Source organism: Pagrus pagrus (assembly GCF_965226575.1).
Source record: "Pagrus pagrus genome assembly, chromosome: 23".
Classification (NCBI taxonomy): domain Eukaryota; kingdom Metazoa; phylum Chordata; class Actinopteri; order Spariformes; family Sparidae; genus Pagrus; species Pagrus pagrus.
This window is the reverse complement of record NC_140205.1, coordinates 19,279,950-19,526,325: the sequence shown is the minus strand read 5'-3', so window position 1 is coordinate 19,526,325 and position 246,376 is coordinate 19,279,950. Positions and strand designations below refer to the sequence as shown.

Here is a 246,376-nt window from a genome sequence, read left to right as displayed (position 1 = left end):
GCGTCAACCTTTACAAATATTAAAGAATAAATAAAAATATAACAAGGGAGAGAAAGGGCGCCATTTTAAGGATATTAATTTGGTAATTACACTTTTTCTGCAAAATCTATGTCTGACACATTATGGAATTGTTATGTCTTGATACATGTGTGGAGGAGATCTTTAAATATTCTCTATTTTAATTTATTGTAAAGAGTAAAAACAAGAGTTACTTGCACATTAATTCAATAAAATTAAGGATGAGGACATTATCGTTTACATTGTTAGCATTATTGTACATGGACACAGGAAAAAAGAAGAAGAGAAAAAGAAGCTTGCTTCTATGTTAATATACCACTGCTATTATGTGCCACCCGGCGACCACACAAAGTGTCCCAGAATCAAACACACACAGTTTTGGCAAGTCCACCAACATGCTGCTTGTAGAGCTCATCTTGTGGTAAAGTATCTCTGATCACCTCCAAATTGCAAAGAGGTTACAGAAGATGGCCCGCTGAGCTCACCTGCATGAGGGGGGTTGATCAACGGTGAGAAGGGCGGAGTGATTCACTGTCACATGCTTTGGAGCAAACAAAAATGAAACTAAGTCAGAGCAACAGCACTGCTGCAGTCGAGAGGAATCATTCTCTCTCAACAAACAAACATCCTCAGGCCTTCAGGTCAGCTGTACAGCAGAGCCTTCTGAGTACAACTAGTAAGTACAATTGATTATATATTGTATTGCACTGTATTTGAAGTGATGGTCAAAATGAATTAACAGGGAAGAGGGAATACTCACACAGGCAACAATGCCAAAAAAGTCTGACATGTTTCTGTCACTGCATTGTGTGAACCGCTACATTGGAGACGTGGTCATTTACAGACACAGTAGGTTTTTTAGTTTTCATGTGTCGGTACTAAATGGGTCTACTGCAGATCGACTGCCTGCATCTCTTGACACTCACGTTGTCCATTTCAGCATGTGTTTTGCATACATTGTAATACTGTCTTTCATTTCAGTGTTCTTGTTTCACACTTTCACTTTCGTTTTTAGACATGGCAGCAGCCAGCAGTCTCCTCTCTGAAGATCACTATCTGTGCTCCATCTGTCTGGACGTGTTCACTGAGCCAGTCACTGTACCATGTGGACACAACTTCTGCAAGACCTGCATCACAGAACACTGGAACATTAGTGCCCAGTGTAAATGTCCCATGTGTGATAAAAGTTTTGACAGGAGACCAGTGCTGTGTGTCAACACTTTCATATCTGAGACTGTTTCTCAGTTCAGGCTGTCAGTTCAAAATAAAAGTAACTGCAGCTCAGAGGAACAACATGCCAACACAGGAGATGTTCTGTGTGACGTCTGCAGCGAAACCAAACGGAAAGCCCTGAAGTCCTGCCTGGTGTGTTTGGCCTCCTACTGTGAGACTCACCTGGAGCCTCATCACAGAATCACAGGCCTGAGAAGACACAAACTGATCGATCCTGTGGAGAACCTGGAAGGCAGGGTGTGTACAAAGCATGAGAGACCTCTGGAGCTGTTCTGTAAAACTGACCAGATGTGTGTGTGTCAGTTCTGTACTGAGTCGGATCACAAACTTCATCATATTATTCCTCTGATCGAAGAATATGATGGGAGGAAAGCAGAGCTGGGAAAGACAGAGGCTGCAGTTCAGCAGATGATCCAGGAGAGACGACTGAAGATTGAGCAGATCAAACAGTCAGTGAAGCTCAGCAAGGAAGATGCGGACAGAGAGACAGCTGACAGTGTTCAGGTCTTCACTGCTCTGATCCAGTCTGTTCAGAGGAGTCTGGCTGAGAGCATTGACATGATTCAGGAGAAGCAGAAAACAACAGAAGAACAGGCTGAAGGCTTTGTCAAAGAGCTGGAAGAGGAAATCCTTAAGCTGACGAAGAGAATTGCTGAGCTGGAGCAGCTCTCACACAACGAGGACCACCTCCAGTTCCTCCAAAGCTTCCCATCCTTGAACACGGTTCCACCCGCAAAGGACTGGACTGAGGTCAGGGTTCACTCATCACATGAGAGACCTATAAGGAACACTGTGGCTCAGCTGGAAGAGACACTCAGTCAAGAGATTGAGAGGCAGTGTGTTCATGTTGAACTAAAGAGGGTCCAGCAGTACGCAGTGGATGTGACTCTGGATCCTGAAACAGCAAATCACTATCTCATCCTGTCTGATGATGGGAAGCAAGTCAGTCATGGGGATGTGAGACAGAATCTCCCAGACAGCCAAAAGAGATTTTTATGTTTGTCTGTTCTAGGAAAGCAGAGTTTCTCCTCAGGAAGGTTTTACTATGAAGTTCAAGTTAAAGGGAAGACTAACTGGATTTTAGGAGTGGGCAGAGAGTCTATCAGCAGAACAGGCAACATCACATGGACCCCCGCGAATGGCTTTTGGTGCGTACGCTTGGCGAATGAAAATGGGTATGAAGTTGCTGGATCATCGGTTCACCTCTCTCTGAAGTCGGAGCCTCAGAAGGTGGGGGTGTTTGTGGATTATGAGGAGGGTCTGGTCTCCTTTTATGAAATAGATGCCGCAGCTCTCATTTACTCCTTCACTGGCTGTAACTTCACTGAGAAAGTCTACCCATATTTCAGTCCCTGTCATAACTGCGATGGTAAAAACTCCAGTCCCCTAATCATTTGTTCCATCAATCACACTGAATAGGCTACTCATAACAGGAGTCACTGTCACCTGAAGGTATGTGTCCACAGGGGGGTCATTTTGAGGGCACGCTACGCTTCCCAGCTATGCACGCCTGACCAGAACAGGCAACATCCTCCGAGAACCATGCAAACACTCACTGGCTGCACCTGACTGGACGAACGCGACCCATGAGACGTGCTCTGGGATTCGAAAGCTTTCTCTTATATTACAAAAATTGCTAAGCGAAATGTGTTTCTGAAGACATTTTAATTGAGAAATAAGCCATGCAGTTGCAGAATCTGTCTTCATTTTAACTCAACATTTGCTAAAAGTAGCCAGAATTCAAGTTCATGCAGATGAGGAGTCGGCAAGGCTGTGTCCCATCTCTCGAAAACATGCATTGCATGGCTTCCTACATAAACAATGAATATGTCTTGTGTGTAGGATTTAAGAGGGTTTGTTGACAGAAATAGTATCAAATACTCATTATGTTTTCATTAATGTATAATCAGCTGAAATTAATAATTGTTGTGTTTTCATTACCTTACAGTGAGCCTGTTATATCTACTCTCCTATGCCATGTTTCTCCAGTTGCCTGGACGGAACACACCAAACACTAACTGTGTAGGGGAATGCAGTTTGTTGGAATCTGCAACCTCACCGCCAGATACCACTAAAATCCTAAACACTAGTCGTTTAACTTACTTAAGTCATGTCACATTTTATTCAGATTCTGGTGATTTGGCATTCCTGTAGAAAATCTACAACATGCTTCACGTGAATGTTATTTTAGTGGGTTTTCCCACTAAAAACAAAAAAAAAGATCTCAAGTAAACATCTCAAGTGAATTTGTGTGAACTGTAAATCTGTTGACTGTAAGACCCTTGAAATGCATTTTGGGAATGTAATGCCTTTCAATGCATTTCAGAATAGTACACTGCTGGTCGTGCTCCACTGGGAGGCGCCAGAGAGGTAGTCAGGATCCTTAGTGCAGCTTGTGTGGTTTCATTGGTGCAGTGTCCAAGGAGTTTTTACTTAACTGCATGAAGTTTAAAATTGTAGACAGTCAGTTTGGGAATGGAATAGAATTACCTGTGGGTCAAATGTATATGACATATTTATAATACATCATGAAAATACAATTAATATAGGTGAATGCACATCATAGATTATTTAACCAAGAAATTGTGACATAGAATAGATTGTAAAAACACATTACTGAAATATTATTCTTACTGTAAAGTTTTTGACTGATATGCTTTTTTTCTGATCAGAAGATTTCAGCAATTGCTGAGGAGGTATTTTGATTGGCTTGAAAATGAGGGGGCATAGCAGAGAGACAAAACAATGTCACGACAACATGAAAACAATTTGAAAGGGGGCTTTTCACAGTAAAACTTGATTAATTTAAGTAATTCCATGATTATATATTTTTAATGTTATTTTTTTATTTATTATTATTTATAATTATACATATGTTGGTGTTTTTTTTCCAATGTTTCTCTTCATAATAACTTAATTTTAAGCCAAACTGGATTTGGGGGTTCATGTTCTTTCATTTTTCTAAAAGAGACCATGTAATGTTTTATTTTTGTGTGTTATTTATTTATTTATTTATTTATTTATTTGCTTGCTCGAAAAGCAAACTTGTTTTTAACTGCTGTATGAATAAAGCTGACCATTACTACCAATATTGGGGCCTGTTTTTGGTGATGTGACTTTTTTCAGCAAGTAGTTTTTTTTAAAAGGTGCTTTTGGAAGAAAAGTTGATTTTTGAGTCTCATTCTCAACTCGTCAAAAAATGAGATTCAGAGATTGTAGGACGTGTCGGCCGCCATCCCAAAGCGACGAGTTGGAATGAGACTCAAAAATCAACTTTTCTTACACCTTTAATGAAATCTTTGCACTGACGTAAATTGTCAAAGACATTGTGGGAGCCTGTGAAGTCTAGACTGAATTCTTCACCCACCAGATGAGATATTTTCAGGATTTTCCCTTGCTGACTTGTACTTTATTGTGTGAGAGAGCAATTATCATCAGTGTGTGGCGATATTCTGTGGGTGAGTACAGCTTGTTTGAATTTAATCAAACTTAGCTCATGCGAACACTGTGGGAGTCTGTACATTCAGCCTGCTACTTTCTTTCAGTTCAAGAAATTCTTTGTCTGTGACGTCACAGATAATGGTCTTAAATCTCAGCCTGGGATTTATTTGAGTGTTTTGCTTCTGTGCTTGAGAAGACAACAATTCATTTACTTAATGTAGCTCTGTGGCAATGCTATGACTGACAAGTTCACACATTTTTAGTGCATTTTTATCAGGAAATACTGTAGTACTCGCAATCATAAAATTGAATATATTATTGCTTATTAGTTGTGTGGATGGATGTTCTCTTTTATTATGCTCCCAATTTCAGGGATGTTGTTGTTTATAGTGCTGTGTCATACTCAAACTGGTTTAAACAACCATCCAGCAATCTGGGTTTAAGGTCATAGGTACTTAGCTCTGTGTGTGTGTGTGTGTGTGTGTGTGTGTGTGTGTGTGTGTGTGTGTGTGTGTGTGTGTGTGTGTGTGTGTGTGCGTGCGCAGAGAGAAAGGGAGTTTCGAGTATTGCTCCTCTTCATGACTCTTGGAATATGATAAAGGTTTTTTGACGTTAGGAGCTGGCACTGAATGTATCAGAGCTGGTGGCGCGTGACGATTCACGTCATCAGGATGTCAGAGTTCAAGTTCAGGCTGTTGTGGAGTCGTTGAAAACTTACACACCACTCTGGCAGGACGTTAGAGCCTGAAAGTTATTAAAGTTTCGGAGCAGGAAATTTGTAGGGCACAAGCTAAACATCTGCACTTGAACTGTCAAAAGATTATACATCTAAAAAGACATTTAGGACAACTTTGACTGCCTCACAGCACAAACTGGCTGTGCTATTATCTGCTGATAACCTGATCAATACAACTGATTCCATGTTTACTTCACCGGCACCTGACATTTAATGCTGTATCCTACGTGTACTCTGGTCAAGGCAAACTTTAGTACATCGTGGCAATCGAATGACACTCAGTTGGTCTTTAAATGCCCCCCAGGGACAAATAAAGTATTCTGACCACCACTACCAACGGGAAATGATGGATCCATGAATTATGGTGTTTATGTGATTGAGGTTGTGATTTGCGCCATGAATGGAATAAAAAATGTTAAATTGAAGTTTCTTTTCCAAATTTATAAAGACAAGCAGTGTTGTCTTTTTAAATGTAGATTCAGTGACAATAATTGATCTCTTTTGCAAGAGCACAGCAGGAAAAGTGTATACAGGTAAGACACAAAATGTCCAGTCACATGCAAACAACAGCAGAAACAATCACAGACATCTAGAAAAAAGGTAAACATCCAGTGGAGTGAGATCCAGTTCCAGATTTAAGATTTGAGTTATTTATGATTTTATGATTTTATGACCATTTACCTATTTGAGTTACAACATCTGGTGAACACTGTCCCTCCACTTAAACTGCATTGGAGCAACGAGCATGCCTTATTTATTTATTTTTTGATAAGCTATATGATCTTCGCTTTATGAGCAGATTGACTCAATCTTGTGACTGCACTTGGCATCATCAATGGGTGTGGTTAAAAAATGTGTGCTGCTGCACGTTTAACCACACTTAACAGTGATATCAGGCTGTATTGAATGATCCATGAGTAGACTGGATACATTGGTGACTAAAACTGTACTTTACTGCTGAGTACTGCAGGGTTCAGGTAAAAAAAGAAAACAAAAGAGAGAGGGAGAGAAATTTGAAAGGAAAGAAAGTAAAAAGCAGTACTGTAATACTGTAAATGCAGGGAAATATTCACTTATTAAACTTGTTTATTAATAATAAAAAGGATCTGAACTGAATTTGACTATATTGATGAAAATAGCGTTTCCACTTTACACGTCACCATAGAGGCATAGCAGTGAATCCAGTCACCCAGGTCTTGTGTTACAGTAATAACTGGTGTGAGAAAAGGGCTGTGCCATGTCAGGAGACTATGTGTGAGACTGCACGTATGCTGTGCACAGCTGGCAGACAGTGCAGGAGGAGGAGAGGCTCTATCTGTGTGTGTGTGTGTGTGTGTGTGTGTGTGTGTGTGTGTGTGTGTGTGTGTGTGTGTGTGTGTGTAAAAGAAAGACTGTTTGAAGGTAATACACTGTTGTGTGCTGAAGGTTAGAGATAAAAGTGCAATTTTTAAGTTTTAAAGAATCCTGTAAGAGTCCACACAGACAGAAATGTGCAAGGCTGTCTGTGAGTGTGTGTGTGTGTGTGTGTGTGTGTGTGTGTGTGTGTGTGTGTGTGTGTGTGAGTGAGGTAGTGTGAGTGTGTGTGCGGCTTAGGATATGGGTGTGTGCGTGTGTGGAGCATGGTAGGGAGTCACGTTTACCTTTGCTTTATGGAGACTGCAGATTGTGTGATGTCACCGCCTGGACAGTTTTTCCACAGTTCCCTCTCCTCTGCTCTGACAAAATGTCTGCTCTGAAGTTCAGACATTTTAAAAGGACAGGGTTTTGTTTCATCAGCAACAAATCCCATCAAATACACAAAACCCCTAATTAATGTATCCTAGTTACAGGAATTACAATTAATTTCCTGTACAGTATTTCAACGTAGTCTGCTGATATTCTGCTTTTTCTTTTTCAAATCCCAGAGCAGATCTTGTGGTACAACAGCGGCAGATACTTCTGTATCTTTTGCCAGATGGTGACAGGGTGGAAGCTATATACTATAGTTACATTTATGTATGCTGTAAAAGCCCAACTAGGGACAAGAGTTGAAAATTAGCTTTGAACTATGTGCTGCACATCAGCTGCATAATCTGTATTGGAACTATATTAAACTGCATCATTCCTATTAAATAAAATTCAAATCTTCAAAATCATCTCCTCCTGCATATTTCATTTCATCAACAAACTTGGTACATAGACTATTTGGATAAGCCTTAATCTAAGTCATCTTTTGACATACCATACTGTTGTTGATTACGTGTTGTGAAAGTCTTGTGGGTATGGCCCACTTGACATTGTATAACTCTTACACATATGTACTTTTGTAATTTGTTTGACTTTCATCCATCACTGACACTGAAGTAAAACATTACATTAAATGGCTATAATGCATGTTATTGTTCCTACATGGATTTACCTTAAATATTGCGCAAATCATTCTTGGTTAATACTGTAATCACTTCTCACATCATTTGTATATTTTCCAAGAATCATCAGCTTTCAGCATTAACTCTGTTAACATTGTATTTTTCTAAATAAATATCTGTTGGACCAATTCCAAAACTTTGATAAGCAGGAATCATTAGAAGTTTCGAAAATACCAGTACTCATTTTTCAAAATCTTGCCTTTGTACTATATTCAATTGAGTATAGCCTGAAAATAATTTGCAGATAGTTTCCCAGGTAAACACACTGACCTCTTCAGCTGTTGCAGTCCCTACTCCCCAGCCTGCTGCTGCTCCTGACAGGGTCACTCGTCCTCTGAGTTTCACTGCGCTAGGGAGAGCAGCCCCTTCACACAATCATGAGCACATAAATTAATTCATTTCATCTGATTATTATTCAGATTATTTCTAGTAACTGTAGAAATACGATTCTTTGCACTGGGAGACCATGTACCACGTCTGGTTGACAAAATAATCTTGCAGCATGAGTAGAGGAGGCCAGGGCTTTTGACCTGGCACTGATTATCTCAATCCGCTGCAGGTGTGTGTGATCAGCCATAGCTCAGGCCACCAGAAAGCCACGCTCACCAACCCCACAGCACCTCCGAAACACATAAGCACGGAACAACCACCCCCAAAAAACACAAAAATAGTCCAAATGTAACACTGAAAACCAATAAATACAGTATATTCTTTAAAAAAAGGAATAAAAGTGATAAAACAGGCAAAATCACAGAAAAGAAAGAGAGAAATAAAAGTAATGCAAAAATAGAAATTAATAATAATAAATAAAGAATAAAATCAATAAAGGATGCTAAGAACGATAAGGAGACGACATCAGACTTTAGTGCGTTTGAATGCTAACATCCCAGAAACATGTCTCGGCAGAGACTTCTTCAAGATCTGGAAGCGACAAAAGAGCAGCTGGAAAAGCAGAAAACCCTGAAAGAAATGTACATCAACAGGGGAAAAGAAACAACCAGAGAGCTAGAGCGGCTGAGAAAGTACAGCGATGATGTAACTCTCAGCAACGCGAAGATAGCTACTCGGGTGAGAGATAACACCAGGCAGAAGAAGAAGGACCTTCATAAAGATTATGAAGAGCTCCAAGTGGCCCATTTAATCAACGAGGAGAAGTTTCAAACTGACCTCCAGGCAGAGAAGGACAAGAACAAGCTTGTTCTTGACAAGAACAAACAAAAAGCTCTGGATCAGATCAGTGTCTCCCACAATGAGCTCAGACTCAGGTATGAAACTGATGTCATTAAAGTCAGACAGCAGGTTGACACCCTTCAGCATGATCTTGTGAAGGAAAATGCAGCAGAAGACAACTGTTGAAAAACAGTATGCAGAGCTGCAAATGGCACATGAACTCAGCCAGGACAAGCTCCAGGTGGAGGAGCAGAAGAACAAGCTTCTCCACGAAGAACTGGACAAGATCAGTGCTTCACAACAAGAGATCAGCCAAAGGTAGAGCCGATGTCAACACTGTCAGACGGCAGGCTGAGACCCTTCAACATGAGCTTCAGAAGGAAGTCCGGCAGAGAAAGCTCCTTCAACAAGAACATGAGGAGCTGAAAAAGGCACAAACCAACCAACCAGCCATGAGAAGTGCTGAGCTCCAGGTGGAGAAGCAGAAGAACAACCTAGTCCAAGACAAACTGGACAGGATCAGTGATATCAGCCAAAGGTATGAAACTGAAGTCATCACTGTGAGACAGCAGGCTGATACTCTGCAGCGGGAGCTTGAGAAGGAAGTCAAGTCTCACGCAGACACAGTGTCGAAAGGCTTGCAGATGATTACCAACTTGGGGGCTGAGCAGGATGACCTCTGTCACAGGATGACCGAGGAAATCAATAATCTCCAGCAAAACACCTTGGAGAATGAGGGACGTTATGAGAGACATTTGGAGGAGCTGAAAACTCAGCTTAATGTTCAGATCTCTCTCAACATTGAACTCTCCACAGAGCTTAAGGCCTTGAAAGAAGCTGAAGTCCCTGAGGAGAAGCCGTGCGAGCAGGAGTCCATCGCTACAGCACTGGCCCCTGAACTTCTTGACATGACTCAAGTCTCTGAGGAGAATCACCCAGGCAAACCAAAAACGACTGTCTGGAAAAGAGCCTGTCACTTTATGGGATTGAGGAAACCAAGGAAGTGGAAGAAGTAAGATGGCTTCAACAACTCAAGCTGTCACATTCACCATCATACATCAACACCAAGGACCTCTCTACTGCGGAGAGCCAGTAGATACCATATGTCATCTGTGGTCGGGCATGGGGGGGGCAGTGTATCATCGTTACCTCCCACAGCAGCACACATATATCTTGCAGACATAGTACGGGGAGCTCTTTACTCCAGGCAACACCAGGCAGAAGAAGAAGGACCTTCATAAAGAAGTCAACCAAAAAGCTGCCATCTCGCCAATCAGAAATGCTCTGCACTGTGTCTTTCCGAAGTAACTTCAAGCTATATGTGTGCTATCTGTGTGGAGTTAACATGTCCTCCCCATGCCTGTGTGGGTTTTCCCCGGGTGCTCCGGTTTCTCCCACAATTTTCAAAACAATTGTTTAAATTTGGATTTGAATAAAAAAAAAATTGAAAAAAAAAAAAAATTCCTGCTCAAATAGCCTGATCAATATCAGCATGCTAACACGCTCAGAAGGAGAAGGCTAATATGTCAATGAAAAGTTAAGTTTATCATGTTCAATGGCGTACTTTAATAATAACAATAATAATAATAACGATAATAATAATAAACTTTATTTATATGGCACCTTTAAAAAGAGAGTTTTCAAAGTGCTTTGACAGTTAAGCTAAAACAGGAAACTCAGGAAGACAATATTACAGAATAAACACTCAACAGTCAGGCCAAACACAAGGAAGCCGAGTCTAAAGCAGAAGAAGGTAGAACAGAGAATGTAAAAACACAAAGAGACAATATGATATAGTCCAAGTAAAAGTATCCTGTTCTGTCATGCCAAGCTTACCATTGCACTTGTATTTGTATTCAGCAGATTGTATATGATTAACCTTTGGTTTGACACTTGTATATATATTCGAATATCAATCCTTCCTGGTCACATTTTAGTCCCATTTGGGGCAATGTCAATGTAAACCAGGGAAAAGTGATCCAGGATTTCGGTTGTGGGCTGATAAGGGATTAAGTAAAATGCACAATATGTACAGAGAAGATGTAATGTCATTCTCAGAAATATCAACCAAACATTCCAAAGAACCATTTAAAAATATATATATATATATGGATGGGCCAGGAATCGTAATGTGGATTAAAGAAATGGCGTCAAACATGTCAATGGTAAAAATAACATACATTGTCAGATGTAAGCAACATGTTTGTGATGATATCTGGAGACCTTTTATGTGCTTGAGACATGATGTGAATTTTGTAATCTGCTTCAGCAGGAACAAGCTCTGAGGGAGTAGAATAGCCTTACAATGTATTCTAGCCCTTGCCAGAGGAAGTTCTTAAGTGTATGTCTGTGGGTATTACTGTCTTTATCATGTCCCTTTGTTTGGACAATAATAATAATAATAATATACAGTATCTCTGTGTAGAATGACGTACTGACTGGCCAATCAATGCACAAGCTGCATAATTGTTTTTTCGGTATACATTAATAATGACTATATTGATTAGTAACCATGGTGTGATACTGGTAAACTAGTTCCATGGTGTGAGTGGGATAAACAGTAATTTGAATGTTATGCAATCTTCACTTTGCTAAGCCGCTGGAATGCTAAAGTTGGTGTATGCATAACAATGTCCTCAGTATGTTTATCAGCGTCAAAACTGAAACTTTATATTCTTGACCCATCTTTAAAGATTTATGTCCTGAGAAGGAACTGATGGGTGTCAGAACCAGGGTTGGAAAGTCAAACAGTTTTGCTAAATTCTCAGTTTGGACTTTTTATGGAATATGCCAACAATAAGAAAATCTAAGTGATTGTTGCTTTACATACTTGATGGTCTTCCACATATTCTCTTGTCTTTCCCCCTTTAGTATACATTCTCTCATAGCTTCCCTATTATGTGTTATGTAATAAAGCTATGATGGCAGCCTGTAATACACAACCTTAGAATGCTGTGATCCCTCTGACCCTGAAAACCTGTGAACCTACAGAATGTCTAAATTTACACCATGCTATTACAGTCAATCACTGTACAGCTGCAGAGATGTGAGGCAGGCAGTGACCTCCCCCATCCTCTCAGAACATGCTGACTGTGTTTGACAGAACATGTGTTTGCAGTGTCATGTCTAGTTTTTTCTAACATGAGCTGTCTCAAATGTTCCCTCAGCGGGGATCTGTGGCTTGCATCCACCTACATATGCAAGTTTAAAACAGTGATCACTGGAGGCAAATGATGCTTCACCAAAAGCTTAGAGCGTGCATCTGACTAGCACATTCTGTTCTCTCTCTGTATACATTCAAAATAATTGAAACTGACAGGAAAATGTGTGTGTTGCTGTCTGGTTGTACTTTTTCACTGCCTCTAGATGCAGCACTTTCTGTTATTTGAAGTTTTGAATCTGACGTACAATGTAGGTGTGTGAGGCTTTGCATGGATCAGTATAATTGCACTGCGGTTTCCCAAAGACACTAACCTCATTCTCTTTTTAAATCCCTGCCCTGGCTCCTCTGCTTAGATACAGTAACAGGTTCTTGCTCAAGTCAGTGAATCACTGCCATATTCTTGTCCCAGAAAAACACCAGATTACTAAACAATTGAATGCAGAAAGCAACATTCAACTTGGCCAATGGGCAGAACACTTTCGATTCCAAGTAAACTAAAATTATTAAATTACATTGGAGAGTATTGTTTGGCTACTGCTACTCACATTTCATTTGTCGAGTTGTTGTAGTAAACCAAGTACACAAAATCAGGAAGCAGAAAATATATAATAAATATATAATATTTTAAATGAAAGCAAATCTTAATGAACTTGTTTGACATTTTGGGAATTACACTTATTCACTGTCCTACCAAGAGGATAAACCTCTCATGTCTGCATGCTAGATATTACGCTAGAGCTAGTTGGAGATTAGTTTAGCATATCTTAGCTTAAAGGTGTAATTTGCAAGAAATGGCCAGGATTCAAAGGTAGCTCCAGAACTATAGGGGGCAGCATAACCCCTACCTGCACTCACTATACTCTTTGTTGCGGCTATCTTTGGCTGGAGTGACCAGCTGCTGTTAGCAAGCAGCTCAGTTAGCAATGAAGCTAAGTGGCCCAATTAACTGAGGTAGTCCGCACACACTGCGAACTGATGATGGGGGAGTGCTCAGCTCGGTCAATGGAGCTCAGCTGACCGGGCTCAGCCAGCTCCTACTGTATGCAGCCAGACACCAGACTGGGACTGAACACAGCCTCTGACGCCGAAAGAGGACAGTTTGAAGACAGTGCAGAGGTGATTTACAGCAGTTCTGACCAGGACTATAACTCCAAGGATGAGAAGACATGGCAGAGATAGGGTGCGCCGGCGCTAGCTGGTTACCAAGCTAACTTCAGTAGACACAAATGCCATTGACATAACTTCAACACTAAACAACAAATTGCCCCTTTAACTTAACATAGACTGGAAACATAAAGAAACACTAGCCTGGCTTGATCCAAATTTTTTAAAGAAATCCACCAACCAGCAATTCTAAATTATATTCATATTACAGATACAGTATACTTTATGTATTTTTTCCCCCAAAATGCTGACCTTGTCATAGTTTGAGTTTGTGGTTCTGATATTTCCTGTTTTATTTTGAAGTTCGGCCCTCATGTGTCATGTTTCGCTTTTCATTTCCCCCCTTTGTGTGATTTCCCGCCCTTTTTCTAGTTTGTACTGCCCTTTTGATTTGTACTTGTACTTGTTTAAGCTTCTTTGTATTTTGGTATTTTTGCACTTCCTGTATTTTGAATTCTATGTTTTTTGGATGTTGGCTTGTTATTAAAAAACATGGAATCTAAAATCTATGGTTTTTGAATTTCGTCTTGTTATTAAAAGCTGGCTTTTTGTTTGTAATCCTGCCTGTCCCCTGGTGTCATCACAGACCTACTCCTTTATTTGGAACAAAGAAAGTAAATTCAAGCCTCATATTGCCATGCTGTTTCTACCGAAATGCTACGAAATAGTCCTCCTGTCAACTGTTGAGTGCCTGTTTTGTGGACGAGCTAGCTCTAGCTAACTCAACTCACCAGAGCTGAAGTTAGCTTGAAGGTAATAAACCTAGCTCAGCATAAAGAATGGAAGCGGAAGAAAAAGCTAGCCTGGCTCTAAGTGAAAAAAGAAGCCTACCATTAATTTACACATTGTATCACATTCCTTTATTTGGTAGGCAACAAACAGAAATGTAGAAACAACGTGCTGTTAAAGCACCCCCTGGTTCTAGCTGTGCTTAGCCTAACACACAGACATAAGTGTGGTATGATTTTTTTTATACCACTCTTCATAACTCTTTATGAAAGCAAGTAAATGTATTAGCTAGTTAACATGCCGACCTTTCACCTCCATTATTTTAATGAAGTTTCATGCCATGAAAGGGCTAGGTGAGACTGAGACAGTTTCAATACATCCTGGAGAGGTGAGCTAGAGTGCTGGCTGTTGCTGTTGCTGGACATAAATAATAAGCTGATCCACCATTGTTGTTACTGTAGCCTACATTGCCATGAAGCTGCTGGCGTGTGATTGGCTGACCTTTTTACAGGTGAAAATGAATGCAGCAGTAAAATTTAATTCAGTATTTTTTCATTCAATTATACAAAACGCTCACTGTATAAAAAGGACACGTATTAATTACAATAACATGTACGTACACTGTGAGCCCTTAAATGAAATTCAATTCACCTCCATTGTACAGGGGTGGAGGATGTCTGAGATCAACATCTCCAATCTGGACAAATAACATGTTCTGTTTTGCTAGATCCCATTACAGGTAAGTGAGAAAATATATTTTTGTAATTTAGGTGAACCAACCACTGTAGGTGAGGAAAAAAAACAGCCACTGGCAATGTAACCTTTCGGGTTCCAAACTCATTACTGTATTCAGCAGATAAATGGTAAAGGGCAGACAAAGAGCCGTCATGCAGATATATTTCCCAAACTACCACAATGGTGTCAGATAGCAGCATTTGTTAATGTAAACAGCCACAGTTTTGGTTTCACTCCCACTGATGTTGATACATCCACTGCAGAATAGAGAGATTTCTACATGCACAGTAGCAGAACTAGACCAGAATGGGATTACAGCCACAATTGTTTCACTATCATTTTTGTAACTGCTCTTTTCAAAGTTTTACAAACATAAAACATTCAAGCATCAAAAAGTCATAAACGTTTGGTACTCTATGGGGAAAAGTCTGAGCAGAGGCTCCATATCTAGCTTATTATACATCCATGAACCCAAAAGCCTTGAAACCAATCTGTAGTTATCCATCTAGTTCTTTGTTATCTTAGTGTTACAGCCCAAACGGTTGTCTGCTGACAGATAACCAGTATGCATACGGTTCTGTATATCCACACTGGGGAAGTCACTGATATTTGTGTGCAGACAACGTATCAAACCATACTGTAGCTGACTGACTGCAATCATAATCAAACTATTCACTGGTAGCTGCACATTAAACTTCTTATCCAGGCTGGCCAGCTGATATGACAAATGTAGAGGTCACACATTGTACTGCTGACAAACCATGACAACAGCATGCGCTGTTGAATTCACAATAGCACCTCACAGATTTCTCGGAAATAGCTTTTGGTCTCACAACAAAGTGATTTTGTAAATATGGTACATGTTTAAGAGCAACTATGATATACTGTATACGGTACAACAAACTTCAAATCATTGTCAAGTAAAAAAAACAAAAAAAGTGGCAATTTGAATGACGTTAGCTTAAGCTTTTTATTGTTTTTAAAATGTACAGAAGATCATACTTGACAAAATAAAATGAAAACTGGTGAATGAACTGAAAAAATGTCCCTTGATCATTATTTGAATATTTCATTAAAATATATCTTGAAATAACACACTTTTGTTGACAGAACAATCTCATTAATAGGTCTGTTTAGTAGCTGCTGTGGAGCTTTTGATCATTTCACATACTCTGAGTTTGCTCATATACAAAAATCTCTAATGTATTTTTCTATTTAAGAAATATATAAAATATTTTGTTTTATTAAAAAAAATTCAATTTTCCGCCCACTTTAAGGACTTCTTGTCTATTTTAGTTAAAAGTACTTAAAAATGGACAAAGCCAAATTTCTGGTCATGAATTAAACCATGAAATATTTAAAGCTCCACCTTAAACAACTACAACAAAGCACCACTTACATATTAATGTGTAAATAATAATCATCCAATAATATAATATAGCTAACAAAGACCATTCTACATAATGAGAAGTTTCACTTTTGATAATTTCATTACATTTTGTTGGCAATAAGTCTGCACTTTCACTTTAGTACCATTTTGATGGAGTATTCCTGCACTGTGGTATTAAGGACATGAATACATAAAGCAAAGTAAGGATCAACAGGTGATGAATGATGATGTTTTGCATAGATATCTCTAATTCGAGATAAAAACAATTTTATCATTTACCTTTGCAAGAAACAATCTTATCTTTAGCGCAGAGATCGAGTTGGTTGCAGAGGTTAGAAGCTAGGGAAACTAGCAGCCTAGCTTTGTCTTCCACACTTCCTCAGTTGTCAGTTTCGACATGATGTCTATGATGTCGGTGCATACTTGGCGTGGCTGACAAAGCTATCTAATGTTTCACTTCAGTTCTTGAAATATGAATATCACCTGCATTCCAACACTGTCAAATATATCTACACGTGCATTCGAGCTTCACAGGTATTTCAGTGCAAACTACGTGCCTAGGTGTGTGTGTTTGAGATCGAGTGTATCAGTGTGTTAGTTACTTAAAGGCGGGCCTGAGCCGTGTCGTGTGCTGGAATGTAAATGTTATGACAGTGAAAGGGGGTCAGTGTGAATCCGGAGGCCTCTGTGGACAGGTGCGTGAGGTGAGGACAGTATCTGCCTTCTGTCTGTTTATCAAACTCATGAATGGACAGTGTCTCGTGTAAAATCTGCAGTGTGGTTATCCTTTATATTAATAAATAATAGTCATGAACTCATGACCAATTAGCCTTTTTAGGAAAGAGAGGATAAATAGATCTGCCATGATGCAATGGAAGACAAACACACTGACATCATGTGGTTTCCATTGAGTCCTCCAAGCATCAAGATTAATTTTCACCCAACACTCAAACTCTCAGGTTCTTCTTAAAGTCTCTTTCTCCTTATTGTCTTGCTTGTATGGCAGACAAATTACAATCTCATCAACTCTCATTTCCAGTTGCAGTAGACAGCTGTTTCCAGCATAAACCTACTGGCCGGCTCCAAATGACAAAGCCATCTGAAGAACATTGGCATCTAGTTGTCTAAGACCCAAATATGTTTCTCAGGAGTTGGTGAGTACAGAGCCAGAGCTGAGAGGAGACTGAAATTTGGACTTTTCCATCTTCTCTCCCCGAATGCATTTTTACAGCATCCATCTGCCCGAAAAATCTCTTGGAGCTGTTGAGACAGCATGTATCAAGACCTCTATGGAAACTGTCCAGAGCCTCACTGAATCCTTGCTAAGAAGGATTCAGACTGCTCTGAAAGATAAAGACCTCCCAACTTGCATTAGCCATGTAGAGAAGTGTCCACAGAGCATGTGCTACTTTCCCTCTCTGTATGTCTCTGATTTACACTGAGTATATTCTGTGTACATGGACTGCATTCCACTCAATGCTGTGGCACATTTTACTGCCTGTAAGTTAGTGCAGATCCACTGTGTATAAAATGTTGCTCTCTTTTTTTCCATTCAGCAACATGAACCAGATCTGGCTTGCTGCGAGTTTCCACTAAGCTGTATGTCAACTATCTCCAGTCACTCGACCTGACCAACACTTCAGTTAGTGGTTTTAGTGTAGACACAATGTGTTTTCATCCTCAAGATGATTTATCTGCTACTGTATTCTTTTTTTTTACCCTGTTGGAGAATGTTAGTTATTTTGTTGATGTCAGTCTTGATGAATTTATGTGACTCGAAGACTACCAAAGTCAACCAAAAGCCAAAATTGTAGATGTAGGTAGAGGTTGTCCACTGGTATGTGACACAGTTTCTGTAGGCTGACATACATCAGCTGCAGGCGGGACAACATGACATAATTCATGCTGGTGGACTTTTTGTTATTTGTTATTTACATAACGATTAAACGTAAGAGCAAAGTGATAACAGAAAGGCAGCAGGGTGAAATATAAACAGGGAGGTTTTAAGAACTTGAGAAGGGCCTTATAAAACCATCTTGAGGGTGCAAGTGGCAACATTTACTTTCAGATAAAACGAAGATAAACTACTGATCAGTAATCAGTAGATTGTCCCTTTAAGCTTATTGCATTGGTAAAAGGCGTCCTGGTAGTTGTTTAAAGGCTTACTAGTCTAGTCTCTTAGCTCGCCTCCCGTCGGTAACGGCTCCAGATCAGAGTAGATATCAAAGTGGCTACAGGTGTTTATTCCTCCAGAAGGTCTGGCTCTACACCCGCCTCTCTCCTCCAGAGCTGACTGGCTCTGAGTAGATGAGCAGCGGCTTTACTCCAGTTGGTCCTCCCCACACAACATTTGGCAAATATCTTTTGTTTTGTTTTAGCAGCAGTAACACATGGAGCATTCACAGTGATAGAATGTATCCTCGCTCGGATGCTTTACATGCAAGCTTCAAACATACTGAGCCAAAACATCATGGCAGTTTGGAGATTTAATGTCTTCAACAACCTCATGATACAAAGTGAAACCCACAGGATTTTATTTTTTAATTTCAGGCAAGTTTCACCATATGTGAGGCTGAATTTCAGGGAAAATGGCACACAGCTTATCTAGAATGTTTCATTTGATGCAATAGACCGCATGGGGGCCATTTTCTTCTGTAGTCACGCTCAGGGTGGGAAGCTTGAATGTCGTACTGCTGTTTATCAGGTTGCAAGTCATATAAACTTAGGGAATCTGAAAAATCTGTTTAATTTCACCATTTCCTGATTGAGCAGCAACTAAAATGACAAGTAGTGAAAATCCAGAGGGTGAGAATGTCATCTGTAAATTAGCCAACCAAAAGAGTCTTAGATTCATTATTCATTCATTTAGTGTAACATGTACAGATGGGAGGTATGTTAAAGGAAAAACAGGTATATATGAGTATATATATAATACAAATGGAAGTGATTCTATACAGGGCACAGGACCCTACTGAATGGTGAAATGAATTATGTTCTTCCCTCCACAGCTCAAGCGATGCATTGACACTATTCTGGAGGCTCGTGGTGGAACAACACCTTACTAACAGTTTATTTTGGTTTGTCATTACATTTGACACTCGTCTGTGGTTAATCAGAAGTCCCGGAACAAGCACATCCGTTACGTAATGATGTAGAGTGGAAAAAATGAGTCAGCTGCTGTGACGTTACAGCCACTTAAGGTAAACTTAAAGTGGAACGAGTGGAACATTTGGGTTCAAATAATTAACTCAACCTCCCACTTCCACAGCATCTTTGCCACCGAGACGCATGTTCAAAATTCAATTAGCTATTGGTTTAGATCCCTCTCCTCTCCTTCACTGGAAGAGAAATGAACCAATAGCTTGTCTGCTGCTGATCGAACCCACTGTCATTCATTAACTCTGCCCAGTCATGAGACCTTTACTGCTAACGTGGCTGCTGTCATGCCCTCATTATGTTTCTCAATGTTTCATTCATTGTCCTCTGCCCTTCATTAGATTTGTGAGTTCTGTCATGTAATGATTGACTTCTTCGTGGGATATTTGGGTCAGAATAGTTTGCTCAAGGGCACAGTTACATGAAGGACGGTGGAACCAATTAGAAAGCCTCGTGCTTCTGTCATGCACGTCTTTATGTCCTTAAGAGATGTACACACATACACACTATAAAATCATACTCCATACTCAGTCACACTACAGTATAGTTCTTTATTTTACAGAGCGAATGACATTATCAAACAGTAACATTTAATCTACAGTTTAGACTTCCTTTCTGACCGTAAGGTCACGAGGAAGGAACAGTGGAAAAGATGAGATAAATAGTCTTTGGTGACATACAGATATTAACATACAAAGATAACTTAAATACATAACTTTCTTTAAATAGTTTGGCTAAATATATATATATTTATTCACAGGTGCACACGACGTTCACAGTCATCCTGACGCCACATGGAGTGCACTGACATCTTCAAGGACAATCTCAAATGCAACATTTAAAAAGACAAACCTCATCTAATTTTCACAAGTTCATCATAATGAGTGAAATTCATGAAACTATCAACACGTGTGTTTGTGTTAAAGTGCTTTCCTGTGACCCTAAAGGAGATCATGTGACTTTCAAATGGAAAAATCAGCATAAATAAACCTAATGAGATCTACCTGCATCCACTCTATCGTACAAAACTAACAGGAACATTTCATACGTTAACTCTGCTCTCATTCCTCTTTGCAACAGAATGCCATGAAAGCTCTGGATGTTTCTATGGGGAGGTATTAGCGGTCGTGCGCAGTTTGCTCACAGAACTTGACATGACGCCACGTCTTGACGTCACAAAAACAAACTGGGCAAAAAAAAAAATAGTGGGAGCACAATGGTCCGGAACACAGATCAAACACAGGAGATAAGTGTCCTGATAGGCTACGCACAGCAGCTCAAACACACATGCACAAACATCGTGCGTGTGTGAGTGACATAGTACATTTTAAAAAGCAGAGAGATCCACCCGGGTTTCAGAGCGTTTGAAAAGCCTTTTAATGATCCGTCACGAGACACTGATTAGCTCCATTACAGCAGAGAGAATGGCATGTTTCACCTCAGCAAGCCTTTGAACAGATTAGATTCAAGACTAAAGAACCACTGATTATTACCCTTTGACCTCCAGGCCCCCATGATTACAGACAGAAGAGAGAAGAGAGCCAGGATGGGGCTGAGAGACTGAATATAAAAAGAAACTGCTGATTAGAAAGAAGAGACACAAACTAAAATCAGAAGACACAGACTGAGATTTGAAAGAAAACATTATTATATGATGCAGATCACATACTGTAAAGTCATTTGATTTGTCAAGTATTGCCAGGTATTTGGTGAAAATAAACTGTCAGGCTCTTAGGAATACCAAACTTTCATATTTGTAAAATGATATGCAATATAAGAAAGGCTAAAACACTCTGTACTCTGGTTGTACAATTCATCTAAAAGATGTGCACATAAAGCAGAAAGTAGGTCAGTCTTGCCTGTATTCCTACTATCACACACACCCACTCTCTGCAAGCTGAGATCAGGCTACCATATAGTAAAGTCTTGAAATAGAAGTGTTGAAGTATGTAAATAATATGTAATATAATTCTGTTTTATAGCAACGGTTGCATTTTTTTGAGTTTAAGACCTGTTAAATTTTAGCATGCTTGTTGAGTAGGACTTGACCTCAGTTATTCTCAGTCCATCATCCGCCCACCATTTCAGAGACGGACGTATTTAGAGAGAGGGAAACATCGGGGCATGTATTTTTGATTTGCTGCTAAGCTTCGAGTACATATTTGAAATTGGGCACTCTTACACCTAACATTTTGGTCACTGTGGTCTCTCATTAGAAAACCCGCAATGTAACAGTTGAGCTTTTAGTCGTCATCTGGGGACTAACTTAAACCCATTTTAACATACCACATGTGAACAACAAGGGTGCTGTTGCTGGCAACAGAATCATGTTTGTGCTATGACATGTTGGCAAGCATTGCCTATAGAAAACAGTTGACCTTTAGTTATTCGTTCTTCCCCGAAATTACTCTTATCCACTCTATCCCAGGTATTTAATTAGCAGATTGGGAGTTTTACGAGTGGATTTAGAGCCTCATTACGACCTCCAATCATGTGAAGTATGGGTTAGAAAAAAATAAGCTTTTAGTGTTTCTTAAACACAGAAGATGATTCGCCAAAACAAGGGAGCAAGAACACTCCAAGAAAGTACTAATTTCTTAATTGAAAAGGGGTTTTCCAAATAGGGCTGCAGGTAAAGATTATTTACATTATCGATGTATCTGCTGGTTGTTTTCACAATGAATTAAAATTAAACTGTGTCCATTGTCTATAAATTGTCACAATTCCCAAATTTGCTTCTAACCCAAAGACTTGGGACATTTACTGTCATAAATGACAAAGAGAAGCAGCAAATCCTTACATGTTAGAAGCTGGAACCAGCAGCAAATAGCTTCAACAATTAATCAAAAGTTTAAATAGTTGGCAATTCATTTTCTTTGAAATTGACTAATCATTGCAGCTCTATTTCCAAAACTTCTCAAAACCCACTCAACTTTACTAGATTGACCCTTTGCTATAAAGTGTGATTATTAAGTAACAATATAAGCCGATTTTTTCGTTTCTGGCACACAACCACTTTAAGGGTTGGTTTAACAAAATTGCAAAAGAACCCGACCCATTTTCTGGTTTACCTGAGCAAAGTTACTTTTGGTTTTATTTGCCCAAGATATGTGTCTGAGATTTCTACATCCACCCCAAGACAAGGGAGGTGAATGGAAGTTTGACTGTGGTGCTCACAGAACAAGCATAAAAAAGTTATTTTAAAATATGCCGCAGGAATAAGGGAAAATTGTTGGGTTTTTCTTTGTAATTTTTGGTAAACCAACCCTTTTAATATCAACAAGCTCAAGATTACATCTGTGCATGTGTGTAGATGCCACATGCCTTGCACTTTATTAGTGTTGAATGTGCAGACCATGGGAGGCTCAGGGCCCCCCTCCCCTGCTGAGGCGGTACATATGACTGAAGTGATTAGGTCAGGTTTATTAAACTGCTGTCACCCAGAGTCCTGACTTGCAAGGGGAACTTATGAATCACGTGAAAGGGCTAATATTTCAGACTTGGCCTCCTGTGGGGAAAATGCCAGCAGCGGTGTGCCGGAGCTGTGATTCATGGCTCTAAGGTTCACTTTGCCACCTACTGTCTTGGCCACTATAATGCAACATTGAAACTGATCCTTTGGGAGGTCAGTTTCTGTGTAGGTTCCTTCCAAGTCACTGGATGCTGACCCTCTTCTTTTTCATTTTCAGCGTGGAGTTTATGTGGTTGAGTCCTGACCCAGAGTGCTCTTAAACTCTGGTGTAACCCAAGATGCTGTGGCGGGGTTCACATGTAAACTGTGGTCCTGAAACACAAAGTCCTGCTGTGTGATGAATTCCCAGTTCAATTGAAAGCTTGTGGAATACTCCGAGGATGTTCGTATTGAAATTATATATGCAGTTGTGAAACGACCTGGGAGTTCAAAGTTGACAAAAAGGGGGGCAACAAAAAAGAGGTGAAAGGGTTCATTGGGTCGTTTATGGGGTCTTTGGGAATACATTGGTTTTGACAGGACTCCGGCTCTGAGTGCACGTTGAAATCCACATTAGGGGCTTAAGTGTTTGATCAATGAGCCACGGGATAACCACCTCTGGAGGGGGGGGGTCAGTTGGCAGACAGGGCCAGGCCATTGAATGGTGTTGAGGACAAGCCTTCATTCGTACATTAACAGGATTAGGATGTCAAACTGAGGCCTCTTGGCTTCTTTTGGCGTTCAGGAGGGAGAACCAAAAGGACTTTGACGAGACTTGAACGTCCTTCAAAAATCGGTCTCAGGATAGAGAACTCAAACGGGGGATTTTGAAGACGATTAAATCAGTCATAATCTGATTTGAATCTTCAAATCCATCAATGAGTACAAAGAGAAGCACAACAGTCATTTTAAGAGGAGTATAATTGTCATTTTGAGATAGATAACAAATGGACTACATCAACTCTAATGCAAAAGCTACCACTAGCACATAAAGAGATAAATAAATGAATATATAGATAGACTTGCTGTGGGGGTTTGGGGGTATAAACTGACTCATCCATAACTATGGGGGCTTCTGGGGTTGATGGGGGATGAGTCTTCTCTGCCACTCTGACCAATGAGCTGATAGAGCCGGTGGCTGAGGTTCTGCACTTGGCATGTTCCCAAGACGCAACCCACTCTCATCAGCTGGGCATGGTGGGGGTAGTGGTGACCACCTCGTGATCCCGAGTGGGCATGGCGACGAGCTCTCAGCGCCCTCTTCTCGATCTGTGAAGCCTCAGCAGGTCGTGCCCATGCCAGGCTTGCCAAGGCTGTTCTCACTCCTGAAGCTGGCTGGTGTCTCATAAAACCAGGCAGCCATTTTGGGGATTGGCTGGGGACTGTAGAAGGGACAGTGATGTGGGTCTGGCTTCCTGACACTGAGGCTCTATCCCCTCTCTGGTCATTAAACTTGTGGAGGAGGTCCAACCTGAGGAGGAAAGACAAATCAGGTGAAAAGCTATCCTGAAGTTGCATGAGTATTGATCATTTATTTGGATTTAAAGCACATGAGAAATGCACCACTGAAGATTAAAAATGAAGGAGAATGCTGGCACCTGGACAAACAAGATAGGTTAAATTTTAAAACACCATCAGAATGAGGCGAAGAGTCTGTGGCCATGTTAGCAGCTGGGTACTTAGGCATGACATTGTTTTTTAGCTAAATCCTAACATCGGCATGCTAACATGCTCATAATGACAATGTTTACAATCTGATGCATTTTTGCATGCTAACATGTGCTAATAATCACTAAACACTGCATACAGTTGAGGCTGATAGGAATGCATTTGTTTTGCAGGCATTTGGTCATCGACCAAAGTTTCAAGACCAATTACAATTTTGACTTGAAGTTGAGTGATGAGCAAAGTTATTACAATTGCAATAGTTATTGAGTCATTTCACTAAAATATCAAGCAATTTAGCTTCCATTCATAGTCTGTTGTAGTCAAAGTAGTATTGACAAATCACAGCCGCAGACTTGGGTTGAATGCAGATAAACAGTCCATGTGTAGAGCAAAATAGGCAGAAAGGATTGGCAATCCCTCCAGTTCAGTCTGGACCAAAGGTGTGGACTGACTGACCAACATTGCCATTCTTAGCTAGCATTGCTAATTAAACTGTAAAATCAGAGAAAAACGTCTATGTCTAAATTATTGCTGCAACCATGAGTAGAAAAAATAGAAAAGGATAGAAAAGGTTTTTAGAAAAAAAAAGAAGCACTTTAGTCACACAAACACTTGCCAGCATTGTTACTATAACAACTAATGTTGTAAGGGTACAAGAAATCCGATTAGCTGTACAAAGCAGCTTTGATAAACAAATCATTTTTGCCTGCTGTCTGGACACAGCGTGGCTCCCTGCACTGACATCCATCCACGTGGACACCATGCCCATCTCTTAATGCACCACATAAAAGTTAATGGCTTCTCACATGTTGACTCAAACAACATGTGCTCTGAGTCAGCCTTGCTTATTGCATTATACAATCAAGACCTGCACCTCCCTGCATTTTAATGCCCAGCTGGATTTCACTGGTAGCTATGGGAGATTTAGCCTGGCCAGCCATGCCTGAGTGGTGCTGAGGTCCACGGGTGAACATTAAAATCTCAGCTGAGAAATAAAACAAAGAATTCAAACAAAACAAGACTTAAGTGATGTGGGATCATGTTCAACAAACACAATTGCTGATGAAAATCTATCTGCGTGACTCAGCCAGACATGTTCACAGATGAGGTAATGTTTTAGAGTTGTATTCATGTTACATTTAGTCACGTTCGCCAACTTCGTCGCTCACTCTCTGCCTGTCTCCCAGGAGTTATAGTGACAGGCGACCAGAACATGCTGTTACCTTGTGTAAAATAACAGATTGCTCTGGGTTTGAACATTGTCAGAAACATTTGGGATAATGTTACTTACATTGTCGCAACTGTTTTAGACATTTAAATGCAGAGATGTTTCATGTAAAACCTGGTTGAATTAAATACACTCACAAAAAGCAGGCTCCTGAGAAAGCACATCAGACTAAATGGCCTGTTAAGATGTTCAGGCACTGCAGTGCGGTGGACCAGCGGGTACAGGCCATTCAACAAACACAGCACCAAACAGCTTGCCATCTGTTCATTGTTTGTCAAAGACAGTCACTTCTCACAACTTGACCTGCAGCTCCTCACTCAACTGTCCCCGCTGTTTGTAGAGCACAGTGCAACTCAAGTCCCTGAGTGTTGACCCATGACCACCACTGAAGGTCGTAGAGAAGTGGAAAGAGCTGTTACCCCTGGCAGCCAGAGATGAATAGGATATAAATATAATGAGGTTTAAAAACAGCATCAGGGCAAATATATCTGCCATTTGCTTTTCTGAGTCAAAGGGAAAAAAAATCTTCCACCGCATCAGGTTTGGTAACATTTTTCCAATGTTTTCAGAGGCAGTGGCCACAGCTGATCTAATTTTATAAAATGTATTCCAATGTGAAATGCTGACTTGTGCTATTTCACCGGGAACACTCATAGTGAGGTTGAGATGTGAGATGGTGCTATGGTGGGTGTTGGACTTCTCAGTTAAATGTGAAGCTTTTGGTTTATTCAGCCGGTTCAGCTGCCGGCTCACTCCTGACAAGACTGGTAGCTTGTAGGAGACCTGCTGTCCAACAGTGGCAGTGGCTGAATAAATAGCTGCATAATGCCAGGCCACAGACAGAGACAAGCACTATTTCCAAGACAGACTTGGTGTGCCTTGGTGCCACATCACCAAGTTACACCCACCTGATCTGCAGAGTGAATGTTGCTTTTGACTGCACTGGAAAGCTGTTCACATGGGTCACGTGGCAGCAGTGGTGGCCCTGCACCACATTTCTGTTTTTGTTACGTTTGTATGTAACACTTCATAGCCCACCCACATAATGTACATGTTGTGTATCTCTAAATGTATATTTACAGTACCTGCATTGCGCTTTCACTGTTTTTAAACTGATTAAGGGTGGATTTTGAATTTATTCTTTACAAGATTTCCTACCAGTACCTGAGTACCTAAATGTGGTGCACTTCACTAAGCATCTTAAACAAGCAGACGGGGAAACTGGTCTGCATTTTGTTTTTAGCCAGGTCAACCTAACAACTTTTATACGATCAAACACAAACCCTCCAACCCTCACACAGGATTGGACTTTGCATGTCTGCATCTAAATCTCCAATTGGCTGGAAACCAAGTGGCTAGTAAGGACATCTGTGTCAGCTGGTAGATAATGTTCATATAAATATATAAGGTTAAATGTGTTTGCAATGGTTTGCTTATTTCAATTCAGGTCTGATACTGTTTTGTTTGATTTGAAGAATTATCACAGAATTACCATCTGAGTAATTCTCTACAGGCAAATTGAAATGTCATAATTGATGTTAAAAGCTATGTGAAGTATATGTAATGGAGGGAAAAGCCTAACCCTTAGTCAGCCTGCCCAGAGGCAGCTCCAGTTACATCCTCCTTAAAAAGACTTGCAGTAGAGAACTCTTTTACATTTCATCTCACAAGACAAGCCAATTTGGCTCTTAAGAGCCTAATCCCACGACTCGAAGGTAATAGAGAGCTCCATGATTGGCAGACGATCAAAGATATCCAAGCTACTTTGTCTTTAATTGTTCAGCCCACTGTGGTTTTTAACACCTAGCGTGGTCTTGGTTAAAGGGCTTTAAACTAAAATTCCTTTTGACTGAAGATGATTTCAAAGGTTTTACAGTTCAACAAAAGGCCAGGCTGATCCCTTTGTGCTGCCTTGTTTGGTTTTTCTTTTGTTTTAACCTCACAGCATTGCTGCCTCTAAGACAAGGAATCAAAACTAGAGTCTCCCCATGTGTAAAATGTCATTGTCCATCACAATGTTTCAGTGCGGACATCGTCATACACCAATTGGGTAGGCGTTGACCAGCCCTGATACATGTGCCCTTACAATAACTTCAACCCTAACTCTGGTACCATGCTGCTGATACACTACAGGCTGAAGCTTACCCAGGGCAGCCTTAATCAGCAGTAAATATGGCACATTCATTGGTAATCTCCCAGTAGGTAACAGTGGGGAGATTGTTGTTAGCAGGAAGCAGGACAAAAATAAAGGAAAGGTGATTTATGTCACATGAAACACTGGTCTACTTGATCGGGAGCAGTTCTGTTTTCATAACCTCCTCAATGGGTTGTGACTTACTTAATACAGGCAAAACTGGACTTTGTCACCCAGTAAATGACACTGAGAGAGCGGATGCCGAGTTAAAAAACTATACAGTTGCTACAAAAAACGAATTTTTGCAATGCGAGTAGAGAAAACAATCGCAATCACGTCGTCAAAAAACAGCAGTTTTCGTCTCCTCTTAGAAGCCATCTTTGTTTTCCCGTAAGCCTTTTGATCCACTCCCCGACTATAAGCCACTACCTCTTATATATATATACAGTATACATGTGCATTCATGCCTCCTCAACGCAGTGGCTTTCTGTGGAGTGGAAACCTGCTCTTTAAGGATATGGAGGGCGGAATTTAGGTCTTAACCATTAATCCACAGTGGAATTCTCTGCCTGCTTGGTTGCAGCTTCTCCTCAAACCTCCTCAACTTCAGCCTGGGTTTGGTCAGATTGACTCCCACGGAGCCATATGACTGTTTATATCATACTTATATATGTCTGAGCAGCACAAGCCAAAATTCCTGTTTACAACACGCAACCAATTACAGAAGACATATGAGAAGAGGCCTCTCTTAAGATGATTTGCAGTGGAGGCAATCCTGGTTTCAATCATTCTGGGAGCATAAAAGTGCTTCTCTGAGATGTATATTTCTGATCTATACTCGCTAAAGAGAGAGTTCCTACGTAAGGTGTAAACATTTCAGAACATAGATAGCAAATCAAGAGGATGGATCCTGAATGCACAGAGTGGCTCGACAAACATCAACAAGGCAGGAAGCCACCCCATGTGAGATGAATTCAGTCTGTTTCTCAGGTAAATATTATGTTAAGAGTATCTACAGTGGACGTCCGAACGCCATGCTGTTCAAATCCAAGCTTACAAGAGTGGGTTAATGATTTAACAAGCTGTTTGGGGAAAAACATGACTTTATTTGGCCTTGAAAAAGTTCCAACAACCTTGCATCCACAACATATACACACAGACTGACTTGTCATGTCATTGTACCGCGGTCCAGACGAATAAGAGGCAGAGTAACGAAAGCTTTACCGCAAATCAGCTTTACATATCCTCTCTCTCGAAGCAATAAGCCACTTCCCACTTCTGGAATCTTTATTGTAAAGCGGCATCGCCTGCTAAAGCCATATTTAACTCGTTGCTTGGCTGCAGATCCCAGCTATTTTCCTTTACAAAAAAAAGCCCACAAGACGTTATGTAAAACGACAATGAAGGGTATGCCTTGCGTGTGATCCCACGAACATGCAATTTCTCCTTGTTCAGAAAGCACCCATCAGGCATTGTTGCAGCGCCTATGTGGAATTTGGTTGTGTCCTTATCAGGACACATCGGGACAACATGGACACCACAGAACAGGGAAGGAATGACATCTGAGCTCAGACACACTCTGCATCCAACAGGAGAGAATGTGGAGAAGTCATGTCTGTTATTATCATGTGGTCAGTATCTGACAGAAACAGAACAGGATGTACTCTATTTAGTTAAGACAAAAGAGAGAATTTACTGTCCTAATAAAAGGCACACAGGACATTTATGAGAGATGTGCAAAGTGAGAACTGTGAAGCAGGAGAACTGACGGGGGAGGAAACCTCTCGCTGCGCTGTCGGAGTAAGAGACATTTGTGTAGACTGTGCCCCACCTACACATCCTCCGTGAGTTACATGCTCAACCAGAAAGGCACTCAGTAGAGCCCATACCCTTTTTTTTCATCAAAATGCATGCATTATTCCCCGAGACATTAACGAAAATGTTGAAAAACACCTTATGTCACAATGTTAAAGAAAAGTTAGAAAATATTCCTGGATCCGCACCAAAGGTTAATAGGGTCTATTCTTGTCTGAGGCCCATCCTCCATTCAAGTTTGGAGGAAATCTGTTCCAGTAATTTTTGTGAAATCCTGCTGACAAACCAACCAACAAACAAACGGACACGGGTAAAAACAAAAACATAACCTTACAAACTGCGGTTGGTGGTTACAATACTGTAATCACGGTTCAACCTCCAGCTACGCTGCTTTTAACTTGGATGGGTGAACCATGGAGCACAATTGTGTTTGGTTGCTCAGGGTTTAGCTGAGGTAACTCTTGGTGAAGCTGTCCTCAGTCCATGTGTAAGGGAGTCAGCATGTCGACACTCTCCCCGGAGTCAACAGTCCAAAACATACAGTAGCAGAGTGAGCAGGCATATGCTACTAAAAAGTCCATAAAAAACTTTTATGGAAAATAACAAGTACACTGATGAGGATAAGCAGGTCAAGGAGTTCACATAACAATTTCTGTCATTTTGAGCCCTGCCTTTCTCAAGTATCCCTTAAAAATGTGTAAGGAAAGGGGTAGATAGGTAGTGGCCAAAATACTAAAACAAATATTAACTGCAGCATCATGCAGCAAGAAACAAACAAAGAAGTGACCCATGCTGGTAATGGCCCTGACACTTTCAAACAATGATGGGACTCATGGGGGATTATAGTAATGGGCAGGTGTAGTGTGGGAGTAACACAAACAGACAGGGGATACAGGAGCTCCTTCCCAGGTTTTTGCAGCAGGTGTTCACCATTTGAACACACACACTTTGACACACACATGCAAGAGATGGCCACCTGGAGGAAAGTTCCACTCCCAGATCTTCTTACACTGTCACGTTATCAGTATTAGATGTCAAGTGGTTTCTTCAAACCCCCTTCATTCCTGCCTTACTGTAGCAACCTGCCCATCACTGAATGTGGAACTTTTTTTCAAATTGATCTGTAAGATTATTTTTAATTAATTTGGAATTTTCTTATCGATGCTAACAATGCTAATGTTCCTGCTACAATACTACAGCTGTCCCCAAACGCCACCAGTGATATCTCAGCAGTATCCTTGATATCTCAGTCAGATGGGATAAGCTGCAAAGTCCTCGTCAGCCAAAATTTTCTTTGTTCAATCACAACTTAGAGGTGATGCATAGACAGGACTGACTCAGAGCAGGCCTTCATGCTTGTCTTCGTCCAAGACCCGCACATCCCAACACTGAGTCCCCCTCCCTCCCAGGGCTGACACTGGGCCAGCAGCTGTGGATCCAAACTCTACCAGAAGAGGGCGTTCACACACCAACTCATCCACATTCCTCACTGCTCTTCAACAGTGTAACTCCTCTCTCATATTGCATCGCTGGCAGACCTCCCTCACTCATCATCAGTAAACAGTACAGTATGTGTGTTGAACTGTTAGTAATCAAACTGGTTGTTATGCTGTTGCCTAATGTTTGATGCAGGGCTTAAGGGGTGGAAAACTACAGGTGCCACTCAATGACAATAGCTATGCTGGTATTTCTGGCCGGGCTATTCATGGATACCAACTGGTTTTCCCACCTCCGAAATAACAGTTTTCCGTACAGAATGAGATTAAACCAAACAAAACCTCTATAAACAGTTAGTCATGTGATGGCTGTTGGGATCGAGAAGTGGAGGAAGAAGAAGAAGCAGAAAAGAGAGAATCATCATTTTGTGAAAGGTTTGAAGTGGTTGAATTGTTCACAGAATATGGATTAAATGCATCAGCGGTGCCAATTAGCTGATTTGGCATATAGATCTGCTGTAAAATGTGGAAAGTTCACACTTCAATTCCCACTTCACACTATAACCTGCATGACCTCATGATCAGTTACTTTAACTTTAGCCTACTTTATACTTTATAAAAAGTGATATCCTACCATTGAAATTAAAGCTACGATAACTTACTACTGATACAAAAAATTTTAGGCTAAGTCACTTAAAGAGTTTTGTGAAAAAAATGGATTTTAGTTTTGTTGGGTCTGTTTTAAATAGTCATAATGGTAATTTAAATATAGTCGAGCAATTCCTAACACTGTCACTGACTTGGTCTCCAGCAGGGCTGCTCTCAAGGAGAGATAAAGTGATTTCACTTTATCATGGCCGAGGCTTTGACCTTGCAGTCTTTTTATCTCACCGACACAACAACATGGCAGTTTCCCTTTTACACACAGTGACCCCGGTGATAGCTTAAGTTACACTGGCTAAATTATTCGGTCTTGCTCCAGCCGCGTTGAGTAACTCAAAAAAGCCAACAAAAACTGAACTCAAACAATAAGTTAGAGCAAACAGTGAGAGTTGTATGAATGCTAAAGTATTAAAACGTGTTTAAACAAAGCCACATACCACTGGCAAACGACGAAAAGGTCATCAAGTTGAAGCCAGGAAAATGTCAGCTAGCTTAAAACAAAAACTTTGTAGCCAACTGACGTATTTTCATATTAAAGACTACTGTCACAAGAAAAAAACATGTTCAACGCATCGTTTAATATCTAATAACGTCATTGTAGCTAATTCATATGTAATAATAAATATAACATTAAGCTTTAAGCCCCTACCAAGCAGGTCTGAGTGGCCATTCAGTGCAGAGCGGCGCGGTAATGTTGAAATGAACGGCGGCTCCAGGTGCGTTTATCTGTTATGTTTAGGGATCCGATCCAGCCAATCAGAGGCCAGGAGCGGGTCTTAAAGCTGAATAAAGTAAGAAGCGCGTCCTACCTGTTCCTGTCGGGACGATCCTCAGCCGGCAGTGCCAGCAGCTGCTGGAGGGAAACCAGGCTGATGCAATACACAGTAAGCGGGAGAAGGGACCGCATCTCCGGGCCAACTTTTACTTCGCACCCTCTCTGGGAAGGAGGGGGCGACCACACAGACTGGGCGAAGTTGAAATCCCAAGAGTGGGATTAAAAAATGAAGACAAAAATACTGATGAAGAGGAGAATGCTCCAAAAAGGTTGATGCTGGGATTGTATATCCAAAACTTGGCAGTGGAGATGAAAGCTCTGGAGAAAGCAGAAGAAATAAATGATCAATCAACCTGCTGTTCACCGGCCACTGGAACAGATAAGAGCCGGTGGACGTGTGCCTCAGGACTTTACTCCACTTGCATTCATTAATACTCTTCAATGAATGAACCACTTTTCACTAAACAGGCTGAACTAAAATGCCCTGTAGTTTCTCCTCTGCTCATGAACCTCTACTTTTTAACACCAGATGCTTTTTTTTTTCTGAAAATGTCCAAAAATGCAACCTCCACTCATTATGCAAATACTTTTAGTAAACTATTCCATTTAATTAATACTCATATCATAAGTAAAGAGCAGTCTTACCTCCTTGCTATTTCCAGCTCAGGATCTGTCTTTAGTTGTGAGTGCGTTTTTTTTCTTCTCCCATGAATCCAAACGTGTTGTTGGTCAAGATCAAGTTTTCCAGTGTGAAGCTGAGCGCCTGCTGACATTGTGGATTTAAATAGTGAGTGAGAGTGGGCGGAGTTCACTGACTCGTGAAGGTGGGCAACTCCGGAGGCAAAGGTGCTGTCACATCATCAGGCTGTCTGCCATGCTGGGAATCTTACACACTGATGTGTCTGGAAAACATTGAACCCTGCAGGAAATACCCTGATCGTTTTACGGCAACTGGATGACTATTCATTTTATACACTTTATTATATGAATGAACCATATCACAGAACAGCTACAAGCTCCATTATGTTGCTAAAGATACTGATATAGACCGCAAGAGTATGTCAAGTTTACTGTAAAATGAGCATCAAGCATCATGGACTTACTTGAAAGTCTGAGGAGAATTATGGATATTTTGTATTGACATCATATAATGTGCAAGTAATATATTGATATATGATATGTGATATATTGTGCAAGTAAAGTGACAAATTCCCTTTTAAGCAGCACAGCATTAAAGGTCCTATTTCGAATGTATCATAATAAACAGCAGTGATACAATATGAGGTATAAAATAACATAAAATACATGAAAGGTCATAAAGTTACAACTGAGCACCACAGAAACAGTATAAGCGTTAGGCAGAGGCTAACAATATTGTAAATGCACTTCTGTTCAGTTATCTTAATAAGCCATGTACATTCTCAGGAAATTAGACCCAATTTTCACGAATTTCTCGAGTAGTTTGTCTTTCTGACCAAACCCTCCTCCTATCTCTTATCATCACTGTCAGCCAAGTGTGTAAGGCAGATACACAGGAACCCTCGCAGGATTCCCCAGAGCTTTTTGTCAAGTCACACCAGTCTCATCGTGCATGCATCACTGATCAATTTCCTGAGCTGAACGTTTCCTTTATTTTTATCACTGTCGTCGCTACTTAAAGGAAGTTGTAGTGTTTATCATTCAGAAGTGAAAAGCTATTACCCAACTGTGACTCAGTGAGTTTACGTTTTTTGAAATCTGTTACAGTGGAAATGAGGCACAGGTCTGAACGTGTATCTTACAACTGTGTTTAATGACTCAGATGAATCCTATGCAGCTTATTTAATCTCATTAGTGGGTATTTTTGTACTCGGTCCAAGTTCCCTCCTTCCATTCTAACTTGATTGACTGATGTAGCGACACAGTAGTTTTGTATACACTTGATCCTGGCTCAAATGTGGTTACACAACATTTATTTCCAGGAAAGCGTGTTGAGCGGGTTGTCAACAGTTGAGTGAACGCCTTGCCCGATGCTGGAAAGAAACTGCACATCCCGACAAGTCAAACTAGACTCCACGAGGAATGCAGGGATGCAATGTTTGTTATTTTTCTTTTTGCCGATGCAAAAATCATGTCAGGCATCTACGTAAACATGAGCAGGTCCGCCACGGAGAACTGCACATGCAGCAGATGTGAAGGCATGATTTCCAATTTAGAATAAACAGCCCCAGGTTGTGCCTCTTGTGTACATATTATTATTACATTAGGAGTCACGCAGCTAAACATCCAGTGCTCTGAAAAATAAATACCACGTGATCTCTTAAAAAAAACCAGAGGGTCACTTTGCATCACTTGCTGCAGAATTTTCAAAAACACAACAAACCCATTGGATGAAAAATATTTTCATGCACATTCTGTGGAATACAAACAAAGATTTATATATCAAATCAGCTGTGACACCTGTTGACATGTTTAGGCACAAACTAATGACAACTCAGTGGTGATTACTGCATTATAACATTATAACACATGCACACAGACAGACACACACACAGAGAACAGATGGACAGACAAGGTGAAAACAACACCAGCTGCACTGGAGTGGATGAGAATGATTGAAACTGGGTCACAGTGATACAGAACCCTTTCCCTACTTCTTACCTCTCTTCTTCCATCCCCTTGTATGGGCCATGCCCATCTTAGAACCCGGCAAAGATTGTGGGGGTTTTCTTTGTTTTGTTAAGTGTTATGCTCACTGAGTCAAATGTAATGATAATGCATTGGAGGCACAACTGGCGCTAAATCCTCCTGTCCTGAAACTCTGTGCTTACAACCAAAGCAAAGGCCACTGAGCCCAGTTTCCACACCTACAGGTTAACTTTCAAGCCGAGTAGGAAGGGCATCAGATGTTATTTAACCCGAAAGCATTAAAGTGAGAAAATGCTTCAAGAATCAGGAATTTCTCACAATTATGTGTAATGTACCGTACATTTATTGCCATCAGCCTTAATGTGCTCCAGCTACGTGATCCCTTCCTGGCGTGCAACGTGGAGTGTTGCGTGAGTGATATTCGCCCAGACAGATCCATCAGTGATAGTTGCCAACTTCTCACCCCTGCCGCTATCGCCTTGCAGCTCGCCTCTGCTCAGGCCGTTCTTTGATCGTCTCTTGGAGTTTCTCAGTAGTTGTAATACCATCAGAGTAAGTGTCACAGCATGACCTGCCATCGACTCACTAATCCAGGTTTGGTTGTAATGAAAGAATCCTTCGAGTCTTCGGTTTGCCTTTGTTTTCACAAGCCTATTTCTGTTATCAATTCATCGCTTTCAATTTTGTTTTTGGGAAAATCAAACATGATGAAACATGATGGTGTTCACAGCAATGTTGTCAGGTGGTGTGGTTCTGCCCTTTGATTTAGGGTTGGGTTTGGGTTGATTCATTCATACTGAATATTGCATTTTGCCCTCCACAGACAGCCCACAGTGGTACATATTGATTTGCCCCATGATGACACAATGATTCATGAAACATTTCCCAACACAGACTGAATTGATAGTAACTCATTTACCACTTAGACTTGGCTGTGGAAACAGGTCACTTCTTCAGTCACCCTGACCCGTTTATGTAAGAGTTCTCTGGCATGTGACAGTATAGCCGAATCAGTACCCACTGGACTCTGAACACAGGCTTCGTGCCGGGTTTGATCTCTCAATTGTGCGCTGGTTTTACTTTTGTTTTAGGCGGCAATTAGCGAACATGCTCTGTGGGGCCGGCCAATGCGGCACAGGACGTTTTTAGAAGAGCCTTCATTTGTGGCTTTGAACCTCGTCCAAGAAGGAAAGGTTCAGGGGACGTAGTCAACTGATCAAAGAGCAGAGCGACTCTTGCTTTATTGTGCGGCGTTCTCTGTCTTGTCTTTGTTAATGTGAATCTTTGAATGGGCGACACTGGGACATAGCCCGCTTTAAAGTTTGTGTAAACAGTTCAGATAAGCAGTGTTGTCTCATTATGTTAAAGGCAAACCAAAGAGAAGCAAACATGCATTACAGTTCACTTTCAGGCAGAAAGCACAGGATGTTGCCTGGTGGTGTTCATGCAGCTGGTCACCAGTCTCACCTCTTCTCACCACTTTCAATCCACATCTACGACAAGCAGGCACCACAAAAAGCCACTTCACATGCAAACGACCACGCTGGCCACGTTTAAAGGAGAAATCTGGTGTTATTCTACTTACTGTCAACAAATGAATGGAAACAGCAGAGCCATAGGTTCATAATATGACTCATGAAATAATGTTTCATTTGCAAAAAAGAGGGGGGGAGTTATATCTTGAAGCACATGGGCACTGTTGTCTATAACAGGAAGAAGCATTACTCAGCAGTGGAATAGTCCTCATTTGATAGTGAGTGGTTGAGTCAAAATAAACTACAGTGTGTGTGTTCATGGAAATGAAGGAACATGTCAGAGCTTTTAATAGTTTTTGGATAATAATTGAGCTCAATGGCACAGAGGAATGACATATATCAGGCTGTGGATACATAGAGGATCAGTCCATTGTTGGTTTTGGTCTTTTCAAGGGACTTGTCAACAATAAGACTTTCATCATCACTATTTTGCTGTGAAAAGTTGTACAGTATAGTTAAAGGGCTGATTTTCAACAACTTAACAAACTACTCTGCACAATGCATGATGGGAAAAGTGGTCCATCTTTGACGACAATAGTCATCTATCAATGAAAAACTCAGTGTTATGATATTTTACATAGCCCAGTAAATCTGGAATTGTACTGATATTTTTATGTATTTAACAAATACAGGTAAAAACTTTTTAAATAAACAGGACAAACAGAATTTTTTTTTTACAGTGTACGTTACAAAAACAAAAGAAAAAAAACTCTTGACTCAAAGTCCATCTTTTCTAGAGCTAAATTCTATTCACCTCACTTGTATATTGAAATTGAAATCTCAGAGACAGAAAACGAAACCATACCTGTATAAAACTACTGTTACAATGTGAGTGAACCAAGCCATAGTCTAGCACGTGTACATGTTTGAACAGTAATGTGTTTTGGGAAGCTTCATGTGAAGAAGTAGCTTGATGCTGGAGTGTCCTGGCTCTGATTGGAGGTGCGCCATGATGCAAAACAAATCAGTCTTCCCAGCAGAGGCGATGTGATCTGAAGTGGCTGAGCTGAAGGACTTCATATACAAACACAACATCTGCAGGCTTAAGGAGGATTTATGGCTCCTTTGAGAGAACGTCTGGTTTCTCCTGTTTTTGAGGAAACTACCGGCTCATGTATCTAAATAACCTCTTATCCAAAGTACATGTTTTTCCTCCCTCGCATCACCTGATCTAAGTGTTTCCCTCTCAGGTCTCCTGGTCAGAGACACCGGAGGGTTTTTTAATCCCTGCTGATTACTGACCCACATTTTACATTAATATTTCTAACATCTAAGCAAAATGTTCTGTTATTTTTTGTTTATATGGTCATGACTTCTGTGTATTAGATCACACCTTAAGAGCACGCCCTCCACTTCCTCCTCCCTCCTTGCTCAAATAAGACACACAGTCAGAGATAATGGACACAAATCACAGCTTGAATGTAATGTCTGAGTTAACATCTGTGTCCTGCTTTCTATTATGGGTATTTTGTATTGAATTTAAGCCACTCTTTCTCACTCAGTCAGGTTTATTCCATCAGGATCCACAGTGTGGTAGTCTAATGATTGCTGCCCCCTAGTGAACCTCATGTTACATCAACAGAATACACTGCACAGCAGCTCCTGCTGAGAGTCTGTTCTGATGCTTCCCATGAGGACCAGCCCGGGTTAAACTCCCAAATACAAAACAAATATCATTTATCAGCATATTTTTACAACAAAAACAAACATTATATGAGGGTGTTGTCTTGGATTTTGCAATGACTGTTGCAAAAAAGTCATGGTGAATCCCGATGAAGGATCATTATGGAGGCATTTTCCCACTGTCGTGCTGTTAGCATCCTCTTGGCTGCTCCAGTGAACTTTATTTACATTGCTTGTTTGGGATGGTGTACAACGGGGTTTGTTTGAACGGCTTGTTGTCTCTGTGCGAGCCCTCTCAGTCAAGTTTGTTTGGCATGGCTGCTCACCAGTGCAGTGGTGTGTGGGAGGAGACCTCAGAGGAGGGAGCTAACAGGACAGTGTTCTGCCAGTTTTGTGGACAAATGAGGGATTGGATTTCAGTGTGGGAAAGATGATGGCGAAGGACAGGAGTGGCTGATAACGACGGAGTGACCCAGAAACCAAAGCGCCTGATGAAGGAAACTGAGATTCCACATTTGTGGCAATCGTTTGGGGGAGGAAACCCTTTCCTTTTCAACATGATAATGTCCCTGTGCACAAAGGCAGCTCCATAAAGACATGGTTCTCCCTGTTTGTTGGGAAAGACCTTGACTGACTTGCACAGAGCCTAGATCCTATCCAACACCTTTGGGATGAAGGCCCTATCACCATGGTTTTGGAATTGAAGGTTTAACAATCACATATGGGTGTAATTTTATACTGTAGAACGTAGTAGCACTAGAGCCTTCAGCCAGGTAGATGCTTGTCTACATATTGTTGATGGTATAACAAAACAAGAACAAAGGTACAGCTAAATATCATATTTGATGATAAGTTCACAGAAAAAATGAAAATTCAGTCATTGTCTACTCTCCCTCATGCCGATGGAAAGTCCGGTTAAGTTTCATAGTCCACAAAACATTTCTTTAGCTTCACAGCAAAACAGCATTCAGCACTCTCCTAAACAGCTGGAGTAGATGGGGACTGGGATGGTTCCATATAGCTCATTCAGAGCAATCTAAATCTCCATCAGCCCCGTTTAAAAACACTTTGCTTACAACCTTCATGTGTGGTCATGCTTGTGCACCCACTTCAGACGGGGTGCCCATTAACACATTTATCTTAGCAGCTACAGTGAGGATTTTTGCTTAAATAATGTCTTTTTGAATCAATTTGGGATCTCTGGGCTTCTGGAGACTTGGATTACATGGGACGAGCTGTAAGGAGCCATTTTAAGTTCTTTTTTTCAGCTGTTTTTTAATGTTTTAAGACAAGTCCCCATCTACTTCAGTTGAATGCTGCTGTTTTGTTTTGAACCTCCAGAATATTTTGTGGACTACAAAACTACACGACCTTCCACCGTCATGGGGGTGAGTAGATAATGACTGAATATTTAGTCATGGGTGAACTGTTCCTTCAAGTCAAAATGAGAGAGGTATATCATCTGTTTCTCACAGTGTGCCTTGCTCATGCACACATGCAGATTTACCAGAATAACTTTCAGTTTGCACACCATCACTACCGTCTTTCCTGTCTCTGTGCACTCTGTACTGCACAGTGGCCAACAGACACAGCATATAGAAATGAACATCATCTTTAATATTGTGGTTTAAACATCGCACTGACCTCACTCCTTGATGTGTCGGTTAAAAGCCTGCTTTACTAGCTGAGTCATATATCTGATATAAAAATAAATATATACTGTATCAAATTTGGTTGTATCTTGAAGTAAAACTGAAAGTAACTCTAGAAAACATTAGTAAGCTCAAAAAACGAGACTCTAGGTCCCTCCAAAACTTCTTGGATGTTTCACAGTCAAAAAAAGGTAAAAGATTGTTTCTATACTTTGTTTACAAAAGGATTGAGACAGTTGAGTGAAATGTGATCTATAATGTCAAGCTTTGTGCTTGAATCAATGAAAATTACAACTGACATTTCAAGGAGATAAGTCATTCTGCACTGTGTTTTTTCCGGTGTCAGTACTGTGAAGTGGTCTAAATTCTGAATGTGAAGGCTCAAAAATCTTATCTGGTGCAAAGAAATTCTGCAGTTGGTCAGAGAGGCCGTAGTAACTGTCAGTTTAAAACAGAGGAACACAACAAAGATTATTAAATTGTTTTGTACAATTGTGTTGAAGACTGATAAATAAATCAATAAATGAACCTTGAACCTTAAAAGATCCTTAAAAAGTTCGGGCAGAACATCCTGTGCCTGGGGAACTAGTTAACAAGTAGATAAATGTCAGTTTAACCATGTCAAGAAAATTCTCCTTCATAATTTGCTGCTAATATTTTTTATTGATGAATCCAGCAGATTCAACAAATGCTAAGAGAAAGGGAAACTTGAATGAAAATGAATAATACAACATGTAAAACAACAACAAATAAAATAGATGAAAACAACTCCTCTTGACTGGGGAGGTTTTGTTCTGGTTTGGAGCCTGAAGCCTGCTCATCGACCTCTCCTTGAGGTGAGGGACCGGGGTCGAGCTGGACCAGCTGAGTAATTCTGGGAAAACAACAAGGTGTTTGATTGTTTAATAGGCTGGTAAAATATCTTACCAAAGTATCTCATGATTTATTATAAGCCATCATATGATCTTATAAACAGAAGAAAATTGATCCCAAGTCTGTGTTTGTTTGTTGCCACAGATTAACCCTTGATGCTGTCCATCAGCTCTTTATTGAGGTTTACACTCCTTTTTCTTTGCTTCATCCCTCTTTCTTTTGTGCACATGTTTTGTGTTCACACCACACTCATCATCAGCACCATCTCTTTTTCTTGTTTTTACTGGACTGGTTTCGCTGCTGATGACGACGCTCTGGAGGAAGAGCCGATCCCGGCGAGCCATCGGAGGTTCCCCCCGATCAAAGTCGTCTGAGCCACATCCTCGCCGTCATCAGAGCTCATGATGCTCATCAGCTGCATGCTCTTTTTCACACTGACAGACAACCAATCGCTATGTCAAACAACTTCACCTCAGTGTCAGCACAGTGATAATACACACAGCATCTAATCACACTAGGAGCTGCTGTTGAATGTGCCAACAAGGTGGCTCATTGTTATAAACGGATGCTTTGTCGACATGCTGACAAAGATGCTGAAAAAATGACACCAAGTTAAATTCTTCAGCAACTTGGTGTCATTTTTTCAGCATCTTTGTCAGCATGTCGACAAATATTGCCCAGGCACAGCAAAAGCACAAAAAACAAAAATGTTGATATATATCACAGCTCAATGACGCTCCATAAGTCTCCACATGGGAGGTTCATATGTGCATTTATTGCACAGAAAAAACACCTTTGTGTGAAGTCCAGCAGTGAGCAGGTGGTCTGGAGGATTTCCAACAGTGTATAAGATATGCCTCATCTGTGGGTTAGGGTTAGGACAATGCAAAGCTGCGTTACACTTCAAGGTCAATATTTTCAACCTTAACCAGAGAATTTCTCCAAAGGTTAAGGTACCTTCAAGTTAGAAGTATACTGATCGTTTCTACATGTATTTTAGTGATTAAGTGTATCCAGCTTGAAATGGAATCATGATTTTTGTCGTTATTCACAAGAAAATGCTAAAATAAGTGCCAGTGGAGTGGAATATCTCTCGCTGTTGTTACCCAAAGACATTATAGCTGAGATGATTTATGTTGTGTTTTAAGTGTGAAACAGTTTAAGTGTCATACCGACTGTATCATATTCATCACTGCCTGAGAAAAGTGCATTGCCCATCAACATTTGAACGGCAATGCAGCCCAGAGACCAAACGTCAATAGCCTCGTTGCAGGAAGTTCCCAGCAGGACCTCTGGAGCTCAAGCAAGACATGAAACATAAACACGTGTCTACACTTAACTGCTCATTTCTTTTAGTCAGATGTAAGCCTGACTAACACCTTAAGATGCCAGTGTGCAGGATTCTTCCATTTGATAAATCTTTCTGACACAGCTGTCTGGTATACAGATGTACTGTCAGTTACCTGCTGTTACATACTGTATCTACGTACCTGTACCAGATGGTCTGAACAGTCGCACCCATCCGTGCCTCAGGGTTGTTCAAAGCTAAGCCAAAGTCAGTGACTTTCACTCTTCATAATATTTCCAGGCTTTAGATCTGCATGAATCATCCCTGCGCTCTTTAGAAACAACAAAAACAAATACGTACTTGAATGAAAACTATGACAAAATGTATTAAGGGTTTATTCAGGAATAACAGCACATGCACAGCCAATTATATGAACACATAAACACTGATAGACTCTAGATAGACATCTGTACAAGCTGCACTCTAGTACACAATAAGAATGATGGCTACCAAGACTTTGAGGGTCAATTACCTTGATTTGAAAGAACTTACTATGTATCCACCGTCTTTAGTGTTCAGGGACATTGTTTGGCTTAAAATACTGCAAAAAATCTCCTTATTTTTAGGGTTCAACTATCTAAATATCATGATCGACTTGCATTTCAAAAGGAAATATGTATTATGATGAAATCGCAAAAACAAACCTGATGCACAATGGGGCAGATCTCTGCCAAGAGACTGATGATGGCTCCTGCGCAGGAAGTCCCAGAGACTGATGTCGAGCTTCTCGAACTCAAGACAAAAACATCCCTTGTAGGTGAAGGAGCCGCTCCATCTGACGATGTTGAGGTTGTCAGAGTCGAGCTCTTTCATCTTTTCAAGGATTACCTGCTGAATGTGTGAAATATTAGAGAGATTTGATGTGAATTCATTGTGTTTTTGAATCAATACATAAGATAAATGTTGATAAAAATCATTTGCATGCTTTGCAAACTCAACGTCTCCCATGGTTTTGAGGATTTTTAGAGCCACTGTAATTGTTTATGTAAAAGTCCTATTTGTGAGTCGAGTAAAACCTCAGCAGTCTCCCAGTCCAAACTGTGGCATAGCAGTTAGAACATATACAGTTTGATGGCTATGTTGAACGTGTTGGGAGGCTTCTCTTTTCAACCAGCCAGGGCCACCAACGGGAGGCTGGGGAGGACACCAGGTACTAAAATAATCTCCAACCATTGAAATAATCTGCCTTTGGAGATCATCTTGTCCTGGGCATGGGCTAGACTATCAGTGGCCCTGCAACTAGCATTTCATGGAGGGGTGTTCAGGATGGTAACCAGCTGAACTCCTCCTCCAGTGAGGAGCTAGCCTTTCCAGAGTTATCATCTCTCGCCTTCAGGCTCCGGTCCAGCACACAGCAGCATAAAGGATGGTACTGGCCACCACATACCTGTAGAATGTCTGCGGGATCTCACTGCAGATAAGGAAGTCTCTTGCCCTTCTTGTCTCTGGCCCCTGTGATCTCAGCCCTCTCTATCCTGTTGTCCAGGTGCACTCTGAGGTATCTGCTGGAGTGAAGTGAAGCCAGTCTATCGAAGAATCATTGAATAAATCCTGTCTTTATGAGGGTTATAATGTTCAGTTGTTTAAACGCTACAGAGAGGAGTTTACTCAACTTTATGATCATTTTGGAGTTTGTGGTGTCGTTAAACTGTCTTGCATCATACAGAGCGGAGCTTCTGTAGACAGATTGACTACACGTCATACATAGGAGATATCTTGTTTCCTTCATCATGATAATGAATACAGTTAAAACTGATGGTTCTGCAGGACAACCTTAATTTCTTGACCATGTAAACCCTTGCCCAGGTTTCTGTTGGGTGTTCATGCACATCACAAAGACTTCAGACAGGTAAAGTGCATCTGTTAGGACTAGCGTTTAGTCTAGTCTTTGCAGTGTATCCTTGTATTTACTGAAACTTAAACTTAAAAGGAAGCAATGACCTGTTTAATCGATGATAATAAACTTTCGAGACACCATCATACTGAAATAAAGTAATGTGATTACTTATTTCCCCCCCAAAAAAGCTACATTTTGGGGTTGGTGTTAGTTATTGTAGTTTTACAGTTTGTCTTGGTACTTTTTCTCAGTGAGAAGCTGTTGGTCTCTTTTTCTCCTGCAACTTTATTTAAAAGTAGACTATACATGGTCTTAGTGTAGTGAATGCCATCCGCAGATAATTGGTTAGAAATCCTTACTGTTGCCTCAGCACATGAGGATACCTCTCCTCTTTATTGGTCACTTTAATAGCCATCCTCCATATGTGCATACAAACTTCAATGACCCTCTCACTGAAGTTAGGCTAAATAGTGCAAAAACAAGTGATGGGGCGCGGAGTGGCTGACAGAGACACCGTTCACCCTATTAAAAGACACTACCATCAAAATGATTTTGAAGCTGTTGTTGTGTTTGTCTGTGTTTCTGTGATTTCCTGTTCTAGTTTGAATTTTCGACCTCATGTGTCGTGGGTTGCTGTTCAGTTCCTTCCTTTGTGTGAATTTGCAGACCTTTTTCTGCATCCACTTGTTTGTAATCAGCCCTTGTGTGTGTATATAGTCTGTGTGCTCCCTGATGTATTTGTCAGTTTGTCCTGAGTCACTCTCCTCCTGTGTCAGTCACCTGTGTTTCACCTGAGCCTGTTCCTGAGTCCTCCAGTGTCTCCCCATGTTTTTCCCCTTCTTTCTTATTGCAGCCTTAATGTGAATTCACATTAACGTAATGTGTTTTTCAAGTTGTTTATTATTCAATATATGAATGTAATCGCAAATCTATTTTTTTCATCTAAATTGACTCAACTTGATAGAAAAACTTTGCATTAGATCTGATCCTTCACATTGAACTTGTGTGATAGAATTAGAATGGAACATTTGCATGTAATTAAAATACTTAAAGTCACTGTTTTAGAAAGCAAATTATTATTTTTTTTAGTTTATTAAACCTGAATGTAATAATAATTACTGTGGATGGGTTAACTAGACTTTGGCTTGGAGATTGCAAATTATAACAGAGAGCCTGCATTAAAGACTCGGGGTATGGTGCTTGCCAGATGAGGACATTTGCATCGACTTGCATCATGGATCAGTGTCAGATCCAATGTTTTCAGAGCTTCACAAGTACAGGAGATGAGCACATCTCAGCCTCTGCTGCTTTGATTTTAAGAACTTTTTTTATCTGTTTCTCACAAGTCCTCCAACTTGAAAGTGAAGGACTGAATTGCAGAAGTTTCAATTAAACTTGCAATACAATACTTATTATTTTATGGCAGAAGATATATAGAAAATAACTGACACTGTCATTTTTCTCACTCTGTGGTCATTGTCCTTGGTTTTTATGTGTAAAAACAAATCAGTTATAATTCAGGACTGGTAGCAGTTTACTGTACACAGTATTTTGCCACATGGTCTCCGTGTTTGCAGAAACAGATGAGCTCCGATTACACCAGTATGATATATGAGACAGGGAAGTCAGTGTGTTTGTTTATGGTTTGTCATTCAGTCCAGCCACCTGCATGAATGTAACTCTGTGGGGTGACACTATCAAAATAAAACACTGCTGTGACTCTAAGCTTCTGCTTGTGTCAGCTCTGGGTAATGAAACCGATGCATTGCCTGCTTGATGATGCGTTTACATGAGCTATGCTTCACTTGAGCTGAAGGGAAGTCGACTGCTGGAACGGCTCCATAAAGAGCAATGATGTGCGAGAGGCCTTCAAACCACTTCCTGTCTGTTGGTTAGTCTACAGGAAGTCACATGGTTGTTGCATCCTGCACAGAGTGCCTTTGTGCTCTGATTGGGCTGCGTGTGAGAATAACACAGAATCAGTGACGGGTCCGCTACTTCCTTCTTCTTGATTCCTAGATATAAAAGGTGATGCAAAAGGAAAAAAGCATGCGATGATGACAGAATACTGAAATAGATTCATGATCAGTCTAATGTGAGTGTAGCTCTGTCATTGTAAGGTTATCTTACATGCCTTCCTGCCGGTGCTGCTTTCAGTGCATGTTGGAAACTCATAATAACAACACGAGTACACATGAGTGATCCAACAAAATCATATCCTGTGTGAAAAGCCTGGACTATAGAGAGCTAAGAATAAAAATATAGACCATGTGCAATGAACTAGTGATTTATTTCAGCTTAAGATCCAGGACTTCTTACAAAATGTATTAACACTTCTGAACATATTTTACTTCGAGTTTTGGACTGACGGTCAAATAAAAGAAGGAATATGCCACCTCGGGCTTGAATAACCATTTTTCCACTCTATTCTGACCTTTTATAGGACAAACAATAATAAAGCAAAAAATAAGCAATCAACAATGAAAATAAGTATGTGTTGAGGCCCTAAACTAATCTGACACCCAGTGTAGAAAAAACATGACCATGTTCGTTTTGGACTTTATCCATGCCCTCAGGGTTGAGGAGCTTCTGACAGAGCCAGGCTAGCTGTTTTCCCAATTTCCAGCCTTTATGCTAAGCTAAGCTCACCAGCTGATAGCTGTACATCCATATTTACTGCACAGACATGAGAGTGGAATCATTCTTATCATCTCAATCTCAGCAAAAAAGCGATTAAGTATATTTAGGACCATTTGTCAGCAAAACATTGTAAGCAGCTGTTGCTGTCTCCCTTTTCCATCAGCGTATTATCAGTGTCCGTTTGTCTCTTTCTTAATATAGGGTCAAACAATTTAACATCTTTTCTTCACTGTACAAACTCAATACTCTAAACTCGTCTGCGTCATTGTTTCCAAAAATCTGTTTCTGAATCTTCCACCTGGCTGGAGTTTTCTAAAAGCGCCATTTCAGTGATTTTAAATGCCATTTACGTATGTACGCAAAGGCCAAAACACAGAAAAATTGCTGTTTTAAGAAATACCTGTGTACATGTGGACAGGGCCTTATCAACCAAGACTCTGCTGGGGGCTGAGGGGGGTGACAGCGTAGTTGTGACATCACAACCTAAGTGAAATCCTGACGGCTCGGACAGTTTCTGAATACAGGCTTTGCACATTTCTCTGTGGATTGAGCAAAATTGACTTCAGCTCATTAACTTGAACACTAACTTGCCACAGAAATGCAAAACATCTCTTAACATCATCCTTTTGCTGACTCACGAGGAACAACTACAGGAGAGGTTTCCACCTAAATGCACAACATGGTTAGTTAAGCCAAATGCTACATTAGTGCTAACTATGCACGTGGACATAGTTCATTGCAGAGTTCAAGTTTGCCTAGCAAAGACATACTTGGTCGCTGTGTGTCTCTGTGTGTCTCTGTCCTCGGGGGAGAGTCTGGGAGGGACTGACATGCTCTTGTCTTTGTCTATCTGGCAGCTTGTCAATGTGGTTCAAGGTTGAGATACAGTAAACGTCAGCTGTAAGAATCTGAACCACAGTACTGACCTCAGTGTGATCTCTCAAACTAGTATTCACACATTATCTCCTGTTAACATAGCTTTGGGCTGTCAGTAGCCGTGTTTATCAAAGCGCAGCGCTGTCCTCTGCTCACCCAGGCCCCAGGCTCCGATAACTGTGTGAGAAAATAGGGAGGCAAACTGAGTGTTACTGAGTGTTGGGAAAACAAAGCTCTTCACGAAAAATGTGACATCTCATTCTCGGGATTGTTTTCAACCAGAGTGATAAGCACTTTAGGTCAAAGGTCACCGCGCAGGAAGTGTTGGAATACTCTCGAGACTGTTACAGTGCTGACAGCCAAGGACAAGCCACACGGATGTTGGCGATCAGACCTTCCTCAAGTCCCATTGACAAGTTGTCTGCCTATCCAACGTGAAACTACAGTATTGTGTCAAGGTTTCCCCTAGCTGTACTTGGCATAATTCAAATGTTTCATGGCCAAAAGTTCAACATTTTTCTGATAATATATCATATTTTCCTCACTGAGGTGTCTCTGCTTGCTACTTAAGGCTGCAACCAGAATGAGGATTGTCAGTAGGGAAAAATTCCTGTGATAGAAATGAAATTGGAATTTGGGAAATCATTAGGCAACAGAAACTTGGATTATTGCTGCCCAAGCAGTCTGGTGAAATCTATCTTATTGAATTTTATGGTTCTTGAAGCTGTAAAAGGATGTTCCATTAACAAAAGTGGTTTGGCACTGTGGCTTAGGACCGAGTACTGTGTTTAGTGGTTGAATTTTAATTTTGGCTTCAACTACGTCTTTTAATGACTACATGTTTCCAGTTTATCACTCAGAATACTCATTTTCAAAAAAGTGGGGCTACGTGATCCACATTACAGTTGGATCCTCTAATGTCCTGGATACAACACAAGCAGAATATATTACAGTTTAACTTTTAGAGACTTGATTTAACCCAACCACATCTCTGCCTGGCCATGTCCAAAACAGATGCACAAAGGATTAACAAATGCATTCACACAAATCATTGACTTGGCTACATCCTCTTAAATGTCATTATTGTTTAGATCTATTATACAGAAAGTTATAATGACAGGGTTTCAGTTTTTTCAATCCAGTATTTTTGGAAACAGCTTGAGCAGAGATCTACTTGATCTGGCTAGCTCATATTTAAAAAATGTGAATTCTATAAAGGTGCAATATGTAAGAATTGGCCACCTTCACACTCTATTTCACTACAGTAACCACCACTAACTGCTGCTAACTGTAGTGGCAGTTGGCTAGTTAGCTCAGTTAGCTGTGCAGCTAGCGGTCTGGACTGGTAGCAATGGTTAATTGTTGGTGTTGACAACACTGGCACAGAAGCTTTTGAACGTGGGTTCAGGACACCCTGAACACCTCATCCCATCCAGTTTAAGGTGATGCCCCCTGTGATGGACATGCTCCCCCTGCCTGTATGTACAGAAAAAAAAAATGTTCAACTGAACTTCAACAAAGTGCCAAATTCTGTAGGTTGCAAATTGTCTAAACTCCAAATTAAAGGGCTAAACAGCTGTTTTTGGTCGACAGAATTCTGACATTAGTTATACATTGTTATTTATTCATCAGATAAGTGGCTAACATTTATTTAAAAGTCACCATTTAACTCATTTGACTACCAAATGCTTTGACTTTGGCAAGCAATTATCTTTATGATGTAATAAATGATGTTGTGTTATCTCCATAGAGGACTGTAGCACATGGAGTCATCCTGAACCCACCTGAAGTAATATTTCTCTTGGATGCCTGTTTTAAAATAAACCAGTCTGGACTGGATTTTTTTTTTTTTTTTTTTTTTTGTGGGTCTTCAGCTTTGGGCTCCTAGAATCGTCACCACCTTTCGCCATTCTAGCGACGGTACTGTTGGGTTTATTATAGGTTCTGGTCAGACTTTTGGCCCCTGAGCTGGTTTGGCTCCTCACATGGGACATTCCTGCCGAGCAGCCCCTCCCTTGAGTGTCCCTCAGTGCGCAGACTCGCGGCTCTCCGCTGTCAGGGCAAGGCAGACTGACAGTATGGCGGCGGGGTGCAGCTGGAAGGATGCTACTGTCGCCCGTGATGTGTCTATCGCCGGTAGGACGTAAATGGACTATTGACGGCAGAAAGAGAAGAGGATTTAGCGAGAAAGGCCTGTCGCCGTGAGCTCCAAAGATGGCCAGGCTCGCCGACTACTTTTTAGTGGTCGGTTACGACCTCGACAAGCGAGGTGGGTGCTTGAGCTAGCCTGCCCTGCTAGCTCTGTCGGCGTATTATTAGCTGTGGGTAAACAGAAGGCGGGGAGGGAGGCGGGGACGGGCCGGGTCACCACTCATCACTGACCGAAGCTAGGTGCTGTCAGACGGCAGTTAGCCGTCAACTTTGGCCCGGGGACGCGCAGGCCTCCCGGGATTAGTGTACTTATATGCTAGCCTGTCAGCTGGTGTCCCGCTTTTCTAATGGGGTGACACACTGAATGCACAACTCCACTGCAATGCTTAACTTCCAGACATGTTTCAGCTTTAGCTAAATGAACAGTCGCACTCTGTTGACAGTAAACTTGGGCTAACTTTATTTGCTAAGAGCTAACGTTAGCCGGGTTAGCTCTGAGGGGGGCTGGCAGCTTGGTCGACTGTGACCTAGACGGATTTATTCAACCGTTTCACAGTTTCACCTGCATCTTCGCCGGTTGTCTCCCATTTACACATGTCACGCTCGACATTTAAACGTGGCATTTTAACGCAGAGCTACACACAGCCTGCTGGACAGTGAGTTGTCAGTGGCTGAAGGGTCCCGGGCAGTTACTTGGGACAGTCAGATCACGAAAACCCTGCTGATTTCTGCTTGGACTTTAATTTCTAATTGTTTACACTGCAAATCGATGCTTCTTCTCAGCGGAGTTGCAGATTGTTTTCTTTGTCTGTGTTTTGTGTGGATTAACCCAGATGGCTTTGCCCCTCCCTGAGCCCCCTCGGACCGGAGCTCTGTTCCCTTGTGTTGTTGGGACGGGGTTTGGACCGTTATCTGAGCCCCCCCCTCCCTTCAGCCTGAGCCTTGGCCTAGATCTGTGTAGTATAATGGCCCGTTTAATCATGAAATATTCAACCCGCCTATCGGATGGAATCATGCAGCTTGTAACGTGGTACGGTCTTTTATTTAGAGTGGATTTTGCACATGATTTATTCATAAGAAGCAAATTGTAACATCACAAGTCCTCTGTGTTTAAAAGCAGGCACAGAACTGGCTTTTATTGCTGGAGCAACCTGCACCACTTTTTTGATTGCATGAGCGCACTTATTGCATCTTGCTTTTTTTCAGAGGGGGCTGAATACAGGATGTTATAACGTGGACACTGCAAACGCTGCAGAAAGTCTCCTTCCTGCCTGAAAGCAATGCAGAGCAGAGCAACCCTGTAAAAAGCATCTGGGAACCAGACATTAAAGCCACAATGGCTTTAATGGATCAAGGCTCCCATGCCTCGTAAAACCAAACACTTAAGGGTGATGATGATTGTCGGCGTTGCCCCACTACTGCTGCCTCACTGTTTACAGCAACTTTACTCAATGCTGAAGTTTCTAGGTGGAGGCGCATTGTTAAGCAAAACATCTCCGTCGGCTTCAGTGAGGTTATTCCCATCATCATCGCCATCTTACAGCAATAACTTACTTCCTAAGTACATCATCTGCAGTTAGATCAATACGATACTGCACCCTCTTTGCTTTCAATATGGTCTTGTGCTCTTCTAGTAAAGCCTGGTTCCTTGAACATCAATACCAAGCTCTGGAAAAATACTGAAATTGATTTTAATATTGTCAATGTGGATGCTCACCAATCAATAATCAATGTCAGCTACAGTGTCAGTGTTAGATCTCTGGAGGTGGAGTTGATTTTAGAGTGTGACGCCCCAGATTTCCAAGTAATTGTACATGCAAATTAGGGGAGGGAATCATAAACAGAAACTCACAATATGATTCACAGTATGTGGCCCATGATTATGATAGTATCATGACACAGCGATTCTGCGGTTATTCTTACATTGCAAGACCATATGTTAACCAAGAGTTAACCATATGTCTAACTGAAGAATACAAAATACCCCTAAAAAGGCAAAGTGCAGGAATTATGTATCCATTCACTGCATTGTGGTGTCAGTTTCACAGAATTTGACATGAACTGAGTTGAAACAATGCATAAAACGGTGCATGGGGTCTTATCTTTGCATCTCTTCATCACACACACTGACTGCAACTTGTGTGTCATCAGTCCAGTGTAAAACAGCCACCAAAAGGCTGAGCTACCAGAAAGCAGAACGTTCTTTATTTAAGTTTATAGAAGTCTGCACCACAAGGAGTCATGAAGTAATGACTCTGGTAAGTCAAATTATTGGGGAAATCTGTTTGGGCATTTTTATCTGTTTAATAAAAATACTGATATTTGGCGCCAGTGTATCCATACTTGAATCGCAATAGGAAGTATACGATATATACAGTAAGATATTTTGTCGCACTCCTAATGTGAATCATAATTTTTCGTTGCATTTAATTTCCTCAGCTTTGTTGCTGCTCTCACTAAGTAACTAAAGAAAACAACTGGCTCCGAGTCAAGAATGAACGGTCCTCGATCTTAAGAATACCAGGAATTCTGAAGCACAGTAGAGCTTCCTCTTGTGTCTAAATTTTTCATGCATCCTGTCTACGTGTGTGTGTGTGTGTGTGTGTGTGAGTGTGAGTGAGTGCTTGCTGGTTGTTCCTCGGTCAGTGGAATGTTTTTGAGAGCGTGGGCCCTGACAGGTTTTCAGGGCTGACATCATCGCTGCTCATCTGTCTGTCAGAGCGCCGTCACCAACAGAAACGTTGTGGGTGTTTACAAACAGCACATCTGACTGGCAGAACTTATTTACCGACTTTTCCTTGTTGACTTTGTACCCAGTGACGGTTTGGCTTGTCTAACCCGGGGGCAGAGCCTTGAATCTTCCACTCACCTTCTCAGTTTGTCTCCAAGGTGTCAGGTTGCTCACATTGTGCTCAGCCTAGATGCTAAGTTATACTATCAGTGGATCTTAGAGCCAAGATGGCTGCTTCTGGGTTGGGAAGAGTCCATAGTTGCCAGGGTGCGGTCCTCCTAGCAAGGGTCTCTTGAGAAACTGCATTGCATGTCACTGTGTTTTGACAGCGGTTCCTCCACAAGCAGCTAAATGGATACGCAGCGCGAGGCCCAAACAGGAAACTGGGGAGAGGACCCGAGGGAGACTCGTGTTTAGAGTGAGAATCCAGATTGTCTCCCTGTGTGCATCTGAAAACCAAGAAAGGGGCGTGTATTTATGTGTGCACGGCTTGTGTGAGGCGGTCTCATTCAAGACCGTGAAGAGACACACATGCATTCACACACAGGCGCTAACATACAGGCTCTATTGTGGCTCCATCTGTGTGCCTCTGGCGGTGCAGTTTGAGGGTGTTGGTCACTGCCCTAAACAGAATGCAGGATGGTTGTTTTCCGGCTGGAGTGACAGCCGTGGCGCACAAATCCTCAACTGAAGCCCTGCCTCTTTTACGCACACAACCCCACACACCAGAACAGCTTGCAGTCGGGCCATGACCATTGCATTCACAACATTAAAGGCCAGCGAGTACACAAAGAGGGGCACACATGGCTGAGCATCCATGCAGACTGTTGTGTTTACAGATCTCAGGTTGTGTATTTTACTGTCATGCAGTGCTGTCAAGATTTTAGACTTGTGACATGGTTGATAATGTGTGTGAGATTGCGGCGAGCTGTAACTCCTGACAGTTTTGTAACAGTGATTGTGGTGTCAGTTGGTTGTCAGCTCTGTAAGCAAAATAGCTTCATAATTCACTTCTGACACTTCAGTCACTTTAACTAACATTTCATTTACTGCGATGACGTCAGACTGACTGATATTTCCAGTTGTGGGGCTGTACTGAACCTCAGTTCTTTTAAAGTACTGAAAACTGTGTTTTTTTGTGTTCAGATTCACACTCAGTTTACATTGTCTTCGATCAGAGAGTTCCTGATTTGGATCATGATTTTGTTAATTTTTGACTAAAAATTAATTAATTTGGACACAACCCTTTACAATGGAAAACTTCAGATGCGATAGTCTAACAATAAGATAGCTGTCAGTGCTGGGAAAATTGAAAAAAATATAGCCCTAGCTATGATAGCTTGCATCTGTTCCTGTCCAGCCACTAGATATATTAATATATTACTTTTAGCGTGAGATGTATTAAGGTTGGGGAATATGATGATATGCACATGAAATTTGTCAACCATGACGAGATATATCTGTGGGTTTATGAGGCCTTTGTTGGCAATGCTGGTATTCAGTCAGTGGGACTGCCTTGTGGCAATATTGGATTTTGATAGGAGGTTAATGTGACAAAGTTCCTTGATTTGTGAGGTAATCAGTTTCAGCCAAAAGAGATTAGAATAGCCAAAAACAGACAGTCTGGTTATTTTACAACACCCTCCTACGTTTAGATCTGCAATGATTAATCGATCAAACAATAAGTCGTCAACTCTTCAAATTAATTGCCAACTCTTTTGATAATTCAATAATAACCTTCAGCAATTTTTCCAGAAAAATGTCAACATGCTCTGATTCCAGCTTCTTAAATGTGAGTGTTCTCTGGTTTGTTTCCTCCTCTATGATAGTGAACTGAATATTTTTGGGTTGTGGATTAAATTATTCTTTGGGAAACCTTTTTATAGACCAAAAAATTTATTGATTAATACATACATAAAATAATTGCAAGATTTATCAACAATGAAAGGTTGAAAAGTTAGTTGCTGACACACCTATGAAATATGCATACTTTAGAATTTTTGCCACACTTGGTGTGATGTGTTGATGACAGCACAGTGATGGGAAATAGAGATTGAAATGCATGATGCAAGCAACGTCAAACAACATTTTAATTTGTGGTTGGCGCCTTAAACCTCAAGGCAACCTAGGTGTCCAGGGAAAAGATATATTTTCAGAAAACTATTGAGTATTCATAAAGTAATTGATCCAGAGACTGTTGCTGTTGTATTGAAATAGGGATTTCAGTTATTGTATCAAAGCTGTGACTAGTTCATGTGGTGCTCACAGGTGCATTGAGCACTGAAATTCTGAATGCAAGCAAAGGTCTAGATGTGGCTACATAAAGCTCAGACGGGAAATAGAAACCTCTCAGATTGAAAGCAAGAAGTGAGTGAGTGGAGGAGAGTGGAGTGTGTGTGATGCTGCCAGCAGTGCCTGCCTGTGGGCAGCCACTTCCTCCATCACCCCAGAGCAGGGCTGCAGCCTTTCAGCAGGCCCTCCAGAAATAGCCTTCACAATCTGCCTTTCATAGGGGGACAGAGTGACGCTGGGTCGTGGCTGCGCTGCACTGACTCTAGTGTGTGTCTGTGTATTGGTGTGAGCTGCTCTCCCCTCAGCCATTCAGATGGCTGCCTGAATGTTTGTGGCTGTCTCTGTGTTTTTCCTACATTGCCATGGCAACATTTACCCCCCTGTGGGATGTGGGTGACCAGTTTGTGACTAGCGATAATGCTTATTATTATTATTATTTTGACGTACACATAACAATGACATTACTTAGTGCTGATATGCTGTAGCTTTTAGCTTAAGCAGACACCAAAACTCACCACTGGCATGATAATTGGTCTTGTAAGTGTCAGCAGATCATAAAAGCAGGTAGACACCAGCTCTGTTATGGCAGCAAACCAAAACCAATAGATCATAATTGCGCAATCAAAAGAGCAGGAACAAATTTGCACCCTTTACAGATGGCTGTCGTTGAGCTGTGGCAAGGGAGTAACCTCCATCATATCACTGGTGTGATGTTACCTTTGTCCTAGTGTGTGCGTGTGTGTATGTGTATATGTGTGGCTATTACAGCAGTCTGTCTGCTGTGCTGAATACTTGTTATTCATGAGGAAGACGGTGGCCCCAGGGCCCCAACGCTGCCCTCATTCCCTCATTCCTACTATACAGATACAGGCGAGTGTGTGTGTGCGTGTGTGTGTGCGCTGTGTGTAGGGATGCAGATACATACACACTCTTCTTTACACGCACAGGGCCTGTAGACCGCTTCTGTCGGCAGAAACTTATTCTTCTGTCATATACTATATACTGAAATCCAAAGCTGTGTGTGTGTGTGTGTGTGTGTGTGTGTGTGTGTGTGTGTTTGTGTGTCACTAAGTAAATGTGATCTGCACCCTGGGGGGCTACAAACGGCTGGTCTTATGCACTATACTCAGTTCAAATAGTCAGTGTGCATATTTAAAAAGTTATTGCAATTATTTTCTGTTCTTAAGGTGGTCTTCAACAAAGGTGCCTAATACTACACAAATCTTTTGCACACCATGTGCAACACACCAATTAAAGGGATTTTGAGGATGGAAAAGACATTTTATAGGTTAGTTAGATATAGGAAAAGACACCAGAAATATTTATCTAAACATGGCGATAGTTGTGGTGTGTGAGAGTGTGTGTGAGGGGGTGTTAGGGGGTGTTGGGGATGCCCTCCTACTTGATGCTTTGATGGTTTCCCTGGAATTCAAAGAATTTCTCTGTCCCCTCTCAGGACAAAGGCTGAGTCAGTGCTGCTCACAGTCAGCCTGTTGGTGCCCAAGGGAGCAATCGTTCAGATCCCTGAGGGGTGATTCCAGCGTGTCCACAGCAGTTTTGATTTGAAGATAGGGGGTTGTTAGGATTACAAGAAGTGGCTTGTGTCATTCTGTCTCATGTAGGCATAGGATAAACCACCTGCACATGTAACATCATTGCCCCTTTTGGCCCAACAAAACAAAATTCTGTAACTCGATGCAATCTCTTATTCAATATTTCTTTCAAAAAATGAAGCTTGATCCTGTAGCTCACTTTAGTTATTTTAACACAAATCAGCATCCACAGCTGCACAAACCTTTGTGTCATTAAAAAACAAAACAAAAGTAACAACACAGAAGCATAACTTGAATTCATCCATATCCTTAAAACTGTGGAATAGAATCTGGAAGTTCCACTTTAACTTTGACCATATATTTCTCTTTCATAGCTTTTGCCGTCATTTTCTGGTTATAATATTGGCTAAATAAATTGATTCGAAACACCGACTGATTGACTGGTGGTAGAGGATTAAGTCTCATCTTTGTTAAGATGGCGTCCAGGTCAAATCAGTCTTTCAGGGAAAAAAAAGGAAATCTGCCTCCCAGACACCCACTGTGCTTGCTCTAATCTTATGTGGAGCCTGTGATTGGTTTAAATATACAGATTAAGGGACGGTTATTGGTCCAGACCTTGTTTGATGTCCTTATCCCTGTACTGTATTTATGGCATGTCTTTGCTGCCCTCCCCTCCCCCCTTAATGGCTCTGTGTTGTTTAAAGGTTATACAGATAATTGTTGAGGCCCAGGGCTTTAGATTTTGTTTTACACGACAGACAGGAAGCAATGACCAGAATATTACATCATGTTATTAGTAAGGCTCTTTAATTGCACAACTTATTTTGCCTTTATCTTTTCTTTTGTGACAAACTAAATATAACCACCATGCTGATTTTGTTTTATTAACAATGTACGACTGAACATCGTCACATCACAGAGATGCTCGTAGCCTTGTGAGCTCCACATGCTCCACTATAGCCCCTTTCAGACATGCACCTGGTTACATAAATGGTAGTTTTTCTGATGTGTGAGAAAGCGCCGGACTAAGTTTTACAGAATGTAAACATCACGATTGCAATCTCACTAGTTTGGAGCCAGTAGTATTTCTGTGAACCTTTTTAACAGAGCACAAGTCTGAACAGAGTGCTGTCATTATTAACATAAAGTCTGCAGCAGAATAAGAGATTAAATGCACATATTGTTCTGCTTTTATCAAAGGCACTGTCATTTTATTACTCACTCATTGTCTCCTCCCGGAAAAGAAATTATAATAAGTTTAGCTAGAATAGGCGTACCTCCACCAAGGCCCAACTGTCCCCTTCTTTCAATCAAGCCTAATCCTCTATCAGACTCACCCATAACCGCTACCGCAACCATAATTTAAGATCACCAGATCTAGGAGCCGCATCATATTGTACTCGCTCATAGATACCAGCCACCAAAAATGTTGAAAAATGCCCTATATCACAATATTAAAGAAACAGAGAAAAAAATCCTGGATCCGTCCCTTTATCTGGATCTGCACTAAAAGGTAGAGGGGCTATTCTAGGCCGAGACCCATCCCCCAGCTAAGTTTTGTGGAAATCTGTTTTTGTGTAATCCTGCTGACAAACAAACCAACACATAAGATAAGCATAGCCTCCTTGGCAGAGATGATAAAATCACCAAACATTGTAATTGAGGCAATTCTGCTCATCATATCGGAATTGTTTTTAAAAGTGATTCAAAGACAATGTGCTGGCGTGTTTTGCAGTATCAATCAAGCCAATGTTGCCAATACCTTGCCAGCACAGGTAACACACATACAGTGCTTTTAGGGCATAATTGAATGTTTCACGTGTGACCCCTTTAGTGTTTAGTAGAAATAAAGCATTTATCTTTGGGAGTAAAATATGTCAATTACAGATTCAGCCCAACCTAGCTCTCTGCCTCCATTGTTTATTCTCTGGTTACTGTTTGGTTATGAGACATGCACACGTCTGTTTCTTGGCTACTCGTTGCCTGAGTAACAAGATGTAATTTCCGGGCCATGTGCGTGGGTGAATCATGCTGTGGTAGGAGAAAGAGTTTGGGGCTTAATTTGCAACTGAATCTGTCACTAGAATATAGCAGAAGTGATAAAGGGGTCAAGAACAGTGTTTGTTTGAAATGATTAGAGGTATTGCTGAGTAAACAAACGTCTGGATGCCAGAAGATAAGTTGTGATTGAGTAGTAGCATTAGCACACATCCCATCATGTTTCCTGTTGCAGTACTGTGCAGTAGCGCACGGAAGTCTTGTTTGCATCTTGTTCTTGAGGAGCTGCTTGCATTAAGACCATATTTCCTGTATTTCATATCTTTGGTGAATTACCAGGTTCATTAAGACAGACATAACATACGTACGTACCTGTTCTTGCATCTTAGGTAGTGCTCATGAATGCTGGGTGTATTTTACAAGCAGTGAATGAAGTCTTCTTGACATTTTATGCTGTGTAGAGCCACAAGACTGAACTTGATCTGTGACAGCACCATGTCAGCATGCAGGCCATGTGCCTTCCTCATCATGTGATTGTCATCCACTGATGAGTACTAGATGTTGCCCCCGATTTATGTCACTCTTGTCTTGTTACTCTTGGCATGTCACACCAGCCTCAGTGTATCATTTTGGCCATCGGACACTGGCAAACACGCAAACAACACATAAGATGACCTGCAATATTTTCATTACCTCTTCTTGACTTGACATAGATGTGTCTCCAGGCAATACCTCCTTCAGAAAAAGCTTGATTACAGTCACTTTCAGAGATGTGGCTCCTTCGTTGCTGTTCACTGTGATACACTGAAACCTGGCTGAAATTCATCACTGTACTAATTGACCCCAAGGACTCTTTTTATTATCTTGCTGTTATATTTTTAAATGTAGTGTATGAAATGTAAATGTAAGTATAGATAGATGATTTTATCTCACTTTTAAATCCATTCTTCTCAAGATGTTAGGGCTCATAATGCAACAGTGCAGTAGTACTTACAAGGCTTCAAGAATTCCCCCTCACACTGACCGTTAACTTCATGAGATGATAACATTTGAATTTTTTAAAATGTTTCTGTGTCACACTCCGATAGCTAATCAAATGAATGCAAAACAATGGCTCTCATGATTACAAGCACACAAATGCAAAACCATAGTGTCAACCACTAGCAGGTGGCACTACAAAACAGACAGTGTTAGTGGCTTGGTGGCAGGGGACTCCTGAGGTGCTGGTTGCTGAATTACTGTAGGTGTTGGTGCTCAAGTGGGAACGTGCTAGTGCTGGTCTGTCAGTACAGCTATCTGAGCTTCCCTCTCTTTTCTCTGCAGTATGCAATTAACCTCCCCCTGGCACTTTGTTCCCAGGATTGTATATTGTTTTTTGCATTAAGGAATAGTGTTGGGCGATCTGGCCAAGAAATTATTTCACAGTCTGTCTAATTGCATTCAAGATCTATGATTTTTTTTCTCAGTTTTGAATATAGACTAGAAATATCTTTTGAATTTCTCCATTTGCAACTTAAAACACAATGGTGTGAAGGTTGGTAAATGGAAGTAATAGGACTTTAAAAACTGAGATCCCTACGAGTTGCCTGAAAAGTAGATTGTGGATTACCATCAGATCCATCACGATTTAAAACCGTCAGATCACACACCCCTATCAAAGAACTATGTAAGATATGAAAAATTGGTGGTGAGCAAGCTTGTTAGCTCAGTTGTTAATGCAATAAAAAGTTGACATGATTTATTCAAAAGATGTACCATTGACACCGGCCTCACAACTGTCTGTAAACCATTTTTCTTTTGTGGGATAGCTTATACTTGGACAGAGGAGGTTAAGATAACCTATGAGAGCTATGATAGCTTCCTGTATATTGGATTAACGACTTTATATTGGTAAATCAATGCTGTGAATTTGTGTGTTTAAGGTCAACAAATTTGGTGCTAAAATGTTTTGCTGATTTACTTTGCCCTATGTGCAGATCCAGCTGTTGCTGCTGTAGTTATTATGTAGATAGTTATATAGTGTGTTGGCAAGTGTAAATGCAGACACTGGCTCTAGAATTTGGGTCAAATTTATATTATTATTTTGTAAGATACTTGTCATAATTATAAATCACAATTACTGACGCCATTTTTCAGTTTTATTGTATGCATTTAATGGGCTGATATGCTATTAAGGTGTAAGGACAAGGGTATGAAAGACTAAAGGTCTGTTTGTGTTCAGTGAAAGTTGAATGCTGGATATACTTAAGTCAGAGACACTGCCCAGAGTGACTGGAAAGTAGATGGCCAGTGTTCTGTGAGCACTGGCAAGTTTCCTCACTCTATTGAGTCTGTTTAGTGGCTTTGACTGAAGCAGAGCACTCTTGTAGACAGCCACCTGTGACGGTGGGGGCGAAATGACGGGTGGGAAGAAATGAAGCTCATGTTATCAATCATCAGTCTGTGACATTTTGATTTGAGGTAGATCTGAAACAACCTACTTCCTCAGACTAAAATTTGTTAAGTTATGCTAGTGGCTGTGTCCCTCGCTGAGGCCGTTTCCTCTCCTGGAAAGCCTTTCTTTTTTGTTTTGGTGGTCCTGGTGGTGGAGTGAGAGAGAGAGTGAGAGAGAGGAGGGGGCATTAGTTTTGCAGGAAGGATGTGAGTTTGCTGAAGAGCTTTTGCACAAAGAAAATGTCCCACATTGTCTCCAGGGCGACGGCGTTGCCAGATGGAGCAGGGTCTTTTTTTCACCTTCTTATTTGGTTCCTAAATGGCTGCTTCATGAAGACAGTTGGTTTTCTAACATGGGCTGCCTCATTAATTAATGCAGGATTATCATCCGACACTAAATCCAGGTAGCGCTAAATGTCAAGTGTTACTTATTGATGCACTGGTCCTCTCTGTGGCCTCCAGTGACATAAAACCGTACTGTGTTGCCTCTGACCCAATGAGGAGCCTCAGTCCGTAGCTGCTTTTAATCAGAGAGTGACTCACACTTCTTCATATTAGTCAACAAGACTGACCTGCATATGTGTGTGTGTATCTGAAAAAGCACAAGTGAGTGCCCGTGCATTCATGTGTGATCGAATGTGTGTGTAATAGAAAACTGGGTGGACAGCAGAGAGAGCACTGTCAGAGGGTGTGGTGTAATATGATGATGTCATTGTTTGGTATGTTTTCACCCAAAGACCTCAACTTCTATGAATGTTTCGGACGGTCTTGGCTCAATCGGATTTCCAATTTTTATCCCTACCCCTCTATTTCAACAAGAGTAGGCTAAGTGGTGAGGGCAAGGGGTGTGTTGGGTTTAGGCTCTTATCTTACCACAGTGCAGATACAGTGAACAGTAATAAGTCAACTTCCTCTCTCAGAACCTTGTGCAGGAGCAAGTTCAAGACCAAATAGTTTACCTTATTTTGTACATAGTTCCATGCACTTGAACACACATGGAAACACACAAGGCTCAGCTCTCTTTTGTCCCGCCTGCTGCAGTCGCCCTGGAAACCGCCTGATGTCGTGTCACTGTGGTTTGGAAGCCTGCAAACGAGAAGCTGTGGTCTGGTTCAGCACCAATAGCATGACACACACACACACAGACACACACACACACACACACACACAGACACACAGAGCTACACACTCATTTCAACTCTGACTGCCATCATTCAGTGATCACATGATCCGTCGGTCTCCTTCCATCCTGTGTCACAGAGCATCACTGCTAGTAGTCATCTGTGTGAGGAGTCATTGCCAGCTCCAGTACATGCACACACACACAGACACACAACCCCTATGCGTGACCCACTTTTCCTCTCCTGCTCCTGCTCCTGCTCCTGCCTCTCCCTTTCCATTTTTTTCTTACTTAACCGTTATTTGACCAGGTTACTGTAGGATGTGTGTTATTTGTAAAAAGATGCCTGCATCAAGATCATGCTGTAATTCTCAGTGGTGTCTCAGATGTGTTGATCGGTTGCTCTGTCCTGGTTGATTGTGGCTGGCATGAGACTCTGATTGTATCTGGTATTGGTCTTCTGTAAGATTGACTTTCCAAAATAAGATAAGAGTATCCTTTTAGTAGTGATTTTGTTACTGCTTACTATCATTAATAATAATTACTGTTTATAGAAGCCCAAGTCTCAAGAAAACATCTGTAAATAATACTTTATTTTTGCTTTTTACATTTTGGTTTCTTATTTTTGCTCAAGTGATAGGTCAAATCTTTGACTGCCTAATCTATTATATGTAAGTATAGATCTATTTGGTATTATTGTTTAGTTATTAGTTATTGGAACTACAACTAATGATTATTTTCATTATTGATTAATCTGCTGATTATATTCCTAAATTAATTATTTTTTAAGTCTATAAAATGTAATTAAAAAAAACTGTGAAAAACGCACATCACAAATTCCCTGAGCCCAAAGTGACATCTTTAAATAGCTGCTTTTTACAACCAACATTTCAAAACACCCGAGACTCTTCATTTACTATCATGAATGACAAAGACGGGCAGCAAATACTCACAATTAAGAAGCTGGGATCAGTAAATGTTTGACATTTCTGCTTGAAAAATGACTGAAATGATTACTGGAAACAGGATGTGCTCTCTGAATCAATTGCTGTTCTCTTTAAAGTTGCTGCATTCAGCTGCTTACTGTATTGTGGCTGAAAGCCTCATTGTTGCAAGAAAATTATGTCAGAGTGGCAAGATGGTAGGAATTGGTGATGCTTGGTAATGGAGTGGTAACGCAATGGCCATTTAGTCAACAAATCTTTCTGTATTTATACACTGCATTTGACATAGGCTGAAAGGTGAACAGAAAACTCTTTTCATTAAGCCTAACCGATTTGAATGCTTCAAATCAACCTCAGTGCCATTTTGAAATAGCCAGGCTGAACTATTGTGTATGAAACAAAATGCTTTTGGTTGGCAAAGCAGGAAGCATGAAGTCTAATTTGGCTATTATGGGCTGCTTAGAAAGAGTTCAGCAGTGGTCTGTTCACATTCTGCACATTGACAGACTCTTTTTGGTTGCTCAGCACTGTAAGAACTGAATGCACTGATTGTGACTGGCTGATTGTGTTGCTCACACTGTGGACACACATCTGCTGTTACACTCCTTCCAAGTCATGATGTGGATGAAATAACATAAAAACAATATGGTGCAGTAACCTTATAGCAATTACCAGTTTGATATTTGAGTGTTTTGTTCTTGTCCTTGTTAACACTTTTTGTCATGAATTTGTTGTCCTTACATTGGAGACTATGGGGATGAGATTTTAAATGAAGTATAAATGATGTTTGCATGAGCTTTTATGAGAGAGCTGTTCTGTGGGAAAGCATTGGCTAGTAGGACTTTTGTTGTCGCAGGAAGGCATCCATAGAAAGGCTGTCCAGGAGAAAATAGATGCTAGATACTGATGGAAACCTACATGTAGAGTTCATGGTTATATGCTGAGCTTGAGATTTAAGGATTTATGCTGAAGGAAGAAACCATCAAAATCGGACAGAGGAGGCAAAGGCAATCTGCTACTAAATAGACATTGTGCAAAACGTGTGTGCATAAGTTGTAACATCATAGTGTTAAATGATGATCGAAATGAAACTGATAACTCATTAACCGACTATTGTTACACAACAGCTGATCGCTGCATGTCTTGTCCTTGCAAGGCCATTCTACTTGTTTCACATTCCTCTCACAGGGCAGACTGATAGTGAGCTTTTGGAAGTCGTCATCTTAGTTCAGCAGCAGCTATGTAATGCACACTCACTACTATCTAAATAGCAGCACTCTTTGCAGAGCTCTAACATTTTTCACCTGCTACTTGCCCACACCTAGTGGATGTTTGCCAAATCCTTTTGCACATATACCCTGAGCTGTCTGATTGTGGTTAAAGGAAATTACAGTTAGAATTAGTTTAGATGGTAAGAGCAACACAAATTCAACACCAGCGGGTGGTCCTAGTGAAGTGTTAAATCATGGTTTTCATGTGACCTCTTTAGCTCAGTGAAAGAAGTAAGTGCTTAATTAAAGATGAGATGCCAGGTTTGATGAATAAAACATGAGTAAAAATGTCACAACTCCCTAATGCCGACCTCCTGAAACTTTGATAGTAGAAACCAGTGTTTTCCATAGGTTTGCGTAAGACTTACTGTAGATGTACATTTTTGGTTGGGGAGTTGTGTGTCCTCCCCCATTATAATGTCCCGTATTCAATTAAAAATATGCAGTTACACATCACTTTGTACGAAAAATGAGAACATCTACAGCAGATAAATAAACAACACACAAAGGCTTAATAATAACATTTGCTAAGAAGTCCACTAGGAGCTAGCTACAACCATTAGTTCTGGGCAAAACCATTTAGTTAGTTTTGATGCTCTCCACATTGATTTTATATTTATTTTGGTACCCTAAACACCTTGGGTGCTACGCCTACTGTAAGCCTTCAAGTGGTAGGAGACACCCTGGAAACTGTAAACCTTTAACACATGGATTTATCCAGAGTTTACCTGGAGGAGTTGTATGTGAACACAAATGTCTGTGTTATTTGCCCCGGACTTTACCCTGCCAGCTCCCTAGTCCTAAGTCCAGGTGAGCCACATATATGAATAGAGCAGACAATTGAGTGAATGCACAGCGAGCAAGCGTGCATGTTGAAGTGCTATCTTCCGTGTTAGTGCTAGTTAAATCAGCTGTAGCACATACTCAAACGGATACTGGGAGATGTTTCAGTTGCTCATCGTCAAAGTCCTGCAAAACATCTGCCCAGAATATTTACCCTCTCTGCCTCTCGCGCTTCCATATGGCCCTTTCACGCTCGATCCAAAATGCTGCAGCTGCTTTCTATGGTGGGATCTTTGTACATGGAGTGTAGCTGCTTCGTACTCTTCTCTGCTTGCCTGTGTATTACTTTCCACTCTTCCATTGATGTTGCGGATATGTCCAAATACATGAAGCCTAGTATTGATATCAGTGCAAAACAGTCATCATTGCGGAGAAGTCTGTAGGCCCAGACACTGCCCCTCGCCTAAACAATATGAAGAATTTGTAACATGTGTGAACAAGTTTGGCACATGTGCTGCATGGGTGAACAAGCACATGTGGACAATATCATAATCTTATTCTCTGATTGTTGTCCAGTTTTCGTATGAGAAAGGGGCTATATAGTACGATTGGATATGATACATCTGTGCATCACTGCTGGGTGAGGCGGCTCCTTTACACACAGCCTGCTGGAGCTTTGCCAAGTCCAGAGTCATTCAGCTGATTCTGACTGGAAAGCAGTGGGTGTGACATGGAGGAGCCCCATATCAAAAGAGACTTCAGTTTGATTCTGCTGCTGGCATTGTGGACATGGTGGTGTTACTTTCTAGGGCTGGCTCATTGTCAAATTGAACACCTGGCTGCCCTCTTTGCACTTAATAAAAAAATATTTAAGCAAAATTAAAACATGCCATGAAATTATGCATGAGGTTATGGACATTAAAAAAGTGCAAAGCCACTGCATCATCAAATAAGAAGCTTTGTGGAACACTGTCAGATCATGCTGGGATAAAATGAGTCATCATCTGGTTTTTTCAAACTTGTGGAGTCCATGCCAGCTCGAGTGCACCATGTCATTAAAGCAAAAGGGGGATACATCAAATACTAAGATATTAAGAAACGCACGGACATTCTTCAAGATTCACAGATTTCACTCAAACTGTTGATGCTGCTGATACTGTCATTTGTGATGAAAAATCGTATAGCATTTGAAACAAATGCAAAATAGATGTATCTTAACTAGTGGTCTCATACTTTTGGACCCACTGTATCTGGACAGGCACAATTGTTGGTGGACGTTTTTCAGACTTGAACACGGCAGTGAAGACCGAGTTTGCAGGAACAATAGTTCACACACATAGGCAGTCCACATCAAATCAGACTTTCCTGACAGGTTAGGGTTTTCCTGACACTACCAGTGCAATCACATTTCGTGTATTGTCATTTTATCATTATATGATACAGTATCATTTTCTCATACAGATAGCTGAATGATTTCCCATCACAGCTGACCTGTGACTTCCATTCCTGAGCATAGTGTTGAGAAATTGTGTAATTCCGCCTTATCTTTTTGATTGTAATGTTGCAGGTTCGATTAGACACAAGTACAAGTATTTGTTTAACCATTTTCATCATAGCATTTTTCATTTTATTATCATCAGTTGAGCATTAGTTGTGGTTTCACTCAGTGCCACCTTTGTCTTTCCACCAATACTGACATGGGTGTGTTTCTTACATTCTCACGCTCTACCAGATGTAGAACTGTCACTCTATTTACAAAATTCACAATTAATTTCATAGTCCAGTCAGCCTACAGGTTTTATCATGAATAATTAGACTTTATAGAACATCAGATTCCTGCCCTTTTTTTGCACTGTCAGCAGAAAGAGCTGATGTCACTGTTGTCAAGTCAAGTTGAGCTCTTGCTTTGAGTGAACAAACCCAAAAACTGTCAAATTAGAGGCCATAAATGTACATGTATAAAATTAAATGACAGACAGACAGCAGTTTCACTTGTCACAGATACTAACCACAGTGGGACTTCATTGCTTCTATGGGACTTTGATTACTTCTCCTTTCTCAAACATGGAATAAAGCTTGAATAAAATAAAGTGTTTGTGCAGTTGTAATAGGGTTTGTGTCTGCTAGCTCACTGCTCTGCCAACAAACAGCGGATCAGTCCAGTGACACGCAATAGTATTTCTGCAGGAGCTGGAAAAAATTAGATTTAATAACGGGTAGTTTGATCCAAGCGGTCTGAACGGCCAAAGACACATTCCAGCTACAGTAATGAATCCCAAAAAGAATGACAGTCCTGAGTGGTTGAGCTCTTGTGGTAGATCTTGCTTTTTTAGTTTGTGTGTACACCAACAGGAACATGTCAGACAAAATTGACTGTATAAATGTTTATAGGTTTTGTAAAAAAAAAAGTGTTATCTCACACCTATATTGCTTCATTATCGTTCATAAAGGTATGGGTACGTTCAAAAATCAAATCAAAATCAAAACCAGCATGTTAGAACGACCACATGATGTCTTGGCTCTGATCACTATTGAATGTGAACAGTTCCTGCCTTGTAATTCGTTCTCTGCGGTTACACCAAAATCACACTTTAATGAGCCATTGTTCTCTGTCTCATTCAGCTACAACGAAAGACTCCAGCCCTGTCTACATGTACAGACAAATACAAGACACATTGACTTGCTGTTTGTTAATCTGATCCCTGATCAGTTCAGCCACTGAATGATCTGTATGGGTGAGAAAGCATTGAGCTGTACCGCTGAGGAAGCAGTGTGAGTTAGAGCCTGTGCAGACAATAAAACTTTTGTCTCCCTCATTGTTAATAATGATATTCCCTCATGTGTTTGTGCTAGGTTGTGGATAGTTGTTAGCTATGCTAGTAAAACAGTTGTCGTAAGTCGGGGTGTCATAATATCAGATTTTCATATTAGTGTGATGTCTATAGAATAAAAAAAAAAGAAATCAGTCAAATTCACTTTTTATGGAATCCAAAAATCTCCTACACTGGCAAGCTAACTTTCATCGGGTGCAGGTGTCTCACTTTGGTCTGCCATCACAGTAGCCACACACTGAGGTAGTAGCTAGCTAGCTAGTTACTATGTTACTAGTTACTAGTCACTATGACAAAGCAAAAACTGAAAGAAACAGAAACGATTTGAGACTGAATTATTTACAAGATTTTATCATGTGTTAATGATTAAAATTATATCAATATTTCCTTTTGAGATGTTGCGATTATCATCAATATCGGTATCCTGTGACACCCCTAGTTTTAACTAAACTGCTAGCCCTGGAAAGCCCAGATTATAGTCAGATTTGTGATCTGGCCAATGGAGATGTGCACAAGTCTATATTTTATCCAGATATAAGACAATTGAAGTGTAAACAGGGCCCATTACAGTTTAAGTTTAACAAATGTCACAGAAATCCCTGTTTATTAGTAGACAAGATTAAGTGAATAGTGACAATGTGATAGTAGCTTTGCTACTTGGAGAATATGAGACTGTGTTTTAGAATTAAACTAACCTTATTTTGTGTCTGTAAGAGCTGAAGAGTAGTTAATTTTTACAAAACCACAAAAACTGAAGCTCAGATTTACCGCTGTGCTCACAGTAACCACCTTTTATTCACTTCACAGTCTATCTGTTGGACTTTTTTTTTCTTTATTTTAAAACCTGACTGGTGTGGTAGCTGTCCATATCAATCACCAAATCAGTTTTTATCTAAACTAGCCTAGCCAGACAGATATGAAACATTATGCAAGCTAGTGTTTTGTACCTCCTGGACAAACTCTCCCAAAGCAGAAATACCCACCTGTTCAAAGGGTTAGTGTTCAAAGCAAGCATTTACATTTAATGTCGTTAGTCGGGAATCCATGACGGTTTAAATTTTACATCACACCGGATCTGGCATCAAAGCAATGCCAGAAGTCTTTTCTTGTCCTGTTGCAACCAGGCATTGTTGAGGTGTGACTGCAGCTCTCTCCCAGGACAGACTCATAGCTCACTGTTTCCTCCTTGCCTTACCCTCTCGTGCCTGCTGCTGCTCTCTGCTCTCTGCTGAAAGTGCTAACTGTAGAGGTTGCTTTCATTTTTTGTTGCCCTGTGGATTAGCCTAGAAAGGCCCTAAATGAGAGGTTACAGACTTGTAATTTTATTTCAGTTTCATGAGCTAGTCCAAAGCTGGCATTGTGCTCTGAAATTGCATTAGGAATATTCTCAGACTGCTGTCTGTCGACACTGCTGGCAAACCCAGCAACTCCACGTGTGCTCTGCTAACAGCAAAGCACATTAGATCATTGACTGTCTGAGGCTTGGTGTTACCAGAAGTCTATAACAGCATATTGCCTGATACTATAAAATATGTTAATATGTTATGTATAATTTTTACTTGCCCCTTTACAAATTATTTTATTTATTAGCGGTTATTGAATAACAAAGACTAAAGTTAATTGTCATGTTTATCTGCCTTGCCTTCGGAACTCGTGGCAAGCTGCGCAATGCATAGTTGGAATCACAATCTCTTACACCACCCAAGTAAACTCCAGTTTCCAGGATCATTTAAATTGTCACTTGCACTTCAGGTCATTAAAGTCGTAACCAGGCTGCAGTTTTCTCTCGAATGCCTGATCAATACTGCACATGTCCAACTCAAGAGAGATTAGAAGGAAGCAGGATGGCTCATGGCTCGGATATGTCCATCACCATCTCTGGAAAAAACAATATTTGATTGTCTTTTTTAGCACCTGCCTGATCAGGCAAGCGAGTTGCTCAATTTCCTAGCCCGACTTAGCATTTTACTAGACAAAGCCTGCTGAGTATTTGCACATAATTTTGGATTACTTTTATAACAGCTATGTCCCTCTGTTGTAACTTAAACCCAACAGACCAAGAGCCAACTATAACCTGCATTGTAAAGAAAAACTTACAGGTTCCTTATCAATTAATTAATGGTACCTGATGTTTGGGTAGCTTGCTAACAATCTCATCCATCAGTCAATCAATGTTTATTTGTATTGTGCCACTTCACAAGAAAAGTCATCTCATGACACTTTCCAAATTGAGCAGGTCTACTCATACTCCTTGATTAATGTATTTACAGAGACCCAACATTTCCCCCACGAGCAAGCACTTGGTGACTGTGGTGAGAAAAAACTGGCGTCCTAACAGGCAGAAAACTCAGAGCAGAACTGGACTCAATGGTGGGCGGTCATCTGCCTAGGCTGGTTGACGAATTGTTGGTTTTGAGTCAGTCAGACATTATTGGTAAGAGTTAATGGAACAAATAGTACCATTTGTCAATCTATTGATCATTTTCAACCCAAGAGAAGTTGTTGCTGCTTTGCTAAAAGATTGGTGGTTCCAGTTTTTGCTTTTTGCTGGTGGGACTGTCCCTGGCTATAACTGCTTATGGCTCTGTGACTAACTCAGATAATCTCTAAAGCACAAATAACAGAGCAGAAAAGAGCTGTTGTTTGGCAGGTCAGAAGAAAAAAGACAACAGTCAAGACTCTGGCTACAGTGTATCTTGGAACATTCACTGAAACCGCAGGTTGAGCGACTTGGTATTGTCATAAAAAGATACACTGTTTTCACTGCATGATGTGCAATGCAAACATCTTTGTCTTTTTCTGTAATTTCCTTTTGTGTAACTAAAATATTTTGAAAGTTGTCTAGTAGTTGGAATATGAAGTGGTTGTAATTAGTTTTCGCTCACTGCCTTTTCATTTTTCTGTGTAATTACTGGTTTTGTAAAGTCAAGTGGAAGCCTTTAAGTCTTGTTTACATTCTCTGGATTCATTTTGTATACATGCACATATTCTTGACATCACTGGATTAGGTTAAATTAGCCTCTTGTGACGAAGAGACATTTCTTGTATCGTTCAAACAGTACCTGTCCATGAACCAGCCCAGTGCAAGGAGTGAACTGGGTTGAGTTTGTGTTGAGGTTTTTTTTTCAGTTGCAATGAGTAAAGTGTGTGTGTGTGTGTGTGTGTGTGTGTGTGTGTGTGTGATCGTAAGGCCTGCCTGTCACTCCCAACGCACTCTTTTTCTGGCTCGTTCATACACTCCTCCCTTAGCTGCAGGATGGCCTGCTTTCACTGCATGAATTATTATTATTTTAATAATAGGGTGGGGAATTATTATCCCCACCCTGCATGACTATTGGCTGATGGTGCCTCAATTTGCACTGTATGTGTGTTTTCTATCAATGTGTGTGTGTTTCTGGCACACCTACATCTCGCCATCCATTGATAATATATTGTTACAGAACACAACACAAGGCTGCAGCATGCGACATGTCCGCTGCTTATAAAATCAGTGTCTCCAAGTAGGTAGTTCCCAGGTAACATCAAGTCCCAGCATGCATCAGCTCTGGTATTCTACACTTGATGACTCATCACAGTGTACCATGGGGGGTTGGCAAAGTCACATGCTCTTAGGTGTCATAACAAAATCTCTCAGTGGACTGTGAAATATTTTCACCTCTTTAATGATTCTTACTTGACAGTCTTTTAAGCCCTTAGCAGCTGTTACGTAAAGTGATCTAAATATAGTTTGTCATTATGTAGACCTTACTGTCGTAAAAGTAGCATGTGTGTGCTCTTGTTTGCAGTGCGTATGTGTATGATTGTACACACGCAGTTGTGGTATTTGCATAGTATCACGGACAGAAACCATGTGAATTATTTCTTTATTGTGTGAGGTTGAAGGTCCATCTTGAGCCCATAGAAGGATGTTGTTTGTCTACAAGGCATTCTGGTTCTGTGATTATTTATGGGAATCGGGAACTGTAACTGTTGAGAACTGGTTCCAAATTGTTGATCCATCAGAATCATATGCCTTTTAGCTTATCAATTAGTTTTATCAATGCTCATATGTTTTTCTGACAGTTGCGCATAGCAAAACAATGACATCACACTCATGCATCTATGCTGCTGGAAACTTGCAACAAGAAGGCGGAGAAGAAGAAATGGTCCATACTGTGATTTCATGAAGAAAGATGAACACAGTGCTAGTCATAAAATGATAGTTTCAGGGTGGAAACACCAGCAATATGCTAAAACATCTTTCTACACAACATAGGCCTAAATTCCAAGAATGCCATGTATTTGACACTCATCACATCTGTAACTGAAGGTAAATAGCCTATGTTATAATGATATTAACGCCAAGCAGGCAGGGTTAGCAGGTTGTGTCTTCAACTCAGAAAATCTAAATGAAAATGATTGCTGTACAAATATTATCTCATATCCATTCTTGATGATGACAGACTGTTGCTATTGTTTTTCAGAGAGAAACAGTAAAACAGTTGCTTTGACCGGAAAACCTTTGTAAGCCTACTTTTTATGCACACAGTAAATAGATCAGGAATCAATTAAAATGAGATTTGTGATGAATAATCATCAGTAATGTGGATATAATGAGTGGGTAAAGGAAAGTATGAGAACAAGAGCCTGGTAAGATCAGAAAATGACTTCACTCCACTGTAATGCAGCCTTTAAAACCAGGAAAAGAAAACACTTATGACAAATGAAATCACAGTATAATGATATCCAAAGTCTAAGATATATAGTCTCATATTGCGATAATAATATGATATCGATATACTGGCCAGCTTTACTAAAATCTAAACTAAAGTCTGTGATGCCCACTTAATTGACGCAGGCTGTTTCAACTGTTCTGATATATGTAAAAAACAAACAAGCTACTGAACACTTGGTGCTTCCTTCTCCAGGTTCCAGTAATTTAAGTTGATGCCGGAACACTTTCGAGCAGGTCAAGGCTCAGGAACAAGGGCCAGTCATCTCTAAACAAAAAAGAAATTAACCTCCTGTCTTTGATGACTTGACCCCAGAGCACCACTCCCCCAAGTGTCCACATGTCCCTAGTTTGCAAGGGAGGAGGGCATGAGTTAAGCATTTCCCTGTGTGTTTTGGGAGCTGGCCTACTTTCTGTTTGTGTATTGTCTCTGTGTGTCTGCGCTTCTGTTTTAGTTCCCTTGGTGAAGGCCCACAGGCTCTGTTGTTTTCTCTGAGGCAGCATTCAGTCCAGACTCTTCAGGTTTGGTATAAATGCTGGTGAAAACCTCTCCTTTATGTAGCATGGGATAGTATTTTGTTTTGTGCAGTCTTCTGCTAGATTTACATTCTTTGTATTGGGAGGATAAGTGTATTCTCTGTGCAGATGAATGCTGCCATTAAGCAGCGTGCAGGGCTTCAGATGGAACTCAGCTGAAAGACGGGCTTGTGGTGGTTACATAAGTCTGTCTGCGCTGTGTCATTGTGCTGCTGTGATGAGCCAGGCCTTGGCCAACAGTGGAAATGGCCCCCAATAACCAGCAGCAAATAAGCATTTTGAACTCATATTACATTTACTATGCCATACATACATATCAATAGCTGTAACCAATAGATGTGTCTCATACTTCTTCTACATAGTTTTCTACTGCTTTAATGACCACATCAGCACTACAAACACTATACTTTAAATGAAAGGAAAACACCACATTAGTCAAATTTGTAGTTGTAACTTGGGTAGCAAGTAGCCTAGCTTAGCACAAAGACTGGAAGAAGGGGGAGATAGCTACCCTACCTTTGTTAAATGTCCATTCAGATCCTTGCTGTATGTGTTGTTAAGGTCTATTCATAGTAAAAAAAAAGCAGGTTATTCTCAAATACATGGATAGCTAGATAGCTAGTTGTCACATATATATTCTCCCTCTTTTGATGGAGGATAGTTGTTTTCTACACATCCAGTCTTTGCCCTTAGGGACCTGACACACCGGGCTGACAGTTGGCCGTCGGTCAATGTCAGAGCCGTCAGTGAGTGTTTGTGGCCCTGGTTGTTGCGGTGTGTCCTGCACCGTTGACACTAGTTGGTCCTTGTCTGCGGCATTTTGGCGTGTAAAATCAGCAGCAAAGGAGATAAATCACTCGGCTGAACTGGCTGCTTAGTTATGTGTATCGGTGCACAAGAAGAGAAACAGAAAGAGATAGGGAAAACACCTTGAGGCTGTTGTTGTAGTATCCGTGATTTCACCCATTTAGTGCGGTTTCTCCCTATTTTTCACCTCTTCACAAGAGACATTTGATACTTTTTATCAGACATATTCTTGATTTAGAAGTGGTTATATTAGCACATGTGGGTTGTTATGTTTATGGTGTGTATATTTTCTGGTTTCTTTCCTCCTCTATGACAGTAAACTGAATAAGTTTGGGTTGTGGCCAAAACAAGACATTTGAGAATGTCATCCTGGGCATGGGATACACTGATCAACATTTCTCACAATTCTTTGATATTTTGAACGACAAATTAATAATATTAATCAAAAGGTTAATCAACGAAGAAAATAATCATTAATTGCAGCCCTAAATAAGCGTCATAGCTTCAGATGTTGTAACACTATACCAGCTCCGTATCTCCTACATTGGTCAAAAGACACACCTTCAAGTCAGAGATTAAGACGTTTTTTTGTGGTTCCATCAGAACAATGGAGATTGTGGCAAACAAACAAACTTTCTCCTCACTGTGTAATTACTGTAATACCCAGATTTGTTATCTCAGTAAACTTAGCATGTATTCAAAATGATATCAGCTCACAATGGTAATGGATACCATGTGCCGGTCTGCGACTACACACCAGTCTCAATTTATTTGTATGCCAACATACACATGATAAAACATGCTAAGAAGAAATAAAAAACAACAGCATGTTGATATGGTTAAGAAAAAGCTTATTGAAGGGAACTAACAGACAACAAACAATGTAAACTACATGCAGTGACCTCTATTTGTCCCTGTGTGTGTCTCTGCAGTGGAGGGTGAAGGTCAAGGTCGCATTCTCCAGCGGTTTCCTGAGAAAGACTGGGAGGACAGCCCGTTCCCACAAGGCATAGAGCTGGTAAGTCAACACTTACAGACATGTTCCAGTGTAGCTCAGTGGCTACAGACACTTAACCCATTCAAGGTTAGGGGTTCAAGTCCCTGGGCAGCTCAATGGTTAGAGCAAGACATCTAGGGTTTGATGCATTCGTCTCGCTCTGAACTGGGTGAGAGGTATTTTTATGGTATTGGTTGAACTTTACTATTAACTCTTAAATATCCTGCCTCCATTACATATTTCGCTTACAAGTGTTTGATGACCACATTTGAGGAATCACTGCAAAAAATGTGTGTGTATCGGCCGATATATTGATATCAGAATTTTTTAATCCTTAATATCAGTATTGGCACCAACCCGAAAAATCGGTCGGGCTCTACCTTTTGTGCTCTAATTTTTGTGCCTTTAATCAAACTGGGTCTTGTGGATTGTCGGAGATTCAGGTTATTTATATATAGAAGGAAAGCATATTTTTCTTACACCAACAAGTGAGGAAAGATGAACTTGAGAACCACAATGAACCAATTTAACCCCAATGGTCTGATAAAACCTGAGCTGTGACTGACAGGGTGGAAAATTTTATCTGACAGGGGTATTTCAGGATTGCTGTCATCTCTTCTTTCTTTTTATAATGACTCAGAGACCTCAGTAGCACTATGAGGCAAGGCCTTTGTTCTTGCCATATTACTTTTAAGGATCTAAAAGTAGCAAAATAATCAGTCTGTTGCTTGTTCTGTCCAACAGTTTGGTGAAGTGTAATTGACATTGTGTCGGCTTTAAAGAATATAAAAATATGTAATCAAAAATAGCTTTGCTCGGAAGAAACCAAAATAAATGCTATGTCATGGAGAATGGATTTTAAGGAGATCTAGGATTTAATGTGAATGGCTGTCTATGGCATTTAGTTTTCACATGAGTGCTCAAGAAATGACTGTATGTTCAGAAACTGAGCAGGATGGAGGAGGTGACTTATGATACTTTGCCATTTCCTGCAAGTGCTTAACAAATAAATATATTATAATGTCATGGCAGTGATGGGCCTTTACAGTGAAACTGAAAGTGTCGACAATAAGACATGACTTTTTGTTTTGTAGCTTAATTCTAATCCTATATTCTTATAAATATGTAAATGTCTCTGCACAGAGTTCCATCTCTAATATCGATGCAGGTTAGTCGTCAGGCCTGTTGATAGTCTCACATAGCCATGATATACGGTGCAGCCAGATCTTTGACCTTCTCCACAGCACTGTGTCGGTGCAGGAGAAAGATCTGGCTGCACCGTTTGTCATTCTGGTATAGGGGAAACACGCCCTGGCTTGTTTGTGTGTGTTGGGTTGGGGGACTCAAGCTGCCAGTTTGTTAATGTTTGTGTCATTAGCAACCAGGTTAGGGTAACTTGACATTTTCAGCGTGTAGGCTGCTAGCGTGGAGATTATTGCTGATATTTCCCGTAGCAACAGAGGCTTTGAAAATGGTAACACGCAGAAGGGAAGGAAAACGTTGACTGAAATAGCTGCCAGTGGCAGACTTATACCAACACTTAAGTCCGAAGAGTCAGACTGCCCCTGCTGAGTGTTCATGGATTCGCAGGTAGAGCCCGACCGACAGTCATTTTGTCACTCACACGATTTTGGGGGCATGCCACATGCTGTCAATATTGACTTTCTATTGTTTGCTCGCCACAGTGAACAGTGAACACTGCCACAGCATTGATTATGCCGTTAACATTTCATTTTTTAAGTATTTGAAAAAAAGACGTACTGTAATGTCAGTTACAGTACGTTTTTTTCTAACGTCAGTTTCTAATGTGATTAGAAAATGAGAGCAGAATATACTTCCACCTTTTTTCACATGGTTCAGTCAGAGCTTTGGTGGCGTCGTCATATTATAAAAGCAGACGGAAAGTTTTCAAAACCTGTTCTGTTGCGTTAATGATAGCCCTGCCCAGGATGAATCACCCAGAGGTGCTGAAAGAACATGTGACTTACTGCTATCTGATATGTCACCCAGGTTGGTACGTACACTAATCTTTCCATTATTTTTTTTTTATTCCCTTCTTTCCCATCAACCCATGTCCCTGTTTGCCTCTGGCCCTAAATTTGCCATCACCTTTCACCTCCTTCACTTCTTCCACCTCCTCTCTAGTTCTGTCAGCCCAGCGGTTGGCAGCTGGTTCCTGAGCGACAGCCTGCCTCCTTCTTTGTAGCGGTTTTGACTGACATCAACTCAGAGCGTCACTCCTGTGCCTGCTTTACCTTCTGGGAGGGCCTGGACAACTCACAGGTGAGGCAGATGTCACCTGTTCAATGTCTTGATTGTTGACATGATCCCTCACTGGTGTCCCATCTAGACCGCAGGACCGGTGCTACGCTGTGTGGCTACTTTTGCAAAGTGGTTATATGACGTCTAAGAAATTACTTAAACTGAAGAAAACATCCTGAGAGCCACACATATTTAGAAAATGGTCTTTGCCTAAGCACATTACATAATATTCGGTGCAGTAAATGTGTTTTACAAACTATTAAGAGCCATATCAAGATGCTATTTGTGCATTCATAGGAAGTAGAAGTAGCTTTTTGTGGTATGTGTTTAATACAGGTTTGTTACCGTCTATACTTTGGAGTGTTTGTCTCAGTCTGATGTGACTGCAGTTATATCTCTTCTTTTCTGTGTTCAGCTGCAGAAGGCCAAGCCCAGCGAGGTTGATGAGGGGGATGAGGAGCCTGCTGTCGTCCAATCAGCTCAGATCTTTGCCCCCAAGAGCCTGGTGCTGGTGTCCCGACTGGACTACACCGATGTGTTCAGGGTACGACACACACCCCGATTTGGAACACACTTCGCATCGATATATTTTTTAACACAATATTGATCATGCACCTATACGTATATTGTTCTTCTAAGATGAATGTTGCAACATTGTTTTTCTTTTGAGATAAACAAGTATTTAATAGAAATAGCATAATGATAACAACTATAACCTATAGATATTGTGTTATTACTGTCTCTGTCTGGCCCTGTGGCATGTTGACCTTTGACCTCTGTGTCCCTCCCTCTTGATTGAACAGAACTGTCTAGGTCTGATCTACACCGTCCATGTAGATGGCCTACCTGTCCCTTTGGAAACAGTTATTGGAAATCTCCTCACCTGTGTCATCCCCATTGCTGGAGGCTCCCAGGTAACTACTGACCATCATCTCTTTCTCACACAGACACCTGCACAAACTACACTGCCCCCCAAAGGCAAAAGTCAGAGATCATGATGTGATGTCATATATACTAAAGCATAGTGTTGCTTCTTATGCTCCAGCTCTTTGGCTTTGCAGGGTGGTAACACTCCTTTTGTTACCCCACACCTTGCTCAGCAGTGTAGCTTATTCAAGCAGTAAGCAGTGTAGAGAGGTAGAGCTTGGCACATCCTGCACGTAAAGCACATCTAGCTCTGACTGCTGGCATTGCTAAACATGCATCCATGTTAGCCTGGTGCAACAGAGAAATGTTGTTGGAGAGGTTTTGACCTTGTTTCATGTGTATACTGTATGTATGCATGTAAATTAGAATATGCACATGCAGAAGGGCCCATAACGTGACTGTACATTTCTGTGTGCATGCATAATTGAATCATTTATGGATTACTATCTACAGAGAGTCATGAGGTTCTAAATGCCACTAATCTTCTTCATAGAGCTGGTTTTACAGTAGATCTCTGTCCCTGGGGGGTGGGAGGTGGGGGCTCAGCTCATGTAAACGCACTTTAGTGTTGATCTTTTAACATCATTTCAGTTCAATTGTATTGTTATGGGCTTACTGGGAGACATTAATTCCAAAGCTTTGCGAAACATAGCCCTCTTTGTGGATGATCAGCGGCACTTAACAGATGTAGACGGAATCATTCCAATTTGCAAGCAGTGTTGGCCATGGACGAGAACCACAGTGCTTTCATTTATAGTCAGATAAACAAAACAAACATGTTTGTGATTTCGAGTTGATTTCGACAGTTTATTTCTCATTACATTTTATGGATTTATGTTGTTGTTTGTGTATGTTTGTCTTTTTTTGTTACTATTTTACTCATTATTTGTTATATTTTGTAAGAACCATGTTTTCTTTAACTCCCCTCAAGAAAAAAATGGCTTTTTTCTGTTTTTTCAATCATTTTTGTGCGTGTAAAGTAAAAAGGTGTAATTTCAATGTTATTACACTTACTCATGCACATGGTGCACATACGGTAGGAAGTGTCTATTTTCTCTAAATGCACATCAGCTGAACCCCTCTCGCTGTGGTTTCCAGATGTTATAACCCATGTGTGTCATTTTTGTGCACTCTACTGTACACTGGTTCCTCTGTGTTACAGATAAATGAGTCCCCAGTTTGTAGTTTAGAAAAGGTTCCACAGGCCTGTGACTGGTTCCTGGCCTGTCTCCAGGTAACTTTACCGTTCTGCAAGCTTCACCAATCAACAACCAGCTCGATGTTATTGATTCTGTTAATCAAACAGACCGAAGTTGTTTTCTTTTCTTTAAGGAATGTGTTCCTTCTTGCACTCATTTCAAATCATGTGTGATTGATGGTGCTTGAGCTCTTTTTGACCTGCTTTTTTGTGTGTTTTGTGATCAAACAGGATCATGTTAATCATTTCAAACATTTCCTTTCTTTTATTTTTCTGTTACATTTGTCATCAACTTTATTTGTTGCAGCCATTAAGCATTTTGGAACATTGATTATTTGTGTCCTCAGTTTCTCAAGCAGCCACACAAACACACTCAAAGCCGTTGCTGTGCAGGTCGTAGTTCAGTTGCTTGGTGACCATATGGGATGGCAGATGGCCTCCTATCGGGCAGCACAGCGTCTGAATGAGAGAATCAGATCTAATCGGTATTAACACACATGTAGACCCAAACAGCAGAGGCAAATGCTTAGCTCTCCTCACACACTAACACACATCTGAAAACACAAACACGCCAAACTTAAAGCTTAGTCCTTTATCATCCTCTATCAGGCTGATGGATTCTGACTAAAATGGTACCAATGGTTTCATTATAGAGCTGGATAATACCCAGAACACAATGTAAAGTTAAGACTTAGTAGTATGTTTACACACACTTTTTGTCTCACTCTGACAAACACCCATATACAGTAATGCACAGAGCTCCTTGAGGCTCTTACAAATGAGTTTGTACTGCTGCTACCCAGCCAAGCACAAACAGTTCTGTTCTTCCGACTCAAGAGGAAGATAGGCCACTTGGTAAAGAGTAACACACACTTACACACATTCCTAGAACTGTTAAATCACACAGGACTCTTCTATCAGCCACAGTAAATGTCTATCATTACCACAGAGTGTGTCTCTTAAAGTCGGCCTCTGTTCAAACACACACAACAGAACGACTCCAGCAACGTGACACTGAAATCATTCCTGCCATTAGACATATTGTCGTGGCAACACTGTCACACACCTAACAGACAATCTTCTAACCTTGTGCAACGCTGTCATGGGACTGGTATTTTATATATTTGTAAGTGTGTGTTGGAGAAATAGTTAGCATTACCTACTTATACAGGTTAGAGTACCAGTAATACTGGTATGTTGACATTGCATGATACATTTTTATTGTTGCATGATCAGCCACACAGATTTAGATCAAAACAAGTTGCACATTACCAAAAATGTTAAAATAATAGCCTATTGTGATGTATAATGTAAGTGTTGGGCAGTGCTTTCTAAATGATAACACTGGCATAACATGGTAAAAAAGGTCATAGCGTCCCTGTTATGAGATGGATGATCTCGTCGTCTGCTAAGAGGTTTACCTGCTCCCGGTCCTTGTTGTCTCCCTAACTTACTGACATGTTTGGTTGCTGGTCTTCTTTAGCGAGTTCACTACTCACTGCTGCTAGCTGCTTTTTAAATCCCCCAGTGGTGGATCCCACACATAACACTTTATCAACACGGTTCGCCTGCTCAATCTTTTAACACAGACATGATTCAATTTGGCACCGGTACTTCCTCCACTGCCGAATCAGAGGCAGATCAATGATGCGCCGTCATTCCGTCTTTGCACCTTTTTTGTTACAGAACAGGAAGGCGGAATAACAACGAAACATTCCTAACTTGCAGAGGCTGAGTTAAAGGAGCTATTGGTTATTCCTCATCCTAAAAGTCCTTTTTCTTGTCACATTAAATGTTATGATTGTAACCGCATTTGTACAGTTAGAGAATGAAAAGCTTGAAAGGCATAGCAACAGTAACTAAGAGCTGTGTTACATGCTCTACTAATGGGGCAGGTTGTCAGTGACTGAAACAGGTCTGAGGTGCTGCCATGTAATGCTGGGCTGCCTTTTTATTTAGAGAGAACTGTCCACATTTATCTTAAACGATGTAATCGTCTCAGTGCACTGCTGTACATCTTGTGAAATAACTAAACACATTTTACAAGTGAGTGACTGGGACAGGTTGACCTGCAGGATGTTACAACACTTAAGTCATTTATCTGAGTACTTTACACGACCCTAATGTGAAGTGAACTACAGGCTGTTGGCCTGTGAGAAAGTGAGAAATGGTGAATTACAGCAGCAGAGCAGTAGGGTGGCCTTGTGGTTAGGAAGACCATCCTTAACACCGAGAAGTGACAAGCCACTGGGTTTTATCCTTTCTCGTCAAATCCACTTGCGCAACATCCAACAATCTGGACACGACCCTGGGTTAGGGTTATCACCTGTGTGTATATTTGGTAGTGTCAGATGACTTGTATTTATTATGGAAGAGAGTCAAGTGCTCATCTTACCACCCATTAGTGATTGAGCTGTTACAGGAACATGTTTTAATCTGTCTCTATTATGAATTCATGTGACAAAGGGAATTTTAGTCCATGTTTCTGGAAACTGTCCTTCACCCTGCCAAATGCTGCTGTCAGTATTTGATTTAGGAGCAACAAATCAGAACTTTAAGGCATAACTGAGAAAAAACCCCACTTCAAACTGAAAGTTGCACAAGTTGCTGTAGGTCATGGCCACTCTCTGCTAGTTTTGACATGTTTGTTCTCACGTAGCCCTTGAACTTGAGTTTTTCCCTTTACCTCTTGCCATTGCAGTGTGTCAATGAGTTTGAGGTAGGAAGGTGATTTGAGGACAGGATTGCTGCAGTTTCAGTTTGAGTAACTTAAAAATGGTCATATCTTGTTGGATTAACCAGAATGTGGTCAGATATTTTCAGTTTTGAAATTAAAGTTGTGATTCAAGTGCAATTTCAAAACCATATGCAGATGTAGGAGTTCTTGTAGCTTATTGAACAATTTCCTTTAGATCCCCATTTTAATATTGTGCTCTTTGAGGCTCATCCTTGAGTGTGTGTTAGGGCTGCATGATATTGGAGAAACTGATGTTGCGATATTTTGGTTTTCTGCGATATATATATACTGCAATATGAAAAAAATACAAGACTTTTTAGCAGTTAACTTGAATAGCTCAATAGAGGCTATCACGTGATGTCACAGTATGCAGAAGTCAGCATGGTCACAACCCCATAGTCTCGGAAAGAGCACTGAATAGCAACATTGTCAATATTTATTTAAGTGCTGCAATCTTAATGTTCAGCTTACATGCTGCAGAAACACATCTAACATGTGAAAGAACTGAATTAAGTTGCCACACTTGACACTGCACATGCTGCAATGAGACTACTGCGCATGTGTACACTGTGATGTCGATGCTGAAACGGTATATTGTGCAGCCCTAGTGTGTGTGAGACCTACAATGAACTGCGCTGGTTAAAGAAATGTCATCTGCATACTGCATACCATCTATTACTATTGCATATATTCCTGTTATATATGAGGTGTGTTTATTTGGAGTTTGGACTAAAGTGACGTGATAAATCACCTGTTGTGCTGCTGAATGCTAAACGATCGCTTCACTTTGTTTTGCACGTGTCTCTCATATCTGATGTTGCACTCATCTTTTATTTTTCACAGCAGTCATCTTGCAGTATATGTTTATGATGTTCTTGTTTGTGCAGCTTACCTGTTTTGCCATGCTGTCATTACTGTCATATTGTTGTCAAGTGTGGGCATTCTGTGCCCTCACTCCTGTTGTTTCTAACCTGTGTCTTATCCTGCGGGGTGTGTGTGTGTGTGCGTGCGTGCGTGTGTGCGTGCGTGTCTCTCTGCTGGGTGCTTGTGTAGCCGGGCCAAGAGGAGAGAGAGGAGAGTTTGGTACGCCAACCTGACTTCATTCTCCCCTCGCCACCAATCAGTTCTGAGCTTCCTCAGCTGCCTTTTCTCCACCCATTTCTCTCAGCCAATCCACGCACACCTCCTGTGGCAGGAGAACCAATCAAAATGCTTTGATACAGACTCAATATGTGATCCACAACTGATCATTCATTCCACATTAAGTACACATTTGCTCCAAGCCTCTCAACTTCACAATACCAAGCATTCTGCCTTGAATTCTGGTGTGTTATCCATGTGACCACTGCAGTTCTGTTGAGGATCTGAAATTGAAACTACAACAGAACAAACACTTTCAGATCACTGTGAACACATCTGTCAAGATAGATTCGTAGAACTACTGCAGTGTAATGAGGATGAACAAGACAAAGTCATTTATTTATTATTATAGATTTAGATAATTTCCCATCAACCTGGAGTTCTTTTTCATAACTGGCTGGTACAATGTGGTCCATCCCACTGATGAGATATGCCTGCCAAGGACACTGTCCTGACATTTCCTTTGTCCCCTGGTTCAAAGAGTGCATTCCTGTAAAAACCACACAGCTTTAATGTAGCATCCTCATAACTGGTCTAACTGAATCGCCACGGCGGAAAGGCAACAGCCTCTCCTGTTTGTTAAAGTAGTAATCTAGCTAAAATGTTGACAAAGTTAGTGCAGACAAAGAAATTAATAGCTATGGTTTAAACATAATTCAGATTTTTGCAGAAGTACAATGTTTCAATCCCAAATTGGCTCTTTGTCAGGTATAGGGGTATTGAAGCAAGTTTGATACCTCTGAAGATATCACTTTTAAGAGAGTATTTTGAGAATTGAGAGTTCTTGGTTGGCACAAAAAATAACACTTCGACAAGAACCTGCTGTGTGCCTGTTATTAGTAACAGTAGCAGTAAACATGTCATACATGCTTTATAACACACTATAATGTAGCTTTATGCAGCTGTTAGGATGTTTTAGGTCTTTATTAACTTATTTGTCAGTAATTGTATGTTCACATATGAACACATTTTATATTCATTCATTTTGTGTTTATACGGCAGCCTCCACATCTGGGTATCTCACAGAGGAGTTATAGTTATTGACAAATACATTAATTAACATTTAGCTTGGTAATGTTGAATCGGGGTCTAAGAGGAAAATGTTGCCCCCAGTGATTAAAACTATTGACTTTGTATTGGTACCTCCTCAGGTAGTTTACTACTCCAGTAAGCATTAGAGACCTGTAGGCTTCTACCTATGAGACATCATTTAGAACAGTGATGAAGATGCTACATCATTGCTATGTGGTTGTAAATTAAAATGATGTAGACCTCAGAATTCAGTATTTTCTTCGACCATGTAAATCAACATTTTGCATATCTGCCCTTATTATCAAACCTCATCAACCAAACAATGAATTTAAATCACGTGATGATCAGATGTTGGATCACAGTATTGAATCACTAACAGCTCGCCTATGGTCGCTGATGCTACTGCTGCTGCTGTAGAGAGCATGAAAATAATGCTGCACCTTTCCCTCCCAGCTAACCCAGTACACACACAGCTTTACTGACTGGGTACATTTGAAAAACTTACAGTTGCTGATACAAACTGGTTTGTGAAGCTTTAAGGCCCTCTGGCAAGATTAAATACACCTCGGATGTCTGCTGTTACATCACAGTCCAGGTGTTGATACAAGTGCTCTCATGTCATTTTGCTTTCCCAAAAGGTCACATCCTTGTGATTCTGTGAGAAAATAACTGGATTTTCATCTGGGCCATAGTTGTGTAGCCCAAATGAACAAGTACATATAATGAGTACTATATGTTTCATGTACATCAAAAAATGATGTCCCCAAAGTATTCTGTGTTCAGTAGTCATGTGATCTTGCCTGAAATGCTGTAACTGTATTGATTTATCTTTTTGCAGTCTAAATCAAACCTCTTTCCACTCCTGAATACTCTTATTAACCAAACCACACATAAATCAATATTTATTGGCTCTGTCTGGAGCACAGTAGACTTCCTGTTTTACAAATTCAATTCGGTTATCTGTAATTAGACTTCGTTATTAGACACAGTGTAGTGATTATCGTAAATCTTGAATATCCAGTGGAAAACAGTTTCTTTTCTGTTAAAACCTCTTGAAGAAAGACACTTTGTACATATCAGATTAGTGTGTCCACAGTGTCAAATGTTGCAGAATTTAATCTCTAAACAAATGATTCGCAAAGATTCACCCAATCAATCTCCCTTCCCTTTGTGCTCACATTAGTCTGCAGTGGAAAAACGCCCGCGCATGACACCTGCCATGTGTGCTGGGAATTCTCTCTCCCACAAAGGCTCATTGACACGGTGGTGCCGGTGTTGTTTTGCAGTAAGGTCGTTGGCATGGAGTCCTGCCCAGCTCCATTCACGTCCTGATCAGCTGGAATGGCTTGTGTTTTATTTGTGATGTACCTGCTAAGCTTCTGGGATTCTCCATCTCTCTGTGGCTGACTCACGCTGCTCTGTGGACCCTGATTAAACCACGCTGTCACAGCCTGATTTTCTGAGAAACTGCATTCGTTCTTTGGTTTTTCTCACCTCCCTCTTCAATCCTTCTGTTCTCTCCCTCTCTCTCTTAATCTATAGAGGACTATAACGTTAGGTGCTGGCGACCGGCAAGTTATCCAAACCCCCATCGATGACTCGCTTCCTGTCAGTGGCAGCACTGTGGCTCAGCTCTTCAGACAGCTTGGTATGGCCCGTCACTCTATGGGGTTCATTCTACACCTGTCCTGTTTCCAAATAGCATTTTTTGTAACTTTATTTCATGGTTTTGCTAAATGTTGATAAATGCAATGAAACAGTCAAAGTTAGTCAAATATATTCTATAGCTACAGATTTTTTACCCATAAGCTCAGTTTTGTAAGTCATACTTGAGTTGAAGTAAAGATATCATTTAAAATATCAATTTGGTAAAAGTGGAAGTCACCCATATGAATAGTACTTGAGTAAATGTCCATAAGTATCTGATTTTAAATGTTCTAAATATCCAAAGTACAAGTCAAAGTAAATTATACATACATTTACATATAGATGTATGTACTGATTATTGGATCTGATATTCAGCATATTAGAATAGAAAAAATAATTTCAAAGCATGCTACTTTGGCCGTGGTGCAAAAATACAATGTGTGCCTCGTGTATTTGGTAGAATGGCGATATAAAGTAGCAGAAAATGGAAATACTCAAAGTAAATGTACCTCAAAATTGTACTTAAAAGTATAGTACTCATTAGAGTAAATGTACTTAGTTACATTTCATCGCTGTATAAGATATATCAGATTTTAAGACGATAATACTGTGTAATATGTGTTATTGTTTGATTTTCCAGTGCTATACTTCAACAATCTAGAAATGATTGAAAACGTTTTTTATCACCCTAAAGAATTTTCAGAAGTGCATAGAAAGCCTGTTACTTGCCCTATCAGAAGTAGAGGAATTGAAACCTGTATCAAAACCTCTGAATGTCTTGTTTCAGTCTCAGTCACACCAGATTTTATTTTTAGATCATTAGTTGAACTGCTTACTAATTTAATTTTCTTGTGTTAGAACATATGGTTATGAATTTGGTCTCTGACTTGGACTCCGTGTGATGCCCCGTCTGTACTCTCTTCTTCCTCAGGTATAGTGAACGTCTTGTATCTGTTCTGTGCTGCCCTGACGGAACATAAGATCCTGTTCCTGTCCAGCAGCTACCAGAGACTAACAGATGCCTGCCGAGGGTTGCTGGCCATCATGTTCCCCCTCAAATACAGGTGTGATTCCACTCCTCAGTCTCTCCATGCTGTCATTTTAGATCTTTCTCTGGGTATTCACTTTCTTGACAGGTCACTTTTGACTAATATTAAATGGATAAATCAAAGTAAATTATGGATATAGTTCTAACAGCAGATGTGTTAAATCTCTTCCCGTGTGTGTCCCTTTCAGCTTCACCTTCGTTCCCATCCTGCCAGGGAAACTACTAGAGGTCCTCAGCACCCCCACACCCTTCATCATTGGCGTCAATTCATTCTTTCGATCGGAGACACAAGAATTGGTGAGTTGTCGTCACTACAATACAACAGAATGATGCTACTGTATATACAAAAGATGCCAGAGACAATCAAATATTTACACATAAAGCTAAAATGACGCAGGGAGTTTGTTGTCTCTCATGAGCCCGAAGCTTGAGGTTATCCTCTTTTTTGGCAAGTCATGGTACCCCATTAAAGTTATATCATGGAGATTTAAAGTGCATTTTTGCAGAGGACAAAGAGTTTGCTGCACAGATCAGTCATGTACATTAAAAACAAGGTAGGGAGGGATTTCTTTCACTGCCAGTATGGACAGGAAGAGCATCCAGTAACTCTTGAAAATGTATGTATGAACCTATAAATATTGTTTTAAGATTGAAATGAAAAAATGTGACCTTACCTTTAAGTCTGTGTGTGTAATCTAAGTGTAAAACTGATGAGTAACCACAGTACTTTACAGTATCAGTACTCTATACAAATGTTTAAGACAGCTTCTTTAAAGAATGTTAGATCTTGAAATTTCCCGACCAAGGCCCACCTTGTCCCTAACTATCCACCATAGTTGTTTTATGGGAGTTTGTTCCTTCTGAAAGAGGAAATAAAAAAGCTTTTGAACAGAAAACAACAGAGGATGCAGTCTGAAGCAGCAGAAAATATTGGCACCACATAGCCAGCTGGAGGACAAAATGCCAACTACACACAGCCCACTCCATCAACGATAAACAAACAAACCAGTATCATTAAAAAACCCAGCATGCACCGCGTGGAAGATGAGACTTCGCAGGAACACCTGCTGCCAGTTTCCAGCTGTGGGAAAGAAACGTGATATAAGAAAAGCAACCTTTAGTGTTAAAAGTTGAATGTGTTGTTCCTTAGTTTAATAAACCTGCTCCCAAAAAGGACCAGAGGAGGAACCCCTACTGTGTCAGCCACTCTGACATGGAGTTTTGATTATGAGAATGTTTAATGTAAACTCTCACTGACCCAATAAGCAATGGTTCATCTGTCTTTTAATAAACTGCCAGCTGGTTACTTTCTACCTGCATACCTTTGTAGGTTCTAATACAATAGTCTTCACAAACCTGGCCAAGAATTATACCAATATAAATGACAATAATTACAGCCTAGATGTCATGATCGACGGGAATAATTAGCTGCTGTCTTATTAAAGCCTGATGAGAGTGTAATAAACGCTCCTGTCGGACATGTCTGACCGTATGCTGCTCATGCACCGCCCTGATGGAGCCATTGTGTCACATCACAACGGGGCACTGTGTTTAGTACAGTAGTCACACGCCCATTATCAGTGTGAGAGTAGTGGTCAGGGTCAGAGGTCAGAGGTTATCGTTTGGGCAGCTGTCTGCAGGGAAATGTGAATGTGTGTTTTGTTGTCTGATATTGCGCTTCCTGTAATGAGCAGCTGTTGATGGAGACGACTGTCTGTCTCTGCTGTAATCAGCGCTGTGCTGCTGTACTTTTATCAACCGTGTCAGAGGCAGACAGAAAAGCGTGTTTATGTGCGTTTTCAGTTGGACGTGATCATCGCCGACCTGGATGGAGGCACGGTGACCATCCCTGAGTGCGTCCACATCTCCCTCCTGCCTGAACCGATCCTTCAGCAGACCCAGACTGCTCTGTCCATGGTAAGAGCCGCAGCCCAAAGCCTGAACACACCCTAATACACACCACTACTGAGGGCTAGGGAATCTCATTAACATCCAGTGGGCGGTTTCTACCAAGCAATAAATTCCCCACTGGTGCTTTATGGGCTAAGATGCCAGGAAGCTCTTTAAGGTTTGTTTTTCTCCTGTTACTTTGGATGACTGCTTTTAAGTTTCATTTTTATTCTGGTGAGGTAATTTTTTCTTTTTTATTTTAAATGTTGGTTTTATTTTTGTTTTAGCTCACACTGGTATTTTTTAACACACCCCAAGAGAAGTTTAGTGCAATGAAGCAGATATAAAATACAAAAAAACTCACAAATATTCTCTCTCCAGAAGTGAAATGAGTGACTTTAGATCCTCCCAAGGCAGCTCGTCTGTTTCATTCACCTGCCACACATACTTGATTTTCTTCTACAAAATGTCAGAATATGGTGAGGAATTTCAATCATAAGCCCACAACCCAAAGATACACAGTTTAAATAACCCAGAAAAAGTACATTTAAGACTCTTCATTTTGTTTCCCCTTAAAATAATGACTCAAACCAATTAATAGAGTATCAGTTGGCAAATAAAGTTAAAGGGGCTCTGTGGAACTTCTGTGTTGTGCTGGAAGCCAGTCATTAGCTGATGTTAGTGTACTCCATTTCTAAAGTAACATTAGAAGCTGTTGCTCTCTGTTAGCAGAGAGGAGAGAGGCACTGAGACAAGGCACTCAAGAACATGCATTAAGTCACACCCTCCCTTGTCTCTCTCGGTTGTCCATACAAGCCTGTTTGTTGAAGTTGTTTAATGCTGCTGGACTGTGGATTTCTTTGTGAAGGACTCGAGTCAGATTTTCCACGACAGTCCACAGGATGTGACTTTGTGCACGTTCTTGAGTGCCTCATCTCAGTGCCTCTTTCTGCTCCACTAACAGAGAGCAACAGTAGCTAACGTTGGTTTAGAAATGGGATCACTAACATAAACTAACACGGTCATTAGTTTCTCTCTTCCAGCACAACACAGAAGATCCACAGAGACCCATTAGTAATTGACACCTAAATGTCCCTGTCCCTTATTGTGGTCAGGGCTGAATCACTCATTAAGAGAGACATGTTACCTTCTCTTTAATTTATTTACATACATTTTTCAGTACATTTGAAATCAGGAGAGACTATTTTTTGTTGTATTTTACCCTTTATTGTAATTTATTTAAGTTTCGGTTAAATTGGTTGTGTTTTTTGGAGTTTAGTTTCATTTTATTTGGAGCTTGTTGTCACGATGCTGCCAACTCTGATGCAATTATAACCATATCACCCTCACAAACATAGTAATGCATGTCCTGTCAAGTACTATTCCAGCACTCCACTGTTGTGTTCATATCAAGCACTTCAAATAATGCCATCTTGCATTAAGCACTTCAGCCTCTTCCAGTACTCCAGTGCCAGCTCCTTCTGAGAAATGACTTTTATCTCTTTACGTGTGTAAACAAATGATTTCCCAGCTTCCTTATTCTCTTACTGACATCTGCAGAATGAGTGAATTCCTTTCCTGCTTCCCAGTAGGATTTGTGTTTTATAATGTTTCAGGAATGTGAATCACAAAACAACATTTGCAGGAACTTTGTTTTGATTGCAGGCACGTGGAAAACGTAATGAGGAATCATGGTTAAACAGAATATATTTGTCCACGCTTGTCTGGAACTTTGTCATGTTTGATTAAATGTCTCAGATACATGCCTGTCACATGCTCAGTTTCAGGGATCTGACAGCTCACGTGCTGCAGAGTCATAAACTACTACTGAAAACAGTGTTTAAACCACCCAAGTGTGTATTTTACTGAATTATACAGAGCTCATAAGAAGTATTTATTCCCTGTAACTTGTTCAGGTTTTATTGTTTTACTGTGTTGAATAACAGCGGCTGTCATTTGGATTTATGACACTTAACCGAAAAACAAGACCAGTAGTCTACAGCCATGCAGGTGACTCAGTGTGGTTGTGTGTAAGTTCATAAAATACATGACATTGCTTTGGATAAATCAGTGGTTTCTTAGATGTTTTGGCGTGTGAGCCCTTGTAAGAAAGCAGTGCTTAGTTGGGGCCCCTCGTCATGTTTCAGATGTCTTTTGTTCTTTGCAGACGCCACCGAAGAGACATTTCCCCATTTTAAACTTATCACATGGTTTCATTTCAAGAATTGTTTGTGACCCAAAGAGGTCAAATGATTCAGTAGTTCTTTATAAAGCAAGGATTAGAGAAGTTTCCCAAAAATTGAGGTTTGTTGCAGGTGGTAACCCTTTGGAATCACAAGCTACAACATCAGAATGTACCAATATATTATGTAATATATAATAATATGGCAGTCAAGTAGAACCAGTACTTTTACTTAAAATTCTCTAAGTACATTGAGGATTTTACAAAGACAAGTAGGATTTTAAATGCAGGACTTTTAGTGGTAATAGAGTATTTTCACATGGATGAATTGGTACTTTAACTTAAGTACTTCTTCCACCACTGTTGCTCTTCATCAGGCTTGTGAAATGACACATAAGCCTTTTCACAAACCAGATGAAGAGCAACTTATTTTGAATCTTAAAATTAAGATTTAATGACAAACATTGTTAATCCATCCCTGTGACGTGGCTTCTCCCAGTTCTCTTGAGGGCAGCGAGTCAGTGGTGGGAAAATCCTCCTGATGAGTGTTCTGATGCCAAGTCATCCTGGATGGTCTGTTTACTGTTGTGATTGCAGTCACGTATAAGACATGATGATAAACTTTATTAGATTATTGTCTTTGATGAGTTTCTGGTACATTTTTGATAGGCTTTCCCTCTGCTGGCTGCACAGAGTTTTTGAAGATGTGATGTCACTGAGACCGAGGGCAGGATGTGTTTATTTGGTAGAGGCTGGAGCTGATGTGTCTCAACGCAGATATGCCAAGTTTGTATTTGGATGCTGTGAGGAGCCTAAATTTTGGGAATCCACCATACTCTTCCCACGGACCCTCACTGTATTTGTAATATAAGAAATGTGTTACCAAAATAGAAGCTGAAGATAGTCTTCCTCTGCAGACGTCAAGTAAAATAGATACAATAAACTTTGCAGTTGGATGATATTCTGCATGGTCTGCATAAAAGAGCTGCACATTTTATTTTGTGTCACAGTTACTGCCTTGACACAAGTAATTTACAGCATCTAAACAATTACGGTATTATGATGTTGGGGGGAAAAAAATGTAGATTTTTATTTTGACTCATTTTCCCAGCATCTGGAAATAACGCAATACCCAGAAGCGTTGCTTTTTTATAACCAGGCTGTAGAAAAATGTGTGTAGCACGATCTTTATGACACGGGGGTCAAGCTTTTTTTTTTTTTTTTTTTTTTACATTTCTTGCAATGTCCATCCCAACTGTTTACGTACGTACCTGCTTGCCTGCACTCTGCCCAATGGCTGTGCACTCATTGCACAGAGTCTTCCACAGGGCTAGGTAGATGTATTGTGAAAGCTATTTGACAGCTAGTGGCACAAGAATGGCAGAGAAAGTTCAGCCAAATTCCCCCAACACTAACATAGCAGCCTGACAGCAGTGAGTACTAACAATGACATTATGGTAATGTTAGATGTTTTCTTACATGTGAGTGAGACAGGAGGTACTTGGATACAGCTAGCGAGGACAATGATGTGCTGCACTGACAGTACACAGCCGTTGAGCCTGTCGTTCAGCAGCTAACTCAGTAGTACAAAGCACACAGACAGTGACCCAAAGAACTGTGCTGCTGTGGCATTAACAACCTCGTTCAGCAGCTAACCCTGTGTGCACAAAACACACAGGGTGAACATTAATTGCCGTGCCAGTTAACCTTTTCGGATCGAGGTACGTTTGTGACGGCTATTTTGCTTGTTGTTTATATGATTGAAGCATTTAACAGTGTTGTTTATTCTTGTATTTATTAGACAGAAAAGAGAGAGAGTTGAGTGAGTTGGATACTTTCAAAGTTTAGGTACTCTTCCTGGTTTCTATAATCTTTACCAACCCCAAAAAAGGAAATTAAAAGTGATATTAAATTCCTACTTGTGGATGAATATGAAAAGGCTTCAGTTGTTCTCCTCAGCTTTGTCTCTCCATCCTAAGGAAGCCAATGAAAGATTCAGCCCGGATACATTTAAAAATTTCATTCCTCAAACCAAAACAAAATCTTTGTCATAATTCATTTTACCATCTGGCATCATCTTTTGTTATGCTAGATCAATAGTTTATGTTCTGAGGATCCTTCAGAAGGAAATCTGCTTCATTGTATGAGTCATTATTACTGTCTCTACCTCTGCCTTCCTGCAGTCACTCACTCTGCCCTCTTATCTAACACACAGACACACAAGATGAACTCATAACATTTACTGCACACCCTTGTGATGTGCTTCTTTTATCTTAATTATACTCTTTTAATTGTTTTATTATCTTTAGTTTTATCTATGCTGATGTCCTTTGTTTCTTGCAACAAAAAAGAAGCTAATTAAAAGTGTGAATCAAGGTGACTTAGTGCAAGGAAATCAACCACGGACCCATTTGATGTAATTTTGTTCCATGGATCTGATAAGAATGTTGTTTTGTGTTTGTAATTGCTTCATGTTAAGAGAGATGACAGTGGTCGGATTGAACCTTGTCTTACATACTGTATACCCCGAAGGAATCCTGTTCCTACCAACATCTGTGTGTCTAAGTGTCCCCGAGCAAAACGCTGACCCTGGACCCACTGACTGGGCGGCTGCTAAATGCCTAAGATGACAAGGCTCAAAATAAACTGAGCTAATAAAAAATAAAAGTGTTTTTATGGTGTCATCCCACATGTTTTTGTGTTTTTGTCGCTGGTTGCTCTGTGTGCTTTATGGCTTACAACCTGGAGACTCTTGTGTATCATGGTCCTTGCTCTGCAGTAATGAATTTAGAGCTGGAAAACAGGGAAAGAGAAGTTCACTGGGTTATAGGCCTGAGCCAGGCTGCAGAGCTGTGTGTACAGACACGGATTTTTGCTTAAGTTGAGCAGGTTCTGGCTAATGAACTAATGACCCAGACAGACCCCAAAGTGTATTAGCCGGTCCGATCAGCTCACATAGGCAGGACCGACCTCCCTCATTGAAACAAGACACAACTGATCAGGTGTAGCAGGTCTGTGTTTTTATTAATTAATTCTCAGAAATATTCCCTGAGAAAGGAAGAAGCTGCTTTGGGTGAAGGTTACAGGAGCGATGATGGTGTAGATAGTTGGGCAGCAACGTGAAGCGGGGCTTAGCTGCTATGCTCTCATTACAGTTAGCTGGATGAATTTTCATGAAATGGCCTGATTCTGATGGCTGTTTCCAAGGTAGCATGTGTTGATGGTAATTTGGGCTCTGGATACTGATACTGGATACTTGCAGCTGCTACTATGTGTCTCCACACTGTCAAACAAAGAGTTTATTTCAAATGATTTTATTTCCTTAAAGCTGCACAAAAACAAAAACACTTTTCTACTAACTGTTGACCTAAAAGTGGCTGAAGATTTGTCTCAGGACTTGACTCAGTTACCCAGAACAATGAACAGAACAAACCCAGATTAATGGTGGTTTCATGTTTGTTGTAGGTTTTGGATCCAGAGCTGGAAATCGCTGATCATGCCTTCCCTCCTCTCTCCACGCAACCCTCTGCACTCAAAATCCAGGTAAGAAAAACACCACTGAGTTCTGAGAAGTCTCAAAATTACATTGAGGTTTTAATAATGTTTAAGTCTCTTGACCATATTTCTTGTGAGAAATTAACCAAATGAAAAAGTGTTTTATTTGCTCCTGCCCTCTTTGTACAGCACTTTTCCTAAATGTAGCCAGTAACTTCAACACAATGACACATTCTGGGCGCAGCATTAAGCTCAAGAGGCTTTTTGATAGACAGCTGAATGAATCACTGCACTCTAAGAAGTCACCAAAGTAAGCTGTTGGTACAGCCAAATTGCTCATACCCTCAACCAAAAATGATGTCTAAAGTGGTCAGAATGAATCCAAAGCCTGTGTACTCTGCTGCTGCGAGAGACCTGATGTCTTACAGTAATGTAGTAGTTTTAAAAAGCCAAAAATGTAGCTGGATTAAATCTGCATTCTATCTCCAGGATAATTGAAGTTCTCCAGACTCTGTGTCCAGTTCAGTTCCTCATTCCATTAGTCCTTCAGTTTTGTTGTGTGTGTTTGTGTGTGCGCGCGCTGTGTGTGTGTCTGTGTTGGCTTCAACTTGACTGCTGTGTGTGTTTCAGGATAAGGAGATCCGGGCAGTCTTCCTGTGGCTGTTTGCTCGGCTCTTCCAGGGCTATCGCTGGTGTTTACACATCATCCGCATTCACCCAGAGCCAGTGATCCGCTTCCACAAGGTGTGTGAACAATACTGCCCATGATTACAACTCTGACCAATCATCTCTGTGTTCTAAAGAGAACGAGTCAGGAGCCAGGAGAGCGGCCATCATTGTTTATGCTGAGTTTCCTGAACGAGGATCAGATTAGTGTAACACGTGTTTCCACAGGCTGCCTTCCTGGGCCAGAGGGCGCTGACAGAGGACGACTTCCTCATGAAGGTGTTGGACGGTATGGCGTTTGCAGGCTTCGTGTCAGAGAGAGGGCCTCCCTACAGAGCCACTGACCTGTTTGATGACGTGAGTCTGTCAGCACACTGCACCACTAAATGTTTTGGGATAGTGTTGATTTTTTTTTCATTTACAAATCAGAACTGTGCCCCAAACATTATTGTCCAAATTCTGAATTTCTGCTCCTGTCCCATAATGTAAATGAAAAAGTGACAGTCGGAATGAATCAAAACGATGATTACATGTGTTCAAAATCTCTATTTGCTGCTCACTATAGTGTAAACTATAGTGTGTAATGTTATATAGGGCAGTGGTCCTCAAACCTTTTCACATCAAGATTCTTAACTGATGCAAATTAGACCACGACCCCCATCTGATAAGAATTTTGCGTTTAAATGTTTTATGACAGAAATTGTATGGAAACCAGAATAGTCATACAATCTGTCATAGTTTTACTTATGTATGGAATTATAATGAAAATGAACTATTCCTATTTTTGCTGGGACCCCCTAGAACCCTCTCAAGGACTCCACTTCTAGATGCACAGCCATTGAGGCCCATAACTTAAATTCACCAGAATTGGCTGAGTTGGCCTTCATGAATGTATGAAAAGAGACCACAGCAAGACTAGTTTCCACATTTGACTTTGACTCAGCTGCCAAGGGCTGGTGACACTATCTGAAAATAAATATGTCTTTATATATGTATTTTTTGTTTTGTGTAGAATCCAGTGCAGTCTGCAAAAATAATAAACAAGTGGATTTCAAAGGGTGCCCTGAGTTGTGCGTTTCCTTCAGTGCATTCCCTTTCTCATTAAACATTTGTGAAGCTGACTTTTCTTTTCAATGTGCTGATTTTTGTAACACATGTTTATGAAAGATAAATTGTCACTGTTAAACTCTGGGTAATTGTTAAAGTCGAAACGACGATGCTGAAATTTAAGGTAAACTTGCTTCTTTGTCCTGTGTCCACAGCTGGTGGCCAATCATGTGGAGCGGATACGACAAGAGGAGGCCTGTCCACACAAAGTCATGAACCATGTCAAGGAGCTGGCGGAGCAGCTCTTCAAAAATGTACGTTGTCTAATGAAATTGACAAGGAATACCTATTAGTCAAGCTGTATTCTGCTGTTTTCCTGTCAGCCCTAGTGTATGTGTTATGTCTCTCTTATAGCTTTGTTTTTGTTCAGTTGCTTCTTTATTTTCCATCTCTCACCAGTTTTACTTTTTGTCCCCTTTACTCTTCCCTTCCTCTAGGAGAATCCTTACCCCGCTGTGGCGATGCACAAAGTCACACGACCGTCAGAAAACAGCCAGAACAATGCACACAATCAGAAGCCTTTCCCTGGGCTGGATGACGTCGCAGTTCAGCTCTTTATCGACCACGCTGCCGCCAAGCTCAAGACTGCACCTCCTGTAGTCAAGGCGGAGCTCAAGAGCATGGTGCCATCTGGGCCCCCACTGGGTGAGCTGAGGGGAGGAATAAATGGCTGAAACTGTGTTTATGTCAATTGGTAATGTGGTAGATATAGAGTCTTAAGAATGTTTGGATCAGATTAATTACAAATTAGATGAAGTAATGTGTAGCGGTAAACACCAGAAGAGGAAAGGTATAAACACTTGACTAAAGTTCAGCCTCTCCACTTGCACCCCAAACTTCCTGTGTGAACTTTAATAGACAGCCTGTCTCACAGTGTGTGTTTAATGAGGTTGAGTTTGGTGCTGCAGTGATGAATGAGCGTCTGATCACTGCTCCCCACCTCCACAGGAGACATCGTGGACAGGAATGGCAACGTAATGGCTAACAGCGCCCGCAGGCTGGAGGTGGTCAGGAACTGCATCACGTACATCTTTGAGAACAAGATGCTGGAGGCCAAGAAGGTAAGAGTGATCTATTTCTGCATGAGCAGACTGACTGAGGAGAGTTTAGTGAATTCTATCACAAAACACTGAATACCAACAAGCAGAAACAAAACCCTCTTCATTGGTTCTAAACTTTTAAGTGTCTTGTCCCTCCTATTTCTTTTCAAAGGTGTTATTTGCCCTCATTTTTAGTTGTTGGTCTAATGATTGTGAAGCAGTCGTGTTTGTGACTCAGCTGTTGTTGTTGTTTCTATCTTCTCTCTCCAGTTAATGCCAGCTGTATTGCGGGCGTTGAAGGGTCGGGCAGCCCGGATTTGTCTGACCCAGGAGCTCAATCAGCACGTCCTGCAGAACCGGGCAGTGCTGGACGACCAGCAGTTTGACTACGTTGTCCGAATGATGAACTGCACCCTACAGGTGAGCCTGCAAATACAGGAATATCACTAGAATCAATATCATAGCCAAAAAACTTGAGATACACAGTAGTTTATTAGTAAAATTGAACATCTGAACTAAATGTAATGGCAATCCATCGGGTAGCTCTTGCGATATTTCAGTGGTAGACCAACCAACATTGTCATCCTTCAGGTCACACTGCTAGCATGGCTAAAAAAGAATTATTGAAAATTATTTTGACTTGTTTTTTGACTGCAGGGGGAAATAATTTTGAATATCTAACATGCTTGTTACAGCTTTACAAATATGCTTAAAGCATGATCCCCCTGGATTATATATTTTGAATACAGTTCAGTTTTATGGTTTCAAGTTGTCACATCATTAATTGCTTATCTGTTCTTGTTCAGGACTGCTCACATATAGATGAACACGGCATTGCAGCTGCGCTCCTTCCACTGGTCACAGCCTTCTGCAGAGTAAGTTTATAACCAGCATCACCAAAGTCTCCCCACGTTAGCTAAATTAAGCCTTAGTAAGAACCCATTTAAAGGTCCCATATTACTTACCTTACTTTAATTTTGAGTGTCCACTAGAATATGTTAATATGCTTTGATATTCAAAAAACACATTATTTTTCTCATACTGTCCATTGCTGAAGCACCTCTATTCACCCTCTGTCCGAATGCTCCGTTTTAGTGCCTGTCTCTTTAAGGCCCCCAGCTCCAAAAAGTCCAGTTTGCTCTCATTGGTCAGTTCTTACAGCCCGCGTTAGCTCTGTCTGTGCCATGCTGGGGGCATGGCTGAAGGTGGGGATTGTACAGTTTTGACACCATGACCTTATGAAAGTCCTGATGGCTCGTTTAAATGTGCAGTATGTACAAATTTCAGTTCAAAGCGGTAAGAAAAACAAAATCAACTGAAGAAAAATTCCTTTGCTGCTCCACTAATGAGCTAACTAGCTAAAGGCAGCTACAGTTAGCAGCTGTAAGTGGTTACTTAATATGCTGCCCCCTGTTTGTTTGGAGTATGAGTACATCAGGTGGAAAATTCTTACATAATTTTTAAAGGCACAGGTTCTACATACAGGCTGCATACATATCTCTGTTAATTGAGTGTTTTCATACATTCACAGTATTTGTATAGCACCTAGACCTGCTTTATAATCCATATGGGACCTTTAAATCACTCCTCAGGGTTTTACAATTCAATGAGTGAGGGGATTCTGAAGTACTAAACATGTTGTTCCCCAAGTTTCAATGCTCAGAAATTTGAAGTGTCTTTTCTCCCTCATAAAAGTCTCTTTCCGTGTTTGTCTGACAGAAACTGGGCGCAGGCATCACTCAGTTTGCCTACAGCTGTGTACAGGAGCACATGGTGTGGACCACGATGCAGTTCTGGGAGTCCATGTTCTACAGCGACGTCCAGAGCCACATCAGAGCTCTCTATCTGGAGACCGAGGAGGGGGGGCAGCAGAACAACTCTGTGAGCACCTATCTGGCACTCGATATAAAACCAGAGTGAACAAAGATATGATGATTGATAGTGCTGTACATTGTAAAAGGTTCTCTGTGAATTTTTGGGAAAAAAACATCCACCACAGCGAACACGCTAATGAGTCAATCTCCCAACCTGCTGAGCTTAGTGTCATTTTTATCTTGAGATGATTAATCATTCATGAACCTCCTTTGATGTCTCGTCAGGAGCAGCAGGACGGGTCAGGCAGTGGGAGGGAAATCAGCGCCTTGGATCTGGCATCAGAGCAGAACCGGCTGTGGCCCACGCTCAGCAAGGAAATGCAGGCGGAGCGTGTGCAGAAGGAGGAGAGCACGGTGTTCAGCCAGGCCATCCACTACGCCAACAGGATGAGCTACCTGCTGCTGCCACTGGACACCAGCAAGAACCGCCTGCTGAGGAGCTCCGGCCTCGGAGACGTGGAGAGTGTCAGCAACAGCTACGTCACAAACAGGTACCAACAGCTGTCAGAGCGGAATGTAAAAATAAAAGATGAAAAATATTCAAGTTGGCCTGTAAAGTCTTTAAAAGTAAATTTTGCTGAGAATCATTTATTTGAACAAAAAAGTTCTGTAAACAATGTTAATATCTTCCTAATTCACACAATTCCACTTAAAGTTTGTAAATGCTAATATTGAACTTTGGCCAAAATAATGTCCTGTTTTATGATGTATGTAAGGTAAACTTTGATCTCATCCTGGTGAGTGAAGATTGCAAAATAGTTCCTGCCTGGAAACATCTTTTACGATTTGCTGTCTGTAATCTGTTAAGTAAATATTATTTCATCCAGTATTTATTTTTCATTAAAAATAGAAATGAAGTCAAAGTCGAACACAAAACATTGCAGATACAATATGTGATGCTGACATTTCTCTAGAAATTAGCAGAATGAGGAAGTAATGTCATTGTGTCACAGCCAAGCGCACTGACTTAACTGTAAATACCACAGTATTGCTTGTAATACTGATAATGATAACACTGAATACATAATGAGTCAGAGTAACTCTGGTGATTGAGTTCAATGATTAGAGATCCATAAACAAAATGTTACGTGTGAAGACATAAAAGCCTAAAAGTTCCCACTAGGTGAACACACTGTACACAGAACACAAACCCAGAACAATATACAAATACTCTCGTATGTGTGCAGCTTACATCCAGTATGAGAACTAAAGTTTCTCATTCAGCCCCTAAAGATTAAAACTCTGCTACGCTCCACCTGCCAAGAGGGACTGGAGTGTGTCATCAAACATTTAGTCTTCATTATTAAGGGGCTCAGCTCAGATGCTGTTTTGATTTGTCCTGTAGCACTTTTCTCAAGCTGGTAGTTTTTAGTTAGAATTTAGAACCACAAATGTTGAAGCAGTTTTTTCTTGTCTTGTAGTATTGCAGGCAGCATGGCCGAAAGTTACGACACAGAGAGCGGCTTTGAAGACGCTGAGAGCTCTGATGTGGCCAACTCTGTTGTGCGCTTTATCAACCGCTTTGTAGATAAAGTGTGTAATGAGAGCGGCGTGACCAACGAACACCTAAAGGCTCTCCACACCATGATACCAGGTACGGAGGCACCATACCCCCCGATCTCTCTTTGAACCACAGTGTCAAACCAAACCTAATGATGAAAATGTGTCACTTCTGTCCGTTCCCTCGCAGATATTGTTCAGATGCACATCGAGACGTTAGACGCAGTCCACAGGGAGAGTAAGAGACTGCCTCCGATCCAAAAGGTAACCAATTCCTATTTTTACGTTCCACTGGACAAAGGCCTCGCAGTACCCCAGCCAGCCCCGCCCACTCCCCTGTCCACCAATCCCTACAGCTCACAGTGTCACGGCAGGTACGCCAGAGACAGAACTGTGTGACTCACAGCACGCCTGAGCAGTGCATGCTGGGTGACTGCTCGCCCTTGTCGTGCCGTTTGGTCCCGGTGGAGCTCAGCCTGGCTGCTGCAGCTCCCCGAGGTCCTGCAGAGCTGAGTGCCTTCAGTCCGAAGGGTGTTGTTAGTCGTGCGTGCAGTGTGTTGGAGAGGGACAGTGGCTGTGCGCAGCCTGATATAACATGTTTGGTCATTTCACCAAAGACTTGTGAGTGGAACATGTAACTGCTCAGCCTCCTGGTGAGGTCCTCCTCCATCATCTTCCTGCCTCTGCCGTCACTATGTCCCGTCAGCGTTTTCTTTTGTTGCGTGTAAGTTCATGTCCGAGTGGATACGAGACTCTGGGCTGAGCTTAAACACAAAAACTATTGTGTGAAGTTTACAGCTATCGTGGCTTCAACAGTTGAATGGCGACAGAGGAAACTCAGCCCTTTTCCCGCTGTGTGAATGCAGCTGGAGTGTTTGGCATTAGGTGTTGTGCAACAGATTATGAAACAGGTTAGCAGAGTTATAATTCTTTTCCTATTTGAAGTGGAGTTCATTAGGAAGTCCAGGCCTCACTGGAGGACAGGAAGTGATGTAAGAGGCCAGAGGACAAAGCCAGCGTCATATTTCATACTGTTGGTATTCAGAACAGCTCAGCAGCGTCCAGAGGCCTGTAATCAAGCTCTGGATCCTCAGGGACTGTCCAAAGCACGACAGTCCTTGTATTTTTTAAGAAATATGAAATAAACACACCCAAGTGAATATTATTATACATTTGTTTCTGTGTATTTATCTTTTTATTTGTAACGTCGTCTCTGCCAAGATCCCACCACTCCAGATCAACTACATGTGTGTTATGCAACTTTAATACATTTATTTCAACATTAGCCTGTCTAATCTTTCCAAACAGTGCAGGTCATCCAGCCTGTAACCTCAGCATGGTTGTGGAAGCATGAGACTGTGAAGAGTGGAGTGTTTGTTTGGTCTTGTTTTGTGTATATACCGTAGGGCTGCACGGTTACTCATGTGTTATTGTATATTACAGGTGTAAGTGCCGCATTTAATTAGAGCAGCGCGTTAAAATTTCATAGATAAAAAATAATAAAAATGCAATTTTGTAGTGGCATTTTACTGGGATCAGATTCCTTCTTTTTCATATCTTGACTCGGTTTATTCACTCCTTCATTATTCTTCCTCCTCTCCTCCTCTCTTCCTGTCTCTGCACAGCCCAAGCTGCTGAGGCCAACACTACTACCCGGTGAGGAGCTGGTGATGGACGCCATGCGAGTCCACCTGATCCCCGACGGTCGCGAGGAGGCCACGGGGCTGATGGGAGGTCCGCCTCTGCTGCCTGCTGAGGGCGCCATCTTCCTCACCACCTACCGGCTCATCTTCAAGGGCACACCCACCGACCCACTGGGTGAGAAATGATACATTTTGAAAGGCCTGAGCTTATCCCTGTTCCTGTGTTTAAACCCTGCTCTTTGTCTGTGGCTCTTCCTCCTGCAGTGGGTGAACAGGTAGTGACTCGCTCGTTCCCCATCGCCTCTCTGACCAAGGAGAAGAGGATCTCAGTCACTTTACCCATGGACCAGTTTGTCCAGGAGGGGCTCCAGCTCCGCTCCAGCACCTTCCAGGTACTCTTGGATTCTAAACTTGTATCACAAAGAACCAGTTCCTCTTAGCTTGCGGTTCTTTTCTCTGATTTCATTGTTTTTCTGCCCACCTGTAGCTGATGAAGATTGCGTTTGACGAGGAGGTGGCATCAGACCTGGCCGAGGTTTTCAGGAAGCACATGCACAAGCTGCGCTATCCTCAACACGTCCAGGGAACCTTCGCCTTCACTGTGGGTCAGTGTGGGAAGATGGTGGTGGAGCACAAGACCAAGGACAAGAACCAGTCGCTCAAGTAAGGACACATCTCTGTAGAATGAGTTTGTCAGTGCAGTGCTTTTATGCAAGAAGAAACGGAACTACTTTCAGTTTTGCTCCAAGTAACCATTAATCAGAAACACAAGCACGATGTCTCTCAAGAGCCTGACAAGCTGTTAAGTTACTCATAACTTTGGACCCTGTCACATCCTGTGGGTCAAACACCATGTCCTACAGTGTAGTAACTCACATGGTGACACAGATGAGGCTGTAACAGCTGAATTTAGAACTGTTCCAGCTGTTGCTCTCATGTTTGCCCCATTTACCAAGTTATTCATTCACACCTGCAGCTCAAGAATTTTCACCCCGTATTTCACCTAGCTAAAGGTCATAAGCTGTTATAGTGTATTGTGTAACCGAGGTGGTAAAACCAAGAGCTTCTTTCCATCATGACTTGAATTTGAATTATAGCAGTAAGTGTAGCAGAGTAACTTCATTAACTGAACATAAATGACATGAAAAGTCAACTGATTGGCTTTCTGAAAAAAAAAAAAACACATTGTTATTACGGGGTGCAGAAGTATTTAGTCAGTATTTTGTTGGACAAATGTGATCTGGTCTTGTTCTCCTTTGCTGGTTGTGTAATGTGAGCAGCGTTACCTCTGCCACAAGCAGAGCTGATGCTATGTAGGCAGTGAGTTTCCTCTTTTTTAGGCGTGTGAAACTAGTTTTCCCTCACTTTGACCAGTAGAAAGGTGCTCCCTAGTGGCTAGTTAAAATAAAACAACAAAAGAAGTGATGGCCTTCTGAAAATTGCTCCAAAAATTATGAAAAATGTTATCCACAGCCCAAAGTGTCCTCAGATTGCTTCTTTTGTCCAACCAACAGTCACAAACCCAAAGACTCTTGATTTATTGTCATAAATGATGAAGAAAAGCAGCTAATCTTAACATTTAAGGAGCTGGAACCAGCTCTTGTTTGACATTTTTGCTTAAAAATGATTTTTTGATTCATCAACTAATTGTTGCAACTAAAACAGTGGCTCTCAACTTTCTGTCATGCCAAGTCTGTCCCTAACCTTAGAGGCTGAAAAAGTAGAGACTAGTCAGCATCAGGAAACCCTTGTTTGCTATTTTTAAAAAAAAAATGTTTTTTATTGTTTTCATTCAACTTTGTTTCACTCCATATTTTGACCAGGGTAAAAATATGTAGTGAGGGTTAGGTAACCCCAACCCTAACGCTTTTGCTGCAGGGGTGACTGCACATTAGGAGCATTAGGAGCTGCCTTTTATTTTTATAAGTGTTCCATGTAATGCAATGTATCTGCATGCATTTAAAGTCACCTCTGTCATGACGCAGTGCATTAAGCCTTGAGTGTGAAAACATGCTCTGAGGTCAGGTGTCCCACTCTGCTTTTATTGCACCAGGAGAACTGGTTGGAGCTCTCACAGCATCAACATGGAGGAGTTCATGAATATGATGCATTGAGAAAAGATTGCTGTAATCTTTTGCTTTTGGTTTTGAATTATCATTTCAGTCAAAGTGATCGCAGGAGTTAGTGACTTTACGTCACCTCACGTCAGTGTTTTTATAAATGTATTGGTAAATGCTCCAGTGTGGCCACTATGTGAATTTGTCCTCTCTTTATTCAAAGTCTCAGCAGCCAACCCCTCAGTCCCTTCCCACCCCTCTGACCACACACACACACACACACACACACACACACACACAGACAAAGTTCTCCCCTCTTTCTTTTCTGGAGAATGAATGGAGCACGAGAGAAGCCTTTGAATAATTCATTAGTGGAAAATGGGTCAGCCCTTTTATGGGCCCTGTTGTTTCCATCTCTGCACTGTGTGTGTGTGTGTGTGTGCGTGTGCATGTGTGTGTGCTTGTTTGTGCTAAATCTCCATTCAGACATATTAAGTCAGACTCAGGCCGTGTGGCATGCTAACCCAGCAACACACCAGTGAATTCATGGCTGTCGATTATGCACTGAGTTGAACATTGAATCAAATCAGCTCATTGTCAGCTGGAGTCGGGACACTGCTCAAGTGTAAAGGCACATTTGTGTGCTAAAAGGACCAACAGGAAGTGGATACCAAGTGACTTTGAATGGTGTAGAATCAGCCCAGTGATGTATTTTAAAATGTTCAACTATCTCTTTTCTTCCCTCCTTCTTGTCTTTTTCAGGACGCTCTCCAAAAACCTAGTGAAGAGTGCAAAGAAGACCATCGGCCGGCAGTATGTGACCCGGAAGAAGTACTCTCCCCCCACCTGGGAGAACAGGAGCAGCTTGCAGTCAGAGCTGGATGAGGATGAAATCTCAGGTAATCACAGTTTTATTTATTTCCCTCTCACATTTTAACAGTCGTATATCTCCAAGAGTTCATGTGTCATTTTTCACACTAATTGTGAATTTCAGCTCGTCACAGTCACATGTTAGTTCTGGAAATGAAACTCTTGTTTTTAACATTCTCCTTCACAGTTTCAGAGGAAGTGGACCAGAGCTCCCTCACCCTTTCCTCCACCATTCGCTCATCTGACAGACAGACCATGAGCAACGTCGTGGAGCGGGCCTGTTGCCGCGACTACCAGCGCCTGGGTCTGGGCACGCTCAGTAACAGCCTGACTCGTTCAAAGAACGAGCCTTTCAGGATTTCAACTGTCAACCGCATGTACACTGTCTGCAGGAGGTGAGACTACACATAGAAATGAGGGGTGAGAGGTGGGAGTGATATACAGACAGCATCTCTACAGTGCTTAATACAATGTGTGTGTGTGTCACAGCTACCCTGGCCTGCTGATTGTGCCTCAGAGCATCCCAGACACGACCATCCACAGAATATGCCGCTGCTACCGGCAAAATCGCTTCCCTGTGGTTTGCTGGAGGAATTCAAGAACCAAGGCCGTCCTGCTGCGATCTGCAGGCCTCCACGCCAAGGGGGTGGTGGGCTTCTTCAAGTCCCCCAATGCTCCTACTGCAGGTATATAACACAGATCTCATTTAGGCATCTAGTTGATAATTTACGTAATGTGCCAAGGTCAGAGGTCAACGAACTCTTGGTCTGACCTGAGTGATCAGGATATTACATGTAAACCGTACAAGAGATTAAGGGATAAGAGCTTAGAAGAACTGTTATCTAGCGCAGCTCGTATGCCAATAACCTGTACCTGTAAGTAATCGGTTACCTGAAACCTAAAGGTCTGTTCATGTGTTTTCTCTCTGTGCAGTGCCCTCCCAGGCAGACTCCACCAGTCTGGAGCAGGAGAAATACCTGCAGGCCATCATCAGCTCCATGCCGTCTTACAGCGAGAACAGCGGCAGGAACACACTCAGTGGCTTCACCTCCACACACATGAGCACCTCTGGTGGGTGGACTAGCACACAGCGACACAACACGCTACTGTCAGAAGAGCCTCATTGATCACTAATGCTTTCTTCTGTGCACAGACTCCTCAGACAAACTGAGGCAGCCCAAGATCGGCGCTCTGATGAAGCAGGTGATGGGCACCAAGGAGGATGTTCCAGGAACCTTCAGTAGAGGAGGTGAGACACGTGTGTGTCTGTGTGTCCCCATGTTGTAGTTCTCTGTTAGCTTTCTTACAGTCCTGGTTTCAAAACAAAATGTTTGAATTGTGTTTCAAGTCTTAAATCTGTTAGTGAAACTGGGACTGGGCCAGGAGGATGATGAATGAGTTGATTGTAGCTCATGTTTAGGGTGCGTGAGTGTGTGTGTGAAACCATCCTCCACTGTGTGGTGTTGTTGTTAACGGGCCGTCTTTGTCGTTTGACCTCAGCTCTGGGTCAAAGGGCGAAAGTCATCTCCCTCTCTCAGCCCAAAGTGTCTGGCAAGGCCAGGAACCCTCCTAGAGGTACAGTAGGCCCCGCCCCCTCCCCTCCCTCCACAACTGTCTAACCAATCAGATCTCTTTCCCAGTAGCGTCAGTGTGTTTGCCGTGGTTCCTGATAGTGTGCTGTCTCTGCAGACTAATGATCTGTTGTTCCTGCTTGTGTTTCCCAGATAGCCTCTGTGTGTGTGTGTGTGTGTGTGTGTGTGTGTGTGTGTGTGTGTGTGTGTGTGTGTGTGTGTGTGTGTGTGTGTGTGGGTGCGTGTGCGTGTGCGTGTGCATGCTGCTGCTGCAGCTCTACCGTCTGACGTCATGTTTGTTTCCTGTTTGATTCTTCTTCTCTCTGTTGAATGTCAGCAGCAATCAGAGTCATCTCATCATAATGTAGCTGTCATTGAGTCAGAAGTAGTAACTGGACTGAGTAGTTCTCAATCGTTCTTGCTTGTTTACCAGCATGGCTGTAGCTGTGGACCTTACACACATCAGTGTGTTTTAAAGGATCATTCCGGTTTATTCGGCTCGTGATAAACCGATATGATCCTTTAATGGCTGTTTAACATGAGAACGGTTTCGACAAGATGTTTGGTGATTCAGTCTTCCTGTCATGATTCCTTTGAAGACTCTAGCTTGTCTGTTTGTGTTACTCACAGGTAAATGGGGCAGTATCAGGGGCAGCGGGCGTCTAAGTGCCTACAACCCAGACGTGGGGACGCGCCTGGCAGGGAAAGAGTCTCCGCAGCCCAACGGAGGGCCGAGCGAGGCGCTGTTTCTCCGCCAGCAGAAGGCTTACCTCTACATCATCGGAGACAAGGCCCAGCTCAAGGTAAACAGTGAGACACTCGTTAACGTGATGTGTAGAATGTTGAAAAAATAAAATAAACATAAAGAAGGTTAGCAGAGAACAAAGAGCTTCTTGGTCTTGGTTGGCATTTATTCAGTTCTAACTTGTTGTTGTGTTCAGGGAGGGAAGCAGGACTCGTTCCAGCAGTGGGAGGTGGTCCCCATCGAGGTGTGTGACGTGCGGCAGGTGAAGAACAGCTTCAAGAAGCTGATGAAGGCCTGCGTGCCGAGCTCCTCGACCTCCGATCCCAACATGAGTTTCCAGCGCTGCCTGGAGGACTCCGAGTGGATGGGTCTGGTAAGTGCTCTCAGTGGAACATTTACTGCCCACGTGCCTTTTGTGACCTTCAGCTTTCTTTTTTACTCACCCTGTGTGTGTGTGTTTGTATACGCGTGTCCAGCTACACAGGGTGCTGCAGGTCTCTGTTCTGGTAGTGGAGCTTCTGGAAGCAGGCTCGTCGGTCATGGTCAGCCTGGAGGACGGCTGGGACGTCACCACGCAGGTTTGACTGACACCTAAAGTCTTTATCGGCTGACAGCTGTTCTTTGACTGAGGCGTAGCGTTGACGTGCTGTGTGTGTGCGTGTGTGTGCAGGTGGTGTCACTGGTGCAGCTGCTGTCTGATCCATACTATAGGACATTCGACGGCTTCAGGCTGCTGGTGGAGAAGGAGTGGCTGTCGTTCGGCCACAGGTTCAGCCACCGCGGGGCACAGACGCTGGGCAGCCAGAGCAGCGGCTTCACCCCTGTCTTCCTGCAGTTCCTCGACTGCGTACACCAGGTGGGTCTGCAGCTGCATGTGAGGCTTTATTCACTAGAGGAGTGCAGCAGAAATTCAGTATTGAAAGGATGTTTTTGTTTTTCAACTAAAGATCAGATTTATGCAAATAAAGCACAAAAGTCAGAGTCAGAATCACTCTGATTTATCTGTCCATGCACAAGGACTTGGACAGAATATTAGTAACAGCTGAGACGAGAAGCAGTGTAGAATGATGTATATGTCTCAGCCTCCTGTTCTCTTTCCTCTTACTATATATACTGTATATAATACTCTGTGAGCCTGTGACTGTATTTCCTGTTTGGCTCATCAGTGACGTATGTCCTGCCCTCTTATCATATGCAGGATGTGTGGTTTAGATTTAGCGTCAGTGGCCCACAGTTCTGACCTCGCCCCGTCTGTGACACTTAAAATACTCTGCCGTCCGACGCATCAGAGGTTGATTAACGATGACCATGTTGTATTATTTTCCGCTCTCTGTTCACACTCTGTGCTGTATGATAACCTAAAGAAAGAACAGGAAGGGACAAGGTGTACACACACTAACAGCTGCCACTGAAAGCAGTTGTTAGTGTACATAAATCTATGACATAATAACAAGATGACATACAGCAGAATGTAAACAAGAGTGAATGATTGTTTAATGTGTACAAGCTTTAGCAGCGGTGCACTGCAGTCAATGTTCCTTTGAAAACACAACTTTTCTCCTCAAAGATTAACAGACAGACTGAGGGTTCATTTATCTGACTTCAAACTGAAGAAGGAGACTGAAACCACCTGTTTCCCAGCCCACAGTGTCTTCATAAGTAGTTAAATATCACCTAACAGCCCCCTCATATTTTTCAGTGTGTTTTTAGACCAAAGAAAAATTGTAGGTGCCATCACACTTGCAGGAAATCTCCATCTTGAAGGGATGGTTTGGGTTTTTTGAAGTAGGACGTATGAGGTACTTCACCATAGTCAGTGTATAACTAAAGTAGACGGCAGTCAGCACACCTCCAGTTTGGAAACGTGGCAGTAGTACTGGTGTTTGAAGGTCAGCAATGTGCTGCTGCAAGAAATCAGTTTGAAATGTACTAAACGCTAAACTTCCAGTGTTTTCACCACTTTACCTACATGAAGCTGTTACATCACTCTCCCACGTCACCAGACTCCTTTGACAAAAACAGTAATTTTACCTCCCAGAACTTGGGAGTTACTGATCTACCGCTGCCTCGATCGGTTAGTTTGTTTGTGTTATTATGCGACTTTGGTGAATCTGAACTAACCCATTAAAACACCGCCATCTACTGCAGGTGATAAACTGATAATGGAGAAGGACCTCATTCAACCCCATTTCAGATAATCCTAGCTATCCCTCTAAAGCTAATTTATATTGTCCATGAAGGTCTGTGTGACGTACATTAGGGTCCACATGGATCATCTTTAATGACCAGGACTTAATCCATGTATGCAGACACGCTATGTAATATAAACAGAGCCATGTGCACGCCTGGCTGCCAGCATCCCTTTGTGGACCATGTCCTCCCCTTCAAACTGTAACCCTGACCTGTGTCTCTCCCTCCACCCTCAGATACACCTCCAGTTCCCCATGGAGTTTGAGTTCAGTCAGTACTACCTGAAGTTCTTGGCCTACCACTACGTCTCCAACCGCTTCCGCACCTTCCTGCTCGACTCCGACTACGAACGCATAGAGCTGGGTAAGAACATGTCCGAGTCTACAGGGTGTCATGTTGTGACGGATGTCCACTACTTGTAGCATTGCTTCAGTAACCCGTACCTATAGGGGCAGTGTGTGTGTGTGTGTGTGTGTGTGTGTGTGTTCCTGACGAGTCCTGTTTGTGTGCAGGAGTGCTGTATGAAGAGAAAGGTGACAGGAAAACCCCCCAGGTGTGTAAGTCTGTGTGGGACTACATCGACAGACTCAACAAGAAGACGCCCATCTTCTACAACTACATGTTCTCTCCTGAAGACGAGGAGGTGAGACCACTGAAACATTCACCTGCTTGTATTTTATATATTCAAGTTAGATGATGAATGATCATAGACACATTGAAACAACAGAGTCATTGTGTGCCACAGGTACTGCGGCCATACACCTTCATCTCCAACCTGAAGGTGTGGGACTTCTACATGGAGGAGACTCTGTCAGAGGGGCCCGGCTACGACTGGGAGCTGAGGGGCCGGCAGGAGCGCGTAGCGGAGGAGACGCCCGAAAAACCCGACACCAGCGGGCCGAAGTCGCAGCGGCGCATCGTGTGGCCGTGCTACGACAGCCTGAGCAAGGCGGTGCCTGACGCCATCACCAAGCTGCTGCAGGACATGCAGAGTCTGGAGGCGGAGCTCGGCCAGACGTCAGAGAAGTGGAAGGACACGTGGGATAAAATCAAGACCACGCAGAGAACTGAGACCAAACTGGAAAGCAAGGTGAGGCCGACGGTTTCTTTTCACCGCCCGAAAGATCTCTGTGTACAAAGGCTATTCTAAGATTAAGTTGTGAATGCAGCACAGTTTTGCTACAAACCCTGTAGTCTAGGATTTGAGAGCAAACACTGTGTACGCTGTTTTCCTCTGACATCTGCTGGTGAAAAAGCAGAATGCAGCTTATGGAAAGTTTCAGATCATCGTTAGATCATTTTTAAAGATGATTTAAGTCGGTTGTAAACTGTGGTTGTTCTCCTGGAGTAGACTGTCACCTGAATCTTCTCCTCCTCCCTCCTCAGCCGTCGTTCTCCAGCTCCTTGCTGATGTCGTCCAACCTGAGCCACCAGCGCCGCTCTCAGGGCGTCTACCTGCAGGAGAGCGGCGTGGGCTCCTCCATCAACCTGGCTCTGGACTGTGAGGCCAGCGCCACCTCCACGCCTGTGGCTGGTCGGACCAGCACCAGTACGCTCTACAGCCAGTTCCAGAGCACGGAGAGCGAGAACAGGTCCGTAGCCATCACTCTGTATACTGATTATTCCCATAATGTCTTATGCTGTCTGGGATATCCATTTGAATATATGTCGAATGTGTCGTAATTAAAACACTTCTTACCTTCTACCATCAGGAGTTTTGAAGGCATCCTGTATAAGAAAGGGGCGTTGTTGAAACCATGGAAACCACGGTGGTTTGTGCTGGACAAGACCAAACATCAGGTGAGAATGAGGGCTGCTGGAAATGAAGAGTTTCCATCATGAAACAAAATAATACATTTATAGTGTTTGCTTAAACTATTTATTAGACATTGTAATTGCATCAGTGTCTAACAATCGTCCCTGTCCCCAGCTGAGATACTACGAGACCAGGCAGGACAAGGAGTGTAAAGGCGTGATCGAGCTGGCCGACGTAGAGTCCGTCATTCCAGGAACGCCTGCCATGGGAGCACCGAAAAACATCGACGAGAAAGCCTTCTTTGATGTAAGTTCATACATAAAGCAGTTAACAAGTGAGACCAGACTCAAAACAAAATGGCTCTTTTTAACTAGCCAAATGTAACTGCCAGCGTACAGCCATGTTGTCTCTGGTTTGTTGACGCCTCTGTAGTTCTCTTCACCAAGCAGATATTCCTAATTGACCGCTGGAATTAATTTCTCTTCTGTCGTCTTTCAGCTCAAGACGACCAAACGAGTGTACAACTTCTGTGCCCAGGACAGCCTGAACGCACAGCTGTGGATGGACAGTGTTCAGAGCTGCCTGTCAGACGCCTAAAGAGGAGGCGGGACTCTTTAAGGAGCAATGCAACCAGGAACGAATGAGCTGTGCTGCGGCACCTGACGGACATCTCTGCCGACCAATCCCAACGAAACAGGGAGGGGAAGGGGCCTTTCACCACTTAAGCTCTGTTCTGTTTGCTAGTGTTGAACTAATAACCTCGCGTCACAACGTTTCAGTGTTTTTGTTATAAAAATGAGAAAAAGAAAAAAAAAAAAAAGTCCCTGAAGAACCACTCGCTGTCGTCTCACCAAGTAGCCGCAGCCTCTCACCCCCCCCTCCGACGGTCTGACCACTATGTGCGCTGGATGTGTGTGCGTGCACTAAAACAATGCATATTAAAGCATGTTGTCGCATTTCTGTGAGGCGTCCTGCAGCTCGGACCAGCATGAAGATCTTTCCAGACCCTCCACCTGTAAACCAGAACCCCGCTCTCCCTCCTACTAACCCTGTTCGCCCTTCGAGACACACTGGGGAGGAATGACGGAGGAGCTGCAGTCGGCCCGGCCACGCACAGGACTCGTTAGACTGCTCTGGAGAAGGATAAAAAAAAAGATGGACTGGTGGGTTGACGGACCAAAACAACCCAGAGGAACACACACGCTGACAGTTAACGCTCTTCCCTCCGGTCCTCAGTCCTCTCTTTGCCTCTCACTGCCTGATGTAGCCCATTCGCATCAATATTCAGAAGTTTTAGAGGAAGTCAAGTGTGTCGCTGTGAGGGGGAGGTGGGGGGGCTCCTCAACGGTTCATGAAGGATTTCCTTTTCTTTTTTTGTTTTCCAAAATCTAAATTTGTACCAGAAAGAGATCAATGCTCATCACCTGTGGTCAGCAGGCGACGCTGATGCTGATATACTGTGAAAGCCATGAATCAGTCGTAGAGATCAAACCAGGGGAGCCAGTTGGAGATGGGAGTCTGTCAGGTATTGAGTGTGTCGGTGAACTTTCACTGAGAGTGTTTACAAAATAGATTAAAAAAAACCTCCCTCACTAAGCTAAACTCTGCTCTTCACCTGTGTGTTTCTAATCCGTACAACCACTATTAACATTCAGATTTTTTTAAGGGATGCTGAAGGAAAAAGGAGGGATTTATTTTCTTGTGATGTCTTAAATACAATCTATAGAAGGAGATCTGGAAGGTAGGAGATTAAGGAGGATACTAATGAACAGAGTGATATTATGGGATGCTTTGGAGAGAATACAGTTTTTAGAGATGGATATTGACTCGCCACAGTGCTCACAAAGTGTCAGAAACTGGATGTTTGTTAAAGGAAAATTCAGGTATTTTTCAACCTAGATCTCCTAAATGTGTCCACTATGACTATGCTGACATTGTACTCACCACCTGTGATGTTTGCTGGAGCTGTGTTTTATGACTCCAGCGAACCACATAATACTTTAATATTAATTGAAATTATTTTAAATGCTCGTCTCCAAGTCTGACTGAAAGTAAACACAGAAATTTGCCCTGTAGATTAGCGATTGTAGCTAATTGCAAGCTAGTTTGGTTAGCAAACTAGCATACTACCCGTTCATCTGCAGCAATACCGAACATTTACTACTGCGTATTGTTTCATATAGCAAGATTCTACTAAAAACAGGTAAATGGATGCTAAAAAATATTCTTAAGGATGGAATTTCCTTCAATCCAGCCAGCTGGAAGTAGATCCCTACGCAGATGCTAATCCAGAGGACTACTCTCTGTGTTTACTTTTGTCTGGACGCTTAGAAATAATGAATGTAACATTTAATTCATTTGGAAAGCTTCTGGAGGCTCTCGCTGCTTCATGAGATTTATTGTTGCCGTCATAGAAAAATCTCCAAAACATTAACCTTTCAATAAGCTAAGCTAAACGACCTTGTTGTCAGCTATGTGACAATGATTTCTTAAAAACATTATTTAGCTTAAAATGTAAGAGAATTTCCTCAACCAACAAGGAAACACGTGATTGTTTAGTTTTTTTTAGAACATTTCCGAGTTAACAAAATTCAGATATGCTGTCATGCTGGAGTCGTTTTTCTCATATTTTTTTTACAAATGGAGGTGGTGAGTGCAAATCACTCATTGGTCAGAAAGGCCACAACTATGGACATAAGAAAAATATCAGAATTTTCCTTTAATGATGCTGGGACAGGGGAACGTCTGAGAGCTGGTCACATACATACAAGCCTCCATCACATTCACTCGTACTCGGTGTGTGGGACGCGATGCTGTTCAGACTCACTGTCCGCTGCATCAACACAGCCCAGTGTTAACTTGTACATAGACGAGTACATCTGTAACAGTTATAGAGGAGCCGTACGTTTAGCTGGAAGGTTTCAAACATCAAGTCACTTTTGTTTTTAACGTCAATGGTTTGTCTGACCGCCCCCGCCCCCACCCCCCACCTCCATCACCTCTCTCCTCCACACACACACAAACCACTCTGACCCACACGTGTTAACACAAACCCTGCTATGTAAAATACGGTTCTACTGCTGTCTTTGTTGAACATAAAATTTGAAATTGTAGATTTTTTTTTGTGTCTAATAACTCCTTTGTATATACTACTCCAGATTTGTATGTAACGTTTATGGTAGTAATTTATTTAACTTGTCTCCTCAGTAAGAAAGTTCCTCAAGCACCACTTTATTTTTAAATTAGGAATTCAATGTGCCATTTGTTTATTTCTGTATTAATGTGACTAATGCTTTTTTTTTTTTAAACGTTCAAGTAAACCCTCAATGTCTTTTTTTTTTTTTGTAAACATGGTCGTCCTTACTCAATACCAACCGTTATTGAAAGAGTGGACATGGTGTGTTAGTGGAAGAGGAAGCCTCTGGGCTGGTTTTTAAAGGCTGGTTGGATTTTACTGTGTTGCTCACCCACAGTGGTGGGATGTTCTGGACGAAAGGGTACAGTCACAATAAATTTCACACGTATGAAGTCTTCCTGGTGCTGGGTTCTGCTGGCTGGCCTGCTGCGAGCTTAATGGACTGCTTTTGTGTTCGTTAAATAGTCAGTGACAAGGTGGGTGCCTACATGTGCTGGATGTCAGAAGTCTCCATATTTAACTGAAGGACACTGGCATGACCATTTAAAATGCACGGTGTAGTAGTTTATGATATAAAATGAGAACAACATTATTTAAATGATAAGCTCACCCATTTCTCATTAAATCTACTCATCTACATGCTGATGGAAATTTTCAATCAGCATGTGGATGAGAAGATGTAAGTACATTTTCATTTTTGGCTGAACTTATCCTTGAATACAGTAATATTATTACATTTATTAAGTTTTGGGGAAAAATTATGTGTTCACAAACCTCACAGAATAACAAAACCACGCTGAAAAGCAAGATTCAATGCCCTCTCTGCACCTGCAACCACAACCAACTGCTGTCACGGTGTTCTGGTAATTCTGAGTTTATCTTAATTTAACAGTAATTTAACGATATTCAATTCACTATTATGAAGACAGAAAACTCCAGCACATATTCACATTTGAGAGAATTTTAAAAGTGACACAAACTGATCTTCAGCTGCTCCTAAAGCTCTGTAGAACATCACAGGATGTATTTAAAATGTTCCTGTGAATCACGTTTCCAGACATTTTAGCGCTGGACAGTTGGCGTCTTCTCACGAAATATTTAACGACACCCAGATTGTTGGAAAACAGACTGATGTGATTCCTGGATTGAAGGCGCCTCATCTCTTGTACTAGCAAGCATGATAAAAAAAGGTTACAAACCAGCTCTATAGTTGAAGTTTCTGTAGCTTCCTGTGGTGGTTTTAACTATATCAAACTAAGACTTCGGCATCCATTCAGTTTGCTGGAGGTCTAGCATCATGATGGCACAGTGTTGAGTTTGAGGTGCCCTTGCACATCTTTAAATAATCTCGCCCCCCGAGGAACAGATGGACCACAGCGGCAGCAGGAACCCGCCCGTGGGAAGACTCAGTGTGTCCTTGTGTTGTGACTGCGGTCTTCATCCTGTCAGCCCCAGCTCATCTTTTCACTCTAGTTTACTCATCTCTCTGTGGTAACGCTCTACAACAAACAGCTGTATTAACCACAACAGCATGACATAATCCTTTTTATTTATTTTTGTTCTTTTTATTTTTTATTAGAAATGACTTTTCTGAGCCGGGTTATGTTGTCAATCATGTCAATATAGTTTTTAGAATCCAAATAAAAACTGTGGGTTTAAATGTTCACCTGTGTTTTGTGTATTGACTCATTTAACCAAGTTTGACCTCAGATATCAAACCACATACTTACATATTTGTTAGCCAGCAGTTGTCCCTTTGCACATCCAGCAGGCACAAATCACCTCATGGAGTCCAGTATTCTCTCTTTAGCTGATAAATGCTGCACTATGTTCACCAGCTGGTCCCCAACTCCGTCTGTCTGCAGTTTGCTGAAGAGCAAAGGCCTGCACTACTGAGGATCTGTGGTTAGCGAGGTAACTTCAGGGTTAACTCTGGGTTTTTTAGCGTTACAACGGCTTCTTACTTGGGGACATCGTCATGGTAACTTATGCTGCACACCTGACCTGCTTCGGAGCAGGTTGTATTCCAGATAACAGATCAGCACATATAAAAGCACCACCTTCTGACCAATCCATCATTCACAGAATGTCCTGTGAAGCTCACTGAGCAGATCGTGACAGGTGTACTCATGTAGGATGCCCCCTCCTGTCCACATGTCATTTTTACCTTGTTTGCTGCTAACAATGCTAAAGCCTTTTTATTATGCTTTTTTATACTGATGTCATCTTACAACAGGGAAAGGTTGAAGCACTACAGCCTTGTATCTGTTATAAGACAGGTGGTACCACTGAATGTTTTCATATTTATTTACACCATGAGGGTTGCAGGTGAGATATTAAGGCTAAAACTGTCACACGCCATAAGAGTAAGTCTAATCCACACCATTAATTTAATGGAATAGACATGTAACTGTGGTCAGATCTACTCGTAAAGCCATGATAATGGGTCAGTGACATTACAAGACTAATGGAAAACTTGAGTTGACCTATCGACATGTGACCACGCGCGTGACTGCGACTGTTAGTTTTATTGAAGTCAGATAACAAACATGTCCTGGTAATGCTGGAAGTGCTTCGTAGTACAGGCCTCTGGTTTTGTGCATTGTGCTGTTTATCTGAGCTTGTTTGATGAAAACAGCTTCCTGCTGCTGCTGTAAATGACGAGTGGTGACACTGAACCAAAGCAGCAAAGTTGCAGGCTGTAAAAATGCACAACAACAAGCTGAAAGATGCTTTGACAATGGGAAACTGATGGTTTATCCACCACTGTGAACACTTGTTGCCTTTGGGTTTTTGAGCGAAGTTATATTTTTGCTGTGAAGATCTGGAGCTGCATTTTAAGTCTCTTCAGTGGTGCATTCAAAGACAATCCGACACTATGTTTAACTTCCCAAAGAGGGCAGTTACTTGTCAGCTAGGAAGGACACACCATCTCAGGTGAGCTGAGAACACAGCAATTCTGTGCGAGTTGATTTTCATATTGCTCAGATGCAGCAAACTGCTGCCTTAAATTAAAAAGATAATATGTATAAAAACTACAGATTTTGTAGTAATTTAATCTCTTACCTTCATTCTACAAATGTCAGTTAGTTTGTATGATGAAATACCTGACAGACGGTGGTATATGGTTTAGCAGCTGCTGCTCTAAAGCTGACCCTGACCTCTGACCTCCCTGCAGATCTCCTCTCAGGGCTCAGTAAGCTTGTGCAGACTGACTGACATCTCCCTCACTCTCCCAACAGCTTTGTTGCACCTGTTGGGGCGGGAGAAAAGACACCTTTATCGTCCTTATGTGGAGTCCAGTGACGTCAGGTAATCGAGCACAGGTCTAACCCCCCAGAAGGGCTGAAAACACCTGTGGGGGTTCTGCAATGTCTTTAAACTGAACATCATTCACATGAACAGCTGGACAGACAACAACCAGACGGTGAGAGCCAAAGCTTTTGGTATTAATGTGGTCAACCAGACACTTTTAATTTCAAATTTCTTTTAACAATGATCGTAAAACCTGATCGCTGTCAAATGATTTAAGTAAGTACACCAAAGAGGCCTGGAGCTCTGCAGAACCCAGACCTGCCCTATTTCCAATCCTGCTGCTCAGAGAGAAATAAAATTAAACTTTAAAAAAGAAAAAAAACAAAAAAAAAAACATACAGCGTCACTCCAGATGCCACTCTCGTCCTGTGAGTAAGTGCTTGGTGGAGAGAGAGAGAAAAAAAAGGAACAGACAACAATAGTAATCTCAAGATTGCTTGTAAAATTACTTTTAAATGTAGATAATATTTGTATATAGGTAGATAATGTTTGGTTGATTTAAGGGGAATAGCAATAAGAACTTAAAAGTCAATACAATCAGAAGGTCTTAGCTCACTAGCTAGGTCAACAGAGAACCGGTTATACATGCACTAAAAAGAAAAAACAAAACAAAAAGAAAATAAAAAATTTAAAAATCTGAAAGATCAAGTTGAGATTATATCCAAATTTGTTTGCCCAAACCTACACCGAATGAGTCTAGATTGATTCTTTTTAAAAAGAGATAATGTTGAATTTCTTTTTTTTCCTTTTAAATAAAATGGCTAATTGACATTATTGCACATGAGCAAAAGACAGTAATACTATTAGAGCTCTGTTCATCGACCTCCTCCTCCTCGACGGACCTTCCTGAAGCACTTTAAAACATTCAGAAACCTGGTGATGTACGACAACAAGAGATGTTTCATCAACAGCAACCAAAGAGAAAAAAAAAACAACGGATAAAAACGTTGATCTGGGTGAGAGGACAGATAAGACAGCCAGCAGAGATGAGGGTAGAACACTTACATTGTGCTATAATGTACAGTAAATGGCTGCATAAGTGCTTTTTCTTAAGCTTGAAGAAAAAAAATGTTTTCAAAAAAAGGTATTTATTGTTGAGGCATCGTTAAAAGTTAGCCTGTGCTATCCATTCAGGGGTGACCATGTAAAATCCCTAACAACGGGACTCCAACAGCTTTGACCAAGTAGGAGACAAATCTTTAAAAAAATAACGATGATGATGATGTTACCCCTCGGATTCTGTCATTTCAAAGATCGCTGCTACATTAAAACCGCACGTAATTATGTGCAACATCAGAAAAAAGGCTTTGAAGATGATTCCTCTACACTCCGTTCTGTCTGTTGGATTTGTTGTTGTTTTTTTGTTATTTTTCTGTTTTTTTTGTTTTGTTTTTTACATGTTCCGCCGCCTCATTATTGGTGTTGATTGGCAGTGTCCAGGTCCAATAACATGGCAGAGTGATTCAGTAAAAACACCGTAGTTGCAGTGAGGTTATTTAGGGGAGTCACTCTGGAGGAGGCTGACAGTCAGCGGCACCGTCACCGATGGATTCAGCTCGCCTTGCTCACACCGGCCCGTTGACCGACACTTCCTGGGGTGGAGGAGTTTCCTCTCTGTGATGATGACAGAGGAAACGGTCACATACACACACAAACTGAGTGGATGAGCAGCTATTCAGTGAGAGTTTAGCATTTGAGGTATTTGGTCAAATATTTTTCATTTTGTTTCATTTAAGAAGTGTCATAGAGGAGATTTCTAAATATTGAGATACATAGTATATATACAAAGCATCTTCATAAATGTATCCAACAAACCGTCTACACAGAGTGAAAAGGCGCCCACTTACTTCCTGTCAGTGTGTGTGGTTACAGGTGAATCCCCAGCAGGGTGCGGCTCTGACACTTTAGGAGGATCTGACAGAGAGAGTTTCTCCAGAGACACCGGACTCTCCTCACTGCAGGACACACACACACACAGACAGACAGACATCCTCAGTCACAGTGCAGGTAAACATCATTTATTACTCAGCAGTCATTGGAAGATAACTTACAACATAACTTGGACTGCTGTGTTACTGTGTGAATGATCAGAGGAACTAAAAAGTGTTACTTATATTTCTGTTAAAGTAGTGTGTGTGTGTGTGTGTGTGTGTGTGTGTGTGTGTGTGGACCTGTTTTGACCTTACTATAAAGGTGGGGTGATAATAATGACTGATGACCTACAATGTATTTGTTGGTAACTACATTACTGTATCTTAACTAATTCTTCAGACTCCTGGAAAAAGTCAACACATTGCATTTGCTACCCAGTAACTTCTCAACCTTTCTAAACTTGAGAATCTCACTGTAACTGTGTTCAGAGTACCATAGAAGCTCCCAGGATATACTTTACTTAGAAAAGGCAATACTGAATGAATCCAGTAATTTCAAATCCCAGTCCAGTCTATAATTACCTCAATGTGGTGATTATGTTTCAAATATAGATGTCTATACACACACGGACCAGCCTTTTGTGTATGGCTGCAGTGGACTGGTCAACAGGGGAATAAAACACTCAGCATCTGACAGCAAGGCTTTCTAAAAGATTCAAACCTTTTGAGGTCAGCTGTCTTGTTGCCGGGGACGTGGGGCGCATTGGTGGCAGCAGGAGGGGCACCGGCGTTTTTGTCATCCTCCTCGCTGTCGGATCCACCGGAGGAGCTGCTGTCTGAGGCCACGAGAGGAGCCTTCCTCCCTTCTCCCGCCTGCCAAGCACCAGAGGAGGCACTAACATCTGCTGACATAAACCAAAGACCCAAGAAATGAGTGTGTTGTGTTTGTCAAGCCAATTAAAACGTGTGTTTAGAGGATGGAATGTGCATTCCAACAGACACAGGTTGTTCAGTTGTATTCAGTGAGTCAGCTGATGTGAGGATGGAGGTAAAGGCTCACCACTCTTGTCGTGGTTTTGTTTGGCTTGTTTATCTGCATCACTGCTGCTCGTGTCTGCAGGAGAGCTGCACCTGGGCTCAGTCTCTGTACTGTGGAAAATCAACAGAAAACAGAAAACCGTGTTAAGAAGTTGTGAACGATGACAGTTGTGTTCACAGAATCTCCCATTGTGTGACTGTATTTCTTGTAATTTTGAAGAATGGTCTATGTCATTTTTCTGCCAGTATTGAAACTAAAACCATTTATTGCAGCCTTTGTGTTGCCATAGAATCCATACACAGATCCTCTCTAACAGACCAATGTTCTGTTGGTTTTAATGCTTCTTTATTTATTTTTTGCAATTTTATAACTTTCAAACCCAGAACTTGTCAGTTGCCCTTTTGCAAAAGTTGTGAGGTGTGTCAGAAGAATCGCTCTCTAACAAACAAAGCCACTTTTCAACCACTTTTTCCCGCTCCTTGATGCCTGCTGCATCAATTAAACCTATAAACTATCGCACCTAGAAAATCTTAAATTAATTTGTTGTTCAATTCATCCTGGGAAACTTTCTTATTGGGGTCAACAGATGTTCTCCTCACCCGGAGAAAGGCTGGAACTCAGTGAAGTTGGCCCAGCCAGTTCCCTGCGTCTCTGCTCCGCTCCCACCTGAGCTCTCCCACCCTGCTGGGGTTTGGGAGGCTGCAGTCCCTCTAGAGTCCCTGAAATTTGCTGTCCAGCCTGGACCTGGAAACAAAACAGAAAAAAAAGACTCTTTCAGGCAGAAACAAAAGCAGATTCTGAAAGGCTGTTCGTGGGTTTACATGACATCTGATTGAGTTCTGTCCTCTCATCTACCTGAATCTGATGTGTTCTGCTCATCAGATTCGTCCTCATCAGATTCAGATCCGCGGTCCCGCTCCCTGCCTCCGTTCTCCATGCTGCTCCTGGAGCTTCCCTCTGAGGTTTGAGAGACCCCGAACCTGGAAAAGAATGACGATGGATACAAGTTGAGGAAAGATGGAAGGATTTACAGGCAGAACACGGAAATGCTTGCAGTGAGGAAAACAAAAACTAGAAATCACTCTGAGGTTTACCTTGTTCTGGATTTAGCTTGTGTTGCATAGTTCATCTCCTTCTCCTCCCAAATGTCCTCTTCTTCTTCAGCATCATCAAATTGGCGTATCCTCTCTTTACAGCAGGCCTCAAAAGCAGCCGCATTGGCCTGTGTACAGACAGACACACAGATTAAGTCATGTTTCTTTCTGTGACAGGGACAGATTACCAAGTATGTTATTGAAGTAGCTATAACAACAATGTTACTGAGAGGAACAGCAGATTGAGTTTGATTATTACACATTTTTTATGACACAGACACATGCAAAACACTTACACTATTATCATCAGCATCTAGATTGAAGTTTATTTCTGCAATTCTGTCAAATGTGGCACTGTGGAAAGAGAACAAGAAACATGTTAAACACTTAGCCGACATCCGGTAGGTAAAAGTGATTGCTCTGTTACAACTGAGAGAATAAGTCACCTACAAGGAAGTACAACAGACATAACATAAAGAAGTGTAACTAAGAATCAATAAAAATGTCTCTGAGCACTGGTGTGGAGGACATTTTGCTCTGTTGACTGGGGATGGGATGCAGAAATGAACTACTTACTTGATATTTTCATCATGCTCGCTGAACTCTTCATCATTGAACCCAAACTGATCCACAAAGTTGGCGGTCATCTGTTGGATCTGATAGTCGGAGAAGGCCTGAGAGGGTCAAAGGAAACATTTTAAGGTGATATCATTATGGACAGAAGAGGCTAACAGACATGGACATTGATATTTCTTTACTAATACAAGCATCATTGGTGTGAGGTGACATTTTGCTTCCATGGTAATGTCCGTCTGTCCTACCTGCTGGAGAGACAGGTCGTTGGGGAAGGGGCTCTCCATGTCGTCGTCCTCACTGGATGAGTGCATGTTGTGGGTGCTTACCTGCAGGACACAGTGCAGAGGTTCCATGAACTTTTTACAGTTCAAATGCAAGTTACAATTTTCAATATCATGCTGCAATTTTAATGACGAATGCTTGTCAATTCTTAGTAACTGTGCTGGGCAATATATGGATATTGTCATCAGGATATTATTATATATTGTCTCAGATTTTGGATGTGACATAAGTGTTGTTCTGCTTCATTTTAAAGGCTGCATACGGTAAAGTGATGTAATTTCCTGAACATATAGACTGTTCTACTTGTTCTAATGCGACCAGATCTTTACATGCTTAGTCATTATATACACATTACTGATATTTATTTAGAAAAAATCTCATCATGTAAATATTTAATGAAAGTAACTATAATCCTCCTGACAGTATTGTAGCCGTATTAATAGAGGTGTTTGGTCAAAGATATTGATATTTGATTTTGTTGACCTGTCCTAGTATTTTAAGTGATTTGATGAGATTTCAAAATATCAAGATATACATCATGCCTAAAAATATTGCAATTTTATTTTAAGGCCATATCAACCGGCCTTACTGTAACATAACAATTTGATTATCTTTTTGTTTTGATGTTGTGGAAAACAGAGACTAGACTTTGTCTTTCTGCAGTATACCACTGAGCTTTTGTCACACTATGTAGGTCTTACCTGAGGTGCACACAGACTTTAATAGTATTGTAAGCACTAATGGAGGTACAGATGAAGACGACAAAGCCAAAACTGGAAAATCCAGAGAAGCATTTAACATCTTACAGAACATATGGAAGGCCAGGGACATAACAACATTGACTAACTGTAAATCTTTAACACCAATGTCTTAACTGCCTTGCTTTACGGATCTGAAACTCTGTGCACTACAAAGACCATGTCAAGGAAAAGTCCAAGTGTTAATCAACAAATGTCTAAGAAGAGAATTTGGTAGCTGTAACCATCAGAAATTAGGATCTATGGCAAAGTTGTATATCAGCAGAAGGAAATGGTCATGAATCGGTCACACTCGAAGAAAACTGAAGGACAGTATCAGAAAAACGCTGTCATGGAAACACGAGGCATACATGGATGAGAGAGATGGAGACAGATATGAGGGCAGGTTACACCTGTATAGACTCAACGAGATGGCCCACCGAAACGAGCAATTAGTGGCCTACGCTCCACCTTGGAGTGAAATGGTGATGACTGAGTGAGTGAGTCCATACAGACTTGCAGTCTTTTTGAATGCTACTGTATACAATCTAGCAAATGCATTTGTTGCAGTGCAAACGTGAGTGTGCAGTGTGACCTCACTTAGCAGATGTCGTCACACTTTAAGTCTATCATCTGGGCCACCACTGTTGTGAATTGATTAAAACAACACTTCTGACTCATGTTTATGCTTATATTTCTAAATTTATTAAATTAAATCCCAAAAGAAAAAACTAGTTTGCTGGCTGCTCTGACTTTCAGATGGGCTGCTGCTCATTTCTGGGCGCCCTCCTGGGCTTAACTGGGAAAGAGGAAATAAGTAGAAGTTAAAAGCAAGCTATTGATGCACAGGAACCTGAGTGCTACTGAATGATATCTCACCAGTTCTACCGTGTTCCTCCTGTTAGTCTCTCTCAGGGTCTCGTCCACAAAGCTCTCCCAGCGACCTCTGCAGTCTTCTGGAAGCTCTGCAAAAGCAGAGGTTTTCATTATCACTGATCTTTCAGTTAAAATGGTAACTTATCTGGTACCGGGACTAACAAAATATGAGATTACCTTTGATGAGGTCAGTGATCTGGGCCTGTACAGGTCCTTTCTCCAGGTTCTGGACCACCATGTTGGAAATTCTGGTCAGATGACCCATGTTACCTCTCCTGGTGCCACCCTCAGCCCTAAGATTGGTAGGGACACACTTATTATTACCTTCAATTTGCAAAGTAACTTCACTACAGCAGCACAACTGCAATTGTCAAAAGCAATCTGTAATGCATTGATGTTACAGCATCAGAAACCGTTCCCAATGTTAACATTGCAGCATATATATTCTTTACTTTAATTGCAGACATTAAAAAAAATACAGAAACATTTTGTAAGACAATACATTTCAACAATACATGACATCCATAATGCAGAAAAATGCAGCTGCAGAAGTATTATGATGCACATAGCTATGATGTGGATATAAAGACATTCTTACTGTATTTTATCATTCTCCTCCCAGGCGTCAAGGATCTTCTGTACCAGTTGACACTTCTGGAAGAGCTGAGGGTGCAACAGAAACAGAATGAAGCCGAGTGAAGAATTAACTGAGAAAGAGCATCAAAACCCTGCAAATAAAACTGTAGAGACACTCAAGTTCTGCCGAAGCCACCTACATGTGCCACAAGGGCATTGTGGATGGAGGTCTGTGGGTCACTGGTCCTGCCTGTCTCCACTGCCTCCCCCTGCACCTCTGGGTTGGATGCTGCAGGCTTCCCATCGTGGTTCTGCAGGCCTGGACTGGGCCTCTCCTCTGAGGAAGGATGGTTCAGGATAGCTGCCACACACAGCTCCACTTGGAAGTGCAAAAAGTTGTTCCAAGAGTATTTGAAGAAGAGATCCTTTTCAGAAAGACGGAGAGCAAAGTTACTGACATGCTGAAAAAGAGTGTAAGAAGACAGAATAACTGAGTAGACCTGAACAGCATGCACTTGTAAAGAGGTACAACACCTTTTAGTTTGTAGGCATGTTAACCAATGACCACGTGCCCAGTGTGCCCTTTTAAAAAGGATCTAAAAAAGTACAGTGGTACCAACTTGATCTCCAGTACCCCCATATTGTGTAACCAGGGTGACAATGGAGGGACTAAATCCCCCGTGTGCTGAACTACACTCGAATTTTCATGGTCTCATATGAACCAGATCCAAATAAGTCACACCCACTGCCCTTTGGTCAGGTGGTGTGATATGGTAATCAGTGTTCCCGGCCTCATGACCAACCTTGTGTAAACCTGATGAAACTTTTTCAGATATCACAGACAAACACAATCAGGAAAAGGCATCTTTCTAAAGACATACCCATATCATATCTCAAACTCATATCAACTCAGTATGTGTGCAATGACAACTAGGAGCCACAGTTTCAATATCCAGAGTCAAGCCAGGCTGAGCCTACCAGTAGTATGTTAATGGTGGAAAGATTGCAGAGCTCCTGGCAGATACTGGGAGAATTGGTCTGCAGCAGAGCGGCCACAAGCCGGGCCACGTGAAGGCGGGCGTTCCCCAGTGGCTGCTCTAGAACGCCAACGGTCGTCAATATTGCACTTTTCTACAGACGGAATGAGAAAAGGATATCAAATAGTATTATAGTAATATAGTCACAAATTGTTGTTTTGACACCAGCAAACAAGAACCCTGAGTTTCAGTGCTAGTGCTGCACCACAGAGGAAAAACAAGGTTGTATAACAGCAACAATTAATACGAATCACCTAATATGCATTCCATTTTGCTTCACTTGGCACTGCTCTATGGATTTACCTTGGGGGGATCCAGAAGAATCTGCTGGAAGTCCTTTAAATGGGGCTCAATGGCATTTAAAATACTGCTGTTGACAGTGTAAGACCTTTCATAACCCTGAGAATACAGATCCATCAGCCCTTCCAACCTGGGAGACATAAGCAGAAGAAACCATTAGCACATTACACTTGAAGTCTAGTCAAGTTCCACCTGTTCAGAGTTGCCTTTGGGATATTTTCTACTGTGTCAGCAGTATTTTGAAATATAAGCAGAAGGAGGCATTTTCTTTACTTTCCTGAACCCTTACAGGAGTAAATACAATAGGCTTGTGCCGACTGACAACTGGATCATATATCTACAATCAAAGGGGTTGTCCATGATTGTATTTCTTTATATCAGAACTAAGATATTCTAAAAATAACTCTATAATGTGCTCCATATTGTGCATTTAGAGAGGCTATCTGGTGGGTCCATGTGTAATGACCCAATCCCCTCCCTACACCTGACACCCTCGAGCTATTGGATCATGTATCAGCAATCTCCTTTAACCACAACATATCAAACTGGAAACAATTGCCCAACCCTTAACTGCAATAAACATTTACCATTGGGATGACCGTGATCCAGAGGAAGCAAAACTAACTATGCTCCAAACATTAAGAAATTGACAGAAAACACTTAGACTCACCCAGACCTCCTGGTCTCCAGTAAGGTAAGTAGCACTTGAGTTCCGTTAACGATGGAGGCCTCACTCCTCTCACCCTCAAACATGTTCTTGATGAGCCCTGCTACACTCTCCTGCCTGATAAAGGTTCACAAAGTGGCAAATTAATCAAACAAAACAGATGATGAGGACATGCTTATGAGAGAACGTGTTCTCCTCTTAAAGCCAACAAGACGGTTGTTTGTCTGCTATTGTTGTGGAAATTAAATGGTGGGATGTTGAACACCAAGGAAGCACAAAGTCAAACTTGCACAAATTTTGGAATGTTTTGAAAAATAGTCCAATCGCAATATATAATGTTTTAGTGTATTTAGAATGCCTGCTTGTGTGGACATTTAAGACAAAACATCGCTTCATAGAACTGATCAATAATATAATAGCATTAACGAACAGTAGATGGCTTCAACTTACGACTCTAGTACAGCCAATAGCGGGTCGGCCTCCATATTCTCTTGCATCTGATTGGCCTGGTCTCGACTAAGGCGGATGATGTCACAAAGCGTTTGGGATGCATTTGATTGTCTCTGAAACGTAAATCATTGAAACAAACTCTAAATTAACAAATGAATCCTTAAAGTTGACTGTACTTTTCTGACAAAATGACAGGTCAACTCCCAGCAGGCCAGACACTCACCTCCTCATCTTTGCCAGTATGGATGAGCTCTGTGAGTCTTTGTACCAACTTCTCCTCATTCAGCCACTTGGGGAAAATGGAAGGTGTTAGATACTTTTAAGGCTTTTAAAGGCTGTTTGCTTGTGGAAAGTACACAAAGACATATTTAGAGAGCTTACATGAAGGACCTCCTGCCTCAAGGGGGCAGGCTCCACACAACTGATGAGGCGAAGCAGTAGGTCCATCATGGCAGAGGCGTCGATGTGTTTCAGCACCAGACCAATAAAGCCTTCCTTTTTCTTTAGAAAAGTAATCACCTGGAAAACAAAACGAAGTGCTCAGTACTTCTGGTTCCAAATAGCAGAACGAAGCAGGGTGAATGTGTGCTATTTCACATCTTTGGTTTGCAAAATACCACACCTCTGTTTTGTAATGTAATGTCACTTTTATCTATACAGCAACATTAGTCAACAGTCCTATTTATTGCTTATTTGCATGCTCTACCCAAGAAACAATGATCTTTTTCAGCGTACCTGTTCGGTTTTCCTGGCAATCAGATTGCCAATGGTTTTGCTGAAGAAGCTGGCCAGTAGCGGGTTGAGGGGTGGGTCCTGCTCCAGGAAGTTATACAGCACCTCAAGGAGAGACTCTTCCGCCCCCAGCTTATCATTTATAATGGACACATCGGATGTCAGGAGCTCACAAGCTATATTAGGAAACCTAGAAAAACAAAATGACCATGAAAAGGGCTCTCTGCAATTAAAGACATTCAAGTTGCATTACTGAAATTTTTTCTGATGATCTCAGAGAGTCAAAACAAATGTAATTACATGAAATTTAATATAAGTTCAACAAATCCTGTGGGGAATTTCCTTTCAGAGTGACCAGAGCATAAATATATCAGAATATATCAAATCATAACAGAAAGGGGTACTAAACTAAACTAATATCTAATATTCTATAATAAGTTATCTTAGCATTTTCTCCTTTCAAAACAAAATATGAAAAAAATGAACAATGACAATACATCAATTTAATTCATGTTAATCCAAATTAATTATACTAGCTGTGACAATATTGCAGAGACAAAGAACAGTATGTTAAGTAGGAAATTATCAATTTATTAAATTTAAATAAATAAATATTTCCTAAAGTCAATATTTATCTGTACCATCTATTTGGTTATCGGGCACTAGAACTGAACTAAGAACTGAAATAACAACTTAACAAGAACTACATTAGAACAAGACCTGAGCTAAGTACATACTGCGCCTTGATGCTTCAGTCTAATGAAATCATGGACAAAATTTAGATTGAAAAAAGTTGATCCATCGCTTAACTAAAATTGTGGAAAGTCCTGTGTTTTTTGCAGCTGCTACTCTGAAGGGAACAAAACAGATCGCGTTTTCACATTTTTACTGACAGCAGTGCCAATAATAATACCACTTAGATAACACGGTGGGTAGTTTCCACATTGCCGCATTCACTCAAGAAATAAAGCTTATGTTTTATCAGAAACTGTTAAAGGTAACAATTTTCTACACTTTTATTTATATAAATATATACAATAATATAAAGTAATGTTATATAATCTGTTGCATTTCTTGCATGAGAACTCTAGTTGTCTGGTAAAGGGTGACAATAAAATACAAAATAAATTGTACCTTTTTAGTAGTTTATAATGTTTGCCCTGACTATATCCATATGCTGTGGAGCATCCTGAAACCTATCACTATTCCCTATCACCGTGAGGACTCACTTAAAGCGGCTCCTCTCCTCCAAGTCGGCGGGCGGCTCTGTGGTGATGAGGCTGACCAGCTCCTGCATGCAGTGGTCCTGGGAGAGGAAGAGCAGTAGCCGACGGTTTTGGGCCTTGCACTCCTGCAGGACATCATCCTCCTCCATCAGCTCTCTCAGCGTCACGTCCTCCCTGTCCAGCAGCTGGTCGATGTGGGAGGTGGTGTGCAAGTCGAACTTCCAAAACATGGTGGCCGCTGGGACAGGGGACACAGCCCTGGGCCATTGGGAAGAAGAGTGACGAGGAGGGAAAGTAAAGGAAGAGAAACACAGAAGTGGAGTAGGATGAGGGGACAGAGGCCCAGCAGTGACCAGAACAATGAAAGAAAGGGATAGGAAGGGGAAGAGTGGATGCGTAGGTGGGGAAGGAAGCAGGGGAGAGAACTGATGTAAACAAAGATGTAAACTAGAGGATTAAACCAATAATAGCAGGAACAACAACACAGCACTATCACTCACAGTACATCCTTACAGGAAGTACAATGTTCTTGTATTAACTTGAAAAACTGGCTTGTAAACAGTATTTTCAGATTACATTAGTCTAATCACATTAACACAGAGTATTCCAGTTTATGCTGCATTAATGTAGGGCCCTTTGGCCATGTATAGACTTTGATAAAAGTAAGTTGCAGTAAATTTTGCAGTAGGAACAACAGACACTCTTCTGCTTGGATGTTTCATGTAAAACCATAAAGGAACACCCACGTTTCTGCTAAATTTGCATGGTGATTCCCACAAAAAGTGGGCATAAACATTATGAAAATGACAGTAAGGTTGAGCCCGAGGTAAATTACTGGATGATTGTGACAAAATGTGAAGGCGATCACTTCAGTCACTAATCAAGCTTGCATTATTGTGGTAGAGGTAAGTTTAGCCATACATCACACATAAAATTACAAAAAGACGGAAATGCCACAAAACAAACAGCTCACACGTACCAGTGGATGAAATGTGGATATCTTTAATCAGACCTCCCCCACGGGCAGGCAGGCATTTGTGTTTGTGCAGACGACAGAGAGTGTGGTGAGGCCTGGCATTTATCAGCATGGGTCTCCTCTTAAAACGCAGGCCTCTTTAGGAGATGAGACACTGAGAGGCTCACCATAACCTGCACGACACGAAAAACAGCAGAGATTATTCATCGACGGTGCAACAAGATTTTAGGAGATTTGACATCGTGTTAACATACCATTCAGACACACTTTTATATCTGCACAAATACTGTATGTGACTGTATACATGATGAGTTATGTGCTCAATTCTGACTTCTTGCTCAGATAAAAAAAAATGTGTTTAGCTGTGCACATAATTTTTAAGTGTGGCCAACGTGATCTGGTCCAAGTCCTGAACTGACACGCTTGCCCAAAAGAAATCATATGTAGCACATAGGGAAACATGGAGGCCACTGAAGTCAGCGTTTACAGTTTAATTTATAAGTTGATGTGCAGTTGAATCCAGTAAATTTGTGAGCACATGATAACGAGGATGAGGAGTAAGAGAGCCAAATTTTTAATTATGGTGTTTTGTGGCGTAATGGCTGCTTTCTGTACAGAAATGTGTGTGGATGAGGAATCCGAGTCAGGAGAGGTGGGATCGTGACGTGAGTGGCTTCACAAAAACTGCCAGCACAGAGTTGTGACAAATGTCGATCCAGAGTCATGTGAAAGTTTTTAGACTGACGTTGCTCAGAAAAAAAAATCAGATGTGTATCTGATTTAGGACCATGAAAGTGGCCAAAAACAGAATTGAAAAAAGATCAGATTCCATGTGATTTATGCTGTTTACACTGTTGTGGGAAAAAAGTCTGGAGAACTGCTGACATTTGTGTTATTTATTTTTGTTACTTGTGTTTCCTTATTGAAAAAATGCCAGTATTTGAGGTCCATTAGTCTTACAGTAAGAATTATGGCTTTTTACATATTTTTGTTTTCCCTGCTGGGACGGAAAATGACCACATATGCGCCAATATGAAACTTGTTTAGGGTTTATAAATAGAAAAGGATGTTTGGGGTAATATATAATTTAATTACCCAGTGAAGTTTACCGTTTGAGTGCACTGATGTCAATTTAGACCAAAAAGTTTATCGTTTGACTGGAACATTTTCTTGCTCAGTTACATATTTTTTGCCAGAAGTGTGGCACAAATAATCAGTGGACGTATTGATATTGGAATTTATACTCCCTAATATTGGCATCGGCCCCAAAAAAATCAAGTATTGGTCGGGCTTTACTTACAAAACCACCCTAAAGAGCTCAAACCAATAAATGTAATTATGATGTGCACGCCATCGCCATGAGGCATCGACTAAACACAATGGAAATATTCAATAGCAATTAAGAAGGCTAAAATAGCAAAGATGGCCTATAAGACATTCTAACAAGGAAATTGCAAGCTTCAGGCTCTACCTTTTTTGTCAACTTCTTCTATTTTATTTTACACCGTCGCTGTGTTCATGCTCATTACTCTATACTTGGACAACATCTAGTCAACATCTACTTTGGCACCTCAACAGAGGATTTTTAATGCCCACTATCAGAGGAGGTAAATGGAGAATGCATCTTAAATGAGGGAGAGCAAGTATTTGATGCTTTTGTGGCTACCCAAGTATGTTTAGTTTGTTTTTCCTCATGTGGTTACTGTGGCAGCTAATCTAGTCAACCTAACCCCCCAGAAGTGACAGAAAACAATTAGAGCTTGTAGCTACGTCAAAGCTAATGTGTGTCTCTGAGCAACTGTTGGTCATGGAAGTAAAACTGAAGGAGGAAATCAAAGTGCTTCCTCCTTTTTCTTTTCCTTTTTTCCTGGGGAGGACCCTACCCTGCACATGCAGCAGCAACAGCAGCAGTGTCCATCTGGCATACATTTACAGAGTACACAAGTGCAATAATAACCCGCTGAACGCTCCCTGTGGACACTGAGCAGGAAAGCAAATGCTTGACTTTACATCCAAAATAGAACCCACCAGAGGCAACCTCAACAAAAACAGTCTACTGGCACATATAACACACGATGAAAAGAGGAACAATGGCACACATAAAGGGCATACGTGTGGATGTTGTGAGCCAACAATAGTCTGTAATTAGGCAAGTTAAAAAGGAGTGAAATCAAGTAAAAGGAAATTCAACCAGCACTTTTACACGAGTTCTGCTTATTTATTGAACGTAGGTAAAGATGCAACTGGTAGCGATTGGATGTTTATCATGTCGTACTGGACACTTTGTACAACATGCACTACAAATGATCAACCCATCTGCAACAGTGCACTTCAGAGGACAAACAAAAGCTGCAGTTTTCCTCAGCCTGTTGCTGCTTACTTGCACTTAGATGCACTGAAGTTGTAAAATTAGGTGAATAGGCCTTCATCTCATGTTTGATACACAGACGATGGGCCCAACATATTGATAAGAGTTCATTGTGAGAATAAAGGCCACTTAGTCAACTTGTGCTTCATAATACTCCTTCACAAATGTACAGAGTCCATGGTGCTTATTCAATTCACATTATTGATTACCTTTGGTTTGTTGGCTGTCAAACAAAATAAGCCATTGCTTTAGACTTTGAATTGCACCATGTTTTTTTAAAATAACAGAACAACCAATAACAATAATGATGCATGTGTATCCCTAGTTTGTAATGTTTTGTTAGGTAAGGCGGTCCCCATTTTGTTGAGACTGTCCAACAATGACAATCACACTGGTGTGTAGCTACAGAAATGTAGACTGAGCTGCCATAGACTTGGCATGAAGTGCACATCAACTGACTTGCGGTAGGAGCTCAGATTTCTGTTTACTTCAACTCCAGTGGAGGCACCACTTCCAAATAATACAGGATTAAAAAATAGAGAATTATTTTACAAAAATTAGTCGTCACGGTTGGTCACATTGCGTCGTTTCATCACAGGGTCCCTTTCTTTTTTTATCCACCGGTTACTAATGTACAAATTACCGTAGACAGTGTGTAAGGTTACTTGATTTGAGCAACTCAGCGAGGCTTCTTGCTGTTGGCCTTTTAGCCAACTCCGAATGGCTGCATCAAGAAACACTACTCGGGTTAACGTTAGTTATTTCGTTAAGTGCTGGACGGTATCAAACATTTGAGAAAATATGCAGTAATATAAGGAACATATTAGCCGGTAAATAAGTTACGTTAATCTCGATGGCACCCGAATATAAATGTTAAAGTTAACTAAGCGGCTGTGTTACGTTAAGTAGCGTTAACAGTTAAGTGATCTATTTGGCAAAGTTAGCCGATTAGCCAACGTTAATGTCTTAATCAACGTTAACTGGCCATTGTAGGCACTAAGTTATCAAGTTAGCATTCGGTTAAGCTAACGTTAACGTTAGTTCCTCCTTTCCTCTGATTAGCACGTAAGCTAATTAGCTACTAACAGTTAACGTGTACTGAGCTGAGTTAGCCAACTTAAATAGCTCTCCAACTTAGGTTCAACTTTGTCGATGCAGCAGCAGAGTTAACGTTAGCTAGTTGCACAAACTCATGACGATCTTTCCGTCCGAAACTTACCTTTGATTGAAAGTCCGCTGCTATTCCTCCCGTCTGTTTTAGACTGTTGGTGGAGTTTTTCGTCAAGCAGCCAGCCACTAAGTCACTAGCTATCCAGCTAACTACTAGCTAGCTGTGTTAGCTAACATACATTAGCCTGTGAGCGAATAGTGATTTGTTTTGAAGAAGGGTCAGTCTGCGACAGCACAGGCTACTGTTAGCTAGCTCAACTTAGCTAACGTTAGTCAAATGTGCCCTCAAAGTCTATCAAATGAACAGTTCCCCAACATTAATGGTTACTTGACACTAATAGCAATACATATTATTATAGATAGAGAGTGTATGGTTCGTACTCACGCACAAAGTAATTCAAACGCGGGGCTAAGTTTAGCATGCAAAGCAGGAAAAACTCAGTCATATTTTTCGAATCAAAATGGCGACATGGTTACGATGGTTACGAGAGCGCGCATTAGACCTACACGGGGGCGCGCATTGACTCCGGGCTGTGCACTGAGCTCAGGAAAGCATTTTGGAGTACTGACTGATGCGACAGTGCGACACGGCTGTCTAAATACATTATATACAATTATTAAGGGTCTCTACAGAGATAAATATCACTTCTTTGAATGCACTTTTGGGGGCCTACCTTTTTGTGTTATTGTAAAGGAGTGACCACACTAAAACGTATGTATTTTGTGTAAATAGAAGAAGTATTTTGGTTGCACATTTTGCTTCATTTCATTGTTTGGTCCCATTTAAATAGACATAATAAATGTTCCATACAGCACTGACTATGGCTTCAACAAGGGTGTAGCTGAGCCTTATGTCGGCACTGAAGTGTGGCAAATAGAAAATCACAACGGAAAATAGGAACACAGCAAATAAGCAAATAACAAAACACAACAGCAATTAACAAAACACAACAGCAAACAACAAAACACAACAGCAAATAACAAAACACAACAGCAAACAACAAAACACAACAGCAGATAACAAAATACAACAGCAAATAACAAAACACAACAGCAAATAACAAAACACAACAAAAAGGTTGTGTTTTCCCATTTGCTGTTGGGATTTGCACTTGAGGGCCACCATACCTTACCTCTAATATTATACATGTATATTATACTGTCTATATTGTATATATTAGCACATCATGTATAGGCTAGAAAACCACATGGTCACATTCTCAATAATTCATTTTATGTAACAAGTAGCCTGGTTTAGCACAGTGGACTACATTTGGCAGGTTATATGGACAGGCAGAGTCACAAAATATTTGTTTCTAAGGTGAAGTGGATTTCAAGGTGAGGTGTTTCAATGGCAGCACTCACCATTTATTGTCTGTATTGATAAATACATTTTTTTTTTATTCAAGAAAATGTGAATAATGACAAATATCCTAAAAAGACTTTTGAAGCCCAGGAGGCCTGTAATTATTTGGATTTTATGAGAAACAAAATACCTAATTGTGAAATTTAAACCAAGTGTTAAAATGTATATCACTGAATTAATAGCACTGAACTAAACACAGAAGCATGGTTTTCAAATTAAAATATTTGAAAGTATTTGAAAGTGATTAAATGTCACATTTAAGAATTCAATGGCACATAAAATATAAACTCCCTTTGGTCTTGCTTCATAGGCCTATATCAGAGCTTAAAGTGATTTATTACAATAGCCTATTTTTGATCCACAGCTGAGAAATTATTAGTGACGTGTAACCATATATGAATGCAGGAAAACTCTCCCACTTATAACACTGTCAAAAAGTCATGTTTGTGTAATTTTTCATTCTTTTGGAAAGTAATTTATTACCAGCAGCATCTGTAAATATTACACCAACTGAGCCTAAACTATTACATATTTATATTAGCAATGATTGATAAATTACCTCTTATTCCGAAATCTGTGATTTTTCTATTGTTTTTTCTTTTTCCTGAACTTTTCTCTTCACTCACTCTTATCGACCTTCTCCCCATGTATTTACTTCCTTCCTCTCTTCTTTCCTTTCCTCTCTCTTCACCTCCTTTTTCCCACAATGCATTGTGTTCACTCGTTGGATCATGGACCAAAGCGGTAAGCAAATTGCCCAGTAGGGCCGACATCAGCAAACTACTTTTATGTGATATATTTGTTCACCACGAAGTTCTGGTTGTTGTTGTACCAGCCTTTCAGATAACGACATATCATCTTCTCACTAGACGGGTTATCTACGGCACCCTGTTATCTTGTACAGCTCCGTCAAAGCTAGCATGGTCTGGGCTACTGTTAGCTAAAAACAGGCGAGTGACTGAGTAACGTTAGAGCAGTTGTGTTCACCAAAAGTTAACGTTAAGTTCAAAGTAAATCTATAAGTTCACATGCAATGTGGCAAATGATTATACTTAGTCGCGATATTAAATGGCAAACATGATATTTTCCACTTGTTAGGAGGCGTGACTGGCCGCAAGCTGCTATTCGGTTGGGGCGCGAATGCTAGCTAGCTACATGATAAACGTTAGCACAGTGCTAACTAAGCTAGTTAAGATGTTCTAAATGCTGGAATAACTAACGGCCTGGAGTGTATGGGTTTTTCTTAGCATTTTGGCTTATAGTCTTAAAAGCCTGACAGCTAAGATGACAGATGACTTTCGATTTGATAACATTAAGCCAACTGGTCACCCAAAGTTATCAGACGTGACCAACTTTGAATGTATCATTCTTGGCTACCACAACCGTGAGGGCTTTGTCAGTGAATATTTTCTAAACGTGTCCCCTCTGTAACATTTCCAGCAAAATAAGGAGTTGATGATGTAATGTGATGAGTTCTATGATGTAATTTAACCATTGTTGACAGGGCAGGGGCCACTATTGCATGCCCTGTCACAGTGCACATCCTGGCTTCGAGCATATTTTTCAACGCAAGTCTGCCTCCATATAAGGCTGTGTTTCAGTCATTTTTACACCAAACATCACAAGAAACCACACATTCACTCGAATTTCACCCTTTTTTCTATTCATCTAAGTTATGTACTCATCATTTTAAAAAATATATCAACTGGGTTCAGCAACATGATGGCGTCTCCTTGTTGTATAGTTTTGTGGGATATTTATTTGAAAGCATCTAGATGTTTTTGACTATCAGCACTACAGTCCCTAAAAAGCACAGTGAGTTTTTCTACATTGCCTTTGTTCCCAGCAGACAATGATCTTCAAGGAAGCGACGGCTCTGGGAGTTTGGGTGGCCCAGATGTTCGCAGACGAATCCCCATCAAGCTCATATCCAAGCAGCCCCTAAGGAGCAAACCTCAGCCGCGCGCCCAGAGGCCGAGCAGCAGGCCATCTAAAAGTGAGGCTGGCGAAGATGGTAGGCACAGTCTGCAGTACACCGTGCCTCTTAGCACTGCGTTTTAAGGACCCTAAAGGAAAGCACTCTAATTGGGATTCAAACATGTTCATATTTAAAGTTTACGGGAACTTTCCAGATTTTCAACCAGCGTTGTATCACCACAATGTTGGTAGTATATGCAAATGAACATTGTTAAACTATTCTCTATTTTGCCTGCACTAAGCGCACCCTACTCAAGATGCATCATCTGGACAATTTTAGGCTGTTGTAACAACTACGCCTGAGCTCAAAACGTACTCTGAGCCTAAACTAAGCATCACTCAACCTGCACCCATCAGCATGAGTGTATATTGGTCCAACTCAGCGCAGTGCATTGTGGTTTATGTAGATTTTCTACCTTTTAGAAAGGGGTATACCACAGCCCCTTTTCCTCTGTTTTCTCTGGTTATGTAGCACCAAATTCAGAACTATGATTATCAATAAATTGACAATTGGTCCCAGCCCTATTGAAGGCCTTGGTCACTGCTTCAAGGAGAATTGAATTAGACTGCTTAATTGCCACTTATCTGGGTTTTAAAGCGGTCTGTTTTTCTGCACTGCATCATTAATACTTGTCTTTTATGTGTGACAGATAACTTTGGCTTCAAGCAGGAGGAGCGGTTCGACTGTGGAGCTAAATCTGGTGATGTGTTTGGCAGTCAGAGGAGATTCCCCCAGCCACTGTTTTGGGACTATAAGGTACATAAGCTGTAGGGAGTGAAACAGCTCAACAGCGCTTACAGTGTTTCAGATGGATATTAATGACAAACTCTCTCTTCATCACTGATACCTGGCACACAGTGCAGGATATGTCTCCTCCAGACAATCAGAAAAGTCTGATGACTCATCACTTATCAGAGCACCATATTAAGTAATATAAATATAGAAGTGTGTTCTAATGGTAGTTAACTTTTTTTGTTGCTTTTTTCAACAGTTAAATTTGATTGGAGAACGGGATGAAGTACCAATTCACTTTTGTGATAAATGTGGTCTTCCTATCCAGCTATATGGACGGATGGTATGTAATGTATGTAATATGTACTGATTACCTCCTCTGGGGTCAATATTTAGGATTATTAATATGTTGTCCTTTTTTGAACTGACCTTTCTCTGCAGGCAGCCAGAGAAAATGTTCATTTGTAACTTTAATTACTTCTCCTCCTAACTTTTTAGATCCCATGCAAACATGTTTTCTGCTACGACTGTGCTTTTCTTCATGAGAAGAAAGGAGAAAAGATGTGCCCTGGGTGAGCTCTCAACATTTTAACTGTTAATGTGTTGAATATTGAAATCCTCACAGTTTTAACAGCCTTAATTATTAGTACAGGATAACAAGTGTTTTTAAAATATTCACTGAACCTAATGTGGCTGTATTTTGCATAAAAGAATATGTAGCATTTTGTAAAGTAGCTTCTCAGATGTGTTTGTTACTGCTGTGTGTTCTGAGCTTTTGTCCCTGTGTTTACAGCCTCACCTTGTACAACTGCACAGACCCGGTGCAGCGCATCGAGCAGTGCCAGCGTGGATCTCTCTACATGTGCAGTGTTGTGCCGGGATGCAAGCGCACCTACCTGTCCCAGCGTGACCTGCAGGCCCATGTCAACCACCGCCACATGAGGCAAGCCAAGTCTTCCACTGGCCGCCAGGAGCCCGTGCACCTGCCCCCTGCATCCGATGTCCCTGACCGGTTCCGCGTGCCTCCCCCTCACTTACCCAAGAACCATGTTCACCTCCCCAACCCACTTCAGCACAGCAGTCACGACCCCTATAGTCAGCCGCCCCCACCCTCCGGTCACGAAGCCCCGCCCCCAGCCTCCGCTCTTGGCCCTGAGACATTCCGCATTGCCACGGTAACAACCCGTAAACACAGCAATCTCATCACTGTGCCCATCCAAGATGACTCCTCTTCGTCTCGGGAGTCCCACTCTGGTGGTCCAGGCCCTGGTCAGCCCCCCCACCACCACCCTGGGGAATATCCTGGCCAGCCACCTGTAGTGTCCCACTCTCACCACATGATGGCACCACCGCAGCAGCACTTTGGCCCCCCACCTCCACCACCGCCTCCTATCAGCCACCCCATGCAGCATCCTCCCCAGGGCTCTGGGACACCACACATGGTGTACAACCAAGCCCCGCCTCCCCCCATGTCCACAGCTCCCCCACCAATCACTCCACCACCAGGGCACATCATGGGCCAGATGCCCCCCTATATGAACCATCCACCCCCAGGACCTCCACCACAACACAGTGGCCCCCCTGTCAACCAACCCCCACCTCATCATTACAACCCCAACTCCATGCAGCAGTTCCCTGAAGACCAGGGCACACTCAGTCCCCCTTTCAGCCAGCCAGGAGGGCTCAGTCCTGGGATGTGGCCCGCTCCGAGAGGGCCCCCACCACCACGAATGCAGGGTCCTCCTCCCCAGGGCCAGATGCCTGGACCGCACCACCCAGATCAGGGCCGCTACCGGCCGTATTACCAGTAAACTGCCAACTGAATGAACGGGCAACAGTCAGTCATTCTGTTCCACACCACTTGTCTGCATAATGTGATAGTAAACCTCAGGGTTACAGGATGTAGGACTTTCATTTTGATAAAACTGCCCCAAAGCAAATGTGTATGTGCTGCACATTTTAGTTACATGTTCTGAACCTCCTGCTGAACAAACAATAGACTTGGTAAAGAGCAGGAATGTCCCTTTTTTTTTTTTTTTAATAGCGTATGGTAAATATTTCTGTATATATGTCAGCTACTTTCATGCATATGTACTGTACATTGAAAGACGCCAACTATGTCTCAATAAATTTTTAACAGCAGAGTTGCATCTCATCTTTGTTTAGCTTGACTGATGAATGATAACTAGCTATTTGTTTGCTTTGTTGGTTCTGAAGAACAACAATTAGTGATAAAACCGCTGAAGCTTTTTAAGAAGATATTTTAATTTTTAAATGATTTAATTTTGGTGATTAAAACAGGTTTTTAGGAAAGAAGACACTTGACAATAACCAAATGTGTGTTACTTTTGAAGTCACTTTGCTGTGTCTGGTTCATTCAAAGTTCATGTCCTCAGGTTGAGGTAGTAATTCCTCTCAAGCTCTCTGTTTTCTCCAGGCTGGTGTAGTAAACACTAAAGGCATTTTTTCCTGTTTATCAGGGATTATGATACTTGCTGTTTGTCTTTGGGTCATTTTATCCCGTACAAACTTTCAATGTTAAGTTATTCTCTCTCTAACCTAACACTGATCTCTCATTACACACCCTCAATATTGGAGGTGCAGTGACACCTTTAGTTTTTCCAGTTTTGTTTTTGGTTCAGGGGCTGTTTAAAAAAAATAAAAATAAAATCTTGCAGATACTCTGAATGAGGGCTGGTTTTTAGCCATCAAGATGCCACAGATTTTCAAAGATGATATAAGATGCATTTGACAGACATAATGAACACATAACACCATTTGTTACCCTGAATGATTTCATTATTTAATCTTTAAAAACATATTGCATTTATCAAACAGTATGAAAAAGTAGAGTACAGTAGAGTGTAACAAGTCCTGTGACAACAAATTCTGGATATAAAAATCACATGGTGAACTTTAATAGAATTTTACCAAAACAGCTTTTCGAAACAAAACTCAAGATGTCTCTATGGCTGTAAATCGAAATATACAAAATATTACGTTGTGGTATATTTAACAGAAATCCTTTGATCTGTGGTTGAATGGTTTTGCTGAAGGAATCTTCCTGGAGACAGTTGCTTCTCTAGAGTTTGGTATCAGTTAACTGCAAAAAAGCAAAAAAAGTAAATATGTTTCAGTGTTGATATAGCTGTGAAGTACCAGGTTTTTGAACAGGAAGAAGAATGCATTGTCTAAATAAGGTGATATCTCTGGTCCTGCTGTATGGATTTTGATCATTTGATCACCCTTTAATTTTTTTTGTTTTTGGTGTGAAGACATGAATGGCCCTGATATACCCAGCTTATGTTGTTTCAAGAAGTTTCCAATTATAACTGTACAAGAGATATGTTTGATATTCATTCCTTTTTTACAACAAGTTATTGTAAAAAGCAACATCGAAGTAACTTCATTCTGCACAGTGAAAAAGCAGATGAGAATCAGGGTCAAAGTTCTGCTTTTCAGAAGAACTGTTGTGTTGTCTGTAACACAACCAATGTAACATTCTAAACACTATACAACAATCACCCACAACATCCAAATGACTAACAGGTGAAGTGAATAATATTGATTATCTGGTATTAGCCGTTGCCATGAGGGGGTGTAATGTACTGCAATGTTGTTTGGGTGGGTGGTTACATTTACATTAATGACAGGACTCAGCAGAAAATTATTGTAAAGAGATGAACAATGTTATTCACTTCACCCGTCAGTGGTTTCAATATTGTGGCTAATCAGTGTATGTTAGTGTTGCTTCTGCATTGCTTAAGGATGGCAGGGTTCAGACCATCGGGCCTTTCACAATGGTCTAGTGCAGGACATCTGTGGAAATTCATGGTCCTCAGTGGATTAGTCATGGATTAGTTTTGTTTTTGTGATTGACCTCCTGACCCTTCCTTTAGCTTTGCCATATAGAAGGAAGACATCTGTACAAGTAACAAGTACAAGTACAGCTAAGTAACTGCAAGAAATAAACTTTTTTTAGCATGTTCATGTTCCACAGAGATAAGCCATTCAGTTTTGGCAGGTCTTTACTGCCCTCTGCTGGACAATATTGAATATATTAAACAATATAAATATATTATAAAAGATATATAAATATTTTTAATTGTTTTCTCTTCACGCCACAGTCAAAAACAATTGAATCAGATATTTAAGACAGAAAGCTAAATAATAGTGCTTTTATCATGATTATCATTTAATTATGCATGCATTAAAGGAAATACATATTACAATATGAATTGTATTTTACGGAAGCCTTAAAGGGCCATGCATTCATACATTTTATTTCCTCTGTTTTCCCGAGATAACAGGATAATTTTCTCGAGATCTTGAGGTAATGAAACTTTGTTTTCCCGAGATAACGATATAATTAATTCGAGATCTCGTCATTAACTACATAGCTGATCAGCTATGTAGTTAATGACGACATCAGGCTCGCTTAGATTGCATCGCCGATATAGCTGAAGCCTTGCTAACTGTCTTTTTAGATTATGCACATTAATGTGTATATTATCTGTAATAGCAAGGCATAATGCTATTTCAGCCTGTGTCAGGCCTTGATTGAAAAGATATGTGACATGGTGATCGATATGCTCCTGCTCCTCTGACATTGCTACACCGAATGATGTTTCCTGCAATGATTTAATATACTACACTATCGTTTTGTTTTCTCGAGATCTCGAGAAAATTATCCCGTTATCTCGGGAAAACGGCAGTTGTTATTTCAAGATAATAACTCGAGATCTTGACAAAACAAATGAAATTAACTCGTTATCACGGGAAAACGGAGGAAATAAAATGTATGAATGCATGGCCCTTTAGGGCTTCCGTAGTATTTCACTTTATTTCTCTAAATTGTTTTTATTTAAAATCTTCCATACATCTCATCTTATTGAGGGAATGAGATTTTGATTATAATGACCACATGACCTTTCCTCTGATATTTTATGTCCCATGATTCATAACACTTTTATACTGTGGGTCATTATGAACACTGAGGCTTCTCTTGGCCAATATTTGAATAATATATTTTTGTTTTGTCAAGAGAACTAAGCACATATACACAGAAGCACAGTGCAGAAAGAATAATAGTTTTCATTACCACCCTGCCTTTACGTTTGTCCTCCCCGTGTTTTTCCAGAACATGCAGCATGGCATCATGAAGGGTTGGGAAGAAAATGGAGGTCTGAATCTCATCATCGAAGAACATACAGCTGTGTAGTTTCTCCAGGATGTACACTGTCAACACATGAGTGGCATGTTATGGGTTTTTAAAGGCAATATTTCATTACTGGTTGTAGGATGTTCTGCTTTAAAGAAATCCTAATGAAACTCACCATCACAAGAAACAATGTAAACATCCACATCAATACGGGTGAAGTCTTTGAGTACCTGTAGAGAATACAGACAGTTTTATATGAGAATTTTTATTATAATGAACACATGAAGGCCGATTGTGTCAACAACCCACACGTGGCCCTAACGACTCTGAAACTCAGAGCTCACATGTGTCCTTAACGACTCTGTAAGGACACTCCCACACAGAGTTTAAAAGCCTGCAACTCCCCTCCAGTTAGTTAGAACTGAAGAAGCCTCTTGGATGAGAGGTGAAACGTCTTCAAGAAACTGAAACAAGTCCAGGTGCCTACGATACAGCACTTAGAATTACCATGACCTGGATGACTATATATATATATAAATATATAATTACATATTCAGCTGATGAATGATATGTACATTGGCTACTTTATTGTAGAGTCACGACCCTCTTTATGTGTTTTTTTTTTGCATATGCCAGTCTCTTTTTATTCATTTGACTACCTTAGTGCGGCAGGGAGGTTGTCTGATGGCAAGCCTGTGTGAAGGTATTTGTGAAAAGGTAAACCCTATGAGGTTATTATGGCAGTGTAGTATTCAGCATAGTCTTAAATAAATTATTTCCTTTTTGGATCTTCTCAAAACTGTCTCTAAAGGTATCTCCCAAGACTGACCAAAAGAAAAAATTAGAAGCGTAAAGTACATCCCTTCTACTGCAGCAGTGGAAGGGATGTACTTTACACTTCTAATTTTTTTTTTTTTGGAATAAACAAAATAATTTTTATAACTATAGACCTCCAAACTGCAGCAACACAAATCCAAGGAATGTAAGAACAGATTCGATTGTAAAATGATTTTTGAGAAGTCTTGAACAGAGAAAGTCACAGTGCCAACTATATCACCAAAATCAGAAAACTAAGTTTGTTTTACAGAAGTTGATTGTATTTAAATGTAACCTTATGAGTTTTCATGCTATTGAAGTTTAGCATTTTTGCTTTCTTGGTGAACCACTGGAAGGCTTTTATTGTGAAATAGCGACAGGCCTGCAGCCTTATTTAATTCTGAAATAATGAATCAGTTAGGTAATTAAAAGAAATGTTTAAAGAATTGAATAATCAATTTTTTGGGGGGCTAAAATATAAAAATGTTACTGCCGAATGGGAATATTGGCTGGTTGTCTTACTCTTCTGTGATAACAAATTGAATACCTTTGGGTTTTGGACTGTTGGTCATGCAATTTGAACACGGTGCCTTGGGATTTTGGAAAACATACTTTCAACCAGCCTGCCATCAAGGTCAAATCTTCAACAGTCGTATCCTGCCAGTCCCTGTCACATTCTCAGTTTCACTACCAAAAGCATGTATTAAACTCCAGTATGTGGGAGCACCCTGAGTGACTGCTTACCATTTTGAGCCCCTTCAGAGCAGAGATGTCCAGGAAGGACACAGCAGCGAAGTCCAGGATCAGGCTGTGGATGTCCACTCTGGGAACACTCATGTTCGCTGCAAGCTCAGCGTTCCAGTCCATCCGGAAAGGAAGGTCCTTGAGGTCGATGGGCAGATCCAGCTCCTCCATCTTCATGTCAGATTCATCAGTCGGCTGGCTGAATAAATCCCTCAGGCCTTTCTGTTTGACAGATGTAGGAAAGGCAGCTTAAGGCTTTTCTCCAAAAAAGTCACTCACCGGTACAGTCATTTTTAGTATATCTGAGGTCTCACCTCAGTAATATCATCACTGTTTTTCTGCAGCAGTTTCTTGATCTTCCTGAAAGCTTTGTTCCTTTTCCTCAAAACCCTCAGAGGGTTAAACCCAACCTGGAAAACCAAGTGTTGGCATTATGTTCATGCACATCTATTTTCTGGGAAAAGCAAACTGACGCAGAGTGGATGTGTCGCACGTACAGCTTCTGCAAGCTTATCCTTGAAGAACTCAATATTGGCGAAGAAGATGGGCGAGGGTATCCTGAAGATCTTTACTCCCTTTGGTTCGAAAATCTGAGAGGGGAAGCGTCATCATGAAACAAATGTGATTCAGAGGGGAATGATGACAAAACCATTCGGTTGTGTTGAGTTTATTTGATTTCATTGAAGATACTCACGTTCAGGTAATCTTTACGATCTCTGTAGAGGTCGGTCCCTGGGATGTTAGCCAGGACAGAACAGCGAGGGCTAGAAATCAATGAATGATAATCTTTAAAAATATATTTTAAAACTTAAATCAATAACTGAAATAAATGTCCCCCTCACTTTTTATTATTTGAGGTCAATTTTGTTACTTAAGTGTCTTTTGTGTCTAGCCACCATAGTCCTAGAAGACCTAGTAGATTTGGAAAGAAGTTATTTACACCCTCACCATGTGGCCTGGCTGGTGCGCCCACTTCTGATGGCATGCTGAACACCATGAGCTTAGCAGCTATTGTGAACATTTTGGCTTTAAAAAGGGTGTAAATTATGTATTTTCAAATATCTATATCTATATATATGGATCTCTGGGCTACAGGAGACTTGGAATACACCGGACAAGCTGTATAGAGCCATTTTATGTTTGGAGAATGCTCCAGGAATGTTTTGTGGACTACGAAACTTCACCCCCATCCTTTTTTATTGCTGCTGCAACACTTGAAGTTCCCCTCTGGTGATCAATAAAGGATTATCTTATCTTATCTTAAATCCATAACTTTCTCATTATTTCCTCAGTCACTTTGCGTATTATGAAAATTACATTACAAGTTTTATTACAATTGAGTCCTGAAGATGACAGTCAGCAGCTCCACCCCCAAGCCCACCGCCAGACCAATATCCAGTCCCAGCAAGGTGGCACCCAGACATGTTCCCACCCACACCACCTGCAGACAAACACCTGAGGTCAAACATGGACAGAGAATATACTGGGCCAAGTAAACACAGTACATCTTAGATTTGGCAGTGAAAAACAAGACATTTTGAACACCTACACATTCTGGTTTGTCCCGCCTCCACAAGTATGGGATTTCTCTGAACTGCATCAGCATTCCCTTCAGGTTGACGATGACCAATGCCCCCAAGACAGACTGGAGTGAAGTCAAATATTAAGAATATGTATAATCAAATCGCCAACCAGTTGTTCATCTTTTAGGCCCATTAGTTTAATGGGATGCGATACAAAAATATTATGCAAAGCTCTCTCTAAAAGATTAGAAAAATATCTTCCTCAATTGGTCAGCAATGATCAGAACGGTTTTGTATTACAACGGCAAGGCTTCCATAACATCAGGAGAGTTTTAAATGTATTGTTTGAGAAAAATAATGCCAAAGACACTGCAATGTTGTCAGTTGATGCTAGCCAAGCATTCGACAGAATAGAATGGAAATACCTTTTTGATCTGCTGCCCAGATATGGTCTAGGAGAAACATTTCTCAAATGGATTAAATTACTATACATAAACCCAACAGCAGAAATATTGACTAATAATATAATTTCTAAACCTTTCAGTTTACAACGCTCAACCAGGCAAGGCTGCCCTTTGTCTCCTCTGCTCTTCACTTTAGCAATAGAACCTCTAGCGATCGCAGTAAGGACACGTAGGAATATATCCGGCATCAGGATTTGGGACATAGAGCATCATATAGCATTATATGCTGACGATATAATTTTTTTCTTAACGAACCTGAGGAATAGTATTCCAAATTTGGTTACTTTACTCGAAAACTTTGGCGAGTTTTCTGGATACAGAATAAACAAATCTAAGTCGGTATTGTTATTTCTAAATGAAGAAGAAAGACGTAATCCCAAAATAAATACACCATTTATGGCCACGCAAGATGGATTTAAATATCTGGGTATTAAGATTGCCCCAAAACTTGATGATATTGTCCCTATAAACTATAACCCCCTGATAGACGAAGTGACAGAAAAGTTGGACTGGTGGTCTAAATTGCCAATATCAATGATTGGTCGTATAAATCTTATTAAAATGTCTATTATACCCAAATTTATATATCTTTTCCAAGCACTCCCACTTCCATTACCAAGTAACTTCTATAAAAAAATTGATAGTATATTTAGCCAGTTCATTTGGAACAATAAAAAGGGTAGACTCCGGCTCAAGTTATTATTTTTACCCTATGAAAGGGGAGGACTTCGGGTCCCTAACCTGAAATGGTATTATTGGGCTACCCAATTAAGTTCTGCAATGTACTATTTTTCTTCATCCACACCACCTGCTTGGGTAAATATTGAACAAAAATCAGTGTCAGATCTGCCCATAAAGCAATATTTATATTCCTCAGATATCAAGACACTGAAAAAACAGACAAGAAACCCTTCTGTAAAAAATACAATATCAGTATGGTATGCAGCACATAACTTTGTTGATGAAACAATAACTTTGTCACAATTTACTCCTATCTGGGGCAACAGACAATTCAAACCTGGTAGATTGGATGGGGGATTCAAATTATGGGCAGAGAAAGGAATTGGGACGGTTTCGGACCTTTATTTTGAAGGTACCCTTCTCAGTTTTGATCAACTTTGTCATAAGTATGGAGTTCCTCAAAAACATTTTTTCAAATATTTGCAATTAAGAAGTTTTGTAGCATCAAAATATAAGACATTCATGGCCACACCCCCACTATCGATTATTGAGGAAACGGTGATTAATAATTTGAATGGTAAAAAACACATATCTAGATTCTATAACCTTTTAGCGGAGTACTCAACAGAATCAGCATCAGATAAATTAAATGCTTGGAGAACAGACACACAAGAAAATATTAGTGAAGAAGATTGGGGAAGAGCATGTTTAAAAGCGCAAAAGAATTCAATTAACACAAGATTAAAATTGATTCAGTATAAGTGGTTAATGCGTGTTTATATAACCCCTGTAAAACTTCACCATATCTCCCCTAACATCCCTGATGTTTGTGTTAAATGTCTGACTGAAAAGGGAACTTTGATTCACTGCCTATGGGAATGCTCTAAGATTTTGGTATTTTGGGAAAATGTAGTTAAATGTTTATCACGGATGGTTAAGTGTAACATTCCTTTAACGTCAACAATCTGTATACTTGGAATATACCCCAAAGACTTCATCAGAACAACGAAACAATCGAAAATGATTGACTTTGGACTACTCCATGCAAGGAGAGTGATTGCACTATATTGGAAAAATGTAGAACCACCATCACTGGCAATATGGAAGAAGGAGTTGATGACTTGTCTTGGACTGGAGAGATTGACATACATTGTTAAAGGTAAACAAGAGGAGTTTGCTTGTATTTGGGAATCATTTATGTCATTCCTGACCAATGAAACGGATAACACTGACTGAATAACAGGTTATGAAATGATCCTGCCCCCCCCTTTTTTTTTTTTTTTTTTTTTTTTTTTTTTGTATTCATTTATTTATTTATTTTTTGCTCCATCTTATTTTTTTATTTTACTCATTTAGTTTTTTCTGTTGTCACTGTCCTTTTATTTATTCTTTTTCTTTGTCTGTGTGAATGAGTGGCTGTTCGAGGGGATATAAATGAAAATGTTTGTATATTCGTTTGATATACACTTGAAACTTCAATAAAAAATATTGTTAAAAAAAAAAAGAATATGTATAAGAAATAAAGCTTTGTTTAAGACTACAAGATGTAAATCACAACTGAGCTTTCCCACTATGAGAATCAACATGACAGAAACATTTCAAACACTCTCTCTCCAGATGAGGAACATTAACATACTGGCAGGAGTCGTTACATTACAGAGATGAGTCTCACCGTTGGAAGCGGCTCCAGCAGGAAGCCGAGTGCCACAGTTACAATCATCGCCATCATGGCCGAGATCAGCCCTGCAATCTGCATGTGGAAGTAAGTTAATGTTTCATTTTAACATGCCATAGGTGTAATAGAAACTAGATTGTAAAGCGGTATTACAATAAATCTTTTCGGAGACAAAAATATCTGCGTCTAGTAAAAGTTTGTGACCCAGGAAACGGATGCTGTCGATGTTGAGATTTGTTTTTCTGACCTGTGTTCTGCCTCCTGAGCTCTCCTGCACAGCCGACCTGGAGAGTGCTGTGCTGGCTGCAAACGACCTGAAGCTTGCACCAAATATGTTGCTAACCCCAAATGCAATGAGCTCCTGGGAAGGAAATAATGGAAAGTTAAGTTTTTGACTTAAATGATTCTGTTTGACCTGCCTTTTTACACAGCCGACCATGAAATGAAAAGCAATATTCACTGTAACTTTATATCTTCATAACAAAATTACGAGGAGCTGCAATCACACACTCCCTTTATATCAGTAACCGATTAACTGTTTTTCCTCTGAGAGCCGGCGAGGACAGACACTGTTGACTGTGTTAACTCACCTGGTTCCCATCGATGGTGTAATCATGTTTGATAGAGTAGACTTTGGCCACAGAGAACGCAACTGCAAACCCCACTATGGCTATAGGAAAGGCCTCCACAGCACTTTCCTGGAACACTTGCATATCGGGCGCAATGGGAGCCTCATACCTGAAAGATGAATGAGTTTTAATGGTGCATTTAAAGGACATGATGTTATGTGTATGTAACATGTTGGGGGATTTGTAATTTTCTTGAGTATTTCCATTTTATGCTTCTTGTTCTTCTACTCAACTGCTTTTCATCCGAAGATCATACATAAAAAACATACAGTATAACGAGCTTATAAAATATATGACCCTGTGAATGATTAAACCAGTGCTTTCTATCCTTTTTAGCTTCTGACTCCAGCAGTGACTAGTTGGGGCCCCTTATTGAAGTAAGGTCAGGGTAAAGGAGTTTTTTCCATCACTGGATCTAAATTACTGTACCTGACAAAACAGCAGCCAGCTTGATTTTGATCCTTTAATCTACTGATATACGTGCAGAACTTGAAACTTACCCACTGACCATTTTGCCGACAATGTCAATACCGTATCTTTCCTTGAAGTTTAAGCCATAGGAAACCCCACAAGCTATGATAGTCTGTGAATAGAAGATACACATGACAGTTATGCATGTTACACTGTAAGCGTGGGCACCTTTTGGTTTAAATTATGGTTTAAAATTAACTTGCATAGGTGTGAATAATGAAATGAAGGCAAACTTCTAACATCTAAGACTTGAGGGTTGGCTGATCAACAGCACAGTTTAAATGAATTAAACTCACAGGACCCTTTATCTGATCTGGGTTTGATTCTTAATGAACACTTCATGACAAACAACTCAAATCCCTAGTTTTAGAGCTTCCTTGAATGCTACAACCGGCGAGGGTTTTGACCACGTCGCCACACACTGGCGGTTTATCAGGCAGGTTTATCTCACCATGATAACCTCTATGGGGATGGGAACAGGCAGCTTGGCTTTGTACATGTCATTCATCTCTTTCACGATGAACACTATCACCATGATCACGATGGACATCACCAGGTCGCAGATGTTGGTGGAGGTGATCTGGACAAAGATCTTCTCGAGGGTCTGTGCAAAAGAAGCAAATGCACTACTTTGAGCATGATTAAGTCATATTAAGTTTTATGTCACACTTCAAGTAAGGCAAAATTCCAAGGCAAACTGTGTGAAGACGGGACAGAAATCATAAAAATAATTCATGTTCTTCTGAATTACTCATTAAATAATTGTCTCATAAATACTAAGGCTACTGCTATACAGCCAGCTCATTGGTTGAGTTACACCTCTGCGGGCAATGCCAAAGAACTGTGTGCATCTACAATGAAGTCAAGCGGTAAGAGAGGAGGACATAAATATCTTAAAGCTTAGGAAAAAAAGAAAAAAAATCAGTAATTTTAGAAAAAAAATGTAGAACTCATCCACATTACATTGTCTTACTATGAGTAAACTGACCATTTAAAAGTTTGAGCTAACAGCTAACTAGCTACCTGCCAGTCTAAGCTAGCTACCTTGTTATGCTTGCACTATGAAAAAGTGCTACCACCTGTTTCTCGAGGAGAGAAACTACTGCTCAACAAACGCTTTTTCAGAGGATGGAAACAAATGCCATGACAGTTTGCCTTCTAAAACATAAGCCTAGTTTCCTACTTTTAAAGGAATAATTCAATATTTAGGGAAGTATAGAATATGCTACAGTAATTCACTTTCTTGCCCTGAGTTAGAAGATCTTCACCATTCTCACGTCTACGAGGTAAACAGCCACTTAGCTTAGCTTAGCATTAAAACCACAGTTTAAACAAACAAGATACAAGATTTTAGTGAATTTTAGAGGCTAGTGTCATTTTCTGTCTTTTTGTTTTGTTTCCTATCTATTTTGAAGGTTTCTCTGTCATGTGCCTTGATGTTCCTGTCTTCGTACATACATCTTTTATAGTTTTCTTGGAAACCTTTATTTACATAACTCTTTGTTGGCCTTGTTTTAACCTGGACATCTCAGCCACCTTAAGCCACTATGTGTTGCCCCACCTGCTTCTGTTAAGACCGTCAGTAAGTTTATTACAACTTACAATGCCTTCGTTTGGCTCCTCAACTTTAAACTAAGAACATATCCTTGACACGTAGGTAGATTTTGTTACCTTAAAACAGAGTCAGGCTAGCCTTTTCCGGTTTCCAGTCCTTGTGCTAAGCTAAGCTAACTAGCTGGCAGTAGCTTTAGACAGTATTTAACACACATTTTTAAAGGTGGTATCGATCTTCTTATCTAATTCTTGACAAGAAAATGTCTAAATACATTTCCTCAAATGTACGCCCAAACTCATCCTTTAAGAACGGTCCTGCTAACCTCAAAATTGCCAGTATAACTATAGACAATAACGGCTTTCAGATCCATCCTGGACTTACATATATGATAGAGAGTGGTCCACTGATGCCTGGGACAACCAGCCCTAATACAAACTTGAGCTGGGACACCAGGATGTGGACAGCAGCTGCAGTGGTGAAGCCGGACACCAGAGTGTCAGACAGGTACATGACAATAAAGCCCACCTGCAGAAGACCCATGGCAAGCTGCATGGGACAGAAAAATGAGAGAAAGGAAGCCTGGTTGGAAATCCCTTCCTAGAATATGCAGAATCGCTCACATGGTATGGCACGGTACAGTACGATACGGTAAGGAGACAGGGTCATTTACCTGGAAAATCCCTGTGAGGAAGGTCACAGAGGAGGCCACTAGGACTCTCTGCTGGGTCATGTTCAGGCCCTCAAAGCCAGTGATGTTGGCAGACGGTCCGCCATCTGGGACCAAACGGGTCACCACAGCTCCTATCATCAGGCTCAGGACCGGGAAGGAGCCTACATGAAGGTGGGTGTGGAGGGGTGGGAAGACTGTTAAGCCGTATCATATCAAATCTAATCTTCTCGTGTTAAAATAATAACATCCATAAATTCCAAACAGGCCTCTTTAAGCTATATGTTTATGGGGACAGTTTGCACAGAAACAGATGTAGAAACTGTGATAGTTGAATTTACATCAAATGGAAAGTCAAGAAAAATGTTTTTGCATTGCATGACATACCTACAGATATGTGTCTTGAAGTACCGAGGAAGAAGTATGTTAGCATGGGGAAGAAAGCTGTGTAGAGGCCGTAGCTCGGAGGCAGCGAGGCTAGCAGAGAGAAGGCCAGTCCTGATGAGACCACAACGAAACAAACTGAATGAAGATTCAGCCTAATGGATACTTTTTATCAGGGTTGAGCTTGACTAAGACTCGTATCTCGTACAGACAATGTGCTTTTTACGAGTACGAGTATCAAAATATGTCAGTATCTGTACTCAAATACAGAAATGTGTTCATTTAAGTTCATAAAAAACTTGTGTAAATAATGGTTTTACATTTGTGATCTGGAGCTCAATTCTGAGGCTGTTTTGTAAATCATCTTCAAATAAATATTTAAGATAGCAACTTCTGACAACCCATACCAATTTCAGGCTCAAATGAATAATTTCATCACTAATTGATCCTCCGCACCTGTCTCACATCAGTCTCGTTAGCGCTGCCTGGTTTCCAGAGTCTCTCCAGCTGCACCTCATCCCCACGTTAGCTTAGTTTGTATTGAAGCCTGTGTTTTTCACTTAGTCTCTGTTGGTTCGTCTGTTCAGTTCTCGTCCTCACGTCACTCCTGTTGTCATCCTGTCTTCATACTGTGTCTTTCTCAGTCCTCGTGTGCTCCCTGTGTTCTGCGTTTGTTCCCCTTGGATTTATGGTTTGTTCTGTTTTTGTTTTACGGTTAAGTTATCGGGATCACTTCATTGCCAGCTTTTTACTTGCCTTTTTGTTTTATCTCATCTAGGATTTTGGATCTTCAGCTGGGTTTCAGCTTTCAAGCTCACTTTTTGTTGTGGGTCTGTCTGCTTCTCTGTCTGCATTTGGGTCCTGTTTCTGTATACCTACTGTATACGCTGCTAACATTGCTAAAATACTGTATACAGGTTATGGCATAAACTTAAATCATGGAAAATTTTAAAAAGTACCTGAGAATGTCTTGAATCATGTCAGAAATAATTCAAAATTAGGCTTTCTTAAGACAAGGAGTGTCTGGTTACCCTCTACACATCAGTATGCAATCTGACAAACATCATATCGTATAAATCATTGTTTAAAATTGATACTATAGGCGGTAATCATTCAAAATACTGAACTAAGAAGAGAAGTAAGAGAGTACCAATAGAAAAAAAATGTAATAAATAAAGATAAAAATAAAATATTTTTTTCTGTCTCAATATCGTTACTACCTATGGATAGTTTATTTTGTATTTAGCACCTTTTTGTGCACCTTCATGTATCTAACTGGATGATAGATGCACGGATAAGTCTGCGGTCCGTACCATCATTTTTCTCATGGAACTATGGCCACAATATCTTCATAAAGTCAGTGGTATTGGTTGCTTTGGATGTAACGATTAGACCCTGCAGCCTCACACTCAGGCCCTTGTTCTCCTGCTCCTCACCTTGCATAATGGCCACCAGCCCGGTGCTGATTCCAGACACCACATCGCCCAGCAGCCACTCTTTAACTCTGTAGATCCTCATCCAGCCAATGATGGGCAGAAAAGAGAGCACTGCATTCTTGGCACGTTTTGAATCACAGCTGGATTTCAAAGAAATAAAAAGGCTCTTGCACTTTGTCTACAAAAACATTCAAGAACTTACCGACACAATTTCATGGAACCCCTTTCAAATCAAAGACCACAATCCTGATCTCTTCACTTACGTCAAATACTCTTTCAGGTGGTCCAGCATGGTTTTGCGCACTCTGTAGACTTTCTCATGATCTTCAGCAAAGCTGTCCTCAGAGTACACAGGTCTGGCCACCGCATATTGTTTCCTCAAAGTTGCCATCCTCACGCCGAAGGTGTTTGAGGAATCCAACCCCAGTACAATATGAAAGGTTCTGGAGGAAGATCCCTAAAAGAACCTTTGTCCGTTGCTTCCTTATACACTGCTGTGCATCCGGTTATCTTATCTGTGATCTGAGATCAATGGCATCACAATGTCCGTTATGTCTTAACTCTGCTCAATCATTAACACAAGCATACTTATGATTCATTGTGTTTATATGCCGTTATATTTATTTTTTTCTCTTTCTTTTTTATTTAGTTTCAGTGAGCAGTTTCAATTTGACATGTTTGCATTAAAGGAGCTAAATGTTAGAGTTGTATTTTAAAAGATTAAATAGTATTAATGTTAGCCCTGAAGCAGCACCAAACAGGACACAGCGGGTTCAGGAAGGGACAGGAGATGCACACAGTGGGAGAGGACTGAAAGGGTGGGTGGGCATCAGTCAGCGCCCACCTCTGGAAACCTGAGCAGGGATTATGGTGGGGTCAGCCACAGGGCAGGCAGGAACCAAACCCAGCAAGAAAACCACCTTTGTACTGTCTTCCCTGTCTTCAAACTGGCCTCTGTCGGCCTCAGAGGCTATGTTTGTATACACGGTCCATGAAGTTTCTTCCTCAGGTGGCCAATTCTTATATATACCTCCTTTAAAGATTATCGAGGGAGCAACACATATTTTCTCCTTTCTCCAGCAGCATATTTTATCAACGAAGAGAAATGTGGACTCATTCAATCATTGTCAGTGTGAAATCACATGAAAGGGGACACACCCAGTTGTTTCACACAGTTTTAAAAAAAAGCTTCCTTTAATAAATATGAGTGTACCAACCCAACAAAGTTTAAGGAAATGTGTTTTCTGAATATTTTGATGAAGCACTTCATTATTCAATATTTAGAGTGATAAAATATTTATTTCAACATTTCAGCCACAGCACATTCAGTCTTTTTCACATTGCTTTGGTCTCAAACAGAGAACATTACTTTGAGAACAGTGTGCCAAACCATTCATTCTCATAATAATAATAATAATAATAACAACTATACAACCTGTAAAATATATTGCATCTACATTTCTACAAATTCACTATATACAGTATAAAAAACAACAATAGCATGAAATTTGCTTTCTTACATTACAGCAAATACTGTATATGTAAACTTTGATTGTCAGATGTATAAAGTCTCATTATTCCTTCCATTAGTGTATTGTACAGTGTGATCTGTAAAACATGAACTCTTTTTTTGTCTTTGGTCTTTTTGGTGTTTTCTCCCAGAAATCAACATCAAGTTAGAACTTGGTTTCTGGATCTTGAGCCTGTGGGAGCAGAAGGAGGTGTGTTTCAGTCAGTTTCATCTCAGCAGCATGTGGCGCCATTAAAAATGTGATCTCACAAAATACAAAACGTAACGTACATAGATAATAGAAAGGAGATGTAGCTCACAAATAAAAAATAGTTACATACATTTCTGTCCCTGCTCCTCAAATTGCCTCCAGGGTGGTGCACTGTGACTGTTGTTATAATCTGCAGAACGACATGAACAGTTAAGTATTCTGTACATATTCACAGCACTAACATATCGAATGTATTCAGATGGACGCCTTCAAATATTGTGTCATGTTTCACCAGGTAAAAGTTGTAACCCTGGCCTTCTTTACCTTGTCGTTGTCAAATTTCTTCTCCGTAGACTCTGGATGTTTCTCAAGGATGTGCAGCATGGCGTCATGCAGCGTCAGGAAGAACATTGATGGCTGAACTTCATCATCAAAGAAGCAGCAGTCATGCAGCTTCTCCAGGATATAAGCTACAGGTGAGGAGAAGAAGTTGGTCACATTACTTTATGCAGAGGTATATGAAGGGTTGGAGACAAACAATCTGAACTAAGTAGTGGTGAGTACTTTGATACAGAAATACTGATATAGTTTGTTAGGAACTACTTTTCCTTCCGCCTGTTATCGTCATATGCGAACGTGTGTGGAGCCTTTTCAGTTCTCAGAAGTGCAACACCATTAGTGATGTGTTTAGCGTCTTCAATTGAATTACAATACAGAATGTGATAAGGTCAGTGTCTCAGGACATGAACACACAGTGTGTAATTTCAAGACAAAAGACATCAATAGCGTGGGATCATGGGAGTTGTTATCTTCATTGTTAAACATCCAACATTGCTAATCAAATCTAGTTTCATTCATGTTATGTTTAGTCACATTCACTGACATCCTTCCTCACTCTCTGAGGGAGCACTCACACTAGGCAATCTGTACCGTGCCCAAGCACATTTGACCCCCAAAGTCCAGTTTGTTTGACTAGTGTGAGCGCTCCACACGGTGCGACATACGGTACACTTCCTTGGCCCTGACATGATTAGAAGAGGTGTGCTCTGGCATGGTACAGTTGCTCATGCACGAGCACAAGCATGGTTGTGCAAAGTGGACATGAAGTATAATCGTGTAAATCTAGGTGCTGTATCCTAGGCAACTGGACGTGTTTCAGTTTCTTGAAGACGTTTCACCTGGAGGGGAGCTGCAGGCTTTTAAACTCTGTGTGGGAGTGTCCTTACAGAGTCATTAAGGACACGTGTGGGCTCTGAGTTTCAGAGTCGTTAGGGCCACTTGTGGGTCGTTGATCCAACCGGCCTGACAAGGAAACTGAAACAAGTCCAGTTGCCTATGACACAGCACCTACATTTACCATGACTTGGATGACTGAGAACCTTCATCAACTATAATCATGTGTATTTTGCTGCCTTGCATAATCAAGAAATCCAGGAATGTGAGAGGACCATCTATGACCAAAATAACACAAAATAAATCAGTAAAGTCATGTTCTCTGTGTTCTCCATTGTGCTGTGACCGCCCTACGACATGATGACGTATGTACAAGACGTAACCGTGCTCAGGCCCGGTTGCCTGAGCAATGTGAGTGCAGGCCAGCAGGAGCCTGAGGAGGAGAGACCATCATGCTTTGGCACTGTACAGAGCAACTGGGCCAAGTGTGAGTGCGCCCTAACTCTCTCCAGAACTTATAGTGACAGACGACCAAATGAACCGCACTGTTACCTTGAACAACATCACAGATTTGACACATTGTAAGTACACCCCTCAAATTAAATTTAGATTTAAATGTCAAATAGACATTTTAATGCAGAAATGCTTCATATTATGTCTTTAAAAACTGCAGATTCATACTTACGATCACAAGCCACAATGTAGACTTCAACTTCAACCCGGATCAGCTCTCTCAGCGCCTGCATAAAAAAAATTAAGATGATTAAAGAAAAAAAAAAACAGCATTAGTAAAGATAACAGCCTCTGTTGCTGCTGTGAGGGAAACACTCACCATTTTGAGCCCCTTCAGAGCGGAGATGTCCAGGAAGGAGACAGCAGCAAAGTCCAGGACCAGGCTGTGGAGGTCCACTCTGGGGACAACGATGTTGGCAGGAAGCTCGCCGTTCCAGTCGATCCGGACGGGAAGGTCTTTGAAGTCAGTCGGCTGGTCCAGCTCCTCCATGTTGCTCTCATCCTCTGACTCCTTGATGGGTTGAAATGATGTGTTCACGAAGCCTTTCTGTAAACGTAAAAAATACTGTTAACATATTTCCTGTGAGTTTTTAACTAAAGAATCAGCTTCAGTGTATCAGTTTTCATAATTGAGTCACTTTCAAGTATGGTATTAAAATGATATTAGTGTTAATGCTTTAGTACTGACCTGAATAGAATTATCAAACCAAAACAAGAAGAGACAACAGTGACTCAGACGTTTATGGCAGTGTGAAAGTTGCCATAAAAATGAGAGCGTGATGTTGTTGTTGTTGTAGCAGCTGAGTGAGGTCAAAGTTACTACTTACTGATGTCCACTGCAGGTCTCCCTTCTTTAGCAGTTTCCGGATGATCCTCAGTGCTTTATTCCTCTTCCTCAACACTCTCAACGGGTTAAATCCAACCTGAGAAGACATTTCAGAAACGGAATGAGGTCAAAATTAAAGATTTGTAAAGCAATATTTTCCATTTAGATGATTTGATTATACCCTTAATGGTATTTTCCATTGAATGACACATGTACTTACAGCTTCCACCAGCTTGCTCCTGAAGAACTCAATGTTGGCAAAGAAGATTGGAGATGGTATCCTGAACATCTTCACTCCCTCTGGCTCATGTATCTGGAGAGAGTCACGACAAGTATACCCAGGTTAGACCCCAAATCATGGTAAACTATAACCAGACTTTTGAAAACAAGATGCAAACATAAAACAGAGGAAGCAGGAAGCATTCTTATCACCTCTCTGGTTCCCATAAGAACTATAAAGACAGGTGAAATTAAACTTTCAGCACAGAAACCCATCCTTCAGCTCACGCCAAATTAATGAAATAATAGTAAAATAAAACAACTCCTGACACTTAAGAGCAGATGGGAATTACTCAAGGAGCCTGATGCTCTATTTATACTAGTTTTGGAACCCCTTCTCAAAACAATACCATACATTAAATTCTTTGAAGGAGAGTTTTATGACAAGATTGATACCACTCTAATATCTTTCCATTAAATATGTAGCTGGTTAGCTTAGCTTACCACAAAGACTGGAAACAGGGGAAACTGATCTGATCTGACCCTAACCCTAACAGCACCTTTAAAGCTTGCTGATTAACATATTTTTACATCTCGGTTTTTTTGTCTGTTCTAATGAGAGTGTAAAAATCACCAGCCTGGTCTCATTCTCAAGGCGTGAGTAGCAACACATGTTGTGTCACGTGTGTCACGTCCTTACGTGTCTCATACAGATGCAGAAGGAACCTTGTATGTAAAGCACCAGTCTTTAAACTAACTCCAGTGTGGTCCCAACAGCAGCAATATGAGATGAACAGAGCATCTGATGTAGTTTACGGAGCTACAAAGTACCCAAGATAGGTAGAAGTCGGACTTGAGTGTTAGGTCATGCAGATTCTTCTCTCAAAAGACCTGGGTTTAACCACGTAGTCTCTGTGCCTAAACCTGCCATTTCAAGTGTATCTTGCGTTAGGCCTTGAAACTGAGGGGAAAGCTTTGGGCCTCCCACACAGACACTGAAGGCACCTTTTGTGTCTGTATGAGACACAGAAGGGACAAAGTGGTGTAGGTATCTGACAACCTGCGATGAGAGTGTGTTGAAATGACAATAAGTTATATGGGGTTATGTGCTTAAGTTTCAGAATTAACAAACAATAAAGTGTTAATTAAGCTGTAATTAATAAGAAAGTTAAGTGCTGGTAAGTGGATTTTTTAACCTTTGGTTGCCTGTCTTTATGCTAAGGTAACTGGCATAAACAAGTATTGGAGTGGTATCTTCAGATATCATCAATATAAGCTGCAGTAGACATTTGATAGAGCACACGTCAACTTACATCAATATAGTCCTTTCTGTCTTTGTAGATCTCAGTTCCTTTGATATTGGCCAGCACACTGCAGCGAGGGCTGGAAACATAAGTAGAAATAAACATTTCTGAAACAACGCTGCCTTCAAATGGGGTTGTGGTTACCACATTCATGAGGAGTCCATATGAATGCCCACCTAATAGACTCTACGTTCTACTCTAAGTTCACGAGTTGTAACGTGTTTGCTGATGTTTTCAGAAATCAGGCCATGGAAGTTGTAATTTTTCAGTGGATGTCAAGATAATCAACTGTAATATTGTTGTATAATGTTTTTTCTCCACATGGCATTGAAATACAAAGTTAATGTTAATGAACAGGGAGTCTTTTTGCATCCATTTTACCATCGCCTGGCAGCATCAGGCCCAGAGGTGCTTTGAGCGAAATGCTAATGTCAGCATGCTAACATGCGCAATGTCAACACAACTGATAGGCGGATGCTTAGCAGGTAATATCTACTACGTTCACCAATTTACATTAGGATGTTAGCATGCTAACATTTGCTGATTAGCACTAACCACAAGTTACAGCTCAGACACATGGGAAAATCACTAGTTGGCATAGTATTTGGTCATAAACCAAACTACTGTACCAATGATGTTTATACCAAACTATACCAAAAAAAGAAAAGTCAGCTATCCAAAAAGCCTCACTGCTAGCATGGCTATATATTGGAGCACTAAGGAGTTCAGCAGTTCTTGAAACAGTTCAGACTTTCCATTTACCAAAAGAAAAACTGCATGCTTCCAAGACTTGAAAGAAATTTACAAGCTAAGACAAAAGGAAAATAGTGACTGAGTATTGTGTGCAGAAAAAGTAAAGAGTTGGTGGCCAGGTACTTACAACTGAGCCCTGAGGACAACACTGATCAGCTCCACACCGAGGCCTGCAGCCAATCCAAGATCCAGCCCCAGCAAGATGGATGCAATGCAGGTACCCAACCACACCACCTGGACAAAGGTCGTACGAAACAGAAGAGTTATTTTTATGTCATCTTTTAGTAGAATAATAAAAAAAGACCATTAAAATGTCTTCAAATAAAGAGATTTCTGGCTTATTAAACTTTCTTTATAAGTACTCTTAGTGTGTGAGAACTTACACAGTCGGGTTTGTCCCTCCTCCACAGGTATGGGACGTCTTTAAACTGCATTAGCATGCCCTTCAGGTTGACGATGACCACGGCTCCCAGCACAGACTGTTGAAATAATGGGTCAGAGGTCAGATTTCAGCCGGTCCAGATTCCAAAGACTTGTACGTTGGTGGAGATTGAGGTTTACCTTTGGGAGTGGATCTAGTAGGAATCCAATGGCCAATGTGACGATCATCACTATGATAGCTGACAGTAACCCAGCTACCTGAGAAGGACAGAACAGGTATGTTTAATTACAGACATGAGGCATGGTGCCACATGTCTTAACTGAAGTAAGGTGTATATATAGGTATATATAACTGTACAAGACACAGTTTGCTCCCTTTGCTGCAACGTGTTGACCCCACTTTATAATGCTTCAAAATAAAAGTCTGTTTTATTTCACTATATCGACGTAAAGAATCATGTAACAAAACTGAAATGTTGAAAACTCAGGCAGGAAAAGCTTTCAGATTGATAGCCCTGTTAGCTTGAGTATTTTCAGTCTCTTTAACCCAAGTTATAGTTCATCTGATATCCCACTGTGTAACTTGGTGGAGGAATATCATCTCCCTTCCCCAAACACTAGAGGTCAATGTTGATTAGAGTTTTTATTGGTCCCACACTGTGACTTCAATTATTTGTCTGTACTCTGATCTCAAGAAGAATTTTTTCGGCCTTAAAATATTTTTTAAAAGTTGGAAAACACAAGGTTTGTTTCTTCCACGAAGCGCTACCAGTGGTTTCAGGGATTTCTGTCATTCTATGAACATTAGACCTGTATGTGATCATTAATCACTTCAAATTAGACTTCTTGGAAAATTCAGACAATAATTAAATAAAATGAATGCAAAAATTCTGCAGTTAAACTCACTGAAATGCACAGTGTTTAATGTCTGCTGCAAGGGGTCTGTCAATCAAAACAAAAGACGTAAGTAACTTACTAACTTTCTTGCTCACTTTCTGCCTCTCTTCCAGAAGTTATAGTGGTAGGTGAGCAAATGAAACGCTCTGTTGCCTCTAATGAACTTTGTTGGAAACATTTGTGATAATGTAAGTACACAACTCAGCAAACTTTGTAACAAAGGACGAGTCGTTTTAATACATTTTAATACAGAAAGCTTAGGAATTATGTCTGAAAAAATTAAATTTGTATTTGCAAAATGTGCTCAAAGTGTCACAGTTGAAGTACTTATGCAGCAAAATGGCCCCTTCAAGAGTTAAACTGTAAGAAAATTCAACTACTTACGACTTGATATAGTGTTAGATATTTGAATCTATAAAAATGCGCTGTATTTTATAAACTATATACTTGAGTAAACGTACTTAGTTATATTTTACCACTGGTAATTCAATAAAACATGGCACTGTTTTATGTCTCGCTCTTACGCTACCCTTGCAGTCTTCTACCTGGCTTAATCTCACCACATTTTGTCTCAGATTTTACTAAAACTTGGGTGAGAATTAAGTTAAGGATTAACACTTTGAGGAATACATATTAAAAAACATATGATATTAGTTAACCTGAGTCTTTCCCCCTGTGCTCTCCTGCACTGCACTCCTGGAGAGAGCTGTGCTCGCAGCGAAGGACTTGAAGGAAGCTCCAAAGATGTTGCTGACTCCAAAAGCAATCAGCTCCTACAGCCGGGTCAGAGAGAACACGTCTTAGTATTTACCATAAATCCTGATTAAACCTGTACAGCAGCTTTAACTTCATGTAAATCTTAGTGCACCGTTCCATACCTGGTTTCCATCGATGGTGTAATCGTGTTTTACAGAGTAGACTTTTGCCACGGAGAAGGCAACGGCGAAGCCCACTATGGCCATGGGAAACGCCTCCACTGCTGTCTCCTGGAAGATGTGCAGATTTGGAGCCATCGGGGGCTCGTACCTGAGAACGGATATTGGTGTGTTATGATTGATTCACTGTTCATTGATGTAAACTATGCACATATACTAACTTCCTTACTTTCCACTATATGTCTTACCCTTTTGGGATATGGCCGACGACATCAATGCCAAATCTCGTCCTGAAGTCAAATGCGTATGAAACGCCGCATGCAATGACGGTCTGGAGAAGAGATGACACAAAGGACAGAAGTGTGATTCACAGAATCAATTTCACAATGACATATAGTTATTAACTCCTGCTTTGTAGATTGCGAGCTGTTTCTTTGGATTGACATGAATGCTATCTTTTAATGAACCCATAAATTGATTGATATGGACGGCACTCCGGTTCAGTGCAGTCATAAAAAGTCACAACCAAAACATGTATTATCATCATGACTGTTTATATTTGGGACAAGCTTTGGAAACATTGATAAGGAATGCGTTACACAATGTTCCTCACCATGATAACCTCTATGGGTATTGGTACTGGCAGCTTGGATTTGAATCTGTCATTCAGCTCCTTCACAATGAACACCACCACCATGATCACCAGGGAGATCACAATGTCACACACATTGCTGGAGGTTATTTTCTTGAAGATGATCTCCAGGGTCTGAAAGAGACAAAAACGTCAGGTCTAATGGATGAAGAGACCCACACTCGCTGACTGAAAGCTTTAAACTGTTGTGTACTTACATATATGATAGCGAGTGGTCCACTGATGCCCGGGACTACCAGTCCCAACACAAACTTGAGCTGGGACACCAGGATGTGGACGGCAGCTGCGGTGGTGAAGCCGGACACCAGAGTGTCAGACAGGTACATGACGACAAAGCCAACCTGCAGGACACCCATTGCCAGCTGGAGGAGAAAAGAGAGATCATGATGAGGATGTGATTGTGTATGAAACCCACCGTATCCTCCCTCCACGCACAGAGAGGTCAGAGGTCAGGGTACAGTAATAACACGTGGATGTGGAGGAGATTCAGATCCAGATGTGCTGAAGCTACAGGTAGGAGTGTACCGCAAAGTGATGCCTTCCAACTGTCATGGTTGTACGTTATACAAATTTACTTTACTTACTAGTTGATTGGTAGACAGCCGTGTCATTTTTCCTGCTTTACAATCACTGGCTCATTCACCAGCTGTGTGGTGATCACCTGCCTTCTAACATCCATTCATATTCAATGGGGTGTACAGTGTAGCCATCAGTCTTTCTGACAGTTCTTACTTTTTCTCTGCTGATACACAAATCCCAACATCCTCCTTAAGTTTAAGTTTTTTGATGATAAATATGGTGCTTAGATATGTTCATTTTTTTATGCATCTATTTTGGGTGATTTGCTCTCTAAGTGTGTCCCAACTGAATTTGAAGCATCTCTGGGCAGTGTAGGTGGTCTCTGTGTCACTTAGTGTGACAAAGGACCAAAATGCACCACAAATGAAGAGAAAAGAAAACTACTGTACATTTTGTAAGTGTAATATCGAAAATGTTAAAGCTGCTGTAAGCGTTGTCATCGTTTTTTCTGTCCGTTCTGCAGTCAGAAACCCCTTCCCTCCTCTCTCGTCACCACTAGAAAAATGGACAGGACCACCTCTTTATGGAGTTCCTGTCCTGATTAGATAAAGTGTGCAGAGATACCAGGAAATGTATTTTCTCCTTTACTACATGAGCAGGAATATACTGAACACTTATTTTGATTAAAAGATATCACTTACAGCAGCTTTAAACTCTTCATTTAAGCAGGACACATTAAGTAAGACAGCTGCTTAATTTCAGTAAAGGATTGTTATTTTTTAATTGAGGTTATGAGCGGTCTTTTAGAAGTTAAACTTAATGAGTCCTTTGATGTAGCAGGATCATGCAAATTGTTCTTGCAACACATTTTTAGAGCTTTGGTTTGTGTGTATAATAACTGTGACCTCCTAAAGATAGCACACTATCATGCTAAACAACTCAGATATTAGAGGAGGAGCTGACTTAAAGGTTATAATATGTTATCAGTAATCAGTTAAGAGTTTACGAAAAGGCACGTCTGCTTCTGATACACATATTTACCAGATTTTTTGCAATAACTCTAGCAGTAAAAACACTGCGTGTCTGTAAAGCACACATCAAAATCCATGAATAACATATGAAGAAGCAGACAGCACTGCCTTGTTATTGTGTTCTCTGCCCTCATTAGATAAAGTGGGCAGGGATACCAGAAAATGTATTTTCCCTTTTACTGCATGAGCAGGAAGAGGAGAGACACGGGTTGATGACCTAACACTTTATAACCGTGACTACTGTTAGCAGCTTTAAACTCTTCATTTAAGCAGGCACATTAAGTGAGAGCTGCTTAATTTCAGTAAAGGATTGGTATTTTTGAATTGAGATTATAAATCAGTATTGGGCTAAACAGCTACGCCACATGGTGCCACACATACAAACATTTTGCCTTTGAAGAGCTCTTTATCACTCCTGGAAACTCAGATCAGACCATTTATGAAGGGTCTTTGAGAAGTTAAACTTCATTAGCACTTTACGTCTTCTGCTCTCATGTGGTTATGAAAAGATGACTGAAGATGGCTGTCTGCAAAATCTGCACAAATTGTTCACTTCTTCCTCAAGGACATTGAAACAGACCAGATGCCGGCTGAAACAGGGCTTTGAAGCTGGGTTTTCCTGTCACAGGAGCATTTCCTTACCCCTGTGTTTCCCTACCACCACAACACAAATGAGAAGACTTTTTATTTTTATGCTGAGAGGATGAAAGTTATTTGCCGCAACAGTGTTATTTAGCTGTTGAAGCCTGGGGCAGTCTGAGTGGTTGTGGTGAGTGTGTCTCACCTGCATGATACCAGCGAGGAAGGTCACAGAAGAAGCCACCAACACTCTCTGATCATCTTTACTGAGGCCTTCAAACCCCGTGATGTTGGCTGCTGGACCATCGTCCGGGACCAGCCTGGTGACCACTGAGCCGATCATCAGACACAAGACTGGGAACGGACCTTCAGAGAGAGGCAGAGAGAGAGGGGACAGCAGTTTAGTTGAGCTGTGGCCTTTAATGACACGGATACAAACACACAAATTCACAACACACTGTATACCTTACCCACTGAGATGTGTCGAGAGGTGCCCAGGAAAAAGTAAATGACGACAGGGAAGAAGGCGGAGAAGAGTCCGTACCAGGGTGGCAGAGAGGCCAGCAGACAGTAGGCCAGACCTGAAACACAAGAGCATGCACATGTTTTACAGATTTACAGTATGATGCTCATGTTTCCTTCACTTCACGAATAAAACAGACTACATTTTATACAGAGGATCCTCTCTTTAAAATATCTTTAAAGCTTAGTAAAAATCTAATGTTTAATGATCATTTTAATGTGGGTTGGAGGATGTGAAAAGATGTATATATACAGTATATATGAAGAATGAGTGATTATTTTGTTTATCAAGAATACGGCATTTTTTAGCAATACCTCCATAAATTCTAAAACTAACCTTGACTGACAACTACTACATTATATAGGACCAAAATGATCAAATAGAAATGACAACTCTGCACTTAAAAAAAACAAAAATCTAATAACATCAATTGGAAAATATACATGTAATTAAAATACTAAAGTCAAATATTAAACTCATTGTTTTAGTTAAATCAAAGCGTGGGTTTGTGTGTATAATTACTGTGACCTGAAGAATGACATATTATCATTCTTAACAACTGAGATAGCAGAGGTGGGGCTGACTCGGTTATCTTATGTTATCAGTAATCATGCTGTAAAATGTATCTTTACACTCTTGTTTCATTTTCTTTGCTAAGTATCTCGTGTGGCCTGCCCTCTTCCAGGTTACCAGTAGAGTGGAGGCCATGTGGCTCGGGCACCGAGCTGCTCAGCCGTGCTCCTAGATCCACACTCTTCACATATATCTTATATCATTTACTTGTATCTGACATCCTGTTAATGACATTTGTAAACTATGATTTTGTGTGTCAGTCCTGGGAGAGGGATCCCTCCTCTGTGACTCTTCCTGAGGTTTCTTCCTTCTTTTTCCCATTAAAAGGTTTTTTTTCTCAATATGGCAAGTTTTTCCTCTCTTGAATCAAGAGGATGTTTTTCACTGTACAGCCCACTGAGGCAATGTGATTGTGATTCTAGGCTATATCAATAAAATTGATTTGATTTGAAGATTTAATGAAAGAAAGCCCGTGTTCAGAGGCACAGGTGAGATCTACAGAAGCTAATCTTTGTTCAGAAGTAAAAACACTGCTTGTCTAGCTTGCCTTCAGGCAAATCAGTAACAAGATTCATCTCCCCTTGAGGAATGTTCAACACCAGATTTTTTCCCCCCACCGATACCAACACTGTGATTGAAGACACATTTATCTTCTCCCTTCAGTTAGGTCATGAGGTGGGAATGAGGCTACTGAAGTTTCATCTTTAATTCTCACTCTGGCCTGTTAGTGTGTTTTTACACAGTATAAGAGTGTGAAAATGCATCATTTCTCTGTAAGGTTTTGTTGAAATCTGTATTTTCTGATCACTGTGATGAAGTATTGTATATATACTTCTACTTTACCTGAGTATTTCCAAGTTCTGTTACTTTATACTTCCCCTCTGCTACATTTGGGAGGCAAATATTGTACTTTTCACTCCACTACATTTATTTGATAACTTTAGTAACTGGTTACTTTGCAGATTGCATGCTGCATCAGAGACAAAGTAGTGCATTTTTTAATTAATTTATTGTATCTGCAATCAGATTTAAAGCAAAAATGCTGAATATTGGATCTTTACTTGTACTTTGGATATATTCAAGTACATTTCTCAAATAAATTACTTTTGATACATAAGAACATGTAATATCAGATACTTTTACTTAAGTACTATTTGTATGGGTGGCTTTCACTTTGACAAAAGTAACATTTTAGCATAATATCTTTGCTTTTACTCCAGAATGTATTTCGGGGACTTTTTTTTCAAAACAGTGATTTAATCAAATCAAATCCAGTTTATTCATTTAGCATGTACCTAAAAAACTACCATAGCTGACCAAGGAGCTGTACAAATTAGTCAGTAGCAAACCATACTTACAACAAGGCTAAATAACAATAATAAAAAGCAATGAGGAAATACAAAGCAATATCAAAATATTATCACAAATGTAAAACAAAAAGACCAATTTAAAAAATGAAAGACTATAAAATAATAAAACCACTAAGAGCAACCAAAGGCCATTGAACACATGTACACCGTGAGTTCTGTCTTAAAAGAGTCAATGGAGGGGAAACATTTGATAGAAAGCAGAAGGCTGTTCTAGAGCCTTGGAGCTGCTACCGCAAAATGTTATGAACACTGACCTCATAACATATGGAAAGACAATTACACTACCCTGACCAATAAAAAAGAGGATGAGAAAATGGTATTGCATCTGCGAACACACCCAGTTGTGCTATTACTGGTACTGGTAATCAAAGTCTGTGTCTCTGCTGTTTGGGACAGTGTTGTAAAAGTACCCAAAGTCATTCTTACGTAAAAGTAAAGATAGCTAGCTAAAATGTCATTTTGGTAAAAGTGAAAGTCACCCATACAAATATCACTTGAGTAAATGTCTTTAAGTTTCTGATATTAAATGTATTTAAGCATCAAAAGTAATTTTCTGGCAATTAATGAAGTTCAGTAGCAAAAGTACACATCAGGGTAAATTATATACATATTTGCAGGTATGTGTATACTGTATACTATGGGTCGATGAATGTAATCAGGTTTTTTTTTCACACGATTGCCTATAGAATATTCAAAAAGGTACTACACTGCTGCATGCATCTGCAAATTATCTATAGTAACTAAAGTTATCAGGCATATTTATTAGAGAAAAATAAAATATTTGCCTCCAAAAATGTAATAGAGTGGAAGTGTAAATTAGCAGAAAATAGAAACCCTCAAGAAAATTACATATACCTCAAAATTGTACCCATACACACAGTACTGTAGTAAATGTACTTAGTTAAAAATGAGTTTAGTATGCAGGTGGAGTTACAAATAACACACCTTTTAGAACTTTCTGACACTTAACTGCATCATTCATGCAGGTTTTGTCAAAATGTGACTTGTGGTGGCAATTCTATTAGATAGACAGACATCTTTATTGTCTCATGTGAATTTGTACCTCTTGTTTTCCATATTTGCCAGAGGAGATATGAGGAAATTGTAAATGCCTCTATCATGTTTGTTTTAAAGATTAAATGAAATGTTTACTTTACTGTACACTGTAAAAAGAAAGACAATTTACCTTGAAGGACAGCTACCAGTCCAGTGCTGACACCGGACACGATGTCACTGAGCAGCCACTCTTTGACCCTGTAGATTCTGATCCAGCCGATGATCGGCAGAAAGGAGAGCGCTGCATTCTTGGCTCGTTTGGCATCACATCTGCAATAACACAATTTAAATTTATGAAGCGATGGAAGGAACAGCTCTACTGAAGGTATGTTTAGCCAATAAAATATTTAAAAGATGTTAAAATGAGAGTGATTGCAGTAGTAGTACTCAGGATGCTTTTAAGATATTTCTTGTACCCATCTGTCCATAATAAGTCAGAGAGAGGGTACAAGGGAGTACATCACACTTAAAGTATAGCCAAGTACTATGTAAGTGTATAGATTACACATTTGTACAGACAACTAAATCCACCAAAGCTATAAGAAACACAAATAAAAGGCTGAATATTGGTGAGTGTGAAGAAGAGGAAATCAAGAGGAAGGACTAGGCTCAAGTGACGCATTCCTTAGTTGAGAGCAGGGTGAAAATTAACTGCTTTTTCAACTTTCTGCTACTGTTACAGAGTTAATTGTGTATTTGTTTTTAAATAAGAAATTCTTGCACAACAGGGTTTAAAACTGGAGAAAAAAAATGGCAACCATCACTGTGTTCACTTAAATGACCTCCATGTCTATATCAAATAAGCAGATCAGATCAGAAATGACATGCTGTGTTTAATATACAGGACTGGATCTTATCACTGTAAACAACTTAAAAATCAAAGTTAAGCTGCTGCCTTAAATATTTAAGTTTCTCCTTTTTTTGTGTGAAACCAATTATTTAGTTAACATAACTCGAGAAAATGCTGTTCAATAACCTGAAGATGTTACGTTGAATCAACAATTGTTCAACCACACTGAAAAATTATAAATTCCATTTTCCGTTCACATTTCCTCTGTTTGAAGAGTCAGTTCTGCAACTGTTGGAGCTGCATTGTATTAACATTTGTACCACAATAACATGTTAGGTGGTTCCTAGGTAATGAATATATAGGTTCATAAGTGTACGGGGTAGACACTGAATTCAGCAGAAGCCTTCATTATGGTTCACAGTGTTTTCATTATTATGAGAACAAACAACCAAAGACACACAGAAAGTTTCTATCACACATTTTTTTTCTTTAAACCTGGATTCTGGATGTCTGCTAATATTCTGATCATGTCTCTGTAGAAACGTATTTTAATGACTTGATTGAACTCTTTACAGTATATTAATTTAACTCATTTCAGGTCAAAAGACTTCAAGTTAGAAGATCTCGTGTTTATAAGTTCTGAAGTGGTCAGAAAATACAAACTGTGAGTGTAACTATCTTGAAATAAACAAAACTTGTATATTTACATTAAGTTTATAGAGTTGTTGAATTCACTTGATTCCTGTATGATTTGTTTTACAGTGATACTATTATTTTTTATACGACAGTAAGTGAAGCAAGACGCAATGTTTTTACTTTTCAACACTTGAAATGTAAATTTAAAGTGTAAAAACTGAGACAAAAGTTAAACAAAGCCAAGACTATGATACTATATTAAAAGTTGTGGATATGTGTTTTGCATATATTGTATGTTATGCTTGAAGTTAAACCAGTAGTCAGTATAGTTGTAGAAGTAAGAATCAGAAAAGACTCATTTTAACTAAAAGGTCAACTTTTCTCACCCTCGCCTTTAAATGTATCATCTTAACATCAATGAAAGACAGACTTCAAGGATTAGCTGTGCAATGATCACGTTATAAAAAAAAAAGAAACAAAAGCCAAAACACATTGCATGATCCTTACGTGAAGTACTGCTTGACGTGATCCAGCATGGTCTTGCGCTGCCTGTAGACCTTCTCGTGCTCCTCGGCGAAGGACTCCTCCGAGTACAGCGGCCTGGCCACCACATACTGCTGAGCTCCCGGTCGCATCATCTCGCCTCTGCTGCCTGGAGGACTGCTGCTTCGTCTCTATGTGGTTCTGAGATCCATTAATCACATTAGGTTAGGAAGAGGATCCTGTCTTGCCTTTGAACATCACTCATCAAAGAACATTAACCTCAAACAACAAAGGTCCAGACCCTCAAATACAGGCAGAGCACACGGGCCAGGTCAGGACCTGCACTGTCCTGGAGGGGGACATTTTTTGGACTGTATTTGAGCTTTAGACACAGATTAACACCGGGGAGGCTTATTGTGAATTTTACCATTGAAATGTCTCCCTGACCTTTCCAAGATTTTATCAGCACCTCTAACATTCCAGCTGCTTATGAAGATCCTCAATGTTTAGAGATTTCATACACAAAAGCTTAAGAAAGGAATATTTTCGCTAACACTTGATATAACCATCATTAATAAATGTAAATGTATAGATAATTAAACATTAGTTTATAGTTAGTTAACTATTAACAAACAATGAAATGCTTTATAAACCAAGCAATATAAATCAATATATAAATCAAGCAATTAAAATTTTTACAAACATCACTTGCAACTTTGATTAACTATACAGTTACCATCTATTAATGATAGTTATTATAAAGCGTTACCATTTTCTTTTAATTCTCATATCCTCTTGTAATGTACAGCAGCTGGTCCCACATACCTGACAGCGTCCTAATCTGTCTCAAATCCAAACTGTCCACTCTGTCTTCCTCCTCCTCCGGCTCCTGGAGATCAACTGGGAGCACAGACGACTTTGCCATCAATAAATGCCACCTCTGCCGCTTATCGCGACTGTAATTATTAACAGCAATTATGTCCAATAGTTGTGTGTTTCGCACAACTGCTGGACGCCTGCCTTATCCTTGACCATTGTTCTTACTGATATCTGTAACCCGCAACTTTCAGCTGAGGCTTTCCGCCCCCAGAAGAACGTTGGGAAGATATTGTACCGATTGGGCAGGATAGGGAGGATGTGGACGGGACAGACAGGACAGGACAGGACGGGTCATTGTTATGAAGTGGAAATCAAGTAGCTTTTCAGGATGGGAAACGCTGCTTAAGGTTGGCTGCAGTGCTCTGCCGTGCACTTCAAGGGTAAAAATAGTTAGTGTGTTGCAGCAACCAAGATTGTATGAAGAGAAAACTGCTGAATATTCAGTCCAAAATGTATTTATCCAGCGTGTGATAAGACCCAGTTATTCTGATAATAAGATTCCTGAACTGTAGTATTAAAGTTAAGCAGGTTAACATTCATGAGTCATCTACTCAAAGCTCAACTGACCTCTAATGTTTTTCCTCAACAAAGAAGACGGAACAGAGAGCTTATGGGAAGGAAGTTCTCTTTCAAATTTAAGCCAACACCACCCAAACTGATTAGAAAGAGCAGAAACTGGAGGAGTGTGAGGTGTGTGTGTGTTTGTGTGTGTGTGTAGCGTGACGGGGGGTCTGTTGCTCACTGGTTTCGTTGAATATTATCGAAGTGTCCACTCAGAATTAAATAGAAAAAATGCCTGCTCCCACTGTTTGCAGAGGATCAAACACAGTTCAGGCCAGGTTTATGGGAAATTTGTGTGCGTGAGTTCTCTATGATAGGTAGATGTTGCTGAAGGATGCAAGTCCCCTCTTGGCAATTTCTTTAAAAGAATGAAAAGATCAGATTTGATGTAATATCATGGTAAAAGACTTTAAAAGAAGCTTTTCTATTCTATTTTGTTTTTTTCAAAATGACCAGAAACAGAGGTCTACTCTTAGATAGTGGAGAAATTTAGTGCCCTGTTAGCAATATTGATGTGTTTGTTTGTGTGTGTGTGTGTGTGTGTGTGTGTGTGTGTGTATGTGTGTGTGTGTGTGTGTGTGTTTGTGGACTCATGATGTGGAATACATCTCTTTGTGAAAATCCAGGCTCCAGTTTCATGAGGTTTAATGGACACTTTCTATATGTTTTCAACCTGGCAGTGATAGTGCCATGTTGTGAATCCACTGAAAGTATAGGGGCAGCTTACTCATTGGAACAGTAACTCCCAGCTCGTACAAATAACTCAAATGAACTGGTGTGATCTGATTGTATGGCTGTGATCAAGTATCGGCCAGCCTTTGTTCTGTCACATCATGGTTGGCAATAAATGCCCTCACAATGATTGATAACTGAGGACTGCTGGAACAATGATCTGCTGTTGATAACACCAAGGCCGGAGACTTTCCACTTGGTATGCATTCTATCTTGTCAGCACATGAGCCACCTGGCTTGCTGCCTACAGTAGTAGCTTAGCAATACATCAAAAGTCAAGAGTTAGCCAACCACATTAATATGAGGGGCTGATGATGTAATTTCACAATGAGAGCATCCTCTCTGTAGTATTGTTTGGAAGCCAGTATGCCTTTGACACTGGTTAAACAGACAGTTGTGTTATTTGACAATCACTGACCACCAAACCAGCAGCTTCCAAAGGACAGAAACTTTCTTACAGATATGAACAATATAAATGTCCAGTCAAACAGAACAAGATTATACTACTAGAAGAGTATAGGGCCAAGCTGGCTCCTCTTGAGACTTTCGGCTAGCCTACGTAGGCACAGCAAAGCTTTGAGCTAATGCCAACGTCAGCATGCTAACATGCTCACAGTGACATTTCTAACATCTTGGTAATGAAATAGCAAGTGTTATATGGACTATGTTCACCAATACAATTAAGCAAGCAAACATTTGCTACTTAGCACTAGAGTCAAAGTACAGCTGAGGTTGATGTGAACATAGGCAGACTGTATAAAACTGGTTTCTGAAGAGCTGCTGTGTAGCTCAGTGTGCGGCGGTACAGGTAGAAAAATGCTTACAGGCCAGCCCAACCTACATAAAAATAACCACTGACAAGATTTTTAATGATTTTGCACTGAAGTTCGGTTTCCCCTTGAGGATCCACCATGACCGGGTGGGGGGGGGGATTTGAAAATCAACTATTTGCACAGCTGACAAAGAACTGTGGGGTGATAGGCTCAAGAACAACACCGTACCATCCAGCAGGTAACGGACAAGTTGAACGGCTTAATAGAACACTGCTGCAAATGCTGAAAACGCTCACTGAGAGGCAGAAGACAAATTGGAAAGAATCATTGCATAAGCTTGTTTATGCATACAACAGTAGTCGATGTGAAGTTACAGGCTTCTCTCCATTCTGTCTGCTATTTGGAAGGTCACCAAGACTACCTGTTGACTTGCTGTTCGGTTTGACTCCTGAAACGGGAAATAACAGCCACAAAGAATACATGAGAAAAAGGAAACAACAGATGCAAGAGGCATACGAGATCACAAGAACGAATACAAAGAAATGTGCTGAGAGGAGCAAGAGGAACCATGACAGTAAAGTAAGGAGTTCTGTGCTGCAAGAGGGTGACTGGGTCCTTGTGAGGAATATGACACCCAGAGGGGGAACAGGGAAGCTGCGCAACCACTGGGAAGATTGCATCCACAAGGTCATTCGTCAGGTGGGAAAAGATATGCCAATATACAAAGTACTGCCAGAGCAAGGTAAAGGGAGAGGAAGTAATCTCCTGTTACCATGTGACCACTTGCCCCTAGAGATCCAGCTAAAACCTGCCAAGCTAAAGAGACAAGTCACAGTTCAACCCAGTAGAGACAGGGAAGAATCAAACCAAGTAGACGATGATGAAGATAGTGATGACGAAAGCGATGGGTACTATTACATGCCCAGGGGTCAGCCTCTGTCTCTGATGCAGCCTCAGGTAAACACAGGCAGAGAGGATGCTGACAGGGATCTCACAGGACCCTCAGAAGATGAGGAGCATCAGCAACAAGACACACACCAGCTGCGAGAGGCTCAGGACAGAGGAGACATGTTAGATGAAGAAGAGATAATAATTCAAGAGGAAACTGCTTCAGAGAGAGATCCGCCAGTGTCACCTATCCAAAGTGAAAATAACAATGAAACAGGACAAGGATACCAGCGGCCAGTGAGAGAGAAACGAGCTCCGAGAGTCTTCGCATACAACCAGCTGGGTTATCCAGTTTGTTATAGCACTGGACTCCCAAGAAACACCATGTACTGGTACACTCCAGTGTCTTATGGAGCAACGCAAGCAACAAGTGCATGGACAACTCCGGTACAGCCCTTTAACTTCCAACCTGTTGTTGTACCTGGGTACTGAATAAAGAGCACTAAAAGGACTAGTGCTCACATGCACACACACACACACACTACACACTCATGGACTTTTGAACAAGCCGAGTGCTCACATGCACATGCACACACACTCTACACACTCATGGACTTTTGAACAAGCCGAGTGCTCACATGCACATGCACACACACTCTACACACTTATGGACTTTTGAACAAGCCGAGTGCTCACATACACACACACACACACACACACACACACACACACACACACACACACACACATACACACTCTATACACTCATGGACTTTTGAACAAGCCGAGTGCTCACATGCACACACACACACACACTACACACTCATGGACTTTTGAACAAGCCGAGTGCTCACATGCACACACACACACTCTACACGCTCATTGACTTTTGAACAAGCCGAGTGCTCACATGCACACACACTCTACACACTCATGGACTTTTGAACAAGCCGAGTGCTCACATGCACACACACACACACACTCTACACGCTCATTGACTTTTGAACAAGCCGAGTGCTCACACACACACACACTCTACACGCTCATTGACTTTTGAACAAGCCGAGTGCTCACATACACACACACACACACACACACACACACACACACACACACACACACACACACATACACACTCTATACACTCATGGACTTTTGAACAAGCAGAGCGCTCTCAGGTATATAAACCACATGTGAGAACTATTGTAAGATTGAGCAAATGGAATAATGTGTGCTTGATAACTGCTTGTAAAAGAAAAAAAAAGTCAGCTGTTGATGGTATCATACTATCGGTTATGATGTCGGGACGACATCTGCTGTGACATTGACTGTGAATATGGATTGTTGACAAGGCGAACTGTCACCCTTGGCCTTTTGTGCAAGCATCAGCTTACCAAAAAGGATCTCCAGGGTCAAGTTCATAAACACTGTTAAAGAAGAAATTGGTTTAATGTCGGGATGACATTTATTTTGTAGGAGAGAGTGTGACAGGTTGAAAAGCTAATACACTTATACTTTGTTGCAGATTTAAAGGACATAAATTCATGGTCTGTAATAATATTACAATCTGTGATCTATAGAGTGATCTTGATCTAAGACTCTGAGATTGATTGCTTCTAGCTCCACCGACATACCTGGGGGATTAGCGGTATTTTTCCTCATTGCAGTAAACTAGGAGCAGAGGAAAAGACGCTTCATCACTGTTGTGATTATTTCTCCCCTGTTTCAGAGCTGTAACCTCATCACACCATGATTGGCTGGGAGGGGAATGCCCCGAGCTGCTTCCACTCCTCAATCAGGAGTCAGTCTCCCCACCCTGCGCACAGGTGATCTGAATCCGTGGTGGTGGTTCCGGCCAGCGGCATCTTGGCAGTGCCTGGCTCTGCCTAACTACTCACTACTACTTTTGTAACTGCAAAGAAATATATTTCTTTTAGCGGGAACGGAGTAATATAACTTGTAACTAACAATATTTCAGTAATATATTACTACAGTTATGTCATGTAATGCGTTACAATCCACGTTACCAACAGAAGTGAATTGTTTATTGTTGTTTCTCTAAGAACCCCTCCACACCAACATGACCGTATTAATAAAGGCTCTGTGTGTTTAATACAGCCGAGCCTGTAAGTTCTTTGTTCAGTCTCTGTGTGACTGAAATGAGCCTAATGATGAAGCCTCATCCTCCGAGCGCACTTTAATGTACATTCTTGGATCACATATGAACATGCATTCCTTATTTTGTGGACTAAAATAAAAAAGCATAGAGATTTTTGTCTTGTCACGTCATTATAGGCTTCATTATAGAAGGTATAGGTCTAATGTGTTTCATATGACTGAGCCTACAATTAAAAATATTTATTCCTGTCTCATAATATGTCAGACTGTGATCCTTTGTCTGCCTGCTCATCCCTGTGACCAAGGACATTCATTTATTTCAAAAGATCAAGGCTATTTAATTGTTCTTTATAGATTATTTGGGCTTTTTGTTGAAAGTAACTAAAAAGTAGTTTAACAAGTAGTATATTACTCTACGCAGACAGTAATATTGTAATGTAATATATTACTTTAAAATTAAGGTAACTAGTAGTATGTAATATATTGCATTTTGAAAGTAACTTGCCCGACACTGGCTATAGAGACCAAAACCATTTGTCATACCAGGCTGTAAACATGTCAGTTTCTGCTGTAAAGTTTGGTATTTTAACATGGGCTCTTATGGGGTTTGACTTGATTTTGGAGCCAGTATGAAGGGGCCATCCGTGGAGTGTGAGTAAAATGGCCGTAGCCCTGCTGTTTGTTGCACTTAAATTACTCTTCGTCAGCCCTAAATATCCTTTACTGTACCTGTTGTGTTTAATGCCAGAGGAAAACATCTAGTTGATTTATGACTGAGTTTGCAGACCTGATATAACAAAGAAATGTGTGCATCAGTGGATCATCAGGTATAATTCTCCTAGGGCAGGAGAGAATATTACAAAAGAAACAGCAAAAAAAAAAAAAAAAAGACACAGCAAATGCCAAAGAACAGACACAAGTTGCAACTGCAGCGCACAGAATGTCCTGGACTGTCCTGCTGGTGTGAACAGGATGTGACGAGACAGACAGAAGGATGTGCTGGCTTTGCAACACTGTAACAGTCATAACCGTTGGAGTAACAGTCAGGACTGTGTAGGGTACGGCCTTCCAAAGTCTGTAAAAGGCTTAGGTATTATACATTTTTGATAGAAAAGCCACATTATAGACTAGGACATTAAGTTTAAAAGATGTGGGCTTTCACCAGGCAGGGGCAGTCTGAGGAAATACACTTTTGAGTTGCATTTTGAGAAATGTAGGATCCTGGGTTTTTGAACCGTTCATACAGTATATTGATGTGTGTCTTCCAAGTGTGGAAGTGGGATATGGAAGTGCAACACAAAACTACTGGTGTAACTCTCTAAAAAATGTCATATAAAGAGTCTACTTGTCAAAATAAAAACATCAGCTTTATAACTTTTAGGCTCTTTACTGAGAACCAAAGTGCATTTCACCGATGAAAGTGAAATAAAAGATGTCAAGCTTAAAAGCTCTTCATCAGGGAACCACAGGAAAGGTTTTTTATTAAAGTGGAAACAGACAACTTCCGCCCCCCTATCGTTTCCAAGTGGTATTATTGTTGGCGCCACTGTCGCAACAACACAGGCCAAAACCTGACTTTATTCATTCATTTAGCTCATAATGGGGACGTGGAAGCAGATTGATGTGGTGCCAGGCTGCCAACATGGCTGGATTGCTAGTCAGCCTTCATTTTTGTGCACAGTGGCAGACATAATAGCATAGTTAAAGTGAAATTTATGTGCAACCAATCTCAATCTGATAGTCATTATTTAAAGCCATTACAATTTGCAGTCAACATTTACTTCTGATCAGGCTTGTGACAAATCTCAGCACAATGACAGTGGATTATCTTGGATTGTGCATCAGTGAGTACGTCCATTGTTTATTTGTGGAGCATGTATCTTAAGATTGTCTCTTTATTGTATGTAGCGCTAACATTAGCCAGCAACAGATAATTTGGTGTTATGTATTCTTAAAACACATAAATAGTTAAACAATGTTTATTTGTAGAAATGTAAGCTGCATGGCTAACACGTGGTTAGCATGTAGCTCTCATGCAGTTTACATTTGATTTGTTATGTGTTTATTCACTCTTCCTTATCTGAACTCTCACTGCTAAAATGTGCCAGAGTTAACATTAATCCACTCTAGACAATTAATTGACAGTTCACTGTTATTCATTCAATGTTGGTGCACAGTATATTAACATCTTTAATATACTACAGCTGGTGTAGCCAACCCAAACTTTACAAGGGATTAAAGCTGGCTTAAACTTGACACCATTAGATCCCCACTGGCTCTAACTCATTGATAGCACCACTGCAAGACTAATTACACAATGTGTAATAACATATTTTAGGAGGCGCACCTCAGCAACGGTGTAGCTTAATGATGTACAATCATAGATACGGAGTAACTCCTTAACACTAAAGTATAAATCCATCTTAATGTTACAGCAGTGCCAGTTCGGGCCATATAAATAAATTGATAAATAAATTCAATAAATGTTTTCTTGCAGTGATCTGTCAACAAAACCCTTTGTTTAAAAGTGTGATTTTCAGTGCATGTAGATGCTGTAAAAGACATTCTTCACAGAAGGAAAAGCACAGGTATCATAAAATTAATTATGGTTTTGTTCTACTGAAGTGTCCCCGTACGATATGGAATCCAGCCATCATTGAATTACACCTCTGCTTGTCCTGCTGTGACGTGTCAAAATGTGGGACTATTGACAGTTTTGTGCCACGTGTAGCCCCATCGTACCTTTTCTGATAGTACTAAACAATTGGTATAATTTGTGATACAAATCATATTGAGAGACATTAAAAGATACAGTAAAACCTAATCAGATTTGATTTATGAGTATTAACACCACTTATTACTCTTCTGACACGTGGATGAAAGGTTCACTCACACATTCAGGATAGTTTGGACAGATGGAAAAGTTGAGAGAGATATGATATAATGCAGAGAAGTGTGAGGCTTGTCACATGAAAGGTGTTTTTTTATGACACAGACTTTAAACCCATCAAGGGCAATAAATATGACAACCACAGGTGAAGATAATGCCGACTGTGTACAAATATAACAGAAGCAATCAAAGATTAATGACATCGGACTGATAATAAAATCAGCAGCAGATTCTGGCTCTGGAAATGAACTCAACAAACTCACTATAGTGCCCTAAAAATTCATAGTATTTTCAACCAAAACGCTCTGATACAACAGATGCAGGTTCACATGAAGATTTAGAGAAAGTGTAAATATCGAGTAGTTGAAATGTCACTTACTGATGCAGACAGGTCACTCAGCTCATGATCAGGCTCAAGTGTCTTTAAAGTTGTTGCTCTAATACTTCTCCTCCTCTAGACTTTATATCTTTGCTGACTAACTAAAAAAAATCTGTTTACACCAAAATGAGTATTCAAAATGGGACCACAGACTGCTGGGGTGTACATTTAAAGGGCCTTCAATTGGGGTTGGTGTGTGGGGAGAAAAAGTTGTGTATGTGAGCATGTTTGCTTACGTGACTAATGTTTCTAGCCAGGCAGTGTCCTCTCACAGTGGTTGTAGCAATCATGGTCAAGGACAGAGTAAACATTGTTAGTGAAACAATGTTGATGTCCGGGACCTTCAGAGCTTTCCAACCAGGAATGAATACCAACAAGGGGTACAAAGTTTACAGGTTCACATGGGCCAAAATCAATAATGATAGTAAAGAAGTATAATAGAGTTATTTTAAGGTTTTTATCCAAAATGGTAACCGCAAACCCACAGAATTTAGTTGAAGAATTATGGTCCAAAATTTGAAATCTAGTCAAGTGTCAAGGTGGATTATAGAGAAATGTCTATGAAAGAAATCCAGAAGCTATACAGAATCTTTGTGCAGCTATAAAACAGCTACATCTTTGATGACACACCACAGCAAGAAGCCACGTTGTGAAATGAATGTTTAATCATTATCATTGTTTTATAATCCAGTGAGCAATCTCCCTAAAAGTCAGAGTAGACCTTTAACCACCTCAGTTTTCCAATTACATTTATCTTGCTTTAAAGTAAGATAAGATGACTTTGTTTCACAGATCTGTAAAGATGAATAATTTGTTAGAAATTTCCAAGAACTTTCCTGGAAAGAACTGAGGGCTTCCAGTAAACAGTTAATGTTTTAGTCAGTTGAACACACTGCTGAACGTGCAAAAAACTGAAATTTGTGTTTATGCAAGTGCACATTTCAGCAAATACAAAGGATTTCCCAATGATACATTAATGATTACTGAAAAAATGATCATAAAAACACAGAGAAACACATAGAAATTGTACAGTGAATGGTGAAACATAGTAAATATGAATGAATGAATGCAAATGTTTTTCAGATGTGACAAGAAAAGAAAACAAAAACTGAAATTAGTTATAATTAGTCAAATAAGCATAATAAAATGAAAAGCATGTTACAAAGTATATTCCATTAACAAGCATTGACATGCCCGAAAAGGAGCAGGAAGAAGTATACACTCATTTAATCCTACCCATTCTCCACAGCTCAGTAATTAATCATAATCAGTTTACTTCCATTCCTGAACCTGTGTACCTTTGTACGCTCCCATCTATCTATATACTACATGTACATTTAATATATAACATATTATATATCAATGTATTAACATACACACCTATATATGCATACATACATGTGCTGAACACATGTACATATACATACATACACATTTCTATATCTTATTATGAAAGTTAAGTTATTACCACATATTTATATTTTATACACACCAACACATGCATACATCTAGGAAAACACCCAGTGATTTTTAAAGCCCTCCCTCATCCCTGTACTTTGTGAAAATCATCTCCTTGTACCTTCTCTTTTCTAAGGGCTGGATCATGCGTGGACATTGCTTTAGCTCCATGCTCACACCATTCCACAGTTTCACACCAGTGTGATCCAGTACAGGCTGTGCCTTACGCAGGACTGAGATGCTTCGTGACGGTTTGGATTGTACATGTTTTATGAGAGGTTTCCAGCAGATTTTGTGGTCTATCATCACACCTAGAAATGTATTTACAAACACTCTTTCAATATTCACACCATCTTTTTTAACCTGTACGTGATTCACAATTTCCAAACAACATGATCTTTGTTTTGCTTAAATGTAATAATTTATAACTGTCAAACCACCTTTTTAAGTTGCTCATTAACGTATATACATAACAAGTAGTAATGTCAACTACACAGCAATATCTATTCAAGAATTTGCTAACATAAGCTAACGTGAGCCAAAACAGTGATAATAGACCAAGACCAATCTGACACTCAAATGCATGGTTGTTCACATTAGTGGAGTGTGTGCCATCTGTACGAATAAACAACTGTCAGAAAATGGGTGACATTTTTTTCCTATAACACAAAATGTAGCGTGTCTTGTGTACAAGCTTGTTAACAGTGAGGAGGCTAACGCCAGGTTCAGACAGGACGCCGAAGTGCTCCGAAGCGCCACGCTCGGAAATTCTCACGCGAGCCATGGCCCTTCTGTTCACACCAGACATGAATTTCTCTGCGCCGGTCGGCAAACGGCTCTGCTCGTCAGCTGTTCTGTAGTCACACTTGGAGCTGTTTTTTCACCATAGGAAAGTAAATAACCGCATAAAATCTTTCATCATTTTTTCCTGACAACTGTAAATGTATGTCCACTTCATAGTAATGAGTAGTTTTCTGTCAATCGGGGTGTTTAATTATCGAAAATAGTTTTATTTTGAAATGTGTTTCTTTTTGAAAATCGACAGGATTTCTTGTTGTTGCTTTGTTTGACTTCCTGCCCGGCTTGACACATTCAGCTGCGGCACGCGAAAAAATTAGACCAGACGCCGAAACAATTGCTGCACGGCACTTGCTATCTGAACGACAACATTGGTTAACATGGGCGCCGAAATGAAAATGACTCAGCTCCTTGGCGCTTCGCAGCCGATCGGGGCGCTTCCGCGTCCTGTCTGAACCTGGCGTAACAGTGTAGCCTAACAGATAATGAGACATTCTAACAGGTTGGTTACATCCCGCTTTTCCGAAACCCAGCTGTTCCGAAAATAGACTTACATTCATCGTAATGACGTGGTTTCCCATTTTTTCTAAAGACCCCGCTATTCCGAAAAGGCTATTGTGGAACCCCTGACCCTAACCCCTGACCCTAACCATATTGGGAAGTAATTGAAACTTGAAAGTCGGATTCGGAACAGCGGTGTGTCGGAGTGGGGTGTGTCGGAATGGAGGGGTTTCGCAATGTCAAGCTGTTCCCATTCTAACACTATGCCTATGAAGATAAGTGTTAGAGACACATGCTACTAGCTCGTTAGCTAACGTTACACATACAACCAGATTATTCTTCTCTGCTCATGTGTGTTGAATTATTTAAGTTAATTCCGTTGCTACATTTAGCTAGCACTGGCGTTTCAGCCCAGCCCCATGGAACAGCACCAGGCTTTGAAGCCAGTTTCTGTAGTGGCCAAACATTGTATGTTGTGAAAGAAACGTCTGTGAAATGGTTGATAAATTTTTTTTTATGTCTTAAGCCCCGCAAAATGACTTGTTTCAATTTCCAAACGCACACCAAGTGAGGCTTTAGCAGCAAAAGCTCTGAGTGTATTTCATCGAGCAAAGGAACACTTTTTGCTTGTGAATTAGTTTGCCCACTGACAAACATGCTTTTGTTAACTTTGGACAAACCTAGGCTAACTGCTGCTTGCTTAGCAAACTATCTTTTGCCTCCGGCTTCATATAGAACGAACATATAAAAGAATGGTGTCAATCTTCCCACTGTCTTGTTTACTTATTCCAATACTCTTTAGTTTTTTTGTTTAAAAAATTGTGAATTAAGATGTTTTGAAACCAAAAGTGTGCAAGCTCTTTATTTTTTCCAATCATGGCACCAAAAACCTGATCTGATACATTTATTCTGAACTATTCACTGCTCAAGGACAAAGATAACTCTTAACTCAATCCAACTCAATCTGTCTCTCTCCTCTGGGTCAGTGGTGTTTTTCAGATGTCCGGTAGCCCGGCAGAAGGAGGAAACAAAGTGTTTATGATTCAGATCAACCACAGCCACATGCTGAGCAGTCCGCACCCACAGATGAATGGTGTTCCATGTTTAGGCTTTTGTTCCTGTCCAAGCCCTCAGCTCACACTCAGACAAGTGTTGGTGGACATTTGCTGGAGGAAATAAACATTGTGCTTGTGCCAGAAGATGTGGGATGGCCTAACAGAGATTGATTGATCTTAAAAATAACTGCAATTTTGTTTCACTGCTGCAGAAGCCACTGGACTGATTAAAGATGTTTCATTTGGAAGGAGGGAAGAATCTTTATTTGATCACATATCATACAATGTACAACATAGTGAAACTGGTACTTACCCTTAAATAAATCACTTCAATATTCATTATGTGAAAGAATTGCCAAAAAGACTCTGAGCCTCTTTACACTGTGTACTAATATGTTGGATCGGGACGAAGGCTGCTCTACTGGTCTTATGGAACAAAAAATGAGGGCTTCAGATTCTTAAAGACAGATCCATTCTCGACAAAACATTTTTTTGAAAATCCAAGAGGGTGCTAGACAGGGAAAAGCAGCATATTTGTAATTCTTACAATTCAGTTGGCTGCAATGATGTTTAAGAAAGCTCTCGCACTAAACAAAATGTCCAAATTCTGAGGCAAATGAAAGATACCAAGTGTGCGAGCTTTTGATCTGAGGTCTATTTTCCTTTTTCATTTGTTGGAAAGTCTATAAAACGACTGTGAATTTAATTAGCTTTCTTTTAGTTATTGTGAGGCTTTATGGCAACGCTAGCATTGTGGCTCTCTGGATGGCAATGTCCTTCTACGTTACAAATACTCATGGTTCCCCGAAGCATGCCTCAGCTTCCATTGTGTTCAGTACCAGGCCCACTTAGCAAATGTTGCATGTGTATGCCAACATGCTAACGTAATATGGTGAACATGGTAAACATACCTGCTTAGTATCAGCATGTTAGCATTAGCATTCCGCTCAAAACACATGCTGTGCCGAATAATGGCCTCACAATAGCCTCAAAATTTTAACTTTTAGGGAGACTGTTGGATGCATTGTATACTGTGCCACAAGAAGTTAGCATAAAAATGAATTAGCTAACTGACTGGTGAATATTATACAGCCCCTTTCTATGTATTTATGAGTTATATATTAAGCATTATATATACAGTACAGACCAAAAGTTTGGACACACCTTCTCATTCAATGAGTTTCCTTTCTTTTCATGACTATTGACATTGTAGATTCACACTGAAGGCATCAAAACTATGAATTAACACATGTGGAAATATGTACTTAACAAAAAGGTGTAAAACAACTGAAAATACGCCTTATATTCTAGTTTCTTCAAAGTAGCCACCTTTTGCTCTGATTACTGCTTTGCACACACTCTGCATTCTCTTGATGAGCTTCAAGAGGGTAGTCACCTGAAATGGTTTTCACTTCACAGGTGTGCCCTGTCAGGTTTAATAAGTGGGATTTCTTGCCTTATAAATGGGGTTGGGACCATCAGTTGTGTTGTGCAGAAGTCAGGTGGATACACAGCTGATAGTCCTACTGAATAGACTGTTAGAATTTGTATTATGGCAAGAAAAAAGCAGCTAAGTAAAGAAAAACGAGTGGCCATCATTACTTTAAGAAATGAAGGTCAGTCAGTCCGAAAAATTGGGAAAACTTTGAAAGTGTCCCCAAGTGCAGTCGCAAAAACCATCAAGCGCTACAAAGAAACTGGCTCACATGAGGACCGCCCCAGGAAAGGAAGACCAAGAGTCACCTCTGCTGCGGAGGATAAGTTCATCCGAGTCACCAGCCTCAGAAATCGCAGGTTAACAGCAGCTCAGATTAGAGACCAGGTCAATGCCACACAGAGTTCGAGCAGCAGACACATCTCTAGAACAACTGTTAAGAGGAGACTGTGTGAATCAGGCCTTCATGGTAGAATAGCTGCTAGGAAACCACTGCTAAGGACAGGCAACAAGCAGAAGAGACTTGTTTGGGCTAAAGAACACAAGGAATGGACATTAGACCAGTGGAAATCTGTGCTTTGGTCTGATGAGTCCAAATTTGTGATCTTTGGTTCCAACCACCGTGTCTTTGTGCGACGCAGAAAAGGTGAACGGATGGACTCTACATGCCTGGTTCCCACCGTGAAGCATGGAGGAGGAGGTGTGATGGTGTGGGGGTGCTTTGCTGGTGACACTGTTGGGAATTTATTCAAAATTGAAGGCATACTGAACCAGCATGGCTACCACAGCATCTTGCAGCGGCATGCTATTCCATCCGGTTTGCGTTTAGTTGGACCATCATTTATTTTTCAACAGGACAATGACCCCAAACACACCTCCAGGCTGTGTAAGGGCTATTTGACCAAGAAGGAGAGTGATGGGGTGCTGCGCCAGATGACCTGGCCTCCACAGTCACCGGACCTGAACCCAATCGAGATGGTTTGGGGTGAACTGGACCGCAGAGTGAAGGCAAAAGGGCCAACAAGTGCTAAGCATCTCTGGGAACTCCTTCAAGACTGTTGGAAGACCATTTCAGGTGACTACGTCTTGAAGCTCATCAAGAGAATGCCAAGAGTGTGCGAAGCAGTAATCAAAGCAAAAGGTGGCTACTTTGAAGAACCTAGAATATGACATATTTTCAGTTGTTTCACACTTTTTTGTTAAGTATATAATTCCACATGTGTTAATTCATAGTTTTGATGCCTTCAGTGTGAATCTACAATTTTCATAGTCATGAAAATAAAGAAAACTCTTTGAATGAGAAGGTGTGTCCAAACTTTTGGTCTGTACTGTATATATATATATATATATATATATATATATATATGTGTGTGTGTACATATATATATATATATATATATATATATATATATATATATATATATATATATATATACATACAGTATATAGGTGAACATTTCATATTTAGCAAACAGTAGTCAGTAGTTGGATGTAAGCTGTGTAACATATCCAAACATTTTCTGGGGAGGTCACTAGAGAAAAGACGCAAAACTTTGTGGAAAACAGGCATTAGTGATTTTATTTGACTTATAAAATGCCAAGTATGTAACAATAAGCACGTTTAATACGAAGATAAAATGACTCAATTCACAGGTACTGTATAAATAGTAAGGATGTAAGAAAGAGGTGTGACGTGACAAAAGATGCTGTGATTACGAAGAATTTATCTCGGCTGAGTCCGGAAAATCTCACTCACACTCATATTTGCTCATTTTTTTCCACTAGTTCCTCCTTATGTTAATCATTCTGGTTGATTCAGCTTTTTTTTTGCCACATCATGGTGACAGTTTGGAAAGTTAAAATCCTGCGGCACGCTAACATGTGGGTAGAAACTTTTCATTTCAGGTATGTTCCCAAGTGTAAAGCATACAGGACAATGGATGGATGAACTCTATAACATTAATAACTCACTCAAGTGATACAGCTATAATGCTCTAATAACACAGCACGGAAACGTCCTTCCTGAATTCTTTAAGGTCGACTGCGTTGCTGTTAGCGGACATGGAAGCTGAAGACTTTCAACCATTGTATTTCACAATGACTTTTGAAACATGTGATTCATACTGAGATTGTAACATTTTATAGACTTGGGGTTTTCATCTGGTGCCAATGGTCATTGGTATTGAACCATAAAATCATATCAGGGAACATATTGCCTACCAGTTAGAAAATGTCTCAGATTAGAAACTTCAAATTCATTGACTTGAGGATCGTAAATAATTACACTGTTGTATACAAATCTTTGCATACAGTTTTAAAAGGCTTATCATGTCCTTTATTTTTATTTTCTTGATTTTTCTAATCCTCCCAAATAGGTTACACAGGTTGGTGCAATATGAGGATTGCAGATAGAAATAAATAAAAATGTCATTCTTGACACAGCTTTGCATTGTGTTATTTATATGGAAGGCCGTACATTACGCAATGTATGTGCTGTTTAATGGATTTGTCTGAATTAAGTGTATTGAGCATGCACATCAAAACTGTGCCTCTGCTGATTGGTGGCATAAATGTCAGGTGTTGTAAGGTTCCACATTACCAATGACTTTCAATTGACCAAATTTTAAAGATGCACTCAGAATAGTTGTAAATGATGAATGTGGCTGACACCACTCAAATGAAAGTACACAGTGTTTATACGTCCTGCAATCATTGTGCTGTATAATGCCGCTTCTCCACCAAAATTAGCGGCTCTACACTGTTTTTTTAAACAGGTATACACCGTGTATTGACCACATTCCCACTTCCTGCAGATAAGGCAGCCCATTTATGATTTTTGTCTGAAGCGGCATGCTGTACGTCACTGACATCATGTTTCAAGTCATAAATGTGCCAGAAACAGCTGTAACAGAAGAGAACGCAATAGACTCATTGTGAAAGAAGTGTCTGTAAAACAGATGATGAAATCTTTTGAGCGTCACAACCCCCACGATATCACTCGTTTCACAATCATAATCTGAGCCATTAGGTCCAATAACATTTGGAAAGTCTAGAAGAGCTGCGTGATTAAATTATTTCATCCCCATTCAAGTTAGCCGGGCACTAAACTGGAAGTAAGCCGGCTTGGTTGGCGATCCAGGTATTTTCATAGCTGGGAAGTCGAGCTTTTTTGGCTTCAAAACACCACTGAGCAGCTTTCATAGGAATGAATGGGGCTCCACCTCCAACACTGTGTCCAGTAATAAAATGTCCTAATAGACCGCATCCCAAATTCCTTCCTTATCTAAGCGCCAGCACCAGATGTTGATAACGCGTCGTCACTTTGCATGGCACAATTTAGCGCTTTCACCAGGGTCTTATGTTTAGATCAAAGCCGAGTGGAGCCAGGGTGATAAAAACCCATGTCTACTGCCGGGTCAATTGACCCGGGTGTAAATGCAGTTTATACATTTCCATTGCACACAAAAGCCTGATTTAAGCAGGTTTAAGTGGGATTTTTGATCTGTGGGTATATATATGTCACCTGTCTTCTTTGATTTGACTTGTCTGCACTCATTAGTCCTGTATCTCCCCCTTGAGGACTGTGTTTTGTTACCTCCACTGGGACATCCAGTCACACATGCTGACTGTGCACCTGGACAATATGCAGTGCACAGACTGAGCTCAAACCCCAAGTAATTTCGTGGGGAAATTTCAGGAAAGAATTTGGTTTAGGTTCAGTTTAAGATTAGGGTTATGAATTTGGCTGTAATAATTAAAGACTTCCTCCACACATATATTAAGGCATATATAAACATGATCTAATGTGTCTCTGACATGTTTTTTTCAGGAAAAAAAGGATAATTACCACATTAAAATGTGGAATATTGGACCAGGATTTGCTTCTAAACTAATTGTGATGCTTGTAGGTAACAAATGTGAAAACCACCCTGAAGTGTCACACTCTTTCTACACAGTGAAGCTCAAACATTCAACAGTAGGAACAAAAAAAAATGTTTTTTTAACTGGAAGGGGACTGGACTGGGACAGGATTAGGGTCAGGGGCTAGGGGACATTTCTTTTCATAAAATGATCACATGATAAAAGTTAAGGACACACTTGCTTAACTGCATACACTTGTGTGTGAGTGTGTGTGTCTATGGATTACTCATGTTGTGGAGACATAAGTCTCTTAACACAGTCAGTTTGTGGGGACCTGCCTTCCTTATTGGGACAAAACGCAAGTCAAATATAGTAAATCCTTAAATTTTAGGGTGAAGACTTGGTTTAAGGTTAGGGTATTGGTTAAGCTTAAGCAAGTTGTGGTTTGCTGTGTTTGTGTGTGTGTGTGTGTGTGTGTGTGTGTGTGTGTGTGTGTGTGTGTGACCATTCGAGTATATGTGCAACTGTAGATCACCCACATATTCTTTTGAAACGTCAGAAAATAACTGTTTTGGGAAATGGTATGTAAAGTGATACAACAAATACTAGGATATAAGGTCTCTACGACTTTTATGGTACTTTGTGGTAGTTTTTTCTGAAGAAAGTGTTGTGGAAACCAACAGATTTTGGATGTAATGCCCTTAATATAAATATAAAATCTGTTCCAAGGAAGTGGGGGCAGGTAGTGCCCCCAACAAAGTACCAATGTCTAACGACATGGACAAATGAAAAATTGATTTGTTGTTTATTGTTGCAGATCTTTTACCAAAAAAAAAAAAATTCTGTGGGGGAAAAAAGATGCACTTGGGTAAGAAATAAACACCTCTCCTCTGCTGCCATTCCTTCCATCCAAGGAAAGATAAGGAACGTTGGTTATCAAGATTTACAGATTTATCAAATCTCATCATCATCACTGCTGATGATAAGTGGGCATTTAATCAGGGTTTTTTGTCAAAGAAAACATTTAGCTATGACACTGAGTTAAAGGCTAAATGTCTCATCTCATTTTCTTTCCGCTTTTCCCTATTGGGGTGTTGCCGCTTTTATCCCCCCTTTCGGGGGGTTGCGGGGCTACTGGGGCCAAATCCAGCTCACAGGGTGAAGGCCAGGGTACACCCCTGAATGAGATGCCAGTTCATCCAGGGCCCTCTGATGGCAGAGGCTGCCTTGCAGCTTGCAGCTTGCAAGGTGCCAACTGCACATCAGGAGCAGTGTAGGGGTTCAGCATCTTGCTCAAGGATGCATGTAGCTCAGTTCCGCCCAGGGGAGTCGGGGTTTGAACCAGCAACCTTCTGGTGGCTGGTCACCTGCTCTACCCACTGAGCTAAATGTCACACTGTATTTTCCATCCTGTTTATCAGACTTTGTAATTCCTCTTTAGCTCCTCTGTAATGCAAGTGGATAAAAGTTTCATGAGCGTTTTTTCCTGCGTTTGAATCAATCAAACAAAAGGAGAGGAAGCAGTGGGATATTTTTATTGGCTGAGCAACCTGAGCCTGAAAGGAACAGTAGTCCTCTCTGCTTCAATCACAGGAGAGTGAGAAACACTTTCGATATCAGGAGAGAAAGACTTATGTATACCTTGCTTACTGTGGAATGAAGTTCAGACCATTTTGCAGAGGACAGTTATAAGCTCTGTATAATCAGACATGCAGCGTCATGTGTGCCACCATTATAGGCGGATGCAGACGCTCAGTGTTACTGTGGTGTGGAAACACGCTGTTAGACTGTGCTTTGAATGGATCCCTCATGTCCTAAGGCAATTCTAGATTTTACATAGAACACGTATGATCAGTTTATAACATATGATGTATCGCTACAACTTAAAGCAACATTATGTAATTATTTTACCTTAACATAAGAATAGCTTAAAATAACAGCTTCAAATTCACTCAGATGATACACTTACTTGTAATAGGGTGAATGGTGTATGTGTACACCTGGAACCAAGGACATTTGTGTTTTTCTTACCTTAATTTCTCAAAATTAGCCTTTTATATCTACTAGATGGCACTCTGGCTTTGGGATACAATAACTACATTCAGTCATGTCACTTCACTTCATTTAAGTCACATTACAAACATAACAAAAGCATTTTGACAGTTTGTCACACACAGGACACAAACCTCAGTCTCCAGGGGTGACTCAGACTTCTCCCACTCTTTATACTACTGCATAGAGGGACTCTTACAGAAATAATGTTCGAGGGCTACCTACAGCGTCTAACAGGGCAACTGACAGAGATGCTGTGCAATGTATTTATTTAATACGTCGAGACAATCGTCAAGATGACTGCAACAATGACCACAGGTGCAGCAGGAGGGGTCTCTCTGGTGGGTTCTGGTATCTTTTCCAGGCTCGGAACTTCATCCAGGCTGGGTTCCTCATTTATATCCACACTGCCCTTTCAGTGTGGGAATCATGCGCCGCTTCTCGCTGTCTGATACGGAAAGGGGAGACAGCTTCACTGCAGCTCTGATCTGTCTCCGGAGGGAGTATCAGAGCCGCAGGGGTATGTTGTTCTGATGGTGTTCACAGTCTGACAGCTAAACAGATCCTTCACTCATCAAATAAATGAGAAATGTCCCACACTTCAACCCACAAAGCAACGTAACTTTGGTGGGTCAGGATCTCAATCACAACACATTATAACAGCATCGTTAAGATTATAAATGGTCAGCTGATACATTTTTAGATTAATGGGTGGATACCGGAGGAAACCCGGTGTAAAAAATCACACAGATGTCAATGTCAAACAAAGACTACACATTATTGCCGCAGCATCTCTGTGTGAAAAAGGCTATAGTTAGATTGGAGACCTAATTTACCTGTTGGGCCACAGACTACAGAAAATGACAGCTTGAATGAACCCAAACTAGCAGTTAGACCGAGTTGATGTCAAAGACACTAGCAAAGCAACTGAGTACTTAATATTGTTTCAACAGGTGGTCAATTCTTATATATTGGACCTTTAAATTCAATTAAACCCAGAAATAAGTGCTTAATATTAGTTCCCTTTTGATTGGCCACAATATTAAAATGCTGCTTAATCAAATAATGTAATGCATATGTATAACACCGACAGGAGCTACTGTAATAGAGTATTTTGCACATTGTGGTATTTTACCAGAGGATATGAATGCCTCTTCCCACACTGGTTAGAAGTCAAGGATAATGTAATAATGAAATCTAATGGCTGCGGTCTTTAATGATGAAACTTCATATTACAGAAAATATAATAAATATTTTGCAGTCAAACATTTTATAACTTTGATGCTGACATCTACATACAGTTTTTGTAGCATTTCATTTCAATGCACTGACCATTGTTACTTGTAGCAGCACATTTCAACCATGTCTGCTGTATTACTTAAGTATGACAATGCAATTAGGCCAATAAGTGAATCCAAGCGAGGACAGGGAACAGGAAGTGCTCCCACCCGGACATTGCTGGCGCCGTTCTGAGCCTTTATGGTGCAAGTTAGAACTGCTGCAGACAGAAACATGGAGAAGAGAATGCATATTAATGAGACAATACATTTCTATTTGATTAACTCTGAGACACAATGAAAACATAATCCCTGGAACTTGTTTGACCTGCCCAGACCTCCATCATGCATGATTCACTAATACCAACACTTTCACTGCTCCACCAACACACCAGCCATCTGCAGGGAGCAGGAAGTGATCATCAGGCTGGAGGCTGAAAGAGGCAGGGAAAAACCAGCGTGATAACAATGTTCATTCATTTCTAATTATATATAGCCATAGCAATAAACAATGTTTTTACTGCCCTGCAGAACAAAACAGCACTGTAAAATATTCCATGCTTTGATATCATTGTTGATCAACACCAATGACTCACTAAGTAATTCATCACATGTTCAGAACTCATTCACCTGGAGGTTTTGTTTTGGAAGTTTCCAGAAGCTCATAATCCTCCAAAAACCAGGCAAGGCTAGTAAAACACAATAAAACAACACACACATTTCTGTCGTTGCAGATCCTTCTGATCACCAACAACAGGCTGATAAATATAAAAGTCATTTATTACAAAATCCTACACACCACAGGCACTGAGACTCCAATGCATTGCAATTTAAGAAGACACATGCATATGGACAAAACACAAACAAATTGAAAAAAAAAACACACACAAAAAAGCTGCAAAATGAAAACAACAAAATACAGAAACAAACCAATACTCTTCAGTATAATCCTCTGTGATCGAGGCAAAGTTTACTGAAGGCTTTAGCTAAATTCAACAAGACTGTTTACTTACTGTTTACTTACTATTTATCAGTGAGGCTGAGGTCACTGCACCATCCAGCAAACACCCTCTACTGATTCTATTTAACCTAGTGCCCAAGATGAAAGCAGGTACAGCAGCAGTGATGGAAAGTCACTCATATTCAATACTGTACTTAAGTGCAAATTTGAGGTATTTGTACTTTACTTGCCTTGTTTCAGTTGTCGATGAGTTATTAGCAGTTCCACCAATAATGAATTTCCCCCTAAACCTATCTTCTTTCAGGCTAAATACATGTTTGAGGCTCAACGAGGTCAGATTATTCAATAAATAGCACAAAAATAAAAATCCAAGTCCAAATATGAATGAACTTTTTCTTCTTCCCTCCTTTTATTCATCATTCATATAATTAACAAATGCCTCTTCCGGGTATAATAAACAAATGTGCTCCCACAAGCCCCAGGGAAATAAAATGTCAGACTGACGGTGTATTGGGGCATGGGTTTCAAGGGGCTCCAGAATAACCAGTGTGTCCTCACTAGAAAAATGTTGGACAGCCAAGAAAACACAATAGGGCCTAAACAGACCAGATTTTCTGGCTGGCAATCTTAGGGGGGTGCGGTTCTCAATGGGTCAGGGACAGATTCAGAATGAGGGTGAGAGCCCCCTGGGTGCCATTCCCCACCTCTTTTAAGGCTTCACAAAAAGTGCGTTGTCACACCCTGATTGGCTGGGAGGGAAATGAGAAGGTTATATGGAATCTTTTGGAGTATGTTTAGATTGATGTATTCGTGCTTTCACTTAGAATCAGAACTTTCAGTTTAACAGTAAACTGAGACTTTTGCCGTGGAGACTCAGATTTTGCTTTCTGTACCTGATCTTACTCCAGTAATTCCTCAGAATGTGGAAATCTGAATGTTTTCCACTGAACACTTATTAAAGTTGAGGCTTAGCTGTTATTCTTTTGCTAATTTGTAATTGTATTTATTTGCTTTATTCCATTCTATTGCAATTCATTATCCTTTTAATTCTGTAATGTCATTTATTATGCATAATCCTCCATGAAGCACTTTGAACTTGCATTTCTTTTCCTGCTTAGCAGTGACAGCACTGTGAGACACAGAATCCATAGAGTGGCAAATATCATGACTGTGTTGGGTCTGCTGGGATGTTATATAGTATGCCAAGAAAGCTGCAGCGACATTCAAATTTTATTATTGTGTTGTCAAACATCACAGAGAAGGAAAAATGTCTTCACTATGGTTTGGAAATAATAATTGTCTGTTTAAATGAGAATGTTGACATTAAAAGACATTTCACATCAAATCCGGTGTTTTATTTTATAAGTGTCTTTTCATTCTGACGTTTTTTGCACCTAAATAATCAAAGATCAGTCACAGTGTTCACTTTTGTGGCATCATTTTTACAGCTGTATGTAAGCTGTATGTATTTTCATATTATATGTCAAAGTCATGCTGTAATTTTGTGCTTTTTCATAGTTTTCATACATGGTTTGTATTTCTATGGCTATAAGAAAGAAAAACGGTCTATTAAGATTAAACTCTGTCGTACATAGTCTCTCCTCTAGTATTTGTTTACCCTTTGACTATTGCTGCCGCCTAATGGTAACAAACTGCTAATACAGAGGGGTGGACTGCATCGATACATCTGAAACTGTATTTACCTATTAATTCACATTCAGCCTTAACTTTTTTTGCTGTTCCTGTAGTATGTACTCAATGCATGTATTGACATATTCTGTTAACCTTATCAAGTCACCTGTTGCATCGAGTTCTGTCTTGTGTCACCTGCTTCGTGCTGCTTTACTTAAAAAGGAACATCCCTGCTTATTACCTCAAGCCATACAATAGAACACTATGGCATGCACACAGTACATGAACAACGTGCCCTGATGTCCCCATTTTAGTTTTTCTACTTTTTATTTGTGACTATGATATTTTGTTGGTTTGGTGTTTGCTGAGTTTGAGGATTAATCCAGCAGAGGTGGAAGAAGTACTCAGGTCCTCTACTTAAAGGTACAGTAAGAATTAACGTAAGAATTTTAGTGAAAAAGAAAGTCTATTTGTTTTCAGTATATATTGGAGGTGGCCAGTTCTTACATATTACACATTTTAAGTAAGTAAATGGATGTGAGTATTTCCTGCCAAATTTAGGCTACTAAGGTATTAAAGTGAAAGTACTTACTGTGCAGTTAAAAGGTTTGCATTAATTTACTGCTTAAATACTTTTATGTAGTTTCATCTATACAGCAAAGTATTGTATATGGTCTAGATCATCAAACAGTATGTTTGTAGCGCCACTGCCTTGTGAGCACAGTGATTTGGATTATTAAGCAAATACATTAATATATTTAGAGATACATTGACAGGAAGAGTATGGAAAATTGTAATCTCAAAAGTAACGAGTAGCCTAACTGAAGCTGTCAGACAAATGTAGTGGAATAAGAAGCAGAATGGTAAAATGGTAACACTCAGGTACAAGTATCTAGAATTTGTAGTTAAGTACAGTACTTATGGAAATGTACTTAGTTACATTCCACCTCCTGCAAAGCACCTTCCGAGCAGATACCAAATATTAAACAGCACCAGTAACTGAGAAACAAGTGGTGTGACATGTTCTTACATCATCCTTCTAATCATTGTCATTATGTGTCGGGAAATGGATTTTGAGTGTGTTACGTGACGGGAGACGGGTGAGACCGTTGTTAATTATCATTATATAAATGTGCTACATTTACACAATGAATGAGTACAATGGCAAACAAAATCTTAATTTGGACCGTGAGAAGACAAACAGCACAAGAGGGAGCCCCGTGACCACCCCACGTCACAGCTCTGCAGCGAGGCGCTGCTGTCATCATCGCCCAGCAGAGATCCACAGGAGACAAAGAGCTCTCACTCTGACACTAGGTTTGAGTACGACAAACTACAGGCTCACAAAATCCCTAAAATTTGATCATAACATTTTTCATGTAATCCAACCGCACTTTTATTTATTTATTTATTTATTTTACCAAACTAACTACCACTATCGGTGGCTGTTCATATGGGGTGGAAGTGTCTGTTTGGATTTTTTCAACGACTGTTTAAATATCTGTAGGCCTATTTAAAGTTGACAACCATATCAATATCTGTGCCTGAGTCTTAAAAATAAGATTGAAAGGTTTCATGATTAACCAGACATTTAGATATTGATTTTATACTGTGTATTGTGTCTAACACATTTCAGTTGTGTTATGTACTGAGGTTTGATACATACCAGATAAGGACTTTCTGGTGGAGTAAAGTTATTTCTTCACCAGAATACTGTCCAAGGTGACCTAGAAGGCTTTGAATGGCTAAAATCTTCACGTCTGGAAAGAAAATATACTCAAGATAAAATTGAACTGTTGATTGAAATACATAAAATATGAAAATCCATGCAATTCTAAATAAAGGAGGGGCTGTCAGGCTATCCCTCTCAGTGCAGTTGCCATTTTGTCTGTGCCAAGAGACTCTGTGTCTCACAACTGGCAATGATTGTAGATATACAATAGAGGTTTTGATAAAACAAACTATGATATGCAGACACTTGCTCAATAAGCCCATCTCCACTGCTGCTCAGTATACATTTTAACCTAATTTAAGCATGCACCTGAACACCACATAGCCTACATGACATACGACAGTCAAAACTAATAATAGTAATGCTCAAAAACCAACTTCATTTGGGACTACAAACTGGCTTGAGTGCAAGAGGAGAGCGCATGCGTGCGGCTCAACACCCATCTTTGCAGACCGGAAGGTGAGAGGGAATTCCACTGTAGAGTAATCCATCCTTTCAGTGTTACCTATCTCTGGTCTATCATAAGCGGCGGTTGCTGTCCACGAAGGACGTTGTCCCTGTTAAACTTTAACTCAGGAGGTCGCTTTATAAAAGCACATCCTCCTTCAGCCGGCAGCATCCCCAGGAGCTGGAGGAGTACTGAGGTAAGAGCCAAGTCTTTACTAGCATCTTTAGGTTAGCTTAAACGCTGAACTGCGGAGAGCCAGGGGGGAAAAAATCCTCTCCTGTGCTGTCACAGCGAGGACACGCTAGCTGCCTACAGTTAGACACCGGTTCGGTCTTGTACTACGAACATTACTGTCCTCATGTTTGTAGTTTATGAAGTCACCGTTCGTCCTTTATCAATATCATATTAGCTAGCTAACGGTTGGGAGAGGAAACGGGAAGAGGCTCGAGGCGCTCAACTGTTTGTACGTCAGAGAGTTGAGTGAGTGAGGAGAACTGATGAGTCCGGTCTCATCATGAATCAACAAGAAGTGATTCATTTAAAAAAATCCTACCATAAGATAGCTGGTTTGGTTTCTGTGTCATTATGACAGAATTGTTACAGTTAAAATGATAAAAGTGTACAGTACGTTTTCTGACTTGGACACAACAGTTACATAGGACACTCAACACACACTGGCACTACATGAATTCTTATGTTACATACTTGTATACCTTAAAAGAGAAGCATGGCCGTTAAAAGGTTTTTAGCATCACCAGTTCATTTAACAGCAGATCTGCTAATACCTACAGTATGTTCTGTATGTGCAGCAGGCAGGATGAGGCAGGATGAGAGGGGATGCCATCTCCTCTGTTAGCAAAAAGACCAAAATGCATCTCCCCCCCTCTCCATCCATTTGAAGCAGAGTGCAGTGGCAGAGGGGGTTGTTTAAGTTGAATACGTTTAGTCTGCCTGACTCACTGATCCTATATCTAACCTAGCTTTGAGACAGTTAGAATCTATGGCCCCTGAAAACTAAAGAACCAAAAGAGTCAGTTTGCTAGTCATGGGTGAATGAAACAAACTGCGTCCAACCCCCTGAACGTTTGTACCTGAATAAAAGCTTTTTCAGTAACGGGAGAGAAGCTTTCTGTAAATTCACCAGGAAGTCATGCGTAGACACCACCTGTGTTGGTGTCCCTGTTATTGTCTGACTGAGAGTCCAACTGACAAACTGTGTACAGTAAAAAAACACAAAGATAAACAACATATGCATACATTTTGCATACTTTCCTGGTTCCAAAGATGTCGAAACACAAAGGCATGTGACAGCAGTGCTGTTCAGAGAAATGACTCTGACGTACACAGTGGATTTTGGCTAACAGCAGACTTTGTCCCAACATAGATCACACGTAATACAACCCATTCAGTTTCATGCATTAGCCAAACACCAAATATTTGCTAAAAATCTGATAAAACATCTTAGGTGGTAGCCTTGCAAATTCAACTGCAGTCTCTCTTATCTGCGCCAAAATGCACAAACTCAAATTCCTGGTTGGCTATCATCATTCCCACTCCTGTTATCATTTAACAGTAGTGAGCCAAAAGGCAAACGGTTAGTGTTGGAATAACGTCCTTCTTGTTTTCTCTTTCCCCCTGAGCAGAAAGAGGAAGTGCTGACCGACAGGTGAAGTTGGAGCGGACAGAACCAGACAGAACAATGACCGAGAAGAAAAAGCAGGAGAGATAAACAACACCAGAGACCTACACCTTATACGTCAGGCCTCCTGCCATTGCCATGGAGTCAGAAGAAGCTGCAGACTCACAGCTAATGTACAGGATAGATCGCCCGGTCTACGATGAAGCCTTCCTCCGGTCGCAGCTTCTCCATCGCAAAGAAAACTCCACCACCCTCCGACAGAGGCTGGCAAACCATTTCCGGTAAGTTTAGATTTAGGAATTTACCTCTGGATTTGTCCTGCTAAAGTGCTGTTCAGAAAATCATTGAATAAGTGTAGGTATATTGATACAAGTCAAAAGTGATTTATCAGTTAATCATAAAAAATGAGCTTATACAGCATACATGTTGTGGGTGCATTAACTGATAATTGCTAAGTCTTTAAAATGTCAGAAAATGTGAAAATGCTTATCACAATTCCCCAGAGTGCAAAGTGACATATTCAAACTTATTGTTTCATGTTCATATCAGTCCAAAGATATTTAATGAGTGATTGACTCTTATGCAAAATGCTTCTCCTCCTGCCTCCGGCTTGTTCATTGGAAGGGAATCCTGCTCTGTCACAGGGGAAACTGTCTGACACTGTGTGATTAACTAAATGAACGTGCATCAATAGTTTCTGACTGTCCCTCCTGACCTCCGTGAATGATGGTAGCATGTGGTGACAGATTACAGCATCGTGTTAGCAAATGAGCTGGAAACACTTTGGGTGCAGCCTTATTCATTTTAAGAATGTGCGTTTGCTCACCTGTCCTCTGTGTTTTATGGGTATTTGAACAGTGAGTCAAAACGTCTGGCTCGGTATTCGGATGTGAAATGACACAATTCCTGATAAGGTTTATTTGAGGGTTTGTCCCGTCACAAAGTAGAAGAACATTAGAAGTTTTGTTATACAGTCACACTCCCTCCTCCCAGTGTACGAACAGACAAAAGACAGATGATATATGTGGCAGACTACCAGTGTACTTCTGCATCGGTATGTGACTTTTACATTATAGTTACAATACCAGTTCTACTTGTACCGCCCTAGTAACATCTTGTATTTGAAGTTAGAGTTAGAATGTAGAAAAATCTCCATAAATATTATGCTGTTTTAGGATCTAGGTAAAACTAACAGTGTTAAAGGAAGTATGAACAACATGAAAATCCTCCTGTCATTGTCATGTGCTGGCATGAATGATCTTTTTTATAATTCTTCTTGTTGAGTTGAACTCCTTGTTCAACGTACCCGTTCCATCTCTCTCATGGTGATTATCTGTTTTTGGTAGGATTGTGAGAATTAACAAGTGTTTACCCATAATGATGTGCTGACTGTATGGGTACACAGGTGATTAGGAGTCAGGTGAGTGAAGCAAAAATATTTGCCGTTAGTAAGGAAAAGGAACATGTTGTATCATGATCTGTAAGTGTGGCCTTTAGGGGCACGAGGAACTGCAGCTGAAAAACAACATGGATTCTAGGAAAGACTTCTGTAGTTGAAAAGATGCATTTTTGTCGTACAAAAATCTGTCTTTTTTATTACAAACTCATAAATTCATCCACTTGTTTACTTTCATAGGTGTTCATCAGAGAAGGCCAAGGCGGCGGTTTTGACCTTCCTGCCGATTCTAACATGGCTGCCATCCTATCCAGTCAAGCAGTACCTGTTATCCGATGTGGTCTCAGGTCTCAGCACCGGAGTTGTGCAGCTCCCTCAAGGTCAGTGCCCTGCAGACCCTGCTGCACTACTGCTTGAGGTCCTGTTCAGACATGCACTCAATTCAAAACATCCAATGAGGGAATAACTTTTAGAAGATTGGAGTTGATCTCTACCGAATCTATGAAAGCTGTTGTGGAGTACTGTGTTGGAAAGACACTTTGTCACCCATCTGTATGTTCGAAGCCTGGCAAACATTACTTTTACAGAATAATTAAACCAACAATGTTATGTATTCCAGTGCATACAGTAACCACACGCTAACTTTGTCAGGCTAGTCATCTGGAATGACATAAAGATTAAACATGAGAAGGGCCAGCTGCCAACTCCAGAGGGGCTGCTTTCAGCGACACGCTGTCTCTGTTTTGGTATCTCTGCAGCTCTGAGGTTGTGATGCAATCACTTGGCTTCTGGGACTGTTGAGTTTTTTTTTAAACATCTGTCCTTTTCCTCTACTCCACAGGTCTGGCCTATGCTATGTTGGCTGCTGTGCCTCCAGTTTATGGCCTCTACTCCTCATTCTATCCAGTCCTGCTCTACACCTTCTTTGGCACTTCTAGACATATATCCATAGGTGAGAAACTGACTTAAAGCTTCCTGTCGAGGATTTGGGTCATAAATATCCTCCTACAAGCTGTGGCTGGAGCCAAGATGGAGATTCAGTAGAAGGAACAAGGCAGCAAAAAGACATTGCAATGACTGCCATAGAATAAGAAAACGATAAACATTAACAAACTTTTGTACCATTTTTGTGGCATAATATTTCAGGGAAAGAGTGTCCTGATCCTGTGTTTGTTGTGATCCACCATGTTCCAACATAATAACGGTGGATATGCTTTTAAAAAGTGATCAGTCAGTGGCCTTTCAAACATCTAGGTTGCTCCTCACAGTCACATGATCAGCTAAAACTGCCAGCTGTCTCTGTCCCACGCACACAGGGGCTACAGCAGTCTTCTCGGTATCAGCTCAATTAAATGTCTGAACAAGTTACAGACTGATCCAGATTATGAGATGAAAGATAAAGTTTTCTTTGAGATTGCATGTGGAGGAAATGTTTTCAATCTAATGCGATAACCGTGTCCTCAGCTGACATGAGCAGCAGGATTGTGAAATTTCCGTGACCCCACCCCTGACATCTCACTCATCTGGGTACTTTCGTTCCTAGAAGGGGTGCCAAGTCATCTCAAATGTCAGCTCTAAGTTATCTCCACATGGTGAATGGGCACATCAAACTAAACCCGCTCAACTTTTTAAAAACAAAGGATCTGATGTGAAATGAACAACAGGAAGCAGTTGGCTTCACTGCCTGTGCCACAAATCTAGTCAGAAAACAGGTTGCTTTGGAAATGATGATCCCTTAACTTCTGGCAGAGAGCGAGAGGGAATAACTGGGCTGCTGTTCAAGTGCTGGGCAACATGGCCTTTTCAACCAGAGGGATACACATACACACACTTATCATAGTGGACAGCACCTAGCCTGTAAATAAGTGGGGCTAAGGTGAAATCTGTCCATGGTTCAGACGTGATGATATTGACAGAGGGCTGCTGTGTTTGTTTTGGTATTACTTTGCCCCATTTTCCTGTAGTGAAGGCCTAAACTGATAAGAGACTGTATGTCCGTGAAACTGATAAAGATCAAACATTTGACGTAATGTTCCAATGCAATGGTCTACAGTTATCTACTGTATGTACTATGGGTATACATATTTACACACATTATACAGCAGTCACAGTTTGGAGGTAAATGTGTTTCTGAAACACAGAGATGTGACTGTGCTACAGGTTCTGTGAAAATGGGGGTCATTCCATGCAACTCACCCAGAATTCAGAACTTCTCCCAGTTCATGTCTTGGATTTTCACAAAAGAATTAATATAAAAATTGACGGAACCTTACACAGTCCCATAGCTCTACTAAAGCACCACTCCAAATGCTTTTTTGTTATGAATTTTCGAAGTTTGGCCTTTACTCAACTAGTTTTCAACATCATCAACTCAGCCAAACTTGTGATAAAACAAACTGTGATCTCACTATCACGTCAAACTGCTTAATAAGGAAATGAATCACGGTTGCCCTCTTTTATCTTCTTCTGAGTATGTTGCAATCCATTTTGCAATCCGGCCAAACCCGTGTCTGTTGGGATTAGCCCAGATTTGCTTTATTGTCAAATGCTACTAGTTGATTATGTCAGAAATCAGTTCAGAAAAGTTTGAAATTGGGAAATAATATGTGTATTGAGCTAGACTAGAATGGAGCAACTAGAGCAACTAGAGCAACTAGAATGGCACTCAGTAGAGTGCATACCTTTGCCAAGGCCCAACAGTCCCCTTTTATTCAAACAAGCCTGATCCAATATAGAATAAAACATTTAAATCTGTTACATCCGGATTTTTATTTGAATCTGCATGAAATTGTATTTTTTCCCCAAGATCAATGAATTATTCCCGAATCAAATGAACAAAAATGTGGAAAAACACCCGGTTTTGCAATGTTAAAGAAAGTGAGAGTAAAATTCCTGGATTCGTCCCTTTTATGTGGATCTGCACCAAAAGTTAATGGGGTCTATTCTGGGCCGAGATGCATCCTCCATCCAAGTTTGGTGAAAATGTGTGTAGTTTTTGTGTGATGCTGCTGACAAACCAACCGACCAACGGACACAGCAGAATACTTAAAAGTTATTAAGAGTAGAATTTTAGATTTTGCTATGTCCCATGAATAGAAGTTTATATATGAACTTTTTGCAAGAAAGTCCATGAGGTCTGAGGTGAATTGGTATGGAATGATACTCTCCTTACATTTTTTGTTCTCTTCTGCTGCTTGCTCTCTCACGTGGCTGTATTTTAAGCACTAGTGGTGGAGAAACTCTCATCAGTGTCAGTATGGCTTCATCATTTTGTCATAAAATCAATCTTTGAAACAATATTTCAAGGAAATGTATTCTTGTGGTGTTCTAATCCCATTCCCATGTTGTTATATTAATCCTGGCTAAGTAATTGGTGGTCTTTAAGACAGTCACTGGCCTTTTCACACAGCCAGGTTGCATTCCACAGTCAGCGCCAAGAACAGTATGATGAGCTCCAAATGCCAACAGTCTCTGTCCCACACGCAGGGGGTCAGCTTTATTAACTCCCTGAAGATTCACAATTTGCTTCAGAAGGTGGTTTGATATGCTCTCTTTGTCCATAATTGACATGAGCAGCAGGATTGTAAAATGTCACTGACCCCTCTCCCCTCATCTGATATGACTTCCTGGTCATCCAGGAAGACAAATGGGTACAATAAACCAAACCTTCTCAACCTTTAAAACAAAAGACTTGATCTTAAATTAACAACAGGAAGCAGTTAGTGTGACTAAAATGGCCTCTTCCCAAACTTTAGTCTGATATCAAGTTGCTTTGGGAGTTACGATCTCTTAACTTGTGGCAGAGAGCGAGAGTGAATAACTGGGCTGCTGGTTAAGTGTGGGACAAGATGGCCTTTTCCTTCAAAGGGATACTGCACTAAATGTGGGCACAAACCCCCCACACACAGTTTAGGTGCATGATTCTACAGTTACAGTGGACATCAGAATACTGTAGAACCAAACCTGGATAGATGAAGAACTCCATGATTCAGACATAAAGTTTGATAAACTGTCTTGCGTGTGTGATCTGCAGGCACCTTTGCTGTAATAAGTCTGATGATTGGGGGCGTAGCAGTGAGGGAGGCCCCGGACTCCATGTTTATGTTGCCTGCGAACGGATCCAACATGTCTGCCATCGTGGACGTGGTGGCTCGTGATGCCAAGCGGGTGCAGGTTGCCGTTGTGCTCACGACCCTGGTGGGAATCATCCAGGTCAGCATAAAAAAAAAACAACCACCACACTCACACACCTCCCACAGAGAATCTGTAACGTGGTTTAACCATTACAGTAAAGTGATACAGCTTTCTGAAATCTTCTCACGCTCAAAATCACTGTTTACCCAAAGGATGTCTGATTCACTGTTGATGTGTCCACACCTTGAATGATGTTTTTATTTGAAACAAAACTAGCTCTTTCTTATCGCCTTACCTCTTTCTTATTTCATGCTTTCAATTTTTTTTCTCTTTCTTTCAGTTTGTCTTCGGCCTTCTCAGATTTGGCTTTGTGGCGATCTACCTCACGGAGCCCCTGGTGCGAGGCTTCACCACAGCAGCAGCTGTGCACGTCGTTGTTTCTCAGCTTAAGTACCTGCTGGGGGTGAAAACACAGCGCTTCAGTGGACCCCTCTCTGTTATTTTTGTGAGTTTTAATAGCAATGGAGGGTTTGTAGCATGGATGGCAAATGGGTCTCAGCCCATAATAGACCCATTTACTTTTGGTGCAGATCTGAATAAAGGAACGCATCCAGGGTTTTTTTTCTCATTTTTTTTACATTGTGAGATCAACATTTTTGTTAATTTCTCAGGGAATAATGCAGGGATCTTTATGAAAATAATCAGGTGTGTTTAGGTGGCTGATTTTGATGAGGATCCTGATTAAAAAATCAAGATCTTTTAATATGTAGTTATAGAGGCTAGTCTTTTTCCAGCTGCTATACAGTAGCAAATAGGCATAGAGACCTGAAACTACCACTAATGTAAAACTGAGATAATGGGGATTCAGAGAGGTACAAACGGTGATTAGGACTGATTGAATAAAAGGGAACTATTGGGCTTTAGCAGAGGTTTGCACTCTGAGTGAGCGTTTTTTTGTCCTTTTTCCCTGGCTGCAGAGCGTCAAGGCGGTAATCAGTGACATCACCAGCACCAATGTCACCACCCTCATCCTGGGCCTCGTCTGCCTGGTCTTCCTATACGTGATCAAAGACCTCAACGAGCGGTTCAAGAAGAAACTGCCCATTCCCATTCCTGGAGAGATTATCGTGGTCATTGTGTCAACCGGCGTCTCGTACGGCCTGTTGTTGTCAGAAGACTACAGTGTGGGTGTGGTTGGGAAGATACCAACAGGGTAGGTTGCTTTTTCAGGTGAATTTCTGGAATGTCTCTGAAGATGTCTCAGAGGGTTGTCCTTTAGTCAGTGGATTTTAGAACTTGGTTTTGTTTCCTCATTGTGTTAAATTTGTGGTTTTACCCTCTTTGTGCTGGATGTACTACAAGCTTTATCTTATGTGTTCTCAGGCTTCTTCCTCCTTCCCTCCCGGATTTCTCTCTGTTACCCAATTTGGTCACAGATTCCTTTGCCGTAGCGATTGTAGGATTCTCAATGGGTGCTTCACTTGCCAAGATCTTTGCTCTGAAGCACGGCTACAGCGTGGATGGCAACCAGGTGAGTCTGGACATGTGAGACAAGCAGAGATCTATCTGAGACAGGGGTTTTGAGAAACCTGATTTTCCAGCTAGACTTGTCCTGGTTAAAGCTGACCTTTTTCTATGCATGAAAATAAACCGGTTTCTGTTCTGCTTTTTTAAAGACGTCACACGGTGAAAATATTGCTGACACAAGTGCAGTGGAATGAGACACTTGCCCTCTAAAAGTTTGAATAAATCAGTTTCCAGTGCTGATCAATGAACTTTCTGTAAAGTTGAGAATTTGTGTTGTGAGGAAAAGCAGTGCGCTGTCTCAGTCCACAACACATGCACACAAAAAAGTTAGGTTGCATGGTCTAGACATCCTTTAATGTTCAAAAAACACATTATTTTTCTCATACTGTCCATTGCTGCAGTACCTCTATTCAGTCTATATCTGAACACTCAGTTTCATTTAACAGTTTGTGTCTGTCTGACAAGCCCAGTCTGCTCTGATTGGTCAGATCTCACAGACCTGAGCAGGCACAACCCACCATGTTTTCATCTAAAGCTTGATTTATGCCTCTACGTTAAAATCGATGCCGCACCTCCCCAGAAATGTAACTGCACATCGCAGCGACTGTGATTGTTCTGCTTGGAAGCGTCTCCTCTGGTGCTTAGCCGCGGTGCTAATACAGGGGATTGTGACCTGTAGTTTCCCCAATAAACACACTGCTCTCTTCAGCTGTTGCAGTCCCTCCTGAGTGGCCAGCTGATGCTCTTCTTGGGTTATACTTCTCCTCCAGAACTGCTTTTCCCTGCCGGAGTGTCTCTGGTATTTAAAGGGGAAAATACAGCCGGAATCTGCCCACTGCCAGCAATGCAGCCACGCCAGCGCATATGTATAAATGCTCACTACAGCATTGGCCAATTACATTGGTTACAGCGTTTGCTCAGTGTAGAGCTTACGTGCAACCATAAATCAGCCTTGAGCTCTATGGCCCTAAGATGTACCTAGATGTACCTGATGTACCTGCTTTTAACAATGTCTTCTGGTATGCATGAGGGCTGGCTCGCGTATCCTGCTTCCGTTTGAAGTATCGGTTGTGCACATCCCCATACATTAACTTTACACATACGCAAGATGCATAAGCAGATGGATGGTAGGAACAGTGTCGGCCAGTATGGGGATATGACAGGGTCAGGAGTTAGAAAGTCTGAGCCATGGTGGAAAGGACCTTGTGTTTTTGTATTAGGTTTGTTGTGCTTTACAATGCTGGAGCATGTGAACACAAGTCAAAAGGATTCACAAGCAGAATCCCAGTAGTTAACTAAATACTGACACGACCATAATTCACTGTATATGTTGCATTTGACAATATCAGTTAGGTATGGGAAGTCATGTCAGTCTGTGACACTGTGCTGTGTTTCAGGAGCTGATTGCCCTCGGTCTGTGCAACTTCATCAGCTCTTTTTTCCAAACCTTCGCCATCACGTGCTCCATGTCAAGGAGCCTGGTGCAGGAGAGCACTGGTGGAAAAACACAGGTGACACACAAACACACACACACACACACTTTCTCTACAGCAGAGATTACAATGACAATGAGAGGTGACGCAGTTATCACTTTCTGTGTGTTCAGATCGCAGGGCTGCTGTCGTCTCTCGTGGTGCTGCTGGTGGTGGTTGCCATTGGTTTCGTCTTCCAGCCGCTCCCTCAGGTGGGTGGAGCTGATAACACTGAGCCACAAGCTTCCTGTCTGGCAGCTCAGCATCACAGATGCAGCTGCAGACATTTTTTATTTTTATTTGTGGTCTGTTAACAAAAACTAGTTTCATTTTTCACCTAATGAGATCAGATCACTGCCAATAGCTTTTTTTTTGTGTATAGTTCTGTTGTCATGTTGTATTCTCCTCTGTTGTGTATCCCAGACTGCACTGGCTGCCATCATCATGGTGAATCTGTTGGGGATGTTCAAACAGTTCAGAGACATTCCTTCTCTGTGGAGGACCAGCAAGATTGAACTGGTCAGTTTGTCAAATCTTATCAGGGTGTTGCTCTGCACTTTTTTGTCCACTTTGGTTTTTGGTGATCTGATTTAAACTGATGGGTAGCTCTTCTCTCAGAATAGGCTGTTACCATGAGCTACACATGCTCCTTCTTTAGAACCGAACATCTGAAAACAACAAATTACTGACTTGAATGTGTCTTCATAATGTTCCAGACTGTGCCTGTTAATTTAAGTTTGTTTGCAGGTCTTGTACTACGTAGTATGTGAAACAAGTAAAACCTGGAGCCTGCATTACCAACAATACAAGCCATTGAGTGACATCACGAGAGGCAATCAGATTACATGGAGCCGTAAAGGCTTTTTACTACTTTCTTTACATATGCAGTAGTGCTCCCCAAGAACTGTAAAGTTACACCATTATTTTGTTCAGTTTTGTTCTGTACAGCACAAACAAGATAAACTTCTTATTTTTCTGTTTTATAGATTAGACCTTAAAACTCAATCTGCGAGTTGGATTGTGATGCCACACAAATTTCAGAAGGAATCTTACAGGATAGAGCAATTAATCTAATCACGGTTCAGTTAGACGTCATAGTCCACCTTGGAAAGAGAACAATGTAGAGAAATGACCTTATAGACATGATGCGACTGTAGATTTTGAATCTTTACTTTGTGATTTTAGCTGATGTAAAGGTTTCAACAATGTTAAAGGGATACAAACTATTGTTTTAAGGTTCTTCATGCATGATTTTGAAATAACAAAAGCTCAATATAAGATTAAATGTGACTTGTCTCTTGTTACTGAAGGCACATGAGATAATGTTGCCTGAGAGATGATGATAGCAGCGATGTTAGCGTGACCAATAAAAATAAAAACGCCTTGTTTTTCTCCATCTGATGAAGAAAATAGGACGCAGCTGTAACACTTTCTGTCTGTTTATTTCCGTTTCTTCCCGTTTTCTCTCTCAGGCCATCTGGCTGGTAGCCTTTGTGGCGTCTGTGCTGTTGGGTCTGGATTACGGCCTCCTGGTGGCCGTCGCGTTCACCATAATAACAGTCATCTACAGAACACAGAGGTGCTGAAAATAGACAGATGCTTGTTGTTAGTCCAAATGTGTTTGTATTTTGTTTCCATCACATCATATTCACTTTTTTCTCTGAATAAACATGATGCCACATATCATAGAATGTAAATACATTTGTATGAACGGGTATGGACGCTGCTCCAGGCCTGCTAACAGGAGAATTTAATGTAAAAGTTATTTAACTGACTAAGTGTTTCTGACCTTTGTATGTCTCTTTCAGCCCCAAAAGTGCTGTCCTGGGTCATGTTTCCGGCACGGGGCTGTACTGTGATGTGGACGAGTATGAAGAGGTGAGTCTGTTAGAGTAGAAAACACTACAGTCTGAATGCAGGCTGGAAATGTCGCACTAAGTCTGTTGGCCTGAATTCTGAACACCTGCAATTGGTGTTTTTGTTCCCAGGCGGCTGAATACGAGGGGATTAAGATTTTCCACTCCAACTCTTCAATCTACTTTGCTAACAGTGACCTTTATGTGAACACCCTCAAGGAGAAGGTAATCCTAACCATTGTGTGTGTGTTTATGGAGTACTGTACTAAATGTTTAAGAAATGTGCTGTATGTAAATTGCTTCTTCAGAGCAGAGGACTACTAGAAACATTTGCAGTCATGGAGTTAAACTGGTTTTGACCAGGTTGTGCACTGAAGTCTAGAATTAACGGACATTGTTGGCGCTATGTGGAAATCGCTACTGGTACAAAGAGACATGTAATTAAATGAATGTGAAGCCAACTTGGCTGTGAGCACACAGTTGGAATGTGACATTAACAGACATCCTCTGATGTGTGTTGTCTATGTCGATCAAGCGGTTGTCAACGCAACAAGTACTTAAACCCAAACCTGCAGAAGTTCAGGCTTTTACACAGTTTATACTATAATAAAATAAGAAAATGATATATGTAGAGAACACCCATATGCATTTTGGATACAGTTGACTCAGTTTCCTAGATGCATAATGATTTTAGGTTAGAACATGTAGATAAATGAGAAACCATTATAATCTGTTGGTGTGATACACACAGAAAAAAAAACAGCCAAGCCTAAAAAGAAAGATATGAACTCAATTAAATAAATTAAATAAATCCATGTGTAAAAATAAGGTTGACAGTATGACTGCACTTCTGTGTGGGATTTAGAGGTGAAAATCTCAGATCCGTGTAGTAAAATATGAAGCTACAGCTTTATGGATATGGGTATGTATCACCTTTGGACAGAGCCAGGCTAGCACACTGGCTCTGCTTCCACTCTTTATGCTAAGCTAAGCTAACTTGCTGTTGGCAGTTGCTCTCATATTTAGCATACAGACATTAGTGTGACATCAGTCTTCTCTTATCATCAACATGAATGCTAACAAAGAGATTTCTGGCATATCTACATAGTGATAAATGGCAGCACAGATTATAAGTGATAAACTAATAATCTGTTTTGACTGTATAAGACTAAAACTGATTCAACTTAACTGTGGTGATTTTAAAATGGCTTTTGAAAAGATACTGGTGAGTCTACTGCAGCCTGGAAGAAATAAAATAACTCAAAATGCAACATCAAGTAGCTGATTTCCTTTAACCGGGTTACATTTAAATTAAACTTAAATTAAATCATGGCTGTAGTTTTCCTGTCTTTACTTTCACCTCAAAAAAGTTAAAGGACAAAATAATACCGCTAGATTTCAAGATCATTTGTTGGAAATGACCCATTACACAAAAAAATGTAAAAGAAGCAGTTGGTGGTTATTATGCAGGACATTAGAATGTGTTCAATTAAAGTACGTTGTATCGCTCTCTCTTGTTGTCTTGTGTATACAAGTTATCATTAGATGTACTTTGTGGCCATTGGCCCTAAAGTCAGTGTTTGTTTTGTTCTTTAAGTTTGTGTAAGAATGCACCTTTCTAAAAGGGCTACAAACATAACAAAGATACAGGAATCTATATTTTTTTCCTTATCAGATTATTTTCAGAGCCATATAAGCATGAACAGGAAGTGCATGTTGGAACAATGCTGTAATTTACAAAGTGTTTGACCTGTCTGCTGCCACTGATGACGTGTTTACAGACGGGAGTAAACCCTGAGGACTTACAAGCTGCTCGAAAAGCCAGAAAGAAACAGAAGGAGAAGGCCAACGGCAACAACAGCACTCCATTGAAGATCTGTGCCAAGGTGAGGCTGTGTTCTCTGCCATGTGGCTTGTTGTGTATATGCACAGTCAGCTTTGTTGACAGTGTAAATATGCAGCATGCTGCTATATGTGTGTCCAGGGGCTTGTGTAACTTTTGGAGGGATTGGAAAAGAGGTTTAATGGGCGATGTTTCTTCACCTCAGTGGCACTGAAAGGCTGTGATTGAATTTTGTCAAGACAAGCTTTCACATGTATATCTGTGTGTAGAATTTGCACTTGTGTGACTCCAGCTCTCTGCAGTTGGATCAAAAAATACACAAAAATGACAACCTGATACACGTTGTGGCTTGTTGAATTCCTGTCATGAAGAATCCTTCTCTTTGTTTGGTTCCAGTATGAAGAGCAGGGAGTGACCCATGAGGTTTTGTCCCATAACAATGTGGCGGAGGAGCAGAGGAACGGCCAGCTGGAGGACAGACACAGCGAGTCAGACCTGGAGGAGGCTGTCTTCATTGAGCCTCTCTGCACCGTTCACACCATCATCTTGGACTGGACGTCAGCCAGCTTCATTGATTCAGTGGGAGCCAAAGCCATCAAACAGGTTCTTCCCCCCTTTTTCCTCTCAACTGAGGATATTTTCAGTACCTGGTTCACTATAACAACAAGCGTAGATGTTAATGCTCTGAAGTTTAATTCTTGTGCTGCCACAGTGTCAGTTCAAGAATGCGTGTGTGTTGCATCCTGATGTTGAGGATTTGACCTCAGTGAGTAAGTCACTCTCTGTCTCTGCAGGTTATGAAGGAATATGCAGCTGTGGACGTTAGAGTGGTCGTAGCCGGCTGCAACAGTGAGTAATCATTACCACTTTTCTTTATTGGTTACAAGCTTAACTGTAGTAATTGCTCCTGTAACTGTGTGAATCTGGAAGAATGTCACTGGTCATATTTACATGCAGACTAACCTGGATCATTTTGTGATTAATAGGATCCCAGTTCAGATGCAAAGGCATTTATAAAACAGATCTATCAATTATTGTTTGGTCGTATTTTATTAGAGCTGGAACAATTAATTGATTAGTTGTCACTGATTTTAATTAATAGTCAACCATTTGATAATTCATTAATTGAATCATTTTTTAAGAAAAAAAACTGCGATTCAAGCTTTTTAAAGATACAATATGTAATATTTCTGCATGTAAATGTCTAAAAACAACTGGACCTGTCATATATTTTGTCTAGTTGTGTAATTACAACATCACCTTGTCTATGAACAGCCAGATTACTTCACTTGACACCAGCTCTAAGCTCGCAAGCAGTGGCATGAGCCACATGTGTTTAAATTCAGGTCAACCTCCTTACTGAAATCAGCAGATAACAGAAACTTCGGTTCTCTCCTCTTTCTCATCTCTGATGGGTGGGCTGTGATAAGGTTCCTTAATACACATGGTACAGCAATGACTTGTGGGAATAGCTTCACATAATACTGGAATATGAGAACACAGTGCTCATCTGGTCCCACTGATCTTGTATTTCTGCTTCGATCTACAAGGAACCCTTCTGTCTGAGCTGGACGCCCTACAGTTTTTCACCGGGATCATGACTCCAGAGATGGTGTTCCCCACTGTCCACGATGCTGTGCTACGCTGTCAACACTCACACTCCCAAGCTTCTCCGACCAATGGAACAACCTGACGGGAGATGTCACCTCGCACCCACCTGTAGGAGCCATGAACTCCACTGATGTGAACATCGAGCTGAACAATCATTCATATTGAATAGACTCAGGTGGATGTTTTCCCTTCACAACAGTCTGACAACCTTGTTAACTCCAAAGTGCCCTGAGAAGCGAGAGATAGGGCAGGTTTGAGGCTTTTATCCAATCAGAAATTCAGGATTTCCAGGTGACATTCCTACAGCCTTACTCCTCTGCATCCTCTCTTGAGTGGATTGTCTAGATGTGCACTTTTTAAGTATTTTTGTAGTTCTGTTCAAGCTCTCACCACTCTTCTGGGAGAGATGCATTTCACAGTAAACTGCTGCTCTGGTCCAAATGACCTTGTTAGAACGATTTCTGTAAGAGTCCAATTTGTGGACACTGTGCTGTGTGACACTGATTAGTAGCTGCCTGTCATTATCATGCTGTATCAGATGTTCATGGTTACTGAGACGTGTGCTGATGGATTAGAGTGTATTTTCAGCTGTATGTTTGTGTAATTGTGTTTTTAAACCAGCAAAAGTGCTAAAGTTGGTTATTTAGCATTGCCATATTTGTCAAAGTTCATTTTGCGTACTGTTCGTCTGAGTGCAACACTAACGTAGTATTGTACGTTCTGTCAGTGCACATTTTAGCATAACAAATGTTCTATTTTTTGAAAGTTATTTTTTGTGTCGTATATACAGGAGGCCTTAGAAGTTTCCATGTGGTTATTTTACAACATGTAACAAAAGAAAGCAGTGAGACTCAATTCTGGAATAAACTTTATTTATAAGTGAACAAGAATGACAACAAAAGGACAAGATTTTTTGACTCAGTTCTCTGCTTCTTTTGACAGTAAAAAGCCAAAGAGTTAACTCTCTCTCTCTCACACACACACTTAGTTGTAGGTCATGTATCTGGGGGTGGCGCTAAACTTGGCGTAGGACTTGATGACCTTGTTAACGGCCTCCAGGAAGTCTTTCTCTGTGGCGATCTTCCGGCGAGCTCTGATGGCGAACATGCCTGCCTCTGTGCACACACTGCGGATCTCAGCGCCTAACAGGAAACACAAATCAAATTGTGCTTACAGAACATCTTTCAGGACCAGCAAGAAATAATGTGGACAAGCTCAGCCAGTCATGTAGCAATACCCTCAAGTTTTAGTGTTTCTATGGTCATACAGGAAAGTATAAATGAAATTGAAATTATGGCTTCACAATATGGTAAAAGAAATGGTGAATATTTTTATTTTCATTGAAGAAAATTAAAATGATGATTTCACATTGTACAGTACTTGATTATAGCACTATTTTGTCACAGTTTACGTATCAAACTTATCAAAAAAGCTTCAGCAATTGTGATTGGCCATTATAAGATTTCGATAATATTTCAATTCATTTTGCTGCCTTGGTTGACATTAAGGAGCTCACAGCTGAGATAATCTGTTGGCTGAAGTAAAATAAGATTTCCCCATAATCATAATCTGTCCTGTGAAAACCATGCATCTCCAGAACATCAAGTTCTCAGGACACACACAGGTCTGTTTTAAGCTCTGTGACAGTGTAACCCCTATCAACCTTAAAGATAGAAGTGAGATGGCAACAATATGTTACAGTGCAGCCTTGTGGCCAGACATGAGTACTACACAAGTGAACAAATGGGGGCAAATTTGTAACTGTTGACTGGAGTAACTAGGAGGTTGACCACTGACCCTGGAGTGATCATTTCAGAACAGGAAGGAGGATAAACTCATGTAAAATGGAGGGGAAGAAAAGAGGCAGTTTTAATATGTATATAGATGAGGAGGAAGATGTTGAAGTAGGAAAATGTAGAGAGAAGGTGTGTCTTTAGAGAACAAATGACAGAATGCTCCATGAGTCTTACCGGTGCTGTTGGGACAGAGGCGAGCCAGCAGCTCAAAACGAATGTCTCTCTCCACACTCATAGAGCGGGCATGGATCTTAAAGATGTGTGTGCGACCCTGAAACACAGAACAAACAGGGGTTAGACTATGGGTTCATAAACAGAAGGAAGACGATCCCTAATCACATTGTGAAGTTTCATGGCGGATTTAAGAGAATATGTCTTTGTATCTTGAGAACACTCACCTCCAGGTCGGGCAGGCTGAACTCGATCTTCCTATCCAGACGTCCAGGTCTCATGAGGGCCGGGTCCAGTGTGTCCGGTCTGTTGGTGGCCATCAGCACTTTGATGTTGCCTCGAGGGTCGAAGCCATCCAGCTGGTTGATGAGCTCCAGCATAGTCCTCTGGACCTCATTGTCTCCACCAGCACCGTCATCAAAACGAGCACCTGGCAGGTTCAAGATGACAAGTTTTCATGTTATTGACCTCGTGCACTCGTCCTCGGTTTACTGTCATCAGCTTCAGTTTGAACAGGCTGCTTGAAATACTCTCCTCCTGCTCCACACTTCTCTTCCCTGTTTTTAGTGTTTTTGAACATTTTATTTACCTTCACTTACCATCTTGCCATCAGTTTTTGAGTTTAGCTTGTAACTAATCGTGGATGACGTGTGCGCACGTTCACATAACACCAGTGACACTCATACCACAGGTTGAGAATAGTGGGTTTGCACCATTCTGAAAGGAACTTAACACAGACATACTAGAGAAAATGTACTGTGAATATCCTTACCTCCAATGGCATCAATTTCATCAAAGAAGATCAGACAAGCCTTCTTAGTTCTGGCCATCTCAAACAGTTCTCTCACCATCCTGGCTCCCTACAAAATGGATGTTTACATTCATCAGGACTCAGAATCTATCCAGCTGCTATTTTTGCCCGGTGTGTTTCTCAAACTCTTCCCACACTCACCTCTCCAACATATTTCTGCACGAGCTCGGAGCCGATGACCCTGATGAAGCAGGCGTCCGTCCTGTTGGCCACGGCACGGGCGCACAGGGTCTTTCCTGTGCCGGGCGGCCCGAACAGCAGCACGCCTTTAGGAGGCTCAATGCCCAGATTGACAAACCTCTCAGGCTGGTGAGCAGAGGACAAAGACAAAGAAAATGATCAGAATTGGAGGCATGGCAGGGAAGAGCTGTTAGATCTATCCATGTTCATCCGAGTCTGGGTGAATGCTGTGACCATGAAAAACTCTGGCAGTGATTTAGATGTGGGATTTTCTTCATTTGTGAACACTCACATGGAGCAGGGGGGTCTCGACCACTTCTCTCAGCTTCTCAATCTGCTCCTTACATCCACCAACATCACTGTAGGTCACATCAGGCTTCTCCTCCACCTACAACATGAGGAAAAAAATAAGGACTCGCACTGCAGCTTATTTTGGAAATTGCAAGAGGCCACACTTCAATTTTTATGCAATTTTAGTGAAAAGCTGTTGATTCTCAAAAATCAAACTAGAAAAAGTCAGATAATTCCACAGATTTCTTGAAAATATTGTTGCTCTCAGAATTTGATCCCCTAGTGGATTCATACCTGCATCATGGTGACAGTTGGGTCGATCTTAGGCGGCAGAGGAATGTGGATCTGATACTTGTTTCTATCGACACTGGAAGAGCAGAAGAGACACTACATTTAGCAGATTGTTTCACTAGACATCACACATAAATGTGAGCCATTTTAATAAAAACTTCTGCCTCACCCGACTCTCATGCCCTCCTCGATGTCAGTCGGGGCCACTTGGTCGCTCAGGTCCACCACGAACTTGGCAAACTGTTTCACATTGATGATGTATTTGGGGTCCTCGGAGTCGGCGTTGATGATCTTTGTGCATCTGTTTAAATAATACACAGAAACAGAGGGGATTACAAAAGGTAACACACTGTCTATGAAAATCATTTCAGAATATGCAGCAACACTGTAATACCATACTGTGTAGTTCATCTATAAACATTATTTGGATGGCCATTACAAAGTCGCAACTGATGTCTATAAAGCTTTACAATTGCTAAATAAATAGTTTATAAAGCATTTTATTGTTTGTTTTATGGTGAAATAACCATTAAACAATTAACTACAGATTCACAAACTATTAATGATGGTTATTATGAAGTGTTACCAGTTTATTCATCAGGATTTGAGGTGGAATGAATTTTATACTTTTAGTTTGACAGAGAAGTTCTCAGATGAATGCAGTGGGAATAATGAGGAAGTTAACTTTAACAAGGTACTGGTTTGTGAAAATATGTAGTAGCTCAAAAAAAGAATGGGAATACATATAATATAGTATTTTGTTTTTAAGATTAAATACTTTCTAAAGCCAGGCCATGCAGTGTTTTTCCTCACAAAAAGCAAAAACAGTCTTATTCAAAAATACTGCCACAGTATCTTGATCATTCCCACACAGACTCAAAAACACACATGCATCAGTTTGCTTTACCTTGCTACCTGGAGCGGCTGTTCGCTCTGCAGAGTCTGTTTGTCAGCAGCCAGATCCCAGAGTGCTGGTGGAGCCAGGCCTGTGTCCGACTCCTTAATGCCTGTCAAAGCCAAAAAAACATCCAGTCAGGACATGTGAAGCCACTGGTTAACCGAGAAAATCTGAGTAAGGCCAATAAATGTGTCAATTAAACCATCTATGGTTTTTCCTCACTCACCTGTGAGCTCGTTGATCTTTTTGAGCAGCTGCTGGATGTCATCTTCCACTTGTTTGATCTGTCTGGAGTAGGTGCTTTGACCCTGACGATGAACAGACAAGCACCACATTAGAACAACCTTGAATTAATACTAATGCTAATGTAAGCAATCCCACCGCTTTCACAGGTGGATCACAACCTATATTACTCAGGTCATACTTACATATGTTTTCAGCAGAGCGATGTCTCCTTCATCCAAAGCTGTAAAGATGAAAACAACATGAATGAGTCTGCACTCTGACTGTCAGTGGGCCGCTAGCATTGTTGTCGAACTGAGCAATGCCGTTTATTTCATCATGGTAACGCGTATTATAGTTATTGCTTTGACTGCAAACACCTTAAATGTTACATTTACCAAACCATTGCAGTTTGGTGAGTAGGTGCTAAATACTAGCAGTTTGTTCAAAGAACAGAGCTAACGTTAAGTTAGCTACGTAAGCTAATGTCGACGTTCCTTTTAGCAAAGAACATTGAAGCGAAGTTCATTTACAGTTTCAGATAAAGCGGTTACCTCTGATAGGTGCGTCATCCTTTTCCTCTTCTTTAGTTTTCCTTTGGTCGTCTCCCAAATAGTCCGGCATTTTAAATCAGGGAAGAAACTGTTTCTCACAAATAGCCCGAGCTGCTTCGGCAACCAAACTGTACCATTACACAGCAGCTTTGAGTTTCCGCCGCTGTGTGCCAGTCACCGGAAATACAGGTCGGAACTTTATTGAGCCTGTACCACCAATAAAACTTATATTTTGTCACATCAACAACGCTCGTATAATTATTTAAGTCTCAGTTGTAAATATGAGTCAAATGTTGCGAATGTTCAATTAATATGAGTGGGGCTCCAGCGAGGAGGCGCCGCCTAATGAAACGCGTATTACGGACGTGCGGAACGAAAGTGAGGACGCGTAACACGGAGCGGTTAGCGGCGTGACAGTCGAACTCGTTTTCGGATTGGCACTTGGAAAGAGAGGCCCATGTGGTGTGTTAATGAGCGGCCCACAAACTTCAGCACTTTAGAACGCTTTCACCTGATAATTTCGGCGCTTGAATGTCCGTGTAGCCCGTTCTTCTAAGATGTTGTTAGAAGCGCTGGACGGCGAAGAAACGGTTGTCTTCACAACCGCTGCCGGTAAGCACTGAAAGAGGCCACAGGAAGGTAGCTAGCTAAGCTACAGATGTATATGCTGAGTGCTGCTGTACTCGTTAGCATGCAGCTAAAAAGCAGACAGCAAGAACTAAGCTAATATCAGCTAATTTTAGAACTAGGAAGAGTATTGTTGTTTCTCGGTTTATTTAAGCTGGTTGTATCCTGTGTTGCATAATATAAGCGAGCTGCTGCCCGCTCATGGTTGCACTTGCTGCACTGATTTATTAGAGCTCTTGACATTAGCTGAACACTTGCTAGTTGGCAGCTCTTGATATTTAACTCACTTTCTCTTCCCTCCGGGTTTCAGGCGTTCATTACCAGGGTGTTACATAATGTCTGGACACCTGTTGTACCTCCAGACAGTCTGACCTGTCACCATTTTCAATGAGGACAAAAACATCTATAGTTTTTTCTTTTTAAATGACAGGGTAAAAGGCTCAACAAACCAGAACAATACATACAATTCATGTTACCTGAATGGGGGGCCTTGACATCCAGGTAGTTTGGGTGCAATATGCGGAGGATTGTCAGTAATGACTGTTGCCGACCCCAAATACATACTGCTGTAGCTCAGGGAATTCATTTTGGTGCTCAAAGTCAAGAAAAAATAATTCTGTGCAAGTCTTTCACAGTTTTCCAAGTAGATAAACTATTAATATAATATATTTCAAGAGAAAATGTCACAAATTGTATCTCACCACAGTGTTCCAGACTAACTTTTTACACTGGTGCGCCTACATTTTACATTTAGGTGCACCCAATTATACTGTACGTTTTGACTTGATTTCTTAACACATTTTGGAAAGAATTGTGAACAGGAATGAAGGTGCAAATGTTTTTCTTCATTTAAATCACAGCACACGCAACAAGAAATTGAAATTTTCAGGTGCACTGGTCGCACTTGACAGACGTGCAACCAAAATAGTAGCAACCTTATTTAGAAGTACACACTCTCTGAGCAGGAACTTTTGAGCACCATGATGATGGAAGAAAATCTTTTCACTTAGAGACAAAAGGAGTACTGTGGTGTGTGTAACTATAGTCAAAAATAATATTTGGAAATACTCCTGAAATATATTTTTAAAGCTGCTACTAACGTTTACTTTTATTGTAGATTATTTTCTTGGTTAGTTGTTTGGTCTATAACATGGTGAAAAATGTCTCAGTGTTAAATAAAGCACAGGATGACATCCTCTAATGTCTTGTTTTGTCTACTACTCAAAGATATTTAGTTCACTGTCATAGAGGAGGAAAGAAGCAAGAAAAAAATCACAGTTAAGAGGGTGGAATCAGAGAATTTTGACTTCTTAAAAAAATAACTGATTACCGAAAAAAGGTGCACATTAATTTAAAAGTTTACAAATAATCAATGAATCAATTAATCGTTGCACCCCTATTTTTTAAATTAATGTTCGAAAAGGTACTTCCTCTTTAATTTCTGATACATCGGCATATTTGATAGCTTATCATATATATTGGTATAAGCATATGGCTTATTAATAAAACTACATTTCAGAAGGGAAATACCTTTTTATATGTCTGAAGTGATTCAGGACCAGTTTTAGTTTATTCACCAGAGAGCACTGACGAGTTTTATTTTGCTACTGTGAAATGTCCACTTCTATATCTAGTTTATAACTGTCACATTTTGTAAAAAAACTAATTTAATGGATATGGATTTGATGGTGTTTAACAAAAAAAAAAAATACCAAAAAATAATCTACTGTCCAGTCAGGCTCCATGTTGTTGTCTCGATGAGAAACAGTAGGGTTTCTAACCTGTCCGTCCCCCCTCAGCCTCTGTGCAGGTCCAGGTGGAGCCTGTGGGACGATGGTTCGAGGCCTACATAAAGAGGAGGAACAGAAGCACATCTGCCTCCTTCCAGGAGCTCGAGGAGGAAGAGGTGTCCTCAGAAGAGTCAGAGGATGAGGAGTTCCAGCTGGAGGAGTACCCCATGCTCCGGACACTTGACCCCAAAGACTGGAAGGTATCAGTCAAAATGTGAAAATAATTTTACACGAGGAAATAGTTCTCCTTCCATTTCAGAGCTGAATGTGATGCAGGAGATGCTCGGCAAACATCCGGTTCTTCATGTCAGCCTGGATTTTGGATTAGCTCAGGACTTATGAGTTATTCAATGTTGATCACTGTTGACAGCAGCTTCAGCCTTTTACCTGCTAAATCTTCCTCCTGTCCTCTGTCTCACATTTGTGACAACTATTACTGAAGAAGCTCTAGTGCTGAACTGTTAATCCCTGTACTCAAACAAATTGGTAGCAGAGAAACAATAATTATTTTCCACCACAGATTGACCAGTTGATCATTGAATCAGAAAAGGATTACCAAATTGAATTACAAATGACTTAAGCTATTGTACAAATGTGAAAATTGTTGATTATTTTTCAGTCTTTCAACTGAAAGATCGATCTATCATTAGTTTTGGTTCGAGTAAAAAGTAAATAAGCTTCATATATCTGTAAGGAAGTGTTCACAACTGTAGCTGAGATCTTATGCAGCCAAGTGATGGTAGAAGCAGACAAACTTATGTGTGTCTTATTTGTGTTGAATCAAATATAAAGTCATGATCCTTTTTAGAGTCAAAATGTGATCCTTGACAACTGATAGTGGGTTTCCATTGTACGAATGAGTACGAATCTGATGCTTCACAGAAGATTAATCAACTATTTTAATAATCAGTTAATCATTTCAGTCGTTGTTTTTTATGCTAAAATGGCAATAATTCTCTGGGTCCAGCTTCTCAAATGTGGGGATTTTCTTGTTCTCTATGATAGTAAACTGAATACTTCTGGGTTTTCGACTAAAAAAAACAAGGCATGAAGGCAACACCATCCTACACTCCTTTAACACTGAGACTGTTAATGTGTGACACACGCAGCTCGTTTCTTTTTGGAATTTTAACTCATTTTTTGTGATATTTGATCAATTTCTGTATTATTAATGAGCTGGAAACTCTTCCCTTACCTCTTACTTGTTCGTCAGAATCAAGATCACTATGCTGTCCTCGGCCTCGTAAACTTGAGGTACAAAGCCACACAGAAACAGATCAAAGCTGCCCGTGAGTATTCCTCTTCTTCCTGCTCTCATGGATCATTTCTGTAATTGTTGGAAATACATGTTTCAAATCCCATTCTCTGCTGCTTCTCAACAGACAAAGCGATCGTGTTGAAGCACCATCCTGACAAGAGGAAAGCTGCAGGAGAGCAGATTGTGGAGGGAGACAACGACTACTTCACCTGTATAACTAAAGGTATGTAACTCTGCTTTTAATGGTTATCAGCACCGAGGGTCCTGAACTCACTGTCACTGTTGTCACTGTTTGAACCTCAGCTATAGAAATCCTGTCGGACCCTGTGAAGAGGAGAGCCTTCGACAGCGTAGATCCAACCTTCGACAACGCTTCGCCTTCAAAGGGCGAAGGCAAAGAAAACTTCTTTCAGGTGTTCGCTCCCGTTTTTGACAGAAATGCCAGATGGTCTTCCAAAAAGCACGTCCCCAAACTCGGCACCATGGAGTCCTCTTTCGAAGATGTTGATAATTTTTACTCTTTTTGGTGAGTTGTTTCCGAGAGATGTTGATTTGACTACAGAAACACGGCATTTGGCTGTCAAAAACAAAACTTAGAGAAGTGTTTAAACTTCTGTACCTTTTTTAATTTTTGTTAAAGGTATAACTTTGATTCATGGAGGGAATTCTCATACTTGGATGAAGAGGAAAAGGAAAAGGCTGAATGGTAAGCTACTGTGTATGTGTGCGACAGCAGCTGGTTGTACTGACACACAGTTCAGGTACTGGTGACTGAAATATCCGACTGACGTGTTTTTACTGTCCCTTGCAGTCGAGACGAGAGGAGATGGATTGAGAAGCAGAATCGAGCTTCCAGAGCTCAGAGGAAGAAGGAGGAGATGAACAGAATACGAACACTAGTCGGTAAAGTCTCAGCACACACCGCAAGATGAAGGAAACATTGTGATGGAGCGACTAAAAATATCACAAAGCTACTTAGGCTATTGAATATTTCATAAAAATCTCCTCTGTATCCTGGTGCGTGGTCCAAGAAATCTGCTGAACAATGAGTGAGATTGATACGTTTTTCTCCTTCACTGCAGATACTGCCTACAGCTGCGACCCTAGAATAAAGAAGTTCAAAGAAGAAGAAAAAGCCAGGAAGGAGTCCGAGAAGAAGGCTAAAGCTGACGCCAAGAAGAGAGAGCAGGAGGAGAGGGACAGAGTAAGTCTCACTTTAAACAAAACACCCTTCTGCACCCTGCACATGTGCATTAACTTTGTCATTGTGTTTACCATCCAGTATTATGTTGATACGGACTAAAATGTTGGAAATGTGTAGAGAGTTTTAATGTTATGACACTGAAAATGAAGAATGGAGAGATGAATAGTCTGGTAAATCTCAAACGTTTACCAGTCAGTGTGCACTCTCTTTAACAGGCCCGGCAGGCGGAGCTGGATGCAGCTCGACTGCAGAAGGAGAAGGAGGAAGAGGAGGCCAAGCAGGCGGCCCAGCAGGCCAAGAAAGAGAAAGAGATCCAGAAGAAGGCCATCAAGAAGGAGAGGCAGAAACTCAGGACTACCTGCAAGGTTCATTCTCATTGAAGAGCTCTTTGACTTTGGCCGGCATTAGTCACAATCATTTCATGTTGTTCCTTCTCCATATCTGTCCTCACTCCACAGAACTGGAATTACTTTGCTGACGATGAAGCTGACAGTGTGAAAATGATGGAGGAGGTGGAGAAGCTCTGTGATCGACTGGAACTGACAAGGTAAGGTCAACAAGATTCTCATTGGATGAAATGTAATGCTTTTAAAACTGTATGACTCTTGACTGTAGATCACATCTTCAATCTCAGATGTTGTTAGTCCTGACGTAATAATTATAAGCTAGGATGGTCTCAGCCTTGCAGTGCTTTCAGGAAGCAAAGCCCTGAGATGTGAATCAGTGTTTTATTGTACTTGTGTGTTTCCAGTCTGCAGTCCCTGAATGAGATCCTGGCCTCAGGCTCAAAAGACGACAGTAAGGTAGCCGTGGAGAAGCAGGTAAGAAGGCACTGTGTCTGCAAAGACCACCAGGAGACCCCTCGCATACCATCTGTGTGAAGTCCTCACGAGTGTACAAACATGTTGGTGTTCCTCTGTTCAGGTGCAGGAGGTGAACGCCCAGCTGCAGAGGGAGAGGGACGCTGAGGTCCAGGCAAGGCAGGCGGCCCGCAGTGCCGACCAGGCCAGCGGCGGGGGAGGAGGAGGAGGCGGGGGGAAGGGCTGGAACGAGGAGGACCTCCAGCTGCTCATCAAAGCTGTCAATCTGTTCCCTGCTGGAACCAATGCTAGGTAGGCACGATGTGTTCAGGCACAGCATTGAGTGTAGGTCACCTGCATTCGGTAGCACTCAGAGCCCAACATGCAATCACTGTTATACACTTTATAGTCTTGAAGCTTAAAAATATGCTTCAGGTAGAGTTTACAAGGCATTGCGCAGCCTGTGTAGACAGCTGAAACGACCAGAACTGTTCCATCAGGAGGGTGTGACACGATTATAAAAAATTGGCTGAAACACCTTCACATGTTTATGTGCTGTCAGCTAAGCCAACTAGATATACATGTTAAGTTGGAGTCAGGAGAAATTCTCCTGTAAGAAAAGTGACCTCTGCCTTGGTCATGGCGATGTGTCAGTATGTGTTCTGTGGTGATGTCTTTGTAGCTGAAAAGATTGCAGCTAACAGAATGTGTCTTTGCTGTCCGTACAGCAGGACTGTGCCCTGATGTAACAGTCCTACTATGTTATCTGTTTGGTTTGTTGCTCCATATCTCCCAAAGCTGAGGCTGAATTGTTGAGACTTTCTTTTTGCTCGTGCAGCCCGAAGTTAGTTTGTTTGTTTATTTTCCCCTTGCAGATGGGAAGTTATTGCCAACTACATGAACATACACTCCACCAGTGGCACGAAAAGAACCGCCAAAGACGTCATCAACAAGGCCAAGAATCTGCAGCGGCTAGGTAAGCTCACATTTGAACAATATGATTTACACAACTGGAACTAACATTCCTTCTTTTATACCAGGGAAAACTAAGGAAAATTGAAAGTATTAAAGAAATTTGACGGAAAAATTACAGAAACATCTATATAGTACCTTTAAAAAAAATTTCTATTGTAGCATACCATTTGCCATTCTGTTTTTGACTCTTTTTATCATTGATTTGTCATCAACAGATCCAGTACAGAAAGATGAGATCAACAGAAAAGCCTTTGAGAAATTCAAGAAGGAACACTCTCAAGTACCACCCACCATAGACAATGCTGTGCCCTCTGAGAGATTTGATGGTGAGTGTATCTGTACAGCTGTTGAGTGTCTGTCTGACTTAACGGATGCAGACTGTTGGTATAAAGCCTGTCCTCTATACCAGAATGAGAAATGGTGCCGCCAGACCTCTCCAGCGCTGACAGAGTGCTGTGGAGATGCGTCTGGTGATGTGAGACTGGGTGTTGTGTAACATTTTTGTACCCTGACTTAAAACGATTTTTCACCTGGTGTGTTCTCATCGAGTTGTTAATTAGTACATTGGAAGCAGGGAAATTTCTCTGGAAATTCATAGTGAGGGAACTGTTGAACAAATGACCGATACTGTGTAATAATGAGCCACATTGACCTGCTGCGTCTTCCCTCAGCCTCTGGTACTGATGCTAACGCTGCTGCGTGGACCACGGAGGAACAGAAACTTCTGGAACAAGCCCTGAAGACCTACCCAGTGAGCACACCTGAGCGCTGGGAGAAGATCGCAGCTGCCGTCCCAGGACGGAGCAAGAAAGACTGTATGAAGAGGTACAAGGTAAGATGACGTGCTGCTCTGCTCCTTTCTCAGCATGTTATGAATGTTAGAGTTGACAGTATTTGGTTCACCTAGATAAAGTTATTGGCAGTCCAATAGAGGAGGACAAAGTGACTGAGGTGTCTCAAATCTAGTCAATTAATGTCAACCGGTGTAGGCTAAATATTAGAAACGTCTTTGTGTGTAATGTGGTACATTTCAACAGCACCACAATCTACTTCCTCCAAACCACTTGTGGTATCCTAACAGATGTTTTCCTGTGTCTTTTACAGGAGCTGGTGGAGATGGTTAAAGCCAAGAAAGCTGCACAGGAACAGGTGGCAGCCAAAAGTAAAAAATGACAAGAACCACAAAGAATAGTATCTGTGTTATTTTAACATTATTGTGTTGGTCTTTATTTTATAATAAAAATTAAAGAAGGAAAAATACTACAGACAAGACTTAAATACTGTGTTTTTTTATGAGCTGTACAGTTGAAGGGTAATGTGTCCTCAGAGCAGGTCTGATCAGGTTCTCATCCAGAACATTCCACTTCGGATCTGGTTGTAGTCTGGCAGCTGTTCAATTGGACCTGAGACAAAAAACAATCGGGGTTAATGTCATTAAAACTGTATCGTACTGCTTTTAAAGAAAAACTACAGTTTATCACAGCATGGGTTTTTATTATTGTTGCTCTGGCCATTGTTCATGGTAACACTGTACTCAAAGACATTGCTGGCAACAGTGATATCCTAGAAACTGTAATATTCCTACTTATCCCTCTGTAAACACAGGAACCCACACAATTATGGCAGGTAGACAGTTTAATGTGGAAAACACTGCCAGCTTGTTTTACAGCCTGGATCTCAGCTGTCATGTACAGTGTTATCATACTTTGCCGGTTGCCAGAACTACAAAAATCCATTCAGAGCACCATACCAGACTAAAAGTAGTGTGCAAGGATCAATTGTCCACTTGAACAAAAAAATGGCTTTTTCATCATGTTACATTAAGCTTCCTGGCCATGATGCAAGTCCAAATATTTACTCATTGTTACATTTTTTGTAACAAACTCTCTCTGCTTGTTGCATAGTAGAAGAGGTTAGGGATGCATGATAGTGGACTTTTGCTTATATGGCATATTTTCCTACTCATTTTGGCCAATTACCAATGCCTTTAACAATACATGCACATAGACCTAATTTACAGAGAATATAAAGTCTCATGTAGCGGAATCATGACATTGTCAGGCCTACTCTTACCTACAGGCAGATGTAGACATACAATCATTTTCAGAACAACTCCATTCACAGGGAAAAATAAAACTGCCAAGCATGATAAAGTGTCATTTTAATAACCTGTTATTTTGGCCAATGCCAACATTTTATTGTAAATCCCTTTTTGGCTGATACAGATGATATTATATGATATTATCCTGCATCCCTACCTGTGTTATCATGCAATGAGAGCATATAAAGAAAATCATATTTTCAAATTTCTTGCCACAGAGCACAGGAGCCACTTTCAAAGACACCAGACAGTATTTGGACATTATGGCCAGAAGAGAACAACGCTGCTTTTGGGGCTAAACGGACAAACTGGAGTAGAGCATCTGGTCTAGCAGTCTGGCCAAGTCTCATCAGTGGCATGACATTTCCTTCATCCATAGAAAAAGACTAATCAAACTTATATACAAACTATCTCTGAAATGTTATAGCTTCACAAGCTCAGGGACTGTCAGTTACTCTATACAGTATCAGGCAGGTGTGTCTGCTCCGAAGTGTACATGTTGTACTAAAAAAATTAGCAACATACCAACTGCTGCGATAGCAGGAGCCTTGTTGAAGATATATTTGGTGCACACGTCCTTGATGGTCTTGGCATCAATAGCCTGTTGAAAGGCAGAAAAATCATTACATTAGAGCTGCAATGACTAATCAATTAGTCATGAACTATTAATACTAAATTACTATTTTGATAATAGATTCAGTTGAAAAACAAAATTAGGGAAAAATAGTCAAAACTCATTCATTTTTCTTAATTGTGAATATTTCCTGGTTTTGTCTGACAGTAAACTGAATATCTTTGGGTTGTGGACAAAACAAAGATATCTGAGGAAGTCATCTTGGTTTTTTTAGACACTGATCCTCATATTTACCATTTTCATACCAAAATACTACTTGACAAATCTAGAAAATAATAAACAGATTGATCAACAATGAAAAAAGTTGCAGCCCTACATTACATCATCTTTTAAAGCTCGATGCTGCAAGTTTCGATTAACCTTAAAAGTTTATCAACTGGAGCAAAGGCCCCTTAAAATTGCATATTTGTACTTTATGATACATTTGTCATTGAAACAAAATGATGGTATGGGGCATGATGATGATCATTCTCAACAGTTAACCAATGAGCTATCAGCTAGGGAGTGAAAGACAGGGTGATGTATCAGTAAGGTCAGAGTTGTTATTGATGTCTGTAGGGGCAGCAACAAGGTCATCAATACAGATTCAACACTGTCCAGAAGAAAAAGTTCCATTTCATTGGGTTTTAAAAGGCCATCCATATTTTGTCAAAATTACTATCCTCCATGTTAGTTCATCAATACTCCTCAGCTGTTTGGAGCTGTCTGAGGAACAATACTTGACGAGATCATGAGTTTATATTTAGGTATTAATGATTTCAATCATATTTGGAATAGTGACAAAACACACCACGGCTGACTTCTGGAATTCCACTAAAAAGTCTCTAAATTCAGTAGAAATGTGGGAGGCCATGTACATTCCTGGTGAGTGAGATTTGACTATCTACTCACATCAATTCTGGCCTCCAGCTCATGCAGAGGGATCCTGCGACTGTAGCACAGCATCTGTCTGCCGATGTCCTCACAGATAGGGGTGGATCCTGGAGACAACAGATAAACAAGCTGTCGTCAGTAAGATGTCTTGCATTGTGCTTCCATGATCATCTGCACTGATGATCACAGAAGCACAACGCAAGACATCTGTGACGCAGCCTGATGTGACACAGCCTTACCGTCCAGATGCAGGAGCATGTTGGTCTTGAGCAGATTTTTGGCCCGTGCCACCTCGCTCTCCGTCACACTCGTACAAAGAGACATCCTAACAGAGAGCACAAGACAAGGTTTTATAGTTAGAGCTGTGAGTGGACTGCAGTACCATTTCTACAGTATGTCTGATCTGATCTGTGTGTGTGTGTGTGTGTGTGTGTGTGTGTGTGTGTGTGTGTACTCACCATTCCATCTGAGTGAAGTGCATCATTTCGTTGATGGTGCCTGGCTCACACACCATATAGAGCCCCCACAGGCCTGTGTCTGTGTAGCAGGTGTTGAAGGACTGGAAGCTGTGGCACAGGTTGCCCTGACAGGCCATCTGAGCCAGTTTACTGGACAGATTCTGGGTTCACAGAGGACACAGTCCAACAGGAGGGGTTATGCACTTCATTACCACGTACAGACCGCTATGTGTGCTATGAAAGTTGCCTGGTGCAGCTTGGTCTGAGAAATCTAAACTGAAGTTAATTGAACATTGTGCCAATTAACTTGACTTTGAGGTTTCAGTGGTACTCACCACACCTCCGCCAAAGGAGCGGTCCCAGTTTCCAATAAGAGTGTTGGCCACCATGAGGGGGATGGTGTCGGGGTGTGACCATCCAACCGCCTCCACTGCAATGGCAATATGAGCCAGAGGCATCTTGTCGTCACGTACACGGATCTGAAGAGACAGCATGACAGACTCACTGGAATCATTTCTCCACTGTCTGTAATTCAAAACTTTCATATTCTAAGATATATTCTCTTTGAAAAAACAGCTGTCTATTAATGGGGCTCTGTGTAACGATTTACATGTATTTATCACTTTTTTTTTTTATTGTTTAACAGATTGTAGCTTCTTAATTATAAGGATTTTCTGCTTTTCCTTGTCATTTATGATAGTAAATGAACAGTCTTTGGGTTTGGGGCTGTTGGTTGGACATAATAAACAAGTGAGACAACAAGACATCAGTTTTGGCTCTGGGAAATTACGATGAGCATTTTTTTCATAGTTTTATGACATTTTATAGCCTAAACGATAAATTGCGAAAAATTATCAGCAGATGAATCAATAATCAAAATGATGGTTGCTTGCAGCCCTAATAACCATGAACCTCAACTTTCCTGGTTTAAGTTCGTCTGGGGACGTTCTGCATGACAAGAATGTAGTAACATAGCAAAACAAGAAAACTAAAACACAATAACAATGTGCAGTATTAGCCTTCAACCTTACCTCACTTCCTGTGAAGTGGCATAGAGGAAGTGCCGGAGCTTCACCCTTATATCTGAGAGGAAGTTTTCCAAAGTGATACTTGGCCAAATCAATGAGCTCATCATGAGAAACTCCTGATCAGAAACACATGAAACAAAGTCCCCAAGGTCAGAACAACCTCAATATTTCACTCTGATATAAATTCATGACTTTGGTTTGGTGTAGATTTATGCAGAATCAACATTGATGTCAACTTACTTTAGCCTTTAATTATGACTTCAGTTATTAAAAACAACAAACACATTAACTGAGATAAACCAAACGAGAGAGGAGTTGTTCTGACCTCCAGCAGCAGCCAGCACTATTCTGGGGCCTTTGTAGTGAGTGGTGATGTACTCCACCAGGTCACCTCTGTTGATGGTCCTGCAATCCAATACAACTGACTTAAAGTATGACAGGGAGAGCATTTCTAAAGTAAGCTGAGTTAAAGCAGAGCCATGTGAGACCACTGCATCAACCACACTGTTCCAGGTATTTCAGAAACACAATATACAGAGGTATGGTCTTACTTGATGTTCTCAGTGGGCCCAAGGATGGTCCGGCCCAGAGCTGTGGACTGATACGCAGTAGCATGCAGGTAATCAAACACCACTTCCTGCAGATTCGTCTCCACTTCCTGCATCTCTCTGAGGATCACCCCTCGCTCCCTCTCGATCTCTGCCTCACCCAGCGTGCTGTTCTGGATGATGTCAGCCAGGATCTCCACAGCTTGGGAAGAAGGAACAGAAAGTTTTATTTCCATGTATAAAATTATAGAATTGTTTTCATGTTACAAACCAGTTTCCACACCTTCCTAAACATCAAGTTCAAGTTCTTTTCAGGCCAAATGACCTCAAATTCAGGTAGTCTGAGACATTATGGTTATATATGTAGTTATATACAAAACAACACCAACTCCAGTAATATGAATTAATTGACTTTAGATGACATAATTGAAGACATTTTAGGATTTTTCCAGGACTTGCATACAGTCCTTCACCTAACTGTATCGCTCAGCTCTTCTGCCCTAGTGTACCGTACCTCGTGGTAGATCTTTAGAGAAAGCTTTGGCGTAATACACAGTTTGCTCTCTGGATGTGTAGGCGTTCAGGTGAGCCCCCATGTTCTCGATCTCCAGCTCCAGATCCAGCTGGGAGCGCTTCCTGGTGCCCTGTCACACACATACACACAGGTGAATGAGCCTTGGAATATTTTTTAGCATTGTTGAAGACAAGACATAGACCATCGTTTCTTTTTTATAAATATTACATTATGAAATGATTTTTGCATGATACTTCCCTGAAGAATTCCACTGTCTTTATTTTGCTAACTTATAAACTGTGTATGTTAAAATAAGAAACATTAGGAGACAAACCAATAAGTCCAGTTAGTCAAAGTAAAACTTTACTGCTCTGTCACCATCTTACCTTAAAGGCCATATGTTCCAAGAAGTGTGCTGTGCCATTATTTCTCTCGTTCTCATAGCGACTGCCGGCGTCTATCCAGAGGCCCACCTGGAAGTAGGCAGTAACAAATATGCAGTTATTAACATCCTCTCACTCTACGGTCATTGGACTATTGTAGATCTCCAGACAAATACGGGAGGTGAGGCTGCCTTCTCTAGTGATGGCACTAAACTGTTTTTTAAACATTTAAATTTAACTTTTAAACTCACACCCACCTCTGTAAATGGACTTGATATAATATTCTGTAAGACTGTTTCAATATTTAGTGTGGCACATATGGTGACTAAAACAGCTGAATTCTTTTTTAACTGGTTGAATGATTTCATATTGCAGACCTGCAACTCAACCCCAAAATGAAAGAGGAATCACCACCTGGAAATTCAATTATTCTGCACAAACTCTAAAAGATAACCATATTTTACATTGCAGAACATCTGTAAGAGGAAATTTAGTTTTTTCGATTTGTTCCCCTGCAACCGACAAGAAATACATATAAATAAAACAACAGTTAGATTTCAATAAGTTCAAAGTTTGTCATAGTTGTGGCATTTAAAAAAAAAACATTTTGAACTTAAGTGTCTTTATCAAGCTTGGGCTGGAGTAGGTCACTGAGTTGAACACTAAACAGTGTGACAATAACCCCAAAATGGATTTTCTCATTTCTTGTAAGGTGAATAATTATTGTAACAGTCACAGTAGCCAGGCAAACAAACAGCAAGTGTGTGTGTGTGTGTGTGTGTGTGTGTGTGTGTGTGTGTGATTAGGGGGATAACTTTAGACTTACTGTGCAGGTAGTAAGCCCAGCGTCCTCTGAGGCCACTCTCAGTCCGTTTTCTAAAGTGGTCACCTTGGTCTCAGGGACATTTAGAGCCACCTGCTGAGCAGCCTGAGTGGCCAAGAGTCTGTGCTGTCCAGCTGTGAGCTGCAGGTGGAGGACAGGCAGGAACTAAGTCAGTCATGGTGATACAACAAATTTAGGACAGTGACGTCATCTGTTACGAGTCCCCTGTCAGCGATGATGAAATTAACTAACCTATGTCGTCGACAGTTTCACTGAATGACACTGGGTAAACTTCAACATTACTTTAAGAATTTATCTTGGAACAGCCGAGCTTGTCGCAGCTTTTAGCTAACTTTAACTGTTAGCAAACAGTGAGCCTGACGGAACATACAGAGGGTTTCCTACGTGAGACTGTAAACTGAGAACTGTCAAGGAACTTTAAAAGGAGAGACATATCGAAAAAATGTCAATAAACACATTGTTCTTACCCGGCTTAAAGAATTTGTCTTCAGTAAATGTCTTTGTAGGAGAAATCTCCCAGCAAGTGTGAGGCGCTGTACGGACGCCGCCATGTTGTTTATCTGTCACACAGCGCATGTGCGGTTTTCACTGACGCAATCACTACGTAACATCCGCCGGGGATGGTGAGAATATATTTAAAAAAATAAAAACCAGAAAAAGACAGACAGAAAAAAGTAACAAGGTAAAATTACTATGATTGAGCTCCAATTATCATATTAATCGATTCGTTGTTAACTAATAAATAAATCGTTTTGAGTAATTCATTTTAAAAAATGACCAAATTCTCTGATTTTAGCTCCCTAAATGTAAATATTTAATGTTTTTTTTACTCCTCTATGACAGTTATCTCAATATCTTTGGGTTGTGGAAAAAAACAGACATTTGGCAGCTGCCTTGGGCTTTGAGGAACAGTGATCAACATTTTTAGTCCATTATTTTCTGACATTTGATGGACAATGGAAAAGCAATTACTCCAGAAAATAAGAGACTATTTAATCAATAATAAAAATAATTGTTAGTCAGAGCACTACAATATAAACTAAAGTTATGTCAAAGAAATAAACCTGAAATAATGGTGTTTTACACCTTTGCATGTTCCTAAAAACGCTGCAATACAAGATGATTTCTTCAACTTTGAATGACTATATTAAATTGCAAATAAGGCTTCTATTTTCTTCTATTGCTGTGATATTGCCAAATTATTCCATATTATTACAAAATGCAATCACAATGAAAAAAACTTTAATTTTGCTTATTGTCGACGTGACTTTCTGTTGAGATTTAAATCTAAAAAGCCAGTGTGCAATAAATTGCTTGTGCAATAAATTTCTGTGTAGTCTCAGTCTCAGTCTCAGTCTTGTCAAGACAAAACAAAACATGTATTTAAAACTCATTTTGATGATATTAAATAGACTTTGTTGATGTTATGTATAATGAAATAAACGTTTGAATTTTTAATGAGTAGAATATATAAATTAGTAAATTAACGAAATATACAGAAAGTGTAAATAAATAAATAAATAAATACACTTTACATTATATTTAATTTGTGATTTAATTTATGATGTATTAATTTATGGTGGGATATATCTTTTGTAGTTATATATTCATTCATTTATTTAGGCATTTAATTTTATAATTAATCATGTATTTACACATTTAGTTTTGGCATTCAATGATTCGGTCTATTATGACGTAATTATTTCAATGCCTTCACTACTTGTGTATTGTCTCGTAACCTTTATTTTGAAAGGGCCTGACAGTTGGAGGCCGGAAGTGTGGCTTTAGCCTAGCGCGAAATTTTCTTCCGAGGTTCTCAAGTTTGTCCTGAGACTGATTGACAACCTCAACACGGCGGTTTACAGTCATTGGAAAAGCCATGCAGTGCTAAAATACTATTCCGTAAGGATCAGAGAGTCGGCTGCTGTGTCACACATTTGAAGGTATTTCTCTTTTAACACAGACTTTTTTGATTCTCTGCCAGCTTTAATATTAACTCCAGCGGTATTGTTAGCTGCTAATTGTGTGGAGTTAGCTGTTGTCGCTAATGACAGGCTCATAACTTTAGCCGATGCATTGAAACGTCAGTGAACAGCCATTATCTTTGCTGTGTCTCCAGTCAAGAAATGGCGGATGGTGGAGAGATAATGGACGGTGATCTGGAAGATGGAGAACTCTCCGGGTCCGGCTCGGATACTGAGATGGGAACCGCTGCAGCAGCACAAACTCGACCCCAGGTTCCTCCAGCTTTTAGCGGCCAGTCCTTCCACAGCAGAGCCGCTGCCCAGCCCCCCGCCGCCGGCTACCGCAGCGCTGGTAGGACGGCGGAGTCCAGCGACAGTGACCCGGACTCGTCGGACGAGGAGGCGGCTGTTTGGCGCAAGAAGCGCCAAAAAGTGTCAAACGCTCCTCAGCCGCCTGCCTACACCACCCGGCCAGGGCCGGCCCGCATGCCCGTCCCCGGCGCACTGGGAAGCCGCAAGGTGAACAACATATGGGGCTCTGTGGTCCAGGAGCAGTGCCAGGATGCCGTAGCTGCAGAGCTTGGCATATTTGGCATGGAAGGTGAAGTTAGCATGTCCAGCAGGAATGTGGAGACTTATAACTATGTCCTGGCACGTAAGATAATGGAGAAGGAGAGGGAGCTCGAGAAGCAGAATGAAGAGGAAGGAGAAGTGAATATGTTGGACACCCAGCTGGAGGAGTACATGAAGAGCAAGGATTTAGAGGAGCGGGCAGGAGGGGATGCCAAGCGGAAGAGGTCAGCCAAAGAGAGACTGGGCCCCAGGGCGGAGATGGACATCAAGGGCAGGTATGAGATCACAGAGGACGACCCTGACGATAAGGTGGCGGAAGAGATCGCACACAGGCTGCAAGAGCCTAAAACAGACCTGATAGAGCGTGTTGTCAAAGTCGTCGGGAAGAAGAAAGCCATAGAACTGCTCGGAGAGACTGCCACGCTGGAGGAAAGCGGCGGCGTGTACACCATGGATGGCAGCAGGCGACGAACACCCGGTGGGGTGTATCTCAACCTGCTGAAGAACACACCCAGCATCACCAGGAACCAGTGCAAGAAGATTTTCTTGGAGGAGCAACAGAAAGAGAACAAGAGCAAGAAGGCCGCCCAGAAGAGGAGGCGGCACGTGGTGGCCAAGAAGATGAAGCAGGCCATCGGCACGCTGAACCTGCAGGAGCACGACGACGTCTCCAGGGAGACTTTCGCCAGTGATACCAATGAGGCCTTGGAGTCGTTGGAGGAGGCTGCAGAGGAGGAAGAGGAGGGTCAGGAGGAAGCTGCTGTGGGCATTGAGGAGACACCAGTGGTCTACAACTCTGCAGACCTGGAGGTCTTCTGAGGGCTCGCTGCTGTTTGAACTCTGGGATGTTTAACCAGGATGGAACATTTTGTATTGAAATGAAAATGAATCACTTAAAACACTGTATAAGTAGTCTCTGCTGAGGGCAGAATCAAACCTGAGTGTCCTTTTTGTTGTTTTTTTTTACCATAGCAATTAAAGGAGATATTATGTTGACTAAATACTGTTGATAACGTGCTCAAGTTGTTGCAGTTCATTGGAGTAAAAGTGAAACACTCGTTGATTTTCAAATCTAGTAACTTTCTTTGTTATAAGTTTCGTTGTGAGATAACAAGGTCTTGATTTATTAAATTAATTTGTGTGACTGTATCTGGAATATAAATAAAGGTGACTCGGGTAAAATGACTTAAACAGTAACTGGGTTGCACAGTGTGCTTCAGTGCTGCACGCGATAAGAGAATAGTCCTCTCTGGTGTATTTTAGCATCGTGATACAGATTCAGTCCCTGATATCCAGGCAGTGTCGGTAGGTTGGGACCTGGTGTATCAGGTTTTTTGAAAGTAGAGGAGCCAGAAGAGCAGAAAAGTTGAAGCTATTGTAGAGCAGACGTTCGTCCACTAGATGGCAGAATCATTATTTCCCAAAATGACTACTAAAGTGTAACAGAAATGAGTGATCCCATACAAGTAAGTAAAAGGATGCCATACAAAAAGTAGATGTTAGAAGAACTATACCAAAAGACACATGATGGACAGTGCTATTTACAAAATGTACTGTAATATGAAAATACACTGACCCTGGAGTTCAAAGTAAGAGAGATAATAAACCCACATCAGAAATAGCGAAAAATAAAGTTTAGGACTCGGGCAATGAAATAAAGTGTCTATAGATAGCAGTATGTGCAGTTGTTTGGCTTTGACATATTAAAATAAAAAGCGGCACAATTCAGCATCTGTGGCAGCACGTAGTGTGCTGGTAATGGAAAAAGATGCCAGAAAAAATGTCTGTTGCTTTGCATTAAAGGAACACAAAAATGAAAATTCAGTCATTATCTCCTCACCCCCATGCTGATGGAAAGTCGGGTGAAGTTTCATAAATCAAACATTTCTGGTGCTTCAAAGCAAAACAGCGTTGCATCTAAACAACTGAAGTAGATAAGGACTTGTTGACTGAACTTTCACTTTTGGGCGACCTTATCCTTGAATCACACACCAAAGAAATGTTTTTTGTGGAGTAACTGGGGCATTGATGCAGCTGCAGTTTAGTTCATTTAATTTAACTGGTCAATGTTGTGAGAACCAAAAGCGAAATTCCTTCTGACTTAGTTGTATTGGAGTGGAGGCAGACGAGAGCAAATGAAACCAAAACTTCTTGCTACAGATACACTACTAGAGTAAGTGAGGAAATATGTCATTTATTGATTTATTTATTTTTGCACTTGAGTGAATCCCAACTCCTTAAAGGTGCACTGTGTAGTTCTGGGGAAAAAATGTTTATCAGAAGACAAAGTTCTTCACTGACTGTTTATTTTGACTATTTGTTTTCATTACTGAGGAAACAAACTGACCTTAAAGGACATGACAATTTTAGTTACACTTTGTTTATATTTGGCGGACCCTGCCACCTTTATCGCTTCAAACAGTGTTCTGGGACCTTATTTTCCTCTGATAACAACTTGTTTATTCACTTATGGGATAAATAAATATAATCCGTTTGTTTTATTACCTCATTAATATTATAAATATAAAAATTCCGAGTTTACATTTCTTCTCTAAAACTACACAGTGCCCCTTTAACACCGACCAGAAATGATAATTGTTTTGAAGGCAGACTGGTGGTGATGAGGTCTCATGTGTTCATATACAGGTCCTTCTCAAAAAATTAGCATATTGTGATAAAGTTCATTATTTTCTGTAATGTACTGATAAACATTAGACTTTCATATATTTTAGATTCATTACACACAACTGAAGTAGTTCAAGCCTTTTATTGTTTTAATATTGATGATTTTGGCAAAAAAGTCAAGAAAAACCAAAAATCCCTATCTCAAAAAATTTGCATATTTCATCCGACCAATAAAAGAAAAGTGTTTTTAATACAAAAAAAGTCAACCTTCAAATAATTATGTTCAGTTATGCACTCAATACTTGGTCGGGAATCCTTCTGCAGAAATGACTGCTTCAATGCGGCGTGGCATGGAGGCAATCAGCCTGTGGCACTGCTGAGGTCTTATGGAGGCCCAGGATGCTTCGATAGCGGCCTTAAGCTCATCCAGAGTGTTGGGTCTTGCGTCTCTCAACTTTCTCTTCACAATATCCCACAGATTCTCTATGGGGTTCAGGTCAGGAGAGTTGGCAGGCCAATTGAGCACAGTAATACCATGGTCAGTAAACCATTTACCAGTGGTTTTGGCACTGTGAGCAGGTGCCAGGTCGTGCTGAAAAATGAAATCTTCATCTCCATAAAGCTTTTCAGCAGATGGAAGCATGAAGTGCTCCAAAATCTCCTGATAGCTAGCTGCATTGACCCTGCCCTTGATAAAACACAGTGGACCAACACCAGCAGCTGACATGGCACCCCAGACCATCACTGACTGTGGGTACTTGACACTGGACTTCAGGCATTTTGGCATTTCCTTCTCCCCAGTCTTCCTCCAGACTCTGGCACCTTGATTTCCGAATGACATGCAAAATTTGCTTTCATCCGAAAAAAGTACTTTGGACCACTGAGCAACAGTCCAGTGCTGCTTCTCTGTAGCCCAGGTCAGGCGCTTCTGCCGCTGTTTCTGGTTCAAAAGTGGCTTGACCTGGGGAATGCGGCACCTGGAGCCCATTTCCTGCACACGCCTGTGCACGGTGGCTCTGGATGTTTCTACTCCAGACTCAGTCCACTGCTTCCGCAGGTCCCCCAAGGTCTGGAATCGGCCCTTCTCCACAATCTTCCTCAGGGTCCGGTCACCTCTTCTCGTCGTGCAGCGTTTTCTGCCACACTTTTTCCTTCCCACAGACTTCCCACTGAGGTGCCTTGATACGGCACTCTGGGAACAGCCTATTCGTTCAGAAATTTCTTTCTGTGTCTTACCCTCTTGCTTGAGGGTGTCAATGATGGCCTTCTGGACAGCAGTCAGGTCGGCAGTCTTACCCATGATTGCGGTTTTGAGTAATGAACCAGGCTGGGAGTTTTTAAAAGCCTCAGGAATCTTTTGCAGGTGTTTCGAGTTGATTCGTTGATTCAGATGATTAGGTTAATAGCTCGTTTAGAGAACCTTTTCATGATATGCTAATTTTTTGAGATAGGAATTTTGGGTTTTCATGAGCTGTATGCCAAAATCATCAGTATTAAAACAATAAAAGACCTGAAATATTTCAGTTGGTGTGCAATGAATCTAAAATATATGAAAGTTTAATTTTTATCATTACATTATGGAAAAGAATGAACTTTATCACAATATGCTAATTTTTTGAGAAGGACCTGTACTGTCAGCAGACAGGAGGAGACCTTCCTCTCATCCCCATCCACAGCTCAAACACTTCTGCATTGATCAAATCTAACAACTCCTAAGTGAGTTCCTGTCTCACCAATCAGCTGTGACAAACCTTCACCAATAAATCTGCTTTTAAGGCATGCGTGTACCAGACACAACAAGTGGGTGGCAGCAGAGGTCTGATGATGGCGTTCCTTCACAGTACATGACTGTCCTGTTCTTTTGTTAAAGCATTGAGTCAAATATGGGATGAATGCTTCGTCCTTGAGGGTGTACTAAAACGTGTTCAGTGTTTCATTTTGACTGAAGTCTAAAACCTGCATTTTGTCTGAAAAATGTGTTTGTGTTAATCCCACCACAAAGCAGAAATGGCTCATAAGACATCCTCATATCAGAGAGAATGATTCAGAACCCTTTAGTTTACTGGCCCGTTACTTCCAAATAATTTCCCCAAAACTTACTGCATAATTCACTACAAATGATAGAAAAAAAGGAATGATGTTATTTTTAGTTAGTTGAGTTAGTTCTACTGAGTTCAAAAGCAACTGAATTTTCTGAACAGAAGAACTGAAATAAGTATTTTCATTCAATTACCATATTTATATTATATTGTGGAAATTTTATTCTTCATTTACAGTTTGTTGAATTTGTTTGTATGTGCAATGACCAAAAGACTTTATAGCAGGTTATGGTAGCTTAGCATTTAATTGTAATGAAATAATTGTAAAAGTTCCAGCTGAAGCTTCGAAGCTGTCATCAACCTTCCAAGGAAATTAAAAGAATTTACAAACCTATGAAATATTGCTTCTGAATAAAACAAATAAATACATTTAAAAAAAAAATGTTGGTATTATTTAAGCTGCATAATTAACATATTTATTGGCCACCTGACACACCAGTCGGCCCACGTCGGGGCTGTCAGTGAGCGTCTGTGGCTCTAGTTGCTGCCGTGTGTCTCACACCATTGACACTTGTCTGCCAATGTCAGCGCCTTTTGGACCAATTGAGCATGTAGAACAAGGAGCAAAGCCCTTCGGTGAGAGAAATCACTCAGATTGGCTGTTCAGCTAAACAAATCAGTGTACAATAACACAAAAACACAAAGAGAGGGAAAGCCCCTTGAGCCTGTTGCTATAGAATCCATGATTTCATCCATATAGTGCGTTTTCTCCTCATTTTTCACCTTTGCCTCTTCACCGGTGCCATTTACATGTGCAACTATTCATTGGACAATTTCTCGATAACTAGAAGTGACTGTATTAGAGAGAGTGGTGTCACAAAGCGCTGCTTTATCATATGATAATCTACCAGTTTCCCTTTTTAAATAGCAAATACAGACAACTTCATTGCCACTAGTTCTTTGATGTTGGTTTGGTGTGTCGGGGCCCTCAGGGGCCACGGAACAACTTCAAACAGTAAACAAAACTCCGGCACTCTCAGAGAACAAATCTGTGTTTCATTGTGGCCAAAAAATGAACACCTTTCAGCACTTAACCCTCATCAGCATGAAAATACAGAGCACACATGATACTCAGTAGGCGAGGAGCCAACAACCAAAGATGATGGAATCCTCAAAGACAGACAGACGAAGGGGTGTGACCACAATACAAAGACAAACTATCAGAAAATAATTAAGACTGGAAAAAATAGGACAAAACTATAACTTTCAGATACATCCAATACAAATAAGGGAACAGTTATCACAAAAAATACATCAAATATAAATGTTCATAAATAAGAGAACACTTGTCACCAAACTATTCCACAGATTTAAATATATATCTAATATGAGCATATACTAACACTGTCCTCTAATTCATTCAGTGATCAGAAGGTCGCTGGTTTGAATCCTGGCTCCCCTGGGCGGAACTGAGCTACATGTCGAAGTATCCTTGAGCAAGATACTGAACCCCAAAATTGCTTCTGATGTGCAGTTGGCACCTTGTGTGGCAGCCTCTGCCATCAGAAAAGGGCCCTGCGATGAGCTGGCGACTCGTCCAGGGGTGTACCCTGGCCTTCCCCCATTGAAAACTGGGATTGGCTCCAGTAACCCCCGCAACCCCCTGAAAGGGGGGATAGAGCGGCAACATCCCCGCGACCCTCACGGATAAGCGGCAGAAAATGAGATGAGATGAGATGAGATTTATATTCTATGGCAAAAAAGAAGGGCTCAAACTGCTCATATGATGGGGACAGATAGCAGAGATACAAATATGTAGAATTCATTTAGGAGCTGAGCTTTATAAGCACAAAAATAATGTAGAAAAATGTAAGAAAAAATATACAAGAAAGAAATATAAGAAAAACATGGATACTCAAACTTGGTATTAAAGAATCCAAATGTAACATATGGACAAATAACATGAGAAAATAGAACTATTAAGACCCCGTTGTGCAGTCTGAACCCTTTGCAGAGCATCAAAAGTATAACAATGTACAACATGAAACACAACATCTGTTGTTACGGCTAATGTGTTCGCAAACAGTTGTCCATTTACATGTCCAGAAGACACACAGCAACATTAGCATTCATTTGGAGTTGTGTCAACCTCGGAGAAGAAAAATGTTTGCTTTCTTCACCAGCCAGTCGTCCATCTTGTCTTTCTTTTCCTTGGTGCTAAGCAGCTGGCATACAGCTGGTTTATCGCAGCTGTTATGTTTGTTTTTTCTGAAATGAAAGTGAAGTGAACAGGTAATAAAAAGCAAAAGAAAGAGCTCAAACAGGCTAAAATGGCCTGTAGAGCCGAGGGGAACTGCAGAATCAGGTGATTATCCTGTGAGGCTTACCGACTACGAGGCCCAATTTTCACATTACACATACCTGATCCTTTGTCTTAACTGATTAGTGCAACTTTAATGTCTCATATACATCTGGAACAGTAAACTGCATTCAGACTATTTATTCTACAAATCTGAGATTTTACTTGAGCTAAACCTCAGTAAACAGATGCCCCCCTGCTACAGCAGCTGCATCTGAATCAAAGTAAAAGTATAGTCGCCCCACACAGCTCCGGGGGAGAATGAAAGCCTTTAATGGTGGCGGTGGATTTGTCAGCTGAAGCGCCTTGGAAAATGATCATTATCTCCGCTCATGGCTGCCACATGAAAGGCCCGGCGCTGTGGCAGAAACATGTTTGATAATCCCACCACTTATGGCTGTTTTCATATTTGCTGGCGGATATGTCTTCTCTGATAAGCTGTCAGTGTGTACATCATGATTCCATGCGGCAATTAGGCGAGCTGATTAAGGTTTGCATGAGGTGCGGGGATCCGTTTCCTGCAATTGGGTTTTACTGTCAGTTCGCTTGGTCGTGGGCAGGGTTTATTGCATTCGTTACCACAGAAGAAGAAGAAGGGAGTTCAGTGCTCGCACGATGACGAACAGATGTGCATTGTTTGCGTTAATGGTAAAGGCGATGAAAGCAGGGTTATCAAAGACGTGTGTGAGTCGCAGGAGGTGACTGATGTTCTGCCTTGTCTTATTCATGTGGAACTGTTGCACGCAGTCTCTGGTCTCAGGACCTCTGTATCTGTCACCTGGCAACGAACTTGTTGCCTGGATACAACACGCTGTTTCTTATTTCCATTGGATCAAACAGGACCAGGGTTGAAAGACTTGTATCTTTGGACAGGGGAGGTGCTGCATGATGTCAGCATTCTGAAAGGTTGTCAACAAATATCGCTCCAGCAAATCAATTGCTGTGTGTGTGTGTGTGTGTGTGTGTGTGTGTGTGTGTGTGTGTGTTTTGTGCAGGGGATTAGCATTATTTTGACAGACACCACATCTCTTTGAGCATCTGCTCTTTGAGATCTGTCCACAATCATCGTGCTGTGTCATGGATGAACGGCTCACCGCTGGCATGTCACAAATCAGGAATTGAGAGGAAGCTGTTCAAAGACTTTTTTTTCCCTCCGTCCTTTAATGATCACACAAACACAAGCGAAATGCAATCTAAGTTTATCGACGCACCCCTGCTGACCCATCTGAGCTAATCTTGGAGACGGTGACAGAGAGGCAAGAATGCAACCACCACAATTAGATGATGAATCGACGCTCCGGCAGAGGGGTTGCAATTTCCAACGTGCCTTTCCCTCGCAGAAAACATGTTCTCCGAGCCACAGCGAGTGGCCAGAAGTACAGCAGTAAAGGCGAGTTAGATAACATAATCAGATGACTATTGAGAGCAGGCGGTGACTCACCACTTTCACCTAAACAAAGGTGACCCAGTTGGGAGGAGAACAGAGACGGTGCATCACGTTCATAAAGTGTGTCAGCTCAGGGATGATGTTACTTCAGTCCAAAGACTCGCCACGTTCCACTTATTGTCAATGAGGAACATTTTGCACGTGGCTCATGCACAACTCAACTGATCAAAGTTTTCCATTAGCTGCAATGTTAGCTCAGGTGCATGTCAGTGCCTCTTATTGTAAATGGTAACAGAGACCAAAGGAAGCAGGAGGCAGTAATCTGAATAATCGTTTTGCATAAGCTTTCAACTGAGACCTAAAACTATCATGTACCTCGTCTGACCCCAAATAACCCAACTGATGGTGCCATTATGGATGGTTTTCAATATAAAAACATCAGATCTATATCAAGAGATGAGAAAACTGTAACCTGTTACTCCACCTCGTTGTGCCCTCTTCTTCTGGTCAATGGTTTGATGGCACCTGACTGGAGCGCTGCCTGCTGTTTATCTTGATGAACCAACTCCCAGTATTCACATCACAGTATAGAAATGTGTGTAAAATTTCAGCTACATTTGATGGAAACATTGCTTCAGTGAAAGTTTTTGACCGCCTCATCTTACCGCAGACATTACACCGTATTGTAGGACCTGTTTCAGCGCAGCAATGTAAAGTAACAATCACATTTACACACAAACTCTGAAAACTTTCATCTGTCGTCAAAGTTTCTGGAACAGGTTTGATTTTCTGCATCTTTCACACTTGTCAGAAGCTTTACAAAGCTGTTTTTTTCTGAAACAGACAATCCAACATTCACACCGACTTCACGCTGTACTGGGTCAGCTGTGTGGAGGTGAGAAAGTAGCCACGGTTTGAACTTCTTTCTCAAGTCTAGACCAACGTGTCAGACTGACACACCTATAGATGAGAGCATCACCACCAGCGTGGTTATAAACTGCAATAAAAAAAGAAATGTTTTTATAGAAATGCTTTGTGTCATTGCACTTGTTGTTGGTCCTTGTATATGAGACAAATGAAACACTTTTTTGTTTAATATCCCTCTCTTGCATTGTAGTGATGCAGCAGCCCAAACGACATGACAATCTGGGCAAACGAAGCATGAAATTGATCATAGCCTGACAAGAAATCCACACATTGAGTTAAAATTAAGTGCTATCCTTTCAAACCAAGCATGAAATTAATCATAGTGGCCAGAAATAAAAGAAAGAGGGAAATAATAATGTAAAATTGATGGCTTCCTCGCTGACAATAACAGCACTGGAGCTGAAATAATGATAGATCTCCCAAAAAACAAAAGCAATAAGTACCGTCCTTCTCCTTCATTTTCAGACAATATCACAAAACCAATTTAGAAAAATGTTTAGGTGGTCAATATTGGGGGGAATGTGTCCAGAAAAAAAACTGATATAAGTTTTTAGTGAAAGTTTAAGAGATATATTTCTATTTACAGTAAAGAGTGGAGGGAGAAAATGGACTTAATGACAGCATATCAAACATGTTTTGGGATACCAATCTTAAAGTCACAAAAATCAATATGTTTATCTTAACAGTGGGCTGAATGATGGTCTGTAATGTGAATGGTGCCAGTCAGACAAACCCACAGAGAATTATCACCAGACTCATTTTTTTGGTTTTACACCTTACAGCTTTACTGTTGGGTTGACTCTCACAGCTCTCATCAACCTTGTTTCTGACTGCAAAAGGCAGTTGTTTTATTCATTAAGATCCATGCATTTTCCCTGAGAAATTAACAAAAATGTAGCAAAAACCAACAAACAACAAAGGGACAGAGGTGAAAACAACCTTGTTGGAGGAGGTAATGCCATAACGACTTTGTAAGGTTCCCCCTGGTGGCTAAAAAATAAATTATCACAGGTTAATACAAATTCTGCCTTTTATTCTACTTTACTCTTATATGACCCTCATTATTGGTCTCATCGTTAGTTGCCTGCCAGCCCCTCCTCATTTAAAAAATAACTATATAGGTCAACTGTGAAAGCAGCTTCTCACCACCCATATTTACATTTGTTGTTAAGCAGTGACCTCTAGTGGCCATAGTAATGATGACAGCAGCTCAGGAGGAAGTCAGCTGAAGTAGTATAAAGAGTTCAGGTTAAACAAGCACACTGCTTTCTTTCAGGAGACCGCCATTTGTGTACAGTGTGAAACCCGAAGTCAACGATGAGTTATTAGTAGTAGTTAAGTTACATCGTGTACATAACACAACGTAATGTAACGTAACGTAACGTAACGTAACGTAACGTAACGTAGCATAGTGTAGCGTAGCGTAGCATAGCATAGCAGGTTGGGTACGGTTGTTCTCGGAGTCACTGGCATTCAACCTATTCAGCCATTTAGGTATAAGGATGTCTTGGCCTGCTTTTTTGTCCTTGCTTATCTTAGCTGTAAGTCTAACTAGAAGTATAAGAAGAAAATTGTGTCCAGAGTTGGCTGTGCTGTAGAGGAATGGGTTTTGGTTGATGTTGATTAAGCAGGGAAGAGTGAGTGAGTCTTTGTGTAGTTTAAGTGTTAAGCAGGAACCAATAAAAAAATGTAAATCATAATTACGCTTCCATACCCAGGTGAGTGATGGTTTCAAAGTTAAATTGTCAGCGGGTACAAAGCTACTCTGTTTGAATTTAATTCCAATGCCACTGGTTTCCTTTCATACAGCCCTTGATGAACTATAAGTGGCTTCTTTTGAAGTGTTCTCTTTTCAGTGATGTTCCTCATGGCTTGACGTGGGTGGCCTTTTTTAGTCGCGGTTAAGCAGCCAACTATGCCATCGCTATTTATGACTATTTCCTTACAAAGCCTCAAGCCTATGTGACGTAACAAAAATAAAAAGCTCCCTCTTGTAATTCAGACACAGAGTGGGTTAACACTTCTGCTGTGATGTGGGACGACCTTGATTAGAATTTCATAAAAAAAAAAAAGAAAACGCTTCAAATATGACAAATCAAATATAAGTGGGTGGTGTTGGTAGGTGTAGCTCAGTGGGAAGAACAAGGCATTAACACCGCTGAGGTCAGACGATTGAATCTGCTGCTGGCGATACCTACTGGCTATTTTTCAGACCTGCTTAATAGAAAACATTGCAACAATCTAATTTGGGTGTAATTATTATAATTATCATTTTCCATAGGGAAAATGGTTATTTAGATGAAAATCAAAGCTGATGTTATCACATTTACATTTACCTAATTTGGACAAACAGTTGAATGAGTTGAGATGTTTTTCAATAACGGCAAATAAAACTGAGAACTACTTCCAAAAAGCAGCCCAATCTCACTCCCAACACATCAAATGCAGAAGCATGGTTGGTGGCCATAGACATCTCAGTTTGACCCTGTTTTTACCAC

At 40.9% G+C, this 246,376-nt stretch overlaps 12 protein-coding genes across 25 annotated transcripts; 6 read left to right on the top strand and 6 right to left on the bottom strand.

Moving 5' to 3' along the window:
* Nucleotides 1–1,035: 1,035 nt before the first annotated feature.
* LOC311252431 (E3 ubiquitin-protein ligase TRIM21-like) lies at nucleotides 1,036–2,727 on the top strand (the record flags this gene model as incomplete). The annotated part of the gene is made up of 1 exon (XM_084345578.1): nucleotides 1,036–2,727. The coding sequence occupies one exon, from the start codon at nucleotides 1,036–1,038 to the stop codon at nucleotides 2,668–2,670; it is 1,635 nt and encodes a 544-aa protein (XP_084201704.1). The 3' UTR covers nucleotides 2,671–2,727.
* A 17,153-nt stretch (nucleotides 2,728–19,880) lies between these two features.
* adm2a (adrenomedullin 2a) lies at nucleotides 19,881–33,250 on the bottom strand. Its single transcript, XM_084345178.1, has 3 exons — nucleotides 33,159–33,250; nucleotides 32,548–32,831; nucleotides 19,881–24,265 (listed from the first exon to the last, which is right to left on the bottom strand). The coding sequence occupies exons 2-3, from the start codon at nucleotides 32,643–32,645 to the stop codon at nucleotides 23,848–23,850; spliced, it is 516 nt and encodes a 171-aa protein (XP_084201304.1). The 5' UTR covers nucleotides 32,646–32,831; nucleotides 33,159–33,250; the 3' UTR covers nucleotides 19,881–23,847.
* A 16,311-nt stretch (nucleotides 33,251–49,561) lies between these two features.
* Nucleotides 49,562–116,061, top strand: sbf1 (SET binding factor 1). 5 transcript variants are annotated; one of them, XM_084346183.1, is made up of 43 exons: nucleotides 49,562–49,794; nucleotides 74,620–74,705; nucleotides 76,830–76,967; nucleotides 77,362–77,490; nucleotides 77,750–77,860; nucleotides 79,036–79,107; nucleotides 82,862–82,891; nucleotides 85,523–85,628; nucleotides 86,559–86,691; nucleotides 86,864–86,972; nucleotides 88,479–88,592; nucleotides 94,213–94,290; nucleotides 94,873–94,986; nucleotides 95,137–95,265; nucleotides 96,171–96,269; nucleotides 96,453–96,660; nucleotides 96,964–97,076; nucleotides 97,326–97,475; nucleotides 97,862–97,930; nucleotides 98,775–98,936; nucleotides 99,161–99,420; nucleotides 100,351–100,523; nucleotides 100,620–100,693; nucleotides 102,055–102,247; nucleotides 102,337–102,464; nucleotides 102,560–102,735; nucleotides 104,892–105,028; nucleotides 105,187–105,394; nucleotides 105,489–105,685; nucleotides 105,933–106,070; nucleotides 106,153–106,248; nucleotides 106,500–106,574; nucleotides 107,201–107,373; nucleotides 107,512–107,688; nucleotides 107,792–107,893; nucleotides 107,986–108,171; nucleotides 109,742–109,868; nucleotides 110,018–110,148; nucleotides 110,251–110,595; nucleotides 110,892–111,097; nucleotides 111,218–111,305; nucleotides 111,436–111,567; nucleotides 111,760–116,061. In XM_084346183.1, exons 1-43 carry the CDS (start codon nucleotides 49,740–49,742, stop codon nucleotides 111,856–111,858), a joined length of 5,826 nt encoding a protein of 1,941 aa, XP_084202309.1. In that variant the 5' UTR covers nucleotides 49,562–49,739; the 3' UTR covers nucleotides 111,859–116,061. The 5 variants fall into 5 exon arrangements, with proteins under 5 accessions (XP_084202309.1, XP_084202308.1, XP_084202310.1 ...); XM_084346182.1 differs by having other exon boundaries at nucleotides 99,155–99,420; XM_084346184.1 differs by lacking the exon at nucleotides 79,036–79,107 and having other exon boundaries at nucleotides 99,155–99,420.
* A 2,084-nt stretch (nucleotides 116,062–118,145) lies between these two features.
* ppp6r2a (protein phosphatase 6, regulatory subunit 2a) lies at nucleotides 118,146–134,163 on the bottom strand. 5 transcript variants are annotated; one of them, XM_084345974.1, is made up of 24 exons: nucleotides 134,075–134,163; nucleotides 130,155–130,324; nucleotides 129,179–129,433; nucleotides 127,953–128,139; nucleotides 127,599–127,736; nucleotides 127,441–127,506; nucleotides 127,218–127,330; nucleotides 126,771–126,884; nucleotides 126,104–126,230; nucleotides 125,742–125,894; nucleotides 124,964–125,188; nucleotides 124,786–124,850; nucleotides 124,365–124,480; nucleotides 124,191–124,276; nucleotides 122,538–122,618; nucleotides 122,293–122,390; nucleotides 122,013–122,070; nucleotides 121,717–121,844; nucleotides 121,478–121,602; nucleotides 121,222–121,366; nucleotides 120,644–120,732; nucleotides 120,305–120,488; nucleotides 119,560–119,667; nucleotides 118,146–119,326 (listed from the first exon to the last, which is right to left on the bottom strand). In XM_084345974.1, exons 3-24 carry the CDS (start codon nucleotides 129,403–129,405, stop codon nucleotides 119,278–119,280), a joined length of 2,682 nt encoding a protein of 893 aa, XP_084202100.1. In that variant the 5' UTR covers nucleotides 129,406–129,433; nucleotides 130,155–130,324; nucleotides 134,075–134,163; the 3' UTR covers nucleotides 118,146–119,277. The 5 variants fall into 5 exon arrangements, with proteins under 5 accessions (XP_084202100.1, XP_084202099.1, XP_084202102.1 ...); XM_084345973.1 differs by having other exon boundaries at nucleotides 133,739–134,158; XM_084345976.1 differs by having other exon boundaries at nucleotides 120,305–120,485; nucleotides 133,739–134,158.
* Nucleotides 134,164–134,328: 165 nt separating this feature from the next.
* On the top strand, nucleotides 134,329–139,907 carry cbll1 (Cbl proto-oncogene-like 1, E3 ubiquitin protein ligase). Of its 5 annotated transcripts, none has more exons than XM_084345979.1 (6): nucleotides 134,329–134,401; nucleotides 136,905–137,069; nucleotides 137,683–137,789; nucleotides 138,025–138,108; nucleotides 138,264–138,337; nucleotides 138,559–139,907. In XM_084345979.1, the coding sequence occupies exons 1-6, from the start codon at nucleotides 134,344–134,346 to the stop codon at nucleotides 139,574–139,576; spliced, it is 1,506 nt and encodes a 501-aa protein (XP_084202105.1). In that variant the 5' UTR covers nucleotides 134,329–134,343; the 3' UTR covers nucleotides 139,577–139,907. The 5 variants fall into 5 exon arrangements, with proteins under 5 accessions (XP_084202105.1, XP_084202106.1, XP_084202104.1 ...); XM_084345980.1 differs by having other exon boundaries at nucleotides 136,902–137,051; XM_084345978.1 differs by having other exon boundaries at nucleotides 136,902–137,069.
* Nucleotides 139,908–140,628: 721 nt separating this feature from the next.
* Nucleotides 140,629–154,362, bottom strand: slc26a3.1 (solute carrier family 26 member 3; the record flags this gene model as incomplete). Its single annotated transcript, XM_084345697.1, has 19 exons — nucleotides 140,629–140,868; nucleotides 142,867–143,003; nucleotides 143,102–143,156; nucleotides 144,487–144,708; nucleotides 144,801–144,896; nucleotides 144,984–145,076; nucleotides 145,181–145,250; nucleotides 145,821–145,927; nucleotides 146,036–146,131; nucleotides 148,827–148,904; nucleotides 149,077–149,190; nucleotides 149,420–149,567; nucleotides 149,959–150,041; nucleotides 150,381–150,533; nucleotides 151,866–152,030; nucleotides 152,155–152,315; nucleotides 152,539–152,649; nucleotides 153,972–154,111; nucleotides 154,235–154,362. 19 exons carry the CDS (start codon nucleotides 154,360–154,362, stop codon nucleotides 140,848–140,850), a joined length of 2,178 nt encoding a protein of 725 aa, XP_084201823.1. The 3' UTR covers nucleotides 140,629–140,847.
* An 833-nt stretch (nucleotides 154,363–155,195) lies between these two features.
* On the bottom strand, nucleotides 155,196–180,165 carry LOC311252732 (chloride anion exchanger-like). 2 transcript variants are annotated; one of them, XM_084346217.1, is made up of 21 exons: nucleotides 180,066–180,165; nucleotides 170,870–171,046; nucleotides 169,067–169,206; nucleotides 165,885–165,995; nucleotides 165,620–165,780; nucleotides 163,483–163,647; nucleotides 163,247–163,399; nucleotides 162,882–162,964; nucleotides 162,637–162,784; nucleotides 162,418–162,531; nucleotides 161,042–161,119; nucleotides 160,864–160,959; nucleotides 160,608–160,714; nucleotides 159,737–159,806; nucleotides 158,425–158,517; nucleotides 158,206–158,301; nucleotides 157,698–157,925; nucleotides 157,551–157,605; nucleotides 156,017–156,162; nucleotides 155,823–155,882; nucleotides 155,196–155,674 (listed from the first exon to the last, which is right to left on the bottom strand). In XM_084346217.1, the coding sequence occupies exons 2-21, from the start codon at nucleotides 170,998–171,000 to the stop codon at nucleotides 155,648–155,650; spliced, it is 2,262 nt and encodes a 753-aa protein (XP_084202343.1). In that variant the 5' UTR covers nucleotides 171,001–171,046; nucleotides 180,066–180,165; the 3' UTR covers nucleotides 155,196–155,647. The 2 variants fall into 2 exon arrangements, with proteins under 2 accessions (XP_084202343.1, XP_084202342.1); XM_084346216.1 differs by lacking the exon at nucleotides 180,066–180,165 and adding an exon at nucleotides 171,671–172,135.
* A 17,151-nt stretch (nucleotides 180,166–197,316) lies between these two features.
* Nucleotides 197,317–213,662, top strand: slc26a5 (solute carrier family 26 member 5). Its single transcript, XM_084345426.1, has 18 exons — nucleotides 197,317–197,471; nucleotides 198,919–199,195; nucleotides 200,551–200,690; nucleotides 201,152–201,262; nucleotides 204,344–204,522; nucleotides 204,785–204,949; nucleotides 205,422–205,657; nucleotides 205,828–205,975; nucleotides 207,369–207,482; nucleotides 207,578–207,655; nucleotides 207,867–207,962; nucleotides 208,916–209,022; nucleotides 209,252–209,321; nucleotides 209,432–209,524; nucleotides 211,081–211,185; nucleotides 211,539–211,745; nucleotides 211,937–211,991; nucleotides 212,693–213,662. Exons 2-18 carry the CDS (start codon nucleotides 199,053–199,055, stop codon nucleotides 212,833–212,835), a joined length of 2,190 nt encoding a protein of 729 aa, XP_084201552.1. The 5' UTR covers nucleotides 197,317–197,471; nucleotides 198,919–199,052; the 3' UTR covers nucleotides 212,836–213,662.
* On the bottom strand, nucleotides 213,605–218,158 carry psmc2 (proteasome 26S subunit, ATPase 2). Its single transcript, XM_084345429.1, has 12 exons — nucleotides 217,968–218,158; nucleotides 217,620–217,657; nucleotides 217,418–217,499; nucleotides 217,201–217,300; nucleotides 216,463–216,594; nucleotides 216,297–216,369; nucleotides 216,004–216,099; nucleotides 215,673–215,837; nucleotides 215,493–215,580; nucleotides 214,948–215,150; nucleotides 214,724–214,820; nucleotides 213,605–213,895 (listed from the first exon to the last, which is right to left on the bottom strand). The coding sequence occupies exons 1-12, from the start codon at nucleotides 218,035–218,037 to the stop codon at nucleotides 213,738–213,740; spliced, it is 1,302 nt and encodes a 433-aa protein (XP_084201555.1). The 5' UTR covers nucleotides 218,038–218,158; the 3' UTR covers nucleotides 213,605–213,737.
* Nucleotides 218,159–218,396: 238 nt separating this feature from the next.
* Nucleotides 218,397–225,899, top strand: dnajc2 (DnaJ (Hsp40) homolog, subfamily C, member 2). Its single transcript, XM_084345427.1, has 16 exons — nucleotides 218,397–218,579; nucleotides 220,394–220,584; nucleotides 221,598–221,673; nucleotides 221,767–221,865; nucleotides 221,946–222,168; nucleotides 222,283–222,348; nucleotides 222,454–222,545; nucleotides 222,725–222,846; nucleotides 223,062–223,211; nucleotides 223,305–223,393; nucleotides 223,598–223,667; nucleotides 223,771–223,958; nucleotides 224,522–224,622; nucleotides 224,837–224,947; nucleotides 225,293–225,453; nucleotides 225,726–225,899. Exons 1-16 carry the CDS (start codon nucleotides 218,525–218,527, stop codon nucleotides 225,792–225,794), a joined length of 1,863 nt encoding a protein of 620 aa, XP_084201553.1. The 5' UTR covers nucleotides 218,397–218,524; the 3' UTR covers nucleotides 225,795–225,899.
* Nucleotides 225,809–232,587, bottom strand: pmpcb (peptidase, mitochondrial processing subunit beta). The gene is made up of 13 exons (XM_084345428.1): nucleotides 232,472–232,587; nucleotides 231,987–232,124; nucleotides 231,164–231,250; nucleotides 230,778–230,907; nucleotides 230,267–230,465; nucleotides 230,041–230,120; nucleotides 229,719–229,831; nucleotides 229,023–229,166; nucleotides 228,688–228,848; nucleotides 228,469–228,554; nucleotides 228,248–228,336; nucleotides 227,248–227,323; nucleotides 225,809–226,024 (listed from the first exon to the last, which is right to left on the bottom strand). The coding sequence occupies exons 1-13, from the start codon at nucleotides 232,553–232,555 to the stop codon at nucleotides 225,960–225,962; spliced, it is 1,452 nt and encodes a 483-aa protein (XP_084201554.1). The 5' UTR covers nucleotides 232,556–232,587; the 3' UTR covers nucleotides 225,809–225,959.
* Nucleotides 232,588–233,780: 1,193 nt separating this feature from the next.
* Nucleotides 233,781–235,542, top strand: phax (phosphorylated adaptor for RNA export). Its single transcript, XM_084346533.1, has 2 exons — nucleotides 233,781–233,947; nucleotides 234,124–235,542. Exon 2 carries the CDS (start codon nucleotides 234,131–234,133, stop codon nucleotides 235,358–235,360), a length of 1,230 nt encoding a protein of 409 aa, XP_084202659.1. The 5' UTR covers nucleotides 233,781–233,947; nucleotides 234,124–234,130; the 3' UTR covers nucleotides 235,361–235,542.
* Nucleotides 235,543–246,376: the final 10,834 nt, after the last annotated feature.

Coding starts and splice junctions, on each gene's coding strand:
- sbf1 (XM_084346182.1), top strand. CDS start 49,740: ATGGCCAGGCTCGCCGACTACTTTTTAGTGGTCGGTTACGACCTCGAC. Junction 97,476..97,861: donor TGATGAACTGCACCCTACAG/GTGAGCCTGCAA, acceptor GTTCTTGTTCAG/GACTGCTCACATATAGATGA. Junction 97,931..98,774: donor TGGTCACAGCCTTCTGCAGA/GTAAGTTTATAA, acceptor TTTGTCTGACAG/AAACTGGGCGCAGGCATCAC.
- ppp6r2a (XM_084345974.1), bottom strand. CDS start 129,405: ATGTTTTGGAAGTTCGACTTGCACACCACCTCCCACATCGACCAGCTG. Junction 126,231..126,770: donor CTGGAGACCAGGAGGTCTGG/GTGAGTCTAAGT, acceptor TATGTCTCCCAG/GTTGGAAGGGCTGATGGATC. Junction 124,851..124,963: donor ACAATGCCCTTGTGGCACAT/GTAGGTGGCTTC, acceptor TTGCACCCTCAG/CTCTTCCAGAAGTGTCAACT.
- dnajc2 (XM_084345427.1), top strand. CDS start 218,525: ATGTTGTTAGAAGCGCTGGACGGCGAAGAAACGGTTGTCTTCACAACC. Junction 223,212..223,304: donor AACTCAGGACTACCTGCAAG/GTTCATTCTCAT, acceptor CTCACTCCACAG/AACTGGAATTACTTTGCTGA. Junction 223,959..224,521: donor CCTGCTGGAACCAATGCTAG/GTAGGCACGATG, acceptor TTCCCCTTGCAG/ATGGGAAGTTATTGCCAACT.
- LOC311252732 (XM_084346217.1), bottom strand. CDS start 171,000: ATGATGCGACCGGGAGCTCAGCAGTATGTGGTGGCCAGGCCGCTGTAC. Junction 165,996..169,066: donor ACTGGTAGCTGTCCTTCAAG/GTAAATTGTCTT, acceptor CTTGTGTTTCAG/GTCTGGCCTACTGTCTGCTG. Junction 157,606..157,697: donor CTCTGAAGGGGCTCAAAATG/GTGAGTGTTTCC, acceptor TTTTTTATGCAG/GCGCTGAGAGAGCTGATCCG.
- phax (XM_084346533.1), top strand. CDS start 234,131: ATGGCGGATGGTGGAGAGATAATGGACGGTGATCTGGAAGATGGAGAA.
- pmpcb (XM_084345428.1), bottom strand. CDS start 232,555: ATGGCGGCGTCCGTACAGCGCCTCACACTTGCTGGGAGATTTCTCCTA. Junction 232,125..232,471: donor AGACAAATTCTTTAAGCCGG/GTAAGAACAATG, acceptor CTCCACCTGCAG/CTCACAGCTGGACAGCACAG. Junction 228,555..228,687: donor CACTTCACTCAGATGGAATG/GTGAGTACACAC, acceptor GCTCTCTGTTAG/GATGTCTCTTTGTACGAGTG.
- slc26a5 (XM_084345426.1), top strand. CDS start 199,053: ATGGAGTCAGAAGAAGCTGCAGACTCACAGCTAATGTACAGGATAGAT. Junction 205,658..205,827: donor GTTGGGAAGATACCAACAGG/GTAGGTTGCTTT, acceptor ATGTGTTCTCAG/GCTTCTTCCTCCTTCCCTCC. Junction 211,992..212,692: donor GGTCGTAGCCGGCTGCAACA/GTGAGTAATCAT, acceptor TCGATCTACAAG/GAACCCTTCTGTCTGAGCTG.
- psmc2 (XM_084345429.1), bottom strand. CDS start 218,037: ATGCCGGACTATTTGGGAGACGACCAAAGGAAAACTAAAGAAGAGGAA. Junction 217,658..217,967: donor GGATGACGCACCTATCAGAG/GTAACCGCTTTA, acceptor TCATCTTTACAG/CTTTGGATGAAGGAGACATC. Junction 216,100..216,296: donor CAACTGTCACCATGATGCAG/GTATGAATCCAC, acceptor CTCATGTTGTAG/GTGGAGGAGAAGCCTGATGT.
- adm2a (XM_084345178.1), bottom strand. CDS start 32,645: ATGCGGTCCCTTCTCCCGCTTACTGTGTATTGCATCAGCCTGGTTTCC. Junction 24,266..32,547: donor GATCGTCCCGACAGGAACAG/GTAGGACGCGCT, acceptor TTTCCTCCTCAG/GTTGGACCTCCTCCACAAGT.
- cbll1 (XM_084345978.1), top strand. CDS start 134,344: ATGCACTTTTGGGGGCCTACCTTTTTGTGTTATTGTAAAGGAGTGACC. Junction 138,109..138,263: donor TCCAGCTATATGGACGGATG/GTATGTAATGTA, acceptor CTAACTTTTTAG/ATCCCATGCAAACATGTTTT. Junction 138,338..138,558: donor GGAGAAAAGATGTGCCCTGG/GTGAGCTCTCAA, acceptor CTGTGTTTACAG/CCTCACCTTGTACAACTGCA.